Here is a 226,500-nt window from a genome sequence, read left to right as displayed (position 1 = left end):
ATATTCATATTGAAAAAAAAAAATTAAAACAATTGTTTTCTTTGTTGATTTCGGAAAAGCAAAGCAATTAATGTTTTGAATTTTCTCTTGATAAGGCAAACATGTTTGGCTGGCTGGCGAAGAAGTATCAACATTATTATCAAACCTAGATCGAACTTAGAGAAGGATAACATCGGTCCACTCCTTCTTGTACTCCCCCCACACAGAAGGTCAGAATTTTCACAGAAAATAATTTTCCCATAGAACAATACAAAATCATCAAATATATTCAGTGTTGGGTCAGGTGCGAGGTAACAGAAGGAGTGGTTCGACATATTCCATATTCACAGCTGATTTTATGTTAGTAGAAATATTCAGATGTGCGGAGTTTGAAAACAATCGGATACTCGTTTTATGTGCTTCATGTTTATTTATAATTTTGAGTCTTTGTGGGGAAGTAGTGGATCAATACTTACCATCTTCACACCAGATCTTGTGTTAGTAGAAATACAGTTTTTTTGTATTTTATGAGAGGGGAGGTACCAGAGGGAGTTGTCAGATATTTTCCATATTCGCAGCTGATCTTATGTCAATAGAAATATTTAGATGTGTGGAGATTACAAGTGATCGGATGCCCTTTTCGCGTTTTAGGACTTTCATAATTATTTAAACTTATGAGCCGTTGTGGGTAAGGTACCTGAATGAGTGGTTCGATATAATTACAGCTTATTTTGTGTTAATAAAAATATTGGGATATGTGAAATTTGAAAAGAATCGGATGTATATTTCGCATTTTATGAGAACTATAATTATTCAAAATGTTGACCCTAAAAATATTGAGATTTGCAGAGTTTGCACAAAATTCGATTATCTTTTATTGTTCTATACGGTAAGATATTTTCTGTAAATATTTTGACTTTTGTGGGGAAGATACCTGAAGAAGTGGACCGATATTGGTCATATCAGAACTTGAACTAGGTTTGATAATAATACTAATACGATATACAAAGTTTGGATCGAATCGGATAAGAATTTCGAGAGCTATCATGCCTACAGACCAGACGGGCGGACGGCCGACACCCCTAGATCGACCCCAAATGTGCTGAATTGATCCAAAGATACCTAGGGTTTACACTTGTTTTTTTTTTCGATGAAACACGTTTTGGTGCTATAAAATGATAAATACCCTATGTAGCCATAAAGCTGAGGGTATAATGAGATAAGTCGGTCCACGATTTCCCGTAGCGCCCATATAACGCTATCTCTCGTTCTCGTACTATAGTCCCCTTTCAATTGTATCTTCCTTTGTTCGTAGTAATGGCACGATTCAGCAATAATCGTTAATTTCCCTTTCACAAATTGAATTCATATAATAATCAATGGACCAGGATCACAAAAAGATTCATCTCTAGGCACCAAAACGTACATCATCGAAATAACGGTTTAAGACCCTAGGTTTCTTTGGACCAAATCCGTTTCAGGACATTTGGAGTCGGTCTAGCGATCGGTTCATTCCTTCTGGTACCTCTTCCACAAAAAGTCGGAATTTTCAATATATTTTACTGCACAGAAAGAGGAAGGATAATCCGATTTTGTTCCAACTTTGCAAATCTTCTTATATGTATCAGTGCTAGGTTAGGTGCGAAAATGGACAATATCGGTCCACTCCATCAAGTATCTCCTCCACAAAGGTTACAAATTTTGAATAATTATAACTTTTATAAAATGTGATGTAAGTGTTCAATTGTCTTAAAATTACATACATCACAATATTTTTATTAACGCAATGTTTGGTGTGACCCTCACAAAGGGTTAATATTTTGAATAATCAAAACGATCATAACATCCGAAATAAACATCCGGTTCGCCTCATATTTAACACATCACATTATTTTTATTAACACAAGATCTGTTGTGAAAATGGGATATATCGATTCATACACTCTGGTACCTCCTCCACAAATTGAAATTGATACCATGAAACTCATGAAACACGAAATTAACATCCGATTCCATTCGGATTTGAAAAATCTCAATATTTCTATTCACACCAGATCTGTTATAAAGATGGTACAGATCGGAACATTCCTTCTGGTACCTCCCCCACAAAGGATGAACATTTTGAATATCAATAGCGCTCATAAAACGCGCAATTAATATTTCCATCAGCGCAAGATGTGTGGTAAAAATGGGAGGGAACCGACCATTTCTTCTTGTACATGCCCCGTATAGGGTTCAAGAATTTAAAGAAAAATCTCTGAAAGAAAGCGAAATAAGAATCCAACTCTCTTTAAACTGCACACATACAAATATTTTTGCTAACGCAAGATCTGTTGTGTATATGATATATATCTGCGAGCCCCTTCAGGTACCTCACCCTCAAAAGGTCAGAATTTCAATACCTTTTTCTGTCTCATATAAAGTGAACGAAGTAACCAATATAGTCCAACAGTATTAATAATCATAATAGATGTCATTATTATCGAACATTTGACTGTTGTCTTGTTACCCTGTAGGCAGAAAGCAAATCAGAAAAAAAATTTAGCATACTTTCAGGCGAAATTTATTGAATTACTAGAGAAAAACGATTTAATATTAACCCTTAAACCACTACCAAAGTTGAGCGTATCTGTTGTTAAATTTAATGTCCAAACAGGATAATTCAAAGTAGATTTAATAGTATTCGGTTTGTAGATAAAAAAAAAAATGTGAAGAAAGACCAAAGTCGTTTATGTATTTGCATGTATAGTAGAGCAAAATATAACGCCTTTATGGGGAATTTATGAGAGTTAAATCCATCCTATTTGAATGAAATCGGATGAAGATATATGTGGGAGCTTTTTCCAAATCTGAACCGATCTCTATAAAATTTAGCAGAGGTATTTCTATGAGAGCTGCCACCAAATACCGCTGTTGTGGAGAGTATTTTACGGAAAATCTCATGAAAAATCTGATGAAACGTATATATGGGACTTAGCTATATCTCAACCGATTTTCACCAAATTTGATACACTTTCTTCAAGACTAAATTCGTTTGTATGTGCCGAAATCCATGCAATTCGGGCTTATATTACCCATTTCGTTCACAATAAACTTGAAATCTAGTCAAGATATATATGGGAGTTATATCCATATCTGAGCCGATCTCGATAAAATTTGTCAAAATTATTATATGTTTAAATTTTTTCTCCGAGTATCGTTGTTACGAGTGCAGTGCATATCACGGCTGTGGAGGAGAAATATAACAAATCTGAACCGATTTCCATCAAATTTGACACACTAGTTTCTACGCCCAATTTGGTTATACGTGCCAAATGTCATCCTATTTGGACTAATATTAATATTTGGTGCACAATAAAATGCAAATGTGGCGAAAATATGTGGGAGCTATATCTAAATTTTGACCGATTATTTCCATATTCAATAGGGTTCGCCATTGAACCAAACAAATGTTTTGTACAAAATTTTATCTTGATTTTTGTTTACAAAAATACATGGACAGAGGGACGGACGTCGATCCAGAATGTGATTCTATGCAGATCACCAATAGGAAGTAAAAGTCTAACACGCTTCCTTCGCTATGTTTGCAATAGGAATATTTCATAAGATTTAATATAGAGTTTTGAAATTTGATAGCGAGCTTCGGATTGCTTCAAGAATCACTGGTTTATAAAGTAAAGAAAAAAACATTAAGTTCCGGGCCAAAAATTTAATACCCTCCATATTAGGGTAAACGAAACATTTTAATATAAAAGTATCTGAACTCAAGCGTGTTTCACTTTAAACTTCATATACCACTTAGACCGTTGGGATAATGCAGTTAACCTTATCAAAAAACCACAAAGTGATTGAGGCCGTTGTATGGGGCCATACAAAAACGGGAACCTCTACAGACAATTTTATACCTTAAGGATTGTCATTTATCAAATTTTCAAAAATACCAAATTTGAAATAATTATGTGCGTAAATGTGACTAGGATTATCAAAATACCGGATATCGGTGAGTATCGTTATATATGGGGGCTAAACCAAAACGTGGACCTATACATGCAATGTTTCGCCACACGAGCTAGAAACTCTTATGACCTACAAATATCAATTTTTAGACAAATCCGTGGGAAAATGTGCAAAAATCAACAAAATACCGAATGTCGAGAGTTACTGTTATATGGGACTACACCAAAACGTGGACAGACATATCTAATTCTCAATACTAACCATACTAGATACAATACAAATTGTCCTACTAAATTTCGACGCTATACATCTAATAATATGGGCTCTATCGCGATTTCAACAGACAGACGGATAAATATGGGGTCTACGACGAATATGTTACAAACAGAATGACAAAGTTAATATACCCTCCTGTTCACGTAGGAAGGTATAAATATGGTGCATTTTGGTTAACCATCTGTAGCCATAAAAAGAGGGCCCAAAAAGATATCACTTCAAATGGTTTTCTACATTCAAAATACTTTCTCAATTTCTCAAATACTTTCTTATCGTTCCAATATTGTTTCAGAGCAAAGACCTTACCTATATTGAGTATAAATTCTAGGTTCGCAGTAACACATGTATCGTTGGGGTTAAACTAAGTTTGCTGAATTCCTAGCTGCCGACATTTATCTCTGCAGTTCGACACCCTTACGCTGAGGCACGTTTTAAGCGTGCTATAAAAACATCAGCAGATAAACAGTTATAAACCAAATTTTCGAGCAGGCAATTTTTTGTATAAAAGCAACAGATGGTATGACAACAGCATTGAATTCAATTCTCTCTCACTTGGAGAAAACTAACAGCACTAGAAAAATATTTAAAATGACATCATCTTCCTTGAGGATATCATTTTTGTTGGTATTGCTTTTGAATATTTTCATCGGAATTTCAATGCAAAATTGGGACGATTGCCGCGAAATTACCATACAAAAGCGTACCGATGGCTCTGTGGATTTTTATCGGCCCTGGTCGGATTACAAACGTGGTTTCGGCGATTCGTCCAATTTTTTCCTCGGATTGGACGAGATAAGTCGTCGCACCAATAGCTGTCCCCATGAACTGCTGTGTGTCATGGAAAATTGGGATGGAGATCGACGTTATGCCAATTATGATTCGATAATTGTGGGCGGCGAAGGCGAGAATTATAAACTAAAATTTTTGGGTAAGTATACTGGATCGGCTGGAGATTCGCTGTCATATTCGGTGGGACAGAATTTCACCACAATCGATCGTGACAACGATGCATGGGTTGGCAATTGTGCTATTCGTTACACTGGAGCCTGGTGGTACAAGGATTGTCATCAATGGTAAGGGGGGGTTTAATATTTCATTATATACCCTCACATTATAATCATGCATGTGAATGCATGTCCACTTTTCTTGCAGCAATCCCAATGGCCTCTACGGCAATAATGAATTTGGCAAAGGCATCAACTGGTTGACATTTATGGGATATAACTACTCCATGAAATCGATTGAGTTGATTTTGAAACCCAAATGTGGTTGCTGATAAGGAGGAGTTTTCGTTGAAGCATTTTTTTTTTTGTATTAAAGTTTTTAATTAAATTTTTTGTGTGATATAACTATTAACAAATAAAAAACATATTTAACATAAATAACTTTTTGATGTTAAAACTTGGTTATAAAATCAAATTATTGACGATAAGCGATTTAATAAACTTATTTCAGAGATTATAAAATAAAACAAGTAAAAGAACAGCTTAGTTCGTCCGGTCCGAACCTTTAATGTCGAATGGAATATTGCGATATGTTCAGCTCACGAGCCATTTTTTGGCCACTGCGACGCGGGTTTCGATCAAGTCGCTTCTTTACTTTTCAAACCGTTTCTGCTGATGATGCTGTTTTCTTCTGATGTCGTGAGATGAACATATCGCAATATTCCATTCGGCAAATATTGAAAAATGAACTCGGGGTAAAGCCATTGAAATTTCAAAAAGTGCAAGAACTTACAACGCAAAAAAAAGAAAATAGACTCAAAAGAGCTAAAGAGTTGCTTCGCTTGGCCGAAAGTGTTGAACTGTCGAATTTGGTTTTCTCCGATGAGAAAACATTCATTGTCCAGCAGTTTGTAAACAAACAAAATGAATGATGATCGTGTTTTCTTGCAAAAGAGGTCAGCTGAAAATGTGTCGGTTGGCCACTAGAACTCAACCGCCGGCCATGGTGATGCTGTGGGCCACCATAACAGCCGATGGTCGCTCTCCGCTGGTATAAATCGACCGTGGCATTGGAATTAGTGCCGAATATTATCGCAAAAATATTCTGGAGGATATATTAAAGCCTTGGGTACGCAAAAATTTTGGCCCCAGACTTTGGACATTCCAACAGGACTCAGCACCATTGCACTCAGCACGCGCCACCCAAGAATGCTTACAAAATGTGGTTCCTCGCTTCATTTACAGCGGACAATTGCCACCAAAATCTCCGGATACCAATCCGTTGGACTATTATGTCTGCAGTATTTTGGAAAGCAAGGTTTGCACTAAAAAATACCAAAGTGTCGATCACCTCAAGCAAATGCTTCGCCAGGAATGGGCCAAAATACCACAGAACAACATTCGGGCAGCGTGTGACGGCCGTTTGAAGGCTATAATTCGTGACAAAGATGACTAATTCGAACAAATCTAAACTTATTCTAAAATTTGATGCTATTTGATTTGATGATCAATAAAATTAAAAAAAAAATGTAAAAATTATGGCGTTTGAATTTGTTGCAGTTTTTTATCTCACCCTGTATAGAAATTTCATATATCAAAGAAGGGTATGTTAGTTAGACCTTTTAAATCTCAAGAATGCCCGGACGGATTTTGACAACTCTCACCAATTCGGAATTGTTTTTTTTTTTTTGGCAAAAAAGACAAGGAGAGCAATCTAAAATTTTGCACTGATCTAACATTTGTCTGCAGGCAGGTCAAGCAGAGGAACTATAATGGTCACTATATCGTAAAGCCCCTATATAGAGGTACATCCCGATATTCGTTAGTTTGATGATTTTTTCAATGGAATTGTCTGAAAATCTACACAAGGAGTATTTTACCACCTAAAGAGAATTGTCTATATAGACCCACGAAATCGTATGTCCCCCATAAAACAATACCTCCCAATATTCGGTATTTCGATGATTGTAGCCACATTTTTTTGAAATTGTCTGAAATTTCACACAAGGAGTTCCTTGTGAGTACTTTACTTCCTGGAAAAGAATTGTGTATATAGGTCCACGATATCGTATAACCCACATACAATGGTACTCCCCGATATTTGATATTTTGATGATTTTAGACAAATTTTTCAATGGAATTGTCTGAAAATCCACACAAGGAGTTGTTTATAAAGGTCCACGATATCGTATAGCCCCCGTACAACGGTACTTTCCCTTATTTGATATTTTTATGATTAAGTTAAAGTTAAAGTTTATATTGGTAACTACAGCCTATAACAAAAAATTGCGCATGCTAGTTTATGTCTTCGTATAGCCACCACATTACGATACCTCCTGATATTCTGTATTTTGATGATTTTAGGGACATTATTCACCGAAATTACTATTATGACAACAACCTATGACGGAAAGTTGTCTATGTAGATCCTCGTCTTCATATAATCCACGGCACCTCCATGGAATCGGTATTTTGATGACATAAGCAACATTATTTACCGGAATTGTTTCAAATTTTTTATTTGAAGTTCGCAATGGTTACTACAGCCTATCATAATCTAGCACCACGTCTTCGTATAGCCACCATATAAAGGTTTTCATTTGAGCTGTATTTTTCGACGGAATTTTTTTTTTTAATTTTTTCCTTCCGAATGGTAGAGTGTATAAAAAGTTCTGCCCGAACGAAATTGTTTAATTTTCCTTGAATTATATTGAACTAGCTGGCCCGGTCCGCGTTGCCGGCCCGTACTTTTAGCCTTTAAAGCATAATAAATCACAGATCTGACTTATGTAGGCAGCACAATTTTGATTATAAGTAATGACTCCATTATAATTGACTTGATTATGAGTAATGATTCCATGACTAAATATAAATTAATATTCATGGCAAAAATTATAATTACCGTCGGTTTTAGATATTTTGAATAGCCTGATTTTATTTTTCAGCTATAGGCTTTAATTTGAGTGTTTAATACCTATATGATAAAGAACATCTATAATAGCCCCATGTGAAAATTCAGCTCAATTTTTGATATTGTAAAAATTGAATGCTTTAGCTATAATTTGAAATTTTTATTTCCAACCTTTAAAATCCCGTACTGCGTGGTATTCAGTTTTGTCCACCTCATACTTGAAGGCAGAATGTTGTCAGAATAGCCAAAAAAATTACTCTTTTGCTCCGATTACCGTAAGATGGGCATTTATTGTTTGTCATTTAAATTGTGCGGTGGAGATTCAACAAAGTTACTTTATAATTTCGTATTTTTTTCATGTTTCTGCCACAATTTCCGACTGAATGAGTCCCAGATTGACATTTCGGAGTTTATTTCATATAGACGTACATCCCAAATCTACGTTCCCAACCAATATTCTCTTGCGTTCCCAACCAATATTCTTCAAATTCAATAGAATACCAAATTTTCTTTTCTGACCACACATTGGTTGGGAAAGTGGACTTGGGGGTATACTAATGTGGGGACTATACTTAAATAAATTCCTATGAGGATAATTATCTGTAAGATGATTTTCTACTCCAGGATTTTTTACCCCAGGTAGCCTCAAGACTAAGATGCGCACTTTTTCCGAAAAATAAAAACTTATAAGAAGAGGTTTTCTTCCCCCTTAGAAACAAAGATGTCAAATAAGGGCCAAAAAATGAAAAAAGTGACCAAGACCCCGAAAATACCTTAAATCATATGATTGTGATAGCAAAACGTGATAATTTTTGCAAGTATGGTTTCTTCTTAAATTTTCAACATAAGAAATATACTTGAAATCGGTTGAAGCAGGTCCACTTTTTGAAATTAACCCCATAACGCTTCTTTGGTCATTTTTGTTTGTTTAAATGTGTTCGCATCTTCCAGCTGAAGCACGATGTAGGTCCTGGAGTAGAAAGCATTTAATATCGTATTGCGCCCTCATTTCATTTTTAATATTATTCATTCAGAATTCAAAGCAATAAAAAAATGCTTCAATATAGAAAAAAGAAAAAGAATCTTCAACTGGTTCGCTGATTTTTTTTTGCGGCAAATTTTTAAAGGTCCTTACGAAGTTTGTCGGTAGAATGTACTAATATTTTGAAATTCGATTCCATTGAAAAATTGTCGATTTTTCCCGATTTTAGAAATTTCATATAAAGCGACAACGGATAAAATTGTTATTTATAGATTTTATGTATTTATTGGGTATTACGAATAAATACATAAAATCCATAAATAACAGTTTTATCCGTTGTGGCTTTACTACCCAAAAAAAACCTTCACATCATTTTAGAATTCAAAAAAAAAAAAAAAAAAAAAAAAAAAAAAAAAAACGCTACAAATGTACATTCGAAAATAGTGAGTCAAAATAGAAAAAAGGCTATATAAAACATTAATATTGTACATTTCAAAAGTCAAAATGAAAATGTTCAAATTTCACATACGCGATTTTTTTTGGATTTTATTCTTTTTTGCCAAGAGGCAATTCCGAATTTGTATAAATCGTTAAAATCACACAACTTTCTTTTACATATAGAGAGATAGATTTAAAAGTAGACGCGTTCCTCAGCCCCTAAATAAGTACTTAGGGTTGGATGGAAAGCCAACAGCATCTCGTGTAATAATTCTCAAACCGATATCTTCACTATTTTGGCAAATATAAAGATTTTAGATAAATCGTAATAGTGGGCGTGGTCAATATTTTTTTCTTTAAAAACCTAACTCGGGGTATGACGAACGTTTGTACAAAAAATTATGCAAATCGGTCCAGCCGTTTCCAACTGATTCCGTTACCAACAAACAACAATTGATTTTTATATATATAGATTGTAAATTTTGCAATATTTTTGTTTTATTATAATCAGGTCGCTATTTCGTCCAAACCAAAATAAAATTTTTGCAGAACTTTGTGACATTATTTCAAGAATGAAATTATAATTAAATGCTCAATATGCAATAAATTGTTTCCGAAAGGGCTATTTAAACATAACCAATGCCGCGCGACCATATGCATTAACTCTTTCCAACTTCCATTGTCTTTAAGATAGCATTTATTAATTTAAAACATTAAAATAAATATTCGATTACATTCAATTTTTTTGAAATACTTTTAGGTTGGTCGCAAAATCATTTCAACAAATTTCAAAGAATAATAATGTCCTCGAAAGAGTTCCCAATCCACGCCCTTGGCATATTCCTTGGTTTGTCCCTTTAGATAACTACCGTTAAGATTACTAAAAAGGATAATTGCAAAAATTACAACATCTAATTTATAAAGTTTCATATTGTAATAATTACCTTCGATGACATTCCTTATACCACCAAGCGCCGGTGTATTCAACAGCACAACTTTTGCTCCACGAATCATTATCTTGATCCTTGGTGCTGAATTTCTGACCCAACGAATATGACAAAGCATCTCCAGCGGAACCACTGTATTTACCCAACTCCTTGAGAATATATTTCTCAGCCTCGGTGCCAATTATGAATTGATCATATCTTGCAAAACGACTATCATTTTCCCAATCCTCCATGAGAATCAGCAGTTCATAGGGACGGGAATTGGTGAGTTTATTCAATTTATCCAGGCCAATGAAAAACTCTCCTGAGCTGTTACCAAATCCCTGTTTGTAATCGGCCCAGGGGCGAAAGAAATCTTCCGAACCATCCATACGCCGCTGTATGACAATGTCACCCGGTCTTTTGGTACTCTCTCGAATTTCCTTTACACTCATCTCTAGTTTGTGAATTTTCTCCAAAATCCCACTAATTTGTGGGTTTTCATGTAAGCAGGCTGTTAAATTCTCCTGGGTGGCCTCAAGCATTCGATGGGTGTTGAGAAAGCTTTTCTCCAGCTCGTTTAATTTGCCATGAATATCAAAGATTATTAAACTTTCATTTTGCTGGGATTTTACAATGGCTTCAACCTAAAATAAAGGAGGAACTACTTTAAAAATTAAACAAGTTAAAGCAAACTCACATTCTAACCTCCTCCAATCGGATTTCTTTGAATAGCTTTGAAAATATTAAAAGCAATACAATAACTTTTACTGGCATTGCCATTCTGATATCCAATCTATTTTGTTCGCTTCACTTTTGTACAACGTTTGAAGAAATTTACGCTTTGTCATGGCTTATATAGCCGCGTCTCCAAAAATTTTGCGCTTTCTCAATTTGGTTCTTTACCATGCAAAACAAAAATCCCCTACGAAAGTGGTTTGCCCACATCAACAGAGTCCTCTTTTTTCAATTACTGAAAAAATATGTTTTTTTCCTCAAAAGATAAAATTGCAACAAAAACATAGTACTAATGAGCGATAAAGAAAACCGCATCACACTGGGGGAAGTATCCAACTTTTCATATTTGAATTCAGAAAAGAGAAATACTAACCAAACCGCTTTAGTTTGTGGTTGGGTTGTTCTTTCGTAATATTCAATTGTCGAAATCATGTGTGGCACATACGACGTTCTATCGGACATTTAAAGAAAATAAGTCAACGTAGCGAAATAACTTGAAAACTAATAAAATAAACAAAAAATGTTCTTAGAGGACATTTTGTTGTAAATACTCCAAGCAACAAAAACGAATTCAAGTACATTGTTTAATACACAAATTAAAAAGTATTAGTCGGTTTTGCCGACAGATGTACACCCTCAGCTAATGTTCGATTATTTAAATTTATTTTGACTTCTCCTATGATAATTCAAGTTGTTGATCCTCCATGGAGTAGGTTCCGAAAGAATGGGCCAATATTGTAAATTTCGTATCGGAACAAAATAAATATGAATTAAATATTGCGCCGTGCCAAGTTTGGACTATACAGGGTGAGATAAAAAACTGCAAAAAAGTCAAACGCCATAATTTTTAATTTTTTTAATTTTTATTGAATGAAAGCAAAAAATGGAAATAGCGTCAAATTTTAGAATTAGTTGAAATTTGCTCGAATTAGTCACCTTTAGCGAGAATTATGGTCTTCAAACGGCTAGTGAAACCGTCAATGAAACTGTCCGAATGTTGCTCTGGCGGTATTATGGCCCATTCACGGCGAAGTGCTTGATTGAGGTGATCGACACTTTGGTATTTTTTAGTCCCAACCTTGCTTTCCAAAATACTCCAGACACAATAGTCCAAGAGATTGGTATCCAAAGACTTTGGTGACCATTATGCGCTGGAAATGAAGCGAGGAACCTCATTTTGTAACCGAGGTCAGCGGCCAAAATGCTTGCCCAAGGCTTTAATACACCCTCCAGAATATTTTCGCGATAATATTCGGCATTAATTCCAATGCCACGGTCGATTTATACCAGCGGAGAGCGACCATCGGCTGTAATGGTGGCCCACACCATCACCATGGCCGCCGCTTGAGGTCTGGTGGCCAACCAAAGTTGCACATTTTCAGCTGACCTCTTTGGCAAATAAACACGATCATTTTGTTTGTTTACAAACTGCTGGACAACGAATGTTTTCTCATCAGAGACAAACAAATTCGACAGTTCACCACTTTCGGCCAATCGAAGCAACTCTTCAGCTCTTTTGAGTCTATTTTCTTTCTGTTGCGGTGTAAGTTCTTGCACTTTTTGAAATTTCAATGGCTTTACGCCGAGCTCATTTTTCTATATTTGTCGAATGGAATATTGTGATATGTTCAGCTCACGAGCCATTTTTCGGCCACTGGGACGCGGGTTTCGATCAAGTTGCTTCTTTACTTTTCGAACCATTTCTGCTGATGTTGCTGTTTTCTTCCGCCCACTTCCTTGACGTCGGGCTACGTTACCAGTATCACGGTAACGAGCGATGGTACGAGACACAAAAGAAGACAATTGGACTCTACATTACATTTTATAAGAGTTAAACTTATTCAAAATGTTGACTTTGTAGAGGAGGTAATTGATAGCGTGGACCGAAATTGTCCATATTCGCACTTGATTTGCAGTTAGGTTTGCGGATTATTCTTTCTCTTTTTGTGCTGTATTTTTTTTTTTTTTTTGAAAATTTTTGAAAATTTCTCACGCTTCAGCCGTATCAAATGATATATACCCTCTGTAGCCATTAGGATGAGGGTGTAAAAAGTTATGGCTGATATAGTAAGAACAGCAAAAATCATCGAACAACCCTAAATTAGATATTTTATTTATTTATTTATTTTATGTTAATTACAATTTGGAATGTATTTTCTGATTATTATTATTATTTTTTTTTTTGAGAAGATTCCACAAATTTGTATTGAATTTATACCCCCACCACCATACTATGGAAAGTATATTAACTTTGTCATACCGTTTGTAACTCGTCGAACTACTCATGTCAAACCCAACAAAGTATATACATATATTCTTGATCAACTTAAAAATCTACATCGATTTAGCGATGTCCGTCTCTTTGTGTGTCTGTTGTAATCACGAACGAATTGAAATAAAAGGCTAACATTTTGAACATATGTGTAAATTGCCAATAGGTAGGTTAAGTTCGTAAATGGACCATGCCGGTTAACGTTTTCATATAGCCCCTATATCACGGTACCTCCCAATATTCGGTATTTTAAAGATTTTAGAGAAATTATTTACCGAAAATAATTTCTTATTTGAAGATATAAATGGATTCTACAGCCTATGACAAAACATTACATATGCAGGCCCAAGTCTTCGTATAGCCTCCATATAACGGCACCTTCCAATATTCGATATTTTTATAATTTTAAAGACATTATAGACCGGAAACCAAAAAATTACATATGCAGGTCCACGCCCTTCGCATAGCCCACCTATAACTGTACCTTCCTTGATTCGGTATTTTGATGATTTAAGCGAGATTATTAACGGGAATTGTTTCAAATTTCGTATTTGAAGTTGGGAATCTGTACTACAGCCGATGGCTGTATATTCCCCATATACCGTATTGTATATTTTTCTACTTTTTTTCAAAGCTTTGTCTTTCTTAGCGAAAACATAGAAAATTATCGTTCTGCTGCGTCAGATCTTTGTGGCAAAGAAAGCAAGTTTAAAAAAAAGTTTGCGAAATCATGAAAACAGATTTTTTTCAAACCAATTTTTCATTTTAGAAACTTTTTCCTAAAATAAATCGTTATTTAAATCGGAGGAATGATCTGTTCACTGTAATAAATTTCACTGGGCTATTATTGAGTCAGGATCGCATTTTATAAGCTTTGGAAATTTGGAACGAGGGGAAAACGGATAAGTCATCATCTGAAATAACTTTCTTTGGCGCTATTATTGTAGGTAGCTTTAAGACTTCAGGTGCAAAATAAAATCTCTTGTTTATTAGATCCAAAAATTCAATATTGAATTTTAAGATATAATATAATTTAACTTCTACTATTTCTGAATTTGCCAAGTTTCTCTTTTGCAAAAGGTTCAGCTTTTGTAACTATAAATAACTTTGAAACAACAATCTGATTCACATTATTTTAATATTCTACTTCCATATTGTCAAGTGTTAGGTATTTTTTTTAAATAAATGGCTTCATATTAATAGATAATTCGACATGCTCGAGTAGAAATAGGGCAAATCCGAATTCTCGGCTTGGAAACCTTTATTTATATTGTTATTAATAGATAACAATATAGATTTATAATAAGAAATAACATTGGCAATCCATTCCTTTTGCAATAAATTCAGGTCGTATTCCCTGAACTTCTAAAACCAGAAATAAATTATAATTTTAAAGTATGCCACTGCTCTATTATTAAACCAGTAAAGAAAGTCTTTAAGTCGGTCGGGGCCGACTTTTTGATACCCTACACCACTTTGCTAATTTAGTAGAGCTGCGCATAACAATTAAAAGTTTTTATGGGAGAATTCAATCATACACGCTATGATTACAATTATAATTTAAAGTTCAAAGGGCTAAACATGCCGAAGCATTTGTATCATTTAAATTCGGACTTGTACTTGCACAATTAATTTGAAATCGGATAAAGATATATAAGGGAGCTATATCCAAATCGGAACCGATCTCGATAAAATTTGGCAAATATATTTCTGAGCTGTATTTCCTTGAATATCGTTGTTACGGAGTGCATATTACGGCTGTGGGTAACAAATATGAGGATGGGAGCTATAGCTATATCTGAATCGATCTTCACCAAATTTGACATACTAGCTTCTAGACTCAATTCGGTCGTTAGTGCCAAATTTCATCCAATTTGGGCAAATATTAGAAGTTTGGTGTACAATAAAAGTAAAATCGGACGAAGTTATATATAGGAGCTATATCCAAATCTGAACCGATCTCGATAAAATTTAGCAAATGTATTTCTGAGATGTATTTGATATATTTCCCCAAATATTGTTGTTACAGAGTGCATATTACGGCTGCGGAGGTCAAAAATAACAAATCGGATGAACAATATATATAGGAGCTATAGCTGTATCTGAACCGATTTCGATCAAATTTGGCATAAATCGGACGAAGATATATATGGGAGCTATATCTATATCTGAACCGATTTCGATCAAATTTGGCATACTTATTTTCAGGTCCAATCTGATCGTACGTGCAAAATTCCATACTATTCGGACTGATATTCCACGTTTGGTGCACAATAAAAGGCAAATCGGACGAAGATATATATGGGAGCTATATCTAAATTTTGACCGATTATCTCCAATTTCAATAGGGTTCGTCCTTGGGCCAAACAAATGATTTGTGCAAAATTTCATCTTGATAGGGCAATAAATGCGAACTGTAGTTTGTTTACAAAAATACATGGACAGACGGACGGACGGACATGCATAAATCGACTCAGAATGTGATTCTATGCAGATCATCAAAAGGAACTATGGGTCTATCTCGTTTCCTTTTGCCTGTTACAAACAAATGCACAAAGACATAATACCCTGACCACCTTGTGGTGTAGGGTATAAAAATCACTGCCACTAGTGGAAGCTATATTGTGTTACAGATACCCAAAATATATCAGCCCAAATGCACTGAATTTTAGCACCTCCGGCGGAATTCAGCCTAGAAGCAAGTACATCTAAACCCATATCTCTCACATGCGTGAACAACAGTGAACAGTGATACCGGACATCAGATGCAGCTCGCAAATACCTCTGCCAAATGTTATCGACATCGGTTCAGATTTTTATATAGCTTCGATATACATCTTCATCCGATTTTACGGTTTTTGTCCACGGTATATGTAACATCAGCCCAAATTGAATAAATGTTTACATATTCAATCGAATTTTTCCATTTGGTGAAACTCGGTTCGGTATATCTATTATTCCAATAACTATTTTTTAATATAATCCTTATCGAAGTCATATCATGCACTATACAGCAATGTTATTTGGTTTATAGACTTCTTCACATAAATTCCCTTTTCACTTTTTTGTTACGTGAGCTCAACTAAATACGCATAGTGGTGTAGGGTATCATACTATCGGTGCCGTCCGACTTTTGACCTTTCCTTACTGGTTTCTGTCTGTCGTAGCTTTGAATGTGTTAAATGAGTAAAATACCTAAATCCTAAATATTCAATGTTTCGCCAGAGGAGCTAGAAAAACTTACCATCAACAAATACCAACTTTAAGACAAATCCGTTAAAAATAAATTTTGACGCTCTACGTCGAATAATGTGGGCTGTATCGTGATTTCAACCGACAGACGGACATCGTTAAATCGACTTAAAATTTTATGCTAATTATAAATATACATATATACTTTATGGGGTCTACGATAAATATTTAGGGATGTTACAAACGGAATGACAAAGTTAATATACTCTTCATTCCAAGGTGGAGGGTATAACAAGTAAAAAAGCTATAAGTTCGGCCGGGCCGAATACTCTCCACCATTTGGAACGAATTTGGCAATTCTCAAAAACAATAAACTCCGTTAAAATTTCTTTAAAAATCTTAAACATACCGGATGTAGCTGTTGCATTAAGGTCTATACGGCGACATGGACCTGCATAGGTAACAATATTCAAATGCGAAACTTAAAAAAAAAATCGGTGAACAATGTCGCTTAAATCATCAAAATACCGAATATCTCGCGGTACCGTTATACAATTTTCTGTCATAGGCTGTAGTATCTACTACGAACTTCAAATACCAAATTTGAAACAATTCCGGTGAATGATGTCGCTAAAATCATCAAAATACCGAATATCGGGAGATATCGTTCTATGGGGGCTATACGAAGACGTGAACCTGCACAGACAATTTTCTGTCTTGGGCTGTAGTATCTACTACGAACTTCAAATACCAAATTTGAAAGAATTCCACTGAATAGTGTCGCTAAAATCAACAAAGGACCGAATATCCGGAGGTACCGTTATATGGACCGTTATAGACTGTAGCATCTATTTCGAACTTCAAATACCAAATTTGAAACAATTCCGATGAATATTGTCACAAAAATCATCAAAGTACCGAATATCGGGAGGTACCGTTATATGGAGGCTATATCAAAACGTGGACATACATGGTGGACCAATACCAAAAGTCCTGCTACTTCAACTCGTTCGGAAGCTAGAGTGATTTCCACAGACGGACAGACGGACGGACATTGCTAAATCGACATCGAATTTTATGCTGATCAAGAATATATATACATTGTGGGGTATAAAATGTATATTTTGGAGGGGTTACAAACGGAATGAAAAACTTAATATACCCCCCGTACTATGGTGGAGGGTATAAAAAGAAGACTTTCTTTGGAAGAAACTATAAAACTATAAACGAAAAGTATACTACCGACACACAGTGCAATTCTAATTAATTAAATGTAAACATTTCTTATCTTCTCGTTTCTATATTGGCCAAAATAAACAGAAATCAAAAAGGCAAGATATAGGCCACGGGATGCGATGTGCAAAAAGTGCTTCTGAAAAGGGGATTTTTCTTAGTAGCCATTGAAAAGAACAAAATAAACAAAAAATCTGAAATATGGTACAGTATATAAATCCCAAAGAATGGCACCCGGTCAGCAGTAAAGGTAAACGTGTGCTGGCGTAAACATCAGGACAAAGAAAATACTTTGGGAATATAAACTAATCAAATGGCAATAAAACCGGCCGGTTTAGTTTTTATTTGGATACTTTTTAGTTTCCGCAGCCATGGCATTCGCATGGAAGAGGTAAGTATGTTTGCACATTCTTTTATTAACTCCAAAAAAATGTTCAATTCCAATTGTAGATTACATCTGTTGCGCAGTTGGATCGAAATGAGAGCGTACTAATTTTTGATATTCATGGAAAACTAAATGAACTGGAAAAAACCGTTTTGAGTAGCCATAAAAAGTTGTTGGAAACCCAAACGAATTTAACCAATTGCCTAAATGGAAATCCACAATTGAATGGGCTTTTGGAAAAATTGCACAAATTGGAGGTTGGCCTCAAGGAAATTCGGGCAAATACCAAAAAGCCGGGGGATATTGTCATACAACGACGCATTGATGGTTCGGAGGATTTCTTCCGACCATGGGCTGATTATAAAAAGGGATTTGGCAATAGTTCTGGAGAGTTTTTCATTGGCCTGGATAAATTGAATAAACTCACCAATTCCCGTCCCTATGAGCTGCTGATTCTAATGGAAGATTGGGAAAATGATAGTCGTTTTGCCAGATACGATCAATTCATAATTGGCAACGAAGCTGAGAAATATGTTCTCAAGGAATTGGGTAAATACAGTGGTTCCGCTGGAGATGCCTTGGGCTATTCCTTGGGTCAGAAATTCACAACAAAGGATCAAGATAATGATGTTTGGAATAAGAATTGTGCTGTTGAATTTACCGGTGCCTGGTGGTATAAGGATTGTCACAGGAGGTGAGATGACTACTATTTGTTATTTTTTTATTATTGACTATCAATTTTTTGTGGTTTCTCATTCTTCTGGTAGCAATCTCAATGGCCGTTATATCAAAGGCGGCACCACCACTGTCTTTGCCCAAGGTGTTGATTGGGATCCATGGAAGGGACATTATTATTCATTGAAATTTGTTGAAATGATCTTACGTCCCACATAGAAAGGACAATTTATGCACATAAACTACAAATATAAATTCTTAAATAGTGAAATAAATGTGAATTTGAAAATATTGCTTTATGACAATAAAAATAGATTTCAAGATAATGTCAAAACAGTGCTGACATTTTGTTTGTGATTTGTTTATCGTTAGAATATAATCAAAACAAGTAAAAAAGTAGTAAAGTTCAACTTTTAATCCCCTCCATGGGTATTACATTATTTTCTTTGGGTATGTGTGTGTCTTGTTTTGAATAAAAAATAAAATCATAAATAAAATAATAGGCAACACATTGTAAAATTTTAGGGTAAAATTTTAGGATAAAACTGAACTGCCCCACTAGTTTCTTTGAAGTTGAGCAACCTTTCTTATTGAGCCATGATAACCTCCACCATTTTCAAAGGGTCTTGAAAATTTTCAAAAAAATCCGTCGAACAATACCACTTAAATGAAAACCGTTATATGGTCGCAATACGAAAATGTAGACCTGCAGAAGTAATTTCACAGGCTTTAGTACCGATTCCGAACTTTAAATACGAAATTTGAAACAATTCTGTTAAAAATGTCGGTAATATTATCAAATTTGAAAAAATTCCGGTAAAACATGTTGATAATATCATCAAAATAAAACATGTTGATAATATCATCAAAATACCGAATAAAGGGAGGTACCGTTATCTGTTGCTATACGAAGACATGGACGTGCATGGACAATTTTTCGTCATAGGTTGTAGTACTCGTTACGAGCTCATTACTTTCAAAAATCAATCAATAAAATCATCAATACACGAAATATCGGGCGGTATCGTTATATGAGTGCTAAGTGATATCGTTGACCCATGTAGACAATTCTCCTCCATGGGCTACGTTACTCAGAAGGAACTTTTTGTGTGGATTTTCAGACAATTCTATTGAAAAATATAGCTAAAATTATCAAAATACTGTATATCGAAAGGTACCGTTATAGAGGAGGTATGCGATATCGAGGACCTATGTGCGTGATTTTGAGACAATTCCATTGACAAACGGGGCTAAAATCATCAAAATGAAGAATATCAGGAGATACCGTCATATGGGGGATATACGATACCGTGGACCTATATAGACAATTCTCTTCCAGGGGCTAAAGTATGGTATATATGGACCTGCATAGACAATTTTCTGTCACAAACTGTAGTTCCCATTACAAACTCTAAATACGTAATTTGAAACTACTCCGGAAAATAGTGACCCTAAAATTGTTAAAATACCGAATATTTAGAGGTAACGTTATATGATGTTACATATACTATTGACAAAAACCGGAAAATCGGATGAAGATGTATATCGAAGCTATATAAAAATCTAAACCGATGTCGATAAAATTTGACAGAGGTATTTTCGAGCTGTTCACTGTTGTTCACGCATGTGAGAGACATAAAACTCCAAATCGGAGTTTCACCTTTCGAACTTCAAATACTAAATTTGAAACAATTCCGGTGAATAATGTCGCTAAAATCATCAAAATACCGAATATCGGGAGGTACCGTTATATGGGGGCTTTAACACCGTTATATGGGGGCTTTAACCTACGTGGCCTATTTTCAATACCAAAAGTCCTGAAGACAATACAGATTTGATCAAAATTTTATCAATCTACTTCATTTTGTTCGGAAGCTAAAGTGATTTGTTAATGAGGTAACCCTTATTCCATTATACCATGATTGGACCTTATATTTCAAATTGAACGAGCATTTATGTTGAAGAGAAGGTCTCGATAGCGAGTACCGACTTCGTCCTTTTTGGCCCGCTGGAATAAAAAGTAGTATTTTTTAGAACAATTAAATGTAAAAATTTAGATTTAAAAAAAATTGTCAAATTTACAGATGGCTTTTAATTCCCTAACGAAGGTAAAATGAAGTTGATTTCTTCTTTCTATTTTCTAATGAGTAATTTTGTCAATAGTTGATAAGACGAAATAATGGGCTTTGTGGTGGGTACCCATAGCAGAGTATTTAAAAAAAATTGGCAGCGAAGTTTTTACTACCAGCAAAAATCGACCTCAATTAATAAATTTGATTGATTGAAAAGTCGAATTTTTTCTTTAGATATACATAGAATAGGGTAAGTGTGCCTAAGTTCGGCATGTCCCAGTAGTCGGCACTTTTTATTTTTAAGCCCAAATAAATGAAACTATTATAACTAAATGTATTTCGTTTACTTCAAATATATTGTCAGCTATCTTTGTGTACAATTTCGCTAAGAAAAGATGATTTATTCTAATAAAAATTAAATTCTTGTCTGTGAAGGTCCTCAACAATCAATATTCTTAAGAAAAGTACAATAAAGTCGTCGAATCAGTTTAACTAAACAAAAATATTATATTTTAATGAATTAATTTATTATTATTAATTATTCTTATAAAAAAATTGGTATGCCGACTGTTGGAACATGCCATACCGACAATTGGCTAGTGGTGCCGACTACTGGCAAAAAAAACATTGTTTTAATAAAACTACAAATTGATTGAATTGATGAAATTTAATAAAAAGTTCTTAAAACTTTATTTATTATTGCAAAAACTATACAAAATTTCGAATCTGAATAAATTAACTTTGTAATAATTGAAAAATTCCACTCAGAATGGTGAGCGATTAAAAACGCAAAAATCCTAAAAGTGCCGACTACTGGTACACTTACCCTATGAATTTGGTTTTCAATTATATATTCATAATCTTTTCAACAAGTTGTTTTTCAAAATTAGCCTACCTTTTCTTTGTTGTCCCTTGCTAGGAAGTGCTCGTCACTTCGCCAGCGAAAAGTGCAATTTAAAATTTTAGATACGTTCCAACAGTTTGTGATAGGCCTTTTTAGTACGCAAAATGCGCAATTTGTTTAGTTTTACAATTTTTATTTCAATATTTTATACATCGTATCATGGTACAATAAAAAGATAAGGCATCAGCTGATTATAATTTTTATACCCTCCACCATTCTATGGAGGGTATATTAACATTGTCATTCCGTTTGTAACTCCTCAAAATATTTATAATAGACCCTACAAAGTATGTATATTCTGGATCAGCGTTAAATTCTAAGACGATCTAGCGATGTCCGTCTGTCTGTCCGTCTGTCTTTTGTAATCGCGCTATTTTTTCAAATGAAATGAGATAGAATGCTAAAATATTGCATACATGCATAGTTTACCAGTAGGCAGGTTAAGTTCGTAAATGGGCGATATCGGCCCACGTTTTCGTATAGCCCCCATATAACGGTAACGATATTTTCATGTTTTTTGCGACATAATTCACGGAAATTTGAACAAAGTTCGTAATGGCTACTACAGTCTATGACGAAAAATGTTTGTATGCAGGTCCACTTCTTCGTATAGCCCCTATATGACGGTACCTCCCAATACTCGGTATTTTTATTATTTGTGCGATTCGTATCAAATTTCAGATCTTTTTCTCTATCAATACCAAATTAGTACCATTTAGTACTTTTCGTACAATTATAGTGCACAATTTCTGAAAAACCCAACCGAATCACACGCCTTCGCAGCAAGACTGGCCCTCGTGCAAAATTTCAAGATTCTACCTACCTAGTGAGCACGACATTTCAATATCTCTATCAGTGCTATGTTCGGCGTGAAAATGGACAGTATCGGCCATCAAGTACATACCCGACAAAGGGTCAAAATTTGGAATAATTATAACTAACATAAAATGTGAAAGAAAAATCCGATTATTTTCAAATTACACGTATTCCCATAGTCAAGATCTGGTGTGAACATGGACTATATCGGTGCAGATGTATATAGAGGGTATATAAAAATCTGAATCAAACTCAATAAAATTTGGCAGAGGTATTTTCTAGCTGTATCTGATGTCCGGTAACAACTATCATTGTTGAGGAGTGCATATTGCGCTCGTGGGAGACTTTAACCCAAAATCAGATGAAACATATATATGGGAGCTATAGGTATATCTGAACCGATTTTCACTAATATTTGAAGTACTTATTTTTGGACTGAATTCCCTCGGAAGTACTAAAATTCAATTCATTTGGGCTGGTAGTAGCCATTTGTTGCACAATAAACCATATACGGGATAAAGACATTTGTTGGAGCTAAATCTGATCCGATTACGATAAAATTTGACAAAGGCATTTCTGGGCTATATCTGATATCTAGTACCAAATATCATTATTGTGGAGTGCATTGTGCAATGTGAGAGGCTCACACACCAAATCGGACGAAACATGATAAATGGGAGCCATAGCTACATCTGAACCGATTTTCAAATTTGACGTATTTATTATACCCTCAGCCATATGGCTGCAGAGGGTATATATCATTTAATAGGTCAAAACGTCCCTAGTCAAAATGACGGTTTTAGACCCTAGGTCTCTTTGGATCAAATCCGTTTCAGGATATTTGGAGTCGATCTAGCGATGTCCGACCGAATATCCGATGTGATCCAAACTCGGTATATCGTAATATTTTTGTCAAGCTTACAACGAGTTCGGAGATGGGCAATATCGGTCCACTCCTTTTGGTAACTCCCCCACAAAAGGTCGAAATTTTGAAAAAATGTATTTTTTTTGCACAGAAAGAGAAACGATAATCTGATTTTGCTCCAACTTTGCAAATCCTAATATTTTCGTCAGTGCTAGGTCAGGTGCGAAAATAAGCAATATCGGTCCTTTCCATTAAGTACCTCCCCCAAAAATGGTTGAAATTTTGAATGTCCATAAAGCTCATAAAACGCGAAATTAAATTAAATTAAATTACGAATAAATACATAAAATCTATTAATAACAGTTTTATCCGTTGTGGCTTTATATTACCCAAAAAAAACCTACACATCATATTAGAATTCAAAAAAAAAACACTACAAATGTACATTCGAAAATAGTAAGTCAAAATGGAAAAAAATATGCAATATAAAACATTACTATTGTACATTTTAAAAGTCAAAATGAAAATGTTCAAATTTCACATTTTTACGCGATTTTTTTTTTGGATTTTATTCTTTTCTGCCAAGAGGCAATTCCGAATTTGTCTAAATCGTTAAAATCAGACCTGCGGTCTTTATGTTATAAGAGTAGTAACTAACACAACTTTCTTTTACATATAGAGAGATAGATTTAAAAGTAGGCGCGTTCCTCAGCCCCTAAATAAGTACTTGGGGTTGGAGGGAAAGCCAACAGCATCTCGTGTAATAATTCTCAAACCGATATCTTCACTATTTTGGCAAATATAAAGATTTCAGATAAATCGTGATAGTGGGCGTAAAAGGAGGCGTGGTCAATATTTTTTTCTTCAAAAACCTAACTCGGGATATGACGAACGTTTGTACAAAAAATTATGCAAATCGGTCCAGCCGTTTTCAACTGATTCCGTTACCAACAAACAACAATTGATTTTTATATATATAGATTTATAGATTTATTTAGGTACGATATGAAATGGATGAGGGTATACGTCTGTCGGCAGAACCGACTGATAGTTTTTAACTTGTTATATCCTCTACCAAAAAAAGTATGGAGGCTATATTAAGTTCGTCATTTCGTTTGTAACTCATCGAAATAATCATTTTAGACCCAACAAAGTATATATATTCTTGATCAGAGTAAAATTCTAAGACGATTTAGCATTATCCGTCCGTCTTTCGTTTAGATCACACTACAGTCTAAACGAATTAAGATAGGAAGTTACAATTTTGCACAGATCCCTCTTTTTGGAATTGTCTGAAAATCCACACAAGTAATTCCTTGTGGGTACTTTATACCTCGGCAGAGAATTATCTGCCTCCGTATAACGGTACCCCCCGGTATTTGGCATTTTGATGATTTTAGCCACATTTTTCAACGGAATTGTCTGAAAATCCACAAAAGGAGTCCCTTGTGAGTACTTTACCCCCTGAGAGAGAATTGTCTAAACAGGTTCACGATATCGTATATCCCCCATACAACGGTACCCCCCGATATTCGGTATTTTGATGATTTTACCCACACTTTTCAACGGAATTATCTGAAAACAAGGAGTTCCTTGTGGGTACTTTATACCTCGACAGAGAATTATCTATATAGGTCCACGATATCGTATAGCCCTTATATAACAGTACCCCTGATATTCGGTATTTTGATGTTTTTAGCCATATTTTTCAACGGAATGGTCACAAGGAGTTCTTTGTGAGCACTTTACCCCCAGACAGAGAATTCTCTATATAGGTTAACGATTACGTTTAGCCCCCATATAACGGTACCCCGCGATATTCGGTATTTTGATGATTTTAGCCACATTTTCCAATCGTATTGTCTGAAAATCCACACACGGAGTTCCTTGTGAGCACTTTACCCCTGAAACGGAATTGTCTATATAGGTCCACAATATCGTATATCCCCCATATAACGGTACTCCCCTATATTCGGTATTTTGATGATTTTACCCACATTTTTCAACGGAATTGTCTGATAATCCACATAAGGAGTTCTTTGTGAGTACTTTACTCCCTGAAAGAGAGTTGTCTGTATAGGTCCACGATATCGTATATCCCCCATATAACGGTACCCTCTGATAATCGGTATTTTGATGATTTCAGCCACATTTTTCAACGGAATTGTCTGAAATTCCGCACAAGGGGTTCTTTGTGAGCACTTTACCCCCTGACATAGAGTTCTCTATATAGGTTAACTATATCGTATAGCCCCGTATAACGGTACCCCCGTTATTCGGTATTTTGATGATTTTAGCTATATATTCCAATGGTATTCTCTGAAAATCCACACAAGGATTTATTTGTGAGCACTTTAACTCCTGAAAGGTATTTGTCTATATAGGTCCACAATATCGTATATCCCATATATCGGTACCCCCGATATTAGGTATTTTAAAGTTTTGAACAGAATTTTCAATGGATTTTATTTTTTTGAATATTTTCTAATTCGTTCCAAATGGTGGAGGGTAATCAAAGTTCGGCCCGGTCGAACTTACTGCTTTTTTACTTGTTTTTAGGATGAATTAGGTAGGGATTGCCAAGAATCAGCTTATTTGGGCTGATATTGGCCATTTGGTGCATAGTTAACCCGAAATCGGTTGATGATGTATATGGGAGCTATATTTAAATTTAAACCAATTCTTACAAATTTCAATAGGGTTCTTCCTTGGACCAAACAAAAAATTTCATCTCAATCGGATAATAAATGCGACCTGCATTTTGTTCACAAGTGATTCTATGGAATCCTCAAAAGTAACAATGGGTCTTTCTCGCTTCCTTCTCCATGTTACAATCAAATGCACAAATCCATTTTAGGGTGTATGGTAAAAAACAGGCAAAAATCAATGCCCAAGACAAAATTTGACAATTTATTTTAATTATTATTTGCGATTTATTTTTTAAAAACTAATAATTTATATAAAATCCCTGCTACTCTTAACTAATTTCCGGCAATAATGAGAAAAGACATTTTTCGGCTTATATCTGTAATAAACCCCTCGACCTTTCATGTTATGTTGATCTGTGTAGGTGTTTCCTTAACATGAGTAACATTGTACAGGAGTCAAGATAGATCTTTATAAGCCTTATGTCAGGTGTAATTTTCATTAAGACCCAACCTATTCAAACTCTTTGAAATATTTTCCTTCAAAATTTACACATTTTAGACCATAACTACTTCAATAAAATGCAACATTCCAGGCCCAGCGCCTCCGCCATGCTTTACGGCAATTTGGGAATATATATTGGTATATGTTATATCCTCCACCATAGTATGGAGGGTATATTAAGTTTGCCATTCCGTTTGTAACACCTTGAAATATACATTTTAGACCCACAAAGTATATATATAATCTTGATCAGCATAAAATTCTATGTCGATTACGATGTCCGGCCGTCTCTCCGTCGATGAAAATCACTCTAGCTTCCGAACGAAATGAAGTAGGTTAATAAAATGTTACTCAAATGTGTATTATGTCTGCAGGACTTTTGGTATTGAAAATGGGTCATGCAGGTCCACTTTTTGGTGTAGCCCCCATATAATGGTAACTCCCTTTTTTCGGTATTTTGGTGATTAAAGCGACACTATTCAGCGGAAATGTTTCAAATTTGGAATTTGAAGTTCGTAATGGGTACTACAGCCTATGACAGAAAGTTGTCTGTGCAGGTCCAAGTCTTCGTATATCCCCATATAACGGTACCTCCCGATATTCGGTATTTTGATGATTTTAGCGACATTATTCACCGGAATTGTTTCAAATTTGGAATTTGAAGTTCGTAACGGATGCTACAGCCTATGACGGAAAATTGTATGTGCAGGTCCACGTCTTCGTATAGCCACAATATAACGGTACTTCCCATTATTCGGAATTTTTATGGTTTTAACTACTTTATTCACCGACTTTTTTTATTCAAGTTTTGCATATGAATGTTGTAATGGCCTATGACAAAAGTTACCTATGCAGACTCACGTCGTCGTATAGACCCTTATATAACGGATACATTCCGTATTTTTAAGATTTTAACGGGTTTTATGTTTTTGAAAATTGCCAAAATCGTTCCAAACGGTGGAGGGTATTCAAAGATCGGCCCAGCCGAACTTACAGCTTTTTTACTTGTTTTACTTTTCAAGTTATTTCGGTATTAAATCAATGCTGGCGAATTCTCGCTGGACTAACTGTATGTGAGTTAAAGATCTCGATAAGTTCTTTAATCAAACCTGTCAGTTATATACTTTAATTGTTTTGAAAAGCTAAAAAATGGGCTACTTGTGCCAATTTCTACTTGCATCTTCCTCACCGAATTTCCGTTGATAAAACTTACATATTCGTTGATATTTATACGATGTATTTCAAACTGATTTGAATATTCATTAAAAATATAATACATCTTTCCAAATTCGACAACCCTAAGTGGGTCGTAAAATCATTTCAACAAATTTCATAGAATAATAATCCCCTTTTAATGGCTGCCAGACCACTCCTTTGCCATATTGCGTTGTGGTACCCTTTAGATAACGACCGTTAAGATTGCTGAAACATAAATTTTGAAAAATTAACAAATTTCCTCCTTACGTTTTTTAAAAGACATACCTTCTATGACATTTCTTATACCACCAAGCCCCAGTATATTCAACCGCACAACTATTACCCGACTCATCGTTATCTTGATCTTTTGTACTGAACTTCTGACCCAATGAATAGGACAAACCATCTGTGGCGGAGCCACTATATTTACCCAATTCTTTCAAGACATATTTCTCTGCTTCGTTGCCAATTATAAATTGGTCATACCTCGCAAAGCGACAATCGTTTTCCCAATCTTCGATGATAATGAGCAACTCATAGGGACGGGAATTGGTGAGTTTGTTCAATTTATCCAGGCCAATGAAAAATTCTCCAGAGCTGTTACCAAATCCCTGTTTATACTCTGCCCACGAGCGAAAGAAATCCTCCGAACCATCCATGCGCCGCTGTATGACAATATCACCCGACTTTTTGGTATTCTCTCGAATCGCTTTAACACTCGACTCCAGTTTTTGTATTTTCTCTAGAATTCCGCTAATTTGAGGATTTTCATTTAAACATTCCGTTAAATTCTTTTGAGTTTCCTCTAATCTTTTGTGGGTGTGCAGGAAACTTTGTTCCAGCTCATTTAGTTTTCCATGAATATCAAAGAGGATCAACGTTTCATTTTTTTGTGATTGTTCCAGCTAACATGTAAATGTCGGAAAAGCTTTAAAAGTGATTTATCGATTTAAGAAATAAAAACATTTTCATCTTTACCTCTTCCATTTGAATTCCATTCAAAATATTTAAAAATATTAAAGAAATTGCGATTACTTGTGTCTTTGTTGAGATTCCCATATTTGCGTCCGGTCCGTTTGGTTTACTTTCGTGCAATGTTTTAGAAAATGAAAGAGTATTAAGAGATTGCAGCTGGTTCTTTATTCTTGCTTCTCGACGACATGAAACAGTTCCCCGGTTTAACCCACCGGTTCGCTTATTTTCGTTACTCAAATGTGGAATAAAAATTGTTTTGCACAAGATAACGTTACGATAATTGTGTTTCTCAGCTTCCGATCCAAAGCCAGTATCAGCATGCTTAAGAATCTTTCGAAAGCAAGTTTAGAAAAAAATATACACGAAAACAATAAAGAAGAGCTTTAATTTTTGCCTTGTCGAACTCTTGAAACCCTACACCATGCAAAAACTTACTACAAGGTCAGTTTTCTAAAAGTGCCTAACCCTTCCAATCGGTTTAAAGGTGTGTTTAAGTTTTCGCAATAGCTGTAAAATTATAAAATTACTGACACCGAGCTTGATACTGTGATCAGCGCCTTAAAGACCCCGTAATTTCGAATGATGCCCTTCTATGAAGCTTATGTCAAAATGATGATCGATATTAAGGCAGAAACGTACTAAATACTTTAAATCTGGAGGTATGGGCCTCTAGTAGACATATTTCAATTCCTTAAATAATCACGGGGAAAATTCAGCCGATTCTAAAAGAGCTAAAAAAGAAGACACGTGTATCAGCGTTTTGAAATTTACATCACAGAATAACCAAGTGGGGGGGGGGGGGGGTATGTTCACTCCTCTTCCACACTTTTGGAAATTTTAAGATAAAGATTCCTCGGAATATGTGAATTTTATGTATGGGATAGAAAAACTGCAACAAAGACAAACACCATATTGTTCCCTTTTTTTAATTTTATAAAATGAGAGCAAAAAAGATCGGAAATAGCACCAAATTTTAGAATAAGATTAGTTTTGTTCGAATTGGTTACCTTCGCCACGAATTATGGCCTTCAAACGGCCAATGAAACAGTCACACGCTGCCCGAATGTTGCTCTGCGGTATTTTGGCCCATTCTCGGCGAAGCGCTTGCTTCGCTTGGCCGAAAGTGGTGAACTGCCGAGTTTGGTTTTCTCCGATGAGAAAACTTTCGTTGTCTGACAGTTTGTAAACAAACAAAATGATCGTGTTTATTTGCCAAAGAGGTCAGCTGAAAATGTGCACCTTTGGTTGGCCATCAGAACTCAAGAGCCGGCCATAGTGATGGTGTGGGCCGCCATAACAGCCGATGGTCGCTCTCCGCTCGTATTAATCGACCGTGGCATCAGAATAAATGCCGAATATCATGGCGGAAATATTCTGGAGGGTGTATTAAAGCCTTGGGCAAGCATTTTGACCATAGACCTCGGACATTCCAACAGGACTCAGCACCATCGCACTCAGCACGCGCCACCCAAGAATGGTTACAAAATGAGGTTCCTCGCTTCATTTCCAGCGCACAATGGCCACCAAAATCTCCAAATACTAATCCGTTGGACTATTGTGTCTGGAGTATTTTGGAAAGTAAGGTTGGCACTAAAAAATATCAAAGTGTCGATCACGGGGAATGTGCCAAAATGCCACAGAGCAACATTCGGGCAGCGTATGACGGTTTCATTGGCCGTTTGATCGCCATCATTTGTGCCAATGGTGACCAATTCGAACAAATGTAAACTTATTCTAAAATTTGATGCTATTTCCGACATTTTTTGCTTTCATTCAATAAAATTAAAAAAGGGTTACAATTATGGCTTTGGTTTTGTTGCAGTTTTTCTATCTCACCCTGTTGATATATTCCTGATGTTTAGGTAAGGTTTAGACGTTTGGCGTCTTTTAGAAGCTATAGCAGAATTTTATGACAAATAGTTTTGTAAAATATCGATCTCGTTAAAAGTGTGATTTTAACCACATTTTAAACCAGCAAATAAAGTCTTAAAGTCGGGCGGGGCCGACTTTATGATACCCTACACCACTTTGCTAATTTAGTAGAGCTCCGCATAACAATTAAAAGTTTTTATGGGAGAATTCAATCATACACAGACTAAATATGCCGAAGCATTTGTATCTTTTAAATTCGGATTTGTATTGCCCATTTGATATATAGGAGCTATATCCAAATCTGAACCGATCTTGATAAAATTTGGCAACGATATTTCTGAGCTGTATTTCATATATTTCCCTGAATATCGCTGTTACGAAGTGCATATTACAGCTATGGGTAACAAATATAACAAATCGGATGAACAGTATATATGGGAGCTATAGCTATATCTAAACCGATCTTCACCAAATTTGATATACTAGCTTCTAGACTCAATTCAGTCGTAAGCTCCAAATGCCCATTTGGACAAATATTAGACGTTTGGTAAATCGGACGAAGTTATATATGGGAGCTATATCCAAATCTCAACCGATCTCGATAAAATTTGGCAAATGTATTTCTGAGCTGTATTTGATATATTTCCCCAAATATTGTTGTTACAGAGTGTATATTACGGCTGCGGAGGACAAAAATAACAAATCGGATGAACAATATATATGGGAGCTATATCTATATCTGAACCGATTTCGATCAAATTTGGCATTATTATTTTCAGGCCTAATTTGGTTGTATGAGCAAAATTCCATACTATTCGGACTGATATTACACGTTTAGTGCACAATAAAAAGCAAATCGGACTAAGGTATATATGTGGTATATATATCTAAATTTTGACCGATTATCTCCAATTTCAATAGAGTTCGTCCTTGAGCCAAACAAATGATTTGTGCAAAATTTCATCTGGATAGGGCAATAAATGCGAACTGTACTTTGTTTGCAAAAATACATGGACAGACAGACAGACAGACGGACATGCATAAATCGACTCAGAATGTGATTCTATGCAGATCATCAAAAGGAACTATGGGTCTATCTCGTTTCCTTTTGCCTGTTACAAAAAAATGCTCAAAGACATAATACCCTGACAACCTTGTGGTGTAGGGAATAAAAAGGACCAAAAAACGCTTTGTTGACGCTGTCGAGGATTAAAATACCAAATATTCCTCGTATTTTTCTCTGCAATATTGCCGAAGACAATATATACCTAAAATTCACGGATTCCGAGTCTTAATTCGACAAGTGTTGAAGGGGGTGAATTTGAATTACCCTATTTAGGCTACTTTGCGATGTAAACTTTTAAAACGCCAACATACGTGTCTTCTTTTTTAGCTTTTTTTATAATCTGCTGGATTTTCCTCGTAATTACTGTTTTTGTTGCACAGTGTAATTCTTTGTTATCCTTTTTACCTTATCTTTTTCAATTTTTGTTTAAATCCGAGGTGGAATACTGTGGTCCCTTTAAACAAATTTTCTTAAAAAAAATCAACTATAATATAGAATAATATATATAATTTTTTAATTGTAAAATAAAATTTGATTTTTTTATAAATATAAATACAGTTAATTGTTTCTATTAAATAAAAAAATGTTCTGTTTAAGAAACGCCTAATTATGTTGCCTTTTTTGCTATCCAACGAACCTTGCAAACACTCTCGAAACCAAGTTTATGGTGTAAAGCCTTGGATCCCTCATTTTCATCCGCAACAATTGTGATTAAATCCAAATTATGAATAGCCAAGAGACGTTTTAGTTCCAGTTTCAACATCATTCGTCCATAACCATGACCCCGTTCGGCTTCCATGGTATAAAGGAATCTACAATGAATATAATGCCACATTTCAACAAAATAAATTGAATGTTTACGAATGTTTTCTTACCCTGGATTGAGAAATTCATTTGTAGATATCCACGAAATGGGCTGTTCCATGCCACGGCGAAAGAGACCAATGCCACCATTGAATTCAATACATCTACGAATCAATTCCAAAGAATTTGCATGTCTCATAAACCAATGGGTATTTATCAATTCCGCGTGTTTTTCTGGGTCCAATGGGGCCACATAGAGTTCATCGGGTAGTTTTCTATAAAAAGCAGATATTATGAATATTTAAAATTTACATAAAAATCAAATCTAAAAAAATGCTCACTCATCTATTTCAAGTTTGGCAATTTTATCCTTGGTTATTAACATGGCATGCTCATGGCTGGGAAACATCCACTCGCCGGGTGGAATCTTTTGGCAGGCAACATTTTTCACCATCTCATAGAGATTTTCATCGCACATTAGCAACAAATTATAATTTTTCCAATTGATACGATTTGTTGACTCCAGACATTCTTTTAGTTCCGTTTGAGATTCTTGCAGGGTGAAACAAATTAGAAAGTAATCCTATAAATTGACGCAAATAATAATGGAAAATAAGTTATTGTCTTAAGAAAGGAATTGCAAATTGTAAACTACGTAATATGAGAAAGCGTATGTAAAATTTCTAAAATTCCACAATTTTGCCTTCATTAAATGTTCTGATAAAATCGATGATTTTTACTCCGATACTCCTAAGGAATATATTCTGTGAACATTTCAGAATAGTCGCTCTAAAATCGGAAAAAAATAAATTTCCCAAAATAACACTAAGCAATACAAAATAAAAAAAACAGTAGGGAATGGTCAAAAGTCGGGCGGGTCGACTATATGATGCCCTACACCACTATGCGTATTTAGTAGAAGTAGATCATACCAACTATGAATCGCATTTGAATGCATTACAGTAGTCGTGGCTTTAGAGTAGTCACAATTTAGGAACTATATCCAACTCTGATCCAATTTTCAGCAAATTTGACGGATGCCTTTGTACCTCTAGTATCAAATAACATTGATGTATGGTGCATGATATAACTTCCTTAAGGATTATCGATAAAAATATTTATTGGAGCAATAGATATACAGGACCCAGTTTCATCAAATGGTAAAATTCGGTTGAATATGAAATAAGTAAAAAGCAGCTAAGTTCAGCCGGGCCGCTTTTAATACCCTCCACCATTTTGAAGGAATTTGAAAATTTTGAAAAAAAAATCCAAAAACTACGACTAAAATGAAACCCGTTATATGGGGACTATATAAAGACGTGGGCTATAGTGCCCATTACGAACATCAAATAGGAAATTTGAAAATACGGAGAACCGGGAGGTATCGACCACTAAGATCTTTCAAAAAGAAATTTGCTTTCAATTTCATAGGCTGTAGTACTCTTTACGAACTTCAAATACGAAATTCGAAAAAATTCCCGTAAATAATGTAGCTAAAATCATGAAAATACCCAATATCGGGAGGTAGCGTTATATGGGGGCTATACGAAGATTTGAACCTGCATACGACATTTTTTGCCATAGTTTGTAGTACCCATTAGGATCTTCCAGTACGAAATTTGAAACTATTCCGGGAGGTACCGTTATATGGTGGCTATACGAAGACTTAGACCTACATACAAAAATATTTGCTGTATACCCATTACGAACTTCAAATACGAAATTTTAAATAATTCCGGTAAATAATGTCACTAAAATCATGAAAATACCGAATTACGAAAAGCACCGTTATATAGTGGCTATACGAAAACGTGGACCGACATGGCCCATTTACGAACTTAACCTGTCAACTGGTAAACTATGCATGCATGCATTTATCCTTCTATCTGAATTCGTTGGAAATATAGCGTGATTACAACAGACAGACGGCCAGGCAGACTGACGCACATCGCTAGATCGTCTTCGAATTTTACGCCGATTCAGAATGCATATAATTGTAGGGTCTATTATAAATATTTCGAGGAGTTACAAACAGAATGGCAAAATTAATATACCCTCCATAGAATGGTGGAGGGTATAAAAATCTATTCAATTTGCGCTGATGTTAAATATGTGGTGGACGATAATGGTAAAATCAAATTAAGATGTATATCGAAGGTACATAAAAATCTGAACCGATCTCGATAAAATTTCGCAGAGGTATGTTTGATCTTTACCTGATGTCCGGTATCAAGTATAATTGTTATGGAGTGCATACCACGCATTTGGGGGACTTCAACGCCAAATCAGATGAAACATATATATGGAAGCTATAGCTATATCTGAACCGATTTTCATCAAAAATTGCAGAACTTTCTTCTGGGCTGGATTCCGTCAGAAGTGTAAAAATTCACTCCATATGAGCTGATGTTAGCCATTTGGAGCACAATAAATCTGAAATCGGATGGGAGATATATATGGGGGCTATATCTGAACTGATCTTCACATAATTTTAAGCACTTATATCTGAGCTGAGCTATATGGTACCAAAGATCATTATGGTAGAGTGCATATTACACATATGAGGGACTTAAACCCCCAAATCGAATGAAATATATATATGGGAGCTATAGCTATATCTGAACCGATTTTCACCAAAAATTGAAAAACTTGCTTCTGGCCTGAATTCCATCGGAAGTTCAGTCCATTTGGGCTGAAACTAGCCATTTGGTGCACAATAAAGCTAAAATCCGATGAGACATATATATGGAAGCTAAATCCAAATCTCAACTGATCTTCACAAAATGTCAAGCACTTATTTCTGAGCTGTATCCGATATCTGGTACCAAAGATCATTGTTGTGGAGTGCATATTCACCAAATCGGGTGAATAATATATATGGGAGCTATAGGTATATTTGAACCGATTTTCACCAAATTTGAAGTACTTATTTCTAGAATGAATTCAGTCGGAATTACCAAAATGCTGGTCATTTGGACTGGTATTGGTAATTTGCTGCACAATAATCCTGATATTATTAACTTAAAACCCCAAACAGGATGAAACATCTATATGAAGCTATAGCTATATCTGAACCGATTCTCTTCAATTTCAATAGGGTTCGTCCTTGAGCTAAAAAAAAATATTGTTTGGAAATTTTCTTCTGAATCGGATAATAAATGCGACCTGCATTTTGTTCACAAAGATGGACTCACATGCATAAATCGACTTAGAAAGTTACTCTACAGGGATTCTCAAAAGTAACTGTGGGTCTATCTCGCTTCCTCCTCCATGTTAAAAACAAATGCACAAAGACATAATACCCTTACCACTATGTGATGTAGGGTATAAATACTGGACAAATCCAGTAGATTATGAAATTAGAGCTGAAAATAGAAGAAATGTGTAACGGCTTTTAGGAAGTTTATAACGTAAGGTAACCTAAATAGAGGCGAAAAGTTGCCCCTCTTGCACATTATTTCAATATTTTCCTATTCGGCAATATTGCTGGTAAAAATATGAGAATTATCTTAGTAGAAAATGTTAACCCTCTAGTGAGTCAGCAAATAATTATTGTTGGTCCTTTCTTTTTAAACTCGCTCATAGCAAGTCTAAACTTCTTGATATTTTTGCCAGTGTTAGGCCAGGTGTTAAACTTAATAATAATAACCGCCCACTCAATCAAGTACATCCCCCAAAGGGTCAAAATTTTTAATAATTGCAACTCTTATCAAATATGAAATAAAATTACGATTTTCTTCGAAGTTTACATTTTCCAATATATCTGTCAATATAAGATTTGGTTAAAATATGGAATATATTGAACCACTCCTTCTTTTACCTCTCCCACAAAGGATCAACATTTTGGCTATTTATAACACTTGCAACATGCAAAACAAGTCAGCGATACTCTTTAAACTAATTATATCTCAATGTTTGACTAAGCTCGAGAGCTGATGTGAATATGGAATTTTTTGATCCTCTCCTACTCTCTTACAAATAAGTCATACAATTCTTTTACATTAGTTCTAGTGTGAATATGGAATTCATCGGCCCATTCATTGAAGTATCTCCAAAGAATAAAATAATATTTAATATTTCTATAAGCCATAGAGGTAATGTAAATATGGAATATGTCGGTCCACACTATGATCACCAATAAAATAGAGGAAGTTATCGTTATAGTCTAGACAGACAGACAGACGTGCCTGTAAAATAGAGAAGGAAATACCCATAGTCCCTTTCCATGATCTGCGTAGAATCACATTCTGAGTCGATTTATGCATGCCCGTACGTCTGTTCTTGTAATTTTGTGAACATAATGCAGATCGAATTTATAATCCGATTGAGATAAAATTTTTCGAAACAATATTTGTTTGGCCCAAGGACGAACCCTACTATTTTGGTGATAATCGGTCAAAGTTTAGATATAGCCCCCATATATATCTTCTTCCGATTTTCTTTTTGTTGTGTACCGAATGTGTAATATTAGTCCAAATAGGAAATTTGCCACATGCGACCAAATTGAGCCTAGAAATAAGTATGTCACGTTTGGTGAAAATCGGTTCAGATATAGCTAAAACTCCATTATAAGTCCGTTACACCCGTAATATACTCTCAATTTGGTTCCTGCTATCAGATACAGCATGTAAATACCTCTGCTAAATGTTATAGATATCGGCTCATATTTAGATATAGCTCTCAGTTCACTATTTAAACTTCTCAATTGTAGCACAAAAATTTCGATACAGGTTCAAATTATGACATTTGTGGGTTCTTTAAAATACATTCTGCAAACGAATTGGCATTTTTGTCAGCTAGCTATCATGACATGTCTTATTAAAATTTGGGACGACCCGGGCATATTTCTCCAATTTTATCTTTCCTAATGAATTAGGGTAACAAAAGTTCGACTCAACCGAGTTGAATGTTTTTGTTATTAAGTTTGCAAATTTACCTTTATGTCTGAAAACCTATGTGCACATGTATGCTTTTCGATACTTACCCGATAACTATTGATTGTAATCAATGTACAATTATTCGGATCTCCGCTACGATGTGTATAGAATCGAACATTCCAACGATCCGATTTCAGATCATGCCGATTGTTGTTTATGTTGTCATAATGATAAAGATAACTGCGAATGAAATTGTGCTGCTGGGTACGGCGCGGTAAGAGGGGCTTGAGCACAGCCAACATAGCCTCCAATTGGGGTTTGGTACATTCCACTAAAACGTCAGTGTCACACATCTTGACCAGCACAATTGGGGGTGAACAATTTAAATATGAAACAAAATTAAGAAGGAAAAAAGAAACTGGCAACCTTTCTATTTGATGTCTGCCAAGAGACTACATGACGTTCTGTCTAGAGTTCTTCAACAGCTACAAACTAATGTAGAATATTATTGCCTAATTATCTACCTGAAATCTTCTAATCAGTCATTCATAGAGGAGAGGTAATAAAATGTGTGTAAACAAATGTGTGGGTGTGTGCGAAAAGTTGATAATGCAAAACTGCTTTCTCAGTCTGACTGACACCGGGGTAGTTTGCAGACAATAAACCGATTTTAAATTGCATTTACCTGCACTTTGTTCGAATATTCATATTTACAATATTTATTTCAAAAACTGCCCTTAAAATGATTTAGTATCTAAAAATACAAAGGAAAATTACAGAAGGAACAGAAGTTGTGGAAAATTCCAACAGGGGATTAAAAATCAATCATTTCTTTTCGAGCAAAAAGAACCATACCAAAGGCTGACATAAACCGGGGAAGTTTATTGTGGCATCTATTTTATGGAAATGCTAACATGATATTCGACATCACGTTGTGACATTGTGTATTTGTCTTGGGGTAATATGATTAATCACAATATGACACTTTTGTCACCCTCCACGTTAGAAAGGGGTGGTATACTAAGTTTGTCATTCCGTTTGTAACACCCGATATATAGAGACCACACAGAGTAGGTGAGATAAAAAAAACTGCAACAAAGCCATAATTTTTACATTTTTTTACATTTTATTGAATGAAAGCAAAAAATGTCGGAAATGGCATCAAATTTTAGAATCAGTTTAGATTTGTTCGAATTGGTCAGCTTTGGCACGAATTAAGGCCTTCAAACGGCCCATGAAATCGTTACACGCTGCCCGAATGTTGCTCTGCGGTATTTTGGCCCATTCCCGACGAAGCGCTTGCTTGAGGTGATCGACACTTTGGTATTTTTTAGTGCCAACCTTGCTTTCCAAAATAATCCAGACGTAATAGTCCAACGGATTGGTATCCGGAGATTTTGGTGGCCATTGTGCGCTGAAAATGAAGCGAGGAACCTCATTTTGTAACCATTCTTGGGTGGCGCGTGCTGAGTGCGATGGTGCTGAGTCGTGTTGGAATGTCAAAGGTCTGTCGCCAAAATGTTTGCGTGCCCTCCAGAATATTTTCGCGATAATATTTGGCATTTATTCTGACGCTACGGTCGATTAATACGAGCGGAGAGCGACCATCATCTGCTATGGCGGTCCACACCATCACCATGGCCGGCGTTTGAGTTCTGGTGGTCAACCGAAGGTGCACATTTTCAGCTGACCTCTTTTGCAAGTCAACATGGTAATTTTGTTTGTTTACACACTGCTGGACAACGAATATTTTCTCATCGGAGAGTTCTCAAATTCGGCAGTTCATCACTTTCGGCCAAGCGAAGCAGCTCCTTAGCTCTTTTGAGTCTATTTTCTTTACGTTGCTGTGTAAGTTCTTGCACGGTCCATTTTTTTCGGCAACTGCGACGCGGGTTTCGATAAAGTCTCTTCCTTAATTTTCGAACCATTTCTGCTGATGTTGCTGTGTTCTTCCGTCCCCTTCCTTGACGTCGGGCTACGCTACCAGTATCAGGGTAACGAGCAATGGTACGAGACACAAAAGATTTATTCACATTTAAATGCTGGAGTGCCCTAACGATAGCCACCTGTGGTTTTCCAGCCAAATATAAAGAAATCACACTATCACGCTTGAATTCCATTACGAATAACTTTTTCTCGGGAAAATTATCACCAAAATGCTTTTGTACGCTTGTAAACAATACAATGAGCTGTCACTGGAATAATTTTAACAGCTGTCGGACGAGTGGCTTAGAAATGACAGCACCCTGTAGTTGTACTCAGTTGTTCACAAAAACGGCCTAAGGACAAACTCTATTTAAATGGATTTAGTTTTGGTGATTATAATTGGATGAGTTCAAATCGGTTCAGATTTATATATGCGTCTCATTTATAAATTCCTTTAAGCCGTAGCAAAATCAGGTGTGAAGTAATAAATTTATAAATATTTATTCTGACAGTATTAGAATATGTTTCAATGATCAATAATCGGATGATGATTATTTATCTTTCTATATGGTAAAGTACTTCATTTGAAAACGTTGGCATTTTGAGCGGAAGGTACATGAAGTTGCGGACCGATATTGCCCATCTCTGAACTCGATCTAAGTTTGGATCATATCGGATACTCCCTTCGAGAGTTTTCAACCGTTACCATCAAGACAAACGGACGCCACTAGACCGGCTCTAAATATCCAGAAATGGATTTCGTCCTGAATGGATTTAACATACTTTTGAGTGCGGGTGTGGCGTTGGAAAAAATCTAACAATTAACAAGTAAAAAAGCAGTAAGTTCGACCGGGCCGAACTTTGAATACCCTCCACCATTCGGAACGAATTAGAAAATTTTCAAAAAATAAAATCCATTAAAAATTCTGTTAAAATCTTTAAAATATCTAATATCGGAAGGTGCCGATATATGGCGGAATATAAGATATTGTGCACCTATATAGATAATTACCTTTCAGGGGTTAAAGTGATCACAAAGAACTCCTAATGTGGATTTTTAGATAATACCATAGGAAAATAAGGCTAAAATCATGAAAATACCGAATAGCCGGGGTACCGTTATATGGGGGATAAACGATATCGTTTACCTATATATGTCAGGGGGTAAACTGCTCACAAAGAACCTCTTGTGTACAATTTCAGACAATTCCGTTGAAAAATGTAACTAAAATCATCAAAATACCGAATATCGGGGGTACCGTTATATGGGGGCTATACGATATCGTGGACCTATATAGATAATTCTCTTCCGAGGTATAAAGTACCCACAAGGTACTCCTTGTGTGGATTTGAAAAAAATAGGTAGGTAGGTAAAATCATCAAAATACCGAATATTGCGGGGTACCGTTATATGGGGGCTATACGATATCGTGGACCTATATAGATAATTCTCTTCCGAGGTATAAAGTACCTACAAGGAACTCCTTGTGTGGATTATCAGACAATTCCGTTGAAAAATGTGGTTAAAATCATCAAAATACCGAATATCAGAGAGTACCGTTATATGGGGACTATACGATATCGTGGACCGATATAACCCATCTTCGAACTTGACCTGCCTGCAGACAAAAGAGGGATCTGTGCAAATTAGCTTCCTATCTTAATTCGTTTAGACTGTAGCGTGATTACAACAGAAGGGGAGACGGACGGACATGTCTTAAGCATTTTACGCTGATCAAGAATATATATACTTTGTTGGGTCTAAAAAGTTATTTCGATGAGTTACAAACGGAATGACGAACTTAATATACCCTCCATACTATGTATGGTGGAGGATATAAAAATAAATATTCAGCGACATACAATTATAAAATCTTCACAGAGTGAATATGAATTATATCGTTTAACTCTTAAAAGAAATTTTGGGATGTGCCAATTTTAAAAGAAATCGGATGCTCATTTCTTTTTTTTATTGATCTTCAAGTCTCTTCAAAATTTTGACCCGTTATGGGGGACGTACCAGAAGGAGTATATCCCATCTTCAAACCAAATCTTTTGCAAAAAAAAGTTTGGGATGTGTAAAATTTGAAGTCAAGCGGATATTTATTTCATATTTTATCAAAGTGGGGGAGGTATTTGATGGAGTGGGCACCTGACCCAACACTAATAAAAATATTAGGATGTGCAAAGTTTGAATTTGGGCCATTCTTTCTTGTTCTATACGGCAAATTATTTTCTGCGAAAACTTTGACCTTTTTTTGTTGGAGGTATCAAAAGAAGTGGTCCAATATTGTCCATCTTTGAACTCAATCTAAGTTTTGATAATATTACAATGCAAGCCAGATAGACAGACAGACAGACGATAGGACGGATACCCAACATCGACTTCAAATTTGTCTAAAGAGACTTCAACGAAACTCTTTTTGACCGTATCAAATGATATACCCAAAAATTAATATTTCGCAAGGGCTCTAGAAGCCCCACACTGTGTACGCTTACGCATTATACCACTCTTTACCGTAGCAAATCTTTGGCCTTCCGTATAAAAAGGGGAAAATGTTATATTCCAAAAACTTTCATCAATTGTGAAATCAATGTTGAATTTTCTTCAAACTTTATAAATTTTTGAACTGTGCAATACAAAAAATAATGCACCAAAATTCTAAATCTTACCCAAATGCAATAAATTCAAAAATATTAAAACACATTTAAAGGTTAAACCCTTATTTCATGTGGAACTATGTAAAATTCTACAAAACATCATTTCAAAGAAAAAAATATCCTTCACCAAATTTCACAACAAGTCACTAAAGAAAGAAAATCTCTGTTTTCAATATGAATTAAAAAACTAGAAAGAAAGAAAAACGTCGAAAAATTAATTTTCAAATTTCGTATTCAAAGTTTGTGAGGTCTTTGACAAGCCCCCCTATTACACTACATCCCTTTACTAGGTATTTTGATTATTTTAGCGACATTATTCACCCAAATTGTTTCAAATTTCACTTTAAGAGTGATGTAGAAAAAAGGGCCCATTCCCGGACACAGAAGACTAATCGCTTGAAAAATGTGTCTTAAGTCATAAGAATAGTGAATATCGGGATGTACTGTTACATTGGGGCTATAGGAAAACATGACAATAAACTGGCACAAAAGGTAGAACCTATTACAAACACTAAGGTACTTTTAAGTGGAAGTTATACGACCATAGACTGTAGTATCCATTATAAACTTCAAATACCAAATTTGAAAAAATTCCGGTGAATAATGTCACTAAAATCATCAAAATACCGAATATCGGGAGGTATCGATCGGGACAGACAATTTTCTGTCATAGGCTTCAATACCAAATTTGAAACAATTCCGATAAATAATGTCGTTAAAATCATCAAAATACCGAATATCGGAAGGTACGGTTATATGGGGGCTATACGAAGACTTGGTCCTGCACAGACAATTTTCAACTCCAAATAACAAACTTGAAACATTTTCGGTAAATAATGTTGTTGGGAGGTACCGTTATATGGGGCTTATACGAAAACGTGGGTCTGTGTACGCAATTTTTTGTCATAGGCTGTAGTACCCATTACGAATTCTAAATACGACGTTTGAAACAAAATACCGAATATCGGTAGTTACAAACGGAATGACGAACTTATATATACACTCCGTACTATGTATGTTGGAGGGTATAAAAACAAATGAGGTTAGCCGACAGATATATATCCTCAGCCGATTTAGGTTTATTATACATACATTCTGACTTGCGCTATAATCATTCGAAATACTAACCCCTTTATGGCCCACAGGAGTAAGTTAACAATGTTGGGTTCCCTTGGTATATGGTCAGAGTATATAAACTCTTTAAAAAAAGTTTAGCCTAAGAACTATTATAAAAAAGGAATACTATCAAATCCACATGGTTTCTTCCACATCCCAGACTGACTATTGGACAGCGAAATTATAAGAAACAAAATTATGCGAATTCGGAGTAAGTGCCAAAAGCTTTGAATTCAATGAGAAATATTTCTGACTTTGACGTCGTGCTTCTTACACAATGACTTGTAGGATAATTTTATATGAATTTCAAATGAAGCTCGACATAAGCTCTGTGAGTTTTTAATATTTATGAATTCCTGTCTTTAAGGTAAGATATAGGTAATGATGGATTCTGGGAGCCATAGTAGAATTGTATGAATTTTTAACCAAAAGACCGAAAATTATAATAATGTTGAATAGGGGGGAATTCGCTACCTCTAGACTTAGCTCCACTTTTATAACCCACTGGGGTTTTCCTTGAATTATGAAAAAAATTAATTTTGTCGCATAGTGTAATTGTACATTAAAACAAAATTCGGTATTGAGTGTTGTTTATAACTTTATTCTTATAATATTTTTAGGAATTATGTTTTTTTATTGTAATTACTGTTTAATTTTATTTCTTTTTCTTTTTGTTTTGCAATTTTCCAAAATATTGTACATAACTACATGATTTGTTTTCAACAATTTTACTTAGAATCATTATTCTATTTCAACAATACTACTATGTTTGCGGGTGTTTGGATGTGATTTAAAAATCCCTTTTTGAAAACAAAGGAAGACACTTGAGGTGCTAATTATTTTGCTAAGCTTTCGGACTGACATTAGATGTGCTAAAACAGCTATTTAGAATATTGTTTAATTTTATAAGAATATTTAAATGTATTTTGTTTTGTTATTAATTTAAATTAAATTCCATTTAGTTTTGTCTTATTACTAGAGATAAAACAAAAAAATATATGAATAATATATCTATAATTGTAGACCTGCTGGTGTATTTACATTTTTTTTGTCAATATTTGAAAGCTTGGCTTGTTTTAACTATAAATATTGCTGAATTTTCGTGTTGCTCTTGCTGTTGTTTAAGTGTAAATAAATTCTTTGAAAAATGGTCTTATTTAACAAAAGGAAAATTCTGTTATGGTTTTTAAATAGATTTTCTTTACATTCATTACTTTTTAGGTTATGTTTGTTAAGAAATATAATTGCGAGTGTTTGTTTGTCTTGTGACTTAAATTACAAAAAATATATATATTTATATAGAATCATTTTTGTTAAAAAATTATTACTTAATTGATTTATAATAAGCTATCATTTAGTTTTTTTTTTTTTAAATAAATACTATGAACTTCCAACTTCCTCTTAGATTTGTTGTAGAATGTTAGCCTGGCTCCATAAATGGTTGTCTAATTATCTTCTCGTTTTGTTGACTTTTTTCTGTTTCTTATAAGCGTTTTAGTAATGTGCATCTTGTATTCCAATTCTGCTGCCCCTAATTGCCATTGGAACTTAACGTTGTTTGTGGTGTCACATCACGGGTACAGGTTGGCAAGACATAAGATTTCGACGTCGATTTGTTGGGAAATAAATCCGAAACGTAGTTGGTCTAGAGGGGAAGTAAAGCAAAAGTAAGATAAGTAAAATTAAAACAGATGTTTAGTTTATAGCTTTACATAAAATTCTAGCAATATTTTACAAATAGGAAAACATTATTACATGTGCCTTAAAGTATGCTTTGAATTTTTAACCTTAACCTTAATTTCAATTCTAATTGGACTGGGGTTGAATTATTGGCATTGCCGTTTAAAAGAAAGAAAACTATTCAAGGATTCTTGTCTCGACTAAGAAAAAAAACCAAGTTTGGTAGTTTTGCGTGTAGGGTTGCCAAGCCTAATTAAATTTACTGGAATTGCAAAGGCGATTTATAGAATTGGAAAAAAAATCCATAATTTCAGGAAACAAAAACCAGACATTTTTAACATGTAGTACCTAATGATGGGGCATAGATATCCATTGCAGTTTAATTAGAAGCTTAAAATATAATTTTATAAATACTATACCACCACACACATAATGTCATTTACACACTGATTCGAAGTCCCATGTGTTACTGTTGTGTTGACGAGATTGTCAAGGAACAATTTTGACCGAAAAATTTGGGACGTAATCCTCAAAAAGAAAACAAGGCTTAAGTTGAGTTTAGGAGCTATGCTTGGATTGACCTGTAATTTTTATCACAGGTAGGTATTTTGAACCTGATTAAGGCAAATCAATTTTTTTGTAGGGGAAAGACACGGTTATAGTTTTTTCGACATAATCTTCGGAACTACAAGAGATGTCAGCACATTGGCATCATTTTGAAAAGAGTGTAGGCTATAAGAGTGTAGGTATCACTCCATTTTTATAACCTCCACCTTGAAAAGGAGGGTATATTAACTTTGTCATTCCGTTTGTAGCATCCCTAAATATTCATAAAGTATACACATTCATAATAAGTGTAAATTTCTAAGTCGATTTAACTATGTCCGTCCGTCTGTCTGACTGTCTGTATGTAAAAATCACGGTACAGCCCACATTAATTGACGTAGAGAAAAATTTTGCAGAACAATTTGTATTGTGTCTAGGGGTATGAAAAATGGGACTGTGATCATCATGCTTTGTAGGAAAATGTTGCGTCTTTAACCCTAAAATGGCGTTAAGATAAGGTTAAGGCTTTTCAAGTGTTCTGGGACCTCTAGTAGAATTTTATGACAAATACTTTGACTTGACCCGATCCCGTTTTTTACTCTACAATAATACAGGGTGGGATGAAAAAACTGCAACCAACTTCACACTTGTCCGACAACTGTTAAAAATAATTCCAGTGGCAGCTCATTATATTGTTTACAAGTGTACAAAAGCATTTTGGTGAACCCCCATCGTAGTGGCCGAAAAATGGCTCGTGAGCTGAACAAATTGCAATATTCCATTCAGAAATATTGAAAAATAAGTTCGGGGTAAAGCCATTGAAATTCCAAAAAGTACAAGAACTTACACCGGAACAGAAAGAAAATAGACTCAAAAGAGCTAAAGAGTTGCTTCGCTTGGCCGAAAGCGGTGAACTGGCGAATTTGCTTTTCTCCGATGAGAAAACATTCGTTGTCCAGCAATGTGTAAGCAAACAAAATTATCCTGATTACTTGCCAAAGAGGTCAGCTGAAAGTGTGCAACTTCGGTTGGCAACGAGAACTCAAGCGCCGGCCATGTAGATGGTGTGGGCCGCCATAACAGCCGATGGTCGCAGTCGCCCGCATTTTACAATTATAGACCGATCGAAATGTAATTTTGCGTAGGGTTAGGGTTTAGGTCAGAACAAAATTTTGGATGGTAATCGCATAATATTTGGCGAGTGAAAGGGATCACAAATTTTGTGAGAACAAGTAAAAAACAAAAGGTTCGACGGGACTTTCAATACCCTTTATCATTAGGAAAAAACATTTTTAGTAAATGTATCTAGTAGATTCAACCATTTTCCACTTTAAACTACACCGCAGGATGCACCGTTATATGGGGGCTATAGGAAAGCATGGGTCAATATAAACAATGTTATGCCACAAGAGGTACACCCGATCACAAAATCTAAATATAAAATTAAAAAAAAAAAACAAGTTAAAAAGTATCAGATGGTTATGCCGACATTTGCGTACCCTAAGCTAATATTCGTTGACCTATTAAAAATGTTGATTATCTATGGGGGATTAATCCGGACGAGTGGGGCAATATTGTTCACTTCGTACCTGACCCAAGTCCAATATAAATATTATAACGTGCCAGGACTATATCAAATCGATTTGGACTATAGAAAATGTCGGAATTTGCGAGAAGTACCTGATGTGGTGGAACGAAAGAATTTGAAGAGAATCGGATGCTCATTTCGTATTTTATAAGTGTTATAATTATTCAACATTTTGATTCAAGGTACCAGAAAGACTGGACCGGATTTGCTGTCTTGATTCGCAAGTAACGAGAGATTAAGGTATTGAAAATTGTGACCCTGTTGGGGTGAGGTACCAGTGTCGATGTCTATCATCTTCAAATCAGCTCTAGAATTGGAAAGAATATTGGAATGTGTGAAATTTGAAGAGAATCGGATGCTCATTTCGCTTTTTATGAGAGTTATAATTATTCAAAATTTTGATTCGAGGTACCAGAAGGCGTTGTCCGATATATTCCATCCTCATCCCAGGTCTTGTGGTAATAAAAATATCGGAGAACATGAATTTTAAAGAGAATAGGATTCTTATTTTGCATTTTATGAGACGAACAATTATTCAACAATTTGATCAATTTAGGTCATGTATCTGAAGAAGTGGTCCGACATATTTTATCTTCACACTAGATATTGTGTTGATAGAAATATTATGATTTGCATAATTTGAGAAAAATTTGATACTTTTTCCCATTTTATGAGCGCCATAGTTATTCTAAATTTGGTCCCGGGTATATGGGCCGATATACCCCATCTTCAAATCAGATCATGTGTTAGTAAAAATATTATGATGTGCCGATTTAGAAAGGAATCAGATGCTCTTTTTTTATTTTATGAGTGTTTTGGTTATTCAAAATGTTGACCACTTTGTGGGGAGGTTTCCTGAAAGAGTTGTCCGTTCTATCCATTATTAATATCAGATCTTGTGCCATTCGAAATATTGAGATGTGCCTAGTTTGAAGACAATCGAATTCTTATTTCTCCTCTTATAAGAGTTACAATTATTCAAATTTTGACCATTTGTGAAGGTCAAGTACCTCCATTGAGGTCCATTTCATCACCTTACCTAGCCCTGATACAAAATATTAAAATATCTGCAAAGTTTGAACAAAATCGAATTATTCTTTTTATTTCTTTGAGTTAAATTGTTTTTTGGAAATTTTGATCTTTTGTAAGGGAAGAACCAGATATTGGCCATCTCCGATCTTGATCTAAGTTTGATAATAATATTACGATGCACAGATATGTGACCAAATCGAATACCCCCTTTGAGAGTTATCGTGCGCACCAGGCTAGATCAACTCCAAATATCCTGAAACGGATTTGCTGCAAAGAGATATAGGGTCTGAAACGATGAGGCGCATTTTGGTCGTATCAAATTATATATACCTTCAGTAGCCATATGGCTAAGGCTATAAAGATCCCATTGGGTATCCCAAAGATATCCGAGACATTGACGAAGACGTTAAAATGCAAAGATTCTAATTAATCTTAGTCCGAACATTTCAAAAAAGTTGGAAGAGGTGAAAAGTATTCCGTTTATTTATACTACTTTGCTATGGCGGGTTTCAAATCGCCGATATGTTTGTCATTTATTTTTAGTTCTCCTTTCATAATCAGCAGGATTTTTATAACCTTCAGAATATAATGGAGGGTATATTAAATTTGTCATTCCGTTTGCAACACCTCGAAATTTTGGTTGGAGACCCCAGCATAAACTTTTAAGTCGATTTAGCTAGGTCCGTATGTCTGTCTGTCTGTGGAAAACACGATAGACTCCACATTATTTAGCACAAAGATTTTTATTATATGCAGGATGATCGGTATTGAAAGTGGGCTATATTGGAACACATTTAGACATAACCGCCTCCAGATTTTCGGTTCTCTCTCTCTCTCTCTGCAAAAAATTTTCGCTACAGGCCTAATTGGTATAACCCTCATATAACGATATTTCGCGATTTTCCCACTAAATTAGATGTTAATATGGGTTTCATTATTTGGATCAGCTGAAACTTGAAATTTGGGGTTCTGTTAATTCCTTGCGGTGTTCGATTCTGATCCACTAATTTGCATAGCCCTCCACATAAAGGTACCTCCCAATTTTCGGTATTTTGAAAGTTATTACCACAATTTCCAACCAAATTAGAATATGATATGGGTTTCTTTATTTGGGTCATTTTTATAACCTCCACCATTCCATTAAGGGTATATAAGCTTTGTCATTTCGTTTGTAACTCCTCGAAATATTCATGATAGACCCTACCAAATATACATATTCTGGATGAGTGTTAAATTCTAAGGCGATTTAGCGATATCCGTCCTTCTGTCTGTTTGTCTGTTGTAATCACGCTATCTTTCGAACGTGTATTTTGCCAGTAGGCAGGTTAAGATTGTAAAAGGGTCGGTCCACGTTTTCGTATAGCTCCCATATAGTGGTACCTCCCGACATTAAGTATTTTAATGATTTTAGCGATATTATTTACCCGATTTTTTTCAAATTTCGTATTCGAAGTTTGTAATGGGTACTACAGCCTATGCCTAAAACTTGGAGTTTTTAATGATATTGGAATTTTTAATGATTTTAGCGACATTGTTTACCAGATTTCTTTAACATTTTATATTCGAAATTTGTAATGGGTACTAGAGCCTGTGCAAAAGCGTATGCATGTCTACGTCTTCGTATAGCATCCATATAACGGTAGCTCCTTTTATTCGGTATTTTGATGATTTTAGCGACATTTTTTTGAAGATCTTAATGGATACTACAGCCTATGACAAAAAATTACATATGCAGGTATTCGTATAGCCCCCGTATAAATGTTATCATTTAAACGATATCTTTCGGAATTTGTTAAAAATTTTCAAGTTTCTTCCAAATGATGGAGGGTATCAAAAGTTCGGCCAGGTGGACTTAGCTGCATTTTACCTGTTTTATTTTAATTTTATATTTAAAGTGAATAATTCTACTCTTTTCACTATTTCATTTTACTTTGATAAACATAGTGGTGGAGGATATAAAAAGTTCGGACCTTAAATCCCTTTTTACTTGTTTTGTAGAAGGGCTTTTGACAAAGGTCTTCTAGACATTGATTTGGGTCAGAAAAATGGTGGCCCCGTCCACAACATTAATGATTTTTCTAATTATGTGCTATACATTTGCTCTAGCATGTAGTAGTCTGTGAGCTGTCTCTTGATTATGTTAGCGGCAATAAGAAATCATATTCATTTACAATAAATTCATTTGGAGCTTTTGTTGTTTTGCGTTTTTGTTGTTGTTGTTTTTGTTCGACTTTATGCTACCAGATCGTTGCCGATTATCTGTGTGTATCGCTGACCATTCGATTTGAATGCCTGTGCCGCTGCCTGTCTTTCTGTTTGTCTGTTTGTTTAGCTTTTGCGGATTGTTTTGCAAAGTGGAGGAGAGAAAACTCTCTGTGTAATGCAAAGTGATTGAATTGTATTGAAGTGAATTTTCCGCAGCAACATTGTTGCCCAGCGGACGATGACAATCATTTTTCCAATTCAATTAATTTGATTTGCGATCGAATGAAAATTACATGGCGCCAATAATGGGAAGTGAATGAATGGCTGTAAAACGAAAATATTTTCCCAACCGAAAATCGGACATTGGAAAATTTAAGAAATTTCTTGAACAGAAAAATGTGTTTCCATAGCATATAGCAATACAAGAAGGGGGGTTTTGAGGGCCTGTTGTCCGGCGGCTCTGGAGTATTAACGACTTTTGATGGGGTTTGAATGCTACCTGTTATGCAGCTCTAACGTTAAAACGATGTTAGATGGGTTTTCCATGCCAAGACAATCTTTTGAGGCCCTTTGCTCAGAAATGGCCTGGCAATCCTTCTCAAGTTATAAGTCCTTCACAACCTAGTCAAATGTATATTCCTGTTCCCCTTGATCCCCTAAATAAACACTTAAATGTTTACAATTTTTTAAGCTTTATTAAATTAAGTGCTTTTTTGAAGAGAACTTTCTTCTTTGAAGAATAAATCATTTTCTTTCAATTCTTTTTAGTATGAACCGGGGGCCAAACGGTATTCCAATTAAACCAATTTTCCGGCACCAAGAAAGTCTAAAAAATGAAGGGTGGAATAGAAAACAGTGAGATCAACATCAAGTTTCGAAACTAAGAAGCTAAGCTTAATGACAGTGGACACGCGACAACAAAAAAGTCAACACAAGTCATGGCTATAAAAGACAAGGTTAATTTAAAATAGACAGGGTCATAATTAAACAACTAAAAGTGCTCAAGAGGCGGAAACTAAGAAAGCTGGGCATGCATGAAAACGTATCCATTGTTCAAATAAAAGCTCAAAAATAAATACATATTTGCAAAAGAATCCTCGAACTTACCACCACAATGGCAACAATTGATCCAATCAATGAACCACCCAAAACATCAGACCAGTGATGTTTGTAGTCGGAAACACGGCTCAAGGCGGTGTACCAGGCCAACATGATGCCGATAAATTGCAGAAAGTGACGCATCAGTTTGGAGCCACGCCATGTCATGCGGCACTGCAGATAAATCTGAATAGAAAAACAAACAAATGTATTTTAAATTATCTTTTCGCGGTTCAATTTCCAACTTACCGCCAAGTAAACCATGCCATAGAAGGTAAAACTCGAATGTCCACTGGGAAACGATAGGGAAACTTCTTTTAACATACGTTCGGAGGAACCAACACCAGCACAATGGAAATTTGTTATATATTTGCCTTGATTTATGGCATCGGCGCATGTAGTGCCATCAGCCATGATAGGCTGGCAGACCTAAAAAAGAAAAGACATTAATTAAAAACAAGTTATATATATGTAGGCTATACGAAGGCCTGGACCTGCAGGGACAATTTTCTGTCACAGGCTGTAGCATCCATTACGAACTTCAAATACCACATCTCAAACAATTTCGGTGGGTATTGTACCTAAACTCGTCAAAATACCGAATATAGGGAGGTACTGATATATGGGGCCTATACGAAGACCTGGACCCGCACAGACAGTTTTCTGTCACAGACTGTAGTTCCCATAACGAACTTCAAACACCAATTTTGAAACAATTCCGGTGAATAATGTCGCTAAAATCATCAAAATACTGAATATTGGTAGGTACCGTTATATGAGGGCTATACGAAGACGTAAACCTGCACAGACAATTTTCTGTCATAGGCTGTAATATCCATTACGAACTTCAAATACCAAATATAAAACAATTCCGGTTAATAATGTCGCTAAAATAAAAAAAATACCGAATATCGGGAGGTCAGTCTGTCATAGACTGAAGTATCCATAACGAACTTCAAAAACCAAAATTTAAACATTTCCAGTGAATAATGTCGCTTAAATCACAAAAAAAAAAAAAAAAAAAAAAAAACAAAACGAAAATAGGGAGGTACCATTATATGGGGGCTATACCAAAACGTCGACCTACATGGCCCATTTTCAATACCAAAAGTCCGGTTGGAAAAATATTTTATTCACTTACTTCATTTCGTTCGGAAGCTAGAGTTTTTTCCAAAGACGAACAAACGCTCTCCGCTCGTATTAATCGACCGTGACATCAGAATAAATGCCGAATATTAACGCGAAAATATTCTGGAGGGTGTATAAGGTCATGGGCACGCAAACATTTGGCCGCAGAAATTGGACATTCCAACAATCGCACTCGGCACGCGCTGCCTAAGAATGGTTACAAAATGAGGTTCCTCGCTTCATTTCCAGCGCACACTGGCCACCGAAATCTCCGGATACCAATCCGTTGGACTATTATGTCTGGATTATTTTGGAAAGCAAGGTTGGCACTAAAAAAATACCAAAGTGTCGATCACTTCAAGCAAGCGCTTCGTCGGGAATGGGCCAAAATACCACAGAGCAACATTCGAGCAGCGTGTGGACGGTCTCATTGACCGTTTGAAGGCCATAATTCGTGCCAAAGGTGACCAATTCGAACAAATCTAAACTTATTCTAATATTTGATGCTATTTTCGACATTTTTTGCTTTCATTTAATAAAATTTAAAAGAAAATGTAAAAATTATGGTGTTTGACTTTGTTGCAGGTTTTTTTATCTTACCCTGTAGACCTTTATTCCAAATTGAAGACTTCCAATTCTATCCATTTCAAATTTTAGACACTAACACTAACCCTAAAACCAAAATTTTCGATCACTATCCCCTCACCCATTACAAAATTTAGTACCATTTAGTACTTTTCGTGTACTTGCAGGGTGCATTTCGAAAAACACATTCTTTTTGGGGAAGTATATTTCTATTTTTCGCAACATTTTTGTCATTTCTCTCAAGACATAATTAAATACCAACCTATTGTTATTTTAACAGCAACACTTCGTACCGAACGAAAATTCATATCCGATTTAGTATTGAATATAGTTTCAATTCAAAACAAAAACAAATTGTGGGATGGATAACCAACCACCCAAGTAGCTCATACACATATGAGACTCCAATTGAAACTAATCCTGCCAGAGAAACAAAACGAATCGCATTTCATGTTAACACACAAAATAAAAATCAAAACAACGAAAGTATTTATGGACCTAATCACCGAATAAATGCCCACGAATACAATTCAAATAGACAGGAAATTTTGAAAGAAATTCCAGCCACCGGCCACAATTGCAGATTTCGATCAAATTGCATGGCATGAATACTCTCTCACACGCACACACATGGACCGGTGTGAACATACTCCGAAATAAATCTCAATAATGAATTTGTAAAAATCACAACCAATTTATGGCGACCGAAAAGAAACAAAATCACACCATTTTTCGAAGAATTGCAGCACACAAAAGATTTTTGCCAAAAGCGGCTTACCGCAAGATTAAAACTGGCCGCTTACAAAAAAGAAAAAAACAAAACACCAAAACTCAAATAGTGTGAAAATGTAAACCGAATTCTGCAACATAGTTTCAACTTGTGTGCAGCCATGTTCGGCAGGCACACGTAAAGACCAAAGAATCAAAACGAAAACATGGAGGAAATGTGGCCATTTACATATGTGTTACACATGTCGTGTTTAACATTTGAATGTGTGTTGCTGAGGTTGTTTTTTTGGTTTTCTATTTCGCAAAACTTCGATGCGAATTGAAACAATTTTGCATAAATGTTAACAATGTTAGGCAGTAGGAGATTAGATGGCAATAAGGTATGATAAGTGTTGGTAACTGAACGAAATCGGGATAGGGGTTGATTTGACATTAGAGGACCCTCAAGTGAGTTATTCTATGCCACTGAAGAGATCCCACAGTTTTAAGAACACATCTTCTTGGGACATTTTATATACAACATTTTTTTTTTTTTGAAATTTAGCGCTATAGCGATGCGAAAAGTACTAAATAGTACAAAATATTGGACCATGGGCTGAACGGGTAAAGCTTTCAAAATCTTAGGAAAGCTTTGACGAGGACCATTCATGGTGAGTAAATGTTTTCTAACGCATTCCTATAAAAAGTGTACGACAAGTATAAAATAGTATGGAGTATTGTGTCATGTGATGTATTGGAAGAACAACTGAAACTGAAATCTGCACAACTGACATATGATAACGCCAGAATTTTGAAAATTAGTACTATATAGATACGAAACATACTAAATAGTATCAAATAATGTATCATTTGCTATAAATGCCGCTTTAATAAATTCCGATAAAATACCGAATATTGAGTGAACCAATATAAGTAATTTCCTGCATTGCAAGTACCAAATTTGGATCTCTGCAAGGATGTTTCTTATATTTGCCGCCAATTTACAGCAAACTCGGTTTAAAATTGTAACGAAAACACGCAAAAAAAACCTTAAATCGGCCGGTGCCCTTACATGGGGCTAAACGTGGGCCAATGCTCCATTTTCAACACCAACACAAAATTGAAATTTTGAACACCTACTTCAAAGCGACTTGATCGAAAGTAGCGTGCAGTGGCCGAAAAATGGCTCGTGAGTTGAGCCATTTCTCAAAATTCCATTCGGCAAATATGGAAAAATAGGCTCGGAGTAAAGCCATCGAAATTCCAAAATTGCAAGAACTTACACCGCAACAGAAAGAAAATAGTTTCAAAGTGCAAAAGAGTTTCTTCGCTTTGCCGAATGTGATGAACTGTCGTAATTGGTTTTCTCCGATGAGAAAACATTCGATGTCCAGCAGTTTGTAAACAAACAAAATGATCGTGTTTACTTGCAAAAGAGGTCAGCTGAAAAAGCGCTGGCCATGGTGGGCTGCCATAACAAGAATAGTTACAAAATGAGGTTCCTCACTTCATTTCCAGCGCATAATGAACACCAAAATCTCCGGATACCAATCCGTTGGAATATTGTGTCTGGTGTCGATCACCTCATGCATGCGCTTCGCTGGAAATGGGCGAAAATACCGCAGAGCAACATAAGGACAGCGTGTGACTGGCCGTTTGAAGGCCATAATTCGTGATAATATGATAATGTGACCAATTCGAACAAATCTAAACTTATTATAAATAATTTGATGCTATTTCCGACATTTTTGCTTCCATTCAATAACATTTAAAAAAATGTAAAAATTATGGCGTTTGACTTTGTTGCGGTTTTTTTAATCTCACACTGTAGAATCTTTGGCAACGTTATTTACCCAAAAACAAGTCACCAAAGGGGTGGTTTTATCCCTTTTCAAGAAATTGTTAATAACTCTATTTAAACGGGGTCTTACAAGTCAAAACATTTCCCTTTTTTTGGGTTAAAGTCGTACTTTAATCACCTTCTGCAAAAATCTTCTACAACCCGTCACTGTAGGATATCATATCAAAGGAAAAAAATATTCTTCATAAAATTTAACTACAAGTTACCAATGAAGTAAATGTCTATTTCCATTATCAAGAAAAATTTTCCCCAAAAATGAAAATATTTCCTAATTCAATTCAATTTAATCTTTTGAGTTTATGCATGAAAGTAACATGAAACTTCGAATTAGACAAAAAGTATCAAACGAAGAAGAAATATTATACGCCATATCTAGCTAGATATAAGGGATTTTTCAAAAAAAAAATCGTCGAAAAATACAACTTAAATGACACCCGTTATATGAGGGATATACGGAGACCTAAAATATTAACTTTTTATAGGATGTAGTATCGATTCGGAGCTTCAAATACGAAACAATTCCCTTGAATATTGTCGCTAATATCATCCAATTTGAAACAATTCCGTTGAATAAAGTTACTAATATCATCAAAATACCGGATAAAGGGAGTTACCGTTATATGTGAGCTATACGAAGACGTGGACCTGCATAGACCTGCACTTTGTGGATTTTCAGAAATTTTCATTGTCAAATGTGGCTAATATCATGAAAATACCGAATATAGGGAGGTACCGGGGGCTATACCAAAACGTGGACCTATATAGGAAATTCTCTTCCAGGAAGTAATGTACTCAGAAGGAAAATGTGGCTAAGATCAAAATACCAAATATCGGAAGGTACCGTTATGTGGGGGGTAATGATATCGTGGACCTATATACACAATTCTCATACAGGCGGTAAAGTACCCACTAAGAACTCCATGTGTAGAATTTCAGACAAATCCATTGAAAAATGCGCCTAAAATCCTCAAAATACGAATATCAGGGGGTACCGTTATATGGGGACAATACGATATCGTGGACCGATATAGCCCATCTTCGAAACAAAAGACTGAGATAAAAGACTAATCTGTACAAAATGTTAGCTTCCTCTATTAACTCGTTTGACTCTAGCGTGATTACAACAGATCAAAATATATTTGAATATTTCAAATTTGGTACAGGGTTGCCCATATTCGACGGGCCCATGACTCTTTGGGCCCATTCCAATCGACGAGGCTTGTCCGCAGGCAACATTCTTTGCGTCAATTGAATTTTGTACGGGAACAAATGCAAATCAATGCGAATAATCCCTTGTAAAGTGGACCGAGCCATGCCCAACTGCTGAGAACGGCGTTTTTGGGATGTTCTTGGGGACCTCTCAACACTGGCTCGTACGGCAGCGATATTCTCGGCCGATCGCCTTGGTCGACTTTTATATGGCCTCTTCGGATTAGAAAGAGCCTTACCAGTCGAAAATTTTTCGTATAAACGCTTAATGGTGTTCTTAGAAGGCGCACTTCTCACATTTTTTAATGTTTTAAAAGCACGTTGAGTCGAATATGGGCAATTGACTTCTTCTGTTGAATGTAAATTTCAAATATTTCGCGTGGCGTGTATTGGTTCATGGTAAAAATCTGCTTGGACTGACGCTTCAAACGCGGTATGTCATTAAGCGATGTGACATCTCTGTCAAAAGCTATGGCGTTGCCAGATGGGTCCGTCGAATATAGGCAACCCTGTATATGGAGGTTGAAATGGGTACTTCCACCTATGACAGAAAATTATTCATACAGGTCTACATCTTTGTGTAGCCCCCATATAACGGTACCTTCCGATAGTCAGTATTTTAAGGATTTTAATTACGTTTTTCAACAGAATTGTCTCAAAGTTAGTACTTGGAGTTCATAATAGGCGCCACCTTCTCTGCAGATACTTGGCTATAGAGGTGCACGTTTTTGTATAGGACCCGTATAACTGTACCTCCAGATATTCAGTATTTTGTCTTACACTTTTTAATGGAATTGTTTCAAATTTGGTATTTGTACTTTATAAAAATGGGTATACAGGTCCATATTTTCGTATAAGCCCCATATAACGGAACCTTTCAATATCCGATATCTGGATGATTTAAGCTACATTTTCAACAAAAATTTCTTAAACTTGATTGCCGACATTCGATTTTTATACCCTCCACCATACTATGGAGGGTATATTAATTTTGTCATTCCGTTTGTAACTCCTCGAAATACTCATGTCAGACCCAACAAAGTATATATATTCTTGACCAGCGTAAAATTCTAAGACGATTTAGCCATGTCCGTCTGTGTGTCTGTCTGTCTGTCTGTTGTAATCTGTCTGTTGTAATCAGAAGGCTAAAATTTTGCACACATGTATATTTTGCCAGTAGGCAGGTTAAGTTCGTAAATTGGCCATGTAGGTCTAAGTTATCATATAGCGCCCATATAACGGTACCTCCCGATATTCGGTATTTTGATGATTTTAGCGACATTATTCACCGGAATTGTTTCAAATTTGGCATATGAAGTTCGTAATGGATACTACAGCCTAAAACAGAAAATAATCTGTGTAGGTCCATGTCTTCGTATAGCCCCTATATAACGGTACCCCCCGATATTCGGAATTTGGATGATTTTAGCGACATTATTTAACGGGATCGTTCCAAATTTTGTATTTGAAGTTCGTAATAGACACTGCGGCATAAAACAGAAAATGGGCCATGTAGGTCCACGTCTTCGTATAGCCCCCATATACCGTACCCCCGATATTCGGTATTTTGATGATTTTAGCGACATTATTTACCGGAATCGTTTCAAAGTTGGCATTTGAAGTTCGTAATAGATGCTGCAGCATAAAATAGAAAATGGGCCATGTAGATCCACATCTTCGTATAGCCCCCATATACCGTACCCCCCGATATTCGGTATTTTGATGATTTTAGCGACATTATTTACCGGGATTGTCTCAAATTTCGCATGTGAAGTTCTTAATGGATACTTCAGCCCATGCCAGAAAATTGTCTGTGCAGGTCCACGTCTTTATATAGAGCCCATATAACGGTAGCCCCTATATTCGGTGTTTCGATGATTTTAGCTACATTATAAACAGATTTTTCTTCAAGTTTCGCATTAAAATATTGTAATAACTTATGACAAAAATTGCTTATGCAGGTCCACGTCGTCGTATAAGCATTCGGTATTTTAAGATTTTAACAGAATTTTTAACGGATTTTTTTGTTTTTTTGGAAATTGCCAAATTTGTATCAAATGGTGGAGGGTATTAAAAGTTCGGCCCGGCCGAACTTACAGCTTTTTTACTTGTTAGATTTAAGTTTAAGATATTTTTGTTGAAAACTTAGCTTAAATCATCCAGATATCGAATACCTTAGGTTTCTGTGCTGACGTATCTTATCACTTTGTTCTAAGTTTTTTTACTTCCTATTTCATAGGATTAACCCATTATTTTTAAACTACTTGTAATGCAGGAGAAGATTTGTTTACATTACTTTTAACTGGATAATTCAAAGTTTTTGATGGACTATATACCCATTCAATAGTAACAGAAATTTAGTCCATACGGACTTAGAGACCATGACAATATACTTTTTGCAAGGTCTTCTCAGAAATATACGACCTTTCAAATGTCTTTTATACAGCATTTTGTGTTCGCAAGATTAAACCTTGCAGATGTCTCCGGTACTTTAGACAACCTCCCTGAACTGAATTATCCAATTTAACCGCAGAACTAAGTGTCTATAGAAAATTTCCTAAAATCCTAATTCCCCTCCACTTTCATGTTGGTACCTCCTATCTATGCCTAATGAAAATATGTACATTTTAATTATCGGTTAAAGGAAACAGTAGCATTGCACAATTCCCCCCAAAAAAAATACCACCAAATTGTTGCCGGCTAATGAATGCAAATGGAAAGAAAATTATCTCTTTTGTGGGGGTGGGGGTAAAGGCAGGGGACCACCAATGCCATGAATTCTGGTACTAGCCTTTGTTCACTTAACTTGCCTGCCGTCCATATATCCTAGTGTCTAAATGCCGATAGGCAGGCAACCAGGCAGCATGCTGCCATGGGCCACAAAAAATTGCCAAGAGAAACAAAAAACTAACACCTGCTGATTTTCAAACGTTTACTCAATCCAACAGCGAGAGCTGCGAATAGCACCACTGCCACCTCCAAAAGATTTATTCCTAACAATTTCGGTGCGATTATTTACATAATTTAGCATTAAATTACTGGCCATTGGCGTAATGCATTTCTGCGAATGTGAATTGATTGTCGCACATATGTATATACGAGTATATATTTGTTTTTTTTTTCCTCAATTTGGGAAATTTTATATTTCAATTTAATAAATCTAACAAAAGGAGAAACAACAACACTTTGCAAGATTTTCTTGTTGAAATGTCACCACCGATTGAGAGACGGGTGCGCCGGTGTTCTTGTCAGGTGAATTATTTACAATAATCACACAAATATTTAAATTTATAATTATTCGGTAATGGCGGATTTCTTATTTAAATGGACTCGCTCGCTTACCGCATTACGCTAATCTCGCTCTGGCGGACAATTATTTGCACAAAACCGACTGTCAATCAACTGGCCCAAATCGACAATTGAACATGGCTAACATTTAAAATAAAATTCAATAAATCTATCAGATTGCAGCAGCGGCAGCAGCAGTTTTTTTTGTCTGGTGTAATGGACAAAAATATTTTAAAGTTTCGAATTTATTATGCAAAAACAACATTAAATTATTTAACATTTACATGGCAAGTGTTTTAAGATTTGGATTTTTTTCGATATGGACAAGGGAGGAGTGGAAGTGGTACGAGTATGATGTTGTTTAACGGAAGTTTTAATGGAGAAATATTTGTTTCTAATACTTAGAAATCAATGAAATTGGAATAAATTCAAATGAATTGAAGATCATAGAATCCATCCTCCTCCTTAGATAATCTTCAAATTTATAAGGTTCGGAAATGCCTACTATTCTGTACATAGAAGCCCTATAGAATGATTCCTGAGACTACTCAGCAAAACTTCTTATTACCAAATAATCAGTTTTCTAACCAATTTTTGGTAATCACAACTACTTACAGACGTGTAATAAGGCTGTTTTTTTTAAATCGTGCTAAAAGCGTACCAAAGGACCAAAATGTACTAAAAATTTAATACTTTGTATTGTGCAAACGGATTAAGCTAAAGTTCTGAAATTTGAAATGAGAGTTACTGATGGAGTGCAGGATAGATGTACCAGCGGATCTATGGAAATTTGAATTTAAAGTTTACGAGAAGTTCTAAATTTAGAACATTTGGTACTAAACTTCTAAAATGGTACCATTTGGTATTATTTGAACTGATTGATATATGAAAATGGTTTTGAAAATTTTGTGTGCGAACTGTACTAAATGGTACTAAAATTTGGAACAATTTGCTCCGGAGTGCACTGATGAGGTTGGCATTTTGAAATTTGCTATTGGGGTCCCGCTTCGTAGTAGGTTTGTGATAAAAATGGGGTTTTGTGTGTTACCACCACACACCCTTTAGTATTTTTGTACACAGATACCATCAGCAATTTAAATATCAAATTTCAAAATTTTATATCCATCCCTTCATTCAATATCAAAAATAGTACCATTCAGTACTTTTCTACAATTGTGTATTGGGTGAACAAATAATGCTTAAAATCTGAAGTTTGGTATTGGGGTCACATGTGTAGCCTGGACATATGAAGGTGGCTTCGGAAATGTATATTATAATGGTATGAAAAGTACTGAATGGTGCTATTTTTGGTATAGGAATGAGGGATAGGGATAAGTAAATTTGATAAATAGATTACTGATGGTATCTTTGTTTGAAATTTCGTGGTGGTTGCGTCCTATATTTGTACGAAAGGTACTACATGATACTAAATTTAGTATTGTGTAAAGGGATAGGGCTGGAATCTTCAAATTTGATATTGAAGTCCCTTTCTGTATCTGAAATTGAGATATGGAGGTGGTTCCGGAAATGTGTACTATAATAGTACGAAAAGTACTGAATGGTCCTATTTTTGGTATTGAATGAAGGGATGGATATAAAATTCTAAAATTTGATATTTATATTACTGGGGGCCTCTGTGTTTGAGATTTGGCGGTGGTTTTGAAATACGTCCTATATTTGTACAAAAGTACTAAACGGTTCTAAATTTTGTATTGTGTGAAGGGATAGGGCTGGAGTCTACCAAATTGATATTGAAGTCCCTTTTTATATCTGGAAGTGAGATATGGAGATATGAGGTTGTGTACTAAATTGTACGAAAAGTACTGAATGGGACTTTTTTTGATATTGAATGAAGGGATGGATATAAAATTCTGAAATTTGATATTTAAATTGCTGGTGACATCTGTGTTTGAGATTTGGCGGTGGTTTTGAAATGCGTCCTATATTTGCAAAAAATACTAAATGGTACTAAATCTCGTGGGTGGGTAGAGTAAGAATCTTCAAACTTGATATGGAGGTCCCTTTTGGTATCTGGAATTGAGATATGGAGGTGGTTTTGGAAATGTTTAATAAAATTATATGAAAAGTACTAAATAGTACTAAATGAGGTATTGGGTTAAGTAATATAGATGATATATTGTCTCTGGATGCCTGTTAGTACCTGGAGATATAAGATATGGATGTAGTTTTGGAAATTTGTTCAATAATTGTTCGAAAAGTACTAAGTGGGACTAAATTAGGTATTGGTTGAAGGAATTGGTATCTGAAATTTGATATCGAAGTCTCCATTAGATCTGGGATAAGAGAAGGAGCTTGTTTTGGATATGTATACTACAATTGCATCGCTTTAGCTCGCCTAGAGAGGATCGCTTAAGGTCGCCCAAAGTGGATCGCTACAGCTATCCTAAAGAGGATCGGTTCAGCTATATGCTATACCTATAGGAGATCGCTTCTCAATGGGAATTTAGCTCGCCTATAGACAATCGATTCAATTCGTATTGGAGTCTTGCTTATAGAGATAGAGCGAGTCTCCAGCCTGCCAATGGAGAATCGACTCGCTCCGGCTCGCCTATAGAGATTCCCTTCTGCGCGCAACTTCCAACTCTGCTTCCCTTTGGCTTTGCTTTGAGACTTTCCCTTGTAACATATCTCTAAGATTATTTATTTCGTTGCCTGGTGTTATAATCTTGACCTTGAAAGAGTAATCTTTTCTTCAAATTATTATTGCTGCGTAATTTGAAGGACTCATTAAAAATTTGTGGCAATAAATGAAGCACTCTGAAATAATGGAACATGTGCAAAAGTCTCATTCTGATACTTTGTCACCGAAAACGAAAAAAATCCAACTCTAATTAGGGGTAAAAGCACTCATAAAAATAAGAACGAAAAACGATCTTCACTACGAAAGGGGGAATACCATCAGTCAGTCTGGTAGTCAGTCACTTATGTTCTTGACGCAACAAATGTTGGGAGAATTTTTGAAGAGTCTCGTAACCCTTCTTTATCCACAGCAAAAAAAAGAACGGGGAGTGCAAACAGAAGAAAGTGGAATAACCAAAAAACAAACGAATGAAAACAAAAACAGCTGGCGTCTGAATAAATAGACACAATGGGAATTCCTCCCCCTATTCCCTGAGTATGCGGCAGGGTAATCAACTTGAAAACAAACAATGCCAGTAACAACAAAAAAATAAATTAAATTACTTGCAGCGACCAACAAGTGTGGAACATTGTATCAGAAACTCCATTGCCTTGGAATTTCTGGGTCATAAAATTCAATTTTGTGTGAGTGTGTTTTTTCGATTTTCCAATGTTACACAATGTCTCTATTTTTATTGATGGAATTTTGAATTTTTGGTTAGCCATCAAACCATTTGATGGCCTAGACTATTACATGCGACATTTCCAAAACATTAGCTGGAGAACTTAAAATACAATCTATAAACTTCATGTAACCACATTGGAAAATGGAAATGTGTGCTTTGATGTGTGTGTGTTTCGGAATTCCCCTTCGCTCCCCGCCAACATAAAGTTAAATTTTTCTATTCTTGTATTTTAACACATCCATAAAAAGTTCTATTAAACTTCATTGTCGAATGTGGCCATTAGTCTGTAGAGCAGCTAAATCTGTTTGACATGTGTTACGGGGTTGGTAACATTTTTTTTTTTTTGAAGGGGATCCGCTTAATTTAAGTGGCTATTACAGTACTTTGTTTTGAAGTGGATAACAGACATGACCCAATGTGAAATATTTCATGTCTATTTTCTGAGATGGGAATGGGAAGTTTTTTCACTTACCGCAAAGAAATGTGGCCTCAAACGCCCAATCGAGTACTTGGCAATATCTGTCGTCAATTGGCCAACACCAGCTCCAAAGCCAAAGACTCCGATTTTCTTGTAGCACTGGACCAGCCATTCGGGTATTTCATAGTCCATAAAAACGTAACGTCTGCCAGTGTTATTGCCATTTGAGATTTTCTCTTGATGACGCGACTGGATTATTTCCACAATAATAATCTGAAAATAAATAGAAGTGTGAATTAAAAATAAATTAAAAAATAAAAAATTGAGACTATTTTAGGCCATTCCAAAAATCATATCAAGAACATTTTGGCAAAAATCGAACTAAAAATAATTTTGAATTAAAACTAATTTGGAATGATACTACATGTACGGTGAGCAACAAGTGTAAAATCGGATTAAGATGTATAACGAAGCTATATAAAAATCTGAACCGATCTCGATAAAATTCGGCAGAGGTATTTTCGAGCATTATGTGATGCACGGTATCAAATATAATTGTTGTGGAGTGCATATTACGCCATGTGAGGGACTTTAACACCACATCGGATGAAATCGAAACCAAAGTTTGAATTCCATTTGAGCTGATATTAGTCATTTGGTGCACAAAAAACATGAAAACGGATAAAGATATATATATGGAAGCTACATCCAAATCTGATCCGATCTGGGCAAAACTTGAAAAACTTATTTATGAGTTGTATCTGATATCTGGTATTAAAGATTATTGTTGTGAAGTGCATATTACTCATATGAGGGACTTAAAACCCCAAATCGGAAGAAACATATACATAATATACATAACCGATTTTCACCAAATTTGAAGAACTTATTTCTGGGATGAATTTAGTTGGAATCTCCAAAATTCAGTCCATTTGGGCTGATATTAGCAATTTGGTGCATAAAAAATCTGATATCGGATAAAGATATATATGGAAGCTATATTCTAATCCGAAGCGATCTCAATAAAATTTGACAGAGGTATTTTTGAGCTCTGTAAGTTATCTGGTACCAAATATCATTCTTGTGGAGTGCTTATTACGAGGGACTTAAAATCCCAAACCGGATGAAACATAATGTATTAGAAGTAAATACTAAACACTAAATTCAGTTGGATGTGCCGAAATTCAGGATTTTTGGTCTGATATTTGCCATGCACAATTAACCCGGCGGAATCGGCGGAAGATATGTATGGGAGCTATATCCGAATTTCAAAAGGCTACGTCCTTGGGCCAAAAAAATATTGTTTGTAAAATTTCATCTCACTTGAATAATAAATGCGACCTGCACCTGGACTGACATACATTAATCGACTCAAAAATTGATTCTATGAAGATTCACAAAAGTAACTACGGGTTTATCTCGCTTCCTTCTCCATGTTACAAACAATATCACAATAAATGCGAAATCAACATCTGATTCCATACAGACTTAGTACATCTCAATATTTCTAGCAACACAAGATCTGTTATAAAGATGGTAGGGATCGGACCATTCCTTTTGGTACCTCCCCCACAAAGCGTTAAAGTTTTGAATAATCAAATCGATTATAAACATATTTCAGACATCCCATTATTTCAACTAACACAAGATCTGTGTGAAGATGGGATATACTGGTCCACTCCTTCTGGTACCTCCCCCAGAAAGGTTCAAAATTTTGAATACCCATGAAACTCTTAAAACGCGAAATTAACATCCCATTGCATTTAGAATTGATATATCTCAATATTTCCATCAACACTAAATCTGTTATAAAGATGGGAGAGATCGGGCCATTTCCTTTGGCACAGGGTTTCAGATTTTGAAAAACCAAACGCCAAACCAAACCAAACAAGATCTGTTGTAAAGATTATATATCTGCGAACCCCTACTGGTACCTCACCCGCAGAGGGTCTCAATTTTCAATACTTCTATTTGTCATAACTTGCGAAACAAGTCAGCGATTCTTTACAACTTGCTATGTTTAAATATTGCTCTTAAAATAAATAAATTTTCGATTTTTGTAGTTATGCCCATACCAATATTTTTATTTGTATTATATGGAGTATGAAAATGGAATACTTCGGTCGACTACATCTGGTACTTCTTGCACAGTTTTCCTTTTTCTAAAAAAATATCACATATATCATATAAAGTGAAGCAAGTAAGCATTATAGTCCAACCCTGACACGTCGCAATATTTATATCATATTTATTTAGGTCTGATACGAAATGGCACATTCCTTAGAAATCTACTACATAGAGGGTCAACAATTTTGATAATGATAACAGAAGTCAAAATATATTTAAATAATCGAACGTTGGCTAAGGATATACAGGGTGAGATGAAAAAGCTGCTGTCATTTCTAAGTCACTCGTCCGACAGCTGTTAAAATTATTCCACTTACACCTCATTATATTGTTTACAAGCGTACAAAAGCATTTTGGTGAGAATTTTCCACAAAAAAATAGTTATTCGTGATGGAATTCAAGCGTGATTTCTTTATATTTGGCTGGAAAACTACAAATGGCTTCCGTTAGAGAACTCCAGCATTTAAATGTAAATAAATCTTTTGTGTCTCGTACCATCGCTCGTTACCGTGATATTGGTAGCGTAGCCCGACATCAAGGAAGTGGACGAAAGAAAACAGCAACATCAGCAGAAATGGTTCGAAAAGTAAAGAGGCGACTTGAGCGAAACCCGCGTCGCAGTGGCCGAAAAATGGTTTGTGAGCTGAACATATCGCAATATTCCATTCGGCAAATATTGAAAAATGAGCTCGGGGTAAAGCCATTGAAATTCCAAAAAGTGCAAGAACTCCCATTGCAATAGAAAGAAAATAGACTAAAAAGAGCAAAGGGTTGCTTCGCTTGGCGGAAAGTGGTGAACTACCGATGAGAAAACATTCGATGTCCAGCAGTTTGCAAACCAAACAAAATGATCGTGCTTACTTGCCAAAGAAGTCAGCTGAAAATGTGCACCTTCGGTTGGTCATCAGAACTCAAGCAATGGCCATGGTGATGGTGTGGGCCGCGCTAACAGCCGATGGTCGCACTCCGCTCGTGTTAATCGATCGTGGTATCAGAATAAATGCCGAAATATTGTAGCGAAAATATTCTGCAGGGTGTATTCAAGCTTTGGGCTTGCAAATATTTTGGCCGCAGATCTTGGACATTCCAAAAGGACTCAACACGCGCCACCCAAGAATAGTTACAAAATGAGTTTCCTCGCTTCATTTCCAGCGCACAGTGGCCACCAAAATCTCCGGATACCAATCCGTTGGACTATTGTGTCTGGAGTATTTTGGAAAGCAAGGTTGGCACTACAAAAATATCAAAGTGTCGATCACCTCAATCAAGCGCTTTGCAGGGAATGGTCCAAATACCGCAGAGCAACATTCGGGCAGCGTGTGATGGTTTCATTGGCCGTTTGAAGGCCATAATTCGTCGCAAAGGTGATTAATTAGAATAAATCTAAACCTTATCTAAAATTTGATGATATTTCCGAGATTTTTTGTTTTCTGATACGTTTCAACTGTTTTTATACCCTCCACCAAAAAAAATTTGGTGGGTATATTAAGTTCGTCATTCCGTTTGTAACTCATCGAAATAATTATTTTAGACCCAACAAAGTATATATATTCTTGATCAGCGTAAAATTCTAAGACGATTTAGTCCTGTCCGTCCGTCTGTCCGTCCGTCTGTTGTAATCACGCTACAGTCTAAACGAATTAAGATAGGAAGCTAAAATTTTGCACAGATCTATCTTTTGTCTGCAGGCAGGTCAAGTTCGAAAATGGGGTATATCGGTCCACGATATCGTATAGCCCCCATATAACGTTACCCCGCGATATTCGATATTTTGATGATTTTAGCCACATTTTCCAATCGTATTGTCTGAAAATCCACACACGGAGTTCTTTGTGAGCACTTTACCCCTGAAACGGAATTGTCTATATAGGTCCATATATCGGTACTCCCCGGTATTTTGATGATTTTACCCACATTTTTCAACGGAATTGTCTGATAATCCATACAAAGAGTTCTTTGTGAGTACTTTACTCCTGAAAGAGAGTTGTTTGTATAGGTCCACGATATCGTATATCCGCCATATAACGGTACCCTCTGATATTAGGTATTTTGATGATTTCAGCCACATTTTTCAACGGAATTGTCTGAAATTCCACACAAGGGGTTCTTTGTGAGCACTTTACCCCCTGACATAGAGTTCTCTATATAGGTTAACGATATCGTATAGCGGTACCCCCGTTATTCGGTATTTTGATGATTTTAGCTATATATTCCAATAGTATTCTCTGAAAATCCACACAAGGATTTCTTTGTGAGCACTTTAACCCCTGAAAGGTATTTGTCTATATAGGTCCACAAATATCGTATATCCCCCATATAACGGTACCCCCGATATTCGGGATTTTGATGATTTTAGCCACATTTCCCAATGGAATTATCTGAAAATCCACACAAGGAGTTCCTTGTGAGTACTTTACCAACAGACATAGATTTGTCTATATAGGTCCACAATAGCGTATATCCCCCATATATCGGCACTTTCCGATATTAGGTATTTTAAAGATTTTAACAGAATTTTCAATGGATTTTATTTTTTTGAATATTTTCTAATTCGTTCCAAATGGTGGAGGGTATTCAAAGTTCGACCCGGCCGAACTTACTGCTTTTTTACTTGATTTTTTACAATTTGTCGCAATGAGTGATAATCATTGGACAACTAAAAGTTCAAAAAAAAAAGAAGGACAAGGTATTTGTTTAGTATTTTAAGAATCAACTTCTTTACATGGCTTGTGAACTGCTAACATTGAACTCGCAAACCGCCTTGTTATCTGCGATCAATTAATCATTCGTCTAAGGTAACTCCTTCGGAGCAGAAATAATGAGGTAGCACTCACTTCGGCACCGTCTGTATGGGATGTTGTCGATTCGACAATTAACATTAACAATAATTGTAACGTCTAACTTTCAGAAACGAATATTACATAATGAAAGGGTAATGCAATCAACTTCTCATTTGAAAGCAATTGAAACCCATTATCCACTTTGTGGTTAACTTCTATCAAATGCATCCAGGTCATTAGAAGGCCAGCGAAAAAAGACGAAGTCATTTTCAAAACAAAACCCATAATTAATAATTAGAAATATTACACTTCACTTTTTTTTCATTTTGTTGGTTGGTTGGTTAGTTGGTTATCTAGAGCAGCAGCCCCACTTCGCCGTTTACAGCTGTTCGGCCACTTAAAAAGGTGGCTGACTAGCCGGGCGATAACAATGCAAGCTGTACATCACAAATTTGCTATGGATATCGAATAAAGGAATGCAATGATTTTGGAACCCACTTTAGCCTTGCTAAGAATAACAACAACAAAAAAACAAATGCATATAATTGTTTACTTTGCTACTAATGAATTTGACAGATAGTCTATCTGTCCGTCCCTCAACTGGTGGCATATTCAAATCCTTGATATGACACAATATGTGGCACAAGTACGTAGAAGCAAATGTTGCATTTTGTTGGTATTGTTTTAATTGAACAACGTTTGTGAGTGTGTGTGTGTGTGTATTTTGTAGTTTACTTTATAAGACATGACCTTTCCATAGTGAATTGTTGTTATTTTTTCGTTCGCTGCAATTGAAAATTTGTTTATAGAATACTCAAGTAATCAAGCGTTGAATGAATTGTCTTTTTTTCATTCGGGGAGTTTAATTTTAAAAAAAGGGAGACCTCAATTACCTCGAGGCACTTTATTGCCCCTTTGACAGACAAATGTAAGACGGCGAGTGTACCGCCTAGTGCCACACACTCGCCCCCGTTCGTGTTGACAAACATATGCTTTGGCAGCTGCACGTTGTTGGTGGTGGCAAAGGACGTGTGTTTACAAAAGAACAAAAGGATGAGACATTATACTATTTGCCAATAGAAATGTAAGCTACTTTGTAATTGTGGTTTAATTTTATCGATGTGTGGCGGGAGAGCCAGATTCAATTGCTAACCAAAAACCACTGAATAATGAATTTCCTTACCAAATTTTTGGAAGTCGTAACTGCTTAAAAACCAACCCACAGACTCGTTATTTTTGCAAAGACTTTTTAAAGGAACAAGTTAAATAGTATAAGACGGTTTTGCCGACAGATGTATACCCTAACTAAGTATGATATAAACATTGCGACGTGAAGATTTGGAGTATATTGGTTACTTCCTTCACTTTATATAAGACATGTGACAATTTTTATACCCTACACCACAAGGTGGTCAGGGTATTATGTCTTTGTGCATTTGTTTGTAACAGGCAAAAGGAAACGAGATAGACCCATAGTTCCTTTTGATGATCTGCATAGAAACACATTCTGAGTCGATTTATGCATGTCCGTCCGTCCGTCTGTCCATGTGTTTTTGTAAACAAAGTACAGTTCGCATTTATTGCCCTATCCAGATGAAATTTTCCACAAATCATTTGTTTGGCCCAAGGACGAACCCTATTGAAATTGGAGATAATCGGTCAAAATTTAGATATAGCTCCCATATATATCTTCGTCCGATTTGCCTTTTATTGTGCACCAAACGTGTAATATCAGTCCGAATTGTGTGGAATTTTGCACGTATGATCAGAGTGGACCTGAAAATAAGTATGCCAAATTTGATCGAAATCGGTTCAGATATAGCTATAGCTCCCATATATAATGTTCATTCGATTTGCTATTTTTGTCCTCCGCAGCCGTAATATGCACCCTGTAACAACAATATTTGGGGAAATATATCAAATACAGCTCAGAAATACATTTGCAAAATTTTATCGAGATCGGTTCAGATTTGGATATAGCTCCCATATATAACTTCGTCCGATTTACCTTTGATTGTGCACCAAACGTCTAATATTTGGCCAAATTGGATGAAGTTTGGCACTTACGGCCGAATTGAGTCTAGAAGCTAGTATGTCAAATTTGGTGAAGATCGGATCAGATATAGCTATAGCTCCCATATATACTGTTCATCCGATTTGTCATATTTGTTACCCACAGCCGTAATATGCACTCCAACGAGTGCATACCCACGATATTCAGGGAAATATATCAAATACAGACATATCTTTGCCAAATTGTTTTCAAGATCGGTTCCGATTTGGATATAGCTCCCATATATATTTTTATCGGATTTCAAATTAATTGTGCACCAAATGGGCAATACAAGTCCGAATTTAAAAGATACAAATGCTTCGGCACATTTAGTCCTTTGAATTTTAAATTATAATCATATCGTGTATGATTGAATTCTCCCGTAAAAACTTTTAATTGTTGTGCGCAGTTCTACTAAATTAGCAAAGTGGTGTAGGGTATCATAAAATCGGCCCCGACCGACTTTAAGACTTTCTTTACTGGTTAGAAAATGTCAAAATGTGTTTGAGGTACCATATATAGTCGACCATTTTTCGATTGTCATTTTTCGATGGAAATTCGAAAATTTTGGCCCTTTTCTCTGGAAGGTACTAGAAGCAGTGGACCGAAATATTCCATCTTCACAGCAGATCTGTGTTGTGTTAAATAATGGGAAGTGTGAAAATGAAGAGAACCGGATGTTTATTCTGGATTTTACGAGCTTCATATCTATTCCAAATTTGGACCTTTTGTGGGAGAGGTACCAGAAAGAGTGGACCGATACATCCCGTCTTCACAACAGATCTTGTGTTAGTAGAAATAAAAGGATGTGTGAAATATTAAGGGAACCGGATTTTTATTTCGGATTTTATTATCGTTTTGGTTATTCAAAATTTTGACCATTTGCGGGCGAGGCACAAAAAGGAGAGGACCTATATATTTTAACTTTACACAAGACCTTGGGTCAGTACAAATTTTGTGATGCGTGTACTTTGAAGACAATCGGACTCTTATACTAGATGGAGTGGACCGATATTGCCCATTTCCGACCTCAATCTAAGTTTTATAATTATATCACGATCTAACAAGTTTGGACCAAATCCGGAACTTCCTTCGAGAGTTATCGTGCGCACCAGCCAGCCAGCCAAACGGACGGACGGGTATCGCTAGATCGACTCCAAATGTCCTGAAACGGATTTGGTTCAAAGAGACCTAGGATCTAAAAACGTCATTTCGATGTGGCACGTTTAGACCACATCAAAAGATATAGGTCGCATTTATTATCCGATTGAAATGAAATTTTGCAAACAATACTTGTTTGACCCTATTGCAATTGGTGATAATCGGTTCAAATTCAGATATAGCTCCCATATACATCTTCAAACGACTTCGGCCAATATCATCAAATGGTCAATAACAGTCCAAATGACCTGCATTTTGGCACATCCAACCCAGAATTCGGTCGAGAAGCAAGTACATAAGATGTTGAAAAAATCGGTTTTGGTATAGCGATAGCGCCCATATATATGTTTTATCCGATTTAGGGTTTAAAGTCCCTCACACGCGTAAAATGCACTTCATAAGCATGATATATGGTGATATATCATATACCTCTCGCAAATACATATGCCAAATTTTATCAAGATCGGTTCAGATTAGGATATAACTTCCTTTTATATCTTTACCCGATATCAGGTTTATTGTGCACCAAATGACCAAATAGATTGAATTTTGGCAATTTCAAGTGAATTCATCGTAGAAACAAGTACTTCACATTTGCTGAAAATCGGCTCAGATGTAGCTAAAGCTCCCACATATATGTTTCATCCGATTTGGTGTTAAAGTCCCTCACATGCGTAATATGCCCAATTTGAATAGATTTTATACCCTCCACCTTGGAAAGTAGGGTATATTAACTTTGTCTTTCCGCTTGTAACATCCGTAAATATTCGTCGAAGACCCCATAAAGTATATATATATTCATTATCAGCATAAAATCTAAGTCGATTGTCTGTCCGTCTGTCTGTTGAAATCACGATACAGCCCACATTATTTGACGTAAAGCTTCAAAATTTAGCAGAATAATTTGTACTGTGTCTAGAATGGTTGGTATTGAAAAATTTTTTTTGCCATATTTTTTCACGGATTTGTCTGAAAATTGGTATTTGTAGGCCATAATGGGTCTTAGTTCGTATGGCGAAATATTGTATGTATGGGTAAACGCTTTGGTATAGCCCTCATATAACGGTACCTCCAGATTTTTGGTATTTTGATGATTTTTGCTGGGGATTGGATTGGTATTTGTTGGTCCTAATGGGTTCTAGCTCCGTTGCCGTTCACGTTTTTGTATAGTCCCATATAGCGGTACCTCCCGATATTCGATATTTTGATGATTCTTCCAACATTTTCCCACGAATATGTCTAAAAATTGGTATTGCATTCTAATGTTTCCTTTACCCTAAGGTGGAGGGTATTAAAAATTCGGCCCGTTCGAACGTTATGTTTTTTTTACTTGCTTCATATTCATCCGAATTTTACCATTTGGTGAAACTTGATTTGGTATATCTATCGAAGTCACATTATAAACTATATACACTATGAACTATATCGAAGTCATATTAAGCCCTATACAGCAATGTTATTTGGTTCATAGTTGGTATGATCTACTTCATTTAAATTCCCAATATAAACTTTTTTTTAAGGGAGCTCTACAAAATACGAATAGTGGTGTAGGGTATCATATAGTCGGCCCCGCCGACTTTTGACCTTTTCTTACTGTTTTTTGAAACTTAAAATATCCCAATACTTATACCAACGCAAAATCTGATGTTAATATGAGATCTATTGTAACACTCCTTTTGATACCTTCCCCACAAAAAGTCAATATTTTGAATAATTATAAGTCTCTTAACATGCGAATATTTCTATCAACCCTAGTTCCAATTTGAATATTGGATATGACGGTCAATATTTTCAAAAAAAAAAAAAAAAAAAAAAAAAAAAAAAAAAAAATTAAATAAAATAAAATAAAACTTATATAAAATGGAGGATGTAGTCCAAACATGGCCCCTAGATGTGAAGGGAACAAAATGGACCACTCCTTCGGTATTTCGTCCATAACTGAATAATTTGAATAATCATACGCAAGTCAAGCTATATTTCAATAAACTGAAATTGGCTAAGGTTGCACACCCGTCGGCAAAACCGACAGATACTTTTATTTGTGTCTATTAATGTGGACTTTTCGTTAACGAAGTGTATTACATTGATTGATTCCCCGCGACTTTGATCTTTTCCTCATAAATCCAATTTCTTCATAAATACAATTTCACAATTGAATTCATAAATTTTCCAATAACCACACTTTTTCAAAACAATTCATGATTACAAAATCATAAACAATCAAATAGAGTGTATATCATTCGATTCGACAATACATCAGTCGGGCAGATGTTTGAGATATAATTTCTTGGAAAACACTTTGGAATTTCATCAATTCACTTGGTGTAAGTGTCAGCGTCGATGTACTCACCACCGGCGGGCGAGAACTGAATCGAAAAGCTTTCAAATTATCTTCATAATTTACACATTTCTATTTCGAAGATAACATTTTTCATGTTGAGGGGGGAACGAAGAAAGAGGGTGCGCGTTGACCTCCCCTTAAATTAAACACTTGTTAAATTTCAATTCGAAAAAATAAATAACATTCAAGTGCAGTCAGTGGCGGCGAATTGCAAACATATGGATGGCATTTTTCGTAATACGAGGTGACCCAATTTCATATTTTCTCTTCGCCTATGTCTTCTTGGCGGTAAAAATTCTCAAGCAATTCATAAACACTTAATTTGCTTACGAAATATTGTTCACAGCACCATCTCAGCTTTTGATGAAGTTATTTCGAAAATTTATTCAAAACAATTTTCAACCAGTCATCAATAGGAGGGTGAAGATGTTAGGCTGTTAAATTGAATATTTCGTTGTGTTTTATGAACTTTATCGAATATTTCATTCATATGGTTAATGTTTCGATAGCTACGCAGCCTTTGTGATAACACCGCCATGTGAGAGCAGAACTAGAAGATAGGCTAGAAAATACATATGCCCACGCTGCAATTGTGTGGCCCTTTTCACAGCTGTCAGGCCCCAACCGATTCAAGTATTTAACATTTTTGTTGTTTTTATTTCGAATTTGATTTCCAGTTTTTTCATTTCTTTTTTTCAATTGATTTTTTGTTTTCTTTTGGGAAATCTCATGGACAATTGTATCAGACAACACCTCGTAAACAATTTTTAATATTATATTATATTCTTAATATTAAAAATTTTCAAAACAACACTGTTGCTGTTGTCATAAATTTGTTAAGTGGTGATGTTTAAAAAAACCTCTGTTATTTTAAATCGTTTGTTTGTTATTTTTTTATTAATTACCGTATATTGCTCTGATATTTTTTTTGCTATAACATTTGAATTTTATTTAATGAGAGAGGCTATGTGGAGGCTTATTACATAATGTCGGGAGTGAATTCGAATAGTTACTCGAAAAATTCATTTTTCGTACATCCTTCAAAAGACGCAAGACTCAAATAGATAAAGGATTTTCACAAAACGCTATTGAAAATTCATCGCTTCTTCAGATCTTCTGAGATAAGTTTATTAGGTCTTCTATGGGAAGTTTCCGAGATCTTCCATAAAAAGACCTTCTCGTTTTCTAAGTGAATAAATCCAGGACGAAGTTCTAAAGGTCGTCTTTAAGATAACTTCCAAGTCATCTAACATGAGAAGGATTCGAGTCTTCCGTGTATGGATTACCAAGTCTTCTTTGACAAATTAGTCCAGCCTATGAAAACCTTGCGGTTTTCAATGTGAGACCTCCAGGATTTGTATAAGAAGTTCTCCAGGAGAAGACCTTCGGGTCTTCAATGAGAAGATCTTCAGGACTTTAAAGAGAAGACCTTCAGGTATTCAATAAGAAGACCTCCAGGTCTGCAATAAGAAGACCTCCTGGTATTCAATAAGAATATCTGCTGATCTTCTGTGAGACAACTGCGCGCGCTTTTGTGTGAAAAGACCTCAAGCTCGTATGTGAGAAGACTTCCAGCTCTTCTGTGAGAAGACTTTCAGCTCTTCGATAAGAAGACCTTCAACTCTTCGGTGAGAAGACCTCCAGAATTTCTACGAGAGAAGACCTTGCCAGCTCTCTTCTATGAGAGAAGACCTGGCCAGCTCTTTTATGAGAGAAGACCTCGCCAGCTCTTTTCTATGAGAGAAGACCTCACCAGCTCTCTTCTATGAGAGAAAACCTCGCCAGTTCTTCTATGAGAGAAGACCTCGCTAGCTCTCTTCTATGAGAGAAGACCTCGCCAGCTCTATTTTCTATGAAAGAAGACCTGTCCAGCTCTTCTATGAGAGAAGACCTCGCCAGTTCTTTTATGGGAGAGGACCTCGCCAGCTCTTCTATGAGAAAAGACCTCTAGCTCTTCTATGGGGAGGACCTCGCCAGCTCTTCTGTGAGAAACCTCCACGTCCTTTATGAGAAGAAGTCCATTTCTTCTATGAGAATACCTCCAGCTCTTCTGTGAGAAACCTCCAGGTCATTTATGAGAAGACGTCCAGGTCTTCTATGAGAGAGGACCTCGCCAGCTCTTCTATGAGAGAGGATCTCGCCAGCTCATCTATTAGAGAGGACCTCGCCGGCTCTTCTATAAGAGAAGACGTCTAGTTCTACCATGAGAAGACCTCCGGATCTTCCATTAGAAGGCCTCCGGGTCTTCCATTAGAAGATGTACAGGTTTTCCATTAGAAGACGTCCAGGTCTTTCATTAGAAGACGTCCAGGTCTTCCATGAGAACACCCCCAGGCCTTACATGAAAAGACCTCCAGGTCTTAAATGGGAAGATATCCATGTCTTCTATGAGAAGACCTCCGGAACTCATTAAATACACGAACTTTTGAACTCATTAAATACGCGATTTTTCCGTAAACATTTCTCATACGGTTTTTATCAACCTCCATTAAGTTCTACCCGTTGTTTAAACAATCCATATAAACAAAATAATATTCCAAATATATATACAACAATTTTCCAAATTTACGATCACAATTTCGTACTTACCACAACAACAGGAAGCACCAGACCAATTAAATACAACAAGAAATTATTGATTGTGGATTCTTTGAAAGGATGCATCAGCGATTCATCGTCACAAAAGAAACCGCGTTTATACGACTCGCCCCACAGGAAAAAGCACAGAATGGGGAAGAGAACTGCAACGATAATAAAAAGCAAAACAAAAAACGAAATTAACAACAAATGAAAACAAACAATTAACTAAAAAGAAAACTTAATAAATATTTTGACAGCCGCATTAACTCCGCCAACCAATGCACATCAGGGCTGGAGAGAAGAACATTTATAAATTGTTTGTTTACAACATTAAAACAACAACAACCAAAAAGCTGGGAAGGAAAACAGTTTTTAAGGCAAAACAAGCTTTTGTGCTTTAGTGTTTCGAATTGTAAAGCAACAAATTAAGTCATAAAAATCTTCATTGATCAACTTCCTCAATTAACTAATTGGACCGAATAGTGGCGATTGGCAGGGGGAAAATGAAACGTTTATGCTTTTTCAGCCGAATCGACCACACATCCAGCCGGGTTCCACTGCCCAAACTTTGATGGGATATCTTTTTCAGGGAATTTTTTTATTGTGCTTTTTTTTCTTCGGTTCCGTTGATGCATTTTTCATGTAAATAAGGAAGTCGTGGTAGATATGTGGAATCACTTTTTTAATATTATCCAGAAATTGCTGGACTGGCTGGCTAGAGTAAACAATTTGTTCTGCAGCTATTTTTAAACAATTCCATGACAATACGATTTGAGTTTTTTCCTTTTTTTTTTTTGAAAGGCAATGATGCAGCATCGTTTTTTATTTTCGTTACACTTAAAGAGTCAATTCCAAGGATCCACACTTGCCGCCATATGGCAAGACAAGTGTGTGTGTGTGTCCATGTGTCTAATTTCCAAGTGTTTAGAAATAGGATCTCAAGCATTTCATATTTCAAAGTGACAAAGTTGGAAGCGAAGAACGATCTCAATCGGCGGATGTTGAAAATTATTGGTAATGAGGCGTCAAATTGTCTACGACTGTCTAGTCCGGAGATTTGCTTAAGAAATTGGAGATTTGATTTCATCTCTTTTCTCAAGATCTATGACAATTAGAAAAATAAGTTCCCACAATTGAGTAGAAAAAATGAAGACAGTATCTAATAGACTGTTATATGTTCTATTTATGATTTTATGGGACATAAATTCACAGTTTTGGACCACATTTATATAACAATCGGCAATTTTTGGGCTATGCCAAAACTTAGATATACAAGTGTTGAGAAGTACCATATGACTCCTAATAAATGAAACACGGACCTTTATGAACAATTGTCGGGCTATACAAGAATGTGTACCGATATTGTTTTTACGTTTTTTGAGCTTTATCTAAACTTGGACCGTTAAAAATATTTCCCAACATAGAACCCAATTAAAATTTTCTGAACTTAACAAAAATTTTCGGAACTTATCGATTTTTTAAGCTGTATCAAAAAATGTTATGCTTAATCAATCCCTATATAAACAAGTGAAAAATAAAAAATGGTAAGTGCGACCGGGACGAACTTTTAATACCGTAGAACATATCGAAGGAAATTAAAAAATTTCAAAAAAAAATCCGAAAACTACCACTTAAATGAAAACAGTTTTATGGGGACTATACGAAGACGTGGACATGTTTACGAAATTTTTTGTCATAGGCTGTAGTGCCCATTACGAACTTCAAATACGAAATTTGTTACAATTACGGTGAATAGTGTCGTAAAAATCATGAAAATACGTAGTATCGGGAGGTACCGAAGATGTGGACCTGCGCAGACAATTTTCTGGCCTAGGTTTGAAACAATTCCGGTAAATAATGTTGCTGAAATCAGCTATACGAAGAAGGGGACCTGCATATAAAAATTTTTGTCATAGGCTGTAGTACTCATAACGAACTTCAAATACCAAATTTGAAACAATTCCGTTGAATAGTGTCGCTAGCATCGTCAAAATGCCGAATATAGGGAGGTACCGTTATATGGGGACTATAGGAAGACTTGGACTTGTATACAAAATTTTTTGGCATAGGCTGTAGTACTCATTAGGATCTTCCAGTACGAAATTTGAAACGATTCCGGTGAATAATGCTGTTGAAATCATCAAAATACCGAATATGGGGAGGTTCCGTTATATGGGGGCTATGCGAGTACTTGAACCTGCATACAAAAATTTTTGTCATAGGCTGAAGTACCCATTACGAACTTCAAATACGAAATATGAAATAATTCCGGTAAATAATGTCGCTAAAATCATGAAAATACCGAATATCCGGAGGTACCTTTATATGGGGGCTACACGAAAACGTGGACCGACGTGGCCCATTTACGAACTTAACCTGCTTTCTGGTAAACAATGCATGTATGCAAAATTTTAGCCTTTTATTTCAATTCGTACGAAAGACAGCGTGATTTCAAAAGACAGACAGACGGAAAGACAGACAAACAGACAGATGGACATCGCTAGATCGTCGTAGAATTTTACGCTGATCCAGAATAAATATACTTTGTAGGGTGTTTTATGAATATTTAGAGGAGTTACAAACGGAATAACAAAGTTAATATACCCTCCATAGAATGATGGCGGGTATGAAAAAGCTATTAAGTTCCGGGCCGAGCCGAACTTTTTATACCCTCTATAATTTGGAAAATAACTCATGTAAAAATATGACTGTAAATGCCGAAATTCCAATATTCGGGGTGTGCGTTACTCCTACTATCGGGAGTGACCAATCCAAATTTCATAAAATTCTGTAAAAGTCTTGGCTACAATCAAAACAGCGAATATCGGGAGCATAGGGGCCCGATAGGGAAAATTGTTCTACATAAGCAGAAGGATCCATTGTGGAATCCCAATACTGATTATACCCTCAGCCTTTTGGCTAGTTTTACCCAAACCAGTCATATGGCTAGAGAGGGTATATATCATTTGATATTGCCACAGCGTGCCTCATTGAAATAACGATTTTAGACCCTAGTTTTCTTCGGATAAAATCCGATTTAAGACACTTGGAGTCGATCTAGTCGGTGTCTGTCCGTCCATAACTCTCGAAGAGGATATCGGATTTAGTCGAAACTTGGTACATCGTAATATTATTATCAAACTTATATCGAGTTCAGAGATGGGCAATACCGATCCACTGCTACCTTTCACACAAAATATCAATTTTTTTCAAAGAAAATAATTTACTGCACAGAAATAGGAAGGATAATCCGATCTTGCCCCAACTTTGCAAATCTTAATATTTGTATCAGTGCTAGTTTAGGTGCGAAAATGGTCCATATCGGCCGATCTTTGAATACCCTCCACCATTTGGAACGAATTTGGCAATTTAAAAAAAATCGACATAGAATTTTATGCTGATCATGAAAATATATAATTTTTGGGGTCTAAAATGTATCTTTCGAGGTGTTACAAACGGAATGACAAACCATACAATGGTGGAGGGTACGAAATAAAGTAGGTTAATAAAATTTTACTCAAACGTGTATTATGTTTGCAGGACTTTTGGTATTGAAAATCGGTCATGTAGGTGCACGTTTTTGAATAGCCCCCTTAAAACGGCACCTCTCGATATTCGGTATTTAGACGATTTTAGCGACATTATTCACCGGAATTGTTTCAAATTTGGTATTTGAAGTTCGAAATAAATAATACAGCCTATAACAGAAAATTGTCTGTACAGGTCCACGTTTTGGTATAGCCCCCATGTAATGGTACCTCTCGTTATTCGGTATTTTTTAGCGACATTATTCACAGGAAATGTTTCAAATTTGGTATTTGAAGTTCGTAATGGATAATAGAGCCTATGACAGAAATTTGTCTGTAGAGGTCCACGTTTTGGCATAGCCCCTATATAATAAAGCCGCCCTACATTCGGTATTTTGATAATTTAGCTACATAATTCGCCGATTGTTTTCATGTTTGAAAATTGAATTTTGTTATGGCTTATAACAAAAGTTACCTATGCCGGTTCACATCGATGTATGACCCTAATATAACGGCTACATTCGGTATTTTTAAGATTTTATCGGATTTTATTTTTTTGAAAATTGTCAAATTCGTTCGTTACCGTTGTTTTTTTGACTTTTTTCATAAATTTTATGCTTATGGTGTTCAAAAAATGTCAAGTGTAGTACAAAAAAGTGTATAATATTAAATACTACAAAGAGCTCTTAGAATTGCATACAACATAGCAAACTCATTCGTTATATCTAGCATTTTAATGGCTGGGGAATATGTTTCCCATTTAATAGCCAGGAAATATAACATTTCTCCATATTTAATGCCTTAAAAACTTAAAGTAATTAGAAGTCATTGTAAATCATAAAAATTAATTTTAATTTTAACACTAAATAAAATCTTAATTGGCATTCAAAACCATTTGCCAAAACTATCATCATCATCGCCTTTGACATTGTCATAAAAAGAAGGCGACGCCAATTAATTAAGCAAAACATAAAAATTGAATTCCAAAAAAAAAAAAAAAGAATATTTCCAAACATAACTTTGACATTGCTGCAATGCCTTGAATTTATTCCAAATACCGGCTGTTTGCCACCACTCCAACGCTTTACTAACTTGAACTGCAGCAAGTTCTCCAAACTGAGGCAACACAACAACAACTACGACGACATCTGCCAGAGAAGGTTGCGCCAGTCATTAAACTGGAATACGGGGACCCTTAGAAAATTCAACAATTTCATACAACATGTAAATGGTGGGGTATGTTCTTTGCTTGTCGCCAACAACAATCATGGATGCATGTAATTAAAAGAGCATTTGGAGTTTGTGAAAGGAACAGAACACCACCCCACCCCATACCAGACATACACTGGGTTGCGCACTTACGTATTTCATGCTACAATTGTTAATTGTTGGGGTGGATGGGAGACGTTTGTCTCCTCTATGGGTCTCTACTTAATAGGACAACATTTTTAGAGTTGAAAACTAAAAAGCGAAAAAAAACATTGTTCAAATTGTGTGGGTGACTGCCATCAGAATTGTTTGATGCGTTAGTTGGTTGCAGCCATAAATTTCAATTGAGCGTAATACCTGCAGAATTGTCTGCAAACAAATAAAAGGCAATGTGACAAACAACAAGAAAAACTCAGCTGGTTTAAAGCTATTACGGCTTCCACCAAGGGGAGACCTTGAAACAATAAAAATACCTCAAATCGAGGGAAACTACTACAAGCGATAGGCCCATGAATTATATTCAAAACTAGTTTAAAAGTTTCAGCCGGTGTTGCGATGAAAGCAAAAAATGTCGGAAATAGCATCAACTTTTAGAATAAGTTTAGATTTGTTCGAATTGGTCACCTTTGGCACGAGTTATGGCCTTCAAACGGAAAATGAAACCCTCACAAGCTGCCCGAATAAAGCTCTGCGGTATTTTGGCCCATTCCCGGCGAAGCGCTTGCTTGAGGTGATATTTTTTAGTGCCAATCTTGCTTTTCAAAATACTCCAGACCCAATTGTCCAACGGATTGGTATCCGGAGATTTTGGTGGCCATTGTGGGCTGGAAATGAATCGAGGTATCTCATTTTGTAACCATTCCTGTTGGAGTGGCCAATTTCTGCTGTCAACATGTTTACGTGCCCAAGGCTTTAATACACCCTCCAGAATATTTTCGCGTTAATATTCGGTATTTATTCTGATGCCACGGTCGATTAATACGAGCAGAGAGCGACCATCGGCTGTTATGGCGGCCCACATCATCACCATGGCCGGGGCTTGAGTTCTGGTGGCCAACTGAAGGTGCACATTTTCAACTGACCTTTTTGGCAAGTAAACACGATCATTTTGTGTTGGTAAACAAACAACGACTGGTCTCTCATCGGAAAGAAACAAATTCGACAGTTCAGCACTTTCGACAAAGCGAAGCAACTCTTTAGCTCTTTTGAGTCTGTTTTCTTTCTGTGGCGGTGTAAGTTCTCGCACTTTTTGGAGTTTCAATGACTTTACCCCGAGCTCATTTTCAATATTTGCCGAATAGAATATTGCGATATGGATTTCGACGGGGATTTCAATCAAGTCGCTTCTTTACTTTTCAAACCATATCTGCTGATGTTGCTGTTTTCTTCCGTTCACTTCCTAGACGTCGGGCTACGCTACCGTATCACTGTAACGAGCGATGGTACGAGACACAAAAGATTTATTCATATTTAAATTCTGGAGTTCTCTAACTATAGCCACTTGTTAGGTTTCCCAGCCAAATACAAAGAAATCACGCTTGAATTCCATCACGAATAATTTTTTTCTGGAAAATTCTCACCAAAATGATTTTGTACGCTTGTAAACATTATAATGAGGTGCCACTGGAATAATTTTAACAGCTTTCGGACGAGTAGCTTAGACACCAGTCTGAAGTTGATTGCAGTTATTTCATCTCACCCTGTAGCCATAGGATATAAAAAATCACAATTTCAAATTCTTGTAGTCCTTGAAAAATGTTCTTAATACGAGCACTGATTTCCCTCTTAAAGCCTTTGACAAATATTCTTTAAAAATTCCAGTTTGTAGTTTTGATCCTTGAAAAATACATTAAATAATATTAAAAAAACAAATTCTCTAGTTCTGATGACCCTTCAAAAAAAAAAAAAAAAAAAAAAACGATTCTGCAACTGTGCCCATCGGTGAAAGAAATTTCTTTAAAAAACTACTTTTGTAGCTCTGAAAAAAAGTATTTTTTTTTATTAAATTCACGTTTGTAACTATGATTGTCCTTGCAAATTACTCTTTAAAGCAAGCTATGATTGTTCTTGTAGCTCTGATAGTCCTTGAAAAGATTGTTTAAATTCTGGCGGTTCTCGACAAATTTGTAATTCCGGTGGTCTTTGAAAAAATATTCTTTAAATATCCGCGTTTTTAGATCTTATGGTCCTTGAATGTTATTTTTTAAAAAATCTAAATTTGTAGCTCCAGTAGTCCGGTAGTAGTTTTTAATCCTTAAAACATTCACGTTTGCAATTCAGCTGGTCTTTACATTAATATTCTTCAAAAAACTTTATTTGTGGCGGTAATATTCCTTAAAAACATATTCTTTAAAAAGTTAACGTTTGTAGTTCTAGTGGTCCTCGGCAAAAATAACATCTAAAACATCAACGTTTGTAGTTCTGAAGGTCCTTAATAACATATTTTTTATTCTTTAAATAGTATTCTTAAAAAATCCACGTTTATAGCTCCGATGGTCTTCGAAAAATATTATTTTTAGAAATCTAATTCTAGTTCTGACAGACATTGGAAAATGTTCTAAAAAATCCACGTTTAGCTTGTTTCACTTGTCAGTCAAAAAATATTCTTTCAAAATCCGGTCCTTAAAAATATTTCTGAAAAAAATCTTCATTTGTAGCCCAGCCATCCAGTTTTTAAAAAAACCGAGTATGTAGCCTTGGTTGTCTTTGAAAATATATATATATATATATACATCTTTGAAAATATATCCATTGAACTTCTAAAAAATAGAATATTCTGCTCAAATAGTCCTTTAAAAAATATTTTTTTTAATATCCAAAAGACCTTGAAAATATATTTCCTCAAAACTCTACTCAAAGTCACAAATGATTCATTGCCAATGTTTAGCACTTAACGATACAACCAAGCAACAATGATAACTATCTCCATGCCTGGATCTCTGGTACATTAATCTGAACAACAAAGTAATAGAACTAATCATTAGTTAGATACTTAAGAGTATGCCGGCAATGAATTGGCAGTGCAGGGGTAACTTGAGATTTATGCATAAGAGAGGTACCTCTACATTCAATGATTTCTTTTTTTTTTTTTTTTTTTTTTCATATTTCTGAGTTTTTCACTCCATAGCTCATTTGAGGCATTGCAATGCATTTTCAACGGATATGTGGTGAAATGCATATTCAGTCAAGCAGTCAGCCAGCCAGTCATCTCCATGGATAAAAAGAATACAAGGCGCACAGTTAAGTGCTAGGAATGCTCTTGGGACAGCCATTCATATAACAACATTGGCATTGAAGGAATTGATATGCGCCAACTAACCATTAGACAAACTGGCGGACAGACATAATTTGACATTCAAATCTAATGGTTGTATCGGCAAAAATAAATAAATAAATAATCCGACGACAATGTCCACAAATCTTCTCCTTCTAGATACTCTATCATTAGTCATACAAAAGCATCCAAAGAGAAATGCCGGAAAGGGGAAAATGGCAGTCACGTCGCCAGCCATCAAAACAAATAGTGAAAAAAAAGCCAGCAAGAAAACGGAAAATAATACAATGTTTGCTTGCGTCGTTCGAAGGAAAAACATTAGCTGAATTGTGGCTAATGAGAGGTGAAGAAAGATAGACAGAGGGACGACAGGCCGTCAAGAAATTTCCTAATGCATTTTGTGTGTCCTCTCTAAAGATAGGAGTCAGCCAGCCATTCGTCTGTTTTATGGCCACGATTATGATTGTCAATTGTTGTTGTCGTCGTCGTCGTCGCTGGCTCTTGCAATTGGTAATAGACAACTTGAAATAAACTGATAATTGCCTAATACGGCTAATGAGCAGTTATGACCAGGAGTGCAAATGAATTTATTTTTCTTTCTTCGTCTTAGTCACAATCCGGCGGCTTCTGATGAGAGGGAATATTGAAAAAGTCTTTAACATTTTCATGATAATGATAGTCATAAGGATTTATTTCAATGTTTATATTCTTACAACGGATTATGGTTTTGTGTTTAGGTCACTATATCGGGATGGATTAAATGGGAGATTGGCGATTATTTTAATGGTTGACATGGATTGGGATTTTGTGAAGAAGGCTGAGAGGATGTTGTCTATGTTCATGGTTTTACAATTTATGAACACAGTCCATAAAACTAACCAGTAAAGAAAGTCTTAATGTCGGTCGGGGCCGACTTTATGATACCCTACACCACTTTGCTAATTTAGTAGAGCTGCGCATAACAATTAAAAGTTTTTATGGGAGAATTCAATCATACACGATATGATTATAATTATAATTTAAAGTTCAAAGGGCTAAATATGCCGAAGCATTTGTATCTTTTAAATTCGGACTTGTATATAAATTTGGCAAAGATATTTCTGAGCTGTATTTGATATATTTCCTTGAATATCGTTGTTACGGAGTGCATATTACGGCTGTGGGTAACAAATATGACAAATCGGATGAACAGTATATATGGGAGCTATAGCTATATCTGATCCGATCTTCACCAAATTTGACATACTAGCTTCTAGGCTTAATTCGGTCGTAAGTGCCAATTTGGGCAAATATTAGAAGCTTGGTGTAAAATAAAAGGTAAATCGGACGAAGTTATATATGGGAGCTATATCCAAATCTGAACCGATCTCGATAAAATTTAGCAAATGTATTTCTGAGATGTATGTGATATATTTCCCCAAATATTGTTGTTACAGAGTGCATATTACGGCTGCGGAGGACAAAAATAACAAATCGGATGATTTCGATCAAATTTGGCATATTAATTTTCAGGTCCAATCTGATCGTACGTGCAAAATTTCATACTATTCAGACTGATATTACACGTTTGGTGCACAATAAAAGGCAAATCGTACGAAGATATATATGGGAGCTATATCTAAATATTGACCGATTATCTCCAATTTCAATAGGGTTCGTCCTTGGGCCAAACAAATGATTTGTGCAAAATTTCATCTGGATAGGGCAATAAATGCGAACTGTACTTTGTTTACAAAAATACACGGACAGACGGACATGCATAAATCGAGTCAGAATGTGATTCTATGCAGATCATCAAAAGGAACTATGTTGCCTGTTACAAACAAATGCACAAAGACATAATACCCTGACCACCTTGTGGTGTAGGGTATAAAAATACTGATTTGTCTGTACCTCCAGACATTCGGTATTTTGATGATTTGGGTCACACCGTTCAAAAGAATTATCTCAAACTTGGTATTTAGAGTTCGTATTAGGCGCCGTTTTCTCTGCCATATAATTGGCTATAGGGGTCCATGTCTTCATATAGTCCCCACTACAACTAGATTTTCAAAAAACGTCTTTCGAACTTGGTGTTTTAAGTTCGTAATAGTTATAGGCCACATATCACAGTAACGGCAGGTTTATGATCTTTTGGTAGGTTTAGTCACAATTTTAACCCGAATTTGGTGTAAATTGGCAAGTTGTGTTCCCAGTATATAAGAAACAAGATTTGTAATCGTCCCTCAAACCTTTAGATACCGGATTGACCCGAAACAATAATATCACAATTTTGATCAGCGTCTGGAAGCTTAGAGTATATACGTTCGTGTTCGTGTGACTTTTTATTGAGTCGTTGTCGAAGCAACCCCTACAACAGCATCTCACGCCACATGTTACTGTTCCATCTCCAAATAGTGCATCACTTTGCAACGGATCCCGGAGTCTCCGAGAGATGAGATAGAAGAATTTATAAATCACGGGAATATTTTTATAGCCGAACCGTAGTTGTGGTTACACATTTTCGTACAGGAACCATCGTACAAGACCTGTTACGCCTTTCTGGTCAATAGAAATCCGTCCTGCATATGCTAGTCTGTTGTTATTTGTGCATGTAACGGATGTGTGGAAATGCCGAGGTTAAGGTGATTTATATGTATATATTCCGCAGGTAAATAACGTTTTTTTTTAGCAGAATTTATCCTTTGGATGTCAATGGGCGTCCGGTATTAGGGCATTTCGATGACCACCATGGAATGTGTCATTCCGTCCTAGGTAATGATCGGAAGAAATAAGCGTTCGAAGAGCAGATAGATCGCTCCACATTATGCACGGTAAATGAGAATGCCCTCTTCAAATAAGGGGAGACTGCCACAGTTCGTCAAACTTAACCAAAGCGTTAACTTGTCCAAATGACGTGAATTTGCAACCCGTCAATTTTCAGAACATCTCAAAAAACACACCGACATTTAAAGAGGTGCACTGTTTATATTAACCGCCAATTATTAAGATAGGGAGAAGCAAAGAGTTGGCGAGGAGGAACCGTAACAGTTTACAATGTGTGATGTTGCAAATATGTCATCCAAACATTGAGCCCGCTATAAGAGAGAGCCTCTAGATCTAGAAGCCTACTAGGCAGAGCTAAGTTATATTCATAGTGATGCATTTACCGTTGTACTCCACCTCATCCATTACAGCCGAAGAATGATACAGACACGCACATTACGCTGCATCTTTTTGATAGTCCTGTCTAACCACGCAACGCGATCCCGAAGAATTTTGCGAAAAACTGTGAAAGTAGTCGACTTTTTTAAGTTTTAACTTAGAAGAGAAGAACCAGATTTCCAGAACCATAGCATATATCGCTGTAACAACAACAACAATTGATTCATAGTGGTTCAGAATTGGATTATATGTAGTGGCCGAACACTCCATGTTGTTGTCAATTCTGTGTGAAAACAGCCGACGATTATTCACAAATTATTTCAGAACTTCGGCGGTTGTAATCTTTGACAATAGACGTTCGCTAAGCCTGGCGATTTCACATTTTTTTAGGAAATTTTCACATGGGTATATTTACTTTAATAATGAATGTGAATTATGGATCAGAATAAATGAAAAGTATCCTAAGTAAGAGTCTTTAGCTTGCAGAGAGTAGTCAGACGCAGTATTGCCATTTTATTAATTTTCCAGATTAGTTATCCACGTTTAGTTATAGCCTAAAAGTGATGTCGATCACCTCAAGCAAGCGCTTCGCTGGGAATGGGCAAAAATGCCGCAGAGCAATATTCGGACAGCGTATGACGGTTTCATTGGCCGTTTGAAGGCCATAATTCGTGCCAATGGGTATTATGTCTTTGTGCATTTGTTTGTAACAGGCAAAAGGAAACGAGATAGACCCATAGTTCCTTTGATGATCTGCATAGAATCACTTTCTGAGTTGATTTATGCATGTCCGTCCGTCCGTCCTTCCTCCGTCCGTCCGTCTGTCCATGTATTCTTGTGAACAAAATGCAGGTCGCATTTATTATCCGATTGAGATGAAACTTTGCAAACAACATTTGTTTGGCCCAAGGACAAACCCTATTGAAATTGGAGATAATCGGTAAAAATTTAGATATAGCTCCCATATATATCTTCGTCCGATTTGCCTTTTATTGTGCACCAAACGTGTAATATTGGCCCGAATAGTATGAAATTTTGCACATACAACCAAATTAGGCCTGAAAATAAGTATGCCAAATTTGATCGAAATCGGTTCAGATATAGCTATAGCTCCCATATATATTCTTCATCCGATTTGTTATTTTTGTCCTCCGCAGCCGTAATATGCACTCTGTAACAACAATATTTGGGGAAATATATCAAATACAGCTCAAAAATACATTTGCTAAATTTTATCGAGATCGGTTCAGATTTGGATATAGCTCCCATATATAACTTTGTCCGATTTACCTTTGATTGTGCACCAAACGTCTAATATTTGCCCAAATGGGATTAAATTTGGCACTTACGACCGAATTGAGTCCAGAAGCTATTATGTCAAATTTGGTGAAGATCGGTTAAGATATAGCTATAGCTCCCATATATATTATTCATACTATGTGTTACCCACAGCCGTAATATGCACTCCGTAACAACGATATTTCAGGAAATATATCATATACACCTCAGAAATATATTTGCAATATTTTTTCGAGATCGGTTCCGATTTGGATATAGCTCCTAAATATATCTTTGGTCCTTTGAACTTTAAATTATAATTATAATCATAGCGTAATCATACACGAATTCTCCCATAAAAACTTTTAATTGTTACGTGGAGCTCTACTAAATTAGCAAAGTGGTGTAGGGTATCATAAAGTCGGCCCCGTCCGACTTTAGGTCTTTCTTTACTGGTTTACTGTTAGGTCAATGCGTCTTAATAAGATCATATCCCAATCTGAACGGATTTCAATATATTTTGACAAAATTTATTTTTACTCCAAATTCCGTCACACCTTCCATATTTCATTTAAGGTGGAGGTACATACCGTGTTTGGTGCATAAAAATGTGTGAAATCGGCCGAGAATATATATATAATCTTTACCAATTTCTAATTAATTTGTCAAATTTATTATTGGAATCTCCTCTCTGTCCGAATTTCATTGTCATCGGGCATACATATCACTTTGAGTGCATAAAATATGTAAAATCGGCCGAAAATATATATGGGAGCTATGTCCTAATCTGTATCGATTTAAATATAATTGGGCAAATTTATTTTTGTATCAAATGTAGTCACTCATGCCGAATTTAATTGGAATCGAACATACGTATCGTGTTTGGTGTATCAAATATATATGGGAGCTAAATTCAAAGCTGAATCGACTTCAATATAATTTGGCAAACAATTTCTTTTCGAAGAAATTCCATCACACATTCCAAATTTCATTGAAATGTGTTGTACACAGCCTGTTTAATGCATAAAATACATGAAATCGACCGAAAATATATGTATGGGAGCTATATCTAAATCTGAACCAATTTCAATATAATTTGGCAAATTTATTTTTGTTTAAAATTCCATTACGCATTCAAAAATTTGGAGACTGTAATCGATCAATAGATATGTGCATATAAAATCTAAATTTCTGGGAGGTACTTTCGATTTTAATGCTATATCTTAAGTTCCAAGTGGAATTTCAAAAAAGTATGTAGTCTATGTTACTTTCAAGCGATGTTGCAGTATACTTTCAGGAAAACCTGTGCAGCGGGTTTGGGGGCATAAATTACAAAAAAAAAAAAAAAAAAAAAACACACAAACATTTTCCTGTTTTATAGATATAGATTGCGATATTCAAAGTCTGAACTAAATGGAGGACTCTGCTCAATTCTTAATCTTTGATTTTTAAAATTCAACGTTCTGCATACTTTACATGCGAATTCTACATGCTACACCCTTGTGTGATAGAATGTAAAGAACTAAACAATACTTTTTATTTTTTTTCCTTTGTCTACATAATTCCAGATTTCAAAAGGAGTTAGAAATCCTTTCATGAATAATTAACCATATTTCATACCTATCAAAATATTACTCATAAGAACACAATGGGGAAAACTTCTGTCATAGAATAGAGAGATATTCATTCAATACAAACTGATCAAAGGAAACTATTAAAAATTGAATATCCATTATTTTCTTTGAAAAAAAAAAATAAAATAATAAAACACTCACTCACTAAACGAAAGGATGGAAGAATTTGAAAAGGCCTTCAAAATTCAAAAGATTTGGGCTTGTTTTTTTCTTGAAAAGGAAAATTGAAAAGAAATTTGAAACTATTTAAGAATATTTTAGATATCCCCTACCACATGTTGGTAAAAATGCTAAACAATAGAGTTAATACCCAGCAGGGAGTTATGGCTGCTCTAAATTAAAACAAAAGCCAACTGAGCCAAATGGATGAGTTGTGTGCGAGCATTTCTTCAGCTACTTGCTGGCAAGTTCAAAAAGGTTAGCAACAGAGTTAAGATCTCAATGCGGGTTAATTCTGTCACATCATTCTCTTACTATCCGCCACCTACGACGCGAACACAGCAAGATATTGACTAAGCAGCAGCTGTTATTCATAAGCTACTTATAAACCCCTCTTCGAAACGGCTTTTGACACTTGATTTTGTTTCAAACATTTTTTCACAAGACAATGGAATTTGAATTTAATGTAGAATTTGTGAATATTAATTTGTTTGCCTTAAAAGAATTTTTGGAAAAAAAATCTTTTGAGTCTACCCTCCAGTTTTCACTGAAACAGTAGCTCATATTAGTCTAGTGCCAAGACGTTTGTTGCTGAAGATAAATGAATGACGGGTTTAAGCTAAATATTTTAACAATGCCTTTGAAATTTTTTCATACTATGGAGGGTATATTAACTTTGTCATTCCGTTTGTAACTCCTCGAAGTACTCATGTTAGACCCAACAAAGTATCATTCTTGATAAGCTTAAAATTCTAAAACGATTTAGCGATGTCCGTATGCCTGTCTGTCTGTTGCAATCACACTATCTTTCGAACAAATTGAGATAGAAGTCTAACATTTTGCACACATGTTTATTTTTCCAGTAGGCAGATTAAATTCGTAAATGGGCCATGTAGGTCCACATTTTCATATAGCCCCCATATAACGGTACCTCCCGATATTCGGTATTTTCAAGATTTTAGCGACATTATTCACCGGAATTATTTCACATTACGTATTTTGAGTTCATAATAGGAACTACAGTTTGTGACAGAAAATTGTGTATGCCTTCGTATATTCCCCATATATCTGTACCTCCCTATATTCGGTATTTTTGACGAATTTAGGTACAATACCCACCGAAATTGTTTGAGACGTCGTATTTGAAGTTCGTAATGGATGCTATAGCCTGTAACAGAAAATTGTCTATGCTGGTCCAGGTCTTCGCCCAGCTCCGATATAACGGTACCTCCCTATATACGATATTTGATGATTTTAGCTACATTAGTCACCGTTTATTTCAAGATTCGAATTTGAATTTGGTAATGACTTATGACAAACAATGCCTATGTAGGTCCACGTCATATAAACATCAATATAACGGCTATATTCGGGTCAAGTTCGAAGATGGGCTATATCTGGTCACGATATCGTATAGCCGCCATATAACGGTACCCCCGATATTCGGTATTTTGATTATTGTAGCCAAATTTTTCAATAATTGTCGGAAAATCCACAAAAGCAGTTCCTTCTCAGTATTTTTCCCCTCGAAGAGAAATGTCTATATAGGTCCAAAATATCGTATAGCCCACATACAGCAGTACCCCCGATATTTGGTATTTTGATGATTTCAGCCACACTTTTCAATGACATTGTCTGAAAATAAACGCAAGGAGTTCCTTTTGAGTACTTTACCCCTGGAAGAAAATTGTCAATATAAGTCTACGATATCGTATAGCCTCTTTACGATGGTACCCCCCATATTCGGCATTTTGATGATTGTAGCCAAATTTTTCAATAAAATTATCTGAAAATCCACAAAAGAGTTTCTTTCTGAGTACTTCAGCCCTTGGAAGATTATTGTCTATATAGGTCCACAATATCGTATATCCCATATATAACGGTGCCCGATAATCGGTATTTTGATGATTTTAACTACAATTTTCAATGGAATTGTTTAAAAATCTATACTAGAAGTTCTTTCTAAGTCCACGATATCGTATAGCCCACATACAACGGTACCCCTCAATATTCCATATTTTGACGAATTTAGGGATATTATTCACTGGAGTTGTATCAAATTACGTATTTAAAATCTATGCTTTTGACAGAATTTTTAACGCTTTTTTGCTTGTTTTACATTCTTTTAGAGGTCGGTATTTTATACTTGATTCCAGGAAAGTATGTTTTTTTCTTGAGGGACGGACCCGGATATTTGACCAGAAGATCCGGTTCCAAGACCCGTAGTTACAAACCCGATGTGAAAAAATGGATATCATTTAAAAGCTAATGAAAATACCTATTCAACAAGTAGTTGAGATATTAAGGAAGCTATTTAAAATTATAGATTTTATCAACCCGGATTTTCAAAAAAATCCCCTAGAAGTCGAAAAGGAACCCATTGTTGGAATCCACAAAATATACGCGAAATTACAGTTGACACTATAACAATTTCAAAATGCTACAATATGTGACCCCTTTTACATATCTGTCCAGTAGGTTCGGGTCATGGACCCTGACTTTCGGGTCAAATATCCGGTTATCCGGGTTCTTCCCTCTCAAGAAAAAATACTTTACCGGGATCAGGCTACAAATACCTACCTCTGGAAAAATATCAAAAAAATCCGAAAATTTTTACTAAACTAGAGCGGTTAAACATTAGACATGTCAAAAATAAGTGTTTCCGACATTATTGAAATCTGAGAATTGTAAGCAAATCTACTGCTACATAATTGACTTCAATCTATAATATCACAATGTGTTTTTTATTAAAAGAACAACAATAATCCATCTTTTGCTATGCTAGGCCAGGCACAACACACTTCTTTCGATCAGCCAAACGAACGACCGACCGACCGACCACATGTAAGTCATCAAAGTTTATTGTCCAGATGTAAGTAAGTATTTATGTGAGGCCATAAAACATGATTACGTTTTATGTTTATTATAACAATTTTTGTTGTTTTGTTCTCCTGTTTGATTGTCGTCATAGCTCTTGTCGTATCTTTGAAGATATCAAAGCTGGCTGGTTGGCTGACTGACTGACTGCAACTGCAACTCCAACTTGACTTGGCAACTTTAATCTGCCATTCTTATGGGCCATCGATGTCATTGATGTTGGAACATAATTTATGACATGAGGGTATTATTATTGTTATTATTTTTATTGGAGTTGTTGCTGCCGCTGCTGTTGCTATTGTCGATGACAATAGTATTTTAATGGCTAATTGTAGAGTTGTATTTATTTTGATGATGACGACGACGACGATGATAATTATTTATTATCTCTTAAAGATCAGAAAACTACCAAAGGAATACCTTGGACCGTAGTTGGTTGTTATAGTTTTAATTCTGTTTTTATGACCACCAGACAATAGATTCGAATCATCAACAAAAAAAGATGATAATAATAACAAGGAAGTGCTACAAAAAAGAGTGAGTGTTAAAACAGTAGCTAAGTGGGAGGTCCTGATGATGGTATGATAAAAAAATAAGGAAAAGGAATTTGTTGCAAAAAAATGAAATGGTACAGAAAAAGAGTATCAACAGAAAAATATTTAAAGAACAGGACCATAAGGGCTACAAACAAGGTTTTTAAAGAATAGGAATTCAAGGGCCATCAGAGCCTCATGGACTTGTTAAAGAATATTTTTCAAGATTTTTTTTTAAATAATATTACTTTAAGGACCTTCGGAACTATAAGAGTAGATTATCTAAAGAATATTTTTTCAGGGACCAATGTAGCTAAAAATGAGGAATTTTTGAAAAATTATTTTGCCAGGACAATCTGAGGTGCATACTTGGATTTCTAAATAATATTTTTAAAAGCGCCAACATGGAATTTTAAAAAGTATTCTTTTCAAGGGCCCAAGGCTCCAATATGGATTTTTTAATTAGTAACTTTTCAAGGACTCTCAAACGTGGATTTTTAATGAACATGTTTTAAAGGACCCTCAAACGTGGATTGTTAAAGAACATATTTTAAAGGACCCTCAAACGTGAATTGTTAAATAACATATTTTAAAGGACCATCAAACGTGGATTGTTAAAGAACATATTTCAAAGCACCCTTACACGTGATAAGTAAATTGATATTTAGGAACCTCAAACGTTGATTTTTTTAAGAATATCTCTTCAAGCACCCTTAAATGTGAATTTTTTTAAAAAAATCTTTCAAGGACCCTCAAACATGGATTTTTTAAAGAATAACTTGTCAAGTATCCATAAACGTGGATTTTTTAAAGAATAATGTCAAGAAGCCTCAAACGTAGATTTTCTAAAAAATATATTTCAAGTACCCTCAAACGTGGATTTTTCAAAGAATATCTTTCAAGGACCCTCAAACGTGGATTTTTAAAGAATATCTTTCAAGGACCCTCAAACGTGGTTTTTTTTAAAGAATATCTTTCAAGGACCCTCGAACCTGGATTTTTTAAAGAATATCTTCCAAGAACCCTCAAACGTGGATTTTTTAAAGAATATCTTTCAAGGACCCTCAAACGTGGATTTTTTAAAGAATAACTTGCCAAGAAGCCACAAACGTTGATTTTTTAAAGAATATCTTTCAAGGACCCTCAAACGTGGATTCTTTAAAGAATATCTTTCAAGAAGCCTCAAACTTAGATTTTCTAAAAAATATATTTCAAGTACCCTCAAACGTGGATTTTTCAAAGAATATCTTTCAAGGACCCTCAAACGTGGATTTTTTAAAGAATAACTTGCCAAGAAGCCACAAACGTTGATTTTTTAAAGAATATCTTTCAAGGACCCTCAAACGTGGATTCTTTAAAGAATATCTTTCAAGAAGCCTCAAACTTAGATTTTCTAAAAAATATATTTCAAGTACCCTCAAACGTGGATTTTTCAAAGAATATCTTTCAAGGACCCTCAAACGTGGATTTTTCAAAGAATATCTTTCAAGGACCCTCAAACGTGGATTCTTTAAAGAATATCTTTCAAGAAGCCTCAAACTTAGATTTTTCAAAGAATATCTTTCAAGGACCCTCAAACGTGGATTCTTTAAAGAATATCTTTCAAGAAGCCTCAAACTTAGATTTTCTAAAAAATATATTTCAAGTACCCTCAAACGTGGATTTTTCAAGGAATATCTTTCAAGGACCCTCAAACGTGGATTTTTTAGAGAATATCTTTCAGGGACCCTCAAACGAGGATTTTTTAAAGAATAACTTGTCAATGCCCATCAAGTATACAACGTAAGTTTTTAAAACTCACTTAAAAAACTCGAAATTTGGAATTGGAGTCAGGGTGTGTAAGGAGTTAGTTTAGGAAATGTGTACTCATGTATACGAAAAGTACTAAACGGTACTAAATTTGGTGCAATTCGCATTGGGAGGAATAGATTGAACTGGAATCCTGAAATTTGAAAATAACATTACTGGCGGAGAGAAGGATTGGAGGTAGTTTTCGAAATGTGTACTTATGACCACGAAAAGTACAAAATTGTACAAAATTTGGTACAATTTGGATTTGGGTGAACCAATAGAGTTGATATCCTGAAGTGAGATTACTGTCGAAGTGTAGGATTGAGATATGAAGGTATTTTTATACCCTCCACCTTGGAAAGGAGGGTATATTAACTTTGTCATTCCGTTTGTAACATCCTTAAATATTCGTCGTAGACCCCATAAAGTATATATATATATTCATAATCAGCATAAACTTCTAAGTCGATTTAACGATGTCCGTCTGTCTGTCTGTCCGTCTGTCTGTTGAAATCACGAAAAATTTAGCAGAACAATTTGCATTGTGTCTAGGATGGTTGGTATTGAAAATGAGATATGTCGGTCCACGTTCTGGTATAGCCCCAATATAAAGGTACCTCCCGATATTCGGTATTTTAATTTTTTTTTTTTGCCACATTTTTCACGGATTTGTCTAAAAATTGGTATTTGTGGGTCATAATGGTCCACATTTTGGTATAGCCCCCATATAACGGTACCTCCCAATATTCGGCATTTTAATGGTTTTTGCCACATTTCTTCTAATGTTTCCTTTACCCTAAAGTGGAGGGTATTAAAGGTTTGGTCGGCCGAACTTAATTTTTTTCACTTGTTTAAATTTGGAATGGGAGTCAAGGCGTGTGAGGAGGTAGTTTTGGAAGTGTGTACTCATATATACAAAAAGTACTTAAAGGTACTAAATTTAGTGCAATTAAAATTGGAAGGAATGGATGGAGCTGGAATCTTGAAATTTGAAATTAACATACTGGCGGAGAGTAGGATTGGAGGTAGTTTTCTAAATGTGTACTAATGTGCACGAAAAGTACTAAATTGTACTAAATTCGATACAATTTCGATTTGGGTGAACCGATAGAGCTGGAATGCTGAAATTTGGAAATGAGATTACTATCGCTTTGTAGGACTGAGCTATGTAGGTTGCTTTGAAAATTCGTACTTATGTGTCTAAATGGTACAAAATTTGGTAAAATTTTAATTTCGGGAAAACCGATATAGTTTGACACCTGAAATTTGGAAATAAGATTGCTCTTGCTTTGTATGATGTAGATATTTATGGAAATTTGTACTTATGTGCTAAATTTGGTACAATGGCTCTAAATTTGGTACAATTTAGATTTGGGCGGGCCAGTAGATCTAATATCTTGAAATTTGGAAATAAAATTTCTATGGGATCGTATGATTGAGGTATGGAGGTAGTTTTAGAAATTTAGAGCATAGGAGCACTAAATTTAAAACAAATTGGAATTGTGGTGATCTGATAGAGGTGAAATTCTAAAATTTGGAATTCGGATTACAGTTGAATTGTGGGGTTGTGGTATGTAAAATAGTAGTGCATTCGGAATTGTGTGAAGGGATAGAGATACAATTTTATATGGCGATAACTGCTGGTGTCTAGAATTGAAATATGGAACGGTTTTGCAAACGAGTACCAAATTATACAAGAAGTACAAAAATTTACTAATTCTGGCATTGAGCTAATATATAGAGCTCAAATCGCGAAATTTGTTAAGGTCTCTGTTGGTATGTGATGTTAAGGTCTGGTGGTGGTTTTCAAATGCATACTTGAATTGTTCGAAAAAAGAAGGGAAAGATTTTGAGGTTGGTTCTTAGGTTTACATATGGAGACGTTAAAATAACTTTGAACAAAAAAATTGGATGTGTGTCCATTATGCAATGGTTTTACTAATATCCTCCCTGGTAAACTTCAAAATGACTTTTTTCGAAAAATGAAAAACTTGAATATTATATAATTTTTAATTAAAATTTTATCAAAATTTCAAAATGCTAAAAAGACCTAACACAAGCTTTTGGTAAGAATCTAAAAATTTTCGCTAACGAAGTAGCGGGCATTTGCTAGTTTAAAATATATTAAATGCAACAAGGTCCCACGGAACTATTCTCCATCCCTCCTCGTCACAGGCGAAAACTTATCAACAATGTGTCGGCATTCTTGAAAGGAAAATTGTCAACCAAGACTACCCTACATTTCCTACTAAAAAATCCCTTTTTATTTGCCGACATCTAGTGCTATATTTGTTTCCCCGTTTTCACGCCTATCTTTAACGAAAATGTGTAAAAATTCATTACAACTGTGTTACAACATTTCACCTGACCACACACACAAACATCAACCATAAGAAACCTGCAATACCTTTTGTACGTTATTACCCGGCTATGAAAGGTGTTCGCTTGCGGTAAAATATGTTTTATGGGGACCACCCAATCATTACTGGGTGCTGTTCACATGACACTTTCACATTCGACTTAAAATAGTTTTTTTATGATCGTATAGCATTGTGAAAATTCATTTCCCATAATGTCTGGGAATGGCCTTTTATCGTGTCTTATAAAGTGGTTTGTGATTTTAATTGCAGATTTAACTGTGGATTTTGCATTAAGAATATATTTGGGGAATTTGAAACGCATTAACATGGTATTTTTCTTTAATCCTTTGAAGGAGTAATTATTTTGTAAATTAACGAAAACAATTACTACACTAGATCGACTCCATGTGTCCTGAAACGGATTTCGTATAAAGCCACATTGGATATATATAAAAGAGTTGACTGACAAAGAATAAAAGCACAAACGAAACGGTTAAAGCTAGTTTCTTAAAATTTTGCACGAGGGCAAGTAGGCGTGTAATTAGGCCTGGTTTCTGGAAATTCGAACTAAAATGATTTGAAAACTACTAAAATATACTTATAATTGAACACTTTGTAGTGGACCCACAGAATTAGATAGAATTCTGAACTGTATTATAGAGAGATATGGAGGACAGACGTACCCATGGTACCCATGGTACCCATGGTACAATAAAAAGGTAAGGTGGAGCTACCAGCTGATTACAATTTTTTTCTAAGTGCGCCCGACATCTGCCAATTTTGTGTATGTATTTATTGTTTTGAAAAATAAAATAAGTAAAAAAGCTGCAAGTTCGGCCGGGCCGATCTTTGAATACCCTCCACCATTTGGAACGAATTTGGCAATTCTCAAAAACTATAAAATCCGTTAAAAATTCTGATAAAATCTTAAAAATACCGAATGTGGCCGTTATATTAGAGTCTATACGACGACATGGACCTGCATAGTTTACTTTTGTCATAAGCCATTACAATATTCAAATGCGAAAAACGGCTAAAATCGTCAAGATTCCGAATATCGGGAGGTACCGGGGCTATACGAAGGCTTGGACATGCACTGACAATTTTCTGTCTTAGGCTGTAGTATCCATTACGAACTACAAATACAAAATTTCAAACAATTCCGGTGAATAATGTCGCTAAAATCATCAAAATACCGAATATCGGGAGGTATCGTTATATGGGGCTATACAAAGACATGGACCTGCACAGCCAATTTTCTGTCTTAGATTGTAGTATCCATTTCGAACGTCAAATACCAAATTTGAAACAATTCCGGTCAATAATGTTGCTAAAATCATCAAAATACCGAATATCGGGGGGCACAGTCATACGGAGCCTATACCCAAACGTGGACATACATTGTCCATTTTCAATACCAAAAGTCCTTCTGACATAATATACATTTGAGTAAAATTTTATCAATCTACTTCAATTCGTTCGGAAGCTAGAGTGATTTCCACAGACGAACGGGCATCGCTAAATCGACGTAGAATTTTATACTTAACACCCACCATACTATGGTGGAGGGTATAAAAAGAATATTTTCAAAATCAATAATTGGAAGACGCGTAAATTTCGAGACGCGAATTAATACAATCCGCCAGTTTTGCCATGGAATTGAAAGATAGAACTGTTTAGATCATATTTTTGAAAGAAAATCCAATTGGGGTCCCTGTTGGTGGTAAGTTTGGGATAAAGGGCGGTTTCAGAAGTGTGTACTCCAAGTGCACGAACAGTACTACTTAGTACTATATTTGGTACAATTTGGTAATGGGTGAACAGATAATTCTTGAAATCTAAAATTTGATATTATGTTCGCTGTTAATGTCGCTGAAATGTGTCCTATAATTGTGCGAAAACTACTAAATGATACAAAATTGGGCATTTGGGGTATTTGTTGATATCTGGAATTGGTTTTGGAAATGTGAATTATAATTGAATAATTGTAAGTACCAGATGGTACGAAATTCGGAACAGTTTGATTTAGGATGAACGGGTAAAGCAGGAATTTTGGAAATTTGTGTTAAAGGGGTATTTTTGGAAATGCGAAAGTGCACGAAAAGTACTAATTAGTACTATATTTGTACAACTTGGTATTGGCTGAACAGATTGTGCTTGGAATCTGAAATTTGGTTCATGTGTAGCCTGAAAATGTGGAGGTGAATCCGGAAATGTGTGTATATTTGTACGAAAAGTACTGAATGACACTATATTCGGTATTGGTTGCAAGGAAAGAGAAACAAGTTTAACGGCAGTAAGTTCGGTCGTGCCGAACTTTGAATACCCGTGGAGGGATAGAATTTGGAAATTTTCAAAAAATAAAATCCTTAAAAAATTCTGTTACAATTTTAGAAATACCGAAGATAGTAGTTATATCGGGGTGTATACGTCGTGGACCTACATAGGCATTCTTTGTCATAAGCCATTACCATACTCAAATTCGAAACTTGAAATAAACGGTCAATAATGTACCTAAAATCATCAAATGTTGAGGTCTCTGCTGGTATTTGAGACTAGCATATGAAGGTGGTCTTAGATATGTGTACTATAATTGTACGAAATGTACTAAATTGTGGTTTTGGAAATGTTTACTTTAATTGTACGAAAAGTACTAAATAGTTCTACATTTGGTATTGGTGAAGGAAAAGAGCTGAAGTCCCGAAATTTTATGCTGAGGTCTCTGCTGGTATTTGGGATTGGCATATGAAGATTGTCTTGGATATGTATACTATCATTGTACGAAATGTACTAAATGGTACTAACTTTTGTAGTGGTTGAAGGAATAGGGATAAAATTCTGAAATAGATATTAAGATTACTCAATGGTGTCTGTGGAACAGTGTGGCTTGTTTGTTCGGGATACCGTAGTATTTTGTTGTTGCAAAATGGTCAGGCTTTATCCCTTTATCGTTGTTTTTATAAAAACAATGTTTGTTTATTAGTGGAGAACGATGGTAATGTTTACCAGGGGGTAAGACAGGGAATACCTAGGTTTCGGAAAGAGCCACCAATCCTCATCAGTTCCCTTGTTTTTGTCTGGGATATTCTTCCCAGAAGTTATTTTAAAAATAACTTCTATGACAAAAAAACATATTTTACCCAAGTGACGAGATCGTAAGCTCAATAGAAGAGGAACCAAAGAATTAAATAAAACTAAAATTCTTTTGGAAAGTCTTCTAAATCTTACAACCGCACTTATAAACATTTACATCTTTCTCCACTTGTTATGCTTTCGTTCAACCTGAACGAAGTAGCATAACCATGTAAGTTGGTTTTGTCTGTTACAACAAAAACCCCTTCGTCGACCGTGCCTTGTCTATTAATAGAACAGTGTGGCTTGTTTGTTCGGGATACCGTAGTATTTTGTTGTTGCAAAATGATCAGGCTTATCCCTTTATTGTTGTTTTTTGAGATTTTTGGGTGGTTTGGAAATGCGTCCTATATTTGTACGAAAAGTACTAAATGGTTCTAAATTCAGCATTGGGTGAAGAGGTAGGACTGAAATCTTCAAATTTGATATTAAGGTCTCTTTTGGAACCATGAATTGTCATATGGAGATGGCTTATGGAAATAAGTACTATGATTGTACGAAAAGTACTAAATGGTACTACTTTTGGATCGCTGTTGGTGTCTAGGATGGAGAGATGTAGATTGTTTTTGGATAGGCGTACTAAATGTTATATGTTATGTTATAAAATTGGATATTGGGTGATGGGATTAGGCTGGAATCCAGAAATTTAAAATTAAGATCTCTGTTGGTATGTGCACTATTATTGTACGAAAAGTACTAAACTTGGATAACTGTTCGATATGCGTACTAAATGTTAGTAAATTTGGTGTTCGGTGAAGGGATAGAGCACAAATTTTGATATTAAAGTCACTGTGGGATGTGGGTCCATTGTTCAATGGTCTCACTAATATCCGCCTCGGAAGACCTCAGAATGATGGATTTTGAAGTCTTTTTGGTGTCAAATGTAAACATTTTTCTATTATTCTTTCCGAAAAAGGAACAACTTAGATTATGAAAAGATTGCTGTATATGGACCTCAAAGGTATAGGACTGAGCAGATAAACCTGTGGAAACAAAAATATGAACTGAAGGTTGCCATTAAAGGTGAAACTCTGTAAATAATTTCCATTAAAAAAACTTCAAATGGATTTTTCCTTTGGATATCTTGTGGAAAATGCTGCTAGTAGTAAGGGTGCCGCACTGTGCCTGCCACCTGGTAATAATAGCTTTGTAGTACATAAATGATAAATGATAATATAATAAGAATTAGACCTCATAAACATCATTTTTATTAAAAAATATAAGGTTTACTCCAATATTTCCTAAAAATATATATAGAAAATTAAAAATTTGATGGGGCTTGGATTTGTCCTTTTACAAGATTTTTTTTTTACTTTTTTACCATTCTGTATGCATAAGTCTACATCGGTAGTTCAAAGAGCGCATGCGCAAAACGAACAAGTTAAAATGCAACAGAAAACAATTATCATAATTTTCCATTTTTGTTTTTTTAATTCTTCCCAACTGCAATTTGAAAAGAATCAAAAAAAATAGTAATTGCGCCATGATCATGGTTGGAATGGAAGGAAGGAACAAAGACTAGGAATAAATGTACTGATCTTGTGAAAATCATCTTTGGCTAACACGAAAGGCTGAACCTTAACATTGCCGGCATCAATGTCTTCTTTTACCATTTTAAACAGAAAGAATTGTTTCTTTAACATCTTTTCCTGTGAGATCTGAAGGCATTCTTCTATTGTTATTCCCCCTCTACAAAACCCAGAAACGCAAAAGAGGAGGAAAAAAAAATACAAATTGCCCTTTGTTGTCATTTTCATGGGTAATGGCAAATGTAAAGCCAAAGAATGAGAATGAGAATCAGTAAATTGTTTTTCTTTGGTCTTGGATTGTCTGCGGGCAGGTTACATTATCCCCGATCAGGGTCATTGCATACCAACAACAATCAGTTAAAAACATACATAGACTGAGCTAGACAATTCGACAGTCTGTCTAGAAATTCCTTGTCTTGGAAAACGTAAATAACAACAACAAGACAACAACAACAATAAGCCGAAGAAGTAGAAAAAGAAATATGTCCATTTTGGTAATCTTCCTTATAAGGCAACTGGTAGCTGGATGGATGGTCGGAATAAATAAACAAAGAAGTCATCCCGGCAAGGGCAAGTCAGCCAGTAAACAAAAGAAGGCTGCTGGAAGGAACAAAGACGTTTTCTAAATATAGACTAGCTACTGATGGATAGGTTATTTTGTCCGCTTTTTTAAGGCCTTTCGTGATAAATTGTGTAGGCTAAAAACAATTAGTAATGGACTACCTGTAAAAATGCTTGGATATTTAATTCCAATGTAATTACAGCCTACCTAAAAAAACTCCTGCGGAGATGCGTTTTTTATTCATTTTACCATTTTGCAGGGGGTGCTCATTAAAAAAAAATCGTTAAACGGCATGAAAAATTGAAGTGGATTTAAAACCACCGGATCATTAGGGGTCGGGGCAGGTATTAACATCTCAATTCTGTCAAATATGGCAATGTCGCGGATATTCAAAACAAACGATGAAATGATGGAGTCTGACATGCTTTAAAGATACTTCCCTTAAAATGATCCCTAATTGTGGTTCTGATAGCCTTCAAATCCTACTCAAAAAAGACAGCGATTGAACTTTGAGAATTTTACAAAAAAAAAAAATCTAGGGCAAAGTGTTAAGCTTCATAAAACTTAGATACAGTTAGTAAAATTTCAGAATTTCAGTCCTATCCCTTCACCCAAAAGCAAATTTTGTGGCATTTTGCAATTTTCGTACGATAATAGTACGTATTTCCAAAATCATCTCCCTATCTAAACCACATACACCAACAGTGACATTTTTATCAAATGTCAGGATTTAAACTCTATCCCTGCACCCAACGGTACATTTTGTGGCATTTTGCACTTTTTGTACGTTCATAGTACGTATTCTCAAAACCACCTCCCATCTATGTAAAATTTCAGAATTTCAACTCTATGCCTTTACCTAATACCAAATTCAGTAACTTTTAGTTAAAACAAATTAACTCAGATATCAATAGTGACCTTAATATCAAATGTCAGCTCTGTAATTTCCCCCATTATCAAATTTAGTGCCACTCATCTCAGAACCTATTCCTTCACACAACACCAAATTTAGTACTATTTAGTACTTTTAGTACACCTACCTATCTTAAATCCGACACCAACAGAGACCCAGTTATCAAATTTCGGAACTCCAGCCCTATCCCTTCACCCAATACCAAATTTTGTTCAATTTAGTACTTTTCGTGCAAATATAGGACGATTATCATACTAAATTTTTAGCCCTATTTGTTCACACAATACCAAATGCTATCATTTTAGAAGTTTAGTATCATCTTAGAACTTTTCGTATTCTGTAAGTTTATATTTCCGAAAAGTCTTTGGTGCATCTATGTGTCTATCTTTCTAAATTTCAAAATTCTAGCTCATTTCGTTTGTCCAATATAAAGTATTTAATTTTGAGTACATTTCAGTATTTTCGTACCCATTAAATTTAACGGAGGCATGTGTACCTCTCGTACCAAATAGGTCAAGTTCGTATAGCCCCCATATAATGGTATCCTTCCATATTCGGTATTTTGATGGTTTTAGCCATATTTTCCAATAAAATTGTCTGAAAATCCACATCGAGAGTTCCGTTATGCCCCCTGCATGAGAACTGTCTATATAGGTCTACGATATCGTATAGTCCTCATACAACGGTACCCTCACGATATTCGATAGTTTATTGATTTAAGCGGCATTCTTGACCGGAATTGTTTTAAATTTCGTATTTAAAGTTCGTAGTGGGTACTACAGCCTATGAAAAGAATGAATGAGGATTCATGATGGTCCACGCCCCCATATAACGATGCCTCCCGAAATTCGGAATTTTATGATCGTAATGAGTATCGCAACCTGTGACGCAAAGTTGTCTATGTAGGTCCTCGTCTTCATTTAATCCACATACAATGGCACATCCCTTTATTCGGTATTTTGACGATATTAGCGACATTTTAACAGGAATTGTTTCAAATTCCGTATTTAAAGTTCGTAATGGGTATTACAGCCTATGAAAATATTTCTAACCACGTCTTCGTATAGCCCACATTGAGCGCGATTTTTGAGTCGAATTTTTTTGGAAGTTTTTCAAATAGTGGAGGGCAATAAAAATTTGGCCCGGCCGAACTTAGCTGTTCTTTTATCTGCAGGCAGGTCAAATTCGCATATGGGCTATATCGGTCTACGATATCGTATAGCCCCCATATAACGATATCCCCAATAATCGGTATTTTGATTATTTTAGCCACATTTTCAATGGAATTGTCTGAAAATCCATGAAAGGAGATCCTACACTAGGAGTTCTTTGTGAGTACTTTACCCCCTGAAAAGAATTGTCTATATAGGTCCACAATATCGTATATCTCCCATATAGTCCCCATATAACGGTACCTCCCGATATTCGGTATTTTGATGATTTATGCCACATTTTTTCACGGATTTGTCTGAAAATTGGTATTTGTAGGTCATAACGGGTCCCTGCACGTGTGGCAAAACATTGCATGTATAGGTCCACGATTTGGTATAGCCCCCATATAAAGGTACCTCCCGATATTCGGTATTTTGATTATTTATGCCACATTTTTTCACGGATTTGTCTAAAAATTGCTTTTTTTTTTGGTAAAAATGGGTTCCAGCTCCGGTAGCGAAACATTGCATGTATGGGTCCACGATTTGGTATAGCCCCCATATAAAGGTACCTCCCAATATTCGGTATTTTGATGATTTTTAACACATTTATTCTAATGTTTCCTTTACCCTAATACCCTCCACATTAAAAGTTTGGCCCGGCCGAACTTAATGTTTTTTTACTTGTTTTTGTTTATTATTATTATTCATTTATGTTTTGTTTTTTTTTTTTTTTTAATTTCGAATCATTGAAGACCCATTTGAAGTACTATTAGACTTACCCAATAAATACATGTGTATTTGGGCTTGTGTAGAAAATTAAAGTAACTGACTTACCTGAAAAGAAAAAGAAAAATAGAACATTTTTATTATAATAGAAAGGCTTCAGATCGAAGGAAATTAGGTTTTTTGGATTATAAATTGCCAAAAATTTCCAACATAAATCCACGATTTCACATATATTATAATTATAATATTTTTTATTCCATTTATTAGTAATGGATAGAAATAAGATATACCGATTCTTGCATTCCATAGCATATTTTTGTACTTTTTGTCAAAAGAGAATGTACAGAAGAAGAAATACCCAAGTTAATTATTGTGGTTTTAAATTGCATTACATTTTCTTTATTCAAACACATAAGTATAGCAGGTCATACGAACATACAAACATATGTATTTTCCTATGACTAGCAAAAGATAAATATCACAAACAAAAAACCCGCCGACAAACCAGCAATCTAAACATACATACATCTATTCATATGGGTGAATGTATGTTTGTATGTACGTACATATAATGCCGTCTATTAAAACGAACTTGACACATAATGCGGTTGGTATTTTTTGTCTGCCTCCACGTAAATCCGCCTGTCAGGCGATCATCGCGCGGCATTCAAATCTGAGGTTTTGCGCAGAAGAGGTGTTCAAGTGCCAAAACATATGACAGACGTTGACTATTATGAGTGAGAATCATGATGGTGCTGGTGGTGCATTTGCTACTGACTCTGTGGTTTAGCAGATTTTGTGGTGTTACTGTGGTGACAGTTTTTTTATTTTGGTTTGTTGGCGTTTTTTTTCTTTTATAAATTCCACAATTTATATTAGGTGTTCTTTTTTGTGTGGTTAGTGTGTGTGTGGTTTTGTTTTTAAAATAAAAAATAAAATGCAAAAATAAGAAAAAAAACTGTTTTATTCTAAATGTGAATGCATGGCTATTTATGTTTTCATGATCAATGCGAGACGGTGATGCTGGCATGACAGGCACATTACAGTACTCAACAATAATGATTTCAAATGTAGCGGAAATGGTGTTTTGGACTATTCAGTATAGAAAATTGGAATACTTTTAAAACTCATATCGGAGCTACAATAACACTGTGCAAAACAGAAAATAATTTAAGAAAAAAACCCAGCAAATTATGAAAACACAGCTAAAAACAAGTAAAAAAGCTGTAAGTTCGTCCAGGCCGAACTTTTAATACCCTCCACTATATGGAACGAGGCAATTTTCAAAAAAAAAAAAAAAAAAAAAAAAAAAAAAAAAATAATAAATAAATAAATAAATAAAATAAAATCCGTTACAAATTTTGTTAAATTCTTAAAAAAAATACCGAATGTAGCCATTACATTAGGGTCTATACGACAACGTGGACCTGCATAGGCAACTCTTGTAGTAAGCCATTACAATATTCAAATGCGAAACTTGAAAAAAAATCGGTGAATAATGTAGCTAAAATCATCAAAATGCCGAATATAGGGAAGTATATTATATTATATTTTCTGTCTTAGGCTGTAGTATCCATTACGAACTTCAAATATCAAATTTGAAACAATTCCGGTGAATAATGTCGCTAAAATCATCAAAATATCGAATATCAGAAGGTATCGTTGTATGGGGGCTATACGAAGACGTGGACCTTCACAGAAAATTTTCTGTCATAGGCTGTAGTATCCTTTACGAACTTCGAATACCAAATTTAAAATATCTCCGTTGAATAATGTAGCTTAAATCACCAAAATACCGAAAATAGGGAGGTACCGTTATATGGGGGCTATACCAAAACGTGGACCTACATGGTCCATTTTCAATACCAAAAGTCCTGCAGACTTAGTATACATTTGAGTAGCATTTTATCAACCTACTTCATTTCGTTCGGAAGCTAGAGACGGTCGGACGTCGCCAAATTAACATAGAATTTTATGCTGATCAAGAATATATATATATATACTTTGTGGGGTCTAAATTGTATATTTCGAGGTGTTACAAACGAAATGACAAACTTAATGGGGGAGGGTATAAAAAGGAAACTATACATCGCAGAATAACCTAAATTGAGGGGGGAAATTCCCCCTCTTGAACATTTTTGGAAATTTTCGGATAGAGATGCATCCGTGCATTTTAGGTATATAGAGTCTTCGGTAATAAAAACAGATATAAGAACGTGGAATATATTGGACGGAAATTTTAACCCTGAAGCGAGTCAACAGAAGGGTTCTTTTTTGCCCTTTTTATAAAATATGGTAAAAGACTCCCTTTTAAATGCGATCGTGGCATATCAAAATATTCTACAAAATGATTTTTCATGAAATTCAACTATAGGTCGAAAGATGTCAAGAGTCTCACTCTTAACATATCCTAGGTCCTATGGTAGAATGACAAATAATTTTGTAGAATGTTTTGACTTGCTAGAATCCCATATAATGGATGAATATGGTTATTTTAAAACAAGAACCTAAAAGACCCCTTTGGTGACTCGCTTGAGGGTTAGCATTTTTGACATTCAAAGAATAATGGGAAAATGTTTACCTTCTACACCAAAAAGTCTTCATAATATTTCATTTCAAAGTTTAGCGAGGAATTTTTGAATAATTTTGGCACCGATTTGCAGAACCGTTCCATATCTCAATCCTAGACACCAACAGTAATCGCAATGTAAAATTTCACGGTTTCAGCTCTATCCCTTCACCAAATACCAAATTGAGTACTATTTAGTACATATCTCAATCCTACACTCCAAGAGTAATACTAATTTCCCATTTCAAAATTCCAGCTCTAACAGTTCACCACAATTCCAATTTTAGTACTATTTTGTACATGTAAGTACAAATTTCCATAACAAACATGCATCATACAATCCAATAGAAAGAAATCTTATTTCCCAATTTCAGGATTCCGGCTCTATCGTTTCATCCAAATCCAAATTGTACCAAATTTCCAAAGCTTCCGACAAACCTCAATCTTACACTCCCACAGTAATCCCAATTCAAAATTTCAGGAGTCCATCCTTATCGTCCGCCCAAATGCAAATTGTTCCAAATTAAGTACCATTTAGTACACATGAATACGAATTTCCAAAACTACCTCCATATCCCAATCCTACGCTCCGACAGTAATCTTTTTTACGAATTTCAGCAAATTGTTCGAAATTAAGTACCATTTAGTACACATAAATACAAATTTCCAAAACTACCTCCATATCCCAATCCTACGCTCCGACAGTAATCTTATTTACAAATTTCAGGATACCATGGGTTCACCCAAATCCAAATTGTACAAAATTTTAGTACCATTTACTACACATAAGAATGAATTCCTTATCTGCCTACATAATAGGTCCAATAGAAATCTTCTTTCCAAATTTTAGGATTCCAACTCTATCGGTTCTCTCAAAATTGGAAATGTAGTACATTTAGTACACATAAGTACGATTTGCCAAAACTACCTACATACCTCAGTCCTACAATGTAATATTAATCTTTTTTCCAAATTTCAGAACTCCAGCTCTATCGATGCACTCAAATCGAAATTGTACTAAATGGTACAAAAATTTGGTGGCATTTAGTACTATTTGTGCACATAAGTACAAATTTCGAAAACAACCTCCATATCCTAATCCTACACTCTGCCAGTAAAGTTAATTTCAAATATCACTATTCCAGCTCCATCCGTTCTTCACAACTCGAATTGTACCAAAATTAGCACCGTTTAGTTCTTTTGGTACACATAAATACGCACTTCCAAAACTACCTCTTTACATAGACCTCATCTTTGATTCCCATTCCAAATTTGAAGTTTTTAACTCTAACCGTACATATGATATGAAATGGTACCAAATGTAGTATATTTTAGTACTTTTCGTACACTTATAGTGCGAATTTTCACAAACCCTTCAGTATATCCATCAAACACTCAATCAGTGACCCTCCTTTCAATTTTAAGACCCTCATTACAAATTTAGTACTATGGGTAAAATTTATTACCATTTCCAAAACCCTCCCTTATCGGACACCTTTGGACAAAGAGTGACCCTCACCAAAAATGCTAGATTCTGGCTTCAACCCTTTCGCCTGGGTGTTAATGAATCACTAAGTTAGTCACACACTCCCCTTACTCTTTTATGAGATAATTGAAGCAGTATCCGAGATATAATCGCCAAATTTTTGAAATATTTTTTGAGACCAAAAATCGAGTTTTTTTTTGGAAACTATCCGACGTAAATAGGGGATTATCAGGACTATAATCCCCGATTTCCTTAACTTGTTTCCCTATCCAAAATACCAACTGTAGCAAACCTATGCTCAACCTGGTTTACCATTTGAATTAAATTCGTTAGCGGCGTTTTTTTTTTTTTTTTTTTTTTTTTGGATCAAATCAAAAATTCAACAACCACAAAAGACATTAAATGATATTTCCGCTGACAGACCCTCAATCAAATGAGAAAAACTACAAAACATAGCCACTTAATCAATGTTCGAGCTTTACAATGTTCGGGGACATTTACAGAAGACCGATTGAGAGAGCGAAGCTAACATGAATTAAATTACAACAACAACTTAAAAAATAAAACTTTCCAAAACAAAACTATAAATTTTGAAGTTTTCGTGGCCTATCATTATCGGACTTTTACAAGTGATTCAATAAATCTAGGGCAGATAACGCCAAGTAAATATAACCCAGAAAAACAAAGAGGTATTGCAGTCAAGCCGTGATATGGCTTTCGATGAAGAGAAACTTTAAAGTTTCCCCCTAAAAAAGGGCCACCATTTTTCCTTATCACATTTCGAAAAACAAAAATGCCAGTGAACAGGTATTTTGTTTAATCAATCAAAATGTTATTAATCAAAATGCAGCAGGTGGCTAAACGGCCAATGAACATGGCATCACGATGATGGTACGGCCAATATGTCCACACCACAACCACACCTACCAAAAAAACGTTGCGGTGAGAAACATTTGACACCCAATTTTCGTTCGAAAGGCCTGTTTGACATGCATGCATGAATTTTATTGAAGTAACATTGTTGTTGGTGTTGTTCCTTGGCAAGTTATGGCGTATTAGCGCCACAAGTTCTAAGAAAAACATTTTTTTTGACTAGGCAGACATTAGAGCGTCTTTGCTGTCCCATCCCATTCCATGCCATCCCATAAAATCAAATGAAACCCAAGAAGACAAAGACAATGAAAAAAAAAGAAACAATCAAACAGCCAATGTCTCGATGACATTTTCAAGTGTCCGCCTTGACATCGGAATGTAGAATGCACTTAACAGCCACTCCAATCACCCAAAACACCAAATGACAGACGGATAGAGGAACGTCACCTAATGTTGTGACCTAATGCCAGGCATTAGATGGCCATTCGAATGTTAAGAGGACTTTCCTTAATTAACATAAATGGAAACTCAAATATTGGGTGAGGGATCGGCGGCAACAGTTTGTGTCAGCATTGATTTTCGAATAAATTAGAACTAAAAAAACAATAAAAACACTTTCAAAACATATTTGACAAATTAAATTGGTAATTAATTCAGTCATTAGAGAATGTAGAGAGCGCGTGGCCCAACCATTCAAATTGAATTAACGATATTTTAGTGTTGAAGATCTTAAATTTTGAAGAAATATGTATGACAGAGTATTTTTGTGAACTATTAGAGTTCAATTTTGAGGACTTTTCAATATTTTCCCGATCACTCTCGGGGATAAAATATTTGGGCTTATAGAGAATATCAACTTTTATTTTGGACTATATAAGCTCTCTACAATAGTACCAGCCTTTAACCTGGATTTTTGGGATTAATTTTCTAGAGGCCCAAGACCATCGATCATTATAAATATTTTTTACAAAGCTATAATAGTGCATGTTAAAGAATTATTTTTTCAAGGGCTAATGTTAGGGAAATGCTATAAAAGCATTTAAACCTTTTTAAAGACCTCTAAAGGCCTTTAAAATTTGCTTTTTAAATAATGGGTTGCCCATATTCGACGGACCCATGACTCTTTGGGCCCATTCAATTGACGAGGCTTGTCCGCAGGCAACATTCTTTGCGTCAATTGAATTTTGTACGGGAACAAATGCAAATTAATGCGAATAATCCGTTGTAAAGTGGACCGAGCCATGTCCAACTGCAGAGAACGGCGTTTTTGGGATGTTCTTGGGGACCTCTCAACACTGGCTCGTACGGCAGCGATATTCTCGGCCGATCGCCTTGGTCAACTTTTATATGGCCTCTTCGGATTAGAAAGAGCCTTACCAGTCGAAAATTTTTCGTATAAACACTTAATGGTGTTCTAAGAAGGCGCACTTCTCACATTTTTTAATGTTTTAAAAGCACGTTGAGTTTTCAGAATTGACTTCAATTGACATAATTGACTATTTCAGAGCGCTAGCGTGGCGTGTATTGGTTCATGGTAAAAATCTGCTCGGACTGACGCTTCAAACGCGGTATGTCATTAAGCGATGTGACATCTCTGTCAAAAGTTATGGCGTTGCCAGATGGGTCCGTCCAATATGGACAACCCCGTATACAAGGTAAAAAACACATTCCAATAAAATCAAACGCCATAATTTTTACATTTTTTTTTTTAAATTTTATTGAATGAAAACAAAAAATGTTGGAAATAGCATTACATTTTAGAATTGTTTCGATTTACTCGAATTGGTTACCTTTGGCATGAATTATGGTCTTTAAACGGCCAATGAAACCGTCACACACTGCCCGAATGTTGCTCTGCGGTATTTTGGCCCATTCCCGGCGAAGCGCTTGCTTGAGGTGATTGACTCTTTGGTACTTTTAGTGCCAACCTTGCTTTTCAAAATACTCCAGACACAATAGTCCAACATATTGGTATCCGGAGATTTTGGTAGCCATTGTGAGCTAGAAATGAAGAGAGGAAACTCATTTTGTAACCATTCTTGGGGGGCGCATGCTGAGTCCTGTTGAAATGTCCAAGATTTGCGTGCCCAAGGCTTCAATGCACCCTCCAGAATATTTTGGCGATAATATTCGGCATTTATTCTGATGCCACGGTTGATTAATACGAGCGGAGAGCAACCATCGGCTGTTATGGCGGCCCACTCCATCACCATGGCCGGCGCTTGCGTTCTAGTGGCCAACCGCTGACCTCTTCAGCAAGTAAACAAGATCATTTTGTTTGTTTACAAACTGCTGGACAACGAATGTTTTCTCATCGGAGAAAACCAAATTCGGCAGTTCACCACTTTTTGCAATTTCAATGGCTTTATCCTTTTAAAACCCCAAAAATATTTTTTTTAAAAGAATTTTTAGAACACTCTCTCTAAGGGCCTTTAAACAAAATATTTCTAAAGAGGTTTCTGGGACCTTCTAAAAGGCCTTCAAAGCGGCGATTTTTTAAAGAGGTTTCAGGAACTTTTTAAATGCCATTTTTAAAAGAATTGTAGGGACATTCTAAATGACTTTAAGTCGGGATTTTTCAAAGAGTTTTAGGGATCCTTTAAAGCCTAGAAATGTGAATTGTTAAGGGTCCATTTAAAGGTCTTCAAACGTGGATGTTTTAAAGAATTAGGGGTCATCTTGAGGCCCTTAAAAGTGTATTTTTTAATTTTTAGGGAATCCCCAAAGGCCTTCAAACGAAGTTTTGTAAGGACTTCCTTTAAGACCTTTACAAAAAAAAATTTAAAGAATTTTAAAAGGGCCTCCAAAAGAAATTTGAACAGGTATTTGAAAATAATGGTCTCCAGAGGCCCTTAACAGCAGAGTTTTTAAAAAGTTTTGGGGACCTAACGGCTATTTTCGGTATTTTTAAGACTTTAAAAAAACTTTTGACGGATTTAGTTTTTTTGAAAAAATCCAAATTTGTTTTGTATTGTGTCTATGATGGTTGGTATTGAAAATGAGATATATCGGTCCACGTTTTGGTATATCCTCCATATAACGGTATCTTCCGATATTCGGTATTTTGATGGTTTTTGTCACATTTTATCACAGATTTGTCTAAAAATTGGAATTTGTTGGTCATAATGAGTTCTAGCTCTGTTGGCGAAATATTGTATGTATAGGTCCACGCTTTTGTATAGCCCTCTATATCGGTACCCCCTATATTCGGTATTTTGATGATTTTTGCCAAATTTTCCCACGAATATGTCTAAAACTTGGTATTTGTGGGTCATAATTGGTTCTTGAAACACTTTGAGATATAACAATAACTTAAATATTTTAATTCGGAATTAAAAAAAACTGATTTTTAACAGCATATTTCACTGTGCGAAATTTTGGAGGCGAGATTTTAGGGAGGAGTTTTCTTCTAAACAACTTCAGTAGTCCATTTGTGTTTTCTAACATCTTAAGGGATTCAGATGATGTCATAGTATCCTGGCGACTTGAAAATGCGGTGGTGAAAGGCCTCATGCTCATCTGCTTAAATTTATTAAAATGTAAAAAAAAAAATCAAGTCCAAACCATTCTATTGATGTAGGGCATACAAAACTCAGAAAATACCCGAAATAAATTGTTTAAAATAACATCCAAATTTTGTCTACAAATGTAAAAATAAATAACACTTGTATTTATTTCCAAACGATAATTATTTGAAGTAAATTAGAAACCAAAACAAAAAATCCAACGACAAAGAATGTTAATTACAACCAACAACATCAAGTGATAAGAGTCTGTTCTTTTGCTGCTGCTACTGTTGTTGGTGACTTGAATCACGGGCTTGTCTAATAATTAAAATACTTAACACTTTACTAACTCCCTCCCAATCGTACATGACCTGCATACCCAAATTGGCCATTAAACCTTCATATATGGGTAGGGAGGGGGAGAGGGGTAATAAAAACAACTTGTGGTCATTAAAATGAAGTAAAAGATGAAAAAAAACAAACCAAAATATTTTGAATGGAGTGTAAAGGCAAATTATTCAAATATTTTATGATTGAAAAGTGATTTAATGACCATTTTTTATTCTTTCAAAATTTTAATTGGCATAATTTTATGAAATATTTATTGATAATCATTTTCCAACTTAATGAGCGGAGCATTTGAAACTAAATTTAGTGCTGAGACATGTCTTAGTTCTGAATTTATAATAAATTTTATGATATTTTTTATTATTTATTTAAATTAGTAATGCAAACAAGAAGCCTGATCAATAAAATTAATGACAAAAAAGAGAGTTAAAGCCATTAACAAATTATTGCCATTAAATAAAAATACGACTCACATCACGGTTTAAAAAAAAATATTTAACAAATTTTAAATATTGTGTTCAAATTTATTGCACCTGTATTCACAAAATTCCCCAGAATTTTGTTCCTTTTGTTCTAGTTGTTTTTTAATTAACAAGCCATTCCCTTTGTCTTTCACGTTTTTTTTTGCAGTAGCTTTGAACGTGATGACGATACGCCATATCTCTTTTTTGTTTTGTTAGGAAGTTAATAAACGAATTTAATACTTTGCGACAGAATAGAAACAACACATACGTCATGAAAACAGCAAAAAAAATATTTTGTTGGGAATATTATTTCAATGTTAGCTGATAAGGAATAATAAAGCGTATTATATGGGTAATCATTTCAAACTGGGAAGTGGGTTGTAGAACATGTTACCCATGATTTAATACTGACAGACATTAAAGATGTGATTTTCATTTAAAATTTATTTATTTATTTGTGTTGTTTGTAGCGGAGGAACCAGATGGACTAAAGCTATATTATCCATTTTAAAAGTCTATTTTTTTTTTTTTTTTGTAAAATGGGAAATTCCTTTCGAGAGTCATTTTTCGCACCAGCCAGACGGTACAAATGTCCTGAAATGGATTTTATTTTGAGAGACATTTGGTCCAAGACACGTCATTTCGATGAGGCTCATATTGGTTTTATCAAATGTTAGCCATAACTCTCAGGTGTCGAACTTTTAACTTATTGAAAAGTAACAGTTTTGGGAATAATCTCCATAAGTGACAAGGTCAATTTCCTACCAGACAAAATGGTACATCTTATACATGGGAAGTGCGAAATTTCAAATAGTTATATTAAAATTTTTGGTTATTTAATCACAATACCAAATATCGGCAGTTTTAGTTATATGGAGGCTATGCCAAAACGTGAATCTGTATCCCTACATTTAATACCAAATATAATATCATTCAGTACTTTTCGTACAATTATAATACACATATCCGAAACCACCATCATATGTCCAGGCTACATATGAACGCGATCCTAATTTCAAAATTTCAAACAGATAGTGCACCCGTTCACCCAATAAAAATTATACTAAATTTAGTACTACTTAGTACTTTGCGTGCACATGTTGTACACATTTGGAAAACCACTTCTTTCTACCACCAAAAAATATTTTTTTTGGCACAAGGACGAACCCTATTGGAATTGGTGAGAATCGATTCAAATTTAGATGTAAAAACGATTTCAGGTTTACCGTGCACAAAATTTCTAATATTAGACCAAATGGATTGAATTTTAGCACTTAGGAGGAAATACATCCCAGAAACAAGTATTTCAAATATTGGAGAAAATCGGTTTAGATACACTTTTATATACGTTTCATCAGATTTGGTGTTAAAGTCCCTCAAGTGAGTAATATGCACTCCACAATGATATTTGATACCGGACATCAGATACAGCTCGAAACTGACTCAGATACCTTCATATACATCTTCCTCCGATCTTACGTTTATTGTTCACCATATATGTAATATCAACCTAAATTAGATAGGTTTTTTTAATATTCAACCTTTTGTTAAAACTCGGTACGGTGTATATATTGCTCTAACAATTTTTATACTCTCCACCATAGTATAAAGGGAATATTAAGTTTGCCATTCCGTTTGTAACACCTCGAAATATAAATTTTAGATACCACAAAAAATATATATTCTTGATCAACATAAAATTCTATGTCGATTTAGCAATGTCCATCCCTGTGTCCATCTGTGGAAATCACTCTAGCTTCCGAACGAATTGAAGTAAGTTGATAAACATTTACTCAAATGTGCATTATGTCTGCAGGACTTTTGGATTTGAGAATGGGTTATGTAGGTCCACGTCTTCGTATAGCCCCCATATAACGGTACCTCCCGATATTGGGTATTTTAATGATTTTAGAGACATTATTTACAGGAACTATTTCAAATTTAGTATTTAAAGTTCGTAATGTATACTACAGCCTGAGACAGAAAATTGTCTGTGCAGGTTCACGTCTTCATATAGCCCCCATATAACGGTATCCGCCGATATTCGGTATTTTGATGATTTTAGCTACATTATTTACCGGAATTGTTTCAAATTTGGCATTTGAAGTTCGTAAAGGATACTACAGCCTAAGAGAGAAAATGAGCCATGTAGATCCACGTCTTGGTATAGCCCCCATGCAACTGTAATTACAGGAACTGCTTCAAATTTGGTATTTTAAGTTCGTAATGGATACTACAGCCTATGCCAGAAAATTGTCCCTGCAGGTCCAAGTTTTATAACTTCCATGGTACCTCCCTATATTCGGTATTTTGATGATGTATAAGTAAGTTTTTTTTTAAAGTTTCGCATTTGTATATTGTTATAGCTTATGACAAAAGTTGCCTATGCATGCCCACGTCGTCGTATAGACCCTAATATACGGCTACATTCGATATTTGTAAGATTTTAACACAATTTTTAATGGATTTTATTTCTTTGAAAATTGCCCAATTCGTTCCAAATGGTGGAGGGTATTCAAAGTTCGACGCGGCCGAACTTACAGCTTTTTTACTGTTTTTTTAAATACAGGTACAAAAGCTTCCGTCAAATTTGTTGAAAGTCGATTCAGAGATGGATTTAGTTCGTAAGTTGTGACTAATCTTAACCCATGATACGCATTTAAATAAAGTTCATAGTTGGTATGATCTACTTCACTTAAATTCCCAATATAAACATTTTTGATACGGGACCTCTACTAAATATGCATAGTGGTGTAGGTCATCATATAGTAGGTCCCGCCCGACTTTTGACCTTTCTTTACAACACCTCGCGATATTCGGTATTTTGATGATTTTAGCGACATTATTCATCGGAATTGTTTCAGTTTTGGTATTTGAAGTGTACATTACACTACAGCCTAAGACAGAAAATTGTCCGAGCTGGTCCACGTCTTGGTATAGCCCCCATAAACGGTACCTCCCGATATTCGGTATTTTGATGATTTTAGCGACATTATTCACCGGAATTCTTTCAAATTTGGCATTTGAAGTTCGTAATGGATACAACAGCCTATGACAGAAAATTGTCTGTGCAGGTCCACGTCTTCGTATAGCCCCCATAAAACGGTACCTCCCTATTTTCGGTAGTTTCATGATTTTAGCGACATTATTCACCGATTTTTGTTTAAGTTTCGCATTTGAATATTGTACTGGCTTATGACAAAAGTTACCTATGCAGGTCCATGTCGTCCTATAGACCCTAATATAACAGCTACATTCTGTATTTATGAGATTTTAACAGAATTTTTAACGAATTCTATTGTTTTTGAGAATTGCCAAATTCGTTACAAATGGTGGAGGGTATTCAAAGTTCTTACAGCTTTTTTACTTGTTCTAATATTTTTTTTATAAAATAATGTATTTTGTTTAATGAGCTAGTTCTTAAGGAGATCTCAAACAAGGAGTATTTAAATATATTTATCGGTTGAATATAAAGGTTTTAGTCGAAATATGAATTAATAATAAATTTTAGTATACTTTAAAGCTTTAATAACAATTCAAAACAACATTCGTATTTAAAACAGTTTAAATTAATTATAAAATCAAATAAAAAATGACATTTCAATTCGTTTTTAAATCATCTTTTTAATACAATAATAGTTTATGAAAATGTTAATAAATCCGTAACACTGTTCCTCCACGACAAACTGTCTCTTCGCCGTATAAACAAAAGCTCCCCCATCAAATAATTAATACAAATTGTGAAAACATTCTCTCTTCTCACACAGATTTGAAAGAAAGAGCTCCAATTGTTCGATGGGGGATAAATTCTCAATTCACTAAATGAGAATGCATCTTTAAATAAGTTTCGCTCTGAGAGTAAAGGGTAAACAAAGGAAAAGCCAACTGAAACCAATTATGTATTGGCAATTCTCTTGGCTTTGTTTACGATTGCCAACGATGCAATGAAACAAAATGATTCACCGCGTGATGACGATGTAGAGAAACGTCATTTATGTACGAAAAAGCGTACATTCCTACATACATGGATAAATAAATGCGAACCAGCAAAATCATTTAAAATGAGAAGAGTGCAAAATTACTGAGATTCGTTATTTCCATAAATATGGCAAACAAAAGCAATCTGATTACGCGTGTGTGAAAGTGTTCAGCCAGATAAGCAACAATGGTTGGTGAGCGATAAAGACGATGATAAACTTGAATTGGTATTTGAATCAACACAAATCGGGGATGCCAATGCAGGGGATTTTTCTTTATTATTTGATTGGTAAAACCAATTTACAAACCTTTAACAGATTTTTTACTTTATGCACCAATACCCCTATATTATTAGTTAATTAGTCATAGTCATCATAAATTACCAACTACAACTGCCTAAGTACTGAAAAGCGACTCCATTAATCAAGTTGTCATTTTGTCGTCGCTGTTTGCCTTATTTAAACGTTTTACTTGTTTCGCCTTCGAAACAACACCCACTGCACATTTCGTTTAAGCCAAAAATTGATATCCATGACTTTTCAATGCAATTTTTTTTCTCGTCGTAGAGTTTTTTTTTTTTTTGCTTTTCATAGTTATTTTTAGCTCATTCAGCACCATTGTCAGTTCATTAATATTCGCTGCTGGTAGAAGAAAAAAAATGAAAAACAAGAATCACAAACGGCATAAATGCTAGCCAACCAAACCAAATGACATTTTAAAATGTGATTTTGCAATAATGGTTATTTTTTTAATTTTTCCGTTTGACATAACACTTTCTTAAAATCAGTAAGGAAATGTCAAAAGTCGGGCGGGGCCAGATATATGATACCCCACACCAATATGCATATTTAGTAGAGCTCCCGCAACAAAAGAATTTATTTGAAGTAGATCATACCACCTATGCATATTGGAGGCATATCCAATTCTGCATCTATTCTCACTAAATTTGACGAAGACATTTAAATCTTTATTACCAAATAATATTGCTATAGAGTACATGAGAACGATTATATTAAATGGAAATGTACGTCCCGAAATACACTCCATTTGGGCTGATATTAGCTATTATTTACACAATAAACCTGAAATCGGATTAAGGATATATATGGGAGCTATATCCTAATCTTAGCCGTTCTCGATAAACTTTGGCAAACGCATTTCCGTGCTCTATAAGGTATCTGGTACCAAATATCATTGTTGTCGAATGCATATTACCAAATCGGATGAAGCATATATATGGAAGTTATATCTAAATCTGATCCGATTATCACCAATTTCAATAGGGTTCGTCCTTGGGCTAAACAAATATTGTTTGGAAAACTTCATCTTAATCGGATGATAAATGCGACATGCATTTTGAGCACAAGAATACGTGGACTCAGAAAGTGATTCAGAAGTGATATGAAGATCCTCAAAAGTAACTATGGGTCTATCTCGCTTCCTTCTCCATGTTACAAACAAATACATAGAGACATAATACCCTTACCACTATGTTCCCAGTACTGTTGGTATGTTATCTGTGTCATTCCGTTTGTAACTCCTCGAAATATTCATTTACTTAAAGAATTCCAATTCTAAAGAAGTCAGATTCGAGAAAAACGCATTCTAGTTATCGACTGCAATTTGACTTAAAATGATTATTATACAAAAAAGTAATACAACTACATAGACAATTTATTTGCCAAGATGTCGCCAAATATTACTGATAAATTAGTCTGAAAAACCAGCATAATTTGATCCAGATCTCTGGTTGAGAGAATCATTTAGATATACCAAGTTTGACACGAATCGCAAACTTTTTTGCATTTTATGAGAAATATTAGCGCTGAACATTATGACCCTATGTGGGAGAGGTACCAGAAGAGGTAGGCCATATATATTATCTTCACTCTATTCCTTGTGTTAGTAGAAATATTGGCAAGCGCAAAGTTTAAAAGAAATAGGACGCTTATTTTGCATATTATGAGGAATATAAGTATTCAAAATTTTGACCCGTTGTGGGGTAGGTACCAGAAGGAGTGAAGCGATATATTCCATATTCTCATCAGATTTTGTGTTATCAAAAATGTTGGGACCAGTGCAATTTGAAGGGAATCTGATGCTAAATTCCCTTTTTATGAGAGATATAATTATTCAAAATTTTGATCCGTTGCGGGGGAGGTAAAAGAAGTAGTGGTCCGACATATTCCATGTTCGCATCTGATCTTGTGTTGATAGATATATTGGGATGTGCTTAGTTTGAAAAGAAACGGATGCTTATTTTGCATTTTATGAGGGATATAATTATTCAAAATTTTGACCCGTTGTGGGGTAGGTATCAGACGGTGTGGTCCTAAACAGAGTCAGACGAAAAAACTTCAACCAATTTCAGAGTACTCTCATTTCTATGCCACTTGTCTGACAGCTGTTAAAATTATTCAAGTGACAGCTCATTATATTGTTTACAAGCGTACAAAAGCATTTTGGTGAGAATTTTCCACAAAACAAGTTATTCGTGATGGAATTTGAGCGTGATATTTGTCTGGAAAACCACAAGTGGCTATCGTCAGAGCACTTCAGCATTTAAATGTAAATAAATCTTTTGTGTATTGTACCATCGCTCGTTACCGTGATACTGGTAGCGTAGCCCGACGTCAAGGAAGTAGACGTGCCAAAGGAATAAAACAGCTACATCATGGTTCGAACAGTAAAGAAGCGATTTGATCGAAACACGCGCCGCAGTTGCCGAAAAATGGCACGTGAGCTGAACATATCGCAATATTCCATTTGGCAAATATTGAAAAATACGCTCGGGGTAAAACCATTGAAATTCCAAAAAGAGCAAGAATTTACACAGTAAAAGAAAGAAAATAGACTCAAAAGAGCTAAAGAGTTGCTTTGCTTGACCGAAAGTGGTGAACTGCCGAATTAGGTTTTCTCCGATGAGAAAACATACGTTGTCCAGCAGTTTTTAAACAAACAAAATGATAGTGTTTACTTGCCAAAGAGGTCTGCGAAAAATGTGCACCTTCGGCCTGCCACCAGAACTCAAGCGTCGGACATGGTGATGTTGTGGGGCGTCATAACAGCCGATGGTCGCTCTCCGCTCGTATTAATCGGCCGTGGCATCAGAATAAATGCCGAATATTATCGCGAATAAAAATATTCTGGAGCTTTGAGTACGCAAACCGCAGACTTTGGACATCGCACTCAGCACGCGCCACCCAAGAGTGGGTACAAAATGAGGTTCCTCGCTTCATTTCCAACACACAATGGCCACCAAAATCTCCAGATACCAATCCGTTGGACTATTGTGTCTGGAGTATTTTAAAAAGCAAGGTTGCCACTAAAAAATACCAAAGTGTCGATCACCTCAAGCAAGCGCTTCGCCGGGAATGGACCAAAATACCGCAGAGCAACATTCGGACAGCGTATGTCGGTTTCATTGGCGGTTTGCAGAGCATAATTCGTGCCAAAGGCGATCAATTCGTACAAATCTAAACTTATTCTAAAATTTGATGCTATTTCCTACATTTTTTTTATTCAAAAAAAAAAAAAAAAAAAAATAAATAAATAAATAAAAAATAAAAAAAAATGTAAAAATTATGGCGTTGGACATTGTTGAATTTTTTTATCTCACCCTGAAGGCTTTGCAAGATAAACTTTCAAAACGTCGATACAAGCACGATACTCTTTAAACTATTGAAATGTCCGCTTCCTGTTAGAATTATTAAAAATTAGATGCAACAAGTTGTTTTCATTTATTTGATATAATTCCTAATTTTTAATAAGGAGTTAAATATCTCAGTACCTAGACAAAACCATTTTATATCTTTAATGCACGCCTTTATGTTTCCTTAAATCATTGATTTTGAAAACTTTTTTAGTTTTTCTTCAAGACAAAAAATATCATGGATACAAACGTCTTCTATTTTTAGCTCAACTTTCATAATCTATATAGTTTTTTTCGTAATTATTCTTCAAGTTGCACAGTGTTATATAAATAGATGAAATCTTTTAGAGCTTAACTGAAATACAAGTAGCTAGATTGACATTTTTATTTGCCGTAAAAATGTTTTTCACATGCTTGGCAACCCTAACATTTAATAATGATTATTAAAGATTTTACTGAACGTTTGAATTGCATAATGAGCTATTAAATATTGATTAACAAAACACTTGCGGACATATTTTCCCTTTTTTTGACGGCACCACAATCAACCGTGAAACTTTCAATAAAGAATGACTCAGAGTAGAAATCGACATTTGAGTAGAGAAAGAGATATTCACGTGCAATCACTCAATGTGGACGCTCATAAAAAGCAAACGAACACAAACACACATATACATTTTGTCCAACAAACAACAGGTGGAAAAATAAACAAAAATGATGGGGGTTACCTTTTCACGTGAATGTTGGGGATGTTGAGGAGGCGGGAGAGTGTGAGAGAACAACCAAGAAAAAACAACCAGTGTTGACTGACAATCGAAAAGCTTGTCATCGAAGTGGAGAAATATTAGTAAATAATTAATGGTAACGAGAATTGTCAATACTCCCCTTTCCCTCTGCTACCCAAAAAAACAAACTCCCTCCCACACATATCAAATAGATGAAACATGTTTTTTCTTAATTGCTTTTCAAACAATGCCTTTCGTTCAGTTTTACTACGTTTTTATCTGAAAATTACTAAACTAACTTCAAGTGAGTATAACGTTGGAATGCGTCATATGGAATTCTGAATTAACCCATCGTAAAATGGTTACTGAAGTCAGAGAAGCTCCACTTTATGAGATACAAAAACAATAAAGTTCTCTCGCACAAAAATGTTTATCCAAGCAACTGGTTTTATGCCAAACACGAACTGAAAACATTTTTTGGCGATGCGTAAATAAATGAATTGTGAAACCGGTTTCATTGTTTGTTTACGCCAATTAACCACGGAGGCAGACGGACAGACAATTCACATGATAATGAAACGATTTTTTAGATAAAAAATCATTGTGTATATAAAGTGTTGTAATTGCTGTAAAGGTTAGAACATTTTTTTTATTAAACTAAAGTAAGCAGCTACCTATCTACGACAGCAAGAGAATAGAAATAGTTTGTTGCCATAACAACATTGAATGTGAAGGACTTACTAATGGCCAGGGTTGCCACTTTTCTAGGATTAAAAATGAAAACGTCACACAAATTGATTCTGGGTATTTGTCAAGAATGCAGACTTTTTACAGCCTCCACCATGTAATGGAAGGTATACTAAGATTATCATCATGCATGGCAAAACAATAAAGATAGGTCAGTGTTAGTGTGTAGGGGTGAAAGAAGAGTACAAAATGACACTAAATTTGATATGAGTGTAGGAATGAGCAAAACTTATGAGTTTTCCTATTTGGGTAACGACGAGTCAGAAGAGTCAGGGTCAGTTTTTGCAAATGCCTGTTATATGGTGTACTAACTGAAACCGGTGCGCTTCGATACCTCTTTATACCCTACAACACTATGCGTTGGGGATATTATAAGTTTGATTGGGCCAGAATTTATGTAACACCTCGAAATATTGGTTTCCCATATAGGAAAGTATATATGGATCTTCCTAGCTCGCCGAGCTGAGTCGATCTAGCTATGTATGTCCGTCCGTCCGTCTGTCCATGTTAATTTGTAATAATGCTACAGGTAGCAATTATGGCCCGATCCGAAATTTTGCACGAAGGTTGGGTTAGGGTCAGAATAGAAGCCTATTTCTTTTGGAGATGATCGCTAAATGTTTAGGGGTTGAAATGGACCAAATACTGAAAAAATGTCGGATTTTGCAGTAGCTATACAGGTCGGAATTTCGCATGTAGCTAGAGTTAAGGGCGGGGAAGAAGCCTACCAATTTGGGTGGTCATCGGATAATATTTAGCGGGTAAAATAGACCATATATTTTGTGTGGAAACAATTCAAAATTTTTCATTAAACCGCGAATATTTTAAATCCCGGCAAAATCACAAAGCCATGACAAGGTTACTTCTGACCTTTACATTGATGTTAACATTCAACAAATCGGATATATAGCAAAATATGTGCGATATATATGTCTATCAAAGAAGATATGCTTGAAAGATCTCTTATATGTCGAGAACGGCTGAACTGATTTCGACAGTTCTCATTAATTCAGAATGGCCTCTTGGCAGGAAAGAAAAAACGTCTAAAAAATCGCATAAAAATATCTCTCTAAAGATGAAAATATTGATTTTGTAAAATTTTCTCATATTTTTTTCAATTTTGTCATATTTATGGCATATTTTAATTTTGAATTAAACATTTGGTAATATTTCTACAGCTAACAAAACTAAGTAGTTAGGATATCAGGATATCATATACAGATCGCATTTTTGGTCCGATCCTTACGAAATTTTGCATGGAGATAAGATGAGGGTCAGAATAAAAGCCTATTCTTTTTGGAGATGATCGCCATATATTTAGGGGTTGAAATGGACCAAAAAACTGCAAAATTGTCAGCAGGTCGTAATTATGGGGGTTACCGGACATTGCAAAAGCCAAGCAGTCTTGGATGGCCATCCAAAAATGTTCAATGTGTGAAGGAGTTTCCAACTTTTATAGACAAAATACGAAAATGTCCATTCCAGTGACTTTTTGGAGAATTCACAAACACAGGAAAGACACACTTCTGACTATTTCGCTGATTTCGTTGAAGAATATAGTCAAATGTCTGTATCTCATATAGATGCGTTTCAGTCAAAAACCAATAATAAATGTTAATCTCCTGCCACTTCTGACAGACAGTCGAAAATTAGAGAACGAAACCTGATGGTTTTCTTTTATTATTTGTCACAATATCTTGTGGAATTCTTTCGAGTATCTCGCCTATATAAACTGTATCGTTTATTATAGTGTTGTGGGGTATTCAACGGTCGGCCCCGCTCGACTGTAGCCTTTGCTTACTTGTTTTTGTCATACCGTTGTTGTATTTCTATGTATGAGTGATTTTCTGTACAAGATGATTCCCCTCCCCTCTTCTATAGTACATAGCAACATCAAAACACGTTTGCTTGTACACGCACACACAAAAAAACAGAAAACAAAATATTTGTCCACTTATTTTCATTTAAATCTTCTCAAACTCTAATTTTTTAAACAGAAGTGGGTCGGGAGTACCTCCACACAAAACAAAAGACTGAAGAGTGGACTACGTAAAAACTACCACTCTTCGAGCAATACTGCTCGCGACCAAGTTACACTTGCGAGTGAAACTGAGTAAATCTGTCCTCTGGTTATGCCATTGCTATGTTTTCTTACGATTTGGGTTTATTTCTTGATTAAAAGAACGGTACATAATCCCCACGGATATAATCCCCATTGCAATTATGGAGATTACGATCTTTTTTCGGTTTTATTGCCCATAATAAGGTGGGGACTACTCACAAAAAATGTCAAATGATGGCAGTATCTAGGAACTTGGGTTCGCGTTAGCTGGTGCGGAACAAACCTAGAGGAGAATATCTCAAGCCCCGGCCAAAGGAATGGTTCTTGCAAATTAAAACACATTTAATTTTAAAATTTACTTGGAAAAAGTTTAAAATTCAGAAAACTATGGTTTGCGTTAGCCCGCACACACGAGTTTATGTCCGCATACGTTTTGGATATCAGACTATGATGAGGATTATGTCCGCGATTTTCTGGGGATTATGACCGATTTTTTTCTTGCGAAAAAAGGTCATAGTACCCATAATTGTAATGGGGAATTTGTCCGTGGAGATTATGACACGGCACATAAAAGAATAAGATGATTCCGTTACAGAATTTGGCATCTGTAGAACCATCTGTGTAAATAGCCAGAAGAACAAGAGGGGGTTCAGCACCAACCCAAGCTATCATGTATTGTTCCGTATAAGTTATTGTAGTCGAAAAAGATGGACATGTAACTTATCTTATCGTACCGAGATATTTGGCGCCCAATGTAAGATACAGCGTCACACCGTCTACTATATAACTCATTAACTTTGTGTTTTCTTCTGAATAGTTTTACTTCAGCCTTATCAGAGTTTACTCTTATACCATTGTCATGTCCCCAAACAGTTGATGAATAATTCACAGCATTTCATTCAACCATGGCAACCCTTTTCACAGAACAACACAATAGAGCACCCCGCTCACTATTGAGTAACTGAGTAGAGCAGTAAATAATGTATGTTGCTATAGTTTGTTGTCTTTGTTGTGTTATTGCCACTAATAAATCCTCGGTACTTATGCGCGACAACCATGCAAATTGAACAGGCCTCTGGTGGCCCATGGGCTGATGAGGCGACACCAAACAAGCACACATCCATGCGTACCTACATTCGTTTGAGTTTTTTATTTATAATTGACATAATTTTGTCATTTGTTTGAGATTTGTTTCTGTCGCTTTGTTCGCCTCGACGCCATGCATGCCAATGTATGAATGTATGTTGGAAATCGGAGTAGGTTAATTGACACTTACCACAAATTAAAATCAGAACATCTAATCCGATCCGGCATAGAATCCTTTTGTTTGTGGTATCCATTTTGTTGAGGTAGTTGACGTTTGGAGTTGGAGTAAAGGGACTGTGGTTGGCGTCCAACGGTGAACGATGGCGAAGTTGGTCCGATGCGGCTGTTAAATGAACTTCAATATTGTGATTTGTATTGTTGTTGCTACTGTTGCCGTGATGCGCCACGGCAATCGTATTGAAACGGGCGTTCGATTTGACACCGTTGTGGGACGTGGAAGCGACCGGTAAACCGTTACGCGACGTTAATAGCTTGGTTGTGACACTTGCCGTCAATGAATTTTCATCCACGGGTAAATGGCGATAGCTTTCTTCTTCCGGCCGTCGAAGCGGTGTTGTTTCACTCGCAGACGAATCGTTACTCATTTGTAAGCAGTTTTTTGTTGTTGATGGTGTCCGGTGAGAGATAGGGAGAGTGAGAGAAACACGTACAACGTGTTTGCAATGCAAAAATAAATAAATAGCCAAGTAAAGCACCTCTGCTCTGTACGTGTTGGGGAGCTCTGCCGTCAACAGTGAGAATAAGAGTGAGCTCCAATTTAGAGAGCGAGTGAACAATAACAGTTGTTTTTGTTATGTGAGGAGAATCACAAAAACAATGAAATACCAAAACCGAAAAAGCTTTGCTGGTTTTGTTTTGTTGACTTTGAACTTGATGACGCTGCTGGCTGGTTCAAAAGAGAGTGTCGCTGTTCTCTTTATCAAGAGAAAGAGTTTAGTTAACAACCCCCCTTCAAACAAAGCAATGGTTGTGATGATTTGCTTTTAGTTATTCTTTATCTGGAAATTTGCTTGCTTGTCGTTTTTAGCGGTTTTTGTTTTGATGTCAATTTTTGTTGAAGAAATTAATGGCGGTCTTGTTGTTTGTTTCCGACAATCATTAGTTTGTTGTTGTCGTTACATTTAGTTGGAAGTGTAGGTATTTTCTTTCATTCATTGTCGATGGCGGCATTGTTTAATACAATTTGTTGGAGGTCGTTCTCCCACCGTTTTCCCCATTCGATGATGAGTCTTGTTGTTGTTTTGCTATCTTTTTTGTTGTCGATGCTCTATGTTGCGTAAAAATACTTTTTTTGAACAATTAAAAGAGGGTTCAATCACAATTGTCGCTTATTTTCCTTAATGGGGCTCTGATATCAAGTCACTGCAACGGCATCACCGCTGTGATTCGCCTTTGATGTTTGCGGGAATGGAATTTTGAAGATGAGTAAAGCCTTAAAGTGCCGACTACTGGTACACTGTTTTTAATCCTGCAACAAAAGAAACCGAAAGATAATCGTTAATAAAGAAAGGATTAACATTCAATGCGAATGGCAGGCATTTACAATGAAAACCAAGAAACTTCTCGACAAGACGAAGATTACTGAAAATGTGAAATGAAAACTTTTATAAAGAAAGTAATGTCAAATTAAAAATTTTATAAATATATTTTTCATGCAACAAGAATCCAGCACTAGGCCCTCATTTTTATACACCCACCTTGGAAAGGAGGGTATATTAACTTTGTCATTTCGTTTGTAACATCCTTAAAAATTCGCCGTAGACCCCATAAAGTATATATGTTCATAATCAGCATAAAATTCGAAGTCGATTTAAGGGTGTCCGTCTGTTGAAATCACGATACAGCCCACATTATTCGACGTATTGTGTTTAGGATGGTTGGTATTGAAAATGAGATATATCGGACCACGTTCTGGTATAGTCCCCATATAACGGTACCTCCCGATATTCGGTATTTTGATGATTTATGCCACATTTTTTTCACGGATTTATCTGAAAATTGGTATTTGTTGATCATAACGGGCCCTATGTTCGTGTGGCGAGACATTGCATGTATAGGTCCCCGCTTTGGTATAGCCCCCATATAAGGGTACCTCCCAATATTCGGTATTTTGATGATTTTTGCCAAATTTTTGCACGGATTTGTCTGAAAATTGGTATTTGTTGGTCATAATGGGTTCTAGCTCCTTTGACGAAACATTGCATGTATAGGTCCACGATTTGGTATAGCCCCCGATATTCGACATTTTAATAGTTTTTGCCACATTTATCCGCGGACTTGTCTAGAAATTGGTATTTGTTGGTCTTAATGGTTTGTTGGTCTGCGTTCGAAACACTGTATGTATAGGTCCACGTTTTTGTATAGCCCATATAGCCGTATTTCCCCATATTCGGTTTTTTGTTGATTTTTGGCAAATTTTTGCATGAATATGTCTAAAAATTGGTATATGTGTGTCAAAATGGGCTCTAATGTTTCCTTTACCCTAAGGTGGAGGGTATTAAAAGTTTGGCTCGGCCGAACTTAATGTTTTTTACTTGTTTGTTCTAATATGAAATGAAAACGTACGACGTACGCCTATATCCGTATTACCCAAATGCTTCAGGTCCATATCTTAAAATCTACCAAATAATAACGCTTTAAAAATTTATACTTTATTAAATTCAACTCATTGTCAAATTTTCCAATTGGAAAGATACATATTTTTATAACCTACACATGGTGGTCAGGGTATTATGTCTTTGTGCATTTGTTTGTAACATGGAGAAGGAAGCGAGTTAGACCCATTGTTACTTTCTAGGATCTTCATAGAATTACTTTCTGAGTCGATTTATGCATGTCAGATCGCATTTATAATACGAGTGAGATACAATTTTCACATAATTTTTGTTTGGCCCGAGAACGAACCCTATTGAAATTGGTGATAATCGGTTCAAATTTGGATATAACTCCCATATACATCTTCAACCGATTTTGAGTTAATTGTGCACATCCGACCGAATTCGATCTAGATATGTGTTTCTCCCATATATATGTTTCCTCCGATTTGGGGCTTTGAGGTTCTCACATTCGTAATATGCACTCCACAAGAATCATATTTGGTACCAGACAGCAGATACAGCCCAGAAATACTTCTGCAAATTTTGTCAAGATCGGTTCAGATTTGTATATAGCTTCCCTATATATCTTCAACCGATTTCGGCCGAATTGTGCACAAAATGGCCAATAAAAGTTCGAATGACCTGAATTTTGGCACATTCGATCGAATTCCGTCTAGTAGCAAGTTCATCAAATTTGATGAAAATCGGTTCAGATATAGCTATAGCTCCCATATATACAGGGTGAGATGAAAAAACTGCAGCCAACTTCAGACTGCTGTCATTTCCAAGCCACTCGTCCGACAGCTGTTCAAATTTATTCCAGTGACAACTCATTATTCGTGATGGAATTCAAGCGTGATAGTGTGGTTTCTTTATATTTGGCTGGAAAACCACAAGTGGCTATCGTTAGAGCACTCCAGCATTTAAATGTGAATAAATCTTTTGTGTCTCGTATCATCGTACGTTACCGTGATACCGACTTGTGACTTTGTGTGAGCAGTATTTTATTCGTTGCGTTTATTATTTTATACCCTCCACCATAGTATGGAGGGTATATTAAGATTTTCATTCCGTTCGTAACACCTCGAAATATACATTTTATTCTTGATCAGCATAAATTTCTATGTCGATTTAGCGATGACCGTCCTTCTGTGGAAATCACCCTAGCTTCCGAACGATATGAGGTAGATTGATAACATTTTACTCAAATGTATATTATGTCATTATTCACCGGAATTGTTTTAAATTTGGTATTTGAAGTTCGTAATGGATACTACAGTCTGAGACAGAAAATTGTCTGTGCAGGTCCACGTCTTCGTATAGTCCCCATAAAACGCTACCTCCCGATATTCGGTATTTGGATGATTTTAGCTACACTATTCACCGATTTTTTTTAAGTTTCGCATTTGAACATTGTAGTGGCTTATGACAAAGTTACCTATGCAGGTCCATGTCGTCGTATAGACCGTAATATAACAGCTACATTCGGTATTTTTAAGATTTCAAGAGAATTTTTAACGGATTTTATTGTTTTTGAGAATTGCCAAATTCGTTCCAAATGGTGGAGGGTATTCAAAGTCCGGGCCGGCCGAACTTGCAGTTTTTTACTCCTTTTTTTATTTCATGGAAAAAATCATGCTGAGGGGATATATGTTAACCGATCGTTTTTTTTTTTTTTTTTTTTTTTTTTTGACTTAGAAGATTGTTTTTATTGATTGAAATTATTGCTTTTGAGTAAATTGTCAAAGTCCGGCCCGGCCGAACTTGCAGTTTTTTACTCCTTTTTTTATTTCATGGGAAAAATCATGCTGAGGGGATATATGTTAACCGATCGTTTTTTTTTTTTTTTTTTTTGACTTAGAAGATTGCTTTTTATTGATTGAAATTATTGCTTTTGAGTAAATTGAAACTCCTTTGCCATTTTGTTTTTTAACCCTACACCACAAGGTGGTCAGGGTATTATGTCTTTGTGCATTTGTTTGTAACAGGCAGAAACGAGGAAACGAGATAGATCCATAGTTCCTTTTGATGATCTGCATAGAATCACATTCTGAGTCGATTTATGCATGTCCGTCCCTCTGTCCATGTATTTTTGTAAACAAAGTACAGGTCGCATTTATTGCCCGATCCAGATGAAGTTTTGCACAGATCATTTGTTTGGCCCAAGGACGAACCCTATTGAAATTGGAAATAATCGGTCAAAATTTAGATATAGTTCCCATATATATCTTCGTCCGATTTGTCTTTTATTGCGCACCAAACGTGTAATATCAGCCCGAATTGTATGGAATTTTACATATACACCCAAATTAGGCCTGAAAATAAGTATGCCAAATTTGATCGAAATCGTTTCAGATATAGCTATAGCTTCCATATATATATTGTTCATCCGATTTGTTATTTTTGTCCACCGCCGCCGTAATATGCACTCCGTAACAACGATATTCAGGGAAATATATAAAATACAGCTCAGAAATATCTTTGCCAAATTTTATCAAGATCGGTTCAGATTTGGATATAGCTCCCATATATATCCTTATCCGATTTCAAATTAATTGTGCACCAAATGGGCATGATTGAATTCTCGCATAAATACTTTTAATTGTCATGTGGAGCTCTACTTAATTAGCAAAGTGGTGGAGGGTATTATAAAGTCGGCCCCGCCCGACTTTAAGACTTTGTTTACTGGTTTTTACTTGTTTTTTTTTTTTTTTTTTTTTTGAAATTGCCAAATTTGTACCAAATGGTGGAGGGTATTAAAAGTTCATCCCGGCCGAACATACATCTTTATACTCTACAACACTATGTGTTGGGGGTATTATAAGTTTGATTGGGCCAAAAATTATGTAACACCACGAAATATTGGTTTCTCACATAGGAAAGTATATATGGATCTTCCTATCTCGCCGAGCTGAGTCGATCTAGCTATGTATGTCCGTCCGTCCGTCTGTCCATGTTAATTTGTAATCACTCTACAGGTCGCAATTACGGTCCGATCTTCACGAAATTTAGAATGGAGGTGGGGCTAGGGTCAGAATAGAACCCTATTTCTTTTGGAGATGATCGCATAATATTTAGGGGTTGAAATGGACCAAAAACTGAAAAAATCCTGATTTTGCAGTTGCTCTACAGGTCGCAATTATAGACCAATCAAAGCGGAAGTTAGCATGGGGCTAGAGTTTATAGCGGGGAAGAAGCCTACCAATTTGAGTGGTCATCGGATAATATTTAGCGGGTAAAATAGACCATATCTTTTGTGTTGAAAAAATTCAAAATTTTTCATTAAACCGCGAATATTTTAAATCCCGGCGAAATCACAAAGCCATGACAAGGTTACTTCTGATCTTTACATTGATGTTAACATCCAACAAATCGGATATATAGCAAAATATATGCGATATATATGTCTATCAAAGAAGATATGCTTGAAAGAACGGTTGAACTGATTTCGACAGTTCTCATTAATTCAGAATGGCCTCTTGGCAGGAAAGAAAAAACGTTTAAAAAATCGCATAAAAATATCTCTCTAAAGATGAAAATATTGATTTTCTAAAATTTTCTTATATTTTTTCAATTTTGTCATATTTTTGGCATATTTTCATTTTGAATTAAACATTTGGTAATATTTCTACAGCTAACAAAACTAAGTAGTTAGGATATCAGGATATCATATACAGATCACATTTATGGACCGATTCTTACGAAATTTTGCATGGAGAGGGTCAGAATAGAAGCCTACTCTTTTTGGAGATGATCGCCATATATTTAGGGGTTGAAATGGACCAAAAAACTGCAAAATTGTCAGCAGGTCGTAATTATCGCCCGATCCTTACGCACATTTGAATGGGGGTTACCGGACATTGCAAAAGCCAAGCAGTTTTGGATGGCCATCCAAAAATTTTCAATGTGCGAAAATGTCCATTCCAGTGACTTTTTGGAGAATTCACAAATACAGGAAAGACGCACTTCTGACTATTTCGTTAACGCCGATTTCGTAGAAGAATATAGTCAAAAGTCTGTATCTCATATAGATGCGTTTCAGTCAAAAACCAATAATAAATGTTAATCTTTTGCCACTTCTTAGAGATTATAGGTCTTTGGGAAATATTGGTTCCAGATCTAGGAAGACCATTTACGTGCAACATTTACCAATAAATTGGAAATGAGCAAATTAGTTAAAGTTGCTATTATTCGAAAATTAGAGAACGAAACCTGATGGTTTTCTTTTATTATTTGTCACAATATCTTGTGGAATTCTTTCGAGTATCTCGCCTATATAAACTGTATCACTTATTATAGTGTTGTAGGGTATTCAACAGTCGGCTCCGCTCGACTGTAGCCTTTGCTTACTTGTTTTTACTTGTTAATGATTGAAATTGTTGCTTTTGTGTAAACTGAAACTCCTTTGCCATTTTGATTTTTTTAAATATTCACTTCATGGTAGTTCATTAGCTTCCCCTTTATTCCGAATTGATTTTTTTCGTCTCCTATCGTTTATATCTCATCATCTCCATATTTATCTAGTTTTTTTTTTGTTTCTTTGTGTAGTCATTATTCATATTTTCAATATTTTTTTTTTTTTTTTAAGCATTTACAATGTAATTCCATGACTCTTTGCGACTGAGTGATTGACAAAAAATAGCCAGAATGAATGGGTATCAATCATAATCCATCCTTAATCATTATGGCTATTTGTAATGGGGGAAAAAGTGAGTGATGATAGCTCTAAGTTAGGGTAAGGGAGGGGTGCAGGCACTTAGATATGCCACAATAGCCCTCATCATATGAAGAATGCCATGGAAATGAATCAGTTTTCAATTGGACATTAAATAGCGACGACGTCAATGCGTCTGGTTTGGATAACTGACAAAAATCTGTGTGCATTGATTTTTGGATTACGCCGAACGTGGGGATACAAAAACAACATCAACGATTAGTTGGCGAAGAGCCCTCTTCAATATATTTGTGTCCGTGTGTGTATATGTGGTGTAAAATGACGTTTGTTTACCTCATTGCCAGCTCGTTAGACATCCGACCGCTACATGAAAAACACTTGTGGCGAGTGAAAAGTCTATGTCAACGGATTATCAATCAAATGTCATTCCATTTGAGATTCATTCTTTGCATATCATTCAAGGTTAGTGGGACCCTCGAAAGGTGCATATGTTCTATTTCAGTGGAAATTCTTAAAGTTCTTGTTTCCAGTTGGGAAGATGATGGTGATTGATGATCATTGTGCCTCGGCTGGCGAACATAGGGTCAAGATTTTTCTTTTATGATAAATCAGAGAACTGTTTACATCAAACAAAGAAGAAGCCCAAAAGGAATTTCATGACTGAAGATCAAGAAAGTGGGTTTTGTTTTGAAATGCAATTAATTGTTGCTTGTCAATTTGACATTAAGTTAACATTTCAAAGAACTACTCAGTGTGTTTGGACATTGAAATATTCTTGTGATTTCAGGGAATATTGAAGACTTCTCCCTTCATTCAGAGGTGATGTGGCTAGATTTTTGGCTCACTGTTTGTTTGATAGCACTGTCCAAAACAACAAATAATTACAGTAAAACTCATTATACACACATGCATCCTATGTCCAAATCTTACCCAAACGTCACGAATTCGTAAATATTAAGAACGCAATTTAGGGGTAAAGCCGTACTTCATATGAATTTATGCAAAATTCTCCTACAACTTATAATTTTAGAAGGATGACGTCAATGGCAAAAATATTCCTCATCCAACTTTACTTTACCATATTTTATATCAGATTTTATTATAAGTCTCTCAACAAAAGAAATCCCTAAACTTAATATGTCTCATTAATAAAACCGGTTGGGAAAAGTCAAAAGTCGGGCGGGACCGACAACATGATACCCTACACCACTATGCTTATTTAGTAGAGCTCCCGTAACAATAGAATTTATTTGAAGTAGATCATACCACCAATCAAAATTTGGCTTTAGAGCAGTTATAATTTGGTTTCAGAGGAAACCAATATAGGGGAGGCATATCTGAATCGATTTTCACTAAATTTGACGGAGGCATTTTAATCTTTTATACCAAATATCATTGCTATAGAGTGCATGATATCACTTCGAGGGGGATTATACTAACAAAATATACATCAGAAACGAGTTCCACAAAATGGAAACGTACGTCACTCCATTTGGGCTGATATATAAGCCATTATTTGCACAATAACCCTGAAATCGGATTAAAGATTTTTCGATAAAATTTGGCAGAGACATTTCCGAGCTCTATAAGATATCTGATACCAAATATCACTGTTGTCGAATGCATATTACGAATGTGAGGGACGCACGAATGTGAGGGACTCGGATAAAACATATATATGGGGGCTATAGCTACATATCTGAACCGATTTTCAACAAATTTGATGTACTTGCTTCTAGACTATTTTCGGTCGGATGTGCCAAAAATTCGGATAATTTAAACTGATATTGGTCATTTGGTGCACAATTAACCCGAAATCGGTTGAAGATATATATGGGAACTATATCTAAATTTGAACCGATTCTCACCAATTTCAATAGGGTTCGCCCTTGGGTCAAACAAATATGTTTGGAAAATTTTATCTTAATCGGATAATAAATGCGACCTGCATTTTGTTCACAAAAATACATGGACAGACGGACGTGCTAATATTACATGTTTGCACATACAACCAAATTAGATCTGAAAATAAGTATGCCAAATTTGATCGAAATCGGTTCAGATATAGCTATAGCTCCCATATATTGTTCATCCGATTTGTTATTTTTGTCCTCCACAGCCGTAATATGCACTCTGTAACAACAATATTTGGGGAAATATATCAAATATAGCTCAGAAATATGTGTGCCAAATTTGATCAAGATCGGTTCAGATTTGGATATAGCTCCCATATATATCTTTATATGATTTCAAATTAATTTTGCACCAAATGGGCAATACAAGTCCGAATTTAAAGATACAAATGCTTCGGCATATTTTGTCCTTTGAACTTTAAATTCTAATTATAATCATAGTGTGTATGATTTAATTCTCCCATAAAAACGTTTAATTGTTATGAGGAGCTCTATTAAATTAGCAAAGCGGTGTAGGGTATCATAATGTCGGCCCCGCCCGAACATTGAGAATCAACGTTGAAAAGTAATTTTGAAGTATGAAGGTGGCTTTGTAACTAGTTGGAAACAGTTTGGTTTAGGGAAAAAGGAAGAAGCTGGATTTTTGTAGGTAGGTTTGTGATAAAGAAGTGGTTTTGGAAAAGTGTACTACAAGAGAACGAAAATTACTAAATAGTACTATATTTGGTACAATTTGGTATTGCGTGACCATATAGGGCTTTAAATCTAAATTTTTTTATTAGAGTCGGTGAAATGATTTGATATACAGGATGAGATAAAAACAAGTTAAAAAACAGTAAGTTAGGCCAGGCCGAACTTTTAATACTAATTAATTTTTAATAAATAAAATCCTTAAAAAATTCTGTTAAAATTTTAAAAATACTGAATATAGACGTTATATTGGGGTCTATACGACGTGGACATACATAGGCATTGTTTGTCATAAGCCATTACCACATTCGAAACTTGAAATAAACGATGAATAATGTAATTACAATCATCAAAATATCGTATATAAGGAGGTGCCGTTAAATTGGAGCTGTGCGAAGACCTGGACCAGCATAGACAATTTTCTGTCACAGGCTGTAGCATCCATTACGAACTTCAAATACCACATCTCAAACAATTTCGGTGGGCATTGTACCTAAAATCGTCAAAATACCGAATATAGGGAGGTACTGATATATGGGGCCTATACGAAGACCCGGACCCGCACAGACAATTTTCTGTCACAGACTGTAGTTCACATAACGAACTTCAAATACCAATTTTGAAGCAATTCCGGTGAATAATGTCGCTAAAATCATCAAAATACCGAATATAGGGGGTACCGTTATATGGGGACTATATGAAGACGTGAACCTGCACAGACAATTTTCTGTCTTGGGGTGTAGTATCCATTTTGAACTTCAAATACCAAATTTGAAACAATTCCCGTGAATAATGTCGTTAAAATCATCAAAATACCGAATATAGGGAGGTACCGTTATATGGGAGCTATATGAAAACGTGGACCTACATGGCCCATTTACGAACTTAACCTGCCTACTGGAAAAATAAACATGTGTGCAAAATTTTAGCCATCTATCTCAATTCATTCGAAAGATAGCGTGATTACAACAGACAGACGGACAGACAGACAGACAGACAGACGGACAGACAGACAGACAGACAGACAGACAGACGGACATCGCTAAATCGACTTAGAATTTTACGCTGATCAAGAATATATATACTTTGTTGGGTCTGACATGAGTATTTCGAGGAGTTACAAACGGAATGACAAAGTTAATATACCCTCCACAGTATGGTGGAGGGTATAAAAAACTGGAACAAAATCAAATGCCACAGTTTTTAAAATTTTTCTATTAAATAAAGTAAAAAATGTCCCATCCAATTCTAAATCTAAACAATAAGTTTAGATTTTTTCAAATTTATCACCTTTGGCACGAATTTTGGCCTTCAAACAGTTGCTCTGCGCATTCCCGGCGAAGCGCTTGCTTGAGGTGATCGATACTTTGGTATCTTTTAGTGCCAACCTTGCTTCCAAAATACTCCAGATACTATAGTCCAACAGATTGGTATCTGAAGATTTTGGTGGTCATTGTGCGCTGGAAATGAAGCGAGGAACCTCATTTTGTAACCATTCTTGGGTGCAGCGTGCTGAGTCCTACTAGAATGTCCAAGGTCTGCGGCCAAAGTGTTTGCGTGCCCAAGGCTTTAATACATCCTCCAGAATATTTTATATATTTTTTTTAATATTCGGCATTTATTCTGATGCCACGGTCGATTAATACGTGCGGAGAGCGACCATCGGCTGTTATGGCGGCCCACACCATCACCATGGCTGGCGCTTGAATTCTAACCGAAGGTGTACATTTTCAGCTGACCTCTTTGGCAAGTAAACACGACCATTTTGTGTGTTTACAAACTGCTGGACAACGAATGTTTTCGCATCGGTAAAAACCAAATTCGACCGTTCACATTTAAATGCTGGAGTGCTCTAACGATAGTCACTTGTGGTTTTCAGGAAAATATAGAGAAATCACAGTGTCACGCTTGAATTCCATCACGAATAACTTTTTTCTGGAAAATTCTCACCAGCTGTCGGACGAGTGGCTTAGAAATGACAGCAGTCTGAAGTCTGGTTTGTTGCAGTTTTTTCATCTCAACCTGTATTTCCATAAGCTTTCAAATGATATTCAGTTTTAGCAGTTTTGTAGATGCAATCCTGATTTTTGAACCCGAACTTTCGAGTCGAAGAACCGGGCATTTCCCCCACGAAATCAGGTTAAACATATGTACCTCATAACGTCTGGAATCGTTTTGGATATATTTATAATGGGGCTTATATCCCCCACTTTTTGGGGATTATGACCGATTTTTTTAACATAATCCCCGTTCTATTATGGGGATTATGGCCGAAAAAACGGACATAATCCCCATAATTGTAATGGGGATTATGTCCGTGATGATTGCACGGCACGGCAGCTTAATTATGTATCAAGGGTCCAGAAACTTGTTCAAGTGTAAAGTTCTTTAGCTCATTATGCGGGTTGGGTCTTTTTATACCCTCCACCATAGTATGGAGGGTATATTATGTTTGTGTATACATTTTAGAGCCCACAAAGTAGATATAATCTTGATAAGCATAAAATTCTATGCCGATTTAGCGATGTCCGATCGTGTGTCCGTCTGTGGAAATCACTCCAGCTTCCGAACGAAATGAAGTAGGTTGATAAAACTTTACTCAAGTGTATATTATGTCTACAGGACTGAATGTTATGGAAAATGGCCATGTAGGTCCACGTTTCGATAGTTTTGAGATTTTAGCAGAATTTTTAACGGATTTTATATTTTTGAAAATTGCCAAATTCGTTTCAAATGGTGGAGGGTATTCAAAGTTCGACCCGATCGAACTTACAGCTTTTTTAATTGTTTACTCAAATTTGGTGATTGCTAGGGAAATCTGTTACACTCGACTTTGCCAATTTTCATTATTTCAAAACTTCCAGAGTTTTGGAATTGCCCAGTCGATTTTGTAGTATTTCTATTAGGTTTCTGCTTCACTTCGAGTTCTGCAATCTAAAAAATATTTAAGATTGTGGTCTGAGAACTATATAATTTGCTATACTCTCCAATACCTAACCGCAAAGTCGTTCGACACTTCCCACTCCATTAACAACCCTATGGCATTTCCAACTAGTTTTTTTTCTTGAAACTATTTATATTTCCTCTTATTTCCGCAAACATTTCGCCAATCCAAAAATACCCCTTGTTTAGACATAACTTACAACTGGCCAGCATATTTGCCAAACTCCGCAACAGACACATTGACCCAAACGCGAACGCGTCGACCATAAATATTGATTTAAGGCATAACTTCGACCTAAGTAAACAGAGAAAAAGTTCTCCAGATTTTCCTTTTCCTTGTTAGCATAAACATTCTAAGTCATAAAGTAAAGAATTCACAATAGCAACAAAAAACAACAATAACAGCAGATCATAAATAGCCGTAGCAAATAGTGAGGCATTGTAGGAAAGATTCGAAGTGCTATTTTAGTTGCAAAACACACACACACACACACACAAAGGCACTGGCGGTGGAACGTTGGCCAAGCACGTGCAACATTTCTTGTGACTGACGTTATGATGCAGATAAAAACTGACAGCCGTTGCACGGAGTTACTTTTCGCTTCTGTGCAAATAATTTGAAGCTACTCCGACACATGATCGCTATCTGGGAAATGTGAGATGGAAATTTATGAAGTTTAGTGTGTGTGTGTGTGTGTGTGCAAATTTAGGGAGTGGGAGGTGCAGGATTTGGGAATGACGATGCAAATAGCACTGTGCGACAAAATTATTTTTTTTTCTATAATTTGAGGAATACTCTAGTAGATTATGAAAGTAGAGCTAAGAATAAAATGCGTATTGTCATTTTGAAAGGAAATCTATTCTTATGTCGGACTAAATTCCCTATTAATCCTATGTAATACTACTGATAACAGTGCGAGGATTATTAGTTGGAAAATAATATCCCTCAAGCGAGCCACCAAAGAAGCTTTTTTTGATTATCTTCCTCAATGGTTAAAAATTACCTTTTAATAGGGTCGTGGCACGGCAAAAAAACCTATGGCTTCCATTTTTATAGCCTCCACTATACAATGGAGGGTACATTAAATTTGTCATTCCGATTGCAGCACCTCGAAATATTCGTCGGAGACTCCAAAAAGTAAAAATGCCTGATCAGAAAAAATTATAAGGCGATTGAGTGATGTCCATTTTTTGGTCCGTCCGCTCGTCTATTGAAATCACGATAGGGTCCACATTATTTAATCTAGAGCATTAACATTTGGCGCAATGGTTCATATTATATGTAAGCTGATTGTTACTGAAAATATTGGTGCACATTTAGGTATAGCTCCCATATAACGGTACCTCCAGATTTTCGTTATTTTGAAGGTTTTTCCACAATTTCCGAGGTCTCTTCTCTCCTTGCAAAAGAATGTTCGATTCAGGTCTACTGATTGGTATATAACGGTACCTCCAAATTTTCCGTATTTTGGGTTATTTATAGTACCATCCACCATTCTATGGCGGGTATATAAACTCTGTCATTCCGTTTATAACTCCTATAAATATACACGTTAGATCCTACAAAGTATATATATATATATTCTGGATCATTATAAAGACGATTTAGCGATGTCCGTCTGTCTATTGTAATCGCTAAACTTTTTGTACAGATTTGTATTTTGCCAGTATGCAGGTTAAGTTAGTAGATTGCCTATGCAGGTCTAGGTCTTCGTATAGCTCCCATATAACGATACCTCCCTATATTCGCTATTCTGATGACTTATGTCGCATATTTCACCGGAATTGTTTCAAATTTCTTATTTGAAGTTCTTAATAGCAACTACCATCAGTGACAGAAAATTGCCCATGTAGGTCCAAGTTTTCGTATAGCCCCCACATAACTCCACCACCCAATATACGGTATTTCGATAATGTTAGCAACATTATTCAGCGGAATTGTTGCAAATATCGTAGTGTAAGTTCTCAGTGGGTGCTGCAGCCTGTGATCAAAAATTTCCTTTGCACGTCAACTCCTTCATATAGCCTCCATATAACGGTACCTGTCAATATTCGGTATTTAGATAATTTTTACGGTACTATTCACAGGAATTGTTTTAAATTTGGAATTTGAAGTTCCTAATGGGTAAACATATTCATATAGTTCCCATATAAAGCTATCTTCCATATTCGGTATTTTGTTGATTTTAACGATTTATCCATCGAAATTGTTTCAAATTTCGTATTTGAGTATTGTAATGGATTATGACAAAAATTGATTATACAAGACCACGTCCTCTCCCTTTATTGGGGTATTTTTATACCCTACACCATAGTGGTAAGGGTATTATGTCTTTGTGCATTTGTTTGTAACATGGAGAAGGAACCGAAATAGACCCATAGTTACTTTTGAGGATCTTCATAGAATCACTTTCTGAGTCGATTTCGAATTTTGGCACATCGGACCGAATACATTAAATTTGGTGAAAATAAGTTCAGATATAGCTTTAGCTCTTATATATGGGTTTCATCCGATTTGGTCTTTGAGTCGTTCACATTCGTAATATGCATTCGACAACAATGATATTTGGTACCAGATATATTATACAGCTCCGAAATACCCTTGCCAAATTTTATCAAGAACGGCTATGATTTGGATATAGCTCCCATATATATCCGTAATCCGATTTCAGGTTTATTGTGTGGTAAATAATAATATCAGCCCAAATGGAGTGATTTTAGAGACTTACATTTCCACTTGGTGGAACTCGGCTCCAATGTATATTTTTTTCAATATATAATATTTCTCGAAGTGATATCATTCACCCTATAGCAATGCTTTTTGCAATAAAAGAAAATCCATTCAGAATTGGATATTCCTTCCCTTATATTAGTTCCTTCTGAAACCAAATTATAACTGCTAAAATGCTAAATGTTGATAGGTGGTATGATCTACTTAAAATAAATTATTTTGTTACGGGAGCTGTACTAAATATACAAACTGGTGTATAGTCGGCCCCGCCCAACTTTTGATTTTTCCGTACTGGTTATGACTGTAGCAGATATTTTAAACGGACTTTCCCATATGGTGGAGCGTATTTAAAGTTCTAACTTGTCGAACTTATTTTCATAATCTTTTGAGTAGTTTCTGTATTTATTATTATTTTTTTTGTGTTGAACAGTGTAATCCAAAACCAAATATGTATTTATGTGTTGGTCTTAGAGATGTTTTTTGCTAAATTTAAGCCTAATGGATGTTATGCTGGTTGTTCCAGGTCACAAAGGTTATCCAATTCTAATTACAATTTGTGGTCTTATTTCAAGAACCGAGGAATCGAGCAGTATTTTGACTGCTTTAAAAATGCTTTGCTTTACATTCAGGTACTTTTGAGGTATTTTCCTTTTCCTTTTGACCTTTTTTCTTTCAAATAACAAATGTTTACAAAAATATTTTCAAATCTAATACAACAACCATAAAACAGTCAATAAAAAAATCCACCATAATAAGTAATCAAGTAAGTGCCAACATGACTACATCTTGCCGCCGAATAACCACTTCAGTAGTTGTATGCCATTACGTTGGGCGCCACTGTAATAAATAGAAAATAAACAAATAATTTCAATATTCTTACGATCGATCGTGGAAATAATAAAATTCCATAAAATATGAATGCCAACCGCAGATGGGAGAGGGAGGAGGAGAAGGAGGATCTCAAATGGAGTATCCCAGAGAAGTTGTCTGCAAATATGGGCTTACGAATAATGCAGGTACACGGAAGAGTGAAACATTAAGAAAGCAAACTGCTACTGGAGGATGAGTAAATAGGAGACAAGACAAGGCTAATACCAATGTGCTAAGAATAACAAATAACAAGTGGAAAAGATGTAATCACCACAAATCAACGAGTAAATCGACCAAGCAAATAACCAGTCCGTTTCAGTGCTATTCATAAGATAATGAATGTCAAGTGTAAATAAAGAAGAAAACGAAAACAGAAGATGCATGTGCTATCAACACTTGACTTAGGCACTGGCAACTTTGTTTCATTTGTTAAACGCTTGAAATGTGAGAACTTCCAATCGTTAGGTGCATAAAGTTCTACCAACACTTCCAAGTGGCAAGGTGTCCCCTTTAAACAAATGTGCTTATAAAGGGATTTGCAAACTGCTGAAGTCATTTGAGGATTAAGACAATGTAGAAGTGATATTAATCAATCATTTCCAGTGGAAGCCTTTTATTACACATGACCCACAAGAACCATTTAATGTTTATGAGTTCTCATCGGGAGGCGCTTTATTCAGGATCTGCTCTACTTATAAAGATATAAGAAAATATGTTAGTATCAATTAAGAAAGAGCTACAGGGTAGTAGAATGTGAAATGTGTTAGCAGAGGATGAATGTTTCTTTTAATGTATTTGTTCCAAAAACTTGAAAAAGTGAAGAACAAGAATTTATTTAATCAAAGGGGCTATGACACCATTCCAAATCGTAATATTGAGGAGTTTCTCTGCTAATTAGGACTCAATTTCAAGCTTGAAAATATAGACGATTTCCCATGTAGATCATCAGAAGTAAATTGCTTAGTACGAAGATGTGGGGACCTGTACAAATTGGTTTGGTATAGCCCCCATATAACGCTACCCCCCCGATATTCGGTATTTTGATGATTAAAGCGGCGTTATTCATCGGAATTGTTTCAAATTTGGTATTTTAAGTTCGTAATACTATATACTAAGACAGAAAATGAGCCATGAAACTAGTCTTCGTATAGCCCTCATACAACGGTACCTCCCGATATTCGTTATTTTGATGATTTTAGCCACATTATTCACCGATTTTTTTTTTCAAGTTTCGCATTTGAATATTGTAATGGCTTATGACAAAAGTCGTCTATGCCGGTCCACGTCGTCGTATAGACCCTAATATAACGGCTACATTCGGTATTTTTAAGATTTTAACAGAATTTTTAATGGATTTTATTTTTTTGAAAATTTCTAAATTCGTTCCAAATGGTGGAGGGTATTCAAGTATCGGCCCGGACGAACATACAGATTTTTTACTTGTTTTTTCTTTAATTTTTTCTTCTTTTAGCGTAACGATAGATTATTTCTGCCGTTTCTACAAATTTTCGTAGTGTTTTTTGGTCTTAGTCAGTAGAGATTGATGACGGAGGTCTTCTATTTTTTAAAAGACAGTCAAGTTTTCTGTTTATCAAAGACCACCAATCAGAACTTTTGTGTAAAAAAGTCTGCCAGAATGTCTTCTATGTAAGTAGGCCGTCAAGAAGTGATCGAAAAGAAGTTCTTATTTATAGAATATCATTGGAGGTTTTTCTATATGTGAAAGACCTCTGAAGGTCTACAGTGTGGAGGAGAAAGTCAGCTTTTTTTGGTGTGCAGCATACCATAAAGAGGTATTTAATATACAGAGAACAGAGAACGGGTAGACCTTTATTTAAAAATGAGCATAGGGAAAGCTTTAAGACCCCTTGGAAGTCTTCTATGTGTATCATACCCAAAGCAGATCTTCTATGTATAGGAAACCGCAATAATGTTTAATATGAATGGATGGTCTTTTATTCTGTAAAAAAACTTCCATTACCAAATAATGGAGTTGCTATTCAATTTTTGTCAGTCTCAACCATTTATTTACAAATCAACCAACCAACCCATAATTTTTTATACTCTCAGCCTTATGGCTACAAGGGGTATATACCAGTTGATAAGGCCAAAACGTGCCTCATCGAAATGACGATTTTAAATCCTAGGTCTCTTTGAACCAAATCCGTTTCAGGAAATTTGGAGTCGATCTAAGGGTGTCCGTTGAAGAGAGTATTCGAGAGTATCAAACTTAGATTAAGTTTGGAGATGGGCAACATCGACCCACTCCTTCTGGCACCTCCTCCACAAATAGTCTAAATTTTCATAGAAAAAACCTACCTCATAGAACAAGAAATAATCATCCAAGTTCCCTCAAAATTTGCAAATCTTAATATTTGTATCAATGATAGGAAAGGTGCGAGAATGGACAATATCGGCTCACTTCATCAAGTACCTCGCCCACATAGAACCAGCATTTTGAAAAATCATTACTCCTATGAAATGTGAAGTAAATGTCCGATTGACTTTAAATTTCAAACATCCTCATACTCTTAATAACAGAAGACCTGGCTAGAAATTCGATATATCGATCGACTCTTTCTGATACCTTCCCCGCAACGATCAGTTCTAGGTTAGGAACAAAAATGGGCAACTTCTTCTGGTACTTTCACTTAACGAGTCAAAATTTTAAGAATTAACAAGGTTAAATGAAAAAACTGCAACCAACTTCAGACAGCTCTCATTTCTAAGCCACTCGTCCGACAGCTGTTAAAATTATTCCAGTGACAGCTCATTATTATTGTTTACAAGCGTACAAAAGCATTTTGGTGAGAATTTTCCAGAAAAAAAGTTATTCGTGATGGTATTCAAGCGTGATAGTGTTATTTCTTTATATTTGGGTAAAAACCACAAGTGGCTATCGTTAGAGCACTTCAGAATTTAAAGATGAATAAATCTTTTGTCTCTCGTACCATCGCTCGTAACCGTGATACTGGTAGCGTAGCTCGACGTCAAGGAAGTGGACGGAAGAAAACATCAATATCAGCAGAAATGGTTCGAAATGCAAAGAAGCGACTTAATGAAAAATCCGCGTCGCAGTGGCCGAAAAATAGCTCGTGAGCTGAACATATCGCAATATTCCATTTGGCAAATATTGAAAACTGAGCACGGGGTAAAGCCATTGAATTTCCAAAAAGTGCAGAAAAAAAATAGACTCAAAAGAGCTAAATAGTTATTTCGCATGGCCGAAAGTGGTGAACTGCCGAATTTGGTTTTCTCCGATGAGAAAACATTTCTTGTCCAGCAGTTTATAAACAAACAAAATGATCGTGGATCGTGTTTACATGCCAAAGAGGTCAGCTGAAAATGTGCATCTTCGGTCGGCCACCAGGACTCAAGCAGCAGCCATGGTGATGGTGTGGGCCGCCATAACAGCCGATGGTCGCTCTCCGCTCGTATTATTCAACCGTGGCATCAGAATAAATGCCGAATATTATCGCGAAAATATTCTGGAGGTGTATTAAAGCCTTGGGCACGCAAACATTTTGGGCGCAGACCTTGGACATTCCAACAGAACTCGCACCATCGCACGCGCCACCCAAGAGTGATTACAAAATGAGGCTCCTCGCTTCATTTCCAGCTCATAATGAACACCAAAAACTCCGGATACCAGTCTGTTGGACTATCGTGTCTGCAGTATTATTGAAAGCAAGGTTTACATTAAAAAATACCAAAGTGTCAATCACCTCAAGCAAGCGCTTCGCCGGGAATGGCCCAAAATACCGCAGAGCAACATTCGGGTAGCGTGTGACGGTTTCGTTGACCGTTTGAAGGCTATAATTCGTGCCAAAGATGACCAATTCGAACAAATCTAAGCTTATTCTAAAATGCGATGCTATTTCCGACATTTGTTGCTTTCATTCAATAAAATATAAAATAAATGTACATTTCATTTGACTTTGTTGCAAGTTTTTTTTATCTCACCTTGTGTTATGGTGTTTGATTTAGTATTTCTTCATTTACCGATTTTCGAAGTTTCACGCACTTTGCTGACGTTATTTATTATTATGGAATAAGAAAAGTAAGTTCGGTTACGTCGTAGTTTTTCAAAAAAAAAAAAAAAAAAAAAAAAAAAACCCTTTATTCTCAATCACCTGGTAAGTCCGAAGGCAGTTTATTTATATTAATTATAAATGTATTCGGCTCATAGAGCTCCCAAGTTTATGCTGGCAATCTGGAGAAGTCCATATTAGAGTCTTTTATGTTTTTAAGATTTTCTTCAGATAGAATATGTTTTCAAGATCTGAAGGAAGTATTTAATCTACAGATGACTTTTACAATATCTTTTTGAGATCCTTAATCGATTTGTATCCCGATTATGTTTAATAATAATTAGCTTACTTAGCTTGGCCACATTGATATTCTCCCAAAAACCTATTCAAGCCACTTCGACTTAATTTCCATTCGACTTGTCAAAGGCTTTGTTGACAAAATCCGATTATCTAAAACTACAAAACTAAATCCGGTTCATTTCATAATCTTTTCGAAAATTGATGAATCTGATCGTGTTGATGATACAATCTGTGGCGGTGGTAGTAGTAGTGGTAGCTATTAAGTAAAAGCTTAACGACAACGAGCCGAACATATCGGTGACACCATCTGCAGCATGGCTTAATGAAGCCTTTTTCTACGAAAATTTATGGCAACCAAAGCACCTCTAAACGGTGATTGTAGCCGGCAAATGGTTAAAGAGGTGTACACAGATGCCAATGAGGATAAAGTGCCTTTGTTGCCGTACCTGTCATATGGCCAAATGTCCATCAAGTTGAAAATGTTTTCCAGAAATTTTTGTTACATAGATCTTTGACAGTTGTTAACTGAGGGTAGGCACGACATCATAAACAAATTTTTTATTTTTAATTTTTTTTTCAAATATTTCCAAGGAAATGAAATCGTTGACGACAATCTCCGGCGAGGCGGCATAAATGAACAGCTACCCCTTCTTCGCTGGGACATGGAAAATGTTGCAATGTAGCAACAAACAAAACAAATTTGTTGTTACAACATTGCTTTTTTTGTTTTTATTGTTGTTGGCTGACTGGTTGTTGTTGTAATTGTATTTTGATTTGATAAACATTTTCAAATTAGCTGCGATTGGCGGTTTCCATTACTCCACGATCATCATCGTCATCCTCGTCGTCAGCCATCCAACCAAGTGATGGTTGTTACACTCCTTCTTGCCTGCAGTTCCTTTTAGACACACGTTGCTGATCGCTCGTTGTTGGATTAGCTGTTGTTGTTGTTGTGCCATGCTTAAACCATTTACCAGCTTAGCTGTCTTAGCTTGACTGGCTGACTGGTTGGCTGGCACATGGAGAGAAGTATTCCAAGAAGTAATATGAAATTGCATCATTACATAAACGTTATACGACATATGAACAAATAGCATTATAACCCATTCCATAAAACAATGTATGTGCAACAACAACAACAAAGAATAAAACACAACAAATATTGCAAATTAAAAATTAAAGCGGAAAAACATGACATCTTGTATTTAACTACAGCTATTCTGCATCAAATGTGAACATTAATGAGCATTTCGTGCTGTTGTTGTTAGCAGAGAATTTGTCAAGCAATTTGCTGTTGTTTTTATACCCTACACCACAAGGTGGTCAGGGTATTATGTCTTTGTGCATTTGTTTGTAACAGGCAATAGGAAACGAGATAGACCCTTTTGATGATCTGCATAGAATCACATTCTAAGTCGATTTATGCATGTCCGTCCATCCGTCTGTCCGTCTGTTCATGTATTTTTGTAAACAAAGTACAGTTCGCATTTATTGCCCTATCCAGATGAAATTTTGAACAATTCATTGAAATTTGAGATAATCGGCCAAAATTTAGATATAGCTCCCATAATATCTTCGTCCTATTTGCCTTTTATTGTGCACCAAACGTGTAATATCAGTTCGAATAGTATGGAATTTTGCACGTATGATCAGATTCGACTTGAAAATAAGTATGCCAAATTTGATCGAAATCGGTTCAGATATAGCTACAGCTCCCATATATATTGTTCATCCGATTTATTTTTGTCCTCCGCAGCCGTAATATGCACTCTGTAACAACAATATTTGGGGAAATATATCAAATGCAGCTCAGAAATACCTTTGCTAAATTTTATCGAGATCGGTTCAGATTTGGATATAGCTCCCATATATAACTTCGTCCGATTTACCTTTTATTGTGCACTAAACGTCTAATATTTGCAGCTCAGAAATACCTTTGCTAAATTCTATTGAGATCGGTTCAGATTTGGATATAGCTCCCATATATAACTTCGTCCGATTTACCTTTTATTGTGCATTAAAGGTCTAATATTTGCCCAAATGGGATGAAATTTGACACTTACCGAATTGAGTCTAGAAGCTAGTATATCAAATTTGGTGTAGATCGGTTCAGATATAGCTATAGCTCCCATATAAACTGTTCATCCGATTTGCTATATTTGTTACCCACAGCCGTAATATGCACTCCGTAACAACGATATTCAGGGAAATATATCAAATACAGCTCAGAAATATCTTTGCCAAATTTTATCGAGATCGGCTCCGATTTGGATATAGCTCCCATATATACTTTTATCCGATTTCAAATTAATTGTGGACCAAATGAGCAATACAAGTCCGAATTTAAAAGATACAAATGCTTTGGCATATTTAGTCCTTTGAACTTTAAATTATAATTATAATATAGCGTGTATGATTGAATTCTCTCATAAAAACTTCTAAATGTTATTCGGAGCTCTACTAAATTAGCAAAGTGGTGTAGGGTATCATAAAGTCGGCCCCGCCCGACTTTAAGACTTCCTTTACTGTTTTTTTTTTTTGAGAATTAAAATACACTGAAAGAAAAAATAGTAGAGGTCCTCTTTTTTGATACCTCTCTCATATACGTATTTTGCATCGTATGTTTCATAGAAAATCAAAGTACATAGTATTCGAAACTTTTCCCAAAGGTATTAAAAAACTTAGAATATATATTGAAATGTAAAAAAAATGTTCTTCTCTCAACAACAGACAGTGACATTCACATCAAATTTAAGGATTTCAGCACTATCCAAAGACCCAATCCTAAACTTACTACCATACTTCTCGTACATTTATACTACGCATATCCAAAACAACCTCCTTCGTATACACCATCAGTGACCTCGATACCAACTTTCAGAATTCTATCTCTATCCCAACACCCAATGGCATATTTTGTGTCAATTTACACTTTTCGTACGTTCATAGTACGAATTTCCAAAACCACCTCCATCTCGCAACAACAAAGACGTTCATATGAAATTTCGGGATTCCAGCTGTATACCTTCACTCAATGCCCAATTTAGTAACATTTAGTTAATGTACGCATTTTCAAAACAATCTCTATATCTTAACCTAAGATACTGACAGTAACTTCAATATCAAATGTCAGGATTTCAGCACAATAATTTCCCCCATTACTTAATTTAGTATCATTTAGTACAATCATATCATTTCGTGCATATCCAAAACCAGCTTCTTCTCTCAACCACAGACACCAACAGTGTCATTCATATCAAATTTCAGGATTTAAGCTCTATTCCTTCACCCAATTTAGTACCAAATTTAGTACAACTTTGAACTTTTTCGTACAATTATAGCACACGTATCCAAAACCATCACCATGCCTTAGCCACAGACACAAACATACACCTTAATATCTAATTTAAGTATTCCAGCTCTATTCCTTCATCCAATGCTACATTTAGTACCATTCAGTACTTTTCGTACAACTATAGGATGCATATCCAAACCAACACCAAATCTCAAACACGGATACCGTCAGTAATCTAAATATCAAATTTCAAAATTTTATCTCTTTCCTTTCACCCAATACAAGTAATAGTGCCATTCAATACTTTTCGTACAATTATAGTACACATTCCCGAAACCACCGTTAAATGTCCAGGGTATACATGAACAGCGACCCTCATTTTATTTGTCAGATTTCAAGCACTATTTGTTCGCCCAATCCCAAATTGTACCAAATTTAGTAAGATTAAGCACAATATGTACGAATTTTCCAAGCTTCCTACATATAAACCCAATTCCAAATTTCAGGATTTTACCAGTATCGATTCATTCAAATGCAAATTGTATCAAAATTAGTACACATAAGTACGAACTCCAAAACTTCTTCTTCCTTCACACCGACAGCAATATTATTTCCAAGATTCAAAATATCAGCTTTACAGGTTCGCCCAAATTCAAATTAAACCAATCATACTATCCAAGAGAAAACCAAAATTTAAATTGTGTCAAATTTGGTACACATAAGTTCGAACTTCCAAACTCTCCTATATACTGTAATCCTAGAATGCAATCGTAATCTTATTTGTAAATTTCAGGATTCCAACACTATCGGTTCTTACAAAAATTAAAATTGCTTCAAATCTAGTACCTTTTAGTACACATACGAACGAACTTCCAAAGCTTCATACAAACCCATTCCTACACTCCCACATTAATTCCAATTTCAAATTTCAGGATACGAGCTCTATTGGTTCACCCAAATGCAAATTGTACCAAAATTCAGACCTTTCGCGCACATAGGTACAACTTTCGAAAACTACGTCTGCATCCCAATTTTACACTCCGCCGTTAATGATAAGTTATAATTTCAGGATTCCAGCTCCATCCGTTTCTCCCAATTCAAATTGTCCTAAATTTCGTACCGTTTAGTACTTTTCGTATACATGAGTACAAACTTCTGAAACTACCTCCTTACATCGAATCTATTATTCAACCTTGATTTCCCTTCTAAATTTCATGTTTTTGCTCTAATCGTTCACTGATACGAAATTATACCTTTCGTATACTTTTCGTACACTTATAGTGCGAATTTCCAAAAAACCTTCGGTACATATAAAATACACTCCATCGTTGACCCTCAATTCAAATTTAAGAACTCTAACATTACTTGTTCGTCAAATACAAAAGAATAACATATTTAATACATTTTAGTACTTTTCGTACAGTTCTAGTACGAATTTACTAAAACCCAGCCTTCAGACCAAGGGAGACCCTGACCCAAAATTTAAAGTTCTAGCTTCCGCCGTTTCGCCTGGGCATTGATGAATCATTAAGTCAGTCAGTCAATTACTTTATTCTTTTATTCTCCGTCTTAAGACTGATCCTCTTGCAAAAAGTTAAAGTTCTATCTCTTAGCAATCCGTCTATCAACCTACATACTTCAATAATACAATGCAATATTAATCCTATTTCCCAATTTTAGCATTTCAGCTCCATCGGTTCACACAAATTGAAATTGTACCAAACTTAGTACTTTTCGTGTAAATAAGTGCCAATTTCGAAATCTACCTCCATATCCCAATTCAGTGATGTTAAAATCAAATTTTAGGATTTCAGCTCCATCCGATGTTTTAAATTCTTATTTTGTACCAAATTAAGTACCATTTTGTACTTTTCGTATACATGAGTACACATTTTCATTGTTGTTTCAAATTAAAAGTTTTTAGCCCTAACCGTTCACATGATACGAAATGATACCAAATATAGTACATTTTAGTACTTTTCATACTCTTATGGTGCGAATACACTTATAGTATTTCATCGTTGATCCTCATTCCAAATTTAAGAATTCTAACACTACTTCTTCGTCAAATACAAATGATAGCATATTTAGTACATTTTAGTACTTTTCGTTCGTTTCGTTAGTTTTAGTACGAATTTTCTAAAACCCAGCCTTATCTAACACCTTCAGACCAAGAGATACCCTGACCCAAAATTAAAAGTTCAGCTTCCGCCGTTTCTATCAACAACAATATTGTACATTTTAGTACTTTCTTTACCTTAAAGTACAAATTTTGCCTTATCTCACCCACTAGTGGCCTCATACCAAATTAGAAAGTTCTTCCTCGTGTCAAATGCCCAAAATTAACGTACGAATCTCCAAAAGTCCCAAAACTCTATTATTTCTGCCACCCTTGTAAAATGTTCCAGCTTTCGCGGCGTTTTAGTATTTAAGAACGTTAAACGGTATTTTTGGGCCCCGGACCTTATGAAAGATTACCTTAAATTATATTGCGCCTGACATTGCGTAGCATATGGACGATACCCTGAAATTTTTCTAGAGAAGAAGAAACATCCTCTGAATATACTCTATAGAGTGAACATCTCCTTATTCCATTATATGAAATGGCGGCTTTCTTGTCACACACACGAACGCTATCAAATGGCGACTATATGGGTTCAATGTCATCATCACTCTGGCTAACCAAAAAGGAAGGAATTGCTTTAAGTAATTGGCTCCGGGCCAAAGTATTGACTATGATGGTCTTTCTCTCTATCCAAATATTGAGTGACGCACGTACCACCAATGACGAATTTCATTGTTTTTTTTTTTTTTTTTGCAGTTCCTCTGTTTCGATTTTCGTTTTCATTTCAATATCAATTTACTTTTAATGCACTTTCAGATGATGTCTGACCGACCATTCGACCAGCTGATGATGGATCATTCCCATCAGAATTTCTATGCGAATTGGCCTGTCTGTCGGCCAATTGCAAGTTTTCGATGAAAATTATCATCTGTGGATGCAACACCAGCAGTAGCAGCAGGAGGAGGAGGAGAAAGATGATGGTGGTGGTGCATGTGGTTCGCTGTGGCATTTTGCCAATACATGCATGAAGTCAATCTTGTTGTGTGGACTTGCATAATTGGCAGTTTGCCGGACTCTCCTTGCCGATGCTCCTGCCCTGCTCTAGCCATTGCCATACTGATCTATGCTGAACATTCATTGCCTAGTTGCAAATCGGTTCCGCAACATTGCCATTAAGGAACTTGTTCCAACAACTGTTTCTAGGGGGTAGCCAATGCAATTGCAACTGCAGCATGCCTCATGCCTCATGCCTAGTTATTACTCCGCCCCCCAAAAAACAGAATGATGCAAGCAACTCCAATACTCCAGTGCCACACGAAAATGGTAACGAGAATAACTTTACACAGAAGAAGGAAAAATACCACGAATATGAATGATTTTCGTCATCATCGCCATCATCGTCATTGCCGTCAACGTCAATATAATTTGGAGTTGCGGAGGCCAATGATGTGGAGTTCTATGAAATCTATTTTTTTCCTCTTTGGACTGCGAAGCCCAGGAAACAAATCAAATTACCATGACAGTTGTCTCCCAACTTCGTTTGCTGGGTGACTGCATATTGCACGGCTTATTGCCACAATTGGATGAGCCAAAGGAATTTCATGAAATATTTCTGAAATTGAAAATTACAGGAATTTGCGGTAATTGGCAATGTTGTTAGCATTCGGTTAAATGATGGTGATTAGCTTTCAGAGGTAGATGCGATGGAAACCATTTTTTACTGGAATGGTGGGATTTGCCTAGCAATATTATATAAAACCATTAATGCCTTCCTCCAAGAGACATTTCAATGTAAGAACAAGTTAAAATGCAATAAGTTCGGCCGGGCCGAACTTTGAACACCCTTCACCATTTGGAACGAATTTGGTAAAATCATCAAAATACCGAACATAGGGAGGTACCGTTATATGGGGGCTTTACGAAGACGTGAACCTGCACAGACAATATTCTGTCATAGGCTGTAGTATCCATTACGAACTTCAAATACCAAATTTGAAACCATTCCGGTGAATAATGTCACTAAAATCATAAAAATACCGAGTATCAGGAGGGCTATATGAAAACGTGGACCTACATGGCCCATTTACGAAGTTAACCTGCCTACTGGAAAAATAAAGATGTACGCAAAATTTTAGCCTTCTATCTCAATTCGTTCGAAAGATTGAGTGATTACAACAGACAGACGGACAGACAGAAGGACGGACAGACAGACAGACGGAGTCGCTAAATCTGCTTAGAATTTTACACTGATCAAGAATATATATATATATATATATATATATATATATATATATATATATATATATATATATATATAGTTTGTTGGGTCTGACATGAGTGTTTCGAGGAGTTACAAACGGAATGACAAAGTTAATATACCCTCAATATGGAGGAGATGGAGGGTATAAAAAGAATTAATGTTGAAGGTCGGGACAAGCAATTTCATATACGACATACTATCAGAAAATCCACTGAAGGTCTTCCGAATTAAAAATAATAGCACCATTCGGGGTACGGGTATAGAGTATCCTCTTAATATTCTCTATACACTGTCTTCTATAAAAAGAATACCTACTAACGATCTTCTCTACGTAGAAGACTTCCTGAAGCTCTTCTAGATATAGAAGACCTCCTGACTGTAATTCCGACATAGATAACCTCCAAACGGTATTCTGGCCATAGAAGTCTTATATACATGAAAAACACACTGACGGTCTTCCAAACATGGAAGACCCCCTGACGGTTCTCAATGAAAATATAAGACCTCCTGAAAATCTTCTAGGCATTGAAGACCTCCTTACGGTCTTCTAGATATAGAAGACCTCCTTACGGTCTTTTACACATAGAAGTCCCCAAGGCGGTACGACAGCCATTTGCACATTGAAGACCTCAGGACAGTCTTCTAGACATTGAATACCTCCCCACAGTGTTGTAGACATAGAAAACCCCTTGGCTGTCTTTTAGACATAAAATATCTTCAGAAGGTCTTTTCTAAGTACATAGAAGACCTATTGGCGGTCTTCTCTAAGTAGAAGACCTACTGGCGGTCTTCTCTACGTAGAAGACCACCTGGCGGTCTTCTCTACGTATAATAACTCCTAACGGTCTTCTCTACGTAGAAGACCTCCTGACGGTCTTCTCTACGTAGAAGACCTCCTGACGGTCTTCTCTAAGTAGAAGACCTCCTGACGGTCTTCTCTACGCAGAAGACCTCCCGACGGTCTTCTTTACGTAGAAGACCTCCTGACGGTCTTCTCTACGTAGAAGACCTCCTGACGGTCTTCTCTAAGTAGAAGACCTCCTGACGGTCTTCTCTACGCAGAAGACCTCCCGACGGTCTTCTTTACGTAGAAGACCTCCTGACGGTCTTCTCTACGTAGAAGACCTCCTGACGGTCTTCTCTAAGTAGAAGACCGTCGTAGAAGACCTCCTGACGGTCTCCTCTACGTAGAAGACCTCCCGACGGTCTTCTATACGTAGAAGACCTCACGACGGTCTTTTTTACGTAGAAGACCTCCCGACGGTCTTCTTTACGTAGAAGACCTCCTGGCGGTCTCCTCTACGTAGAAGACCCCCCAAGGTCTCCTTTACATAGAAGAGCCCCTCAAGGTCTTCTATACATAGGAAACCTCCTAAAGGTCTTCTATACAAGAAGACACCCCCTGAAGGTCTTCTATACATAGAAGACCCCCTCAAGGTCTTCTACACATAGAAGACCCCCTCAAGGTTTACTATATATTGAAGACCGCCCAAGGTCTTCTATATGCAGAAGTTCCCCTCAAGGTCTTCTATATGTAAAAGTCTCCCTCAAGGTCTTCTATATGTAGAAGACCCCCTCAAGGTCTTCTATATGTAGAAGACCCCTCAAGGTCTTCTATGTATAGAAGACCCCCCTCAAGGTCATCTATACATAGAAGACCACCTCAAGGTACTGTATACATAGAAGACCCCTTGAGGTCTTCTATACATAGAAGATCCTCTCAAGGTCTTCTATATATAGAAGACCCTCTCAAGGTCTTCTATGTGTAGAAATCCCCTTCAATTTAAATAAAAAATGTAAAATTTATGGCTTTTAACTTTGTTGCATTTTTTATCTCACCCTGTACAGGGAAGACCCCCTCTAGGTCTTTTATATATAGAATACCCCCTAGACTCTTCCAGTGATTGCCAACCTTCTACAAATCTTCTTCCAACAACAAAAGCACTTACTTTACTTATCAATCCATTTCAATTATCCGCACTTAGTCGGATAATTGTCATGTTTGTATTACCGCTGTAATTGCTGTGGAATTTGTCGTCATTGTGGATGTCGTCGGCCTTTACAAGAAAGAAAAAATTCCTACACATCCAAACACACATATTTCTGTGCATTTGCACTGATTTACTCCTCCATTCAACAAATCTTAATTAAACAAATGTCTCATCAAATTAAAGCATTACAAAATCTGATTGCTCACAAAAACTCGTGCTCACTCACTTATGAGAGGGGAATGTGCAGTTCACAAGATGTAAAATTAAGACAAATTTTTAAATACTTGTGTCACACAAATGGTGAAGAATTATGTGGAGTTGATTAATTGTTGCTGAAATAGCCATAACCTTAACAATTGACAAATCGCAATAAGTTTGTAGTATTTTTCCATAGCCCAATTTAATGTGATTGGTTTCAGGCTTTTTGCATGGATTTCATTGGAAAGTGATTTTTTTTCGAGTGGAGATTTTCTTTGGGAAATGGGAGCTCTTTTTTAGTATATTGAGGATTCCAAAGGACAGTTTTAACATAAGACCAGGTTTTATGTTAAGTCGCAATGAAAGATTTTCTTCAAAAAGTTTGAATCGGCCTTATTCCATTTCCCCCATACCTCTTCATCAACTCTAACTTTTTTCCCTTACCAAGTCCCAACAGAAATATGACCAGCATTTGCATTTAAAATTTACCACCAACATTTCAATGAAATTTGCAACTCTAATATTTCATATTTTATGGGTCCTCTTCCATTAGTCCCAACACTTTGTTGCTCTGGCCGGATGTTGGGTTCAGGTTGGTGGTGGACACATTAGCTATTCATTAGGCATATTATGTTACCGATTTTACATTTGCAACAACGATAACACAAAAATGTTAAGACGGAACAAACACACCACGGACAGTTAGACAGAGAGACAGTTGTCTGCTGAATTGTCTTTTCATCTATCCATTTGTTTTTTTTTTGTCTTTCTTCTTTTCAGCCTGACAGTTTTCTTTTGAATGTCTCTATGAAATGTTAATTGACCATAAATTTCGCGAAACAAATCTCTGGCAACATGTCGCATAAACATGTCCGCATGTTGGCCACCAACAACAACCATCCTCCATTTCTTTCTCCACGTCATTCCACTGCAATGAAACTTTGCAGGCGTTCGCTTATACAATGTCAAATCCTTCCTGTGAATCTGCTAAACAAGAAAATTATGAGAGGAGGAAGTAGAATGTGACAGCAGCAAAGACACACAATGACAGAGGAAAGAAGAAGAAATATGAGCACACTCACCCACAGCCACACGACTTAGGGCGCATGAACAGAATATTTGATGAGTTCCTGGGATGTATGAGTAATGTTGGAGGACTTAAGTTTCTTTTTTTGCGTATTTTTGCCATTTCAAGGTATCGCTGTATAAATACAGGTAAGGTCAACGGAGAATAATCCAATGTAGGTTAGGTCAACAGAGGTTTACATTTGACCTTGATTGACCCGATCATATTTAACTGTCACCATTTTAACTTTTCAAAAATATAGAAATTGTTTTGGTAACTTTTCAACATTAAAATGGGTTTGACATTTCTTTAAATAACGATAAAAATATTCTTCATTAAATTTCACTATAAGTTTCCGTAGACAAGTAATTTTCATTTTATATCTAAAAATATATTGGAAAGTACCGCTACATGGGGCTATACCAAAACATGAACCTACACATACAATGTTTCGCCAACGAAGCATTAACCCATTAGGACCCACAAATACAAATTTTTAGACAAATGCGCGAAGAAATGTGGCTAAAATCATCAAAATACCGAACATCGGGAGGTACCGTTATATGGGTGCTATACCAAAACGTGGACCGGAGCTGGTACCCATTATGACTAACAAATATCAATTTGTAGACAAATCCGTGGAAAATGTGACAAAAAACCAACAAAATACCTAATATCGAGAGGTACCATTGTATGGGGGTTATACCAAAACGTGAACCTATACATACAATGTAGGATCCACGAACTAGGATCCACTATGACCTACAAATACCAATTTTCAGACAAATCCGTGAGAAAATATGGCAAAAAATCATCAAAAAATATCGGGAGGTACCGTTATATGGGGGCTATACCAAAACATGGACATATACATACAATGTTTCCCCACCGGAGCTAGAGCCCATTATAACCAACAAATACCAAATTTGTAGACAAATCCGTGAAAAAATGTGGCAAAAATCATCAATATACCGAATATCGGGAGGTACCGTTATATGGATACTATACCAAAACGTGGACCGATACATCTCTTTTTCAATATCATTTATTTATGGGGTCTACGACGAATATTTAGGGATGTTACAAACGGACTGACAATAGTACCAAATATCATTGTAGTGGACTGCATATTACGCATGGGATGGACTTTAACACCAAATCAGATGAAACATATATATGGGAGCTATAGCTATATCTGAACCGATTTTCACCAAAATGTAAAGCACTTGCGTTTAGGTCGAATTCCGTCGGAAGTATCACAATTCAGTCCATTTGGGGTGATGTTAACCATTTGGTGCACAAAAAAACCTAAAATCGGATAAAGGTATATATGGGAGTTATATCCAAATTTGACAAAATTTAAAAAACTTATTTCTGAGCTGTATCTGATATCTGGTACCAAAAACTAATGTTGTGGAGTTCATTTTACGCATGTGAGGGACTTAGAACCGCAAATCGGACACAACAGGAGCTATAGCTACATCTGGACCGATTTCTATCAAATTTGAAGTAATTTTTTCTAGGATGAATGTAGTCGGAATTTCCTACATTCAGTTCATTTGTGTTGATATTAGCCATTTGGTGCACAATTAACCCGAAACCACTTTCACATCTGTCAGTGATCTTCTTTGGAAGTAATTCTTCTAAACATGACTCATAGTCTTTGATTTTAAGAAAAAAAAAAGAAGTGCGGAGAATTTTCAGGCTTAAATTATACATTTTTGGAGAAAATGTATGTGAATATAAAGGGTGAGATGAAAAAACTGCAATCAATTTCAGACTGCTGTCATTTCTAAGCCATTCGTCCGACATCTGTTAAAATTATTCTAGTGATAGCTCATTATACTGTTTACAAGCGTAAAAAAGCATTTTGTGAAAAATTTACAGAAAAAAATTTATTTGTGATGAAATTCAAGCGTGATAGTGAGATTTTTTTATATTTGGCTGGAAAACCACAAGTGGCTTCAGCATTTAAATGTGAATAAATTTTTTGTGTGTCGTATCATCGCTCGTTACCGTGATACTGGTAGCGTAGCCCGATGTCAAGGAAGTGGGCGGAAGAAGACAGCAACATCAGCAGAAATGGTTCGAAAAGTAAAGAAGTGATTTGATCGAAACCCTCGTGGCAGTGGCCGAAAATGGCTCGCGAGCTTAACATATCGCAATATTCCATTCGGCAAATATTGAAAAATAAGTTCGGGGTAAAGCCATTGAAATTTCAAAAAATGCAAGAACTTACACGGCAACAGAAAGAAGATAAGCTCAAAAGAGCTAAAGAGTTGCTTCGCTTGGCCGAAAGTGGTGAACTGCCGAATTAGGTTTTCTCCGATGAGAAAGCATTCGTTGTCCAGCAGTTTGTAAACAAACTGATCGTGTTTACTTGCCAAAGAGGTCAGCTGAAAATGTGCACCTTCGGTTGGCCACCAGAACTCAAGCGCCGGCCATGGTGATGGTGTAGGCCGCCATAACAGCCGATGATCGCTCTCCGCTCGTATTAGTAGACCGTGGCATCAAAATAAACGCCGAATATTATCGCGAAAATATTCTGGAGGGTGTATTAAAGCCTTGGACTCAGCACAATCGCAATCAGAACGCGCCACCCAAGAATGGTTACAAAATGAGGTTCCTCGCTTCATTTCAGCGCACAATGGCCACCAAAATCTCCGGATATCAATCCGTTGGACTAATGTTTTTGGAGTATTTTGGAATGCAAGGTTGGCACTAAAAAATACCACAGTGTCGATCACTTCAAGCAACGCTTCGCCGGGAATGGGCCAAAATACCGCAGAGCAACATTAGGGGAGCGTGTAACGGTTTCATTGGCCGTTTGAAGGCCATACTTCATGCCAAAGGTGACCAATTCGAACAAATCTAAACTTATTCTAAAATTTAATGATATATTCGAAATTTTTTGATTTCATTCAATATAATTTTTATAAAAAAAAAAAAATTATATCGTTGCAGTTTTTTTTTCATCTCACCCTGTAAATTTTGAAAGGAGAACTTGCGAGAACTGTGTAATTTTTAATGATAAGTTTCAAAGGACTTTGTAGGTCAAATGTGTTTTTTTAATCCAAATATTTTGAAACACATTCCTAGCTTTAATCCTGGATTTTTAATGAAACATATCCGAAGCACTTTATTTTTAATTTTCCCTGAACACTTGAGGACTTCCGTAGCTTTAATTGTGTATTTTAAAGGAGAAAATTTAAGAACTTATTTTATAAAAAGCGTTTATAAAAAAAGTTAGGACTTTCCGAATGTCAATCGTATAATTAAAAGGAAGATGCTTCGAAAAAATATGTAATCGTAAATTTTTGAAGAATACGTTTTGGGGATTTATTCTCGTAGACTTTTTAAAGAAGAAGCTTTTAAGGACTTTTGGTTTTTTTAATAAGTTTTTGAGGTCCTTCCGATCTGCGCTGGTAGACTTTTAAAGAAAGGTTTGTACTCGTATACTTTTTAAGATGAAACGTCTGACGACTTATTGACCTTTAATAGTTGATTTTTATTGAAAAATATTTTGAGAGTTTTTGGGGATCTTCGGACCTGCACTCTTAGACTTTTTTTTACTTTCAATGCCATCATCCGCATTTTTCTCCAAAAATTTGCCGCCATTAAATGTGACCTCATGCTGTGTCACGAAGGAAATCTGCAATTTTTGCATCTTCTGAAATGACCGACAATCATAACCCCATTTGCATTATGAAACACAAACACTTATTGAGATTGACAAACAATTTAAAATCAGGAGATGAGTGAAAAAAACCAGGTCATGAAATGCCGGCCGTAAACACCCTGACAAGAAAAGTCAACAACATTCTTGTCAAACAAACATGGACGAAAATGAAAAAATTAATTATGGCCCAGTATTCAAAAGCGACCATAAAAATTACGGGCCACACTTTCTTCTTTGGCTGTCATAATTTCAGATTGTTTATTTTTGCAACGAAAAAATAAAAAACACCAACTTTAAAATTATCACAAAAGTTCAATGTTCTGTGGCCAGACAACAGCAACAGCGGCGGCGGTGGTAACGTTCCACAAGCCCACAGAGAGAAAAGGAAATCAGTTTAAAAATCGTTTCATATTTCATTGTCGCTGCGAATAAAAAATAACATAAATTTGCAATATTAAAGCAAAATAAAAAAAATCATAAACATTCGAAAAAAATTGCCAAAAATACAAAACTCACAATCGCCATGAAGAAATGTGTAAAAATAAAGCGGCGTATAAATGAATGGCCAAGCTGAATTTATGAGTTTTTAAATGACAACTGCAAATCTGCATGCACACACACACGAACAGAAATAATGTCAAATCATTCATTATGAACAGCAGAAAGAAAAAATAGCTTGCTTAGCATTGGACTGAATTGAGGCCATAAACTTATGTCACTGACACAAGGAAACTGACAACTAAATCCTTATTATTAGCTCATCAGATACGAGGGTCGCTCACAAAGTTTCAAAATAATGATTCGTCATGATTATTACTCTAATATTACAGAAAAAGCTCAATTGAATATATAGGGAGGTATAGGGAGGTACCATGGGGGTTATAAAACGTGGACCTGCACAGAAATTTTTCTGGCATAGGCAGTAGTATCAATTACGAACTTCAAATACAAAATTTGAAATAACTCCGGAAAATAATGTCGCTAATATCATCAAAATATCAAATATCGGGGGTACTGTTACATGGGGGCTATGCGAAGACGTGGTCCTGCATAGACAATTTTCTGTCATAGCCTGTATTATTCATTACGAACTTCAAATACCAAATTTAAAATAGTTCCGCTAAATAATGTGCTAAAATCATCCAAATACCGCATATCGGGAGGTACCGTTATATGTGGGCTATACCAAGAAGGGGACATGCACAGACAATTTTCTGTGTTAGAATGTAGTATCCATTTCGAACTTTAAATACCAAATTTGAAATAGTTCCTGTAAATAATGTCCCTAAAATCATCAAAATACCGAATATCGGGGGGTACCGTTATATGGGAGCTATACGAAGACATGGACCTGCATAGACAATTTTCTGTCTTACGCTATAGTATCCATTACGAACTTCAAAAACCAAATTTGAAACAATTCCGGTAAATAATGTCGCTAAATCATCAATACCGTTATATGGGGGCTATATCATTGTTCTGAGTGTATATTACGCATGTGAGGGACTTAAAACCCCAAATCGGAAGAAACATATATATATATTAGAGATATAGCTATATCTGAACAGATTTTCTTCAAATTTGATTTATTTGCTGCTAGACTGACTCCGGTGGGATGTACCAAAATACAGGCAATGTGGACTTATATTGGCCATTTGGTGCACAATTAACTCGAAATCGGGTGAATATATATGGGAGCTATATCTAAATTTGATCCGATTACCACCAATTTCAATAGGGATCATCCTTGGTCTAAACAAATATTGTTTGCAAAATTTCATCTCAATCGGATAATAAATGCGACCTGCAGTTTGTTCGCAATAATAGTTGAACGGACGGACGGACAGTCGACTGGCATGCATAAATCGACTCAGAAAGTAATTCTATGAAGATCCTCAGGAGTAACAATGGGTCTATTTCGCTTCCTCCTCCATGTTACAAACAAATGCAAAAGACATAATACCCTAACCACTATGTGGTGCAGGGTATAAAAAAATATATATTTTTTTGTAAAAACAAGGGAAATATATTGGTAGAAAATTGTAATGCTCAAGCGAGGCAGAAAATGGGTCTGTTTGGTCCATTTTAAGTCCTTTCATTTTTGGTCCTTTCTAGTCGAGTAAAAATCTGAACTTATTCTTTATTTTTTGGCAAAAGTGTCAAAGTAATAATTATTCTAGTCAAATTTCATCGTGAGTCTATATGTACCTTATGGAGAAACACATATTTTTTAATAAAAAAAATCCTAGTTTATTTCTTTTCAATTTGGATCTTTTGCACAATTTTCATAATTTCACAATAAAATTACCAGCCTGAGTTGTGGAAAATGCAGGTAGACTTGATAGTGCTCTTTTTTAGATCAAAACCCCAAAGGAATTCTCGGGTCTTAGGCCAAATGCTGTTAAGTCTATATAATTTTGAAAATATGCAAGGATAGAATCATTGGTACAAAAAATGGGTCATACCAGTCCAATTTTTGGAATCGTCCCCTTGTAAGGATAACTCAGATCCTAGTATTTTTTAGGTTTTAGCCATATTTTCCAATCAATTTTGCCAGTTTTTTTTTTTTTTTTTTTTCATTTTGAGCTTCTATTATGTAAAGCTATTAAAAGTCAACCCCCCCAACTTCTTTGAAAATAAAAAAAATAATAAATAAAAAAATATATAAAATAAAAAACAAGTAAAAAATCTGTAAGTTCTTTGAATACCCTCCACCATTTGGAAAGAATTTGACAATTTCCAAAAAAAAAAAAAAAAAAAAAAAATAAATAAATAAATAAATAAGTAAAATCCGTTAAAATTTCTGTTAAAATCTTAAATATGCCTAATGTATCCGTCATATTAGGGTCTAAACGACGACGTGGACCTGCATAGACAACTTTTTTCATAAGCCATTACAATATTCAAATAGGAAACTTTAAAAAATGGCAAATAATGTAGTTATAATCATCAATATAGAGAGGTACTATTATACGGGGGCTATACCAAAATGTGGACCCGCACATATACTTTTCTGTCATAGGCTGTAATATCCATTACGAACTTCAAATACCAAACTTGAAACAATTCCGGTAAATAATGTCGCAAAAATCAGCAAAGTACCGAATATCGGGAGATTTGGTATTTTGTATAGCCCCCATATAAGAGGGCTATACAAAGACGTAAACCTGCACAAACAATTTTCTGTCTTAGACTGTAGTATTCATTTCGAATCTCAAATACCAAATTTGAAACAATTGCGGTGAATAATGTCGCTAAAATTATCAAATACCGAATATAGCCCCCCGTCTTATGCTGAAGTAATCATTACGAACTTCAAATACCAAATTTGAAACAATTCCGGTGAAGAATTTCGCTAAAATCATCAAAGTACTGAATATCGGGAGGTACCGTTATAGGGGGGCTATACAAAGACGTGAACCTGAACATACAGTTTCATGTCTTAGGCTATAGTATTCATTTCGAACCTCAAATACCAAATTTGAAACAATTGCGGTGAATAATGTCGGTAAAATCATTAAAATACAGAATATGGGGAGGTTCCGTTATATGGGGGCCATACCAAACGTGGACCTATATGACCCATTTTCAATACTAAAAGTGGTGCAGACATAATATACATTTGAGTAAACTTTCATCAATGTGCTTCACTTCGTTCGGAAGCTGGAGTGATTTCCACAGACGGACGGACATCGCTAAGTCGATATAGAATTTTATACTGATGAAGAATATATATACTTTATGGGGTCTAAAATGTTACAAATGGGGGGTGTTACAAACGGAATGACAAACTTAATATACCCTCCATACTATGTAGAGGGTATAATAATAATAATAATAAATAATAATAATAATAATAATAATAATAATAATAATAATAATAATAATAATAATAATATAATAATAATAATAATAATAATAATAATAATAATAATAATAATAATAATAATAATAATAATAATAATAATAATAATAATAATAATAATAATAATAATAATAATAATAATAATAATAATAATAATAATAATAATAATAATAATAATAATAATAATAATAATAATAATATAATAATAATAATAATAATAATAATAATAATAATAATAATAATAATAATAATAATAATAATAATAATAATAATAATAATAATAATAATATAATAATAATAATAATAATAATAATAATAATAATAATAATAATAATAATAATAATATAATAATAATAATAATAATAATAATAATAATAATAATAATAATAATATAATAATAATAATAATAATAATAATAATAATAATAATAATAATAATAATAATAATAATAATAATAATAATAATAATAATAATAATAATAATAATAATAATAATAATAATAATAATAATAATAATAATAATAATAATAATAATAATAATAATAATAATAATAATAATAATATAATAATAATAATAATAATAATAATAATAATAATAATAATAATAATAATAATAATAATAATAATAATAATAATAATAATAATAATAATAATAATAATAATAATAATAATAATAATAATAATTATAAACCTAAATTGATGATATTTTTGTTGTATGCATTTAGTTACACATTTATTTTGTTCGGAGAACAACAATGAAATTTGTTCTGCAGCATTTCTTTCATTGACTCTTTCCCCAAAACATTAAGTACAATGGGAGATTTTGACACAGATTAGAAACGTATACAAAATAGGTCAAAAACGTAAACATATAATTTCCACTCATAATACATAAATTTCGAACGTAATTTTCTTCAAATCCACTTAACCTTGATATACAGTTTATTTTGAGATTTGAAATTAAATTCGGTGTAGAATAGTTCCCCTTTTGACACATTCTATATTAAACGAAGTTTTATGTTATTTTAAGGAAAAATGTAAACAAATATTTTGTTGATATGTAATGGAAGTTTAAATTTCTTTTCTTTGATGGCTGATAATAAATTTTGATGAGGAATAATTTTTCTTTGGCCTCCTCCTTCTAAAATGTTGTGCTTAGGAGAATTTGGCATAAAGTCATATGAGCTACGACTTTAACACTAAAACGTGTTGTTTATTTTTATACCCTCCAACATACTACTAGTGGGTATATTAACTTTGTCATTCCATTTGTAACTCCTCGAAGTATACATGTCAGACCCAACAATGTATATATATTCTTGATCAGCGCAAAGTTCTAAGTCGATTTAGCTTTGTCCCTCTGTTGTAATCACGCTATCTTTCGAACAGATTAAGATAGAAGGCTAAAATTTTGCACACATTTTATTTTTTTTTATTTTTCCAGTAGGCAGGTCAAGCAGGTAGACGTTTTCATATAGCCCCCATATAACGGTACCTCCCGGTATTCGGTATTTTGATAATTTTAGCGACATTATTCACCGGAATTGTTTCAAATTTGGTGTTTAAGGTTCGTAATGGATACTACAGCCTATGACAGAAAATTTTCTGTGCAGGTCCACGTCTTCATATAGCCCCCATATAACGGTACCTCCCAATATTCGGTATTTTAAAAATTTTAGGGTCACTATTTACCGGAGTAATTTCAAATTACGTATTTAGAGTTCGTAATGGGAACTACAGTCTGTGAAGGAAAAATTTTCTATGCAGGTCTATAATAAACCACTCTCGTATTTTTGAAATTCCCCTTCCCCGCCGAAATTTCAATGACAAACGAAATGACGGGGCGTTCACATGCTGACATGTGTTATTATGGCCCCGACAACTTTGTACAGGAAATTCGTCGTTATTCAAATAACAATTTTTTTGTTGATTCGTTTCCTTTATTTTGACCGGTGTCCGTCCTCGATCCCCCCTCCTCACACAGTTGCTAACTCTAATTTCAAGATTAAATTGCAATTAATTTACAAACTGCAAAAACAGCAACAACATTGAAAACAAGAGCTACGTTTAAAATCTCATGAACTTAATTGAATTCATTCATGTTGACAAGGAAATTGGAAACGTTTGAAATGCAAATATTCGGCAATGAAATAGTAATCAAAACGACGGCATGTGTGTACAGACGTAAATGTACATAAATGGGTGTTTGTATATTGCATTGAATGGAAAATCTGAAATGAAGTGGCTACCTTTGTAAAAACATTATGTGAGGTCAGGGTAGTGATTTACTAAGTCGAAAAATTAGTTTTGAGAACTCGGTTTTCAAAATATTCATTAGATTTAAGGGAATCTGAAAGTTCTTCTTCTGTATTTCCTTAGGCTTTTTTATATAAGTAGTGATTTCACAGAACCAATATTTAAGATATTATGAACTTTCAGCGTAAATTAACAAATATATTGTCTCATTCATTTTTCATTCAGGTTTTTTTTTCATAATTACAGGAAAAATCCTGTGGATTATGAATGATGAGCAATAAATAGAAGACACGTGTTTGGACGTTTTGAAAGTTTAAATTGCAAAATAAAGCAAATAAAGTGGAAAAGTTCCATATTCATTGACATTTTTTAATTTATCGGACTACGTTTTCTTGAAACCCCCATATTTGACAAAATTCATTTTACAAAATTCATTTGACAAAATTCAATGTTTGTCAATAATTATTGGTAAAATCCGGCAGACTATAAAAGAAGAGCTAAACAAATTAAAAAACAGCAGGCCGGGCCGAACTTTGATTACCCTCCACCATTTGGAACGAATTTAGAAAATTTCCAAAAATAAAAACCTTAAAAATTTCTTTTAAGAAAATTCTTTTGGGGTCTATACGACGTGGATCTACATAGGCCTTGTTTGCCATAAGCCATTACCATATTCAAATTCGAAACTTGAAATAAACGGTGAATAATGTAGCCAAAATCGTCAAAATATCGTATATAGGGAGGTACCGTTATATCGGAGCTGTGCGAGACCTGGACCAGCATAGACAATTCTCTGTCACAGGCTATACCATCCATTACGAACGTCAAATACGACATCTCAAACAATTTCGGTGGGTATTGTACCTTAACTCGTCAAAATACTGAATATAGGGAGGTACTGATATATGGGGCCTATACGAAGACCTGGATTTTTTGTACTCAGATCTCCTTCTTATTACTGTATCCATTAACAGGCTATAATCTTAAAACAATGTACTCATGGTACAATGAAGAGAAGATAGGCCAACTTTGAAAAAATTGCAAGTATAGAGGTCTACCTGTTTGGCTTATAATGTCAGAATTAGTATCAAAACAATAAAAAATCAAACAACTTGTTGCATTTATTTTGAATAAATAATTGAAAAACGCGATAACAGAATGAAAGGTCAACACTTCTATTCAAAATCATGTACTATATATCTCTAAAGGATTATTTCGCTACAAAAACTCTAGATTTTGTCGATGCATACGTTGAAATAAACATTTTGAAAACACCCGAATTTGAATATTTTCTGAACAATTTTTTTGTTATTGAAAAGAAAGCACATACATAAACAAATAAAGATGACATATTAAGCCAAGAAAATAAAAAAAGATTAAAATCATATGGTATCATAGCCCTACCTTGATATCATTATACCATGAATGTACTTTCCTTAACATTGACGGTAGCCACTCGATATAACCTGCTGATCGAATACCTGAAATAAGACCTAAATTTAACCAAATGCGTTTTAATTTAATATCTAAAGTGTTTCAAAATCAGTTCTGTATGATCTAAATGTGGAGAAGCCCCAATTCGTATTGAGCTCTAATTGATGGCACTACGCAAAACAACTACCCTTGATGTTTTATTGATTCTGCTTAACTAACCCCAACTTCATTATAGTCTCAACATCTAAATACAGATGTTTCATAATCAGTGACGTCTTTCCTTGCATTTCGTAAAAACAATTTGATTAACTCACAAATCATTGCACTTGAAATTATGTTTCTAAAAATAATTCACCTAACCACATTAGCTTATATCCGACGCATGTAGATTTCATCTTGCCGCAGATTTGTTGAAATCATTGAAGTCAACGCAGATAATGATACATAAATATTTGTCTAATACCACGCTGTGCACGATGATAACTTACAACCATTCACTTTATAATTTATCTATCGAAAATCACATAGGGGCTTTGCTGCCAATTTGTTTCGTTTTTCAGAAGATGCACCCCGTTTGCCTTCAACTTTTAAGAGAACAAACACAGCCACTAGATTTGCATCGTTGGAAAATATTTCAAATTTTGCAAAACGTGGGTTCAAGATTTTGAAAAACAAAACGCTCAAAAAAAGCGAAAAAAGCATCCAACTTTCTTCAAACTTCACACATACAAACATCTTTGCTAACACAATGTCTGTGTGAAGATTATATATCTGCGAATCGCTTTCAATACTTTTATCTGTCATAACTTGCGAAACAAGTTAGCGATTCTTTACATCTTGATATATCCAAATATTTCTCTCAAGCAGAAACCTAAGATAAATATCGAATATGATTTCGCATAAAATTGGATATAAATGTTCGGGTTTCTTGTAATTTTGCCCATAGCAATATTTTTATCCGTATTAGATGAAGTATGAAGTATCAGTCGCCTAAATCTGATACCTCACGCTCAGCTTAACATTTTCAAAAACGTCGCAATATTTATATCATATTTATTTAGGTCCGATACGCAATAGACAAAATTGACCCATTCTCTCGGAACCTGCTGAACAATTTGAATAATCATAATATGACTCAAAATATATTAAAACAAGTAAGCAAAGGCTACAGTAGAGCGGGGCCGACCGTTGAATACCCTACAACACTATAATAAACGACACAGTTTATATAGGCGAGATACTCGAAAGAATTCCACAAGATATCGTGACAAATAATAAAAGAAAACCATCAGGTTTCGTTCTCTAATTTTCGAATAATAGCAACTTAAAGTAATTTGCTCATTTCCAATTTATTGGTAGATGTTGCACGTAAATGGTCTTCCTAGATCTGGAACCAATATTTCCCAAAGACCTATAATATCTCAGAAGTGGCAAAAGATTAACATTTATTATTGGTTTTTGACTGAAACGCATCTATATGAGATACAGACATTTGACTATATTCTGCAACGAAATCAGCGTTAACGATATAGTCAGAAGTGCGTCTTTCCTGTATTTGTGAAAAGTCACTGGAATGGTCATTTTCGTATCTTGTCTACAAAAGTTGGCAAATATATTCACACATTGAATATTTTTGGATGGCCATCCAAAACTGCTTGGCTTTTGCAATGCCCGGTAACCCCCATTCAAATGTGCGTGAGGATCGGGCAATAATTACGACCTGCTTACAATTTTGTAGTTTTTTTGGTCCCTAATAATATGTGGCGATCATCTCCAAAAATAGTAGGCTTCTATTCTGACCCTCATCTGATCCCCATGCAAAATTTCGTTAGGATCGGGCCATAAATAAGATCTGTATATGATATTCTGATATCCTAACTACTTAGTTTTGTTAGCTGTAGAAATACTACCAAATGTTTAATTCAAAATAATTCAAAGTGAAAATATGCCAAAAATATGACAAAATTGAAAAAATATGAGAAAATTTTACAAAATCAATATTTTCATCTTTAGAGATATATTTTTATGCGATTTTTTAGACGTTGTTTATTTCCTGTCAAGAGGCCATTCTGAATTAATGAGAACTGTCGAAATCAGTTCAGCCGTTCTCGACATATAAGAGATCTTTCAAGCATATCTTCTTTGATAGGCATATATATCGCACATATTTTTCTCTATATCCGTTTTGTTGGATGTTAACATCAATGTAAAGATCAGAAATAACCTTGTCAAGGCTTTGTGATTTTGCCGGGATTTAAAATATTCGCGGTTTAATGAAAAATTTTGATTTTTTTTTCAACACAAAAGATATGGTATATTTTACCCGCTAAATATTATCCGATGACCACCCAATTCCGCGTCGATTGGTCTATAATTGCGACCTGTATAGCTACTGCAAAATCCGACATTTTTTCAGTTTTTGGTCCATTTCGACCACTAAATATTATGCGATCATCTCCAAAAGAAATAGGGTTCTATTCTGACCCTAGCCACACCTCCATTCTAAATTTCGTGGCGATCGGGCCATAATTGCGACCTGTAGATTGATAACAAATTAACATGGACAGACGGACAGACGGACGGACGGACATACATAGCTAGATCGACTCAACTCGGCGAGATAGGAAGATCCATATATACTTTCCTATGTGGGAAATCAATATTTCGAGGTGTTACATAATTTTTGGCCCAATCAAACTTATAATACCCCCAACACATAGTGTTGTAGGGTATAACAATGGAACATACCCTCAGATACATCTGTCGAGAACACCGACTGATACTTTTTAATTTTATGACAAATAATTATGTAGCATATTTTGCCTTGCTACGAATCCGTTTAAAGGAAGTTTTTATGCATATTTTAAAAAAGTCCTAAATAGACCCATTTGTTGACTTGTTTGAAGGTTAATATTTTCGGCCAGTATATTTCCCTTATTTTTATTTGCAAAATTTCTGAAGAATCCTAATCTAAAAACTTGCCCCCTCGATTTTGGTTAATTTTTGATGATAACTTTCAAAACTTCGATCCTTTGTTTTTCTATTTTTAGCCCAACTTCAATTATCTACTCGATTTTCCCGGTAATAATTTTTTTGGTGTAATACGATGATTATTTCTACTCTCATGCAGGTCTCCAAAGGGTCCGATTTTCCAAATATGCTTAAAAAGCATTTTAAATTGCATCGGCGCAACTCAAAATATTCTACTAAATTAATTGTCATTCTACTATAGGTCCAGGAAAACATAAATAGTCTTAATCATACCTAAAGGCCAACAGTTCATATATGTTAAAAAGGCATTTTAGGGTTAAAGCCGTACTTTTAGTGAGTTTGTGCAAAAATCTCCAACAAAGCATCATTTGAGAAGGGCGATGTCAAAAACAAAAATATTCTTCATCAAATTTTTCAACTTGTCACCGAAGAACAGAAATCTATATACAGAGCGAGATAAAAAAACTGTATCAAAGTCAAACGCAATAATTTTTAGTTTTTTTAATTTTTTCAATTAAAGCAAAAAATGTCGAAAATGGCATCAAATTTTAGAATAAGTTTAGATTTGTTTGAATTGGTCACCTTTAGCACGAATTGTGGTTTTCAAATGGCCAATGAAACCGTCACACGCAGCCCGAATGTTACTTTTCAAAATACTCCAGACACGATAGTTCAACGGATTGGAATCCGGAGATTTTCTGTGACCATTGTGCGCTGGAAATGAAGCGAGGATCCTCATTTTGTAACAATTCTTGTGTGGCGAGTGCTGAGTGAATTGGTGCTGAGTCCTGTTGGAATGTGCAAAGTCTGCGGTCAAAATGTTTGCGTTCCCAAGGCTTTAACCCTCCTGTATATTTTTGCGATAATATTCGGCATTTATTCTGATGGCACGGTCGATTAATACGAGCGGAGAGCGACCATCGACAGTTACGGCGGCCCACACCATCACCATGGCCGGCGCTTGAGTTCTGCACATTTCCAGCTGACCTCTTTGGCAAGTAAACCCGATCATTTTCATTGTTTTCAAACTGCTAGACAACGAATGTTTTCTCATCGGAGAAAACCAAATTCGGCAGTCCACAAACTTTCGGCCAAGCGAAGCACCTCTTTACCTCTTTTGAGTCTATTTTCTTTATGTTGCGGTGTAAGTTCTTAAATTTTTGGAATTTTAATGGCTTTACCCCGAGCTTATTTTTCAATATTTGCCAATTGGAATATTGCGATATGTTTAGCTCACGAGCCATTTTTCGGCCACTGCGACGCGGGTTTCGATCAATTCGCTTCTTTACTTTTCGAACAATTTCTGCTGATGTTGCTGTTTTCTTCCGGTATGAGACACAAAAGATTTATTCACATTTAAATGCTGGAGTGCTCTAACGATAGCCACTTGTGGTTTTCCAGCTAAATATAAAGAAATCACACTATCACGCTAGATTTCCATCACGGTTGACTTTTTTTCTGGAAAATTCCAACCCAAATGCTTCTGTACGCTTGTAAAAAATATAAAGAGCTGTCACTGTAATGATTTTAACAGCTGTCGGACTTGTGGCTTAGAAATGACAGCAGTCTGAAATTGGATGCAGTTTTTTTATCTCACCCTTTATATGAGAGCTATAGCTATATCTGAAGCGATTTCGATGAAATTTGGCGTACTTATTTGCAGGCTTATTTTTGTCGTATGTACAAACTTCCATACTATTTGGGCTGATATTGCACGTTTGGAGCACGATATAAAGCAAATCGGACAAAGATATATATAGGAGCAGAACAGTGTTGGCTTGTTTGTTCAAGATACCATAGTATTTTCTTGTTGCAAAATTGTCAGGCTTAATCCCTTTTATGTTGTTTTCATAAAAACAACGTTTATTTAGTAGTGAAGAACGATGGCAATGTTTATCAGGGTGTATGACAGAGAGTTATATATAAATATTGACCGATTTTCTCCAATTTCAATAAAGTTCGTCCTTGGGGCAATAAATGTGATCTGCACTTTGTTTGCAAAAATACATGGACGGACATGCATAAATGGACGCGGAATGTGATTCTATGCAGATCATCAAAAGGAACTATGGGTCTATCTCGTTTCCTTTTGTCTATTATTATTTGGGTATAAAAACGTAGAATTGAAGCAAAAAGAAAGTATGAAACAATTTCAAGGTTCATAGTTCCCTTTCTTCTGGTACCTCCCCCCTTTTTGATAAATCTATTCTACGGGCTATATACAAATTGAGCAAAAAATTTGTGAAATTTCGCTCCCACTTCTACCCATTTCGGTGCCTCTCAAAGCAATACCTACTACTTTTGAATACCTCATTTTATGACCTTATCTTTCAATTATCTGATATTTCCAAAGCCAAAAAGCTAATATCTCAATAAATTGTCTTATATTGCGTTATCAGTCGCCGTTTCTAGAAATATTGCCTTGATTAAGATTTATGTACTGTCACGATTACCACAACGAATTTCAATGAACCATAAATCGTTTCGTATTGAATAACACAGTTTTCAATCAATAAATTTTTGTAACATTTTCGATAATTTATCAACAAAAATGTTTTGCAACAATAAATTTACGAATTTTTCTATTTTAAAAATGCATTGTGAAAATTTATTTTGGCCAAAGGCCAAATTCCTTTCCCACTGGTATGAAAACGGCAAAACAGATGCATCAACCAGGCATTTCGAAAGGCTGGCATAAACAATTGAAAATGAAATTAAAAATTACACATTAAAAATATTTGCTTTTTCAAAAATGTTTTCACACTCTTTTTTGGGCTCTGAAAATAGTTGCGGGAAAAATTAAACATTCTGTAATCTAAACACACACTGGGACACACATTGCCACTGTGAACTACAAAAGCCACACAAACTGACAGACTGACTTCATTTTAATGAGACCTTGAAGTGAGGTCTTAAAATACATTAAACTATCCGAATTATTTATTGATACGAAAATAAAATCCATACACTCGAAGACAAGTGTTCTGGATATTGCAGTGAATAATGTAGTAATATTAGGGATGATTTTGATACGATGACAAGTACGACAAGTTAAAAAGTATCAGTCGGTTTTGCCAACAGATGTATACCCTCAGCCAATGTTCGATTATTTAAATATATTTTGACCTCTTTTATGATTATTCAAACTATTGACCTTCTATGGAGTAGGTTCCGAAGGAATGGGCCACTATTATCCACAGCTCTCACTTCTAAGCCACTCGTCCGACAGCTGTTAAAATTATTCGAGTGATAGCGCATTATATTGTTTACAAGCGTACAAAAGCATTTTGGTGAGAATTTTCCAGAAAAAAAGTTATGGAATTCAAACCACAAGTGGCTATCATTAGAGCACTCCAGCATTTAAATGTGAATAAATATATTGTGTCTCATACCATCGCTTGTTACCTTGATGCTGGTAGCGTAGCCAGACGTTAAGGAAGTGGACGGAAGAAACCAGCAACATCAGCAGAAATCGAAAAATGGCTCGTGAGCTGAACATATGCCAATGAAAAATGAGCTCAGGGTAAAGCCATTAAAATTCCAAAAAGTGCAAGAACTTACACCGCAATAGAAAGAAAATAGACTCAAAAGAGCTAAAGAGTTGCTTCACTTGGTCGAAAGTGGTGAACTGCCGAATTTGGTTTTCTCCGATGAGCAAACATTTGTTGTCCAGCAGTTTGTAAACAAACAAAATGATCGAGTTCACTTGCCAAAGAAGTCAGCTGAAAATGTGCACCTTCGGTTGGTCACCAGAACTTAAGCGCCGGCCATGTTGATGGTGAGGGCCGATATAACAGCCGATGGTCGCTCTCCCCTCATATAAATCGACCGTGGCATTAGAATAAATGCCGTATATTATCGCGAAAATATTCTGGAGGGTGTATTAAAGCCTTGGGCACGAAAACATTTTGGCCGCAGAACTTGGACATTTCAACAGGACTCAGCACCATCGCACTCAGCACGCGCCACCCAAGAATGGTTTGAAAATGAGTTTCCTCGCTTCGTCTCCAGCGTACAGTGGCCACCAAAATCTCCGGATACCAACTCGTTGGACTATTGTGTCTGGAGTATTTTAGAAAGCAAGATCGGCACTAAACAATTAAAAACAAGTAAAAAAGCTGTAAGTCCGGTAAAATAAAATCTCTTAAAAATCTGTTAAAATCTTGAAAATACCTAATGTAGCCGTATATTAGAGTCTATACGACGATGTGGACTTGCATAGGCAACTTTTGTCACAAGCTATTACAATATTCAAATGCGAAAGTTGAAAAAAAAATCTGTTTATAATGCACAGGCAATTTTCTGTCATAGGCTGTAATATCGAACTTCACGAACTTCAAGTGCGAAATTTGAAAAAATGCCGGTAAATAATGTCGCTAAAATCATGAAAATACCGAAGATCGGGGGGTACAGTTATATGGGGGCTATACGAAGGCGTGGACCTGCACAGACTACTTTCTGTGATAGGCTGTAGCATCCATTATGAACTTCAAATGCAAAATGTGAAACAATTCCGGTAAATAATGCCGCAAAAATCATCAAAATACCGAATATCGGGAGGTACCGTTATATGGGGGCTATACGAAGGCGTGGACCTGCACAGACAATTTTACGTCATAGTCTGTAGTATTCATTACGAACTTCAAATACTAAAACTGAAACAATTCCGGTAAATAATGTCGCTAAAATGATCAAAATACCGAATATCGGAGGGTACCGTTACATGGGTGCTATACGAAGACGTGAACCTACATGACCCATTTTCTGTTTTATGCTGTAGTATCTATTATGAACTTTAAATATTAATTTTGAAACAATTCCAGTAACACATGTCGCTAGAATCATCAAAATACCGCATATCGGGAGTACCGTTATATGGGGGCTATACGAAGACGTGGACCTACATGGCCCATTTTCAATACCAAAAGTCCTGCAGACATAGTACACATTTGAGTAAAATTTTATCAACCTACTTCATTTCGTTCGGAAGCTAGAGTGATTTCCACAGACGGACAGACGGACGGACATTGATAAATTGACATAGAATTTTATGCTGATCAAGAATATATATACTTTGTGGGGTCTAAAATGTATATTTCGAGGTGTTACAAACGGAATGACAAACTTAATATACCCTCCATACTATGGCTATAAAAATATTAAGTTCGGCCGGGCCAAACTTTTAATACCCCCACCTTAGGACAAAGGAAACATTAGAGCCCATTATGACCCACATATACCAATTTTTAGACATATTCATTTGAAAATGTGCCAAAAATCATCAAAAGACCGAATATCGGGGAGTACCGTTATATGGGGGCTATACAAAAACGTGGACAGATACACTCCCCGACACATGAATAGGACAACGCAAATATTATTTAAGAGACTGCTGGTTTTTACAAAAGAAAGGTACAATTGTATGTTATTTGTTATTGTTTTTTCTTATTGATTATAGCTCATTATTTGAGTGTAATTTAATGTGCAGAAAATGTACCGTTATGAGATTTTTTCTATTTTGTTTTGGTACTGTGGTAAAAGTACAGTATTTTTTCGCGACACTTGAATAAGACACTGCTTTAAATTCCAGTTTTTTCGTACAAGTTAAAATGTGAAGGTCAATAATTTTAATTTTCACCGTAATTAAAGTAATTTAAATTACAATTCGTGAAAAATGGGACGAGGAAAATCATTGACTGTTGAAGAAAAACTTAAAATTAAAATTTACAAAGAATCTGATTTATCTATTAATCAAATCGCAAAAAAAAATTGGCAGAAGCCGGAATGTAGTATCCAATTTTTTAAAAAATGAATCAAGTTACGGAAAAAATATGAAAGGTCGAACAAAAAGTGTACTTTCAGCAGCAGATAAACGTGCTATACTTAGAAAAGCTTCAAACTCTCACGACTCCGCAGCACAAATTTTAGCTAAAACAGGTGTAGTAGCGAGCGTAAGAACTGTTCAGCGAGTTATTTCTAAAGCTGACCACTTAAAGAAATTAAAACTTAAGAAGAAACCACCGCTTAACGACACGCGTAAAAAGGCACGCCTCGAATTTTGTCGTTCGCATTGGACGGGTAAAACAAATTGGCACCGTGTCGTCTTCTCTGATGAAAAAAAATTTAATTTCGAGGGGCCAGATGGTTTTAATTATTATTTCCACGATATTCGAAAAGAAAATCATTATTTGGATCGTTTGCATAGCAGAGTGGGCGGTGTAATGGTATGGGGGGCCATATCATACTATGGCACTATCGATTTGCAATTCCTAACCACCACTATGAATGCAAATTGCTACAAAAATGTTCTTCAGGAAGCATTTCCTCAATTCCAAAATTTGTTTGGAGACCTAGAATGGATATTCCAGCACGACAATGCACCGATTCATACAGCTGGAGTCGTAATGTCAAGCTTCTTAACTGGCCACCTTACTCCCCAGACCTTAATGTAATTGAAAATGTGTGGGGCTGGCTAGTTAGAAAAGTTTACGCTTCTGGTAAGCAGTACAACAACAGAGATGACCTTATCTATGCAATAAAAGAGGCCTGGTCCACAATTTCCCTCGATTACATTAAATCGTTGTACGATTCCATTCCAGACAGAATGTACGAAGTAGTTCTTAACAAAGAGGACCTACTCATTATTAATATTGCAAAAATGTGTTCAAATCTCAATAATTTAACGTTAAAAATAAACCAAAATAAAAACTATTTTCAAACTATACATTTTATGAGTTTTTTTAAAGGGTGTCCTATTCTACTGACGCAATTATAAAGCCAAATTTGCAGTAGTTTTACATTCATTGGCATTATTTTAAACAACCATTATCCATATCACATCGAAAAATATTTTTCTCGTTAAGAACTACCTGTGGTTGAAAAAATGCAAAAATTTAAATTTTTTCGCTATATATGTTTATAACTTGTAATTTAATATGAATTACATTGGTGTCCTATTCATGTGTCGCGGAGTGTATATCTCATTTTCAATACCAACCATCCTAGACACAATACAAATTGTTCTGCTAAATTTTGGCGCTCTACGTCAAATAATGTGGGCTGTATCGTGATTTCAACAGACAGACAGAGAGACGGACAGACAGACGGACATCGTTAAATCGACTTAGAATTGTATGCTGACTTATGGGGTCTTTATGCTGCTTTATGGGGTCTACGACGAATATTTAAGGATATTACAAACGGAATGACAAAGTTAATATATCCTGCTTTCCAAGGTGGAGGGTATAAAAATACCAAAGTGTCGATCACTTTAAGCAAGCGCTTCGCCGGGAATTGGCCAAAATAGCGCAGAGCAACATTCGGGCAGCGTGTGACGGTTTCATTGACCGTCTGAAGGCCAAAATTCGTGCCAAGGGTGACCAATTCGAACAAATCTGAACTTATTTTAAAATTTGATGCATTTTCGATATTTTTGCTTTCATTCAATAAAATTAAAAAAATAATAATAAAAATTATGGCGTTTGACTTTGTTGCAGTTTTTTTATCTCACCCTGTATATGTAACATTTAAGGGTTTTACTTTATTTCTGTCCGACCTTTTCTCGTTTCCATGCAAGTGACGGCGTAGTAAAGGCAACGTTGAATTATTCTTGTGCCGCTTAGTTGTTTCCTTTAAAAAAACCCTTATTTTTATGTTAGGCCACCTCTGGTCAATAACGCTTACTGTAATACGAAATCGTTTTTTATTTTTCTTTTTTTTTTTTTCAAAAATAGAATTCTTTGAAATTCTCGACAAGGAATAATAAATCGATACAACTTAATGTAGCAACGATCAACAACAACGCAAATTATTTCAATACTCTGAAGAAGAAACATTAAATCCTACATGGAGTGTGTTTGAATGGACGACTCATTTCCTTTAACTGGATTTTGTTAATGTCTGTCAAAGTAAGCAAAAAAACAAAAAGGCAAAAAATAAAGAACTACAAATTAATCGAACATGTCCATTCCCACATTTATTGAAAATTCAAAATAAACTTGGCGATCGATATCCAACCATTGATGGCTGGCAATTTAGTTAGTCGGTTGCTCTGTTGCTGTCGACATGATGCCTGCCAGTCCAACCAGCTGTTTGAATGATTATGGGTTTTGTTGTTGTTTTCTTCATGTCCGTGGGGAAATGAAAACTTTGCAGTCATTGTCAAGGTCAGTGCTAAAACATTTGAGTGATGGCGGACAGATCTCTTTGAGAAAAAAAGACTGAAAAGGTGTTCATGTGCGTGTGTTTGTTTTGACATAAAACAAAATGTTGAATAAACTAAATAGTGTTTAAAATGGAAATTAATTTCACCAATTTGATGATTTCATCTAAAAAAAGAAGAAGTAAACATTGGCTGCATTAAGTTTTGTTTAATCTTCATAAGTTTGAAATTGAAAACGAAGGTAGTTGAGACTTCACATCCTTTATACATATAAATGTTCTATTATTTCTAGTAAAGTACTCAAAACACTTTGACCTTTAAAGCCTTCAAATGATTAGCAGTATAAGCCTGACGGATTAGATTCGCCATAGGCCAAGCGTATGGCAATATCTTAGAGGATCATATCCTTTTCATGTAATTTTGCATAACCAAATCGAAAAGCTTCCTATGTCCTATGGTCTCACGTAGAAATAGCAAGGCGTTAAATCGCTAAACTTTTGTAGCCAATTGGGCTCAGCTCTACGAAAGATAATCCGATTGGAAAATTTTTCCCGCAAAGCACCACCCCAAACAGTCACACATTAAAGATGGGGAGGCTTCTCAACAATAAGTCCTGGAAATGTTGGCCTTGGAGATTGAAAAAAGGCCTCTTATGTTCGAGAAGTACAAAATGGTACTAAATTTGGTATTCGGGTAAGGTATAGGGTTGGTAATAAAAAATTTGGTACTGGTATCACTAAATGGTATTTAAGTTGGTATTTTAGGAGGAGAAAAAGCTGGAAGCCTGAATTTTGGAATGAGGGCATTTGATGTTGTATGGGATAGACGAGTTTTTGAGGGTTTTAGAAAAAATATACTATATGGGTAATAAATTTGGTACATTCTTTCTTTTTGGATGAACGGCGGCAACTGGAGATTTGAAATTGTGATTTGGGGTTTTAAGTTCTTCACATTTGTAATATGCACTCCACAAAAATGATTTTTGGTATTAGATAACTTATGGAGCACAAAAATACCTTTGTCAAATTATAGATCGAATTCGAATCGAGATCAAATTATTATATAGCTCCCATTCATATCTTTATCCGATATTAAGTTTATTGTGCACCAGGGTGAAATAAAAAAACATTTTTTTTTAAATTTTATTGAATGAAAGCAAAAAATGTCGGAAATAGCATAACATTTTAGAATGAGTTTAGATTTGTTCGCATTGGTAACCTTTGGCACGAATTATAGTCTTCAAACGGCCAATGAAACCGTCACACGCTGCCCGAATGTTGCTCTGCGATATTTCGGCCCATTAACGGCGAAGCGCTTGCTTGAGGTTTTTAGTGCCAACCTTGCTTTCCAAAAAGCTGCAGACAGAACAATAGTCGCAACAGATTGGTATCCGGAGATTTTGGTGACCATTGTGCGCAGGAAATGAAGCGAGGAACCTTTTGTAACCATTCTTGGGTGGCGCGTGCTGAGTCCTGTTGGAATGTCCAAGATCTGCAGTCAAAATAGTTTCGTGATAATATTCGGCATTCGTTCTGATGTCACGGTCGATTAATACGAGCGGAGAGCGGCCATCGGCTACACCATCACCAAGGCCTGCGGTTGAGTTCTGTTGGCCAACCGAAGGTGCACAGTTTCAGCTGACCTCTTTGGCAATTAAACACGACTGCTGGACAACGAATGTTTTCTAATAGGAAAAAAAAACAAAAAAAACCAAGCTCTTTTGAGTCTATTTTCTTTCTGTTGCGGTGTAAGTTCTTGCACTTTTTGGAATTTCAAAGGCTTTACCCCTAGCTAATTTTTTAATATTTGTCGAATGGAATATTGCGATATATTCAGCTCACAAACCATTTTTCGGTCACTGCGACGCGGGTTTCGATCAAGTCGCTTCTTTACTTTTCGAACCATTTCTGCTGATGTTGCTGTCCTTGACATCGGGCTACGCTACCAGTATCACGGTAACGAGCGATGGTACGAGACACAAAAGATTTATTCACATTTAAATGCTGAAGTGCTCTAACGATAGCCACTTGCTGTTTTCCAGCCAAATATAAAGAAATCACACTATCTCGCTTGAATTCCATCACGAATAACTTTTTTTCTGGAAAATTCTCACCAAAATGCTTTTGTACGCTTATAAACGACATAATGAGCTGTCACTGGAGTAATTTTAACAGCTGTCGGACGAGTGGCTTATAAATGACAGCAGTCTGAAGTTGGTTGTAGTTTTTTCATCTCACCCTGTATGGCTAATATCAGACCAAATGGACTGGGCAGTTCCCAGTGAATTCATCACAGAAACTAGTACTTCAAATTTGGTGAAAATCGGTTCAGATAAAGCTAGAGCTCCGATCCTCCGATTTGATGTGAAAGTACCTCACATATGTAATTTGCACTTCACAACAATGATATTTGATACCGGACTCGAAAATACCTCCGCCAAATTGTATTGTGGAATCACTGTTCGATTTCATTCAACTTTGCACAGCCCAACATATTTGCGTATGCACACAAAAAATTAAGTGGAGTATTAGATACAAGGTAGTCCAGTCCAAGGTAGTCGTGACGTGCGAGTCATGTTTGGCCAATATTGGATCACTCCTCCCTTACAAAAATATAAATATTTTTAACGTGGAGAATTTTTTTTTTTTTTTTTTTTGGAAGTCGGAGAATCAATGCTCGTTTCCCCTAGTAATGGGAAGATAACTATGGACACAAATTTCACCGGAAAGATGAACATAATAGGAAATAAGTTAGTCTGTGTTGGTTTTATGTAAAAATTGACAGCAAATATACTAAACTGATTTTTAATTTCTCTAAAAAATCGCTAATTTTAAATTATTATTAATTGTAAATTATTATTAATTGTAAATTATTAATTATTATTAAAAAATTATGAAAGTATAGATTTTTTTGTTCATTCTTCACGTCTTTAGAGGAAATGGAAATTTAGTGCACACATTTTATAATATTTTAAAATTTCCAGGGAATTTTTGCACACATGTCCTTGTTATCCAAAACAATACTCACATGGCTTCTAACACTTTGATTTGAAATACGCTATCACATGTCATCCTGGTATATTCTAAAAATCTCCACTATGTACGACAATACCTGACAATTTGAAAACATTGCAATTTTCCACGGTTTAATGATATTTTCAAACTTCTTGGTCAGCTGAAAGACACACATTTATTCATGGCCTGTACTTTGTCTTCCACCTCAGGTCCATCTGCAATTTCATGGTCATTTCAAGAAAAACTGTGACGCAGTAAAATTTTTGCATATTCACTCCAAAGACCTGGGGATTGCGCACGTGTCTGCTAGTGGCTATGGTTAGTTATTTAGGTAGAAGTAGTGCATGTGTATGTAATACAGACTACCACAAGGTCTATTGTGTTTATTTTCCAAGACCAGCAGGTTCGTTTCATATCTGTCATTCGGAAAGACACAAAACAAGAATTAAGAAAAGAAACACTGACTTGTGGTGGGCGTTTACCGAAACCGCTAATGGAAAATGGTTTCCTTATTTATTTATAATTTTCCAAATGAAAAAAAAAAAAAAAAAACTCGTAAAATTATAATTAGATTTTTGTTCTTTTTAAAATGTAAGATTTACAAATAAATTTTGTAACAGAGAGTGGAATAAATTTTGGCCGGCAATCAAAGGGGAGATGGATGAGATGTTCAGGGGTTTAAAACATGAAATTGATGTACAGGGTGAGATGAAAAAACTGCAACCAATTTCAGACTGCTGTCTAAGCCACTCGTCCGACAGCTGTTAAAATTACTCCAGTGACAGCTCATTATGTCGTTTATAAGCGTACAAAAGCATTTTGGTGAACATTTTCCAGAAAAAAAGTTATTCGTGATGGAATTTAAGCGTGATAGTGTGATTTCTTTATATTTGGCTGGAAAACCACAAGTGACTATTGTGTCTCGTACCATCGTTCGTTACCGTGATACTGGTAGCGTAGCCCGACGTGAAGGACAGCAACATCAGCAGAAATGGTTCGAAAAGTAAAGAAGCGACCTGATCGAAACCTGCGTCGCAGTGGCCGAAAATGGCTCGTGAGCTGAACATATCGCAATATTCAATTTGGCAAATATTGAAAAATGAGCTCGGGGTAAAGCCATTAAAATTCTAAAAAGTTCAAGAACTTACACCACAACAGAAAGAAAATAGACTCAATAGAGCTAAGGAGTTGCTTCGCTTGGCCGAAAGTTATGAACTGCCGAATTTGGTTTTCTTCGATGAGAAAACATTCGTTTTCCAGCAGTTTGTAAACAAACAAAATTATCTTGTTTACTTGATAAAGATGTCAGTTGAAAATGTGCACTTTCGGTTGGCCACCAGAACTCAAGCGCCGGCCATGGTGATGGTGTGGGCCGCCATAATAGCCGATGATCGCTCTCCTCTCGTATTGATCGACCGTGGTATCAGAATAAATGCCGAATATTATCACGAAAGTATTCTGGAGGGTGTATTAAAGCCTTGGGAAGCAAACATTTTTACCGCAGACCATTGACATTCCAACAGAACTCAGCACCATCGCACTCAGCACGCGCCAACCAAGAATGGCTACAAAATAATGTTCCTCCTTCCTAAACTTATTCTAAAAGTTGGTGCTATTTCCGACATTTTTTGATTTCATTCAATACAATTTAAAAAAAATGTAAAAATTATGGCATTTGACTTTGTTGCAGTTTTTTATCTCACCCTGTATATTATTGAGATATGATAAAATCTTATTTGCAACATATATCATTATGGATTCGAAATTTTGTTTTCGGTTCGTCTTGACTTCGCTCCAATAGAAATACCATTCAAATATCACATACCAAGATTTATTCACTCGATTCCAAGTCACGGGCACAAGAAAAATCGGGAAAAAACATTTCAGAAATATCCTGCATTTCTAAAAATTTGTAGTTGTGAACTTTTGAGACATTGCTTGGCAGTACAAACAAATTTTTTTAAGAATGTTTTTTTTTGAAACTTCTAAGTGTCTGCTAGCTTTAGCCGTACACTTTGATATTGTTCCACAGCATTAAGTACGAATTTTCGTAAATCGCACCTCACCAAGGTTGACCCTCTGGCAAAATTTTATTCTATGGCTCTAATCGATCTTTCAATGAATTTTCCTAATTTTAAAAGTTGATTTTGAAAATTGTAGCTCCTAAAGACCTCTCAATTACCCTTCAAGTACGGAAGTTCAAATATTCACTAAATTGAAGAAATTGCACCTTATCTCATTTTAGCACTATAATGCAAACTATCAAGATTCTAACCGTAAACATATGGATTTTTGGCTCAAGAACCACATTACCCGTTCAGTTTAGTTTTCAGAACTGTCGAGTATTTATTTATTTTTCCGTATTTAGTACTTTGTTTTGCACCAAGCGTTAAGATTTTTGTGGCAAAAGCAGTACGAAGATCCCTGCTCCAAAAAATAAACATTGTTAGTCCAACCACACAGTTTTAGCACATATTAGCATCTCCTAAAGACCTCTCAATTACCCTTCAAGTACGGAAGTTCAAATATTCACTAAATTGAAGAAATTGCACCTTATCTCATTTTAGCACTATAATGCAAACTATCAAGATTCTAACCGTAAACATATGGATTTTTGGCTCAAGAACCACATTACCCGTTCAGTTTAGTTTTCAGAACTGTCGAGTATTTATTTATTTTTCCGTATTTAGTACTTTGTTTTGCACCAAGCGTTAAGATTTTTGTGGCAAAAGCAGTACGAAGATCCCTGCTCCAAAAAATAAACATTGTTAGTCCAACCACACAGTTTTAGCACATATTAGCATCTTTTAGTACGAATTTAATTTCTTTTCGGGAAAAATATTTAGAAAATATTAACCTTTCACCCCAAAAAATATTCTCAAAACCATGCATTTATAGTTTACCGTGGATGATATTAATAAAACCTTTGCACAATGGATCCACGTTCATTTTTTAACGACTTTTCATAAAAAAATTGGCCACCACCATATGTAAACCTTAGAAACCAATAGTGATCTAAATATCAAATTTTAGAATTTCAGCTCAATCCATTTACCCAACACCAAATTTAATAACAATTAGTACATATATCCAAAACAATGTACATTTCTTCATCCCAGACTCCAAAAGTGATCCAAAATTAGTATCATTTAGTACTTTAGTACTAACAATTATAGTGCTCATTTCCAAGACCATATCTCAACACCAGATACCTATGGATATCTCAATATCAAATTTTAGAATTTGAGCCATATACATTCACTCAACGGCAAATTCAGTACCATTTAGTACTTTTCTAACAATTATGGTACAAATTTCCAAAACAATCTCCATATCTGAACCTCAGTTATCAACAGTGACCTTAATATCAAAATTTAGGATTTTAGCTCTTTAATTTCCCCCATTAACAAATTTCATATCATTTGGTACAATTGTAGTGCGCATACCACATTTAGTACTATTAAGTACTTTTTGAACAATTATTCTACTAATTTCTAAATCCACCTTCATATCTCAACACCAGATACAACAACTGAGACTTCAATATTAAATTTCGGGCTTCCGGCTCAAACGATTCACCTATTGCGTAATTTACTTATATTTAAATTTATTTATTTATATTACATTTCCGAAACCACCTCCATATGTCCAGTCTACACATAAACAGCGACCATAATACAAGTTTTTCGGATATAAAGTACAATCTGTACACTCAATATCAAATTGTACCAAATATAGTACTATTTAGTACTTTTCGTGCGCTTATAGTACACATTCCCAAACAACCTACATATCTTAATCTCAGATACCAACAGAGAGCTCAATATCAAATTATGGGATTCCAGCTCTATCCCTTCACACAATACCCATTTGAGTAGCACATACATATCACAATCTCAGATGCCAACAGAGAGCCCAATATCAAAATATCACACAATACCCAATTAAGTACTATTAAACTATCCATTTTCAAACCCATCTCCTTATGTCAGGATACACAAAAACTGGGACCCCAATACCAAATAACAGGATTTCAGCTCTATTCCTTCACCCAATACCAAATTTAGTACCCATCAATACTTTTCGTACAAATATAGTATACATTTCCGAAACCACCTCTATATATCCAAGCTACACATGAACAGCGACCCTTATTACGAAATTCAGATTTCAATCACTATATGATCACCCAATACCAAATTGTACCAACAATGGAACTATTTAGTAATTTTCGTACACTTGTTGTGCACATTTCCAAAACCAATGGTTTATCACAAACCTACAAGCAACATGGACCCCAGTACAAAATTTTCAATTTCTAGCTTCATCAAACTGTTCCAAATTTAGTACGTTAAGTACGTTATGATCGCACACTTAGCATACATTTCCAAGCCCACCTTCATATACCAAACTAACTTTCCAACCTTTATTCTCATACCAAAATTTCATGTTTTTAGCTCTTCCCGTTCACATAATACCGAATGGTACCATTTTAGAAGTTTAGTACCATATTATAAATTTTCTTAACCTTAAACTACGAATTTCCAAAAACTATCCTGTACTCTATCGGTTTCGAATTTCCAAAAACTATCCTGTACTCTATCGGTGGCTATCATTTCAAATTTCAGAATTCTAGCTCATTCCGTTTGTCTAATACAAAGTACAAAGGGTACAAACTATTAGTACGAATTTCCAAAAACTCGGTCTTTTCACACGCCTAAGCTCCAAGAGTGAACTTCTTTTTTATACCCTCTACCATACTATGGAGGGTATATTAATTTTCTCATTCCGTTTGTAACTCCTCGAAATACTCATGTCAGACCCAACAAAGGCGATTTAGCCATTTCCGTCTGTATGTATTTGTGTCTGTTGTAATCACGCTATCTTTCGAACGAATTGAGATAGAAGGCTAAAACTCTGTACACATGTATATTTTGCCAGTAGGCAGATTAAGTTCGTAAATGGGCCATGTTGGTCCCCGTTATCATATAGCCCCCACATAACGGTACCTCCCGATATTCAGTATTTTGATTATTTTAGCGACACTATTTACCGGAATTGTTTCGAATTTGCTATTTGAAGTTCGTAATGGATACTATAGCCTAAGACAGAAAACTGTCTGTGAAGGTCCACGTCTTTGTATGGCCCCCATATAAAAGTACCTTCCGATATTCGGTATTTTGATGATTTTAGCGACATTATTCACCGGAATTGTGTCAAATTTGGTATTTGAAGTTCGCAATAAATACTAAATCCTAAGACGGAAAATTATCTGTGCAGGTCCACACCTTCGTATAGCCTCCGTATAACAGTACCTCACGATAATCGGTATTTTGATGACTGTAGCTAATTTATTCACCGATTTTTTTCTAAGTTTCGCATTTGAGTATTGTAATGGCTTATGAAAAAAATTACCTATGTAGGACCATGTCATCGTATTGACCCTAATATAACGGCTACATTCGGTATTTCTAAGATTTTAACGGATTTTACTGTTTTTGAGAATTGCCAAATTCGTTCCAAATGGTGGAGGGTATTCAAAGTTCGGGCCGGTCGAACTTACAGTTTTTTTACTTTTTGTTGTGTTAACTATAAACAAATATATTTCAAATATTATAGCTTAAATAACAATAAAACCTCATTTAATTTAAAATTATATAACATTTTTCGTTTTGCAAACATTTGCTCAACACAAAGTTTTTCATTCTTGCGAAAAAAAAATTTGCCAATACTAATTGACTACTTTTGTGTGGTGTCACAGTACAGATATCAACAACAACAAATAAATATTAATCCAATTAGATACCAATTCAAAATAAAAAACAAAATATTTTTCTTGGACAAAAGAAAACAAAAGTAAATGTAAGGGTTCTATGATGATGGGAAGGGTGAGGTGAGGAATAAGTTCAGTTTTTACCTATTTTCAATAAATAGAGCAGAAGGGCATTTAGTCTGACTGCTCGTGGCGTTGCCTTTGTTTTTATTTCTTATCAAAGATAAACATCATCCGCACTGATACCGACATAAATATTAATAAATGTGTCAAAACTCATGTTGTTGTTGCTGTTTACTTGTACGTCATTCGTAATTGATGACTTTTTTGGTTGGAATTGAATTATTGAATTTTTAAAACTATTTAAAATTTTATTTTATTTTTTCTGTTTTTTACCTTTCTTGGTTATTTTTTCTTATTTCCTTTTTTTAGCACAAAATATATGTCACAATTTTACGACCCTTTCGAGAACAATGAAAAACACAATAATTTTCCTCACACAATCAATGAAAAAGCCAGTCATACGTTGCTGTTTTCAAGCATCGGCAACATCACCAGCCGTTGTGGCCAGCATCCAACAACTATCACATCAACAACATCACTCTCACGCTGCAATGCACCCCCAATCCAATTGCTTGCAGCCTAGTTTACCCCGAAAATTTTCTCTTGGGAAATTTCTTTCTCACTTCCTCTGTGCTTTTGTTAGTTTTCTTTTTTTTCATTCGTTTCTATTTCGATTCGTCTTAACTCGTAAAAACGTCATGAAATTTTGTTGTTATTCTATTGTTTTGTGCAAAATTGCATCGCTCAAACAGAACAAAATTAAACAAACGATGGACCGACCGACAAAAAAAAACCTCCGACGAAGAAAAATTGCGAGCCGACTCACCGATTCTCACAATCAGATTTAAACAACTAAAACATGCTGCCAACGAACGACAACACAAGGTGGTATTGCCGCATTGTTGTTTTGCCTTGATTTGTGTGTTAGCCGTGTTTTTTGGTTTATTTTCTATCTTCGTGGTTTTCTTCGTTTTGTTTTGGTCGGTCGGCAGGTCGGGAGTTCTGCTTGGTCATCGTTGTCGTCACTCTGGCCCCAATGTTGCTGTGGATTTTCCAACATCAACCTAAGTTAAATGTTTGTGAATATTGTATGATGTTCGATTGAAATGCTGTAGTGCAATATGTTCGAAGGGTGTTGCGACATTGGTGAAAACTTGTTCTAGAGACATGTTGTTAACAACATGGTTTTGGAATGTTGTACAACATGTTGAAGAGATACATTTTTAATATTCATTAATCCATCAACTTTGTTTCTGACAAAAGATTAATGAAAAGTGGGAATTAAATCTCAAATTGAAAACCCTCTAAAAACTTCAATACTTTTATTTAGAAATTCGCAAACACACATTGATGTGTTTTGTTTTGGAGATCATTGGCTCAATTTCTTTTCCTTCTGTTCGGGAATGCCATGATTCTTTTCGTGGCAAAGGAATTGTTTTGTTTTGACAAATCAACTGATTTCTTTTTATGACCTCCACCATAGAATTAAGGGTAATAAAGTTCTTTATTCCGTTAGTAACACCTCGAAATATAAATTTAAGACCCCACAAAGTATACATATTCTTGATCGGCATTATATATCGATCCCCATTTATTCCGTATTTTGATGATTTGTGTCGCACATTTTATCGGAAATGTTTTTTTATATTTTTTATACCCCACAACACTATGTGTTGGGAGTATTATAAGCTTGATTGGGCCAAAAATTATGTAACATGACGAAATATTGGATTCCCACATAGGAAAGTATATATGGATCTTCCTATCTCGCCGTGCTGAGTCGATCTAGCTATGTATGTCCGTCCGTCCGTCTGTCCGTCTGTCCTTGTTAATTTGGAATCAAACTACAGGTCGCAATTATGACCCTATCCTCACAAAATTCAAAATGGAGGTGGGGTTATGGTCAGAATAGAACCCTATTGTTTTAGGAGATGATTGCACAATATTTAGGGGTTGAAATGGACCAAAAATTCATGATTCATGATTTTGCAGTTGCTCCATAAGCCACAATTATGAACCAATACACGCGGAAATTTAAATGGAGTTAGAGTTTAGAACTGGGCAGAAGCCTACCAATTTTAGCGGGTAAAATAGGTCCTAACTTTTATGTAGGAAATAAGAAAGTTCCATTAAACCGCGAATATTTTTAATCCCAGCCAAATCACAAATATGTTAAAAGGTCACTTCTGACCATTAGCTGATAGCCAAAAAAATCGGCAAAATAGGTACAATATATATGTAAAATAATATATCTTTTTTTATTCAGCTTATAAGTCAAAAACCGCTGGACCGATTTTCACAATTCCTATCAATTCGGAATGGTCTCTTGCCAGAAACTGATAAAATCTAAGAAATTCGCGGAAATATATAGCAGTAAAAATGTGAATATCTTTTGTTCCATTTTTTCAATTTTTGTCATATTTTTTATCGCATTCGATTTTTATACCCTACACCACAAGGTGGTCAGGGTATTATGTCTTTGTGCATTTGTTTGTAACAGGCAGAAGGAAACGAGATAGACCCATAGTTCCTTTTGAAGATATGCATAGAATCACATTCTGAGTCGATTTATGCATGTCCGTCCGTCCGTCTGTCTGTCCGTCCGTCTGTCCGTCCGTCCGTCTGTCTGTCCGTCCGTCTGTCCGTCCGTCCGTCTGTCCATGTATTTTTGTAAACAAAGTACAGGTCGCATTTATTGCCCGATCCAGATGAAATTTTGCAAAAATCTTTTGTTTGGCCCAAGGACGAACCCTATTGAAATTGGAGATAATCGGTCAAAATTTAGATATAGCTCCCATATATATCTTCGTCCGATTTGCCTTTTAGTGTGCACCAAACGTGTAATATCAGCCCGAATAGTATGGAATTTTGCATATACACCCAAATTAGGCCTGAAAATATGTGTGCCAAATTTGATCGAAATCGGTTCAGATATAGCTATAGCTCCCATATATATTTTTCATCCGATTTGTTATTTTTGTCCACCGCCGCCGTAATATGCACTCTGTAACAACAATATTTGGGGAAATATATCAAATGCAGCTCAGAAATACCTTTGCTAAATTTTATCGAGATCGGTTCAGATTTGGATATAGCTCCCATATATAACTTCGTCCGATTTACCTTTTATTGTGCACCAAACGTCTAATATTTGTCCAAATGGGATGGAATTTGGCACTTACGACCGAATTGAGTCTAGAAGCTAGTATGTCAAATTTGGTGAAGATCGGTTCAGATATAGCTATAGCTTCCATATATATTATTCATCCGATTTGTTATATTTTTTACCCACAACCGTAATATGCACTCCGTAACAACGATATTCAGGGAAATATATCAAATACAGCTCAGAAAATATATTTGCCAAATTTTATCGAGATCGGTTCAGATTTGGATATAGCTCCCATATATATCTTTATCCGATTTCATATTTAGTCCTTTGAACTTTAAATTATAATTATAATCATAGCGAGTATGATCGAATTCTCCCATAAAAACTTTTAATTGTTATGTGGAGCTCTACTTAATTAGCAAAGTGGTGTAGGGTATCATAAAGTCGGCCCCGCCCGACTTGAAGATTTTCTTTACTGGTTCAATTTGTCTTACAATTTTTTTAAATTTTTACACCCCGCAACACTACGTTTTGAGGGTATTATATGCATGTCGCAATTATAGTCCGATCCTCACGAAATTTTGCATGTCGGTAGGGTTAATGTCATATTTAAAGCCTATTGTTCTTAAGATGTACATATAGGGGTTCAATTCAATTAAAAAAAATTAAAAATGTTCTAATTTTGTAGTCGCTCTATAGACCACAATTGAAAACTAATCGACACGGAATTACGCATCAGAAGAGAGTTATGGACAGGGGCTTAACTGTCTTCTGATGCGTAATTCCGTGTCGATTAGTTTTCAATTGTGGTCTATAGAGCGACTACAAAATTAGTAATTTTTTATTTTTTAACATCATTTCAAAAACGAAATCTTCCAAAATGGATTTGGACATGAAGGGACTTCGAACTAATTGTAGTGTTGTAGGGTATCACATGGTCGGCCCGCACGACTATAGCCTTTACCACCGGAATTGTATCAAATATCGTATTTAAAGTTCCTCTCTATGGAGGGTATATTAACTTTGTCATTCTGTTTGTAACTCCTCGAAATATTTAAAATAGACCCCACAATAAATAAAAAAAGGTACAATTTTGCATGCATTCATAGTTCAGCTGTAGGCAGGTTAAGTTTGTAAATGGGCCATGTCGGATCGCGTTTTCGTATAGCCCCCATATAACGGTACCTCCCGATATTAGGTATTTTGATGATTTCAAAAACATTATTCATCGGAATTGTTTCAAATGTTGTATTGAAAGATCTTAATGGTTACTACAACCTATGGAAAAACAAGTAAGCAAAGGCTATAGTCGTGCGGGGCCGACCATGTGATACCCTACAACACTACAATATGTTAGAAGCACCCATATGTCCAAGTCCATTTTGGAAGATTTCGCTTTTGGAAATTTTTTGTCATGGAGCACAGTCCTAAACTCTAACTACATGCGAGATTTCATGTCCTTTGGTTTCTATTTGCGATCTTATAACGGCTGCAAAATCAGGAACATTTTTAGTGGTTGGTCCATTTTAAACCTTAATTATATTGCGGTCATCTTTGAAAAATATAGCTCTTCTGAGTCTAACCCTACCCTTGTGAAAATTTTCGTGAAGATCGGACCATAATTGCAATCTGTATATAATAACCCCGACCCGTGTAGTAAGTTGAAAAAATTTTACAAAATGTACACTTCAATATTATGACTCAAATTAAAAAAATCGCATGCGATAAAAAATATGAAAAAAAAAAAAAAAATAAAAAAATGTACAAAATCTATAATAACACCATTATTGACACATTTTCATGCAATTTTTTTAGATTTTATTCTCTTATGCCACGAGTGCATTCTGAATTGACAAAATTTGTCAAAATCGGTCCATCCATTCTTGAGACATTGGCATTCTAGCTAACATCCCCTTCCATTGTATATTTACGTTGTATATATTTCCCGATATATATATATATATATATATATATATATATATATATATATATATATATATATATATATATATATATATCAGATGTATTTACAGTCGCCATCTACGTAACGGTCAGAATTGACCTCTTCATCTACTTGTGATTTCGCCGGGATTAAAAATATTTGCGGTTTAATGAAAAATGTGACTTTTATTTAATTATTACCCGATGATCATCAAAATTGGAAGATTTCTGCCCAGCCCTAAGCTCTAGCGCCATACTAACTTCCGCGTCGATAGGTCTATAACTGCGACCTGTAGAGCAACTGAAAAATCAGGAAATTTTTCAGTATTTGGTCCATTTCAACCCCTAAATATTATGCAATCATCTCCAAAAGCAATAGGGTTCTATTCTGGCCCAAACCCCAACTCTATTTCGTGAATATCAGGCCATTATTGCGACTCGTAGCTTGATTACAAATTAACATGGACAGACGGACGGACGGACATACATAGCTAGATCGACTCAGCTCGGCGAGATAGGAAGATCCATATATACTTTCCTATATGGGAAACCAATATTTCGAAGTGTTACATAATTTTTGGCCCAATCAAACTTATAATACCCCCAACACATAGTGTTGTAGGGTATAAAAATTCGTATGCAGGTCCACGCCTTCGTATAGCTCCTATATAACGGTACCTCACGATATTCGGTATTTTCATGATTTTAGCGACATTATTTACCGGAATTATTTCAAATTCCGTATTTGAAGTACGTAATGGGTGCTATAGCCTATGACAAAAATTTTTGTATGCAGGGCCACATCTTCGTATAGCCCCCATATGATTGTATATCCCAATATTCGGTATTTTGATAATTTTAGCGACATAATTCACCTGAATTGTTTCATATTTGGTATTTGAAGTTCGTAATGGGTACTACAGCCTATGGCAATATATCTGGTATACTGAAATTTGGAAGAATTACTGTCGGAGTAAGAAATTGTGATATGGAGGTAGTTTTGGAAATGTTTACTTGTATGTACTAAATTTGGTACAATTTAGATTTGGTACAATTTGCATTTTATGCATTTTTATACTCTCAGCCATATGGTCACATGGAGAATACGGCCAAAATGGCTCATCGAAATAACGGTTTTAGACCCTTGATCTATAACTTTCGCAGGCAGTATACAATCTGATCCATACCTTGTAAATCGTATATTATTGTCAAACTCAGATCGAGTTCTGAGTAGGCAACTTCTGTCCACTTCTTCTGGTACCTCTTTCACAAAAGGTCAACATTTTCAAAAAAAAAAAAAAAACCTTCTAGAAAGAATAATTCGATTTTTGCGAACATTGCAATCTAAAAATATTTTCTTCAATGCTAGGATCGGTGCGAAAATGGACAATATCGGCCAAATCCATCAAGAACCTCCCTCCCCTTCCTCACATAGGTTTTAAATTATGAATAACCAACACGATCATCGAATGCGAATTGAGGACACAATGAAGTATATAGAACGACTTCTTCGGGAACTGGAGTGGAGCTGAGCATCATACAGTCGGGCCCACTCGAAATTTTCCTAATTTTACTGGTTGTTTATTTTTTCCAAACTTCATAAAGCCTTTAAATGTAATTCTGTAAAAAGAAGCCTGAAGGATCCGATAGTACATTAGATGTTTAGTCGTTTGCCGATCTTTTTTCGATGACTTAATTACTCCCTGACAATTACTTCAATCTAGCTATTGAAATCTATCTTCCCTTACAACGTTTCTTAATTTGCGAAGCCCAATAAACTTATCTATCGGCTGTCTACAATTATCTCACGAATTGGTTATTCATTCCAAGAAATACCCACACATCAATTGTTGTCTCACTAGGCGCCTCGAAAATGACATTGGTCAATTGTCACTGCCAACTCTGTGAAAAGGGCGAATTAACTGCAAACACAAAAGTAACCTTCCAATGGCCTGCCAAATAAATAAAACAAAGGGCAGGGAAAATCAATACGTGATGATGTTTGGCATTACGAAACGAAAGTCAGGTTGCATATTCACCCACGACAACAATGGACGAATGATGTGATGCGTTCGGCTGTTTCTTATTTTCCACGGGCACCATGGACACCGACGTCTGGAAAGTGGTGGCTGTCGAAATGCAAAAACCAAAAAACCCACAGTAAACTGCAGACATATCGAAGACAAAAGAAAACTGCTTAAACCATGAAGAGTCACACTCACTCACACACGCACGCATGCGCAAACACATCCTATAGAAATGCCCACACAATTTCATTGCTGTTGACTGCAGTGTGTCATGTTAAGGTCAGAAGACGTGAAACGCGCGTCAATACCTAAAATAAAATAACCATTAAAGGTCGCCGTGTATTGATAGCTGTGGACATGGACATGGCGTGGGATGATGTGATACATTACTGCTTCTGACGCTCCCACTCTGGCCATTGCTTGGGTTGAACGCAGCGAGAGGAATCAAAGAGTGCGCCTCGGGCACAATATTTCAACTCAACAATTTAACGCCTATTTTGCAACGCCACCGAAGGAGGGAGGACAGCAAAATCGACGGCACAACGCTCGCTGTCCATTGTCCATTATGTGTCGATCAGGTCAACAGAAACAGCAGGGTGGATGCTCAGAGGCATTGTCGTTGGCTTTCAAACACTCACACACACACACACACACCTAGGCGCATTGGGCGCACATGTCTTCGAGGCATTTGTTTTGGGACTTTTTCATGATTTATTTTCTGTTAACAATTGGAATTACCACAAAATTGTTAAACGAAATGTGGTTGTAATTTTTCAAGTAAATTCAGTGTTTTTTTCTGAATTTGAAAAATGTGTTGATTTTGAAACACGGCTGAGATTTGCTGTAAATTAAGGTAGATAGAACTGGAATTGGTTTCCGGGGTACACACCTGCATAAGAATTTTTTTCTAGTTTAAGGAAAATTTGGAGTGACGAATATGACAAACTAGGCTTTAAGCCTTTGGATATATGACTAAGACAAGGATTCATGCTCAGTTATAGTTTGCTATAGAGTGCACGATATCACTTGGAGAAGGATCATATTAAACAAGTAAAAAAGCAGTAAGTTCGGCCGGGCCGAACTTTGAATACCCTCCACCATTTGGAACGAATTAGAAAATGTTCAAAACAACAAATCCATTAAGTTTTATTTTAAATCTTTACAATATCTAATATAGGAAGGTGCCGATATATGGGGGTATATATGATATTGTGGACCTATTAAGACAAATCTATGTCTGAGTGTAAAGTACTCACAAGGAACTCCTTGTGTGGATTTTCAGATAATTCCATTGGAAAAAGTGGCTAAAATCATCAAACTACTGAATATCGGGGGATAACCGATATTACGGACCTATATAGACAATTCCCTTTCAGGGGGTAAAGTGCTCACAAAGAACTCCTTGTGTGGATTTTCAGGCAATACGATTTGAAAATGTGGCCAAAATCATCAAAATACCGAATATCGGCGGTACCGTTATATGGGTGCTATACGATATCATTAACCCATATAAAGAATTCTCTGTCGGGGGGTAAAGTGCTCACAAAAAACCCCTTGTGTACAATTTCCGTTGAAAAATGTGGGTAAAGTTATCAAAATACCGAATATCGGGGGTACCGTTATGTGGGGGCTTTACGATATCGTAGACCTATATAGATAATTCTCTGCCGAGGAATAAAGTACTCACAAGGAACTCCTTGTGTGGATTTTCAGACGATTCCGTTTAAAAATCTGGGTAAAGTTATCAAAATACCGAATATCGGGGTACCGTTATATGGGGGACTAGCTGAGCCCGGTGCGCTTCGCTACCCCTTTTGATTTTATATGCATTCAAAATTTTATTTACGAATATATGTTGGTTGAAGAAAAAACAAATTTAAAAATTAAAAAATATATATATATATATTGCACTACTTTAATGCGTAAATAACCAAAACCATTAGAAAAGCAGTAACATGACATACATACACGAAGGGTTTGTCCTCCGGATTTATTTATTTCATAGCAAATACCAAGCGTGCAGTAAAATGCAATCTTTTGAAGTTGAGTGGCATTTCTATTGCAATTAGTGAATTCGAGATAGCAACATACTTCGCCGTAATAAGCGTATTTCAAATCAATTGTTGTGTTGTTTTTTAGTGTTAGCCTAAGGCGTTGTGGGTCAATGGTTCTTATTAAAATCATATCCCAATCTGATCCGGTTTAAATATAATTTTAAAAAAAATTACTTTTACACCAAATTCCGACACACCTTTCATATTTCATTGAAATTGGTGCGTCAAACATGTGAAATCGGGCGATAACATTTATATATGGGAGCTATATCCAAATCTTAACTAATTTCCAATTAATTTGTCACATTTATTATTGTAACCAAATTCCGCCACACATTTTGAATTTCATTTGTATCGGTCATATATATCATGTTTGGTGCATAACATGTATGAAATCGGCCGAAATATATATGTTAGCTATACCCAAACCTCAACTTATTTCAATATAATTTGGCAATTTTTTTGGTGCCAGATTTTGTCTCTCTCGCTTTGGGTGCATCAAATATGTGAAATCGGCTGAGTATATATATGGGAGCTATAATCAAATCTGAGCCTATTTGCATATAATTTGTCAAATTTATTTTTGTACCAAATTTAGCCACTCATGCCGAATTTCATTGGAATCGGAAATACGTATCGTGTTTTGTGCATCAAATATGTGAAATCGGCGGAAAATATATATGGGAGCTATATCCAAATCTGAACCGATTTTAATATAAGTTCACTAATTTATAGTACGTTTATATATATGAGGGTTAACCCACTGGATTTGGATTTAAATTGTCATATCGATTACTTTTACTTCAAATAAATCCTCTCAAAGAAAGTTAACCCTACAAAAAGTTCTAACGTAAACATGGCATTATTTTCTAATCAAAATCCCGTTACATATTCTAAATTTCTTTGGAGTCGAACATACATATCGTGTATGGTGCATAAAATACATGAAATCGGTCGAAAATATATATGAGAGCTATATCCAAATCTGAACCGATTTTAATATAATTTGACATATGTATATTCGTTTTAATTTCCGCTACACATTCCAAATTTCATTGAAATTAGAGATACATAGCGTGTTTTGTGCATCAAATACATGAAATCGGTCGAAAATATATATGGGAGCTATATCCAAATCTGAACCGATTACAATATAATTTGGCAAACTTATTTTTGTTCCAAATTCCGTTAATTATATAATATAATTTGACAAATTTATTTTCGGATCAAATCCCGTCACACATTCCAAATTTCATTGGAATCGAACATTCATATTGTGTTTGAGGCATCAAATGAACGAAATCGGTCGAAAATATATATGGGAGCTGTATCCAAATCTGAACCGATTACAATATAATTTGGCAAACTTATTTTTGTTCCAAATTCCGTTACGTATTCCAAATTTGGAGACTGTATCTTCAACCAATCAATAGATATGTGCATATAAAATCTAAATTTTTGGGAGGTACCTCCGATTCTGCTGCTATATTTCCAGTTCCAAGTGGAAAATCAAAAATGTATATAGCCTATGTTATTTTCAGGCGATGTTGCAGTATATATGGAAATTTTCAGGTAAATCTATTCAGCGGTTTTCGAGTCCATAAATTACAAACAAACAAACAAACAAACAAACAAACATACAAACATTTTCCTCTTTTATAGATATAGATATATATAGACAATCGTGGACCTATATAGACAATTCTCTCTCAGGGGGTAAAGTACTCACAAGGAACTACTTGTGTGACGTTTTAGATAATTCAATTGAAAAATGTAACTAACATCTTCAAAATACCGAATATCAGAGGGTACCGTTATATGGGGGCTATACGATATCGTGGACCGAACTTCGATACTTGACCTGCGTGCAGGCAAAACAGAGATCTGTGCAAAATTTTAGCTTCCTATCTTAATTCGTTTAGACTGTAGCGTGATTACAACAGACGGACGGACAGGGCTAAATCGTCTTTACGCTGATCAAGAATATATATACTATGTTGTGTCTAAAATGATTATTTCGATGAGTTACAAACGGAATGACGAACCTCCATACTATGTATGGTGGAGGGTATAAAAAATATATATATCGGAGCCGAGTTGCACAAAATGGAAACGTACGTCCAGAAATTCACTCCATTTGGGCTGACATTAGACATTATTTGCACGTTAAACCTGAAATCGGTTAAAGGATATATATGGGACCTATATCCAAATCTTACCAGTTCTCGATAAAACTTGTCAAAGGTATTTCCGAGCTTTATAAAATATCTGGCACCAAATATCATTGTTGTTGAATGCATATTACGAATGTAATACTTCCTCTAGATTGTATTCGGTCGGGTGTGGCTAAATTCAAGTCATTTGGACTGATATTGGCCATTAGGTGCACAATTATAAAATTTGGCAATGGTATTTCTGGGCTGTATCTGATAACAGAATTGGCGAATGCATATTACGAATGTGGGGGACTTAAACACCAAATCAGATGAAATATATACGGGTGAGATAAAAAACTGCAATAAAGTCGTATAGCCCCCATATAACGGTACCTCCCAATATACGGTGTTCTGATGATTTTAGCGACATTATTCACCGGAATTGTTTCAAATTTGGTATCTGAAGTTCGAAATGGATTCTACACCCTAAGACAGAAAATTGTCTATGCAGGTTCACGTCTTCGTATAGCCCCCATATAACAGTACTTCCCAAAATTCGGTATTCTGATGATTTAAGCGTCATTTTTCACCAGAATTGTTTCAAATTACGTATTTAGAGTTCGTTATGGGAACTACAGTCTGTGACAGAAAATTGTCTGTGCAAGTCCTGGTTTTCGGATAGGCCCCATATATCAGTACCTCTCTATATTCGGTATTTTTACGATTTTAGGTACAATATCCACCGAAATTATTTGAGATGTCGTATTTGAAGTTCATAGTGGATGCTACAGCCTGTGACAGTAAATTGCCTATGCAGGTCCAGGTCTTCGCACAGCTCCGATATAATGGTACCTCCCTATATACGATATTTTGATGATTTTAGCTACATTATTCACCGTTTGTTTCAATGCCTATGTAGGTCTACGTCGTATAGACCCAAATATAACGACTATATTTGGTATATTTAAAATTTTAACAGAATATTTTAAGGATTTTATTTTTTGAAAATTTCCAAATTCGTTCCAAATGGTGGAGGGTATTCAAAGTTCGGTCCGGCCGAACTTACTGCATTTTAACTTGGTCTATTTGTATTGAATGAATGCAAAAAATGTCGGAAATAGCATCAAATTTTTGAATAAGTTTAGAATTGTTCGAATTGTTCACCTTTGGCACGAATTATGGCCTTCAAACGGCCAATTAAAACATGACACGCTTTCCGAATGTTGCTCTACGGTATTTTGGCCCAGTTCCGGCGAAGCGCTTGCTTGACGTGATCGACACTTTGGTATGTTTAGTGCCAACCTTGCCTTCCAAAATACTCCAATAGTCCAATCGATTGATATCCAGGGATTTTGGTGGCCATTGTGCACTGGAAATGAAGCGAGGAACCTCATTTTGCGGCTTTAATACACCCTCCAGAGTATTGTCGCGATAATTTTCGTCATTTATTCTGATGGCACGGGCGATAAATACGGAGAGCTACCATCGGCTGTTGTGGTGGCCCACACCATCACCATGGCCGGCGCTTGAGTTCTGGTTTCCAACCGAAGATGCACATTTTCAGCTGACCTCTTTGGCAAGCAAATACGTTCATTTTGTTTGCTTACAAACTGCTCTTTAGCTCTTTTGAGTCTATTTTCTTTCTGTTGCGACATATGTTCTTGCACTTACACCACCCGAGTTAATTTTTCAATATTTGTCGAATAGAATATTGCGATATGTTCAGCTCACGAACCATTTTTCGGCCACTGCGACGCTGGTTTCGATCAAGTCGCTTTTTTACTCTTCGAACTACCGTCCACTTCCTTGACGTCGGGCTACGCTACCAGTATCACGGTAAGGAGCAATGGTACGAGACACAAAATATTTATTCAGAATAAAATGCTGGAGTGCTCTAACGATAGCCACTTGTGGTTTTCCAGCCAAATATTGAAAAATCACACTATCACGCTTGAATTCCATCACGAATAACTTTTTTCCTGGGAAATTCTCACCAAAATGCTTTTGTACGCTTGTAAACAATGTAATGAGTTGTCACTGGAGTAATTTTCACAGCTGTCGGACGAGTGGCTTAGAAATGACAGCAGTCTGAAGTTGGTTGCAGTTTTTCCATCTCACCCTGTATATAATAAGAGACTTATAAATGGACAGTGGCCTAGGGTATACCAATGTCGGAAACCCAATTGATATTTTGTTACTTGAAATTATGCTTCTAATAATATTTTTAGGACTGGTATTTAACTCGTAACCTTATGATTGTGCAACCTTATGACGGCTACGAACATTAAGGGTTGCTTAAAGCTCTTTAGTCTATAGAAAACATCAGAAAGTCATTCAAAACATTGGAAACCTCAAAAATCTTCCATATTCATAAATAGGTCTTAAACAATGGTCTATTTTTATAGAAGAACTAGAGGATAAGAACTAAAAACTAAGAACTAGAAAATGTATTCTGTTTATTTGCGCCTTATAAGGCATCCTGCCTATAGAACACATTAGAAAGAAAATGTATGTATATTTTCCCTTCTATAGAAAACAACAAAGAAGTATACTATCTACGGAAGAGCCGTCCATTTACAGACGACTTTAAAAAAGATATTCTGTCTACAGAATTCCTTAAAAGTCTACTGTCTTTAGCGGTTTTAGGCCTTTTTTGCATCGAATTCTCTACTTTTTATGATGTATTTCTATAATTGCATAAAATCATCTGCATTATTTTCAAAATGCCTATTTGGATAAATTGCAACTACTGAAATAATTTGTGTCGGCCAATAAATTATATATTTTTATTTCAATTTTAATACGTTAACAAATTCGTTCTAGCCATCCAACACCTGACCTTTGTTCGCCAATGGATTTTGTGCCAGTTGCCAAAGAAATGCATAAATCATTTGTTTATCTTTGAAAATGATTTCTGAAAAACAAACACGTTTTACAAAATTTGAAATATTTTCCAACGATGCAAATCCAGTGGCTGTGTTTGTTCTCTTAAAAGTTGAAGGCAAACGGGGTGCATCTTCTGAAAATCGCAACAAATTGGCAGCAAAACCCCTATGTGATTTTCGATAGATAAATTATAAAGTGAATGGTTGTAAGTTATCATCGTGCACAGCGTGGTATTAGACAAATATTTATGTATCATTATCTGCGTTGACTTCAATGATTTCAACAAATCTGCGGCAAGATGAAATCTACATGCGTCGGATATAAGCAAATGTGGCTAAGTGAATTATTTTTAGAAACATTATTTCAAGTGCAAAGATTTGTGAGTTAATCAAATTGTTTTACGAAATGCAAGGAAAGACGTCACTGATTATGAAACATCAGTATTTAGATGTTGAGACTATAATGAAGTTGGGGTTAGTTAAGCAGAATTAGTAAAACATCAAGGGTAGATGTTTTGTGTAGTGCCATCAATTTGAGCTCAATACGAATTGGGGCTTATACACCATCCCCTTCTCCACATTTGACTCATACGGAACTGATTTTGAAACACTTTAGATATTAAATAAAAACGCATTTGGTTACATTTAGGTCTTATTTCAGGTATTCGATCAGCAGGTTATATCGAGTGGCTACCATCAATGTTAAGGAAAGTACATTATTTTATGATTATGAATTCGGATAGCCTGTTAATGGATACAGTAATAAGAAGGAGATCTGAATATAAAAAATCGATCTCCTAGGGTATGACATTCGTGAACCTGGAGATACCATAAAGTCAAGCCAAGTTCAATTGAGAGAGATTTGAACTGGACAGGATGGTACAAAATTGCTTCTAATCCACCACGCTTTCTTTGAACGTTTTGTTTCTTAAATCTTCAACCCTACGTAGGGGAGGTACCAAAAGAAATGGTCCTATCTCTACCATCTTTATAACAGATCTTATGTTGATGGATATATTGAGATGTGCCATGCCTGAATGGAATCTAATGTTAATTTCACGTTTTATGAGCTTAATCGGTATTCAAAATTTAGAAGGAGTCGACCGATATATTCCATCTTCACAGCAGATCCTGTGTTAGCAAAGATAATGGGATGTGTGAAATTTGAAGAGAACAGAGTATTCATTTCGTATTTTGTAACCGTTTTAGTTATTCAAAATTTTGACCCTTTGTGGGTGAGGTATCAGAAGAAATGGTCCGATCTCTACCATTTTTATAACAGATCTTGTGTTGATGGAAATATTGAGATGTACCAAGTCTGAATGGAACCGGATGTTAATTTCGAGTTTTATGAGCTTCATGGATATTCAAAATGTCGACTCTTTTGTGGGGGAGATACCAGAAGGAGTGGACCGATATATTCCAGTTAGTAAATAAATATTATGATGCGTGTAATTTAAAGACAATCTGGTCCAATTTTTTAAGAGTTATAATTATTCAAAATGTTGACCCTTTTTTGTGGAGGTACTTGATGGAGTGAACCGATATTGTAAATTTTCGCACCTAACTTAGCACTAATGCAAATATTTGGATTTTGCAAATCAAAATCGGATTATACTTTCTCTTTCTGTGCAGTGAAATATTTCTTTGAAAATGTTGACCTTTGGTGTGGGAGGTGATGTGGGAGGGAGGAGTGGACCGATTTTGCCCATCATCGAACTCGATCTAAGTTTGATAATGATATTACGATGTACCAGGTTTGGTCCAAATCGGCTCCACCCTTCGAGAGTTAGCGTGTGCACCAGCCAGTAGACAGACAGGCGGACGGACGGACATCGCTAGATCGCCTCCAAACGTCCTGAAACGCCGTTATGTTGATGAGGCACATTTTGGCCGTTTCAAAAGATTTATAACCTCTGTAGCCATATGGCTGAATGTATAAAAATGGAATGATAATGTTAATATATATCTTTAGAGGCAAAAAAGGTATTTTTTGTGTCTTGCGTTTCCAGAATAATTGAAGGCTTTAAGAACTTTATCAGATTTAGTGATGTTTTTTTCACTTTTGGAAATTTTCGGATTAATATTACTCGAAATCTATGCATTTTAGGTATATTGTGTCTTTGGCAATATTGCAGATATAAATACGAGAAATATTTTGGTCGAAAATGTTAACACTCAAGCGAGTCAATTAAAGGCGTTTCTGTGGTCATTTTTTTTAAATATGATCAAAAACATCCCTAAAGCGTAGCAAGTCAACATATTTTACAAAATTATTTGCCATAGAATTCTACTATAGGACGTCAATAGTCAAAATCTTACCTAACCGCCTGGTATTCATATATAATAACAAGTAAAAAGACATTATGTTCAGCCGGGCCGAACTTCTAATAACCTCAACAGTTAGGTAAAGAAAACATTTTTATACAAACGTATCTGGATTCAAACGTATTCCACTTTAAACTACGAACTCCAGTAAAAAAGGTAGAATAATTCGGTTTAAGTTTTCAAAAAAAAATGAAGTGGTTGAAGCCGTTGTATAGGAAACATACCAAAAGAGGCTCCTGAAAAAACATACAGGCTGAGATTAAAAAACTGCAACCAACTTCACACTGCTGTCATTTCTAAGCCATTCGTCCGACAGCTGTTAAAATTATTCCAGTGACAACTCATTATATCGTTTTCGAGCGTACAAAAGCATTTTGGCTAGAATTTCCAAAAAAAAAAAGTTATTCGTGATGGAATTCAAGCGTGATAGTGTGATTTCTTTATATTTGGGTGGAAAACCATAAGTGCCTATCGTTAGAGCACTCCAGCATTTAAATGTGAATAAATCTATTGTGTTTCGTACCATTATCGTTACCGTGATACTGGTAGCGTAGCCCGACTTCAAGGAAATGGACGGAAAAAATCAGCAACATCAGCAGAAATGCTTCGAAAAGTAAAGAAGCGACTTGATCGAAACCCGCATCGCAGTGGCCGAAAAATGACTCGTAAGCTGAAAATATCGCAATATTCCATACGGAAAAAATTGAAAAATGAGCTTGGGGTAAAGTCATTGAAATTCCAAAAAGTGCAAGAACGTACACCGCAACACGAAGAAAATAGACTCAAAAGAGCTAAAGAGTTGCTTCGCTTGGCCGAAAGTGGTGAACTCCCGAATTTGGTTTTCTCCGATGAGAAAACATTCGTTGTCCAGCAGTTTGTAAATAAAACAAAATGATCGCGTTTACTTGCCAAAGAGGTCCGCTGAAAATGTGCACCTTCTTTTGGCCACCAGAACCCAAGCGCCCGCCATGGTGATGATGTGGGCCACTATAATAGCCCATGGTCGATCTTCGCTCGTACTAATCGATCGTGCCATCAGAATAAATGTCGAATATTATCGCGAAAATATTCTGGAGGCTATATTAAAGCCTTGGGCACGCAAACATTTTGGCCGCAGACCTTGGACATTCCAACAGGACACTCAGCTCCATCGCACTCAGCACGCGCCACCCAAGAATGTTTACAAAATGAGGTTCCTCCTCCTCGCTTCATTTCCAGCGCACAATGGCCTCCAAAATCTCCGGATACCAATCCATTGGACTATTGTGTCTGGGGTATTTTGGAAAGCAAGGTCGGCACTAAAAAATACCATAGTGTCGATCACTTCAAGCAAGCTCTTTGCGGGGAATGGGCTTAAATACCGCAGAGCAACATTCGGGCAGCATGTGACGGTTTCATTGGCCGTTTGAAAGCCATAATTGGTACCAAAGGTGACCAATTCGAACAAATCTAAACTTATTCTAACATTTGGTGCTATTTTCGACATTTTTTGCTTTCATTTAATAAAATTTAAAAAAATGTAAAAATTATGGCATTTGACTTTGTTGCAGTTTTTTTTATCTCACCCCGTATCATATCGTGGATCGATATAACCCTGCTTCGAACTTGTCCGGCCTGCAGACAAAAGACTAGCCTGGGCAAAATTTTACATTCCTACCTTAGTTTTGACTCTAGCGTGATTACAACAGACGGACAGAGCTAAATCGACGAACTTAATATACCTACCATGTGTATGGTGGAGGGTATAAAAAGGCCTAACACGAAATGTTGGAAGTAATCCATAGCCCTATGGTGGCCTTTTTTACCCTACACCACATAGCGGTAAGGGTATTATGTCTTTGTGCATTTGTTTATAACATGGAGAAGGAAGCGAGATAGACCCATAGTTACTTTTGAGGATTTCCATAGAATCACTTTCTGAGTTGGTGTCAGTCCGCCTGTCCGTCTTGTGAACAAAATACATAGCATTCATTATCTGATCGAGATGAAATTTTCCAAACAACATTTGTTTGGCCCAAGGACGAACCCTATTGAAATTGGAGATAATCGGTAAAAAAATTAGATAAAGCTCCCATATATATCTTCGTCCGATTTGCCTTTTATTGTGCACCAAACGCGTAATATCAGGCCGAATAGTATGGAATTAGGCCTGAAAATAAGTATGCCAAATTTGAGCGAAATTGGTTCAGATATAGCTATACCTTCCATATATATTGTTCATCCGAATTGTTATTTTTGTCCTCCGCAGCCGTAATATGCCCTCTGTAACAACAATATTTGGGGAAATATATCAAATGCATCTCAGAAATACCTTTCAGATTTGGATATAGCTCCCATATATATTGTTCATCCGATTTACTTTTATATTGTACACCAAACGTCTAATATTTGCCCAAATGAGTCTAGAAGCTAGTATGCCAAATTTGGTGGAGATCGGTTCAGATATACCTATAGCTCCCATATATACTGTTCATCCAATATGTTATATTTGTTACCCACATCCATAATATGCACTCCGTAACAACGATATTCAGGGAAATATATCAAATACAGCTCAGAAATATCTTTGCCAAATTTTATCGAGATCGGTTCAGATTTGGATATAGTTCCCATATATATCTTTATTTTTTATTTTTTATTTAGTCCTTTGAACTTTAAATTTTAATTATAATCATAGCGTGTATGGTTGAATTCTCCGATAAAATCTTTTAATTGTTATGTGGAGCTCTACAAAATTAGCAAAGTAGTGTAAGGTATCATAAAGTCGGACCCGACCGACTTTAGGACCTTCTTTACTGGTTGAAAAGAGAAAAGTGTGCCTCCATGAAATATTCTAGCTTTTTTGAATACCTGTCTTCTAATTTGAGTTCTTATAAGCTGTCAATTAATCACTTGAATATATTTTTTATGATTAAAATCGCGTAACCATCTCAAATGGATTGAGCAGAGAAAATGTGAAGACTTTGGACTACCTTGAAACAATATCTAAGCCATTTACCCCTTTGTTTTACAAAATACCCAGTGCACTGCAACTGCAATTGCTGCCTTTCAGTCAATTGATATTTTCTGAAGGACAGCGATTTTTCCATTCGATAATAGATGGAGACAATAAAATTAAAATTACACTACTTTATTAGTTCCATATCGATTTGTATCGGATCTGGGCTAAGGAAATATGAATTAAATGTCTTCATAGCTCATGCAAGCTGGCATTACAAGTCGGCCCCAGAGCAGCATAGAAGAAGAATAAGTAACAATCTCGCCAAATTATTATTGCAGTCGCCACATCTCATTGGGGTCTTTCAATTAAATGCCACTTTATTGGCAATGAATCAGGCGGCAGCGGCAGTGATGGGGACGACGACGACGACGTGATTTCTTTTGATTGGCGAGGAGGCGAAGAAACCACTTGAACAGCCATGAGCCATGGCGGTGGCACTCTTCTCCATCGTCAATGGATGGGGGCGCCTGTCCGTCAATTTATGGTTTTGTTTTTTCTGCTCTGGTCGAGGGGTGATCATAAATATTGCAACAATTAAGATAGGTACAAAGGGGATGAGAATGGGTGCCTTGATTTGCATTTTTTTTGCTGATGCCCACAAAGTAAAATGCATTTTGTTGCCTTTTTGATATTATCGGTGAAATTTAGCACACAAATCTCTGGCCCATAAAATCCCGATACTCTGGAGTAGATAATAGGAAACGATGCAGCTTTGCTGCCTAGTCAGACAAGATATTGGCATAAAAATTATCATAATGGCATAATTTTTTTTTCTTGAACAAAAGGAAATTTCTTTATTACCAGGAGTTAACTGCCAAGCTGGGCTCCGAATGCGTGGGCTTCCACCAGCATTTATGCCGGGAAATGCTAACATTTTTTATGGCCCCAACAAGTTGTTGCAAAGGTGGATTTCTTTCTTTGCCACCACCAACTGCGATCGATGCCTAGCCGATCATTGTCTGAACATTAAAGAAAAAAAAACTTAAAAAATTCTATTGAGAAATGACATGCCATGCCATGCTGCTGCTGCCGCTGCTGTTTGGTTACTCCAAACTCCAGGCCATAGCTGGTAGGCTCTCCGCGATTACCATTCTGTTGTTCAGAGCTATCAAAGTAACATTTGAGCGTTTGTTAAGTCTTGTTAAGTGTCACTAACGTGTCTAACTACAGCTACAAGCAATTTCATTGTGTTCATTTACATTCAATGCAGTTGCAGGGATACTGCGACGAGGGTGGTATAATAATTCGAGGAGAAGGAAAATAATTCAACTCCAAAATCATCCCGAAATCGAATAATAACACATTATTCTCGATATATAAAAATAGAGAAGTAAAGTAACTAACTGACTGACTGATCTAGAATCAACCCCCAGGCGAAACAACTGAAGCTAGAATCTTGAAATTTTGCACGATTATCAGTCTTGGTGGGATGGCATGTGATAAGGCTGTGTTTTGAGAAATTCGTAATAAAAGTTTAAAAAAAAAAAAGTACTAAAAATTACGAATTTGTATTGGACTCATTGATGGAGTGCAGGATAGATGTACCAACGAGTTTTTGGAAATTCTAACTTTAAGGTTAAGAAAAAATTTGAAATCGTATTAAATTTCTAAAATGTGTAATTTGGTGTTATGTGAACGTATTGATCTGAAAAACTGAAATTTGGTATAAGAATCAAGGTTGGAAAAAAGCAGGTATAACAAGTTAAAAAGCAGTGATTTCGGCCGGGCCGAACTTTATATACCCTCCACCATTTGGAACGAATTTAAAAATTTTCAAAAAATAAAATTCTTAAAAAAACATTAAAAATTTCAAATATAGCCGTCTATCGGGGTCTATACGACGTGGACCTACATAGGCATTGTCTGTCATAAGCCATTACCATATTCAAACTCGAAACTTGAAATAAACAGTGAATAATGTAGCTAAAATCGTCTAAATATCGCATATAGGGAGGTACCGTTATATCGGAGCTGTGCAAAGACCTGCACCTGCATAGACAATTATCTGTCACAGGCTGTAGCATCCATTACGAACTTCAAATACCACATCTCAAATAATTTCGATGGGTATTGTACCTAAAATCGTCAAAATACCGAATATAGGGAGGTACTGATATATGGGGCCTATACGAAGACCTGGACCTACATAGACAATTTTCTGTCACAGATTGTAGTTCTCATAACGAACTCCAAATACGTAATTTGAGACAACTCTGGTGAATAATGACGCTAAAATCATGAAAATACCGAATATAGGGAGGTACCGTTATATGGGGGCTATACGAAGACGTGGACCTGCACAGACATTTTTCTGTCTTAAGATGTAGTATCCATTTCGAACTTCAAATACCAAATTTGAAACAATTCCATTGAATAATGTCGCTAAAATCATTAAAATACCGAATATCGGGAGGTACCGTTATATGGGGCTGTATGAAAACGTGGACCTACACGGTCAATTTACGAACTTAACCTGCCTACTGGAAAAATAAACATGTGTGCAAAATTTTAGCCATCTATCTCAATTCATTCGAAAAATAGCGTGATTACAAGAGACAGACACACGGACGGACATCGCTAAATCGACTTAGAATTTTACGCTGTTCAAGAATATATATACTTTGTTGGGTCTGACATGAGTATTTCGAAGAGTTACAAACGGAATGACAAAGTTAATATACCCTCCATAGTATTGTGGAGGATATAAAAAGGCGGTTTTGGAAGTGTGTGCGAACTGTACTAAATGGTACTAAATTTTGGAGCAGTTTGGTTAAGGGTGATCGTATCAAGTTGGAAGTTTGAAAATTGTTATTGGGGCCCTGATAGTGAAAGGTTTGTGTTAAAGATGTGGTTTAGATATGGAGGTGGTTTTGAAAAAGTGCACTGAATTTAATCGAAAAGGGCCATTTGGAACTAAATTAGATATTAATTGCTGGGAAAGAGCTGGAATCCCGAAAGTACAAAATTTGGTATTAGGTGAAGGGATAGAGCTGCAATACTAAAATTTGATATAAATGTCTCTGTTGGTGTCTGTGGTTGAGATAAGAAGCTGGTTTTGGAAATTGTACTAAACCTTACTCCTGAAATTTGAAATAGAAAAAATTTCATATGGGTTCATTGTGCAACGGTTTTAATAATAACCACCTTGGTAAACTTCAGAATGAAAGATTTTCAAGACTGTCAAACATTTTTCCATTTTTTTTTATCCGAAAAAGGAAAAACTTGAATAACATTTAAAACCTTGAAAGACTGAATATTTAGTGCGATGTGTGAAGTTTTGGTCAAAAAATTTTGTCAAGCTGAACAAATATGCATTTTAAGGCGAAGTTGCGGGCACTTGCTAGTGTCATAAAATGAGAACAACTTATTGTATCTCTTTCGTAAAAAACGGGCGAGCGGGCGAACCTGCCTTTTTAAACTCAATTTTTTCGAAATAAAATTTTCATATATAGTGATGCTAGTTACTAAGCTTATAACTCAAGAACGGTTTGAAGATTTTGACAGTTCACAACATTTTCAAACATGTAATTTTTTTATTTCTGCCTCAAAATGGTAGTTGTGGCTTCGTCGACATTATATTTTCGTATGAAACTTATATTTCCATCCAATATGGACCCATAATTCTTAATTTGAGCTCATTCGGTCGGAAAATGGAGTTAGGATTATTGAAGTGCCAAATTACAAGACGTACCACTATATGGACTGCTAAAACGCTCATTTCATCGGAATATAATTCTCATGTTTTTTTTAATGCAAAGACTTAATGGGTTAAATATGAACTACGTATTTTAAAAACTTGTACCTGACGAAGATAAGTTGCGGAAATATTGGTACTCCTTTCTAGCCCATTCCTGATAAAAGGAAAACATTTTTATACCCTACAACACTATGTGTTGGTGGTATTATAAGTTTGATTGGGCCAAAAATTATGTAACACCTCGAAATATTGGTTTCCCACATAGGAAAGTATATATAGATCTTCCTAGCTCGCCGAGCTGAGTCGATCTAGCTATGTATGTCCGTCCGTCCGTCTGTCCATGTTAATTTGTAATCACTCTACAGGTCCCAATTATAGCCCAATATTCACGAAATTTAGAATGGAGATGAGGCTAGGGTCAGAAGAGAACTCTATTTCTTTTGGAGATGATCACATAATATTTAAGGGTTGAAATGGGCCAAAAACCGAAAAAATTCCTGATTTTTCAGTTGCTCTACAGGTCGCAATTATAGACCAATTAAAGCGGAAGTTAGCATGGGGCTGGCAAGAAGCCTTCCAATTTTGATGGTCATCGGGTAATATTTAGTGAGTGAAATAGGCCACAATATTTCTGTTAAATAAGTCAAATGTTCCATTAAATCGCGAATATTTTTAATCCCGGCGAAATCACAAATAGACGAACAGGTCAATTCTGACCGTTACGTAGATGCCGATAGTAAATATATCGGTTATATATAGCGAAATATATACAATGTGTATATATAAAGGAAGGGGATGTTAGTTAGAATGCTTATATCTCAAGAATGGCTGAACCGATTTTGATAAATTTTGTCAATTCAGAAGGGCTAGGCCTATTGTTTTCAAAGATGTCCGCAATATATTAGGGGGTTGAAATGGACCAACAACTAAAAATTTTTCTGATTTTGCATTTGCATTTGCCGTTATAAAGGTCACAAATAGAAAACAAAGGACACGAAATCTCGCATAAAGTTAGAGTAAGGACAGTAGGTACAAAGGACCACTAATTTTGTGTGAAAAAATACCAGCATTACTTACAGGCGATATCCGAAATGCACCAAAGGCGAATTTCTGGCTTTTTTTATGCTGATTTCGTTGACGAATATAGCCAAATATCGTAGACAAGCAAATCATATAGATGAGTCTAAATTTGGAGATACAGAGGGGCTTCTTGCTTTTGGAGATGATTGCAAAATATTCTTATAAATAACCAAAAACAGAAATGTTTTTCCGATCACACAATTGAAGTCTTCACGTCTGTGAAGAGAGTTAAGGACACGGAAGAATTATAGCATTTTGGATGGATGGACTACAACAACTAACAGCCCGACGGAGTGCATAAATATTGGGCAAATGTCCCTAGTCAAAATCCTAATTTCAAAAGTGAAATCTTTCAATATGGATTTGGACATAAGGGTGCTTCTAACATATTGTAGTGTTGTAGGGTATAACATAGTCGGCCCCGCACGACTATAGCCTTTTCTTAATTGTTAATTTCATAAAATTGAAAATTATTTCCGATTTTCTTCAAAATCTACCCACTGATGGGAAATGTACGTCCACTCTTTCGGCTTTCACGCCCACAAGCTGAACTCATAACTCTATCATACTTTAACCATTAAAATTAGATTAAAATCTGACAGATATGGAAAAATTAATGAATAATCATAGTTTATGCGATAACTATGTGTTAGAGATCGAAAATATTTATGATATGAACTATATCATCAATTGGACTTACCCACATTCCACTATTCTTTTTAAGGTTTGAGGGTCTTGCTCCCTTCCATATTTATTAAATAATTGGACATTGGTATTTAAAAGGCCTCTGAGTCCCGAAAAAAGCTTCCAGTTTTGAATGATTTTATGAATGCATTTTGCAGAAATCAATTGTCATAGACGGAATATCGTCCAATAGTGTGCCATCAATTCATCATCAAATTCCAAGGATTAATATTTTCCAATAATTCCAGCTGGTTGTCTTATCTCATTTATTAAAGAATATACGTTTCTACAGAATTTAATTCCTTTTAATATATATAATTCTTTTTTGTTCAAATTATTTCTTAATTCCCTTCTTTGAATTTCTATCTACCAAGTAATGATTCTCAATATAAACATTCATTTTTAAAAATGACAAATTTGTTTTTTCGGCCTACTTTAATGCAAGCCACACACGATACAACTGCTTGTACAACTTGGAGAGTACTCAAATTGTGTGTTTCGATCATAAACGATACAACTCAGTGTACAACCGCTTTGTACAACTTCACTTTTCGTAGAGTTTATTTGAGTTAAGATGACACCGGAAAAAATCAGTCTCTATATTGTTAATAATTATTGATTATTAATTTTTATACCCTCCACCATACTATGGAGGGTATATTAATTTTGTCATTCCATTTGTGACTCCTCGAAATACTCATGGCAGACCCAACAAAGTATATATATTCTTGATCAGCGTAAAATTCTAAAACGATTTAGCCATGTCCGTTTGTCTGTCTGTCCGTCTGTCTGTCTGTTGTAATCACACTATTCGAACCAATTGAGATAGAAGGCTAAAATTTGGTACACATGTATATTTTGCCGGTAGGCAGGTTAAGTTCGTAGATGGGTCATGTAGGTCCAAGTTATCATATAGCCCCCATATAACGATACCTCCCGATATTCGGTATTTTGATGATTTTAGCGACATTATTCACCGGAATTGTTTCAAATTTGGCATTTGAAGTTCGTAATGGATACTTCAGCCCATGCCAGAAAATTGTCTGTGTAGGTTCACGTCTTCGTATAGCCCCCATATAACGGTCCCCCCATATTCAGTATTTTGATGATTTTAGGTACATTATAAACAGATTTTTCTTCAAGTTTCGTATTTAAATATTGTAATTACTTATGACAAAATTTGTCTATGCAGGCCCACGTCGTCGTATAAGCATTCGGTATTTTTAAGATTTTAACAGAATTTTTAACGGATTCTATTTTTTGGAAATTGCCAAATTTGTACCAAATAGTGGAGGGTAATAAAAGTTCGGCCCGGCCGAACTTTCAGCTTTTTAACTTGTTGTTATTCGAAACGTTGACCCTTTGAGGGGGACGTACCAAAAGAAGTGGCCCAATCTCTACCATCTTTATAACAGATCTGTTTTCGATGGAAATGTTGAGATGTTAATTTCGCGTTTTATGATCTTCATGAATATTTTACATTTTGAACCTTTGTGAACTGTGTGGAGTGGACTGATATTGTCCATCTCCAAACTCGATCTAAGTTCGATAATAATATTACGATGTACCAAGTTTGGATCAAATCGGATACTCCCTTCAAGGGTTATCGCTAGATCGACTCCAAATGTCGTGAAACGGATTTGGTCCAAAGAGACCTAGGGTCTAGAACCGTTATTTCGATCAGGGACTTTAGACATATGGCTGAGGGTATAAAAATTGCAAGACTAGTTGATTATTGCAGGTTCTTGAACAGAGCCTAAATGTGTTTTGGTTTCGACTTCGCCCAAAGTCGCAACCATTATCAGACGTCATTTAGTTTCGGTAAAAATATTAAGATGTGCGAAATAAAATCGGGAAATAATATAACCTTGTATGAGAGCTACGATTTTTTGAGATTTTTACGAATTGTAGAGGTAGTTCCGGAAGGATTGGCAGTTGTTTCCTATTTTCTCAAATCTTTTATATATGAACAAGAAGTTTTCAGTTAACGACCGAAATTCCAGACATTAAATCGCAAGTTAATTCTTTAAAAGAATCATATGGCGGGACGACCTAAACCTGTCTTAACCCCTTTGAATGTGGTCGTATAATACACCAACTTTTGTATGTCAAACGAATAAATTAAATGCGAACATAAAATTGAAGAAAATCATGACCGTTTTGTAGTTCCCGCATTTACGATTACAACCCCCTATGTGCATTCTTTGTGTCGATAATGTCAATGTAATAGAGCATATACATGCGAACGTATGTATAAAACCAAAACGTTGTAAAAAATATATAAAATGTAAATTAAAAGTAACATTGAATTTTGCACAGACAATGACAAGGGGCATTCATGTCTGTCAGTCACACAGACAGACAGACACTCACTTCATGCAGCATGAATGCCATCGACTGGATGGGATGCTGTGGCACATTAACAGCTTTTGCCAAGAGCTCCTGTAGCTGCAGTTGATGGGTTGCCTATCGCCTGTCGAATGTTTGTGTGTGTGACAGAATGACAACTAAGACAACTACCACGACGACTATGATTATGCTGACGATATGGACGGACAATGCTCTCAAAAAACAACGGACAAATATTGACAAAACGTTAATGGCATCAATCGAGAAAATCGACGCGAAGATCCTAAAGAACTTTGCTAGAGAACGATAGCATTGAAGTTGCAGCATGTCTATCGATAGTCTTCAAGTTCAGCTTTGGCGTCTATCTGTAGCGACATTGTGTCATAGTCGGAGATGAAATGGCTGTGGCACAATTTTAAAGTCTCTGAAGCCACTTAAAATGTCTTGTAATTTTTTCATTCTCTATTAGGTTTCGTTTGTAAATTGCAGTAAAACTGATAATGTGGTTATTTTTCAATTAATTCACCCATAGATTTTTCGTTATGCTAGGAATTCTTCATCGCTTCTGCAGCCAAAGGCAATGATTGAATAAATTGAAAACTGTCGCCATAATTTGGTGACAGTTTTTCAATTTAAGATAAATTTGTGTTGGCAATTCCAAGTGAAGATTTTTTATTTAGTTATTTTTATATTTAATGACTACGCAACAAGACTAAAGCTAAAAAATATAATTTCGGATTCCCGGTAAATAATAATATATATTAATCTTATCATCAAAAAAGAATCATCAAAATACCGAATATGGGGGCTATACGAAGACGTGGAACTGCACCGGCAATTGTCTGTCATCAATTTTCATAGGCTGTAGCATGGTACAATGAATTTAAGGTAGGTTAACTTTGAAAAAATTGCAAGTATAGAGGTCTACGTTGCAATAAGCATTTTGAAAATACCCGAATTTGAATATTTTCTGAACAATTTTTTTATTATTGAAAAGAATGCGTACACATAAACAAATGAAGTTGACATATTAAGTCAGAAAAATAAAAAAATTGAAATCATATGGTAGTTCTGCCCAACCTTGAATTCATTATATCATGGGCTGTAGTATCCATACGTTCTTCAAATACCAAATTTGAAACAATTCCGGTGAATATTGTCGCTAAAATTATCAAAATACCGAATTTCGGGAGGAACCGTTACATGGGGGCTATATGAAGGCTGTAGTACCCATTACAAACTTCAAATACCAAACTTGAAACATTTCCGGTGAATAATGTCGATGAAATCACCAAAATACCGAAAAAAGGGAGGTACCATTATATGGGGGCTATATCAAATCCTGTACCTACAATACCAAAAGTCCTGCAGACATAATACACATTTGAGTAAAATTTTATCAACATTTTTCATTTCATTCGGAAGCTAGAGTGATTTCCACAGACGGACAGACGAACGGACATCGCTAAATCGCTAAACTTTGTGGGGTCTAAAATGTATATTTCGATGTGTTACAAACGGAATGACAAATTTAATATACCCTCCATACTATGGTGGAGGGTAAAAAAATGTGAATGTAATTGGAAAATGTTACGGTTGGATGAATTTTAAGAAAAGTACAAATTTTTACAACAACTTGCCAGGAACAGGTAACCATGAGAAAAGCAGGAATATGACAAATTTAGTCCGCATACACGAAGGGTTTGTCCTTCGGATTTATGAATTCCATAGCAAATGCCAAACGTGTAGGAAACTACAATCTTTTATAGTTGAGTGGCATTTCTGTTGCAATTAAAGAATTCAAGGTTGCAACATACCTCCCCGTAATAATCGTATCCTCAATTACATTGTAAGTGCCAAATTTCATCCCATTTAGGCAAATATTAGACGTTTGGTGTATAATGAAAGGTAAATCAGGCGAAGTTATATATGGGAGCTATATCTAAATCTGAACCGATCTCGATAAAACTTAGCAAAGGTATTTCTGAGCTGCATTTGATATATTCCCCAAATATTATTGTTACAGAGTGCATATTACGGCTGCGGAGGACAAAAATAACAAATCAGATGAACAATATATATGGGAGTTATAGCTATATCTGAACGGATTTCGATCAAATTTGGCAAACTTACTTTTCAGGCATAATTTAGTTGTATGTGCAAAATTGCATACTATTCGGGCTGATATTACATGTTTGGTGCACAATAAAAGGCAAATCGGACGAAGACATATATGGGAGCTATATCCAAATTTTTACCGATTATCTCCAAATTCAATTGGGTTCGTCCTTGGGCCAAACAAATGTTGTTTGGAAAATTGCATCTCAATCGGATTATAAATGCGACCTGCATTTTGTTCAAAAGAATACATGGACGGACGGACATAAATCAACTCAGAAAGTTGTTATAGAGAGATCCTCAAAAGTAACTATGGGTCTATCTCGCTTCCTTCTCCATGTTACAAACAAATGCACAAAGACATAATACCCTTACCACTATGTGGTGTAGGGTATAATTAATCAGAAGGAGTGGTTCTAAATATCTCTTAGATCTATGGTTAATAGAAAAATTAAGATATACGAAGTTTGATGGATATTGCTGACTTTTTTATTATAAAGAGATAAAGAAATAGTGGTCCTGTATATCTTAACACCATATATTGATGTAGTAGAAATATTGGGATGTGTGAAGTTTTTAGAAGATTGGATGTTCAGTTTGTATGTTATGATCGTTTTGATTATTCAAAATTTGACGCTTTGTGGGGAGATAGAAGAAGAAGTGAGCCGATATCCACCATCTTCACAAAAGATGTTTTCTTGGCAAAAAATATTAAAACGTGCCAAGTTTGATAGAAATCGTATGATCCTTTCACGTTTTACGAGCTTCATGCAACAGATCTTGTGCTACTAAAAATAGTGGGATGTGTGAAATTTAAAGAGTTTTAATTATTCCAAATGTTGCCCTTGTTTGCACCAAATCGGATAGTCCAGACGGATAGATGGACGGACAACCCTAGATCGACTCCAAATCGATTTGGTCGAAAGAGATGTGGGATCTAAAACGGTTATTTCGATTAAGCACGTTTTGACCGTATTAAATGATGTATATCATCAAATATTAGAGAATTTTATTTTTTATTTTGCATTTTTTGAGAGTTATAACTGTTAAAAATGTTGATCCCTTACTATCCCATATCCATGTTATATCCCATATATGTAGTTAGTAAGAGCATTGATATATTTATAGATTCAAAAAATCTCTATCCTGTCCCGCATGTTAATTGTTTTAATTGTTAACAATTTTAACTCTTTGTAGGTACCAGAAGTAATGGTCTGTTCCAGCTTATATACATATCTAGAGATAGTAAAAATATTGAGATGTGCGAAATTTGAAGACAATCGGACTCATATTTCACACTTCATAAGAATAGTAATCATGCAAAATGTTAACCCGTTGTGGAGGTGTACTAGGAGGACTTGGAAGATGTAGCCCCTTTTGACAAAAAAATCATCCTCATTAAAAATCATTTATCAAATTTGAGCAAAATCTGATGAGCTTTCCTGCTTCTATGAGGTAAAATATTTTCCTCGAAAATATTAGTTTCTTGGGGGGAGGTACCGAAAGGATTGGACAGATGTTGCCCATCTCCGAACTCGATCGAATATTATGATGCACAAAGTTTAGATGGAATCGAATACTCCCCAGTCAAATAGACAGGCGGAAATGTGTCAAAAATAGCATCAAATTGAGATTTGTTCGAATTACTCATCCTTGACACGAATTATGGCCTTCAAACGGCCAATGAAACAGTCACACGCTGTCCGAATGTTGCTCTGCGGTATTTTGGTCCACTCCCGACGAAGCGCTTGCTTGAGGCCAAAATGTTTGCGTACCCACGGCTATACTACACCCTCCTGAATATCTCACGATAATATTCGGCATTTATTCTGATGCCACGGTTAATATGAGCGGAGAGGGGCCATCGGCTGTTATGGCGGCCCATACCATTGCCATGACCGGCGCTTGAGTTCGGGTGGACAACCGAAGGTGTACATTTTCAGCTGACCTAAATCATTTTGTTTGTTTACAAACTACTGGACAACGAATGTTTTCTCATCAGAGAAAACCAAATTCGGGAGTTCACCACTTTCGGCCAATCGAAGCAACTCTTTAGCTCTTTTGAGTCTATTTTCTTTCTGTTGCGGTGTAAGTTCTTTTGGAATTTCAATGGCTTTACCCCGAGCTCATTTTTTTAATTTTTGCCAAATGAAATATTGCGATATGTTTAGCTCATGAGCCATTTTCGGCCACAGCGACGCGGGTTTTTTCGAAGCATTTCTGCTGATGTTGCTGGTTTCTTCCTCCACTTCCTTGATGTCAGGTTACGCTGCCAGTATCACGGTAACGAGCGATCGTACGAGACACAAAAGATTTATTCACATTTACATATTGGAGTGCTCTAACGATAGCCACTTGTGGTTTTCCAGCCAAATATGAAGAACTCACACTATCACGCTTGAATTCCATCGCGAATAATTTTCTTTCTGGAAAATTTCCACCAAAATGCTTTTGTACGTTTGTAAACAATGTAATTGGAATAATTTTAATCTGTCGGACGAGTGGCTTACAAAAGAAAGCAGTCTGAAGTTGGTCGCAGTTTTTCATCTCACCCTGTATATATATAGTTTACTGCACAGAAAGATTAAGGATAATCTGACTTTGCTTCAACTTTAAAAATCTTAATATTAGCTTCTGGTGCGAAACTGCACAATATCAGAAATAAGTATCCGGTTCTCACATACCCCAATATTTCTACTAATGTTAATTGTTGTCCTTGATGTCTTCTTCCAAAACGATATTTTGTTGGGGAATTTTGCATTAACTCAAATAAATACGGTGTTAACCCTAAAATGTGTTATGAATATATATGAATTCCTGGCGTTTAATTATGAGTTAGACTTTTGATGTATTGTGCGACCTATAATAGAATTTCATCACAAATAATTTTGTTGAATATTTTACTTGCTACGATCTGGTTTGAAGCGCTTGAGCTTTAGAGTTGTTGTACAAAATGGTTTTCGTATTGTTATCAGTAATATTGCCGAAGACACTATGTACCAAATATGCACGGATTCCACAGAATCTAATTCCAAATATTTCAAAAGATGCGGAAGAGGAGAAACTTTCCCCATATAGAGGTTACTTTGCGTTTTAAAGTTTCAAAATGCCGTTACACATTTCTTCTATTTTTAGTTCTACCCTCTATCTACTAGATATTCTTGTTAATATTTTGGGTTGCACAGTGCTATTTACACAAATAATTCCCGATAACTGCATCATTTACGACAACTATAGAATTCACAATTCTATACCAATTGCTTACACTTGGATCCTTGGAGCATGGAGGTCCAATTACGCAGAAGAATAATATTTTCTTCAAAAATTTCCCAAATTCCCTACCTATAATATCATCTGTTAAAACAGAACTACCCTTTCCTGACAAGATAATTACTTTATTAAGATTCATTTGTTTAGACAATACTTAAGTTACTTATATCAAATACATACATTCTAAAATATATAACCTAATAAATTAAAAAGTATTCCAAATTATTATCTATCGATTTCTTCTTCAATAAGTTGTAACATTTTCAGACGCTGCACTTTGCCGGTGTCTGTTCGTGGCAGGGCATCGATGAAATAAACACCACCATGCAACAGATATAAACCATCCATTTTGGATTCAAGATATTCATTTACCATTTCCTCAGTAAGAAGATCACCTTCTTTATCTGGAGTTCTCACAATACCGCATGCCACCAAACTGCCTGCCGCCAGATCTGGTACACCAAACACACATACCTCTGCCACTCCGGGTAGAGGCTCCAACAACTCCTCAATGGCCTGGGGAGATATTTGGAAACTAATCCATTTGATCATCTCCTTGGAACGTCCCATCAAATGAAGGAAACCATCTTCATCGAAACAACCCAAATCGCCAGTCCTTATCCATTTCCCATCCTTTGCCTGGGCTGTGGCCTTTGGATTCTCATAATAACCCATCCATATGTTGGGTGTGTGAACATAAATTTCTCCCGTTTCATTGGGGCCCAGACGCTTGCCATTTTCATCGACAATACACACCTCACGATTGAGCCAGAGTTTGCCCACAGTCTTAGCTTTGGATTCGTAGGGATAACCACCATTGATGCTACAGCCCAGGAAAATCTCTGATGAACCATAAATCATAACGAACCCGGGGCGTTTGGTATTGTCGCTGAGGATGTCTATTATTTTATCTTGGATGGGTTGTGGAACTGCAGAACCACCTGTCATTAGAGTGTCAATGGACCGCAGGGCAGTACATATAACATCTTCGTTAATATTCATAACCCAGTCGGCTATTTGAGCACTGGTGGCAAAACAATGTGTCACCTTGTAACGTTTGATGACATCAAGAAAATATTCTGGTCGATACGGCCGATCGGGAACAATGCGCAGTGCCGAGTATAGTAAACCCTGCACGAAGTGTGTTACGCCAGTAGCCCAAAACATTGAACTGAAACACATTAGCACCGAATCCATGGTGGCGTTGAGACTGATAAGAAGGGGGAAAAAGAGAAAAGATTAATAAAGGTAAATCGCATTACAGGACACCACCTAGTCAAGACAAAATAGGAAATTTTTTAAAGAATACTTTTTTTATATAATTCTGAATTCCTGTAAAATATATTTTTAATTGATAGTTCATAGGTATTCAGAGACATCAGACAACGAAGTTTTCCGTCAAAATACATATGTGCTACTTAATATGGTATTGGATGAACAAATAGTGCTTGAAATCTGAAATTTGTTATTAGGGTCAGAAATTTGGTATTTTGAAAATGTGTACTATGTTTGTATGAAAAGTACAGAATGGTAGTATATTTGGTACTGGGTGAAGAGATAACATAAATTTCGGAAATTTGATATTTAGATTACTGATGGTATCTATCTTTGACATTTGGCAGTGGTTTGGAAATGCCACCTATATTTGTACGAAAAGTACTAAAAGGTACTAAACTTGGTATTGGGTAAGAAGATAGGGCTGGAATCCACAAATTTGATATTGAGGTCTTGCAATTTTATACTCAGGTCTCTTTTGGTATTTGAAATTTATGTATGGATGTGATTTTGAAAATGTGTACTATAATTGTACGAAAAGTACCAAATAGTACTAAATTTGGTATTGGCTGAAGAAATAAAGCTGAAATCCTGCAATTTGATACAGATATCCCTGTTGGTGTCTGTGGTAAAGATATGGACGTGGTTGCGGAAATGCGTGCTAGAATTGTACTCAATGGCGGAAAATACAGAACATAAATCCTGAAATTTGTTATTAAAATCACTGTTGGTATTTGCGGCTTAGATATGGAAATTGTTTAAAAAAATGAGTACTTTAAACATGTAAATGCTATATAATTTGATATTGGGTGAAGAATAGAGCTGAAATCCTGATATCGATCGCTGTTGGTTCTGTTGTTGAGAGAAAGAGGTGGTTTTGGCAAAGAGCGCGATGAACGTATAAAAAACGCAAAATGACACGAAATGTGTCTTTGAGTGTTGGGATGGAGTTAGAATTCTGAAATTTGGTATCCAGGTCACTGTTACTGTCTAGGGTGGTTAGAGAGGGGGGAAGGTGGAAGTTTGGAAGTGGGTCTTAGGATAGAGCTTGAATTCTGAAATTTGAAATAGAGGCCAATGTTGTGATACAGTTTTGAGAGAAGGAGGTTGATTTTTGAATACGAACTATGATTGTTCGAATAGTACTAAATGGTACTAAATTTTGACGTTGGGTGAATGGATCCTGAATCCTAAAATTTAATATTGAGGCCACTGTTCAGTTTCTAAGTTTTAGATCTATGGTAGGCAATTTTTATTTTGAAAAGACGTTAAAAAAAAATTTGTTATAAAAATTATATGTGGAACTGTTGTGCAAGGTTTTAATTAATATGATCCCTGGTAAACTTCCTGAATATGAATAAAGGGAACTGGTGTAGCTGAAAAGTTAGTACGATGTATAATAATGAACAAATGTTGTATTT

General features: G+C 35.6%; 7 protein-coding genes across 9 annotated transcripts in view; 2 read left to right on the top strand and 5 right to left on the bottom strand.

Annotated features, from left to right (window-relative positions):
* The first annotated feature begins 4,705 nt into the window (after positions 1–4,705).
* LOC131801705 (ryncolin-4-like) lies at positions 4,706–5,526 on the top strand. Its single transcript, XM_059120636.1, has 2 exons — positions 4,706–5,285; positions 5,365–5,526. Exons 1-2 carry the CDS (start codon positions 4,732–4,734, stop codon positions 5,486–5,488), a joined length of 678 nt encoding a protein of 225 aa, XP_058976619.1. The 5' UTR covers positions 4,706–4,731; the 3' UTR covers positions 5,489–5,526.
* A 4,635-nt stretch (positions 5,527–10,161) lies between these two features.
* LOC131800524 (ryncolin-4-like) lies at positions 10,162–11,270 on the bottom strand. The gene is made up of 3 exons (XM_059120634.1): positions 11,122–11,270; positions 10,432–11,060; positions 10,162–10,367 (listed from the first exon to the last, which is right to left on the bottom strand). The coding sequence occupies exons 1-3, from the start codon at positions 11,194–11,196 to the stop codon at positions 10,244–10,246; spliced, it is 828 nt and encodes a 275-aa protein (XP_058976617.1). The 5' UTR covers positions 11,197–11,270; the 3' UTR covers positions 10,162–10,243.
* A 6,808-nt stretch (positions 11,271–18,078) lies between these two features.
* LOC131801704 (ficolin-2-like) lies at positions 18,079–19,247 on the top strand. The gene is made up of 3 exons (XM_059120633.1): positions 18,079–18,239; positions 18,299–18,927; positions 19,001–19,247. The coding sequence occupies exons 1-3, from the start codon at positions 18,162–18,164 to the stop codon at positions 19,125–19,127; spliced, it is 834 nt and encodes a 277-aa protein (XP_058976616.1). The 5' UTR covers positions 18,079–18,161; the 3' UTR covers positions 19,128–19,247.
* An 8,688-nt stretch (positions 19,248–27,935) lies between these two features.
* LOC131801703 (ficolin-2-like) lies at positions 27,936–29,183 on the bottom strand. Its single transcript, XM_059120632.1, has 3 exons — positions 28,891–29,183; positions 28,198–28,817; positions 27,936–28,137 (listed from the first exon to the last, which is right to left on the bottom strand). The coding sequence occupies exons 1-3, from the start codon at positions 28,969–28,971 to the stop codon at positions 28,014–28,016; spliced, it is 825 nt and encodes a 274-aa protein (XP_058976615.1). The 5' UTR covers positions 28,972–29,183; the 3' UTR covers positions 27,936–28,013.
* Positions 29,184–32,349: 3,166 nt separating this feature from the next.
* On the bottom strand, positions 32,350–37,934 carry LOC101895480 (uncharacterized). 2 transcript variants are annotated; one of them, XM_059120494.1, is made up of 4 exons: positions 37,566–37,934; positions 32,971–33,212; positions 32,701–32,904; positions 32,350–32,637 (listed from the first exon to the last, which is right to left on the bottom strand). In XM_059120494.1, exons 1-4 carry the CDS (start codon positions 37,857–37,859, stop codon positions 32,433–32,435), a joined length of 945 nt encoding a protein of 314 aa, XP_058976477.1. In that variant the 5' UTR covers positions 37,860–37,934; the 3' UTR covers positions 32,350–32,432. The 2 variants fall into 2 exon arrangements, with proteins under 2 accessions (XP_058976477.1, XP_005183055.2); XM_005182998.4 differs by having other exon boundaries at positions 32,351–32,637; positions 37,614–37,929.
* A 5,855-nt stretch (positions 37,935–43,789) lies between these two features.
* LOC131801635 (putative phosphatidate phosphatase) lies at positions 43,790–191,371 on the bottom strand. Of its 2 annotated transcripts, none has more exons than XM_059120492.1 (7): positions 191,184–191,366; positions 128,412–129,710; positions 76,933–77,084; positions 63,936–64,154; positions 51,608–51,787; positions 51,368–51,544; positions 43,790–44,854 (listed from the first exon to the last, which is right to left on the bottom strand). In XM_059120492.1, exons 2-7 carry the CDS (start codon positions 128,824–128,826, stop codon positions 44,741–44,743), a joined length of 1,257 nt encoding a protein of 418 aa, XP_058976475.1. In that variant the 5' UTR covers positions 128,827–129,710; positions 191,184–191,366; the 3' UTR covers positions 43,790–44,740. The 2 variants fall into 2 exon arrangements, with proteins under 2 accessions (XP_058976475.1, XP_058976476.1); XM_059120493.1 differs by lacking the exon at positions 43,790–44,854 and adding an exon at positions 50,936–51,086 and having other exon boundaries at positions 191,184–191,371.
* A 32,626-nt stretch (positions 191,372–223,997) lies between these two features.
* The window catches only part of LOC131801702 (uncharacterized), a 3,705-nt gene continuing 1,202 nt past the window's right edge, over positions 223,998–226,500 (bottom strand). The window contains exon 3 of the mRNA XM_059120631.1: positions 223,998–225,014. Coding sequence (XP_058976614.1) covers positions 224,030–225,014 — 985 coding nt within the window. The 3' untranslated portion in view covers positions 223,998–224,029. The remainder of the gene's footprint in view (positions 225,015–226,500) is intronic.

This window comes from Musca domestica, unplaced genomic scaffold (assembly GCF_030504385.1).
Source record: "Musca domestica strain aabys unplaced genomic scaffold, Musca_domestica.polishedcontigs.V.1.1 17, whole genome shotgun sequence".
NCBI classification, from domain to species: domain Eukaryota; kingdom Metazoa; phylum Arthropoda; class Insecta; order Diptera; family Muscidae; genus Musca; species Musca domestica.
The sequence above is the reverse complement of the archived record's forward strand: the minus strand, read 5'-3'. Positions and strand labels throughout refer to the sequence as shown.

What these genes read in the sequence shown, in the direction of transcription:
- LOC131801705 (XM_059120636.1), top strand. Translation starts at nt 4,732, where the DNA reads ATGACAACAGCATTGAATTCAATTCTCTCTCACTTGGAGAAAACTAAC. An exon ending in TACAAGGATTGTCATCAATG is followed by an intron (nt 5,286 to 5,364) that starts GTAAGGGGGGGT and finishes CTTTTCTTGCAG; the next exon opens with CAATCCCAATGGCCTCTACG.
- LOC131800524 (XM_059120634.1), bottom strand. Translation starts at nt 11,196, where the DNA reads ATGGCAATGCCAGTAAAAGTTATTGTATTGCTTTTAATATTTTCAAAG. An exon ending in AAGAAATCCGATTGGAGGAG is followed by an intron (nt 11,061 to 11,121) that starts GTTAGAATGTGA and finishes CCTTTATTTTAG; the next exon opens with GTTGAAGCCATTGTAAAATC. An exon ending in TATAAGGAATGTCATCGAAG is followed by an intron (nt 10,368 to 10,431) that starts GTAATTATTACA and finishes TATCCTTTTTAG; the next exon opens with TAATCTTAACGGTAGTTATC.
- LOC131801704 (XM_059120633.1), top strand. Translation starts at nt 18,162, where the DNA reads ATGGCAATAAAACCGGCCGGTTTAGTTTTTATTTGGATACTTTTTAGT. An exon ending in ATGGCATTCGCATGGAAGAG is followed by an intron (nt 18,240 to 18,298) that starts GTAAGTATGTTT and finishes TTCCAATTGTAG; the next exon opens with ATTACATCTGTTGCGCAGTT. An exon ending in TATAAGGATTGTCACAGGAG is followed by an intron (nt 18,928 to 19,000) that starts GTGAGATGACTA and finishes TTCTTCTGGTAG; the next exon opens with CAATCTCAATGGCCGTTATA.
- LOC131801703 (XM_059120632.1), bottom strand. Translation starts at nt 28,971, where the DNA reads ATGGGAATCTCAACAAAGACACAAGTAATCGCAATTTCTTTAATATTT. An exon ending in ATGGAATTCAAATGGAAGAG is followed by an intron (nt 28,818 to 28,890) that starts GTAAAGATGAAA and finishes TTTACATGTTAG; the next exon opens with CTGGAACAATCACAAAAAAA. An exon ending in TATAAGAAATGTCATAGAAG is followed by an intron (nt 28,138 to 28,197) that starts GTATGTCTTTTA and finishes TTTATGTTTCAG; the next exon opens with CAATCTTAACGGTCGTTATC.
- LOC101895480 (XM_059120494.1), bottom strand. Translation starts at nt 37,859, where the DNA reads ATGTGTGACACTGACGTTTTAGTGGAATGTACCAAACCCCAATTGGAG. An exon ending in ATAGGTTTTCAGACATAAAG is followed by an intron (nt 33,213 to 37,565) that starts GTAAATTTGCAA and finishes GTCAATTTATAG; the next exon opens with GATTACTTTCTAATTTGTTT. An exon ending in GCCAAACTTGAAATAGATGA is followed by an intron (nt 32,905 to 32,970) that starts GTGAGCATTTTT and finishes TGCTTTTTATAG; the next exon opens with AAAACTACCCGATGAACTCT.
- LOC131801635 (XM_059120492.1), bottom strand. Translation starts at nt 128,826, where the DNA reads ATGAGTAACGATTCGTCTGCGAGTGAAACAACACCGCTTCGACGGCCG. An exon ending in TGGTGCTTCCTGTTGTTGTG is followed by an intron (nt 64,155 to 76,932) that starts GTAAGTACGAAA and finishes ATTTATTTTCAG; the next exon opens with ATTATTATTGTGGAAATAAT. An exon ending in CAATTGTTGCCATTGTGGTG is followed by an intron (nt 44,855 to 51,367) that starts GTAAGTTCGAGG and finishes CTTCCCCTCTAG; the next exon opens with ACCAACTACGTTTCGGATTT.